At 50.0% G+C, this 279946-nt stretch overlaps 7 protein-coding genes, 1 non-coding gene and 2 pseudogenes across 27 annotated transcripts in view; 4 read left to right on the top strand and 6 right to left on the bottom strand.

Moving 5' to 3' along the window:
* IGFL1 (IGF like family member 1) overlaps positions 1-12867 on the top strand; it is a 32794-nt gene extending 19927 nt beyond the window's left edge. The window contains exons 1-5 of one of the 4 annotated variants that reach the window (XM_017952545.3): positions 9873-10343; positions 10656-11423; positions 11732-11785; positions 11898-12141; positions 12455-12867. In XM_017952545.3, coding sequence (XP_017808034.1) covers positions 11399-11423; positions 11732-11785; positions 11898-12141; positions 12455-12458 — 327 coding nt within the window. In that variant the 5' untranslated portion in view covers positions 9873-10343; positions 10656-11398 and the 3' untranslated portion in view covers positions 12459-12867. The other 3 variants (XM_031659135.1, XM_009194790.4, XM_009194789.4) reach the window with 3 other exon arrangements.
* Positions 12868-50070: 37203 nt separating this feature from the next.
* HIF3A (hypoxia inducible factor 3 subunit alpha) lies at positions 50071-98111 on the top strand. 12 transcript variants are annotated; one of them, XM_021931219.2, is made up of 15 exons: positions 50071-51496; positions 56903-57093; positions 58223-58368; positions 61180-61264; positions 61605-61717; positions 62111-62319; positions 65369-65475; positions 65714-65861; positions 74788-74906; positions 76121-76311; positions 79672-79776; positions 84950-85221; positions 88156-88273; positions 91911-91992; positions 96611-97502. In XM_021931219.2, exons 2-15 carry the CDS (start codon positions 57045-57047, stop codon positions 96727-96729), a joined length of 1863 nt encoding a protein of 620 aa, XP_021786911.1. In that variant the 5' UTR covers positions 50071-51496; positions 56903-57044; the 3' UTR covers positions 96730-97502. The 12 variants fall into 12 exon arrangements, with proteins under 12 accessions (XP_021786911.1, XP_021786904.1, XP_021786905.1 ...); XM_021931212.2 differs by lacking the exon at positions 50071-51496 and adding an exon at positions 97720-97806 and having other exon boundaries at positions 55862-57093; positions 58190-58368; positions 96611-96769; XM_021931213.2 differs by lacking the exon at positions 50071-51496 and adding an exon at positions 97720-97797 and having other exon boundaries at positions 55862-57093; positions 58190-58368; positions 96611-96763.
* On the bottom strand, positions 59451-59554 carry LOC116271761. Its single transcript, XR_004180515.1, has one exon. It is a non-coding gene; the product is annotated as a U6 spliceosomal RNA (small nuclear RNA).
* Positions 98112-106181: 8070 nt separating the features above from the next.
* On the top strand, positions 106182-147371 carry PPP5C (protein phosphatase 5 catalytic subunit). 2 transcript variants are annotated; one of them, XM_003915749.3, is made up of 13 exons: positions 106182-106400; positions 112831-113072; positions 132074-132221; positions 132925-133046; positions 139778-139843; positions 140162-140260; positions 141123-141228; positions 143394-143536; positions 143669-143756; positions 144687-144727; positions 144831-145009; positions 146563-146644; positions 146805-147371. In XM_003915749.3, the coding sequence occupies exons 1-13, from the start codon at positions 106280-106282 to the stop codon at positions 146865-146867; spliced, it is 1500 nt and encodes a 499-aa protein (XP_003915798.1). In that variant the 5' UTR covers positions 106182-106279; the 3' UTR covers positions 146868-147371. The 2 variants fall into 2 exon arrangements, with proteins under 2 accessions (XP_003915798.1, XP_021786913.1); XM_021931221.2 differs by lacking the exon at positions 139778-139843.
* Positions 147372-151897: 4526 nt separating this feature from the next.
* LOC101008952 lies at positions 151898-152605 on the top strand (annotated as a pseudogene). The gene has a single exon (XR_641020.4). The product of XR_641020.4 is annotated as a 60S ribosomal protein L18a pseudogene (transcript).
* An 8256-nt stretch (positions 152606-160861) lies between these two features.
* CCDC8 (coiled-coil domain containing 8) lies at positions 160862-163774 on the bottom strand. 2 transcript variants are annotated; one of them, XM_009194796.4, is made up of 2 exons: positions 161525-163774; positions 160862-161452 (listed from the first exon to the last, which is right to left on the bottom strand). In XM_009194796.4, the coding sequence occupies exons 1-2, from the start codon at positions 162488-162490 to the stop codon at positions 161018-161020; spliced, it is 1401 nt and encodes a 466-aa protein (XP_009193060.2). In that variant the 5' UTR covers positions 162491-163774; the 3' UTR covers positions 160862-161017. The 2 variants fall into 2 exon arrangements, with proteins under 2 accessions (XP_009193060.2, XP_003915800.2); XM_003915751.5 differs by having other exon boundaries at positions 160862-163767.
* Positions 163775-179921: 16147 nt separating this feature from the next.
* LOC108583296 (paraneoplastic antigen-like protein 8C) lies at positions 179922-185524 on the bottom strand. 2 transcript variants are annotated; one of them, XR_001897764.3, is made up of 2 exons: positions 182726-184077; positions 179922-180207 (listed from the first exon to the last, which is right to left on the bottom strand). XR_001897764.3 is itself a non-coding variant. In XM_017952548.3 (2 exons), the coding sequence occupies exon 1, from the start codon at positions 184704-184706 to the stop codon at positions 184092-184094; it is 615 nt and encodes a 204-aa protein (XP_017808037.1). In that variant the 5' UTR covers positions 184707-185524; the 3' UTR covers positions 179922-180207; position 184091. The 2 variants fall into 2 exon arrangements, 1 of the variants encoding a protein (XP_017808037.1); XM_017952548.3 differs by lacking the exon at positions 182726-184077 and adding an exon at positions 184091-185524.
* Positions 185525-220982: 35458 nt separating this feature from the next.
* Positions 220983-226032, bottom strand: PNMA8A (PNMA family member 8A). Its single transcript, XM_003915754.4, has 3 exons — positions 225810-226032; positions 224210-225587; positions 220983-223118 (listed from the first exon to the last, which is right to left on the bottom strand). Exons 2-3 carry the CDS (start codon positions 225504-225506, stop codon positions 223102-223104), a joined length of 1314 nt encoding a protein of 437 aa, XP_003915803.3. The 5' UTR covers positions 225507-225587; positions 225810-226032; the 3' UTR covers positions 220983-223101.
* Positions 226033-248030: 21998 nt separating this feature from the next.
* LOC103880134 lies at positions 248031-249739 on the bottom strand (annotated as a pseudogene). The gene has a single exon (XR_641022.4). The product of XR_641022.4 is annotated as an uncharacterized LOC103880134 (transcript).
* PNMA8B (PNMA family member 8B) lies at positions 248035-252982 on the bottom strand. The gene has a single exon (XM_003915756.4). It carries the CDS (start codon positions 252269-252271, stop codon positions 249749-249751), a length of 2523 nt encoding a protein of 840 aa, XP_003915805.2. The 5' UTR covers positions 252272-252982; the 3' UTR covers positions 248035-249748.
* Between the last annotated feature and the right edge of the window lie 26964 nt (positions 252983-279946).

The following is a 279946-nucleotide window of genomic DNA, read 5'->3' as shown; positions in this document are numbered from 1 at the left end:
ACATCCTTAAAATTGGTAACAAGGAGTGAGAGCGGCGTGCTCTGGTTGTTGCCCATCTTTGGACTGCTCCTACAAAGAGAAGGAGGGACGAAAATGAGTGTGAAGCAGAGGGGAGTATCCGACAGGTCCGGTCCTGGAAGGGGAAGAAAAGGTTTTATGTTTCGTTTTGGACTTACACTTAACACTTAACAATAACGGACAGACAGCGAGAAACGATGAGCCTTCGCGAGTGCGTGTCGGACTTCCGACCTGAGTCAGAGGGGGCAACCAAGGATGGAGGCCCCCAGATGGGCACTGGGGGACATCTCCCACCAGTCCCAAGTGGCTGTCTTTTAGCGCGTCCGCCAAGACCGTGCCACTTACAAAACAGACCAATACAGATTACAGATTATGGATTTCGCAAAATTTCAGGGAGACAGACAGAGACAAAGAGACAGTGACAAAGCCGGCTTACCTACAGATTAAGATCCATTGACTTGGGGGTCTAGTGGGCTTGGGGGAAATCCCGGACGAGCCCCCATTTGTTATGCCCAGACCGTTTATTCCCCGAAGAAGACTACCAGAGTCCAGAGTCAAAGCTAAGCAGCAAGGATCTTTATTACAGGTTCGAACCTGGAACTCTCACTCGCTCGCGAAACGAGACGGGCAGGAGAGCTCCCCCACTGAGCTCCGAGCAGTGTTATATAGTCTAAGAAAAGTGGGCATAGAGTTATTATACAAATCAGATATATGATTGGCTAGTGTTTGAACAAGGCGATTTGGCTAACTATGATTGGTTCCCGCCATTTCTGATATTTCGGTTCAACCTTTGAGGCGGGAGAGCAGGTTTATGGCAGCAAGAGTTTTATCTTACTTAAACACGTCTTGTGACCTTGCCTCAGAACTTACAAAATCTCTGGTATGTGCAAAACAAAATCTCTGGTACGTGCAGAAAAACAGGTGCTCACAGAACTTACGAAATCTCTGGTATGTGCACAGATTAGAGAGCAGAACAAAAGGGTGTAGCGGGGGGGGCGGGTACACATCTATCTTTGTGTCCTTTCAACAGTAGGAATATCTCTTTTGATGAGATCGTTGACATTGCTCGACAGATCCAGCACCGATCTTTAGCCAGAGAACTCTCTGGAACCATTAAAGACATCGGGGTAATGCCCAGTCTGTGGACTGTGATGTTGATGGCCGCCACCCTTATGACATCATAGATGACACCAACAGTGGTGCTGTGGAATGCCCAGCTAGTTAAGAAGCACAAAGGAAAATATTTCAATAAAGGATCATTTGACAACTGGAAAAAAAAAAAAAAAAAAAGAAAATCTTTGGCTTCATCTTGAGGGAAAGGCAAAAGACGCTACCAGCCACTTCCCCAACACTACCTCATCACATCACTATTGTAAAACCTAAAGAACTGATCTTTGAGGGATTTTTCAGATTTAGCACTTCAGCAGACCCAGGGCTGTCGCCTGGTCCAGAGACTCCTTGAGTATTGCTCCTGCCTGCTGTGCTTGTTCCACCCACTCGGCTTGACTGCACTCCGACCACACTACCATGCCAGATCCCACACCTGCCACAGGCAAGCCAGGCATGGTGTGTGAGCAAGCAAGAGTAGGGTCTGGCCACTGTGCACAGCCAAGCACTCTGGCTGCTTCGGTGGAGTGGGCAGTTCCAGGAGCTGGCATAAATGCCATCTCCATGCAAGGCTGTGGCTGGACCAGATGTACCACATACAGCTTCTGCTGCAGGCACCTGCATCTGGACAAGGGGAACATGGCAGTGCCTGGAAGCTTGGAGACACCAAGAACCACAGAGCCTCAAAGAGGATGTCACAGCTCTGACTTGACAAACCCCTCGGTCTCTGGTCCTCAAAAGGCTGTAGCTTTTCTCTGCTTCTTGTTACTTGTAATGTGCAGTGTGGGAGGTCATGTTTCAGCCCTGTTTGTGTTACGGTTCTTTCAGGGGCTGGCACCTAAGTTCTTGTTGCAGGTAGCAGGGACCAGCCTGTGTGTGTGAAGTGTGCAGGTGGAACACAGTGCACTCCACCCACCCAGGCGGATATCAGAGGATGGGCCCTCAGGCACCGGTGAGGCCCAACCCTCTCCCTCAGTGACATCTGCATTCCTAACATTCTTTTTGAACATTTGACATTCCACCAAATTCCTGCCTGTCATCTGGGAGAGACTCCATGAGGCCAGGTGGAAATCACACCCAGGTGTCACCCGGATAATGATTCCATCTCTTTTGCACTTATTCCAGAGGCAAAGCCCACGACAGCAGGAAACCCCAGTGCTCTCCTGTGTGCCGCGTTCCAGGAGCTCAGTCCCCCAGCAGCACTTGGGATTGTGGGAAAGTCTTTCCTGAGGCCAGCCTGGGGCATCTGGGATCAGGGGCTGCTTGCCTCTCTGGAGGGGTTCAGCTCAGGACTAAGGGGGATTCTGGGCTGGAATAGGGGTGCCTGAGTCCTGTCCAGATGGTGTCTATGACCTGCAGGGGGTCCTTATGCCAGAGTCTTTCTTTCATAGAGAAAACTAGGGTGACAGAATGTAACCAATGAGAGTTGGAGTTTACTCTTATTTCCCAGGAAGCCATGAGAGTCTTGTGACCCTGGAAAGAGATGGGGTCCCCAATAACTAAGGACATGGCAGTGAGTGATGCAGCCCGGCTTCCTGTCCTCAAAGAGTTTCAGGCCCACTGTCCCTGGACAGTGACAACCCAGAGTGGGCAGCTCTCGGATAGGGAATGCACAGGCTGCTTCTTTGGGAATTTTGATACGGGGTTTTAGTGGACCCTGCTGCTTGCTGGGAAAATTCCCCACCTTGGAACTGTAATGGATTTCAGGAGAAATGACACACAGTTGCTCATGGATATAAAATAAATTTTATAACCAAAATAGGACCCAGTGTCAGCACTCCCCAAGAAGAAGGATTCAGGCTTGGTCCAGTGTGAAGCAAGTGTGCACTTACCCAGGTGGCTTTGCCTATTTTTGTGCATGGGCCCATGGTGAGGGTTGCTGCATGTGGGTTGGGTTTTAAGTGGTTTGAATGTCCTTCTGCTGCTGAGAGAGGGAGCACATGTTGTGCCCAGATGTGCAGTGGATGTGACTAAGGACTGAAAAGCTGTCAATCTCCAAAATTGAATGTTCTTGCCATACAGGGAGATGAAAGGGCTACTAGAAAAGAGCTTATCTGACCCTTTGAGAAAATGAATAGATCCCAACCCAGGTATGTGTGACTGCAAAGTCTCAGGATTGCTGAGACAGGAGCTCTTGCATCCACAGAGCCCTGGGCTGGTCCAGTTGCCTTCCTGCCCACCCAGCCTCTGACTCCCCGGCTCTGTCATCATCTCCCTCTGCTGATTTCTCTTCCCAGCCTGACTTAACTGCCCTGAGAGACCAGGACTAAGGCCAAGGATGGCCGGCTGGGCTCCTCCCTCCCCAGAGACGCCAACCCAACCCCACCCTGAGGAATGTGCTTCTCCTTGGCACTGGCTAGTCTCCAGGCCTAAATTCAACCCTCTTTGTAGCAGGCCAGATGCCAAGCCCAATCTCAGCCTGCCCAGGAAGGACCTAGGACTGAGGCTGTGAGCTCTCAACTTGTTTTTCTGGAGCAACATACTAGGGCAGCTAGTCAGTGATTTTAGGAAAGACGAGGTGAGCCTGTGCCCAGAGGATTTTTCCTTCTGGTGTTTAGTAACTGTTTGGCTGTGACTCACTAGGAAAAACTCACATCACATTCTATATGACTGACACACAGCCCAAAAGAAAGTTGAATTAAACACCGATGAATAAGATACTGTAGTGTGCACATTCCTCTATTCTTTATTGATGCTAGTTTAATGTCTAAGATACCCATGGTGACAAATAAATTGGTTCACAACCTGAAAAAGTGTCACAGTCCCCATGTTGGAGATCACTGCTCTACACGGCAGCTGCAGGAGAGGGGAGGCCTGAAGGCAGAGTGAGAAATGGGGTCGGGGATGTGAGTGCTTATCTCATCCACCCATGAGAGCGAGTGGGCCTGCAGGACTCTGGAAATTGCATGAGTATTTCTGCTCCGTCTGCCTCCTGCCTGGTCTCTTGCTCCCATCTCAATCCTCCCAACCAGCCTCCTCCCAACAGAAGGACACACGGATTTTCCTGAATCACAATCTGATTACTTCTCTCCCCTGCTTAGGGACTGCCTGTAGCTTAGGAGCACTGAGAAGAAAGACTAGATCTCGCCGAGGCTCATAAGGGGAGATGGACAGGGGAAGTGATGGGGATGGTGGGAGCTTCCATGGCCTCCCTGGACTCTGGATCCTCTCCACATCTCCATGTGTTCAGCAGCTAGGAAGTTCAATTCTTCTTGTTCAGGAGTTTTTAGGCCAGGTGCAGTGGCTCACGCCTGTAATCCCAGAACTTTGGGAGGCTGAGGTGGGCGGATCACCTGAGGTCAAGCGTTCAAGACCACGCTGGCCATAATGGGGAAACCTTGTCTCTACCAAAAAATACAGAAATTATCCGGGCATGGTGGCGGGCGCCTGTAATCCCCGCTACTCGGGAGGCTGAGGCAGGGAGAATTGCCTGAACTTGGACGGTGGATGTTGGAGTGAGCCAAGATCATGCCACTGCACTCCAGACTGGGTGACAGAGCAAAACTCTGTCTCAAAAAAAAAAAAAAAAAAAAAGAGTTTTTATACTTTGGTCTGTATTGCCTCCCCATCGTCACCTTTCTTGGAGGTTAGTGGGTGACACTGAAGGTTCCTTCCCTCTAATCCTCAAATATTTTGGTCTTTCTTCTGGTTACTGCCCTGATGCTGAGGCTACCTGGGGGCCCTACCCTAAGGCATATTTTTAGCCTGAGCTCCTACTGTGTGATCTGAAAGAGGCTCATTGGGAAGAACAAAAGACACTCCTATCACTTAGGAAGTTCCAAGTTTAGCGTCATAATAGGAAGAGGGCCAAAGAACAAACATTTTCATATTACAGCCCACCTGGTAAGCCATGGGCTCATCAGATTGGATCCCCCTTGCTCTGCCAAAGTTGCAGCACTCATGAGTTACCAATCCCAAGGGAGGACTCCCACTGCAGGGAGGATGGCAAAGGCCACCACTGCGCTAACCACCCGGAATACAGGTCTGAACACTTCAGCCACTGCATCTTGGGCTGTACTCTGACTACACTGAGTGTGGCGAACAGAACACCCACAACCACAGCCAGTTTGACAAAGCAAGTTAATTACTTACAGACAGGCAGCAAGGGACAGTGGAAGCGTAGGATTCATGACTCACTGGTCCCCCAAGGCTCAGGAGCACTGCCGAGGGCAGATAGAGTCTCCCGTGCTTGCCCCACTTGCACCACAGCTGAGGACTCAGCAGTGAGCTCTGGGTTTTATGTGTGGTGGACATGCCCTGGGCAAGTGTTACTGGACACCCCCTCTAGAAGGGATGGGAATGAGGCCAGGGCTGTCCTGGGCAGTTTCTCTTTAGTTCAAGTTGTTGCATTCTCTGGGAAGAATAGAAACAAAGCCCAGGCACTTTCAGGCAATGATTCCTTTCTTAGGACGGTGCATTCTGATATAGTTTAGCTCTGTGTCCCCAAACAATTCCTCTCAAATTGCAATCCCCATGTGTCAGGGAAGGGATCTGGTGGGAGGTGATTGGATCATGGGGGCAATTTCCCTATTGTTGTTCTCGTGATAGTGGTCGAGTTCTCATGAGATCTGATGGTTTAAAAGTGTGTAGCAGTTCCCTGCTCCCTCTCTTTCTCTCCTGCCCCCATGGCGTTCCCTTCACCCTCTGCCATGATTGTACATTTCCTGAGACCTCCTTAGTCATGAAAAACTGTGAGTCAATTAAACCTCTTTCCTTTATAAATTTTCCAGTTTCAAGTCATTCTTTTTTTGAGATGGAGTCTCGCTGTGTCGCCCAGGCTGGAGTGCAGTGGCACGATCTCAGCTCACTGCAAGCTCCGCCTCCCGGATTCATGCCATTCTCCTGCCTCAGCCTCCCGAGTAGCTGGGACTACAGGCGTCCGCCATCACGCCCGGCTAATTTTTTTGTGTTTTTTTAGTAGAGACGGGGTTTCACTGTGTTAGCCAGGATGGTCTCGATCTCCTGACCTCGTGATCCGCCCATCTCGGCCTCCCAAAGTGCTGGGATTACAGGCATGAGCCACCATGCCCAGCCCAGGTCATTCTTTATAGCACCATGAAAACGAACTAATATGCATTTCTAGTGCATTCTACAGTGATTCTGGGAACTCTGGGCAAGAAGAAAGGTGGGAAAGCCAGAGTCATCCAATGCTTGTCTTCTGGTGCCCTCCAGGAAGCCATTTCTGGTACCCTGGGCACTGCTCCCAGCCTTACTCACCCTGGGTCATCACTGGAGAGGTGTCTCTGTCCTCCCTGGACTATGATAACCAGGAGGGCAGGACCTGGAACTAAGTCACAATTGTGGCCATAGCATCGACTGGCACACAGTAAGTGTACAGGGTGTATTAAATGAATGAATGAAAAAAGTGAATTGATGATGAAAGTCCTATGTTCAAGGTGTGTCTCACTCAACCCGTCTGTCCTGTCATGGTGACTTGGTGAGACTTGCTGCCTGCAGGTCTTCAAACCTCCCTCTCTACCAGACAGCCCCAGGGCTTCCCTGTGACGCTGCTTCTCAGCTGTGCCCTACGGAGTCAGATGCATGGAGGAATGTCTAAGGCTGGATTCCACAGCCCACCTTTTCCCCGCTTAGCCCTCCCAACACAGGACACAGCCACATGCAGGGCTGCAGGAGCCCAGGCTGCCAACAGCATCAACCACCTGCTAGGAGAGGCTAAGGATGGGTGAGACTCAGAGCCTTCCAGCTTACTACGTTTATAAATCCCTTGGCTGAAACTATTAGGGAAAACAGTTGTGACATCATCACGTGGGTTACACACAGTCACAAAGAAAAGGGAAAGCAAAAATTGACAAGAGTGTGTCAGCCTCCCTAAGGGGAATATCTGCAGATTTGGATCCCAAATGACTTTTTTCAGAGGAACCCTCCTTCCTTCTCCTCAGAACAAGCACATTCATTCACACAGGAAGAAGATTAAATTCCTGTGGAGCAGAGGAGGAAAAACCTTTTCACAGGGGAGATTGTGTGGTTTTAACTGTCCTGGGGCCATAATGTATTTGAGAGTCTGGAAATAATTATACAGTTTTTGCCCACATTATCACAGATAACTGCAAAATATTGTGAAATGCCACTAAATTGTACACTTGAAAACACGCACACATACACACATGAAAAGTTAAGGAAAAATATGTATTTTATTGGTGGAGAGTGTTGGGGGAGAAGAAAAAGAACAGTCCAGACGTCTGGTGCTGAATAGTCTGCTCTGGTTCAACTAACAATAAATCCCTCAGTCAATTTGGTCACTGAAAAGACTTGATCACTTCCTGTTGACGATCAGAAACCACAGCAGAGACCTGACTTTTGCGTGTCTGCCTTAACAGAAAAGCCACAAAGAACCATGATAAGGGCATGGCAAATGACAATCACGGTGCTATCAGGAGGTAACAGGTGACTGATCTCAGCCTTGATGTTCAAGAAGATTTCAAAGGGTGAAAGATGAAGAATGAAGAGGGATGGAATATTGGGTGCAGAAGCAGGGGTGATGCTGTGGCTCTCCCAAGGAGCTGTGTTAAGCCAAGGGCAGTGAGAGCCAGGGAGGGTGTGCAGGATGTGGGTGTGGACACTTGGGATCCAGCTTACATCTTCAGGACCTTCTGGTCTGCAGAGGCTGGAAGCTTCATGCTTTCCTTCCGAGAAGACCTTGCAGCTGGGGTTCTGGATGCATTTGAATCTCTGGACAGCACAGCCATAGTGTCTCTCAGTGTAGCCACAGGAACATCTCATGTCCAGGTGATGGCCCTGAATTGCTGAGACACTATTCTAGCCACAGAACCAGCATCCGGATCTTGAGTCTCCGCTCGGTAAATTGTTCTAGCTTCATTCCTGGCAGCAAATCCTGGGGCCTCTCCTCCAGCCCCTCCTATGATGTGGAGGCTCTTAATTCACTGGTCTGCATCGTGTGAAGGATCCTGCCAGAGCAGGGATCAGGCTTTGGTCAACAGAAACCCCCTTGCAGGGAGCTTCTGAAATCCCAACATTGTGTTTGGAGAAAATGACTCACACGGACTCCTCTTTGTCAACCAGCAGCAGAGGGGCCTCCGGCCTGGGGAAACCCGGCCTTCCTTCTACATACCTGACATACTTGCACACCTGAAATTCCACCTCATTCCTGCCTGTTTCCTTGCAGGGCTTCCCTGAGGGCAGATGGAAAGGAAACCTCGAAGCTGCCAGGAGGGAGATTCCTTCTATTTTTTCTTGGAGTAAAAGGGCAAGCAGTGGGGGAGCTGCTGACAGCAGGAAATGCCAACATCCTCTGGGGTTTCACATTCCAGAAGCCGAGATCTGCCAGCCCTGCCCGGGAGCCCTGGGAACATCAGACCTGGGTGTCCTCTAAGAGTGTCTGTGAACAGACACTTCCCAGAGGGGCCAGGCCTGGGGAGCTTGGCAGCCCTTGGGTGGGAGGTCAGGAGACCGGCGTTTCCTGGCCCAGCCTGTGTCACTGACAACCACCAGCAGAACCTCAGCCCGTGTCTTGCTTGGATCCAGGAAGTGGGTGAGAGAGTGACAGCGAAGGTCATTTGAGGTCAGGCTTTACACTGACTGTCCAGACACCTGGGATCTTCTCTAGACACTTGAGAACAGGCTTCTACCGGGAAATCCTGGTCCCGCCTCACACAGCTGGGCCCCCAGGCAGAAGACAGACCCATGGGCAGACATGGATGCCCCAGACTGGGCATCTGAGGGGGATTCTGAGGGACTGGTGGCGGGATCGGACATGGCTGTGTGCACAGCCTGTTCTGACATCTTAGGAAGGGGCAGGGACAGGGTTTGAACCCAGGGCTGACTGACTCTAAAGCCTCATCATGTCTAGTCAGGGGCTCTTAGTGTCCAGGGAGCCCCGGATGGGCGCCCACTGGCCTCATACTGTCCCAGCCTCTGAGGCCCCCATGCTCTGCTAAAATCTCCCTCCACCTTTGAGACGTTGGGCTGACTCAGCTGCTCTGAGAGACCAGGCTCAGGCCAGGAAGAGCAGCTGGCCTCCTCCCTCCTCAGAGATGCCCACCCTGCCCCTGCCCCGGGGAAGGTGCTGTACTCTCTCACTCTGGCTCCTATGCAGGCAGCCTTGCCTCTTCTTGGTAGAGACAGTAAGACCTAGTGCAGGGCTCCACTGCAGCCTCCCAGAAAATGCCTGGAACCAAGGACCTGAAAACCGTACCCCTTTATGGACAACATCAAAGGGGAGACATGTCAGTGACTCTTAGAGAAGAAGGAGATGATCCTGGAGGCTTCTGTGCTCCCAAGTGTCTTAACCATTTGACTGTGACTCCCTCCAGAAACTAGATATCTAGTTCTAGATATATGCTATGCTATCATGTAATAATATCATGACAGAACAATATAATAATATTCTATCATTACTTGGAATACACACAGTCCCAATAAGAGAGTCCTAAACAGGCTGGGCACAGTGGCACACACCTGTAATCACAGCACTTTGGGAGGCTGAGGTGAGCAGATCACTTGCGTTCAGAAATTCAAGATCAGCCTGGCCAATACGGTAAAACCCCATCTCTATGGAGAATACAAAAATTAGCCGGGCATGGTGGCGGGCATCTGTAACCCCAGCTACTCAGAAGCTGAGGCAGGAGAATCGCTTGAACCTGGGAGGCAGAGGTTGCAGTGAGCCAAGATCGTGCAACTGCACTCCAGCCTGGGTGACAGAACCAGACTCCATCTCAAAAATAAATAAATAAACTTTTTTTTTTTTTTTTTTTTTTTTTAAGAAAAGAGTGTCATCAACAGTTGAGCACAGCATTCCGGTAAATGCACACTGCCCCATTTTCTAACCCTTTTTTTAAAAATTAAAAATGACATTGTTTATGCCCAGCTGCACTGGTTTTCCACACTACTAGCACATACTAATCTGTGTGCTGGAAAACACTGCTGTACCCACAGCGGCAAGGAATGGAGGCCAGTGGAGCAGACAGGGAGATGGTGCTGGAAGCAGGGTCTGCTCTGCCCTGGGTGAAGGTAGTGCTGAGCACTCTGGTCTTTATTGAGGTCATTTCTGCTGCAACCTCTTCCCTTGTCTCCTGCCTCCAGAGAGAACCCCCTGTCCATGCTCCCCAGGAACACAGATGCAGGATCTTCCACGCACACAAACCTGATGACATCCATGCCTTGCTGGGACCCAGCCATGGTGCCTAGAGGGTGACAGGTCACCTTGCCTGGCCGGGAGGAGAATGGCTTGTTCATGCCAGGTGTGGCCTGTGAGCTTGAGCTGAGGAACTCCAGCAGAACCTCAGAGGGGCTCACAGAACTGACCCAAAACAGCTCCTTCCCCTCTGTCCTCACATCCTGACCCAAGATGGCTCTTCTCAGGGAAAATCACAACCCATCCCTCTGAAAAAGCACATTAAGGAAAAAGGCCTTTGAGAATCTCAGGAGGGCTGTGGAATTTCTCCACCAGAACTTCAGAGTGCTAATGACACTGAACACAGGAACCAAAACAACCAAAATCAGGAGTTTTATTCTCCTACCTTCTCTCTCTCTCTCTCTCCTCTCACTGTCAGGAACTTCATGAAGACACTGACTGCGTTTTCTACTCAGCACTGCATCACCAGTGTCTGACACAAAGCCTGGGGCATGTGGGCTTCCAAGTGGACCTGTCCTGGATAAATGACCATTAATGAGACAGAGAAGGAGGTGAAGAGCCCCCAGAGGAGTGTGAGTCCCGGGGGTCCAGCCAGCTCCACTCCCACTTTCCAAACCTGTGAAAGTCAGGTGCCTGAGTTTCACAGTCTCTCCCACCCGAGTGCCATGAACTCCAGGTGACTGAGCAGTTACTGGATTCTTGACCATGCATTTCGGTTGTGAGGTCAGGACCTAATGGGCCCCCTTGGAAAGATGTCATGGGTTAGCAATGTCCCAAGGAAATTGGGGAAAGTCATAGCTCAGTAGGATCCAGTGGAATTGCTGTGCGGACGTGTGAGTGTGGGAGAGTGTTAATGCCAGGAGCATCCTGCACCTTCCTATTTGCAGGAGGGCTCAGTGTGGGGAATGACACTGGGGCACATAGCACAGGGAAGATGACGGGCACACCGCTTCTCTCCTGAGAACAAAGGTGAGATTAAAGCTACAATGACACGTACCCTGCCTGGCACCTCTCCTGCCCAAAGACCCAGCCTGTCTCTGCAGGACTTGCAGGAGGGCAGGACATGCTATGACATCACCAGCTCCACTAGAAATGTGGGATAAAAGGAGTGGCTGAGATCTGCTGATCACCTGCTCACTCCACTGCAGCCACCCCAGATCCATGGCTTCCCGAGGCTGCATCCTGGGTAAGGAGGACAGGACCCCATTCCTACTCGAGCCCATCTCCCATCTCAGCCACCATCAGGGCTCGCTTCCCACCCCAAACTACACCTCATCCCTGCTGCCATGCCCAGCCAAATCTCCAGGCGTGAATTGCTCACAGCAATTTCCCATCCACAGTTCCCAGAATAGCCCCATCCACAGCCCTCTTTCAGTTCCTGAACTGCTCAAAGCCATACCGAGCCCTGGTTCCACCCAATCTTCTTCTAAATGTCGGTGCCAGTCATATCTGTGGCTGTCCACTCACCCCATCTTCCCTTTCCCTTTCCCACAGCTGTCTTTGCCATTTTCTTCATCTCCAGGATCCTCTGCTCACACGGAGCCCCAGGTGAGCCCAGGAGGGCTTGGGAAGCTGGGGGGGGGGTACACCTTCCAGGGGACCCCAGGCTGGGACCCACCTGCCACCACCACCTGGATCTCACCAGCTCTGTCTCCTCCAGTGGCCCCCATAACTCCCTACCTGATGCTGTGCCAGCCACACATGAGATGTGGAGACAAGTTCTACGACCCCCTGCAGCACTGTTGCTATGATGATGCCGTCGTGCCTTTGGCCAGGACCCAGAGGTGTGGAAACTGCACCTTCAGAGTCTGCTTCGAGCAGTGCTGCCCCTGGACCTTCATGGTGAAGCTGATAAACCAGAACTGCGACTCAGCCCCGACCTCGGATGACAGGCTTTGTCGCAGGTGAGTCCTGTCCCCTCCATGGGGTTGTGGGTGTAGGGGAGCTGCATGCCTGTTCTGCCCTGGCCGGAGGCCCCATTCTCCTTGTCTCCCTGTCTCTGCCCTCTGCCTCTATTCAATCCACTTCTCCCTTTCCCTATGCCTGTGTCTCTTCCTCCATCTGTTTTTATTTCCCTCTCAGAATCTCACTGTTTCTACCCCACTGTGCTCTCCTTCTGGCTCTCCTGTCCTCCTTTCTGCCCATGTTCAGTCTTGCCCTGATCTCCGGCCATCTCTGTCCTGCTCAGTGTCTCTCTGTCACTCTCTCCATTGTCAGCTGATGGAACATCAGGGGAATGATGACTCCTGGATTCTCCTTCCTGGATGGGCCTGGAGAAAGAGGCTGGTGTTACCTGAGATCTGGGATGCTGAGTGGCTGTTCTGGGGCAGGAGAAACACACACTCAGCTGCCCACCTCATTCTGTGACCTGTCTGAGGTCCACCCTGCAGCTGCCCTGAGGAGGCCCACAGGTCCCCTTCTAGGATTCTGGACAGCGTGAGATGCATGTGCTGATGGGGGCCCAGGGACTCTGACACTTCGTGATGACCCCTACGGCTAACATCAACCAGGCACCACCCCAAGGCTGGCTGGGGAACCCTTCACCCTTCTGTGAGATTTTCCATTCCCTTAAGTTCTCTTCTATCCAGGAGCAAAGCACAGGACCATAATAAATTTATGTACATTGTAAATTAATGCTGTAGAATTCATGAATTAGAGAGTTTGGACGGTTGAAAGGTGTCACAAAGGGTGATGTGGGGCCCCTTCTCTCTGTCACCCTGCGGCATCTTGGCCTTTTCCTTTGTTCTGCTCATGCACACACTTATTTTTTCTTTCTCCATTTATTTTTTAAATTTATTATTTTGTTATTCGTGCTTGGTGACTAGGGCCCTGGCCACCCCTGGGACAGAGGTCACCCTACTACACTAGCCTCCACCACCCCATGGCTCCCTGAACCCAGTCCCAGGATCGGGAGCAGCCCAGGTTGGGTGGGGAGGAGGTGGGGATCGAGGGAGGGCTTCGGAGAGGCACTCCCTGTCCCACACGAGTTCTGGGACAGAACAGGATCTGGCTGTTTATTCTCGATGTCCATTAGGGAGATGCAGACAGACTGGGAAAGAACAGAGGTTATGGGGAGAAGGTCGGAGTAGCTTACCAGACCAACTCAGAGTTACAAGCTTCTTTTTCTTTTTTCTTTTCTTTTCTTTTTTTTTTTTTTTTTTTTTGAGACGGAGTCTCGCTCTGTCGCGCAGGCTGGAGTACAGTGGCGGGATCTCAGCTCACTGCAAGCTCCGCCTCCCGGGTTCACGCCCTTCTCCTGCCTCAGCCTCCCGAGTAGCTGGGACTACAGGCACCCGCCACCTCGCCAGGCTAGTTTTTTGTATATTTTAGTAGAGACGGGGTTTCACCGTGCTAGCCAGGATGGTCCCGATCTCCTGACCTCGTGATCCACCCGTCTCGGCCTCCCAAAGTGCTGGGATTACAGGCTTGAGCCACCGCGCCCGGCCACAAGCTTCTTTTTCTAGTGCTTATATACATTCTAAGCTCCATGCCTATGTGCGGAGTGCACCTGCAAGACAGCGTATTTCATTCTATCAATATCTAAACTTTTAAGTAGTGACTAGGGTCTGGAAAGCTTTCTCCAGAGTCTTGGAAAGTTTCTTAATCTTGAATGGACCCTAGTATAAGGAATATGTGAAAGAATGCTATTATTATTTGATCAGACTTTAGCATCTGAGAAAACCCAGCTGGGGTTTTAATGGGCTTGTTTTCTCATTCCTGCCCTAGTCCCCAGGCACTAGTTTTTCCAGTTCTATAATGTTTAATGTGTTAATGCATTCATAAAATTAAAGTTTAGTGGAAACTGACTCTTCTGGTCGCTAACAGAAACCTGACCTGCCACACACCTATCCCAGGCATGCGTCCCTTGGGATCCTGGAAAACTCACTGGGCAGGTCCAGGGCCCAGAGATGCCACACTTAGTCTGACTTTGGGCCAAAGCCGGAGCCTCAGCAGGGTGGGGCAGGATGCAGAGGGTGTGGGCCATGGAGGAGCCCCCGGGGTTGGAAGGAGGAAGCAAAGGCCAGCCAAGGCACCTGAAGCACATTCTTCAGGCCCCGTGCCAGGGACAAACCCTCGTGCCCAGTGCTGATGTGGAATAGATCGCAGGGAGGGGGCCACGCTGCTGTTTACCCGACCCAGAAGCAACTTCCTTAGGGAGGGTTCAGCCCTAGGGTCTCCATCAACCTGGAGTCCCTGAAATCAAAAGAAGCCACCACCTTTCTGGGTCCTGTTTCCCAGGGCCAGGGGGTCTGCATAGCGCCCAGACCTGCGTCCATGGGCTTCAGTCACCTGAGGCCACCCCAGGCTCCCAGACTGCCCCATGGCTTCCTGGGCAGATTCTGACTCAAAGGGTTCCATCATCGCCTCACAGGCAGCAGCATCGCCTCAGTGGCCCCAGACGGGCCCAGTGGCCAGGTGTCTGCACCTGCGGGAACTCTGGACCCAGCACATAAGGATGGCAGCAATCTGGCATCACAGGGCAAATGCCCTGTCTCACAGGCCTAACCCTAGCTCAGGGCTTATCAATGGGCGCACACCCACTGCTGGGTGAGCTCTGCCTCCCCATGCTAGGATTCTGTAGGGCGTAAGAGCTGTGCTGACGCCTAGAGAGCGACAGACCCACACCACCTACAGGGCGGCTGCTTCCTCATCCTCCACAGTGAGCGTCCTAAACCTTCACCCTGTCCACATGTGACTCTCCCTGCCTCCATTCTCCCCACCCATGAAATTATCTCATCTGGATATTTTAGTGGAAAACTAGAAAGTTTTAAGTGACTGCAGGAGAACAGGACAGAGGCGGGTCTCCCAGCTCAGACCCCGCACTGGATGCCCCCACTGAAGCCGCACAGCACGATGTAGGTGCCCAAGGCACCTCGTGTGCGCGGAGAGGCGTCGTTCAGCCCCGCCCCTCTTAAACCCGGTATCCTCAGGTGTCTGGGTCCTGCCCCATACGGGCCCTCTAGACCACCGGTCCAGATCCCCCACCTTCTCACAACACGAGGTATTGACATCAAAGCATCACCGCATCTGGTACATGAATCTGAAATACAGACCATACCTTACACCAACGTGGTGAATCCCTCCTTGGACCTCAGTGCAACAAGCCCAGAGTCGAAGCTCTGGGTTTCCGCCCAAATGTCGCGCATGCGCACAGAAGACACCTGGCGTCTCCTCTAAGGGACAGGAATCTCAGGCTTCCCAGAATCAGTAGGTCTGATTTAAATAGCATCAAATAAATTGGAAAAGAAAGAAAGTGCTATAAAGTTCGGCTAAGGTGATGAATTTTCAGAGGTTGTATCGGTCCTGTCTCATGAAGGGAGTGAAGGAGTTTTCTTTGAACATCCATGAGGATGAAGAACAGTCACTAAGGTGACGGTACCAAGTCACCAATCACCTCCCAGGGATCCTCTCATCCGATCCTCACAGCAGCGCTGCATGGTCGGACCTCATCACCCACATTCCACTAAGAGGAAGCTGAAGCCCGGGGCCTTCATCCACTCATGTCCTCCAGATCCCTGGCACCCATCCTGGGCCGCACCCCATCATCCAGACCTTGGACCTTCGACCTGGGGAGGGTCCCTGTCTCCTCCATGAGCCGTCCTGGGCCTGAAGAGGTATCCAATAAACAAGAAAGCAGAACAGAAAGAGCTGTGATGGAGTGGATCTTATATAGTAAGAATAAAATTGTTTTGAGAAATTTCTGGGTCATGTATTTACCCACAGAAAAACAGAAGCTAACACACACACACACACACACACACACACACACACACACACACACACACACACAGGCTGTCACGTGTCCTCAGCACAAAGTGCCTTGAGCAAGACCATTGCTGACCCCACACTTAGCCTGACTGTGATCTTGCTGTGATCAGCACATCCCATCAGTGTGGCAACAGGTGTGGCCAGCATGGAAACCAGGTCTCTTCTTCAGATTTGCTCTTTGTTTCTGAATAGCCACCGTCAGAACAGGCACCCTCCTAGAAGTCACTTGATTAAAAATTTCCTTTTGGATATTTAGGTTGGCATTCTATCAATCAGCTAAAGTGTAAATGTGTATTTAATATAAAAGTGTAACTTACAGCTCTAATTAGTGATTATGGTGAATTTTACTAACTATAGCTATTAAAATATTCCAATAGATAAAAATAGTGCTAAAATGTACAGTTATCACAGGAGTAATTACTTTAAGATAAATTTTATAATTTTTGGTCTAATAAATCTTCATAAAATATACATGATCATGAAGCACACCAATAGAATTAATCCTAATATTTATAGCAATACTTGGTGTGCTATCTCTCATAAAAAATATCATTGATATTAAAAAAAAAAAAAAGAAAAAAGAAATCGGCCAGGCACAGTGGCTCACGCCTGTAATCCCAGCACTTTGGGAGGCTGAGGCGGGCGGATCCCAAGACCATTCCGGCTAACACTGCGAAACCCCATCTCTACTAAAAATACAAAAAAATTAGCCGGGCGTGGTGTCAGGCGCCTGTAGTCCCAGCTACTCGGGAGGCTGAGGCAAGAGAATGGTATGAACCCGGGAGGCGGTGGAACTTGCAGTGAGCCGAGATCAGCCACTGCACTCCAGCCTGGGCAACAGAGCAAGACTCTGTCTCAAAAAAAATTAATAATAATAACAAAGAGATGATGAAATTTAAAAATTCTATTTAATTTTGAGTTGTTTAATTTTCATTTAGGGCATGACTATCTGAAGTAATAAATTTTGGGGGGCATTAATATGAGATGACTTATGTCTCCCCCTAAATTCATGTGTTAAAGTCCTAACCCCAGTATCTCAGAATATAACTGTATTTGGAGACAAGGCCTTTGAAAAGGTGATTACGGTAAAATGACGTCATAAGAGTGGGACACAATCCAAGCTGACTGGCGTCCTTATAAGAGGAGATTAGGCCGGGTGCCGTGGCTCACGCCTGTAATCCCAGCACTTTGGGAGGCCAAGGCGGGCAGATCACGAGGTCAGGAGATCGAGACCATCCTGGCTAACACGGTGAAACCCCGTCTCTACTAAAAATACAAAAAAATTAGCTGGGCGTGGTGGCGGGTGCCTGTAGTCCCAGCTGCTCGGGAGGCTGAGGTAGGAGAATGGCGTGAACCTGGGAGGCGGAGCTTGCAGTGAGTGGAGATAGCGCCACTGCACTCCAGCCTGGGCGACAGAGCCAGACTCCATCTCAAAAAAAAAAAAAAAAAAAAAAGAGAGAGAAGATTAGGGCGCACACACACACAGAGGCCATGTGAGGACACAGGGAGAAGCTGGCCATGGATAAGCCAAAAGATACACCCTAAGAAGAAACCATCCGGCCAACACCTTGATCTCATACTTCTGGCTTCCAGAACTGTGAGGAAATGAATTTCTCCCGTTCAAGCCACACCTCTGGTACCCCTGGTTATGGCAGTCCTGGGGGATTAACACAGGCATAAGGAAAATGAAGGATGTAAGAGAGAAAGGAAGAAAATCAAATGTACTTTCTCCTCATACAATTTTCAAAATTATGGACTTTAGGAAAACACTTTTTGGGAAACTATTCTAAACTGGGTGTTTGGCGTTTTGTTCTAAACTGGGTGTTTAGTGACTAGGTACTTTCTTTTCTTTCGTAACACATGGTATCTGATTTTCTGGGAAACTTTCTATTTGACAAACGTGTGATCAGGAATCTCTACCTGAATTCTCCACGGAAAGACTGATCTCATGGATCTAGAATTTGTGGTGGTTCTTGTGATTAGATACCTGAAGGAAATATTGCTCTTATGTGACATTAAATAAGAAAAATGTGACACTTAATGGCAAGTAAAAAGACGGCGTGTGGTCCTATACTCATCGGGCATTTGTATGCAGGAACTGGATGCTAGAAATCTTTGGCTTCATCTTGAGGAAAAGGCAAAACTTTGAGAATGTCTGTGGAGGGGCCAGAGGAAATGAAATGGCTTTAAGTGTTTCCATCACAGAGACATCATGTCAGGGATAAAACCTATCATTGTCATGCTGACAAGCACTAAAAACAGAAGTATGTCATAGCCCTGTTCAGATTCTCATCCCAAAATCATCTTAGATTCACATCGCAGCTCTGCCAGACACTAACGGGGATAATGGGTGGCCCGTCTCCATAAATTCCCTCATACTTCTTCAGAATTCATGCCACTTCCTTTCCACGTGCTTCCACTTCCCTACTTGTACGGGAAGGATCCAAATAGTCTTGGGCTCATGACATTTCAGAAAAGTTCAAATGGATACATGTATACACAGTGCTGAGAATAGGGCCAGGGCCAAGGACTGCTCAGAGGTGCCCGGTGTTATCACCCTACCTGGAGCTCAGCCCTGAGGGATTTAACCCTCTGCCTCTCCACACCTCCTGCCCCTCCTCACCTCACCCCAGTCTCAGTGCCTCTCTCTGTCCCACGACGTGATCACTGCTCTCTGCCTCAGGGCCTTTGCTTTTGCTGTTTCTCTTGCCTGAAATTCTCTCCTCCATGGGCCACGCCACAGATGGTTCTGAAGGTCTCAGCATCAATGTTGCCTTCTCCAAGGGACCTTCTAGGACACATCGCTCTCCTACAACCAACTGCAGGTTTCTACCTCTGTAATTTTTCCCAGTACTTTACACAAACATGGATTGATTGTGACAGACCTGTTCCCCGCTCTGTATTGTTAGAACTGTGAGGTGAGGAACTCAGCATGAGTAACTCGTAGCTGAGAAGTGATGCTTCAATTTTCTCATCTGTAAATAGAACAAACAATGGCATGGGACTCCCGGGGCTTTGTAAAGTCAACGCTGATGATGTATTAAAGCTCGTTGTCGCGGCGTCTGGCAAATGGCACACTCTGGAGATGTGGTGTTGGTTCTTAACGGTATTAATGTTTATCATGTGAACCCAGCACTGGCGACGTTTCTCTCCCCAGGGCGGGGGACTCCTCTTAGGTTCACACTCAAAGCAGCCTCACTCCACCCGGCGCTGTGCACCGTGCCCACCAGGAGGCCGTATACCCCAATGTCCCTGCATGGGGAGAGGACAGGCCTCAGGCTCATGGCTGAAGCCACTTCCGTCCTTAAGGAGGGCAACTTGCTCCCTGTCCCACATTCTGGTGGATTTGCTGCAAGTACCTGGAGCCCTGTGATTGTGACGGGATTTTTATGCAGTGATTCCTGGAGAACCTGGGTGTTAATGTGGAAAATTGCATATATGGGGCCAATGGATATGACATGCTGCCTCTGGATGCCAGAGAAGGGCCCCATAGCCTCACTGTTTTCCCCTCCCCAAACTCCAAGCTCCTATAACTGCTGTAAATACAACATACAGCTTGGAAAACTGCTTTCTGCTTTACCTCCCGATAGTGATAAGGGCCCAAGGAGATGAAATTTCTCTAAGAGGGCACAGAGGGTGAGCCTGGGAATTGTGCCTGCTCGATATTGGCATAGGGATAATGGGTGGCCCATCTCCATAAATCCTGTCATACTTCTTCAGAACCATAACAAGAGGACCAGGCAGGGCGCAGTGGCTCACGAGTGTAATCCCAGCACTTTGGGAGGCCGAGGCGGGCAGATCACGAGGTCAGGAGATTGAGACCATCCTGGCTAACATGGTGAAACCCCGTCTCTACCAAAAACACAAAAAATTAGCCGGGCATTGTGGCAGGCACCTGTAGTGCCAGCTACTCGGCAGGAGAATGGAGTGAACCCAGGAGGCGGAGGTTGCAGTGAGTCGAGATCGCACCACTGCACTCCAGCCTGGGCGACAGATAGAGACTCCGTCTGAAAAAAAAAAAAAAAAAGAAGAGGACCAGTCACCCTACTCAGGGCAGATCCAAGCTGGCTGTTAAACAAGAGAGAGAAAGAGGAGCTATATTGATCAAAGGGATTAAAATTTTATAGTACCCTTTCCTTGCTACATTTTTTTTTTTTTTTTTGAGATGGAGTCTTGCTTTGTTTCCAAGGCTGGAGTGCAATGGCATGATCTCAGCTCACTGCAGCCTCCATCTCCCAGGTTCAAGCTATTTTCCTGTGCCAGCCTCCCAAGTAGCTGGGATTACAGGCGCCCACTACCACGCCCAGCTAACTTTTGTATTTTTAATAGAGATGGGGTTTACCATGTTGGTCAAGCTGGTCTCGAACTCCTGACCTCAGGTGATCCACCTACCTCGGCCTCCCAAAGTGCTGGGGTTACCGGTGTGAGCCACTGCGCCCGACCCATATAGTATTTTTTAACTAAAACTCCAAGCAGGTATCAGATACGAAATCCAACTGCAAGATTGTTTTAATTGGCTATGACATGGACTTGTTCCTTACATTTTTTTAAAGTCATCATTTATACAGTTATTTAAAAACCATATGTTCTATTGGGCAGAAAACTAAAAATACATTTGTGAGAATTATACTTCATAGCAAATACCTAGGTAGTTATGCTGAATTATTGTGTCACTGAGAATCTTAACCCTACTCTAGGACATCTTGAGATAACGGGTGACGATCACTTTTTTGGAGACATTTTTGATATTTTGGTCAAGTGCTGAAGGGATTCTACTCCAAAATCTAGGGTTAGAATTCAAACTTCCAACACTCCCATACCCAGGTAACACAATTACGAATATTCAGAAATCAATACCTCTTAGATCATCAACGTTTCAGAGCTATGCCTGATAAATGACATTTGAAAAGTAATAATATAGAAATAATCAGCTGTATTTATACTGCTGAAGCCACTTCATCTTTAGGCTTTATATTTACAGTGTTGTCCAGGAGGAATTAAAAAAAAAGTTACATTAATTATTTGTCAAGCTCTATTCCAGATGTCTACTTAAGACTTGCAGTTTATGCAGAGGTGAACCATTATCCTCTAAAATCAGATTGAGTCTGAGTCACTCCATGTCCTGGATCTGAGTCAACGCCAGACCCCTCTTCCCAGGCTCATCCAGGATGCAGGTAGTGGCCATCATCGGGTCGCTCGATCTTCCATCAGTTGGCACTAAAGAAAGAAACACAGATAATCCAGAGATGAGGGAAAGACAGAAAGATCGTCAGAAAAAAATAGAAAAGACAGACAGTCAAAGAGTGAGAGCCCAAGATAAATAAACATAAGAAGAAATAAAAAAAGAAAAGAGAGAGAGAAGAGAGGACAGAGGAGAGGAGAGAGAGGGGAAGCAGAGAGAGGTAGACACGGAGAGCAAGGCAGGGGCATCATCTTGGGTAGAACAGGCATCCAGCCCTCCCCATTCCCCTGCATTCCTAATCTCGTAGAGAAGACAGGATGGCACCTCTGACAAACCATGCCATCCAAGGGCCAAGGGGCACTTCTGGCCCTTCGCCTTCACCATTAGGGACTCCAGTGGGCTAAGAGACCAGAAGCAGCACTGCTTGAAGCAGAATCTGAAGGTGCAGTTTCTGCCCTTGTGGGTCCTGCTCAAGGGCACGACAGCATTGTCACAGCAATAGTGCTACAGGGGGTCATAGAACTTGTCCCCACATCTTGTGTGTGGCTGACACAGCAACAGGTGAGCACCTGTGAGAGCCACTGGAGAAGACAGAGCTGATGTGGTACAGGCATCTCTCAGTGGACACCCCTATAACCACCTTGTGTAGGTCCATTTTTTTCTTATCTGCACGTAAATTGAGAAGTCACATGTTTGTGTCACATATTGAAGCAGGAAAATCAATATGAACTTGCAGCGTGTAGCTCATGGGCAGAATCGTTTTCAGGGACATCTGAGGTGCTGTCAGATAGGCCATAGAGGCTGGGTAGGTGACGACCTTCCTGGATGCCCAGCACAGCTCAGCCTCTGCTTCCAGGGAGAGACAAAAACAAAAATAAAAATTCCTGAGGCTCATAAGTTTACCTGCACCACCTCTGGAGCCCAGGGTGCAGGATGTGTGTAGGGGACCCTCTGTCATCACCTTCAGGAAATCAAACCCTCTTCATCGATACAGACACTTTGTTCAACGTTATAATCACAACTAACAACGGTAATAAAAATACTAATGAATAACAACCATAATAAAAAATAGTGACTATTGTTGACCTTGATGGTCTGAGCTCACTGTATAGAATAAGAATACTGAACAGGTCCAGTTTTGACAATGCTTTGGGGGTAAAATGGGCTCTTGCAGAAGAAATTAAGGATCAGGCCTCCTCACACCCATCTCTTAGAATTAGAGATGTCCAGCGTTGGCCCTGATGGTGCCGTGTGATTGCTAAAATCTTCCATCACCAAATAAACCCCTCACCTACATCCAGGTGCCTGCGCTTGGCAACTGTCAGATTTTCTTTTTTTTTTTTTTTTTTTTTTTTTGAGACGGAGTCTCGCTGTGCTCCCAGGCTGGAGTGCAGTGGCCTGATCTCGGCTCACTGCAAGCTCCGCCTCCCGGGTTCACGCCATTCTCCCGCCTCAGCCTCCCAAGTAGCTGAGACTACAGGCGCCCGCCACCACGCCCGGCTAGTTTTTTGTATTTTCAGTAGAGACGGGGTTTCACCATGTTAGCCAGGATAGTCTCGATCTCCTGACCTCGTGATCCACCCGCCTCGGCCTCCCAAAGTGCTGGGATTACAGGCTTGAGCCACCGCGCCCGGCAACTGTCAGATTTTCTAAGGGAGCGGGAATGAGGGCCTGATGAGACCTGGAATCTTCGCCTCCCCGTCATGGCTCCGATCCCAGGCACCCCTAGTGTATCCTGTCTAGCCTGGGAAGGAGGCACAGTCAGCTCTGGGGAAGGATGGCAGACACAGGGAAATTGAGCTGAGCTGGCAGAGAGAGAGGAACAGCCTCACAGAGAAGAAGGGAACGGGAAGAGAAAGGGATAGAAGGAAGAAATTCCAGCAATCAATGACATTGAAAGAAAGAGGGACGCAAATAATCTTGCACTTCCCAACTAGATATCATGCATTTTGTGGGTGACTATGAGACATAAGCACAATTATACATGGATCTGGATGCAACGAAAAGCCAATGACAATATGCAGTACTTTGATTTTGGGGAATAACATTATAAACATGAAAAGTTAGCAGGGCATGGTGGCTTATGCCTGTAGTCCTAGCATTTTGGGAGGCCAAAGTGGGTGGATCACTTGAGGTCAGGAGTTGGAGACCAGCCTGGCCAACATAGTGAAACCCTGCCTCTACTAAAAATACAAAAATTAGCTAGGCATGGTAGCACGTGTCTGTAATCCCAGCTACTTGGGAGACTGAGGCAGGAATCACTTGAACCTGGGAGGTGGAGGTTGCAGTGAGCCGAGATCATGCCATTGTGCTCTAGCCTAGGGACAAGAGCAAAACTCCATCTCAGGGGGAAAAAAAAAAAAAAAAAAGTCAGAGGAGAGACACAGCTCTGGGGCACTGGATGAGAACTGGTGAATCTAAAATGTTATCAAATTTATAAAAATTAATATGTTTTATTGTGGCTGTGATTAGTACACAGTTTTCAAGTTTGAAGTTGTTGGGCAGATCGGGAATTCCTCAGTGTTGACAGCTGCTTTGTGTCCCTTTTTGCACACAAAAAGGGACAGACCTTCTTAAAAGGCCACATTGCAGAAGGTCACTCACTTGTCTGTTTCTAGTCCCTGGCAGTTTTTAGTAACGTGTTCTCAAGAAGGAAACTTAGCCGGGAGTCACGATATGGTCAGATTTCAAATATTTTTTCTGCTCAATTATTCCAATAGTAATAATATCAATAGTAGTGATAGTAGGGTGATGCGATTATCTGAAAATAGTGGGAATAGTTGCACAACATTGTGAAAGCACTCACTGCCTCTGAATTGTACATTTTTAGAAACTTAATTTTACGTTATATGAATTTTACCTCAATTAAAAAAATACCATTCTGGACATAAGGCAGTACCAGCTTTGCCCTAACTCCTCTTCGCACAGCACTACCCCCTTACTGCCCTCTGCATTATTCACAGGGTTCTAACCCAACTCCCTTCAGAGCTCTACTGAGATATCACCTTCTTAGGGCAGTCTCACATACCATTCTCTCTAAAATAGCATCAGCCATCACCCTATGCCTTCATAATATGTTTCTTCATTACAGAACTATCGCCACTGAAACTATCCCTATTTCTTTCATTTTTGGTGGTTTCTTTTTTGAGCCAGAAGCTCACTCCATCACTGAGGCTGGAATACAATGGTACAATCATGGCTCGCTGCAGCCTCCAATTCTTGGGCTTGGGTGATCCTCCTGCCTCGGCCTCCTGAGTACCTAGGCACATGCCACCACACCTAGCTAACCTTTTCCTTTTTTGTAGAGGTGGGGGTCTCACTCTGTTTCCCAGGCTGGTGTCAAACTCCTGGCCTCAAGCAATCCTCCCATCTTGGCCTCCCCAAGTCCTGAGATTACAGGTACGAGCCACCATGCCTGGCCTTTTTTCTTTCTAATTTTTGAAATGACCAATAGCATTTGAGATTATGGAATTAACATCTTGGTTCAGTGCTGGGTTCTCAGATCCCAAACAGCAATAGGCACACCACACCTTCTCAGCAAATAGCTATTGACTTAATTAACCAAACTAATTAAAGGAGGAAAGTCATATGATTGTATACGTATATAATTATGAATAAAGAATTTGATGAAATACCTTCAGCAGAAATTTCTAATATGAAAGTAGACTAAGTAAAATGGGATTTTAAAAACCTTTATAAATTGGAAGATGTTTATTATGAACCAACAGAAACCATCATATTTTTCTCCTTAATATCCACATAAGAGAGATATGTCTTCTTCAATCTCTATTATTCTGTATTACTTTGGTGTTGCTAACTATAGCAATACCATAACATATAGAAATGAGTTAGAGCTGGGCACAGTGGCGCACACCTGTAATCCCAGCACTTTGAAAGACTGAAGCGGGCAGATCACCTGAGGTCAGGAGTTCAAGATCAGCTTGGCCAACATGGCGAAACCCCATCTCTACTAAAAATGCAACTGGGCATGGTGGTGGATCCCTGTAATCTCAGCTACTCAGGAGGCTGAGACAGGAGAATCGCTTGAACCTGGGAGGCGGAGGTTGCAGTGAGCTGAGATTGCGCCATTGCACTCCAGCCTGTGTTACAAGAGTGAAACTCCGTCTCAAAAAAAAAAAAAGAAAAGAAAGGAGCTAGGAACACTGGAAGAAAATGTATTATTATTTTTAGACAATATGTTTGTATATCCAGAAAACCCAAAAGATTTGCCTTAAAAGAAGATAAATGGAGTAGAAGTATTTAATATTATGACTGAATATAAATTAAATATACGTAAATCAACAGATAGTGTTATACTAGCAATAACCAGGGAAAATGAAATGGAAGAAAAGTAGAGTATTGCAAAAGGCTATGTTACACAGGAATTAATTGTATGAAGAAATATGTAAGGTTTGTGGTAAAGAAACCATGAAGTGATACTTAAGAACATAAAACTAGACCTAATTTTTAAAAGTATGTAAACCTGGGCCAGGCACGGTGGCACCCAGGCTGGAGTGCTATGGTGGCATCTTGGCCCACTGAAACCTCCAACTCCAGGCTGAAGCAATTCTTGGGCCTCAGCCTCCAGAGAGCTGGGATTACAGGCTCACAACATCATGCCCTGCTAATTTTTGTAGTTTTTGTAGACATGGGGTTTCACTATGTCGCCCAGGCTGGTTTCAAACTCCTGAGCTCAGCTGATCTGCCTGCCTCAGCCTCCCAAAGTTCTGGTATTATGGGCGTGAGCCGCTGCACCTGGCCACTTCTTTTTTTTTTTTTTTTTTTTGGAGACAGAGTCTCGCTCTGTCACCCAGGCTGGAATGCAGTGGCACAATCTCCCCTCACTGCGAGCTCCGCCTCCCGGGTTCACACCATTCTCCTGCCTCAGCCTCCCAAGTAGCTGGGACTACAGGTGCTCGCCACCACGCCTGGCTAATTTTTTGTATTTTTTAGTAGAAACGGGGTTTCACCGTGTTGGCCAGGATGGTCTCGATCTCCTGATCTCATGATCCGCCTGCCTCGGCCTCCTAACGTGCTGGGATTACAGGCGTGAGCCACCGTGCCCGGCCACCTGGCCACTTCTTCATTCTCGTTGGCTTTGCGCAGCCAGAAAAAAAATAAATTCTGCATCCTTATGTGGCCTATTGAATCTAAAATTACTTGTTGACTAGTTTCATCCCTTTTCTTCTAATGTGTAATGTCACCTTTCTCATATATCAGTTTTCCATTATTAGCTTTATCTGTTGATGGACTCCTGACAGGCAGGAGTGAGCAGCTCTGCCACACCGGCTGGAGACCCTGCCCTCGGTGCTCAGCTGCCACTGCCTCATGACAATGATGCCGAAGAGCGAGGTTCTGAGAGCGAAATCAAAACAGATGGAGGAAGAGAAACAAGTGGAGGGAAAAGGAGAGGGGGATTGAATAGAGGCAAAAAAAAAAAAAAAAAAAAAAAGTAAATAAACCTCTGGGACAGGAAGTATTAAACATTTCGATCATTCTTCCCAAAGCCAAACAATATTTACAGAAAATTTTCATCTCAATCCGCATTTCGGAATTTTGCTATTTATCAAGAGGAAGCTTTAGAAAATTACTTTGGAGATCTTAAAGCTAACTGCACAGGCCAGGCGCGGTGGCTCACGCCTGTAATCCCAGCACTTTGGGAGGCCGAGGCGGGCGGATCACGAGGTCAGGAGATCGAGACCATCCTGGCTAACACGGTGAAACCCCGTCTCTACTAAAAATATAAAAAACTAGCCGGGCGAGGTGGTGGGCGCCTGTAGTCCCAGCTACTCGGGAGGCTGAGGCAGGAGAATGGCGTGAACCCGGGAGGCGGAGCTTGCAGTGAGCCGAGATCGCGCCACTGCACTCCAGCCTGGGCAATAAAGCGTGACATCTCCAAAAAAAAAAAAAAAAAAAAAAAAAAAGCTAACTGCACAAACATTGTCAAGTAAAACTTGATAGAGCGTAATAGGGAGAGAAGATTTTTTTTTTTTTTTGGTCTATTATTAACATTTAAAACAACGCCATTATAAATGAAGATGACACCACCTAGAGGTGGGAGGACTGAGACAGGGAGACACAGAGAACGGGGACTCCACCCAGGGCAGAGCAGGCATGCAGTCCCCCGTTCCCCTGCACCCACAATCCCATGGAGAGCACTGGGTCTCACCCACGACAAAGCCTGTCACCCGAGGTCGCGGCTCAGGAGCACTTCTGGCCTTTCATCTTCACCAGGAGGGACACCTCGGAGCTGAGGGACCGGGGGCAGCGCTGCTCGAAGCAGACTCTGAAGGTGCAGTTTCCACACGTCTGGGTCCTGCCCAAGGGCACGACAGCACTGTCATAGCAGCAGTGCTGCAAGGGGTCGTAGAGCTTGTCCCCACATCCCACGTGCCCCTGGCAGAGCATCAGACAAGCACTCATGGGGGCCACTGGAGGAGACAGAGCTGGTGAGGTCCAGATGGTGGTGGCAGGTGGGTCCCAGCCGGGGATCCCCTGGGAGCCACACTCATCCCCCAGTTTCCCAGTCCCTCCTGGACTCACCTGTGGCTCCGTGTGAGCAGAGGAGCCTGAGGATGCAGAGAGAGAGGCCAAGACAGCTATGGGAGAGGGAAGGGGAAGAAGGGGTGATCGGGAAGCCACGGGCCATCCTTGGAAACCCAGCCTGGAGAAGGCTGGCTCCGAGGGAGTCTCTGCCCTGACTGAGGCTCAGGAAAGGGCTAGAAGCTGACCTTGCCCTGCCTTCCTGCAGAGACACGCTGGGCCCTGGAGCGAGAGAGGTCCCAGACAGGGTATGTGTCATGGTGGATCTGATGCCAGGTCCTTGGAGAGCCAAGAGGGGACTGATGCCCTCTCCACCCTCAGTCTCTCTGTGGTCAAGGGGTGCAGGCAGGACTCTCGGAAGAAAAGGTTCAGGTAATGTGGTTGTTTCCTGGATTTGGAGGAGTTCAGAGCTGGAGGCTCAGCTGGGGTCAGGGAGGGAAGGGGCTGAGCTGAGACTGGTGCTGTGCTATGGGTGTGACTGGCACCAACATTTAGAAAAAGATGGGGCTGGGATGGGAACCTGCGCTAGGCAAGACTTGGGGCAGTAGTTAGGGACCGAAACAGGGCTGTGGAAGGGGCTGACCTGGGGACTGTGGATGGGAAATTGCTGTGATGGAGCCATGTCTAGGGAGGAGGCCGGGCATGGGAATGGGGATGAGGTGTAGTTTGGGGTGGGGAGTGAGCCCAGTGGTGGCTGAGATGGGAAATGGGAGTGAGCCCGGTGGTGGCTGAGATGGGAAATGGGCTCAGGTGGGAAAGGGATCCTGTCCTCCTTACCCAGGACCTGGCCTCAGGTGCCATGGCTCCGGGGTGGCTGCAGTGGAGTGCAGTGGAGTGAGTGGGTGACCAGCAGATCTCAGCGACTCCTTGGCTCCTATGCTTCTGGAGGAGCTGGTGATGTCGTGGGATGCCCTGCCTTCCTGCAGAGACACGCTGGGCCCTGGGGCGAGAGAGGTCCCAGACAGGGTATCCTCCCATGGTGGATTTGATGCCAGGCCCTTTGAGAGCCAGGAGAGGACAGATGCTCCCTCCACTCTCTGTCCCTCTCTTTTCCAGAATGGAGGCTTCTTTGGCAAATAGGAAATTGCAGGACTCTCCTGGGGGCTTCCTCGCCCTCCCACACTCACACATCCACAGTCTTACAGCTGACCCTGGGAGTCTAGAGCGGAGACATGCACCGAAGGTTGCTCCATGGCCTGGTCCCCTTCTAGACGTGAATCTGTGCAAGGGCCCAGGCCGGCAGAAGAAGCGCAAGGCCATCCTGTGACGGGGGAACTACAGGGTGTCCAGACCCAGCAGGAGCTGAGGATTCAGGAAAATCTCCCCAGTTGGCTCCAGAGGTGCCCAGGGTGTGAGCTCTGGTGTCTCCCAGGTAGGGGCCAAAGCGTCTTCACCTGCCCGGCCCTGGCGATGGAAGTGGAGTAGACGGCACTCCTGTCTGGGCAACCGAGTGAGACCCTGTCTCTAAAGAAGTACATACACTTGGCCGGGCGCGGTGGCTCAAGCCTGTAATCCCAGCACTTTGGGAGGCCGAGACGGGCGGATCACGAGGTCAGGAGATCGAGACTATTTGGCTAACACAGTGAAACCCCGTCTCTACTAAAAAATACAAAAAACTAGCCGGGCGTGGTGGCGGGCGCCTGTAGCTACTTGGGAGGCTGAGGCAGGAGAATGGCGGGAACCCGGGAGGCGGAGCTTGCAGTGAGCTGAGATCTGGCCACTGCGCTCCAGCCTGGGTGACAGAATGAGACTCCGTCTCAAAAAAAAAAAGAAGTACATACACTTATTTAGACTCCTCTGTCTTTGTCATATATATACATATATGTCATATATATGACATATGACACATATGACATTTTATATATATATTTTTACATATAAATATATATATAGCCAAAGACTATAGACAAAGAAGGAGACGTTTTTATCAGGATTACAACATTTTTCATACAAGGTTGGCACATGGTTACAGCAATTTGCTTATAGGCAATGTTTCTTTTTGAGACGGGCACATTGAACATCTTTTACAAAGGGTGCAATAGTCATGATTTTTCTCTTATTTGGTCTAAGCAAAGCAGGACAACAAAGGGGAACTTAATGGATAACAAGGGTCATTAATTAAGAAGGCACCACTGGGCGGACGCGGTGGCATCTGTGGCTCCAACACCGTGGGAGGCCGAGGCAAGAGGATCGCTTGAGCACAGGAGTTGAAGATCAGCCTGGGCAACGCGGCAAAACTCCACCTCTACCAAAACATACAAAAATGAACTGGGCACAGTGGCACACACCTGTAGTCCCAGCTACTCAGGAGGCTGAGGTAAGAGAATGACTTGAACCCGGGAGGCAGAGTCGAGCTGAGATCGTACCACTACCTGCCAGCTTCGGTGACAAAGCCAGACCCTGTCTAAGAAAAAGAAAAAAAACCCCAAAAAACAGAAGACAGTGATTTTTGCCCCAAAGTGATTTAATTCTCCCTAGTCATTATACAGAACAAGAAAAATAAGAACGTGAATTAGGCTGGGCGCAGTGGCTCATGCCTGTAATCCCAACACTTTGGGAGGCTGAGGCAGGTGGATCACTTGAGGCCAGGAGTTCAAGACCAGCCTGGCCAACATGGGGAAACCCCATCTCTACTAAAAATACAAACATTAGCCAGGTGTGATCCCAGCTACTCAATATCTGAGTAGCTACTGAAGCTTGAATTGCTTGAACCCGGGAGGTGGAGGTTGCCGTGAGCTATCATGCCACTGCACTCTAACCTGAGCGACAGAACGAGACTCTGTCTCAAAAACAAACAATGAAAAAAAAAAGAAAAGAAAAGAAAAAGAAAGTGAGTTAACCTGTAATGTGAGAAACGGAAGTTGTAATTGTATGTGACTCAGATCCCAGTCATATCACTTAAAGTGCTGTTGTGGTTCCAGTGGCTTTTAAATAATATTTATTTCCACATTGGTCAGACCACATCCCTACCCTGGTTAACCCCACTTCATGAAGCAGAGCGTTTGCAGGAGGAGGATGGGAGGAGGAGAGAAGGAACCCAAAACCCTCACGTGGCTGCTCTGCTCAGCAAACAGGAAACACCATCAACTTATTTTGATACAAATCCCTATGACCCCTTTTTATTCAAGAATTCTGTCACCTTTGGGCCAAGCACAGTGGCTCAAGCCTGTAATCCCAGCACTTTGGGAGGCCAAGACGGGCGGATCACGAGGTCAGGAGATCGAGACCATCCTGGCTAACACGGTGAAACCCCGTCTCTACTAAAAAATACAAAAAACTAGCCGGGCGAGGTGGCGGGCGCCTGTAGTCCCAGCTACTCAGGAGGCTGAGGCAGGAGAATGGCGTGAACCCGGGAGGTGGAGCTTGCAGTGAGCTGAGATCTGGCCACTGCACCCCAGCCTGGGCGACAGAGCAAGACTCCGTCTCAAAAAAAAAAAAAAAAAAAAAAGAATTCTGTCACCTTTGGCTGTTTTTCTGAGGTTTCTCCATAGCACCTTATCCTGAAATTTTCTTTTTTTTTTTTCTTTTTTTTTTTCTTTGAGCGAGAGAGAGTGTCACTCTCGCCCAGGCTGGAGTGCAGTGGCATGATCTCAGCTCACTGCAACCCCTGCCTCCCAGGATCCTTGTGCCTTGCCCTCCCAAGTACCTGAGTTTACAAGCATGCACCACCATACCCAGCCAATTTTTGTATTTTTAGTAGAGATGGGGTTTCACCACGTTATCCAGGCTGGTCTGGAGCTCCTGACCTTGAGTGATCCTCCCCACCTCATCCTCTCAAAGCGATTACAGGTGTGAGCCACCATGCCCAGCCGTGCTCCTGGAATTTTCTTATAGAATCAGAGCAGACACCATTCCTAGAGGTAGAAAATTATCTCTGCAATTGGCTGTTCTGGAAGCCAGAAACAAAGGACCGGCCAGGAACCCATCTCCCCTGACAATTGTGGAGGAGGAAGTTGAAGGCTTTCAGGATCCATGATGCCAGGCAGGAGGGAGCAGCTCTGCCACACAGGGCTGGAGACCTCACCCTCGATGCTCAGCCGTCACTGCCTCGTGCTATCAAGTCGTCACATCCTTAATGGTTTAATGCCCAACCCCAGAGCTGCTTGCTCTACCTGCACTGGTTGATTCTTCTGGAAAAATAAAACTCTATAATATTTTGATCTAGGGAGCCCAAGGACCATCTTACCAGCTCTCTCAAATTACAATGCAATCCTCATCCTAACTCCACTAGATTGCCCTGGTTAATGGGGTAATTCTGTAAGAAAACACAGCAGCATCAATATTGCAGTGTCCTTTACAGAAGCGCTGAGAGTAATGCTATTGCTTTAGTTGGGGTCCTCATAGAACATGTGATACCTCATAGAATTTTCTAGGGCTTTCCAGTACCTCAATTGATATAATTCAGATCCAGCCGGGTGCGGTGGCTCACGTCTGTAATCCTAGCACTTTGGGAGGCCGAGGAGGGTGGATCACCTGAGGTCAGGAGTTCAAGACCAGCCTGGCCAATGCAGTGAAGCCCCATCTCTATTGAAAACACAAAATTGGCCGGGCGCGGTGGCTCAAGCCTGTAATCCCAGCACTTTGGGAGGCCGAGACGGGCGGATCACGAGGTCAGGAGATCGAGACCATCCTGGCTAACACGGTGAAACCCCGACTCAACAAAAGAAAACACAAAATTTAGCCAGGCGTGGTGGGGCACACCTGTAATCCCAGCTACTTGGGAGGCTGAGGCAGGAGAATTGCTTGAACTCAGGAGGTGGATGTTGCAGTGAGCTAAGATGGCACCACTGCATTCCAGCCTGGGCAACAGAGACAGAGTGAGGCTCCATCTCTCTGTCTCTCTCTCTCTCTCTCTATATATATATATATATATGTGTGTGTGTGTGTATATATATATATCTCAGATCCTCTAGTGCAAAGTCACATATCTATATGGGAGCTCCAATAAATTGGAATGCAGAGGTTAAGGGTTAATCAGTCAGCTACACCTATAGGAACTTTCTCTGTTACCAGAGATGGTGCCCATCAGGGACTGGTCCCATGGCCAGTTCCCTGTATGGGATTTTAGAAGGTGGGAACAGAACCTGGCACGGTGGCTCACGCCTGTAATCCCAGCACTTTGGGAGGCCCATTCGGGCGGATCACTTGAAGTCAAGAGTTTGAGGCCAGCCTGGCCAACATGGTGAAACCCTGTCTCTACTAAAATTACAAAAATTCGGCCGAGTGCAGTGGCTCACGCCTGTAATCCCAGCACTTTGGGAGGCCCATTTGGGCGGATCACTTGAAGTCAAGAGTTTGAGGCCAGCCTGGCTAACATGCCTGTAATCCCAGCACTTTGGGAGGCCAAGGCGGTGGATCACCTGAGGTCGGGAGTTGGAGACCAGCCTGACCAACATGGAGAAACCCCATCTCCACTAAAAATACAAAATTAGCCAGGCGTGGTGGCGCATGCCTGCAATCTCAGCTATTCAGGAGGCTGAGGCAGGAGAATCACTTGAACTCGGGAGGCGGAGGTTGTGGTGAGCTGAGATCGCGTCATTGCACTCCAGCCTGGGCAACAAAGAGTGAAACTCCATCTCAAAAAAAAAATATTAGCTGGGTGTAGTGGCACCCGTCTATAGTCCCAGCTACTTTGGAGACTGAGGCAGGAGAATCACTTGAAACTGGGAGGTGGAGGCTGCAGTGAGCCAAGATCGCGCCACTGTACTCCATCCTGGGCGACAGAGCGAGACTCCATCTCAAAACAAAAACAAAAAAAAAAAAAAAAAAAAGAAAAAGAAAAAGAAAAAGAAATCAGGCTACTAAAATAGGTAGCCAATGTGACCTTTATATGTAAGTATATTATCAGAGTCATCCTAATTTCTGCCACAAGAGGGCGTGTCAGGCTTAGTTAGGGCTTGGCTGCCACAGCGGCTCCCAAATGGTGGTCTCAGAATTCCTTTATTTTATTATTATGATTACTATTATTAGTATTATTTTGAGGCAGGTTCTCGCTCTGTTGCCCAAACTGGAGTGCAGTGGTGCAGTCATGGCTCACTGCAGCCTCAAACTCCTGGACTCACACGATCCTCCCACCTCAGCCTCCTGAGCAGCTGGACTATGCTGCATAGGCCACCACGCCGGCTAATTTTCTCATCCTTTATAGAGATGGGGGTCTCACTATGTTGCCCAGGCTGGTCCTGAACCCCTGGTCTCAAGCAGTCTTCCAACTTCAGCGTCCCAAAGTGCCGGGGTTACAGGTGTGAGCCACCACCCTCAGCCACGTTTGGATTTCTTCAGTGACACACCTGCCAGGCACAGTGGCTCACACCTGTAATCCCAGCACTTTGGGACACTGAAGTGGGAAGAGCGCTTGAGCTCAGGAGTTGGAGACCAGCCTGGGTAACGGAGCAAGACCCTGTGTCTACAAAAAAATTTTAAAATTAGCTGGACCTCATGGCGTGCACCTGTAGTCCCAGCTACTGAGGAGGCTGAGGTAAGAGGATCACTTGAGCCCAGGAGGTTGAGGCTCCAATGAGCCACGATCGCACTGCGCCACTGCACTCCAGCCTGGGTGAGAGAGTGAGACCCTGTCAAAACAAAACAAAACAAAACAAACAAACAAAAAAAGTACCGCATGTCTATGGCACATACAATGTAACGCCCCAGCTGGGTTCAGGGTAGTTCCTGGAATCAAACACATCAACATTCATGCAATGAAATGAGGGCTATTTACAGGAACGTGGAATAAATACAGAAGAGTGCCAAAATAGCCTTGTGATAGTTCGGGTCAAGTTTTGCCACCAAATAAGTTACACAACAATCTCTCCCTTTTCAGAGTTATTTGGACCTTGGAATTGTGTATGGGGAGGGGAAAGTTTGTTTTGTTTTGTTGAGAGGGAGTCTCACCCTGTCACCCAGGCTGGAGTGCAGTGGCGTGATCTCGGCTCACTGCGACCTCCACCTCCCAGGCTCAAGCGATTCTCTTGCCTCAGCCTCCTGAGTAGCTGGGACTGCAGGCATGTGCCACCACCTCCGGCTAAATGTCATATTATTAGCAGAGACAGGGTTTCACCATGTTGGCCAGGCTGGTCTCAAACTCCCGACTTCAGGTGATCCACCCGCCTCGGCCTCCCACAGTGCTGGGATTACAGGCATGAGCCACCGTGCCTGGCCAGAATTGTGGTTGATGAAGGGTGAGCCTCTCATTTCTCATAGATGAGAGGTGTCCTGCCAGGTCAAAGCTTGAATGCAATTCTACTCGCAGACATACAGAGTCAGATATCCCTTCTTTTGATGAGTTAAAAGTTTGTATTTAAGGTGAATAAGACAATATTCAGTCAAAAGTCTGTTTTTCTTTAGAGTCAACATTTTGAAATAAGAACTAAATAAGAGCATTCCTCTGTCTATGTAGACTACAGCAGCAGCCAAAGTTGAGTGATCAGCATAGATCATCTGAGATTCAAATCCCATGAGAGGGGTAGACGTGGGCCATACAATTCTCTGAAGTGTCGAACTTTCCCAATACCAGCTTCTGCCCGAAAGAGGGTGCTGTCTTCCTTTGATCCACATGTAGTTGCTTTCCCAGAAAAGTCAGAGTGTATTAAAATGCTACAGGCCGGGCACAGTGGCTCACGCCTGTAAACCAGGCACTTTTGGAGGCTGAGGCAGGTGGATCACTTGGGGTCAGGAGTTCGAGACCAGACTGGCCAACATGGTGAAACCCCATCTCTCCTTAAAAAAAAAAAAAAAAATTAGCCGGGTATGGTGGTGGGTACCTGTAATCCCAGCTACTGAGGAGGCTGAGGCAGAAGAATCACTGGAACCCAGGAGGCAGAGGTTGCAGTGAGCTGATATCGCACCACTGTAGTCCAGCCTGGGCAACAGAGCAAGACTCCATCTCTAAATAAAATCAAATCAAATCAAGTAAAATAAAATAAAATAAAATAAAATAAAATAAAATAAAATGCTGCAGCCAGGTACAGTAGCTCACACCTGGTAATCCCAGCATTTGGAAGTCTGAGGCAGGAGGATGGCTTAAACCTAGTAGCTTTGTTTATTTTCTTTGTTTAAGACAGCAGAAAAAGTTATTTGTTTATTTATATTTATTTATTTGAGAACTACAGGTGCAGACTACAGGAACGCACCACCACGCCTGGCTTTTTGTATTTTTAGTAGAGATGGGGTTGACTTCTGACCTTGTGATCTGCCTGCCTCGGCCTCCCAGAGTGCTGGGATTACAGGCATGGGCCACCACGCCCAGCCTAGTTTATTTATTTATTTATTTTGAGACAGAGTCTCACTCTGTCACCAGGCTGGAGTAAAGTGGCATGATCTCAGCTCACTGCAACCTTCGCCTCCAAGGTTCAAGCAATTCTCTGGCCTCAGCCTCTCGAGTAGCTGGGACTACAGGCATGCACCACCATGCCTGGCTCATTTTTTATTCTTTTTCTTCTCATGCTTGTTTCCTATCAGCTAATTTTTGCATTTTTTGTAGAGACAGGGTTTTACCATGTTGCCCAGTCTGGTCTCAAACTCCTGGGCCCAAGCCATCCACCTGTTTCAGCCTCTCGAAGTGCTGGGATGACAGGTGTAAGCCATCAGGCCCAGCCAGAGCCTAGAAGTTTAAGTCTAGCCTTGGCAACATAGTGAGACCACATCTCTACCAAAAAAAAAAAAAAAAAAAATTTAAATTAGTTTGGCATGATGGCCTGCATCTGTGGCCCCAGCTACTCAGGAGGCTGAAGCAGGTGGATTGCTCGAGCCCAGGAAGTTGAAGCTGCAGTGAGCCATGATCACACCACTGCACTCCAGCCTGAGCAACGGAGGGAGAAACCATCTCAAAAAAAAAATTGGTGTAAGATTCTTGCTGTTTCTATGTAAGATGGCCTGCCATGATTGTTAACAGATTCTTCCTGTACCAGAGGACTTGAACAGGATACAGGAAACCCCTCCTTGCCAGAGCTATGCAGTGCATCGCATGATGCCTGGAGTCCCTGGCTTCAGCCACTAATTATGGGAAGCTCCATAAGTTTGCAAATGCCTCCCAGCTTCCGAGCGCTACTCACTGAGCCCTGAGAAAGGTGCCTGCAGGAGAGGTGGGGGTGCAGAGCCCTGGGAGGGGCCCTTTGGCCACCCAGAGTCTGGAGAGAGTTTCTCCTCCTGGGAGATGCTGAGGCCACCAGCAGGGGACTAGGACCACAGTCTCCGTCACACCACCGTCCAGGGCAGTCACCTGCATCAGCATCAAGTAGACATCAGCATCTGCACAGGGAACCATGATATATACGAGACCTTCGCATACATGCATGTGATGACTGTAAACATGAGTTCAGCATTCAAGGTTTTTTTGTTTGGTTGGTTGGTTGGTTGGTTTTTGAGACGGAGTCTTGCTCTTGTCACCCAGGCTAGAGTGCAGTGGCACAATCTCGGCTCACTGCAGCCTCCGCCTCCCGAGTTCAAGTGATTCTCCTGCCTCAGACTCCTGAGTAGCTGGGATTACAGGTGCACACCACCACGCCCAGCTAATTTTTGTATTTTTAGTAGAGACGAGGTTTCACCATGTTGGCCAGGCTGGTCTCGAACTCCTGACCTCATGATCCGCCCACCGCGACCTCCCAAAGTGCTGGGATTACAGGTGTGAGCCCACACCCGGCCCAGCACTCATGTTTTATTAATGGCAGTTGCTCTTCTTTAATGACTCCCAGTGTGTACAGGAGTCAGTATCCGTCACTATTGGCACCAAGATGCGTCCACGTGCTGTCATCAGCAACCGTGCTACTATCAAGGCACGCCTAAGGCTAAGACACAGATCTTAACACGATGGCATGTACTGACATGTGTAGTTGTCAGAATTCACATGGGTGGATACTGACTTGTGTGTTGATGGCAGCTAGTGACATGACACCTGCCTGCGTGCCATTGACACGTGCATGGGCATATATAGATGTGGGCACACACACCTTCGCTGGGTGTGAAAGCACCCGTCTGAGCCCCATCCATCCACCCTCCAGGCTGGAGCCCCTCAACGGGCTGAGGCAGTTCTGATTAAGTTGTGTACCTGTAGCTGGCAGAGAACAGATGCATCGTAAATGCTTGAATGAGGCCACGCTCGGTGACTCACGCCTGTAATCCCAGCACTTTGGGAGGCCGAGGCGGGCGGATCACCTGAGGTCAGGAGTTGGAGACCAGCCTGCCCAACATAGTGAAATCCCATCTCTACTAAAAATTCAAAAATTAGCTGGTCATGATGATGGGTACCTGTAATCCCAGCTACTTGGGAGGCTGAGGCAGGAGAATTGCTTGAAGCCGGGAGGCAGAGGTTGCATTGAGCTGAGATAGGGCCATTGCACTCCAGCCTGGGCAACAAGAGCGAAACTTCATCTCTAAATAAATAAATAAATGCTAGAATGAGGCTGTGTTCAGTGTCTCACACCTGTAATCCCAGCACTTTGGGAGGCCAGGGTGGGAAGATTACTTAAGTCTGGAAGTTTGAGGCCAGCCTGGGCAACATAGTGAGATCTCTTCTCTAATTAAAAAAAAAAAAAATTAGGCCGGGCGCGGTGGCTCACGCCTGTAATCCCAGCACTTTGGGAGGCCGAGGCAGGCGGATCACAAGGTCAGGAGATAGAGACAACAGTAAAACCCTGTCTCTACTGAAAATACAAAAAATTACCCGGGCGCGGTGGCGGGCGCCTGTAGTCCCAGCTACTCAGGAGGCTGAGGCAGGAGAATGGCGTGAACCTGGGAGGCGGAGCTTACAGTAAGCCGAGATCGCGCCACTGCACTCCAGCCTGGGGCACAGAGCAAGACTCCGTCTCAAAAAAAAAAAAAAAATTAAATGCTTGAATGAATGAATAAATGGCAACAAATACTTTGAACAGACCAGGGCCAGGCACTGTGATAAGCACTCACATGCCTGATCTCATTAATCCCTACCACAGTCTGTATAGGTAAGAACTAATGATCCCACTATACAGATGGGAAAACCTGAGTCATAAAGACAGGATGTAGCTTTCCCAAAGCCATATGCCGTGTAAGTGACAGAGCCTGGATTTGACTCAGGTCTCTCAAACTCAAAAACTAATGTTCTTAATCACCACCCCATCCTCGTTATGATGGGACAACCCTCTCTTCCAATTCCTGGGACACACCACCAAACTCCTTCCAGTGCAGGCATTCAGCAAGCTACAAGAAGGTAAGGCAGACTTTCATCATCAAAACAGAGGAGAAAAGAGAGAGAAACTTTAAACCCAACGAAGCTCAGAAGTTCTGTATCAGGGTTGGGTGAGGTGACTCACGCCAGTCATTCCAACACTTTGGAGAACCAAGGTGGGAGGACTGCTTGGGGCCAGGAGTTCAAGACCATCCTGGGCAAGATACCGAGACCTCGTCTCTACAAAATAAAAATTTAAAAATTAGCCAGGTCCAGTGGCATGCACTTGTAGTCCTACCTATGTGGGAGGCTGAGGTGGGAGAATCACCTGAGCCTGGGCAGGGAAGGCTGCAGTGAGCCATGATCACACCACTGCACTCCAGCCTGGGCAACAGAGTGAGATGCTGTCTCAACATAATAATAATAATTATTATTATAAAGAGCTACCTGAAAAAAATAAAAATAAAAAATTGAGTTCCACAATCACACTCACCACATTATAGGTGCTCAGTAGCCACATGGACAATTTAGATACAGGTCATTTCCATCATCATAAAAAGTTCTACTGGACAGCACAGTCTAGCATGGGTGTCCAACCCTTTAAATGCAAGGACTCTTTTGCTTATCTTTTGTTTATTTGTTTGTTTTTTGAAACGGGGTCTTACTCTGTGGCCCAGGCTGGAGTGCAGTGGCATGATCTTGTCTCACTGCAACCTCCGCCTCCTGGGTTCAAGAGTCTCTCCTGCCTCAGCCTCCTGAGTAGCTGCGACTATAGGCATTCGCCACCACGCCCGGCTAATTTTTGCATTTTTAGTAGAGAAAGGGTTTCTCCATCTTGGTCAGGCTGGTCTCAAACTCTTGGTCTCAAGTGATACGCCCACCTCCTTTTTTGCTTATCTGTGATAGTAGAGATCACAAAAATTAGACACAGACCTTTTTTTTCTTTTGAGACAGAGTCTTGCTCTGTCGCCAGGCTGAAGTGCAGTGCCGCGATCTCGGCTCAATGCAACCTCCACCTCCCGGGTTCAAGCAATTCCCTGCCTCAACCTCCTAAGTAGCTGGGACTACAGGTGCGTGCCACCATGCCTGGCTAATTTTTTGTATTTTAGTAGAGACAGAGTTTCACCATGTTGGCCAAGATGGTCTCCATCTCCTGACCTCAGGTGATCTGCCTGCCTCAGCCTCCCAAAGTCCTGGGATTACAGGCATGAGCCACTCTGCCCAGCCATGGACCTTAGACCTTTTTTTTTTTTTTTTTTTTTTTTTAAAAGCTATCACCTATCGTTAGTGTTAGTGAGATCCAAGACAATTCTTCTGATTCCAGTGTGGCTCAGGGAAGCCAAAAGTTTGGACACCCGGGATAGTCTACTCCAGTCTATATATGATTGATTCTTCTTTATGGCATTGTTTAACATATTCCTCTGTTCCCTGCCTTTCCTGTACACCAGTAGTTACACGTGGAAGCCAGATAAATTCAGGTTCAATTATTTTGGTGAAAATACTTCCTAGGTCTGTGTCCTTCCACCAGGAGACACATCAGGTCTCGTCTTTATTGTGTGAGACTCACATCCTATTGGCCACAGGAAGTCACATGACCAACCCTGACATCAGTGGGTCAAGGAATGTATTTGACATACTCAAGAGGACCTGTAAAGTCACATGGTACAGTCATGGATGTATAATTCTATAACAAGGAGGAAGTGGAGATTTGGAAACAATAATTCAAGCTACCACGAGGGCGTGTTTGTTTGTTTGTTTGTTTGTTTGTTTTAATCAAATGCACTTTTGAGAAATGCCTTGGCCAAGCGTAGTGGCTCACGCTTATAATCCCAGCACTTTGGTGGGGCTAAGGCAGGCGGATCACCTGACGACAGGAGTTCAAGACCAGCCTGACCAACATGGAGAAACCCCATCTCTACTAAAACTACAAAATTAGCCGGGCATGGTGGGACATATCTGTAATCCCAGCTACTCGGGAGGTTGAGGTAGGAGAATCGCTTGAATCCAGGAGGCAGAGGTTGCAGTGAGCCGAGATCACACCACTGCACTCCAACCTGGGTAACAAGAGTGAAACTCCGTCTCAAAAAAAAAAATGAAATGACGTATGCCTGTAATCCTAGCACTTTGGGAGGCTGAGGTGGGAGGATCGCTTGAGCCCAGGAGGTCCAGACCAGCCTGGGCAACATGGCAAGACCCTGTCTCTACAAATAATTTTAAAAATTATCTGAGTGTGGTAGTCTGTGCCTGTGGTCCCAGCTACTCAGGAAGCTTAGGCAGGAGGATCACTTGAGCCCAGGTCAAGGCTGCAGTGAGCTGTGTTCATGCTACTGTACTCCAGCCTGGGCAACAGAGCAAGATCCTCTCTCAAAAGAAGGAAATAGGCCAGGTGCGGTGGCTCACACCTGTAATCCCAGCACTTTGGGAGGCCGAGGTAGGCAGATCTTCTGAGGTCAGGAGTTCGAGACCATCCTGACTAACATGGTAAAACCCTGTCTCTACTAAAAATACAGAAATTAGCTGGACATGGTGGCACATGCCTGTAATCCCAGCTACTCGGGAGGCTGAGGGATGAGAATCACTTGAACCCGGGAGGCAGAGGTTGTAGTGATCTGAGTGACTTGACTTGTAGTGAACAGAGATCGTGCCATTGCACTCTAGACTGGGCAACAGAGTGAGACACCATCTCAAAAAAAAAAAAAGGGAAACAAAAGAAGGAAGGAGGAAGGAAAAGAAAGGAAGGGAAGGGGAAGGAAGAGAGACAGAGAGAGAAGGAGGAAGGAAGAAACGAAGGAAGGAAGGAAGGAAGGAAGGAAGGAAGGGAGGGAGGGAACTCTATGAGTCACAGAGCGGTTAAGTAATTTGTTCAAGGTTATGCAGCTGGTAAATGATGGGATTAGAATGCAGGCAGCCTGGCTCCAGAGCCCAGGATCCCAACTACTACAATACAGGAAAACATTGGAGCCCACTTAATGGGGCTGCTGTGACATTCCAATGTGAAGAGGAATGCAAAGGACTTAGGACAGCGCTTGGCACCGGACTTGTGCATCATGCTTGGAACTGGTGCTGTTTATTTCCATCACCTGATTCCGGGTTGGCCTTGGCTTGAGTTTGGAGGGATTTTCTGCCCCTGGCAGTGTTCCAGGGGTAGCAGCTGGACTTTTTAAATCCAAGGACCTTATTAGGAGTCAGAGTTGGGCAAGGGGAGACTGGAGATAAAATCCAGTCACAAGAGGTAGCTATGAATAGGTCAGAAGCAATTCTCCCCAGCCTTGAGCAGTAGGGAGGATGAGTCAACAGTAGTGAACTCACCCTTCCTCCTTGTTATAGAGTTATACATCCATGACTGTACCATGAGACTTTACAGGTCCTCTTGAGTATGTCAAATACATTCCCTGACCCACTGAGGTCAGGGTTGGTCATGCGACTTCCTGTGGCCAATAGGATGTGAGTCACACACAATAAAGACAACCAGACCTGATTGTAAGTAGAATATCCATGAAGATGTGCAGGAGACCGTGGCCAGCGACATTGGCTTACCAGAATTGGGTTCGTGCACAGTTCTGAGTTTTTGTTGCTGAATCTTCTTTCCCTGTCAATAAGACAAGCATGTATTCCCTAGTATCCCAAGGCCTATGACTTCCACCTCCAGGCTTCTGCTCATAGGTGGAGCTCACCTGGGCCCTGTGGCTGGAACATCTACTTATGACCTTTCCATGTGGCTGCTTGGGCTTCCTCAAATCATGGCAGCTAGGTCCCAGGGGATACAGGACCTAGCTAGATATGGTGCTTCATAGCTAGATACGGTGCTATGAAGAGTGTGGCAGATGACATTTCCTGGAAATGGTCACAGTAATATTTTGAGCCTCACATGCTCTCCCTTGTGGTAGCTTGCCCCTCCCATCAAAAGGCAGAGTATTTTCCTCTTCTTGAAGGTGGGCAGAACTTTGTGATTGCCTTGACAGAGGGGAAAAAAAGGGTGGGGCGGGGGGGGGGCAGAAGTGACACTGCATGCCTGCGTGACTTCCAAGGCTAAGTCATAAAAGCAGACACAGCTTCTGCTTGTCCTTTCCCTTCCCTTCCCTTCTCTCTCTTGTCCTCCCTCTCCCTACCCACTCCCCACCACTGGCCTCTGGGACCTAGCTGCCATGATGTGAGGAAGCCCAAGCAGCCACATGGAAAGGTCACAAGTAGATGTTCCAGTCACAGGGCCCAGGTGAAGTCCCAGCTGATAGGCAGCATCAACTTCCAGACAGGTGAGTGAGAAAGCTTCAGATCATTCCAGTCCACAGCCTTTTAAGCCACCCCAAGGGGTGTCAGGTGCAGCAAAGATGAGCCATTCCTGCTGAACCCTGCCCAGACTGCAGATCCATGAGCAAAGCAAATCTTTTCATTGGAGTGGTTCGTAAACTAGGGAACTTCCAGCTCTTTCCTAGTTGAAGACTTTTCCCTTCATTAAAACCTAACTCAGGCCTGGCACAGTGGCTCATGCCTGTAATCCCAGCACTTTGGGAGGCCAAGGCAGTTGGATCACTTGAGGTCAGGAGTTAGAGACCAGCCTGGCCAACATGGTAAAACCCCGTCTCTATGATAAATACAAAAAAATTAGCCAGGTGTGATGGCGCACACCTGCAGTCCCAGCTACTCTAGAGACTGAGACAGGAGAATCGCTTGAACCGGGGAGGTGGAAGTTTCAGTGGGCCAAGACTGCACCACAGCACTCCAGCCTGGGCAACAGAGTGAGACTCTGTCAGAAAAAACAAACAAACAAACAAACAAAAAACTCCTAACTCAGATGTTGCTTTCTTGCTTAAAAGCCTCCCATGTTCCCATCTCCTTCAGAGTAAAAGCCAAAGTCTACACTTAATCTAAAAGATCCTTCCTATATGATCCCCCCATACCATGGTTTCCTGTCAATATTGACTCTCTGACCTCTTATCCCACTATACCCATCCACCCCTCTGCTCCAGCCACCCTGGCCTCCTTGTTGATTCTTAAACTTACCAAGCAAGTCCCACCTCAGTGCCTTTGCACTTGCTGTTCTCCGAGCTCAGAAGGCTCTTCCTCCAGAACTCTATATAGCTCCCACCTCATGTTCAGGTCTTTGCTCAAATGTCACCCTCTCAATAAGTCCTTCCATGACCACACTATTTAAAATTACAACTCCCCTTCCCTCCCCAAAAAATATATCACTTCCCATCCTTATTCCCTGGTTTCCATTTCTGCAGAGCACTTAGCATAATCTAATGAATTGCATATTTCACTTATGTTTCTTGTGTATATTCTGTCTGCCCAACTAGAGTGTAAGTTCCATGAGGGCAGGTGAGGGAACTCTGTCTTGGTCACTGCTGTATCCCCAGTGTCTACAACAGTGTCAGGCATATGTTCACCACTCTGTGAATACTTGTTGGTATAAATGGAAGGAATGAATGGATTAATGGGTGCATATATTGTTGGAAGAATAGATCCAAGGGAAAGGAAAGAGAAGGGTGACAGGAAAAGAGCCCAACTCACCTTAAAAACATGAAGGCTTCCGGCCGGGCGCGGTGGCTCAAGCCTGTAATCCCAGCACTTTGGGAGGCCGAGACAGGCGGATCACGAGGTCGGGAGATCGAGACCATCCTGGCTAACACGGTGAAACCCCGTCTCTACTAAAAATACAAAAACTAATGGGCGAGGTGGCAGGCGCCTGTAGTCCCAGCTACTCGGGGAGGCTGAGGGGCAGGAGAATGGCGTGAACCCGGAGGCTTGCAGTGAGCTGAGATCCGACCACTGCACTCCAGCCTGGGCGACAAATGAGACTCCGTCTCAAAAAAAAAAAGCTCTAAAAAACCATGGAGGCATCCATTTGCCAAAGGCAGAAGACATTTAAAAAAAAAAAAAAAAATCTTATCTCCACAACCAAATAATCAACCAACTAATCAATCACTCTTCAAACCGTGTCCCTCTTGCCTCCTAAACATTTCTTGTTTCTTCCAACATTTCATTATGAGCAATTTCAAGCATGCAGAAAAGTTGAAGAATTTTACAATGAACTCCCTTATCCCAATCACCTAGACCCCACTCTTAATATTTTACTGTATTTGCTCAATCATATTTCTATACATTTATCCATCCCTCCATCCATCCATCCCTCCATCCTTCCATCCACCCATTACTCCATCCACCATTCATTACTCCATCCATTCATCCCTCCATCCATCCATTACACCATCCATCCATTACACCATCCATTCACCCACCCACCCACCCATCCACCCATCCTTCCATCCATTACACCATCCATCCATCCATCTATTACTCCAGCTTAGTTTTTTTGTTTGCTTGTTTGTTTGTTTTTTAGACGGAGTCTCACTCTGTCACCAGGCTGGAGTGCAGTGGCACGATCTAGGCTCACTGCAACCTCTGCCTCCCAGGATCAAGCCATTCTCCTCCCTCAGCCTCCCAAGTATCTGGGATTACAGGCGCAGGCCACCGCGCCTGGCTAATTTTTGTATTTTTAGTAGAGACGGGGTTTCACCATGTTGGCCAGGATGGTCTTGATCTCCTGACCTCGTGATCTGCCCGCCTTGGACTCCCAAAGTGCTGGGATTACAGGCGTGAGCCACCGTGCCTGGCCCACTCCAGCTTAGTTTTGATGCAGTTCAATGAAAGTTGCAGACACCAGTACCCTGTCTCATAAGTCCTTCAGAGTGTCTATCAGTATTTGTTTACCATTCTTTATTTTCTATTTTGAAGTAAAGTTTATATACAAGATGAGCATATCTGAAGTGTGCCATTCACTAAGTTTTGACAAATTTATATACCGGTGTAACCCAAATTTCTGTCAAGATAAAGAAGGACTCCCCTGATGTTTTTCCCACTTGTACATTAGCCTTACTTGTTCTGGAACTTCATTTAAATGAAATTGCATAATACATTCTTTTCTGTGTCTAGCTTCTTTCACTCATCATAAGGTTTTCGAGAGTCATCCATGATGTATGTGTATCAATAGTTCATTATTTTTTTTTCTTGCTGATAGTATTCACTGCATGGGCATACCACAATTTGCTTATCCATTCTACTAATGATGAACCTCAATATCTCTTCAGTCTATCCCCTTTCCTTCATCTCCATGGCCCCTTCCCTGGCCCAGGCATCTCTTATTTACACCCAGGTCACCACCCCAGCCCAGCCTCCTTCTTGTTCTCTGATCTCTAATATCACTCCCTCTCATTCACCTTCCAGAGGAATTTGTTTTGTTTTGTTTTGTTTTTTAATACAGGGTTTCTGTCACCCAGGCTGGAGCATATGGCAGGATCATAGCTCACTGCAGCCTCAACTTCCTGGGTTCAATCAATCCTCCTTCCTCAGCCTCCTGAGTAGCTAAGACTACAGGTGCATGCCACCATGCCCAGTTAACTTTTAAATTTTTTTCAGAGATGGGCTCTCACTATGTTGCTCAGGCTTGTCTCAAACTCCTGGCCTCAAGCAATCCTCCTGCCTTGGCCTCCCAAACCTGGAATTACAGGTGTGAACGACCACATCCAGCTCCCAGAGGAATCCTTAGTGTTGTGTTCTGTCCTGCTCAAAACTCTGCCATGGCTCCCCAGTGCTCCCTGGGGAATGCCCGAGATTCTCTAACGGCTTTCAGACTTGGTGTGATCTCATTCCCATGCACCCCTCCACCAACACTTCCCATCTCCTCTCTTTATACTCCAGGCTGCAACCACAGTCTACCTGTCAGTTCCCTCAATGTACCAAGCTCTCTTTTGCCTCCACACTGTTATATTCTCTTCCCTTTGCCTACAGTACTTTCCCCCCAGCCCTTTCATTCATGTATTTATTTATTTTAGAGATGAGGTCTCACTCTGTTGTCCAGACTAGAGTGCAGTGGTACAATCATAGCTCACTGCAGCCTCCAGCTCCTGGGCTTGAGCAATCCTCCCGTCTCAGCCTCCCAAGTAACTGGGACTATAGGCGCACATCACCATGCCTGGCAAAGTTAAAAAAAAATTAAGAGATGGAGGCTAGGTGCAGTGGCTCATGCCTCTAATCCCAGAGGCATGAGATGGGAGGCTTTGGGAGACCGAGACGGGCAAATCACCTAAGGTCTGGATTTTGAGACCAGTCTGGCCAACATAGTGAAACCCTGTCTCTACTAAAAAGACAAAAATTAGCCGGGTGTGGTGGCAGGTGCCTGTAATCCCAGCTACTCAGGAGGCTGAGGCAGGAGAATTGCTTGAACCTGGGAGGCAGAGGTTGCAGTGAGCCAAGATCACGCCAGTGAACACCAGCCTAGGCGACAAGATTGACACTCAGTCTCAAAAAATAAATAAACACATACATAAATAAAATAAAAATTAAGAGATGGGATCTTGCTATGTTGCCCAGGCTGGTCTCAAACTCCTAGCCTCAAACAATCCTCCCCGCTTAGCCTCCTGAGTCATTGGGATTACAGGTGAGAGCCACTGCACTCGGCTGTACCAAACCCTCTCTCTTCTTGCCTCACTGTTATTCCTCCTCAAGTCTGCATCCAAACGTCCCTTCCACAATAAACCTTTCTGACAACCCTGACAGGAGGGTGAGGCACTGCAACCAAGCTCCCACAGTTCCTGGCAGCTCAGACCACTCTACATTTTAACATTAAAAGGTCCTAAATTCCCCCTTAACTTCGGTTCCAGGTACAAAACTTGTCTCTTCAGACAAACAAGAACACATCCTTTAGCAAAAATTGGAAACCATTTCAACAGACACATTTCCCTTATTGCCTTAGCTGCTGGGAACCTCCGAGTGAAGTTTAACGCTATCCTACATCATAGAGAGACACCTGTTGCATCTCTATATATAAAGTGTTAGTTCTTTTTTAATGTTTGTTGAACTAGTGCCAGCTTTTCTTGGGCACTGTAAATCCCTCCGATTGGCTCTCTGCTACGACTCCCTCATGCCAAAATCAATGAGTTCTTCTCTTCCACTCAATCTATCATCCAACGACTGCCCCCTCCAAACTCTTCCAACACACTCACTGGAACTCTTGATGCCTTGTTAACAATCACGCCTCTTCCTCGGTTTGTCCCTTGAACATTTCTTCTACTCCGTGTCTTTACCTAAACCCTGACAAGCTCTAAGAGCATTGGTTCCTCTGCAGCCCCTTCTACTATTTATTTACTAAGAGACAGAGTCTCACTCTGTCACTCAGGCTGGAGTGCAATGGCACGATCTCAGCTCACTGCAACCTCTGCCTCCTGGCTTCAAGCGATTCTCCTGCCTCAGCCTCCCGAGTAGCTGGGATTACAAGGGTGTGCCACCACGCCCGGCTCATTTTTGTATTTTTAGTAGAGACGGAGTTTCACCATGTTGGCCAGGCTGGTCTCCAACTCCTGACCTCAGGTGATCTGCCCACCTCAGCCTCCCAAAGTACTGGGATTACAGGCATGAGCCACCATGGTCGGCCCCCCTTTATAATTCAGACTGCTCCTTTTCTAACATCCCACATGCCTCCATACTGAGGGTTGAGAGTTAGTTTCTCTATATATCAAGATTCTCTTGGGAGCAAGCATCTAAAATCCATTCAAACTAATCTAAGCACAAAGCAAAAAAGGCAATAGTGAATGAAGCAATATTTAACAAGAGCAACAGAAAAAAAAAAAAAAAAAAAAAAAAGCCCATCGTGGGTTTCATTTGAAAATCCAAGAATTAAACTGGAGTTCAGGTATGGCTGGATCCAGGCACTCAAGTACTGGGGTCAAAACTGCCTTTCACAGTCGCTCATTTCTGCACAATCTCTTTTGCACTGAACCTCATCTCATAAAGCCTCTCTTCTCTTTGTGGCAGTGTGAGCCCCATCTGCTCCATCTGCTCCATCTGCTCGGCAATTCCAGCAGAAATAGAAAAACCTGTTTCCTGATGGTTGCAGCAAATGTCTCAGGGTTGATTCTCATTGGGCTAAATTAGGTAACGTGCCTTCTCTGAACCAATCACTGTGGCCAGGGAAGCAGACTCAACTGATTAGCCAGGTCTGGATCCTGTGTCCATCCCTGGAGCTGGTGAGGGCGGAGCAGTGGCTAAACCCTATTCAAATTAAATAGATGAAGAGGAGAGAGAAGTGGTTTCCCAAAAGAAAACAGAGTGGGGTACTGGGGTGAGCCGGGGAGCTGTGTGGATTCCTGGAGGAAGAGTGTTCTAAGCTGTGGGAACAACAGCAAGTGCAAAGGCCCTCAGGTGAGCAACTTGCCTGGCAAGTTCAAGGTTCAACAAGGCCACTTCTGCTATAGTATCCTCTTCCCTGCCAACCAAATGCAGAATAGTGGTCCAACACACACACACACACAGTTCCTTATCCAACTGTAATTCTTTCATTATTGCTAGGTAACTTTGTACCTCTCCCTTCATAGTTGACTAAACAACAACAACAACAAAAAACTATTTCTCGGCTCTTTTTAAAGTAGGTGTGATTGAATTAAAACATATTTACTTGACATAAGCTTAATTATTCATCAGTGGGGACCTGAAAAGGGAGTCAGAAAGGCCAAGAGGTTAGGGTGGAGTAGAGGGGGTGGGGGAAGGTAAGCTGGGGTGCAGAGGGTGCAGACTGGAGGAACGGGGGCGAGGTGGGGTATGGGACAGGGGCGGCAGGGAGGAACTGGGGAGTGACAGGGAAGGGTAGGTGCCAGAGGGCCAGGGATTGTGTAACTGGGGTGGGGTTGGGAGTTGGAGGGTGGGGAGGGGAAGTAGGGTACTCTGTGAATACCTTAGAAGGGATAGAGGAGGCTAGGGGGTTGAAAGGGGTGGAATTGGGAGGTCGGAAGGGCCCAACTGGGGTTAGGAAATGGAAAGGTGAGAGGAGGTGGGGGTTAGAGGCTGGGGACTGGGGTGCAGAGAGCAGAGTGAACTGGGTGAGTTCAGAAGAGTACTGGCGTTGGCACTTTAGAGGTTGGGCCAGAGAAGGCGCGGCCAGCCGACGGTGCGGGCTCCACTGCCTAGGAAGTCCGCGGCGAGAGGCGTGGTTGGGGGGTGTGTATTACACGGTATCACCCCCTTTGCCTTTCCAAGTCTTCTCCCCTGGTTCCGCCTCCTTTTCAGGAGTGACATACCCTTCGCCCAATCAAAGCTGCGGGCCTGGCGCGGCACAGCCAACCGCACGGCGTGGGGAGGAGCTGGGGAGGGGGCTCGCAAGGCCAGGGGAGGGGGCTAGGGGCCTCCGAGGGCTCCGGAGCAGCGACCTGCGAGCCATGGCGCTGGGGCTGCAGCGCGCAAGGTACTGAAGTTCGGGGGCAGGAGTTCTGGGAATTGGGGGGCTCTCCTCCTGGAGACCCCTGAGCTGGATTGTGGGGAGGCGGTTCGCGGGTGCGAAACAAGAACGCCCCGGGACGCGCAGATGGAGGCACATCCCCGCCGCACTCTCCACCCTTAGAGACTGCAGGGGTGGGGGATTCCCTATGTCTCTGGCTGCCCCGCCCCTCTGGCCAAGAGCGGCTTCGGGGTCCCCGATTTTTCGTTACCCAAGGCTCGCTTACCCTTCTGGTTGGGGGTGGAACTTGGGATTCCTGATAAATTAGGGGTGATTGCATTTGAGCAGTCCCCAGGCGGGAGGTATTCTCCCGCCACATATTGATCCCTCTGGCCTCTGAACTCCCCAAATTGAGGGTGTTCTTTTCCACCAGGTCCCTGGGATCCTAGGCGATATGGGATACCCCTAAATTGAGCCTTCCCACATATAGGGAGTCCCTTGGAATGGCATTCTTCTCCTGAGTTCAAGAGAGGAGAGATCTCCTCTGATAGTACCCTTCCTGACACAGTCTCCTAAATGTTGGGTTTCCCTAGAAATGGGCAGAGGGGAACCCCTTTCAGAAGCCGTCTGGGACCCTTCCTAAGAGACTTTTTGTATCCTTTCAAAAGCCAGAGTCACTCCCTTAAATAACAGGGAAACAAGCTGGACCCACGTCCCAAAGTCCAGCCCCTCATCTCACCCCTCCACCCCCATCCTGAGGGACAGGGGAGCCTCATTCAAGCTTTATTTTGGGGAGATTCCATGGCGGGGTGCTGTGAGCCTGCAGGCTGTGATGGGAGCGCCCCCTGCCGCAGTGCTCAGCTGGGGTCTTCCCGGGCAGAGGGTGGGTTTCTGGGTTCACCTCCCAGCAGGTGCAGCTCTGCTGGAACACAAGGAACCTGTGCCCTGGGGCCGCTGCCATGGGGTCTTATCTGGCCATGTTCTCATGGGACTCCGGAAAATGTTCTAGGTCCTCAGCTTTCCCTGTCCAATGTGAGGCACCCAGTAAGCCTCACCCCCTTCCCTCCTCCCTGGTTTCTCAGGCCTGATTGGATCCGTGCACACCCCATGTTTCTAACCCCCCCATCCTCTCCCCCCTCCCCCACTCTATTCCAGGCCCTGGCTCTGGGCCTACCAGGGAACTCCATCCCACCCTTTTTGGGCCAGCTGTCGTCCCGCCCTTCTCAGCGCCCCCTCCTGGCTGGGTGGGGGCCCCTCTTGGCTGAGCTGGGGTGCCCCCCTCCCCACCCAAGGCCGGCCCTTTCCTGTGGAGTCATCTCACCGCCGCGCGCCACCCACTCGTAACTCGCACCCGGGTCCTGGCTGCGCTGCGTCCCCTCCTGCATCCCCTGGATGGCCCTTCAGCCAAAGGGGGCCTGGGCGATGGTGAGTGGGCCCCCCAAACCCCTTTTCCCCCTTCCCTTCCTCTAGCTGGGGCTGGCTGCCATCCCACTGTGGGCAAGGATGCTCTTGGGAAGCCCCTGGTGGGTACAGCTTGCAGCCCAGAGTGTCTAGTGAGGTACAAGGTTCCTGGAGAAGATAGGATTTTGGGGACCGGCACCCCACCAGATTACCATGTCCTTGGGAACAAGCAGAGTCAGGGGACAGAGAGACTCCCACAGACCCTCATGCCAAGTCCCTTTGCAAACCCAAACCCTGCGTCTGGTCTGTCAGGACAGCTCTGGGCAGTGCCAAGAGGCATCCTTGCCCAGCTACAACCTAAGCCCCCACCCACCAAATCCTCTGTGCTTTTCGTAAGACCCCCCAGTACCCAGCTGAGTGTCAGAAGAGAAAAGCCCAGAAGTAGCCCTGAATGTGGAGCAGGGACTCCCTGCTTTTATTACGCCTTCCTCACGGGTGGCAAGTTCTTCAGGGCAGGGAAGAGGTGAATTTCTCTCCTTCCTGGTTGGAGGGGGGCACTGGGCCCCAACCCCCATTCTCAGGCCTCACCCTGAGCCCTCCAGGCCCTTGCCCCACCCCCTGTTCTTGGCTGGAACATGGAGGAAGGGTGGCAGGGTTCCAGCTGCACGTCCCAAGCTGGGCAGAGTGCCAGGGGGCTGGACCAGGGCTGGGCATGGGGCCAGCTGGGGCGATCTGGAGGCAGCAGGGGTGTGACGGGGGAAGGGACCGAGGCTGCTAGGCAAAAGAGGGGCAGGGCAGGGGCCCCTTGGGCGGTGGGCACACCTGCCAAGAGCACAGGCCCCAAAGTCAGGGTTCAAATCCCTTCTCACCCACTTCCTGGTGGTGTGGACTTGTGTCAGTGACTGCTGCTCTGAGCCTCAGTTTCAGGTCCTGGAAATACGGGGAGGCCGGGCGCAGTGGCTCAGGCCTGTTATTCCAGCACTTTGGGAGGCTGAGGTGGGCAGATTGCTTGAGTTCGAGGCGGGCCTGGGCAATATGGCAAAATCTCATCTATACTAGAAATACGCAGATCAGCCAGGCATGGTGGTGAGTGTCTGTAGTCCCAGCTACTCAGGAGGCTGAGGTGGGAGAATGGCTTGAGCCTGAGAAGCAGAGGTTGTAGTGAGCCAAGATCAGGCCACTGCACTCCAGCCTGGACAATAGAGCCCGACCTTGTCTCAAAAAAAAAAAAAAAAAAAAAAAAAAATCAAAGAAAACTGGGGATCACACTCCCTTTCCACCATCCCAGATCAAGATGAGGAGCCAGTAGTGAGGCAGCAGATGGTCGGGGACAGCACACCCAATAGGTGTGCCACAAAGTGAGTTCAAGTCAGAGTAGACAGACCTGGTTTGAATCCTGGCTCTGCTACTAAAAGCCGTGTGGCTTCAGGCAAGTTTCATCACCTCTTTGGGCTTCCTTCCTCATCTGGAAAATGGGGAAAGTCATTGCAGGAACATGGTCAGATTCACTGAGAAGTGGTTGAACATAGTTCAGTGTCGATGGAGGGCGCTAGGTTACTTGGGCTGGGGATACCATTGCTCCGACTCTCGGTTTCTGCCTCTTTGAAGGAGAAATCACTTCTCCTGCTCAGTAGGGTTGTAGAAAGGACTTAATGGGGTCTCTAGCTCCGTGAGCGTTCAACACACCAATGCTATCATTATTACAGTATCACTGTTATTCAGTCCTCCTTTTAAGATGCTTGCGTAAAAACCATGTAGGTAATTGCATGCACATACCACACTATGGGGAGGGTAACCCACAGGTTACTCTAAAGCCCAAGAAGCTCCTAAGCCCATGCTTTCCACCTCTGACATGCACAGAGGGAGAATAGTAAGTCTAACCTTGGCCGGGCGCGGTGGCTCACGCCTGTAATCCTAACATTTTGGGAGTCCTAGGCAGGCAGATCACCTGAGGTCAGGAGTTCAAAACCAGCCTGGCCAACATAGTGAAACCGTGTCTCTACTAAAAATACAAAAATTACCCAGGCGTGGTGGCAGGCGCCTGTAATCCCAGCTACTCAGGAAGCTGAGGCAGGAGAATCGCTTGAACTTGGGAGGCGGAGGTGACAGTGAGCCGAGATCGAGCCCCTGCACTCCAGCCTGGGCGACAGAGCACGATTACGTTCACACAGCTTATAAGTCGTCACACACCTTATAAATAGTGGAGCTTGTAAGTAGTGGAGCTTATAAGTAGTGGAGTTTATAAGTAGTAGAGTCAGGATTGGAACCCTGAGCCAGAGGAACTAGCCTCCAGTCTGTGAGATGGGAAAGGCCCACACTTCCCAGTAGAACATCCAGAGGGCAGGCTGGGAGTTGGAAGGAGGGTCCCTCCGCAGCCACCAGCTGGCTCCTTCTATGGAAGAAGCAGCCCAGCCACAGAGGATTACAGAGCCCAGCTGCCTAGGAGGTGAGGCCTGGCCCCACCTCCCTGCTGGTTCCCACTCCCTGTTCCCTCTGTCGGGCCCCCAGCACCGTGAGGCCCTCTCGCCCCCACCCTCTGGGCAGGAAGACAAACAGGGCTGGAACAGAACAGGACGGCATGTCCTCTCAGGCAGGCAGGACTGAGGCCCCTGCCCCCACCAGCTAGGAGGGAGGGGGCGGGGACAGGGGCAGTATCTCCCCTGCTCCAACCCTCCATCCAGCCTGCCCTCTTCTGTGCCTCCCACCCTGCTGTACTGAGGATTTTATTTTCCTTCTGCCTCCAGACAGGAAAATATCCCCTCGCCCTGGGTGCTGGGGCTACAGGTCTCTTGCCCGAGGCTGGGGTTGATGCCACCCCAGAAGCCGCCTCTGCTCTTGAATTTAGGAAGGGACAGTGACCCCTCCTAGAGGTTCTGCTTCCCTCAGATAGGTCCCAAGGAGGGGATGAGGAAAAGCCTGAAACTCACTGCCCAGATTCAAATCCCAGCTCTGCCAGTTGTTGGCTTTGGGGCTCCTTGGGCAAGGACTTCACCTTTCAGTCTCAGTCTCCCCATTGTAAAGTGGAAGTTTAAAATGTCCCCCTCCGCCGGGCACGGTGGCTCACACCTGTAATCCCAGCACTTTGGGAGGCTGAGGTGGGCAGATCACTTGAGGTCAGGAGTTCGAGACCAGCCTGGCCAACATGGCGAAACCCCGTCTCTACTAAAAATACAAAAATTAGCCGGGCGTGGTGGCAAAGGCCTGTAATCCCAGCTACTCGGGAGGCTGAGGGAGGATAATTGAACCCAGGAGGCAGAGGTTGCAGTGAGCCGAGATCGTGCCATTATATTCCAGCCTGGACGACAGAGGGAAACTCCATCTCAAAAAAAAAAAAAAAATTAAAAATTAAAAAAATATATAAAAAATAAAATGCCTCCCTCCTAGGGGTCCCCTGAGGATTGGATGAATACATATAAAGTACATAGTACAGTAGCAAGCACACAAATGCTTAGCAAATGACAGCTGCCTATTACTAATGGTAATATTTATCAATATTATAAATGTGGATGAGACTATATATATATTACACTAGACTATATATACAATATACTAGATGTAATACATCATGTAATAATTTTTTATTTTTTCTATTTTTGCTACTTTGTTTTTTGTCTGTTTTGTTTTTTTCGGTTTCTGTTTTTGTTTGTGTTTTTGTTTTCATTTTTTTTTTTTTTGAGACGGAGTCTTGCTCTGTCATCCAGGCTGGAGTGCAGTGGCAAGATCTTGGCTCACTGCAACCTCCGCCTCCCAGGTTCAAGCGATTCTCCCGCCTCAGCCTTTCGAGTAGCTGGGACTACAAGGCACCCGCCACCATGCCCGGCTAATTTTTCGTATTTTTAGTAGAGACAGGGTTTCACTGGTTAGCCAGAATGGTCTCGATCTCCTGACCTCATGATCCGCCGGCCTCGGCCTCCCAAAGTGCTGGGATTACAGGCGTGAGCCACCGCGCCCGGCCTGTTTTTTGTCTTTTTTTTAGAGACAGCTGTCGCCCAGGCTGGAGTGCAGGGGCACAAGCATAGCTCACTGTAACCTTGAACCTGGGTTCAAGTGATCCTCTGTCTCACCCTCCAAATTATAGCCGCTTCCGGCTGTAATTTTATATGAAAGTAAAGAAGCCGGGCGTGGTGGCTCACACCTGTAATCCCAGAATTTGGGGAGGCCAAGGTGGGAGGATCACTTGAGTTCAGGAGTTCAAGACCAGCCTGGACAACAAAATGACACACTGTCACTACAAAAAATACAAAACTTAGCTGGGTGTGCTGGTGCACACCTGTGGTCCCAGCTACATAAGAGGCTGAGGCTGGAGGATGGCCTGAGCCTAAGATGTTGAGGCTGCAGTGAGCCATATTCATGCCATTGCACTCCAGCCTGGGCAACAGAGTGAGAGCCTGTCTCAAAAAAAAGAAAGAGAAGAAAAGAAAAAAGAAAAGAAAGGAAAAGAAAAGAAAAAAAAAAAACTTTAGGTTCAGACAGACCTGGAGTTTGATTTTGAAGACAGTGGCAGAAACAGGGAGAAGAGCTAAAATCCTGGACATAAACCCAGGCCCATAGAGAGAGAAAATTTGAGAGTTTAGGTAGACTATTGTTTAAAGGCAGGCTTCCCTATTTGTGGGCAGGCACTGCACCTGTCTGATCCTCCGTGTCCTCATCTGTTCAATGGGGCGTTATCAGCTTCCTTCTGGGTTGACTGAGCATTAGACGGGTTAACGTAAGTTTCACGCTTGGCACCAGGAGTGACAAAATAGTAAAAGCTGGATAAGTGGCAGATATTTCTCATAAAACGACACTTATTCTTCCAACCCCACATGCAAAATGTAGGTATTTGAAGTGGATTACAGGGCAGGGTGAGTGGTAAACAGAACAGGTTGCTTTGCTGTGTCACCCTGGCGGGTCCCTGCCCCTCTTAGGGCCCCTGTTCGTGGTTCGTCGTTAGACTTTGAGATCTATGTTCCAAGATTCACAGGATGGCTCAGTTGAGGTGAAAGGGCAGAGGAGGAGATTCTGGGAAACTGTAGGGCAGGGGGCCTGGGAGGCTGTAGGCCTCTCCTTCGTGGGCCCTCCCTTCTCCCAGCCCCCTCCCAGCAGGGGCCCTCCCTGTCCCCTAGGCGTCCCTAGCCCGGGAAATAAACTGCAGATAAGTCAGGGAGGGGACAGAGCGGCTCTAGGCGCGCCACAGAGAGGAGCGAGGCGCAGGAGGCAGCATGGACTGGCAAGACCACAGGTAAATTCAGGGCTAGGAGGGCTCCACAGTGTAGCCGTCCCAGGCCCAGAAAGCGCCGCGAACTCGACAGGGCCACACATCGAGGCCTGCGCAGCTGCGGTCCAGCCCTCCACGAGCCCCGGCCCCAGGTGGCAGCTCCCCAGGTGCTCGTCCCGTCCTCCTCTTGTCTTTCCCGAGTCACCACCAGTGAACGCTGCCCATGCTCTCAGGTCGACCACCGAGCTGCGCAAGGAGAAGTCCCGGGATGCGGCCCGCAGCCGGCGCAGCCAGGAGACCGAGGTGCTGTACCAGCTGGCCCACACGCTGCCCTTCGCACGCGGCGTCAGCGCCCACCTGGACAAGGCTTCCATCATGCGCCTCACCATCAGCTACCTGCGCATGCACCGCCTCTGCGCCGCAGGTGAGCCCCGCCCGTGGGAATTCCCGTCTTGGCCAGGCCCCGCCCACATCCCATGGGAGGCCCCTCCTCCGGGAAGCCGTATTCTGACAAAGCCCCGCCCCCTGGTGGACGTCTTCTCGGCGGAGCCCCACCCCCCTGGAATCCCACTTCCCAGGGGAGACCCCGCCCCCTTTGTGTTACAGGCGTGCTGGGAGTCCCACCCCCTTAGAAGTCGATCACTTGTGAGGCCCCGCCCTCTGGAACGCGCCCTTTGGAAGCCCCGCCTCCTTAGGACTCGCAGAGAATCCCCTAACCCTTCAATCCTTAGGATTTCATCCTCTCGGGGACTCTCCCAGATGGATAGGCCCTGATCTCATAATACATCCACTGGGAGGCCAGGCCGCCCAACTTTTCATTGCTGAACCTGAGAGTCCCTTGTCCCTTCCCCACCCCTCTAGTTCTACATCACTTGTTCTTTTAGTAGGCATCTCCTTGAATTTCCACCCAGTTAGAATTGCACCGTGCAGCGGGCTTTGCCACGCACGCACACACACACATACACTCACACATAAACCCCATGGAATCCCAGGACCCTGAAAGCGGGGGAGGTAGTGTTACTCTCTGGGAGGCTCTGCCCATTTGACTTGCCCCATAGAATTTTACTTTTCTTGGAGGCTTTACCCCCTTAGAAGTCTGTCCTCTGGGAGCCCCTGCTTCTCTGGAGTTCTGTCCCTCTGGAACATCCTGCCCTCCATGAGTGTTGAACCCCTTCGAGGCTTCCCCATCAGCTCTGTATTACAATTCCCCCTAGGCCCTGGCCCCTTCATATTTTGACCCTGGGGAGTTCCATCCACTTAGAATTCTGTCCTCCTAGGAGGCCCACCCACATCCTTAGAATTCCATTCCCTTGGGAGACTCCTACTTCCTTAGAATTCTGCCCCCCGGGAGGCCCTGCTTCTAATTCCAGTGCTTCTTAGTCCTGCTTTCTTCCTTGGGAATCCAGGTCACTAGGATGTACCCCCACTCCCTCGGGGGTGCATGTAAGTTTCTCTGAATGAGGCAAGGCAGAGGGAGGCTAGCCCAGGGTCAGTTCATAATTCAGTCCATAACTTACTAGAAATGCCCCCATCCCCCCTGCCCCGGGCACCAGGGGAGTGGAACCAGGTGGGAGCAGGGGGAGAACCACTGGATGCCTGCTACCTGAAGGCCCTGGAGGGCTTCGTCATGGTGCTCACCACCGAGGGAGACATGGCTTACCTGTCGGAGAATGTCAGCAAACACCTGGGCCTCAGTCAGGTGAGAGGAGCTCCTGGCTCTGTGCCTGGCCCTGTACTGGTGATGCTGGGGATACAGTGGTGACCAGGACAGCCATAGCCCTACCTTTATGGGACTCACAGTACAAAGGGGATATAGGTATGTCACTAGACAGGAAGACCCAGAATGGTCAGGTCTGGGATGGGACAGTCTAGGGGGCTGTGGGAGCACAGGGGTGGGGTGTACCTGACCCAGCCTGGGTGGGAATGGAGGGCTTCCTGGAGGAGAAGACGCCTGAGCTGAAATCTGAAGAATTTAGCTGGTCAAAGGGGTATGGAGAATGGATGGGATCAGTGAAGGTCAGGAATGTACATGGCAGAGGGAACAGAGGAAGCAAAGGCCAAGAGGTGAGAAAGAAACAGGATAATTTGGGGAAATAAAGAAGTTGGCCACATGCAGTGGCTCACACCTGTAATTCTAGCACTTTGAATGGCCAAGATGGGAGGATAGCTTAAGTTCAGGAGTTCAGTGTTTCACCTGGGCAACATGGCAAAACCCTGTCTCCACCAAAAATACAAAAATTTCGCCAGATGTGCTGGCACACGCCTGTGGTCCCAGCTACTTGGGAGGCTGGGGTGGGAGGATCATGTGAGCCTGGGAGGTGGAAGTTGCAGTAAGCCAAGATCGCACCAGTACACTACAGCCTGGGTGACAGAGCAAGATCCAGTCTCAAAAACAAACAAACAAACAAACAAACAAAAGTTTATCCTCCTAGGTGCAGAGTGCAATAGGAGAAGCTGAGAGACAAAAGGCTAGAGAGGTCATCAGGGTAGCCTGTGGCCAAATGTAAGGCCAACTTAGCTTTATCTCCAGGACCCTGGGGAGCTATAGAAGGAGTTTAAGCAGTGGAGAGGTTGTGCCAGAGAGGTAGAATCAGATTTACATTTTTGAAAGATCCTCTAGGTACAGCATGGAGGTAGATTTGGAGGGAGTGAGATCAGAGGTTGAGAGATCAACAATAGGTAGATGCCAATCTCAGGTGGGAGAAGAGGAACAGTGGCAGGGGCCATGGGGATGGAAAGATAAGAACAAGAGACATTTAGAAAGTAAAATTTACTTTTTTAATTAACATGGAAGGCTTCATGCATTTGCGTATCATCCTTGCACAGAGGCCATGCTAATCTTCTCTGTGTTATTCCAATTTTTAGCATACGTGCTGCCTAAGCGAGCGTAGAAAGTAGAACTAACTTTAATTCATCCTTACAGCAAGGCCTACAAGACAGTTCCCATTCTTTTTTTTTTTTTAATCTCAAATAAATGGGCGCAATAGTTGGTATCTGTTCCTTTTCTCTGCCTGGTTACCCCACTCCTGGTACCAATTTCTCTGTCAGTGTGAGTGAGCTTTTTGGACCCAGAGAGATGAATGTCCTGAGGTCCCAAAGCTAGGAAATGGCACAGCCAGGATTCGACTCCAGCTACAAGAGATGTTGTCAGAGGAGTGAGATCTCCCTCTTTCCCTATTCACCAGCACCAGCACCATTCACATGGTGAGCCAATAGGGTCCACCTTCATCTGTGTCCCCTCCCGGCACCAGGCTCATTTCCTAAACTGAAATGAAGAGTTGGGTTTTTGGCCTGCCAGACAAGTGTGATTTGAATGGAGTCTCATCTCAGGGCCTTGTGCTTACTGTTCCCTCTTTCTGGAATACTCTTACTGCAGGGGGCCACAAGGCCACCTCACTTGCTTTGTTCAGCAGTCTTTTTAAATGTCACCTCTTCAAAGAAACTGTCTAGACCACTGTCTCTAAAGCAGCCTCCCATCATTGCATCACCTTGTCCTTCTTTTGTTTTCTTCATGTTACTTGTTATATTGTTTTTATCTGTTCTTTCATTCACTGTCTGTCTCACCCCACTGGCCAGTAAGCTCTTCAAGGCAGGGATTTGTGTGTGTGGTCACTGTGTCCATACCATTTAGAAGAGCCAGGTGCGGTAGCTCCCACGTATAATTCCAGTACTTTGGGAGGCCAAGGTGGGAGGATTGCTTGAGCTCGGGAGTTTGAGACCGGCCTGGGCAACATGGTGAGACCCCCATCTCTACAAAAAAATTTTTTTTTAATTAGCCGAAAGCTGGATGTGGTGGCTCACGCCTATAATCCCAGCACTTTGGGAGGCCAAGGCAGGCAGATCACTTGAGTCAGGAGTTCGAGACCAGCCTGGCCAACATGACGAAACCCCATCTCTACTAAAAATACAAAAAGTAGCCGGGTGTGGTGGCACATGCCTGTAGTCCCAGCTACTCGGGAGGCTGAGGTGGGAGAATCGCTTGAACCAAGGAGGCGGAGGTTGCAGTGAGCCGAGATTGCACCATTGCACTCCAGCCTGGGCAACAGAGCGAGATTCCATTTCAAAAAATACATATATATATCCAGGTGTGGCGGCGCGTGACTGTAGTCCCAGCTACTGAGGAGGCTGAGGTGGGAGGATCGGATTGCTTGAGCCCAGGTTGAGGCTGCAGGAAGTTATGATTGTGCCACTGCACTACTGCACTCCAGCCTGGGCAACAGAGCAAGACCCGTCTCAAAAAATAGATAGATAGATGGTAGGTAGATAGATAGATAGATAGATAGATAGATAGATAGATAGATAGATAGATAGATAAGGGCCTGGCACTTGATACATGCTGAATAAATGCTTGCTGAGTGGATGGATGGATGGATGGACAAATGGATGGACGCATGAATGGGGAGACTGGTGAAATCATCCAGGCTCACGAATGGGAGCAGGGGAATGAGGATGGGATGGAGGAGATGGGTCAGAGACCCTGGTAGACCCCCACCCCTCTCATCCCTGGCAGCTGGAGCTCATTGGACACAGCATCTTTGATTTCATCCACCCCTGTGACCAAGAGGAGCTTCAGGACGCCCTGACCCCCCAACAGAGTGAGTTCCCCAGAAGCGTCTGTCCTCACCACACAGAGGAGGAAGCTGAGGCTCCACCCCTCCCTCAGCATATCCCCTCCTCCCCTGGAACACCAGACAAAGACAAGTAGGAAGAGGAGAGATGGCCCTGCCCTGGGGGGTCTGACGGGACACAGCCCTGCCCTGGGGGGTCTGAGGGGACACATACTACCCCTGGGGGATCCTCTCTGGTTCCAGAGAGGGTCTGAACCCTCTCTGGAAGGTTCAGACCTTCCAGAGGCCTGAGCAGCCAGGGTGCCGGAGGGCACTGGGCCTGTGTGCAGCTGCCTGTGACCTCCCCCCTGCCCCCGGGCCTCCCCAGCCCTGTCCAGGAGGAAGGTGGAGGCCCCCACAGAGCGGTGCTTCTCCTTGCGCATGAAGAGTACGCTCACCAGCCGCGGGCGCACCCTCAACCTCAAGGCGGCCACCTGGAAGGTGCGCGGGGCCGGGCCAGAGGAGGGCGTGGATGCTGGGGCTGCCAGGGCTGCTGGGGCTGGGTGTGAGCCCCGAAAGATCTCGAAGGGTGCTGGAGTCCAGGCATTTCCTGGCCTGGGGACTGTGCGGGGCTCACTCAGGTCAGGTCTAGTGGGTCCTCAGTGCATCGAGGAGCATGGGTGTCTGTGAGTTGGGACCTGGGGCTCCTGTAAACTCTCTTAGGAGGGGTTCCTATGGGCCTGGGGCTGGGGATCCTCAGCCCCTTTGAACCTGGAGTCTTCATGGGGTTGGAATCTCAGCTCCCTGATGGGCCCACAGGATGCATCTTTCAGCCTCATGGGTGGTCTCAGGCCCGGAGGCACCACTGCCTTGTCCCCACTTCTCGGCCCCCAGGTGCTGCATTGCTCTGGACATATGAGGGCCTACAAGCCCCCTGCACAGACTTCTCCAGCTGGGAGCCCCGACTCAGAGCCGCCACTGCAGTGCCTGGTGCTCATCTGCGAAGCCATCCCCCACCCAGGCAGCCTGGAGCCCCCGCTGGGCCGGGGGGCCTTCCTCAGCCGCCACAGCCTGGACATGAAGTTCACCTACTGTGATGACAGGTGGGCAGGGGCCCACTTCCCTCTGCCCAGGTTCAAGTGTGCTGTCCTCCCCACCTCCACACCCCCACATTTCTCTCACTCCTTCTCTGTCTCTCTCACTTCATCCATCTTTCTCTCTGTGTGTGCCTGCCTGTCTCTGAATTTTCTGTGTGTCTTTTATATCTTTTCTTTTTTCGTAAAAATGCTGTCTTGCCATTTGCCCAGACTGCTCTCAAACTCCTGGGCTCAAGCCATCCTCCCGCCTCGGCCTCCCAAAGTGCTGGGATTACAGGCGTGAGCCACCGCACCCAGCCTCCTTTTATCTTTCGTTCTCTCTCTGTCTCTGAGTCTTTCTCTTAGGGTCTATCTCTCTTTGTCCCTTTTCTTAAATGAGTCAATTTGTGTCAAGCAGTTAGTATGGTGCCAGCACACAGGAAGCACTCGATAAATTGTCATTAAGCCAGGCCCAGTGGCTCACACCTGCAATACCAGCACTTAGGGAGGCCAATATGGGAGAATTGCTTGAGACCAGGAGTTCAAGACCACCTTGGACAATATACGGAGACCCCGTCTCTACAAAAAAATTAGCCAGGCGGGGCTGGGCACGGTGGCTCCTGCCTGTAATCCCAGCACTTTGGGAGGCCAAGGCGGGTGGATCACCTGAGGTCAGGAGTTCAAGACCAGCCTGGCCAACATGATGAAACCCCGTCTCTACTAAAAATACAAAAATTAGCTGGGCGTGGTGGTGCATGCCTGTAATCCCAGCTACTCGGGAGACTGAGACAGGAGAATCGCTTGAGCCGGGGAGGAAGAGGTTACAGTGAGCTGAGATTGCTCCTTTGTACTCCAGCCTGAGTGACAGAACAAGACTCCGTCTCAAAAAAAAAAAAAAAAAAAAAAATTAGCTAGGTGGGTGGCACATGCCTTTGGTCCCAGCCACACAGGAGGCTGAGGTGGGAAGAATACTTGAGCCCAGGAGGTTGAGGCTGCAGTTAGCCATGATTGCACCATTGCACTCCAGCCTGGGCAACTGAATGAGACGCTGTCTCTAAAAAAATAATAATGATAAATAAAATAAACTGTTATTTGTTCGCCCTCTATCCTTCCTTTCATCTCTTTTTCTCTTCAACTCTCTTCCTTCTGTCCTTCTCTTCCTTCTTCTGTCTTATCCCTCGCCCTGGTGTCGTGTGTAGGAACGGTGACTCTGGATTCAGCCTGGTTGGGTGTTGGTCTTGGCTGCATATCCTTAGCCAAATGACTTCACCTCTCTGTGCCGCAATTTCCTCACCTATCCTGTGGAATCATAATAGAACCTGCCTTGTACGGTCATTCTGAGCAGCTCAGTGAGTTTCCCAGTGCAAAGCACAAGTGTCTAATTTTTAAATCATTATTGTCATCATTACTTTGTTGTTGTTCTTGCTCTGTCGCCCAGGCTGGAGTGCAGTGGCAGGATCTTGGCACACTGCAACATCCACCTCCCGGGTTCAAGTGATTCTCCTCCCTCAGCCTCCTGAATATCTGGGATCACAGGCGCCTACCACAATGCCTGGCTACTTTTTGTATTTTTAGTAGAGGTGAGGTTTTACGATTTTGGCCAGGCTGGTCTTGAACTCCTGACCTCAGGTGATCCGCCCACCTCGGCCTCCCAAAGTGCTGGGATTACAGGCGTGAGCCCCTGCACCTGGCCTATCATCCTCATTACTCTTTATTTATTTTCATTCTTCTCTTTCTTTTTGTGTTCTTTTCTTCCCCTCTCTTCCTCTGCTATGTCATGCATGTTGTCTCTTTTTCTCTCTTTTCTTAGCTCTTCTTCCCATCTCCATGTATTAGTTCCCTATTGCTGCTGTAATATATTACCACAAACTCAGTGGCTCCAAACAATACAAACTCACTGTCTCACCATTCTGGAGGTCAGAAATTTGAAATTAGGCCAGGTATGGTGGCTCACACCTGTAATCTCAGCACTTTGGGAGATCAAGGCGGGAGGATGACTTAAGGCCAGGAGTTCCAGATCAGCCTGGACAGCATAGTGAGACCCCATCTTAAAGAAAGAAAAATAAATTAGGAATGAGTCTTACAGGCAAAATTAAGGCTGTGTTCCTTCTGGAGGCTCCAGGAAAGAATCTGTTTCCATGCCTTTTCCAGCTCCTAGAGCAGGGCCCAGCTGCATCCATCTCCCCATCTCAAGACTAAGGCAGGCCGGGCGAGGCGGCTGACACCTGTAATCTCATCTCTTTGGGAGGCTAAGGCAGGAAGATTGAGGCCGGGGGTTCAAGACCAGACTAGGCAACATAGTGAGACCCCATTTCTACCAAAAAAAAAAAAAAAAGTAAAAAGTAGCCAGACAGGGTACACACCTGTAGTCCCAGCTACTCAGGAGGCTGAGTCAGGGGGATTGCTTGAGCCTGGGAGGTCAAGTCTGTGGTGAGCCATGATTGCACCACTGCACTCTAGCCTGGGTGACAGAGCGAGAGCCTGCCTCAGAAAACAAGCAACAGCCGGGTGCAGTGGCTCACGCCTGTAATCCCAGCACTTTGGGAGGCGGAGGCAGGTGGATCATGAGGTCAGGAGATCGAGACCATCCCGGCTAACATGGTGAAACCCCATCTCTACTAAAAAAATACAAAAAATATTAGCCCGGCGTGGTGGCGGGCGCCTGTAGTCCCCTACTAGCTACTAGGGTGGCTGAGGCAGGAGAAAGGTGTGAACCCAGGAGGCGGAGCCTGCAGTGAGCCGAGATCATGCCACTGCACTCCAGCCTGGGTGACAGGGCGAGACTCCGACCAAAAAAAAAAACTTCCAATGTCATCATATCTGCAAAGTCCCTTTTGCCATGTAAGATACCATATCTACAGATTCTGGGAATTAGGATATAGACATCTTTGGGGGTCATTATTCAACCCACCGCACTCCTCTTACTCTGTTTCTTACTCCTTTTCTCTGGGTTACGATCCTGTCTCTTGACATCTTACTGGCTTTGTTCCCGTGTCCTCTGCTGCCACTTCCCTCTACTTACCCTCCCTCTCAGCCAGTAGCATCCTGACCAGACCCCACTCTGCCCCACCCCCAGGATCGCAGAAGTGGCCGGCTACAGTCCCGATGACCTGATCGGCTGTTCTGCCTACGAGTACATCCACGCACTGGACTCCGATGCGGTCAGCAAGAGCATCCACACCTGTATGTATCCCATTTCCCCAGGCGTGGAGCCAGCTGCCGCATGGTCCCCAGCCAGCACCAGGACCCCCCAGCTCTCCACACCCCAGGATGCACTCCCTCCCTACCTCAACACCAGCTCCCTGCTCCCCAAGCCCCAGGGAACCGTCTCCTTCCTTACCCCCTCATACCCAGCCCCCAGATCTTTCTCTCCTCAGTTGCCCCCTTGGTGGCTCTGACCCCTCCCGATCCCCCTCCTCAGTGCTGAGCAAGGGCCAGGCAGTAACAGGGCAGTATCGCTTCCTGGCCCGGAACGGTGGCTACCTGTGGACCCAGACCCAGGCCACAGTGGTGTCAGGGGGACGGGGCCCCCAGTCGGAGAGTATCGTCTGTGTCCATTTTTTAATCAGGTAAGCAGGAGGAGGGGTTGGAGTGGCTGTGTGTGGGGCCTGATCGGCACACACCTGTGTGGACAGGTGTATGTGTGTGTGTGTGTGCATATGAGCATGCACGTGTATCATGCATAAGTGTATGTGAGGGAGTGTGCACATGTACACATATGAGGAATGTGTGTCACCATGTAAATGCCAGTGTGTATGTCTGCATGGACACAGGTATGTGTATGGGTGTGTACTGTTAATTTTTATTACTTTATTTATTTATTTATTGCATGAACCTCTGCTTAAGTGAACTGGTAATGTAAATTAAAAAGGGCTCTTTGTTTGGCCTGGCATGGTGGCTCATGCCTGTAATCCTAGCACTTTGGGAGGCTGAGGCAGGCGAATTGCCTGAGCTCAGGAGTTCGAGACCAGCCTGGGCAACATGATGAAATGCTGTCTCTACCAGTAATACCAAAAATTAGCCGGGTGTGGTGACACATGCCTGTAATCCCAACTACTCGGGAGGCTGAGGCACGAGAATCGTTTGAACCCAGGAAGTGGAGGTTGCAGTGAGCCGAGATTAGATTGTGTCAGTGCACTCTGACCTCGGCAACAGAGTTAGACTCTGTCTCAAACAAACAAACAAACAGAAGGACTCTCTATTCAAGTTAAAATAAGAAATGTAACAGAATCATGGGGTCTTTTTTGCTTTTTAAAATTTGATGTGTGGCTCACTCCTGTAATCCCAGAACTTTGGGAGGCCAAGGGAGGAGGATTGCTAGAGCCTCGGGGTTCAAGACCAGCCTGGGCAAAGTGCTTAGGACCCATTCTCAAAAAAACCCAAAAAACCTGAAAACAAACCAAAAAAAAACCACACACACACAAGAAGATATATATGTGGTTTGCATATGGTAAATTCCCTTTATGGTACACAGTTCTATGAATTTTTGACACATGCATGCAATTGTGTAACCACTATCACAATCCAGCTTTGACCAATTAGTGTGATTGTAATAGTGGTTACACAATTACCACAATTTTTTTTTTTTGAGACAGAGTTTTACTCTTGTCACTCAGGCTGGAGAGCACTGGCACGATCTTGGCTCAGTTCAACCTCGGCCTCCCGGGTTCAAGCCATTCTCCTGCTTCAGCCTCCCAAGTAGCTGGAATTACAGGCATGCAACAACACGCCCAGCTAGTTTTATATTTTTTAATAGAAGGAGTTTCACCAGGTTGGTCAGGCTGGTCTCAAACTCCTGACCTCCAGGTGATCCTTCGCCTCAGCCTCCCAAAGTGCTAGGATTACAGGCGTGAGCCACCGCACCCTGGCCCATGTTGTCAGTTTATATCAGTAGCTCCTTTGTAAATGGTAGAATAGCATTCCGCCGGTGTGAATGGAGCACGAAGTTTTTTATCCTTTCACCAGTTGGAAGACATGGTGTTTCAAGTTTTGGGTGATTACACAAAACCAGCTACTGTAAACATTCCCATACAAGATTTATGAAGTCACGTAATGCTTCATTTCTCTTGGGTAAACAGCTAGGATGGGAATGGATGGGTTATACAGTAAGTGTGTATTTAATGTAAGAAACTGCCATGGCTGAGTGCAGTGACTCACACCTATAATCCCAGCCGTTTGGGAAGCCAAGGAAGGAGGATTGCTAGAGCCCCAGAGGTGAAGACCAGCCTGGGCAAAGTGGTTAAGACCCAATCTCAAAAAAAAAAAAAAACAAAACCTGAAAACAAACAAACAAAAACACAAAAAGATATATGGTTTTCATGCAGTAAATTCTCTTTATGGTACACAGTTCTGTGAATTTTGACACATGCATGCAATTGTGTAACCACTATCACAATCCAGCTGTTGACCAATTAGTGTGATTGTAATAGTGGTTACACAATTACCACGATTTTTTTTTTTTTCTTTTTTTGAGACAGAGTTTTGCCCTTGTCACTCAGGCTGGAGTGCACTGGCATGATCTCGGCTCACTTCAACCTCCACCTCCTGGGTTCAAGCAATTCTCCTGCTTCAGCCTCCTGAGTAGCTGAGATTATAGGTGCCCGCCATCAAGCCCAGCTAATTTTTGTATTTTTAGTAGAGTCGGGGTTTCACCATGTTGGCTAGGCTGGTCTTGAATTCCCGACCTCAGGTTATCCACCCGCCTCAGCCTCCCAAAGTGCTGGATTATAGGCATGAGCCACCACATCCGGCCATTACCATGATTTTTTACACAAAAATATTCTCTTGTAGTAAACCCCTCCCACACTCCCATGTCCCTGGCAACCACTGTCCTCAGAACCCAGAGTTTTGCTTTTTCGAGAGGGTCACATACAAGGAATCGTACAGTATGTAGCCGTTTGGGCCTGGCTCATACTTAGTATGATATATTTAAAATTCCTCCCTGTTGTGGTTTTTCTTTCTTGTTTTGTTTTGTTTTTTTGAGACAGAGTCTCATTCTGTTGCCCAGGAGTGCACTGGTGCAATCTTGGCTCACTGCAGCCTCTGCCTCCTAGGTTCGAGTGATTCTCCTGCCTCAGCCTCCCGAGTAGCTGGAATTACAGGCATGCACCAACACGCCTAGCTAATTTTTATATTTTTAATAGAGAAGGAGTTTCACCAGGTTGGTCAGGCTGGTCTCAAACTCCTGACCTCAGGTGATCCTCTCGCCTCAGCCTCCCAAGGTGCTGGGATTACAGACGTGAACCACCGCACCTGGCCCATGTTGTGGTTTATATCAGTAGCTCCTTTGTAAATAGTGAATAGCATTCCATGGTATGAATGGAGCACAGTTTTTTTATCCTTTCACCAGTTGGAAGATGTTGGGCTGTTTCCAAGTTTGGGTGATTACAAAAAACCAGCTACTGTAAACATTCCCATACAAGATTTTATGAGATCACATGTTTTCATTTCTCTTGGGTAAACAGCTAGGATTGGAATGGATGGGTTATACAGTAAGTGTGTATTTAATTTAAGAAACTGCCAGGGCTGGCTGCGGTGGCTCACTCCTGTAATCCCAGCACTTTGGGAGGCTGAGGAGGGTGGATCAGTTGAGGCCATGAGTTTGAGACCAGCCTGGCCAACATGGCAAAACACCGTCTCCATTAAAAATACAAAAATTAGCCAGGTGTGGTGGCATATGCTTGTAACCCCAGTTGCTTGGGAGGCCAAGACACGAGAATCACTTTAACCCAGGAGGCGGAAGTTGCAGTGAGCTGAGATCAGACCACTGCACTCTAGCCTGGGTGACAGAGTGAGATTCTGTCTCAAAAAATAAAAGAAAGAAAGAAACAGTCAGGGAAGAGTGTAATGGCTCGTGCCTGTAATCCCAGCACTTTGGGAGGCCAAGGTGGGTGGATCACCTGAGATCAGGAGTTCAGGACCAGCCTGGTCAACATGGTGAAACCCCATCTCTACTAAAAATACAAAAATTAGCTGGGCGTGGTGGTACATGCCTGTAGTGCCAACTACTCAGGAGGCCGAGGCAGGAGAATCACTTGAACCTGGGAGGCGGAGGTTGCAGTGAGCCGAGATCACGCCACTGTACTCCAGCCTGGGCAACAGAGGGAGACTCCATTTCCAAAAAAAGAAAAAGAAGAAACAGCCAAACTGTTTTCCAAAGTGACTGTATCATTTTGCATTCCCATCAGCAATGTATGAGGGTTCCAGTTGCTCCACATCTGTGCCAGCATTTCATATCGTCTGGGTGTTTGGGTTTGGTGTTACTTTTAGTCATTCTAATAGATGTGTCGTGGGAAAATCACGATGGGGCTTTTTTTCTCCATCATGTGTCATAGAAGCTTTTCACCATTTAGGAATGCAGCAGTATCCATGACAACATTGTGAGGCAGAGTTAAAATTACAGCTTTTCGGTCGGGGGCAGTGAGTGGCTCACGCCTATAATCCCAGCACTTTGGGAGGCCGAGGTGGGCAGATGACTTGAGGTCGGGAGTTCAAGACCAGCCTGACCAACATGGCGAAACCCCATCTCTACTAAAAATACAAAAATTACCCAGGCGTGGTGGTGCATGCCTGTAATCTGAGCCACTTGGGAGGCCAAGGCAGGAGAATCACTTGAACCCGGGAGGCGGAGGTTACAATGAGCGGAGATGAGACCACTGCACCCCAGTCTGGGCAACAGAGCAAGACTCCATCTCAAAAAAAAAAAAGAAAGAAAAGAAAAAATAATTATAGCTTTTCTTTGAAGGTTATCCTATAGGACATGCATCAGTTTCTAAAGCCTTAGGGGTTTTTCTAGATCTGGAGGAATGTTCTGAAATACAAATCAACATATATATATGTATATAAATTTTTTTGAGATAAAGTCTTGCTTTGTCATGCAGGCTGGAGTGCATGACTGAGCCTCCCAAGTAGGTGGGACTATAGGCATGCACTACCATGCCCGACTAATTTTTTTTGTATTTTTTGTAGAGATGGAGTTTCATCATGTTGCCCAGGCTGGTCTTAAGCTCCTGAGTTCAAGCAACCCACCCGCCTCAGCTTCCCAAAGTGCTGGGATGACAGGTGTGAGCCCTGGCACCCAGCCTATAGTTTTTTTTTAAATAGGGATGGGGTCCCACTATGTTATTCAGGCTGGTCTCAAACTTCTGGGCTCAAGTGATCCTCCCGCCTCAGCCTCCTAAAGCGCGGCAATACAGATGTGAAACCACCATGCCAGGCCTCCAAATCAACTTATGCCTCCTGTCTCTGCCCTTCTCAGAGCCCTTCTGAGGCTCCCCAGCATCCTTAGGAGAAAGGCCAAGGGCATTGGCATGGCTCACCAGGCCCTGTGAAGCTCCTGCCTCCCTCCCCTTCTCACTCACCCTCCAAACCTTGGGGCCTTTGCACAGGCTGTTCCTCCAGCCCAGAATGCTCTCCTCTCCTCCCTCCTCCTTTTTCTCCTGAGTCATGCCTGCTCATCCTTCCAGTCTCGACTCAGACATCACTTCTGGAGACCCTCTTTCCTGAGCCCCTACGTGAACTCAGGTTCCCCCCCATCCCCATTTTCTCTCCTGGTATCCTGTACTTTTTCACCAAAGCACTTAAAACCATTTGTTATTATCTTATTAACTTGTGTATTCAGCCAGGCCTTCTTTTTTTTTTTTTTTTTTTTTTTGAGGCGGGTCTTGCTCTGTGCCCCAGGCTGGAGTGCAGTGGCGCCAATCTCGGCTCACTGCAAGCTCCAGCCCCGGGTTCCACGCCATTCTCCTGCCTCAGCCTCCCGAGTAACTGGGACTACAGCCCGCCCACCTGTGGCTAATTTCTTGTATTTTAGTAGAGAGCGAGGTTTCCACCGTGATGCTCCAGGATGGTCACCGATCTCCTGACCTGCGTGATCCATGATCTCGGCCTCCCAAAGTGCTGGGATTACAGGCATGAGCCACCGCGCCCGGCCTACAGCCAGGCCTTCTTTGATTGCCCTTTTCTAAATTGCCAAGTCCCATCACTGCTTTATTTTCTCCGTAGTACTTACCACTATCTTTCTTTGAGACAGAGTCTCGTTCTGTTGCCCAGGCTGGAGTGCAGTGGCACAACGTCAGCTCACAGCAGCCTTTGCCTCCGGGTTCAAGTGATTCTCCTGTCTCAGCCTTCCAAATGGGATTACAAGCGGCCGGTGGTGGCTCAGCCTGTAATCCCAACCTCCTGGGAGGCGAGGTGGGGCCCGGATCAGAGGTCAGGAGATCAAGACCATCCTGGCTAACAGGTGAAACCCGTCTCTACTAAAAAAAAAAATACAAAAAACTAGCGAGGTGAGGAGTGGCTGGCCTGTAGTCCCAGCTATTAGGGAGGCTGAGGCAGGAGAATGCAGAAGCCGGGAGGTGGGCTTGCAGTGAGCTGGAGATCCGGCGCTGCACTCTACAGCCCAGGCACGACAGAAGGCGAGACTCCGTCTCAAAAAAAAAAAAAAAACAAAAAACAGGATTACAAGCACCCGCCACCGCAGCAAATTTTGTGTTTTGGTAGGGGATGGGGTTTCATGTTGGCCAGGCTGCTCTCAAACTCCTGAGCTCAAGTCATCCACCCACCTCAGCCTCCCAAAGTGCTGGGATTATGGGCGTGAGCCACTGCACCCGGCCCTCCCTGGTATTACTACTATCTAACCCAATGTTGTCCAATAAAAGCATGATGCCAGCCACATATGTCATTTTGAATTTTCTAGTAGCCACCTTAAAAGGTAAACAATGCTGGGTGTGATAACTCACACCTGTAATCTCAACACTTTGGGAGGCCAAGGCCAGGAGTTTGAGACTAGCCTTGGCAATATAGGGAGACCCCATCTCTACAAATAATTTAAAAATTAAGCCCAGCTTGTGGTGGCGTATTGCCTGTAGTCCCAGCTGCACTCCAGGAGGGAGAGGCTGAGGGGCAGGAGGATCACCTGAGCCTGGGAAATTGAGGCTGCAGTGAGCTGAGATTGCACCACTGCTCCAGCCTGAGTGACAGACTGAGATCCTGTCTCAAAAAAAAAAGTAAACAGAAGCAGGTGAAATTAATTCATTTTATTTATTTATTTATTTATTTATTTATTTATTTATTGTTTTGGTAGGAGTCTCTCTCTGTCGCCCAAGCTGGAGAGCAGTGGCCGCGATCTCGACTCACTGCTCACCTCGGGTTCATATTCTCACCTCAGCCTCCTAATAACAGGACTACAATCTTGCCCTACCATGCCCAATAATTTTTTATATTTTAGTAGAGATGGGGTTTCCTACATCATTAGCCAGCATGGTCTTGAGCTCCTGACCTGTGAATCCACCACCTTGGCCTCCTAAAGTGCTGGGATTACAGGTGTGACTTTCTTGTAATTTTATTTTTAATTTCATTTTATTTATTTATTTATTTGAGTCTCACTCTGTCATCCAGGCTGGAGTGCAGTGGTGTGATCTACCGACTCACTGCAACCTCCACCTCTGGGGTTCCATTGATTCTCCTGCCTCAGCCTCGGTAGCTGGGATTGCAGGCACCACGCCCTGCGCCCGGCTAATTTTTGTATTTTTAGTAGAGATAGGGTTTCTGCATGTGGGCCAGGCTGATCTTAAACTCCTGACCTCAAGTGATCACCCAGCCTCTCAGCCTCCCAAAGTTCTGGGATTACAGGTGTGAGCCACCATGCCCAGCCTAATTTTAATAATGTATTTTGGGCGACACGCGGTGGCTCAAGCCTGTAATCCCAACTGAGGAGCGAAACGAAGCGGATCACAAGATCAGGAAGATGAACCATCCTGGCTAACGATTGAAACCCGTCTCTACTAAAAATACAAAAAAACTAGCGAGGCGAGGTGGTAGTCGAGCGACATAGGCTGGAAAAACTCTTGCATCATAAACCGAGTGAGCTGCAGTGAGCTGAATCGACCCGCGGCACTCCAACCTAAACGACAAGCGAGACTTCGTCTCAAAAAAAAAAAAAAAAATATATATATATATATATATATATATATTTTATTTTCATATTCAAGATCACACCACTGTGTAAGTAGCAGAGCTGGGTTGAACCCAGGCCACTGACTACAGAGTCCTTGCTATGAACCACTACACAGTAGTGCTTGTCGAGGAGATGTTTGTGGAATGATGAATAAGTGAACTGAATGTGTCACATGTGCACATATTTGAGCCCAAGTGTATGGAGCGTGTGAGCATATCTGTCCCTGTATGCACTCAGGTGTATGCGAGCGCTCCCATTTGTGCCTGTGTGTACCGAGTGTGTGTACGAGTTTGATTGTGTGTGCTTGTGTCTTTCAGGGGAATAAGGGTGGCCTTGATCCAGCCTAAATTGGGATGTTTCCAGCCCAGGGAGGGTTTAATGAGGGTAGGGAGAGGTCATAGCTTCTCAAGGAGCTGGTGGGAAAACCAGGCCCACCTACATCCTGTCCTGAAGCAGGTTATGCAGATGAGATGCAAATGAGGGCCTGATCCTCAGCCCCACCCAACTCTCCAAAAGCCAACTTGCCCAGCGAGCATTTAGATTGTCTCTGCAGCCACAGACTGTGTGAAGGGAGGTGGCAGGGACATAAGGAAGTATTTATAAACCTGTTCCCTTGAATATGAAAAATATCTATGAATAGAAACAGCATAAATAAAATCTTATTCATAAAAATTACAGCCCTGTGAATTCTTCCTATTTGGTAATGTAATGAAGACTATATTAAAAATATATTTTTTCATCAATAGCTTTCTAAGAATATGTTTATAAGTTAAAATCTATAAAGAGAATATTTAGGTATTCTGAAGCCTTTTGCTCACCTCTTTCTTTGCCCCTGGGCGTCCCCTGTCTGTTCCTAGGTCTCTTCCCACTTCTGTCTTTCGGTGCCGCCCTACCCGCTTCCCTCAGTCTTCCTCCTCTCTGCCCAGGCTGTGCTAAATGCCAGCTCTTTTTTCTGCCTTTCCTTTTACAGAAGGAGCTTGGGAAGGGACAAACTTAACTTTCTTTTTAAAATGTTGTCAGAATAGGCTGGGCGCAGTGGCTCATGCCTGTAATCCTAGCACTTTGGGAGGCTGAGGCAGGTGGATCACCTGAGGTCAGGAGTTCAAGACCAGCCTGGCCAACATGGTGAAACCCCGTCTCTACTAAAAATACAAAAATTAGCCAGGTATAGGGGCGTCCACCTGCAATCCCAGCTACTCGGAAGGCTGAGGCGGGAGAATCGCTTGAACCTGGGAGGCAGAGGTTGCAGTGAGCCAAGATCGTGCCACTGCACTCCAGCCTGGGCAACAGAGTGAGACCTTGTCTTAAAAAAAGAAAAGGAAAAAGAAAGAAAAATTCGCTGTCAGAATAAAAATCAGTCAACAAAAATCAAACCATTATAGGAGACAAATAAATGTGGGCAATTATTTTCTGTGAAACGCCCTCCAAGCCCCTGGGCGCCATTGCCTTCTGTAATAGGACATCACCTGAACAGGCTACCTGGGCTGGAGCCAAGGACCCTCCCTGACTCCCACCTCCCTTTCTGTCTTGTACCCCAGCCGGGTGGAAGAGACCGGAGTGGTGCTGTCCCTGGAGCAAACGGAGCAACACTCTCGCAGACCCATTCAGCGGGGTGCCCCCTCTCAGAAGGACACCCCTAACCCTGGGAACAGCCTTGGTATGGGGCAGGGCTGGGGCTGGGAGGGGTTGTGTCCCCAGGGCCCTTGGGAGAAAGCCCAAGCACCTTAACATGGCTCACCAGGCCCTGTGGGACCTACCTCTTGACTCCCTTCCCTGCACACTCCGCCTCCAAACCACACAGCCTCCTAAGAGCCCTTGGAACACTCCAGCCTCGTGCCTCAGGGCCTTTGCACATGCAGTTTCCCAGAATGCTCTTCTCTCTCCTGTCCTCCCTCCCCTCCTGTGGCTATGGCATGGTTGCTTCAGTCTCTTGCTGGCCTCTGCTCTAAATCCTGCTGTGGCTCCACATTGTCCCCATGCTTCTGCCTCTTCCCTATTCTGGCTTTGCTGCTCTTTGGCTTCCAGTAATCTCGATCCTCCTAAGTCTGGCTCCTTTCTCCCTCTTCCTTCACTCTCCTGCCATCGTGGATAAGCCTCCCTCCCGGTTTGTCCTTCAAGACCTCACCTTCTCCCAACTGTTGCTGGCCACCCATGCTCCTGGGTGTGGGGTGGGATTGCTGACATAATATCCTTTCCTTTTCTGGCTCAGAGCTGGCTCTGGGCCTTGTCTTAACCTCTGGGGACCTTACAGCCTCCTTGAGGACTTGGGGCCAGTCTTTTCTCCTAAGGTGCAAGCTCCCCAGAGCTGAATGGAATGACCAAATGCTGATCTGAGCCACCAATCCCCTCCCCTCGGAGTTTTCGGAGCCTCACCACGATCTGGCCACTAAAGTTCACACCCGGGCTGGGTGCAGTGGTTTATGCCTGCAATCCCAGCACTTTGGGAGGCCGAGGTGGGCGGATCACTTGAGGTCAGGAGTCTGAGATCAGCCTGGCCAACATGGTGAAACCCTGTCTCTACAAAAAATACAAAACTTAACTGGGCATGAATGGCAGGCACCTGTAATCCCAGCTACTCCAGAGACTGAGGCACAGAATTGCTTGAACCCAGGAGGCGGAGGCTGCAGTGAACTGAGATTATGCCACTGCACTCCAGCCTGGGCAACAGAGCAAGACTCCATCTCAAAAATAAAAATAAAGTTTACCCCTGGCCCAGCAGGGGTCCTCCAGGCCCCTTCCTTACTCCCACACTAAGAACAGTGGCCATCCTGACTTGCTGATGTCAACTGTGTTCCCGGGTGGTGTGGAGGGCTCTGGCCCTTGGCCTTTGGTCACCAGCCCGTGTCCTCCCCGTCTCCATGTGTCCTGCAGACGCCCCTGGCCCCCGGATCCTCGCCTTCCTGCACCCGCCTTCCCTGAGCGAGGCTGCCCTGGCCGCTGACCCCCGCCGTTTCTGCAGCCCTGACCTCCGTCGCCTCCTGGGACCCATCCTGGATGGGGCTTCAGTAGCCGCCACTCCCAGCACCCCGCTGGCCACACGGCGTCCCCGAAGTCCTCTTTCGGTAAGCCATCCCACCCACATGAGCCCTCAGCATCCAAGGCTCCGTCCCTCAGGTGGTCTTGGCCTGTGGCTTAAACCTGACTGTTCTCTGGGCCTCTGTGTAGTGGGGAGGTTGGGTTGAGATGGGGTTGAGGTTCCTTTAAGACGCAGATCCAGATTCTTCAATTGTTAGGATTCCAGAGTCTGGCTCTGTTAGGGAAAAACTCTCTCAAGCTATGTTTTTCCTCTGCTCTCCTGATAATGCAACGATCATCAACACAGAAGAAGACTTCTGTGACCAAATGTGGGCAGTTTTTCCCACACACCAAGCAGCGAACACCAGCTAGGTGTCCTCCAATTCAATGCCAGCACCGTCTACCTGGAGGTAGTGTCAGATCTCACAGGTTGGCTGTCAGTCCCCAAGACTGCTCCCTGTTCTTCAGTCACAGTCACAAGTCCGGGCCTCCAGAATTTCTTTTTTTATTTTTATTTTTGAGATGGAGTTTTACTCTGTCCCCCAGGCTGGAGTGCAGTGGCGCGATCTCGGCTCGCTGTGACCTCCACCTCCGAGGTTCAAGCAATTCTCTTACCTCAGCCTCCCAAGTAGCTGAGATTACAGGTGTCTGCCACCACACCCGGTTAATTTTTTGTATTTTTAGTAGAGACAGAGTTTCACCATGTTGGCCAGGCTGGTCTCGAACTCCTGACCTCAAGTGATCTTCCGGCCTTGGCCTCCCAAAGTGCTGGGATTACAGGTGTGAGCCACCGCACCTGGCTCTTTGGGTTTAATTCACTGGAACAGCTCACAGTAATCAGGATAACACTTATTTAGGTTTACTGGTTCATTGTCAAGGATATTGCACGGGATACAGATGAAGGGATACATCAAGTGAGGTATGGGGGAATGCAGGGTCTCAGAGCTTCCATGCTGTCCCTGGGCACCACCCTCCAGAAACCTCCGTGGGTCAGCTATCTGGAAGCCCCTCAAACCAAGTCCTCTTGGGTTTTTATGGAAACTTCATGATGTCAGCATTCTTTCTCCCAGGGTATCGGGCAGGACCCTCTCTGGGTACAGTTTTATGACTCACAATCAGAAAGGTGGGGGAAGATTAGAGACCTGACTTGGGGCAGGTGAAAGGAGGGCAGAAGAAGGCTGGAGAGGTTGTTTCATGAGGCCTAACACACCCAATGTTCTAACAAAAAGACTGTTCGAACTGTTTTATTAGACTGTTCTAATAAAAGACTGTTCTAACAAAAGACAAGGGCCATGGGAGTTTGACCCAGGAACCATGCGCAAAATCATGTATATATAAAAATATATATTTTATATTAAAAATAAATATATAAACATATATTTATATATGCAAATATACTTATTTATATATGCAAATACATTTATTTACATATGCAAATATCTGTATATAAGTGTGTTTATATTTATACATATTTGCATATATGTAAATATGTTTGCATGTGTGGATGTGTTTGCATATATGTAAATATACATGAATGTAAATATATTTTTATATATTTATGTGTCTGTGTGTGTGTGTGTGTCTGTGTGTATATGTATATAAATAAAATAACACCATAGGCCCTGTATTAGTCCATCTTCATGCTGCTGCTAAAGACATACCCAAGACTGAGTAATTTGTAAATAAAAAAGTTTAATGGACTCACAGTTCCACATGACTGGGGAGGCCTCACAATCATGGTGGAAGGTGAAAGGTACGTCTTACATGGCGGCAGGCAAGACAGAATGAAACCAAGTGAAAGGGGTTTCCCCTTATGAAACCATCAGATCTCATGAGACCTATTCACTATCACGAGGACAGTATGGGGGAGACCACCCCCGTGATTCATTTATCGCTGACCAGGTCCTTCCCACAGTGTGTGGGAATTATGGGACCTACAGTTCAAGATGAGATTTGGGTGGAAACGCAGCCAAACCATATCAGGTCCCTAACCTGGGTTGTTTGGAACTGGCACAGATGACCCTCCTCCCACTCCAGCTTGTGACTAAGCATCCAGTTCTCTGAACTTTGACCTCAAAGAGTCAAAATGTCTAATGTCCTGATTTATACAGACCTGGATTCAATCCTAAATCTGCCATTTATCAGTGGCGTTACCCTGGCTGGGCAGGCAAGTTCTTGAGGCCTTAATTTCTTCACCTATAAAAGAAAGATGATAACATGTCACCACATCATTGGTTATTCTGAGCATTAAATGAGAGTATTCATGAGAAGCACTCAGTAGGGGCCTGGCACCTATTGGTGCTCAACAGATCATACCTGTTACTATCACTATTTGTTTTGAAGATAGTCTGACCTTTGACCTCAGTGGGTCTATATTATCCAGTGTTGACTGTCTTCATCCCCACTCACCACCCCAAGAAAATATCTTCTCTCCAGAGAAATACAGACTGTGACCTTTGACCTCATCCTTTACTCCTGAGACAGCTGAACTCGCCATTGTTTCCCCCCCAAACTCCAGGCCCTAAGACCTTTAACACCAGAGGATTTGTTTGAAAATCTTGGCCTCAGGCTGGGTACGGTGGCTCACACCTGTAATCTCAGTACTTAGGGAGGCCAAGGTGGGGAGATCATCTGAGGTCAGGAGTTCAAAACCAGCCTGATTGACATGGTGAAACCCTGTCTCTACTAAAAACACAAAAATTAGCCATGTGTGGTGGCGGACGCCTGTAATCCCAGCTACTTAGAAGGCTAAGGCAGGAGAATCCCTTGAATCCGGGAGGTGGAGGTTGCAGTGAGCCGAGACCACACCATTGCACTCCAACCTGGGTGACAGAGTAAGACTCCCTCTCAAAAAAAAAAAAAAAAGTCTTTCGGATTTTTTTTTTGTTTTGCAACAGAGTCTCACTGTGTCACCCAGGCTGGAGTGTGGTGGCACAGTCATAGCTCAGTGCAGCCTCCGCTTCCCAGGCTCAAGCCATTCTCCTGCCTCAGCCTCCCTAGTAGCTAGGACCACAGATGTGTGCCACCAAGCCCAGCTAATTTTTGTACTTTTAGTAGAGACGGGGTTTCACTATGTTGGCCAAGCCGGTCTTGAACTCCTGATCTCAAGTGCCACCCACCTTGGCCTCCCAAAGTCCTGGGATTACAGGTATGAGCCACTGAGCCTGGCCAGGCTCTGATCCTTCTAACTGGAACTTTCATGTTTGCTCTGTCGATCTACATACACTCAGGCATTCTGACTTTTGAATACCCAGGCTCAAAACTCATCTGCATTTGCCATTGGACCCCCTTTGTCCCCAGATGCCGGGCATTTGATCCCCACTTCTACCTTTGAGCTGCAGACTGTCTTACTGTTGACATCTCCCAGGCTCAAGATTTCCTGAAGTCTCTACTCCATCTCTCCACAGGCTGATCTCCCAGATGAACTACCTGTGGGAACAGAGAATGTGCACAGACTCTTCACCTCCGGGAAAGACACTGAGGCAGTGGAGACAGATTTAGATATAGCTCAGGTAAGGGCTGGCATGGAAAGAGTAATTCTTAGCCCTGCATTCTGGGGATTCACATATGTGGCTTTAGAGAAGGTTAGTGGGATGGCTAAAGGAATGAGTGGATGGATGGATGGATGGATGGATGGATGGATGGATGGACCATTGTATTCATTAGGTGGATGATAGCGGATGAGTGGATGAGGTTTAGGCAGATATTCTAATGGATGGATTGATGGGTGGATGGGTGGGTGGGTGGATGAATGTTTGGGTGGATATTTTGATAGCTGGATGAAAAATGGATGGGTGATATTTGGATGGATGATTTACTGAGTGCATAGATAAAATGACAGCAGCATGATGTATTAGTTATTATTGCTGTGTAACAAATTGTCTAAAAACTTAACACCTTAGAACAACAACTATTTATTATGTCACATGGTGACTGGGTATCAGAAATTCAGGAGCAACTTAACTGCTGGTTTTTGCTCAGAGTCTCTCACGAGGTTGAAGTCAAACTCTCAGTCAGGGCTATAGTCATCTGGGGTTAGAAGGTTTTCTTCCAAGCTCACACACATGAGGCAGGCCTCAGTCCCTCACTTTGCTTTGGCTGGAGGCCTCAGTTCCTCATCACGTGAACCTCTACATAGACTCCCTAAGTGTCCTCACAACATGGCAATTGGCTTCCGTAAGGCAAGCAATCCAACAAAGAGAGAAAGAGACAAATGGGGAAGCAGAGAGACAGAAAGAACAAGTCCCAGACTGAAGACACAGTCTTTCATAGCCTAATCTCAGAAGTGACAAACCATCGCTTCTGCCATATTGTTCTGGTCATATAGATCAATCCTGTACACTGTGGGAGGCAACAACACAAGAGTGTGAACATCAAGAGGCAGGGATTGGCCGGGCGCGGTGGCTCACACCTGTAATCCCAGCACTTTGGGAGGCCAAGGCGGCTGGATCATGAGGTCAGGAGATCGAGACCATCCTGGCTAACACGGTGAAACCCCATCTCTACTAAAAATACAAAAAATTAGCCAGGCATGGTGGCAGGCGCCTGTAGTCCCAGCTACTCAGGAGGCTGAGGCAGGAGAATGGCATAAACCCGGGAGGTGGAGCTTGCAGTGAGCCGAGATTGTGCCACTGCACTCCAGCCTGGGCGACAGAACGAGACTCCGTCTCAAAAAAAAAAAAAAAAAAAAGAGAGGCAGGGATCATTGGGAACTTCCAATGATTGATGTCTCTCCCTCATGCAAAATACACTCACCCACATATCAAGGCCCCCCAAAGTCTCCCAGAGTTTCTTCCCATTACAGCATCAGCTTGAAGTCCAGAATCGGATCATCTAAATCTGGTCTGGGTGCTGGGGAAACTCCTTGAGTACAGTTCCTCTCAACATTTTGACTTGTGGACTAATGGAGACGAGTCATCTGTCACCCACATACTCAATATATAGTGGTGAGACAGGAATAAACACTACTATTCAAAAAGGACGGGGAAAAGGAGCATGCATATATCCCTGGTCCATAGCAGTTTTGAAATCTATGTGGGCAAATATCAGAAGTTATTTCATTCGGACTTTAAAAAAAAATTGGGGGCCAGGCACGGTGGCTCACACCTGTAATCCCAGCACGTTGGGAGGCTGAGGCAGGTGGTTCACGAGGTCAGGAGATCGAGACCATCCTGGCCAACATGGTGAAACCCTGTCTCTACCAAAACTAAAAATAAAACTAAAATTAGCTGGGCGTGCTGGCACATGCCTATAATCTCAGCTACTCGGGAGGCTGAGGCAGGAGAATCACTTGAACCAGGGAGGCAGAGGTTGCAGTGAGCCGAGATTGTGCCACTGCACTCCAGCCTGATGATAGAGCAAGATTCTTGTCTCAAAAAAAAAAAAATTATAAAAATGGAGACAGGTTGGCCGGGCGCGGTGGCTCAAGCCTGTAATCCCAGCACTTTGGGAGGCCGAGACGGGCGGATCACGAGGTCAGGAGATCAAGACCATCCTGGCAAACACAGTGAAACCCCGTCTCTACTAAAAATACAAAAAACTAGCCAGGCGAGGTGGCGGGCGCCTGTAGTCCCACCTACTCAGGAGGCTGAGGCAGGAGAATGGCGTAAACCCGGGAGGCGGAGCTTGCAGTGAGCTGAGATCCAGCCACAGCACTCCAGCCTGGGCAACAGAGCGAGACTTCGTCTCAACAACAACAACAAAAAAAATAGAGGCAGGGTCTCACTATATTGCCCAGGCCCGTCTTGAACTCCTGGGCTTAAGTGATCCTTTCACCCTGGCCTCCTAAAGTGCTGGGATTAGAGGTGTGAGCCACTGTGCCTGGCCCGAGGGTACCCTTCATTGCTCAGAGACCACCTTTTTCTCTTTTTTTTTTTTTTTTGAAACGGAGTCTCACTCTGTCACCCAAGCTGGAATACAGTGGCTTAATCTTGGCTCACTGCAACTTCCGCCTCCCAGCTTCAAGTGACCCTCTGGCCTCAGCCTCCCGAGTAGCTGGGACTACAGGTGCCCACCACCATGCCCAGCTAATTTTCATATTTTTAGTAGAGATGAGGTTTCACCAGGCTGGCTCAGAGACCACTTCTTTTTTTTTTTTGAGACAGAGTCTTGCTCTGTCACCCAGGCTAGAGTGCAATGGCATGATCTCAGCTCACTGCCAGCTCCACCTCCTGGGTTCATGCCATTCTCCTGCCTCAGCCTCCCGAGTAGCTGGGACTACAGGTGCCCGCCACCATGTCCGGCTAATTTTTTGTATTTTTAGTAGAGACAGGGTTTCACCATCTTAGCCAGGATGGTCTCGATCTCCTGACCTCATGATCTGCCCATCTTGGCCTCCCAAAGTGCTGGGATTACAGGCGTGAGCCACCGCACCTGGCCTAGAGACCACTTCTTAATGTTAGCATCATTTCCCATCTGGAGGGCTCCTGCAGTCAGCGAAACTCAAGGTTAATGGCATGGTTCTTCAGACTGTGGAGTCTGCCCAGACTTCTGACATCAGCCACAAGTTTGAGGGTCCCCAGGGCCACCCTCACTTTAGACCAGCTGCCTACCAATGTGGAGATTCCCAGACTCCTGTAGACTCCCTCAGGTTTGATAATTTGCTAGAAGTGTTCGTGGTACTCAGAAAGTGCTATACTTAGGATGGTAGTTTTATCAAAACAAAAGAATACAAATCAGAAACAGACAAAGGAAGATATTCATAGGTGGAATCTGGGACTGGAAGGTCCAAAATGGAAAGTTTTCTTGTGCTCAGGGACATGTTATCCTCCCAGCATTGATATGTAGCAATATGTGCAGAGTAATGCCAACTCAGGAAACTCACCAAAGCATCAATGTTCAGAGTTTTTATTGGGGTTTTATTGCATAGGCATGATTGAGCAAATTACTGCCCATGTAATTGAATTCAGTCTCCAATGCCACGCCTACCTTCCCTGGATCCGGCTGATTTTGTGTGGACCAAAGCCCCAACCCTCTAATCACAGTGGTTGTTTTTTCTTTTTTTTTGAGACGGAGTCTCGCTCTGTCTCCCAGGCTGGAGTGCAGTGGCCGGATCTCAGCTCACAGCAAGCTCCGCCTCCCGGGTTTACGCCATTCTCCTGCCTCAGCCTCCCGAGTAGCTGGGACTACAGGGACCCGCCACCTCGCCCGGCTAGTTTTTTGTATTTTTTAGTAGAGACGGGGTTTCAGCGTGTTAGCCAGGATGGTCTCGATCTCCTGACCTCGTGATCCGCCCGTCTCGGCCTCCCAAAGTGCTGGGATTACAGGCTTGAGCCACCGTGCCCGGCCAGTGGTTGTTTTTTCTGCATGGCCAGCCTCCATCCTGACTTATCTCATTAGCATAAACTTTCTAGGGGCTCACCATGAGTCACCTGGTTAGCACAGATTATCCAAAAGACCCACAGTGAATAGCAAAGACACTCCTATCACTCAGAAAATTCCAGAGGTTTAGAGGTTACCTTCCAGGAGCTGGCACAAAAGCCAGACCTCTCTTTGGGTACAGTTAATTATTCACTGCACAAGGAGGTTGAGAATATTCAAAACCTTCAAGTCCTATCTCCTTCATGTTTAACATCTCTTCCTTTAGGAGAAATATTTTTTATCTCTCTCTCCTCTTACCTTTTACTGTAAGTAACAAGAAGAAATCAGGCAGCCCCTTCAACACTCTGGCTGGGAGTCTTAGCTGGACCACCTAGTGTATTTGTTGTATTTTCTACTTTCTACGTAACTGCAAGCAGCAGTGTTGCTAAACTTTCAGCCACAACAGGACAAAAATTCCCTTTCCTCTGGTTTCCAGTATGTTTCCCACTTCTCTCTAAGCCCTCACTGAGTCTTCTCAATGTTCAGAATTTTTTTTTTTTTTTGAGACAGAGTCTCGCTCAGTCGCTCAGGCTGGAGTGCAGTGGTGTGATCTCGACCTCGGCTCACTGCAAGCTCCGCCTCCCGGGTTCACACCATTCTCCTGCGTCAGCCTCCCGAGTGGCTGGGACTATAGGTGCCCGCCACCGCGCCCGGTTTGTATTTTTAGTAGAGATGGGGTTTCACCGTGGTCTCGATCTCCTGACCTCATGATCCACCCGCCTCGGCCTCCCAAAGTGCTGGGATTACAAGCGTGAGCCACCGCGCCCGGCTGCAATGTTCAGATTTTGACCAGTAGTTTCTCTGAGGTATTTAGGATTTCTTTTTTTTTCTTTTCTTTTCTTTTTTTTTTTCTTTTTTGAGACAGTGTTTCACTGTGACACTCAGGCTGGACTTCAATGGTGTGATCATGACTCACTGCAACCTCAAACTCCTGGGCTGACACAATCCTCCCACCTCAGCCTCCTGAGTAATTAGAACTGCAGGCATGGGCCACCACACCTGGCTAATTTTTTTCTTTTTTGTGTAGGTGGGGGTCTCGCTATGTTACCCAGACTGGTCTCTTAATTTCTAGCCTCAACTGATGCTCCCAACTCAGCCTCCTAAAAGCTCTGGGATTACAGGTGTGAGCTCCCATGCTTCTGACCCAATTTAGGATTTCTCTAACATGCTCTTCAGGGAGTCCTTATACCCATTTTACAGATGAGGAAACTGAAGCTCAGACTGTTGGCCACAGTCACAGAACTCAGAAGTGGTGGTGCTGGGACTTTAGCCAAGGTCCACCCAAGTCCAAGGCTTATGCTCTTACCTCCCTCCTGCCCTCCGCAGGATGCCGATGCTCTGGATTTGGAGATGCTGGCCCCCTACATCTCCATGGATGATGACTTCCAGCTCAACGCCAGCGAGCAGCTACCCAGGGCCTACCACAGACCTCTGGGGGCTGTCCCCCGGCCCCGTGCTCAGAGCTTCCATGGCCTATCACCTCCAGCCCTTGAGCCCTCTCTGCTGCCCCGCTGGGGTAGTGACCCCCGGCTGAGCTGCTCCAGCCCTTCCAGAGGGAACCCCTCAGCATCCTCTTCCATGGCTGGGGCTCGGAAGAGGTGAGCCACAGTAAAGGGGGGACATCAAGGGAGCATCCCCTCACCCCGTCTTGCCCCTGCCTCCTGCTTCAGCCTCATCCCTCACCATTTCTCTAACCCTGATCTCTGCTCCAGCCAGGCCCTCAGTGGGCCCAGCACCTGCCAAGTTTGTGCCAATCTCTATGCCTTTGCCTAGGCTGTACACCCCTTCTGGAGTGCCCTCCACTGCTCTCACCATTTATCCAAATCCTGTCAACCAGAGCTCTCACCTGTCAACCAGGGCTGTCTCCTTTGGAACAAAGTTATATCTGATCTAGTGACAATTTTTGTCAGAGTTTAGAAGACATTGCTGCAGTGTCAGAGAAACTATTAAGCTGGGTGTGGTAGTGCATACCTGTAGTCCCAGCTACTTGGGAGGCTGAGGTGGGAGGATCTCTTGAGCCCAGGAGATCGAGGTTGCAGTGAGCTGTGATTGTGCCACTGCACTCCAGCCTGGGCAACAGTGAGACACTGTCAAGAAAAAAAAAAAAGATGAAAGAAAGAGAGAGAGTGGAGAGAGAGGAAGGAAGGGTGGAAGGAAGGAAGGGAGGGAGGGAGGGAAGGAAGGAAAGGAAAAAGGAAAAGAAACTGTCTAGAATTAAATTGCAAGCATGTGCTCATTTTGAATCCAGAGTGGTCTTATCCTTATGGATACGTCTTGGTATCTTCCAAGGCTCTCAGCTTGGTACTGGCTATAAAGTGGGTGCCTGATAAAGACTTATTAAATGAGGGAGGGAGGGAATTATTAATGAATATAGTTGGCACTTCAATGGGTGGACAGGTGGATGGATGGATGGATGGGTCGATGGAAGGACAGATGGATATAAGATAATATGGTAGAAAAAGTGCTTATGTATATATGTAATATAAAGTAATAGATGAATGAATGGATAGATGATAGATAAATGTCTAGAGTAAAACAAGAAAGAGATAAGATAAGATAGAGTCAATAAGATTGTCATTAGCTAGAAGATAGATGAATGGAGATAAGATGATATAGATAGATGAATGAATCAATAAGATAGATAAGATAAGATAGATGAATAGATGAATAGTAGATAGATAGCAAATGAATGAAGTAGATAGGCAATGAAGATGAGTAGATATAAGATTATGAAATAGATTAATAAGATAGATACATAGATGGTAGATAGATGCTTGAATGAATGCTTGAGATAGATAGATAAGATAGAATGGTCATGAATGGAACTGAAATGAATATGGAAATGAATGGAGCAAATTGCTTGGAGAAATGAATGCCGACAGGTGTGAATGGAGAATGCTGCAAATAAGATAGATAAAGTCAGTGGATTAATGGATGGATGGATGGATGGATGCATGGATGGTAGATGGATGGCAGATGGATGGCGGATGGATGGATATGAATGGATGGTGGATGGATGGATGATGGCAGATGGATGGTGGATGGATGGTGTGGATGGATGGATGGATTAATCAATGGATTATGGATGGTGGATGGATGGCAGATGGGTGGGTGGGTGGATGGATGGATGGATGGTGGATGGATGGATGGCAGATGGGTGGTGGATGGATGGCGGACAGATGGATGGATGCATGGATGGTAGACAGATGGCAGATGGATGGTGGATGGATGGTGGATGGATGGATGGATGGACTAATCAATGGAATAATGGATAGTAGATGGAATGCTTAGATAGATGGCAGATAGATGGAATTAATCAATAAGATTAATAGATGGCTGGATGGATAGATGCCTAAGACTGGTAGATAGATGAAAGATGGGTAGTGGATATAGATAGTAGATGGATAGATAGATGGATAGATAGATGGATGAATGGAAATGGTGGATAGTAGGCAGACAAGATGAGTGAATGGACTACAGATGGATAAGATAGATGAATGTAGATGGATGAGTAGATGGATAGATGAATGAATCAATAAGATTAATAGATATAGATGGAATAGGTAGATGAATGGTAAGATAGCAGATAGATGAAGAGATAAGATGAATAGATAAGATAGATGAATCAATAAGATGGAATATAAGGTGATAAGATGAATATTAGATGAAAATAGATAGAAAATGAATGAATGAATGGAATGAACAGATAGATAGATATTAGAAAAACAAAATGGAGTAGAAGATAGATCGTCGATAGATAGATAGATCAACCGATAGAAGAATAGATCGATAAACAGATCGTCGATGTCGTCGTCTTCGCTCGTCGATCGGCGTCGTCGTCGTCGTCGTCGATATCGACCGATCGTCAGTAATTAAATGCGTCGATCGTCGATAAAGTCGTCATAAACAAATAAATGCGATCGCCATATCGTCGATCGTCGAAGATCGTCGTCGATGTCGTCTCGATAAATATCGATAAATGCGTCGTCGATCCAGTTCGATCGATCGATCGCTTTCGTCGATCGTCGATAAATCGATCGTCGATAACAAATCGATCGCCGTCGTCGTCGATAATCTCCGTCTCGATCGATCATCGATCAATGGATGGATGGATAGATGGAGGGATGGATGGATGGATCAATGGATGGATGGATGGATAGTGGATGGCTGGCAGACAGATGGTAGAAGGATGGCAGATGGATGGATGGATGGATGGATGGATGGATGGGTGGATGGTAGATGGCTGGGTGGAAGGATGGATAGCTAGATGGAGGACAACTAGGTGGATAAATAGGTGGATGAATGGAAGGATAAATGGATAGAGGTTGTTTGGGTGAGTGGGTGGGTGATGGATCACTGGATAAATGAGAAGGTGGATTGGTGGATGAATGGATGGATGGACTGGTGGGTGTGTGAGTAAAGGAATAAATAGGTACTCAGAGGAGTGAACGAATGCTCATCACCTGCTTACACTGTTACCCACACTTGCCCAGGTTTGCTGTGTCCTGAGATTCTTGCCTGTTTTCCTCCAGGACCCTGGCCCAGAGCTCAGAGGACGAGGACGAGGGAGTGGAGCTGCTGGGAGTGAGACCTCCCAAAAGGTCCCCCAGCCCAGAACCCGAAAACTTTCTGCTGTTTCCCCTCAGCCTGGTATGTTGGGGGATTAATGGGATTCTCTGGCCTTCATTATCTAGCCTGCTTAAACCTCCTGTCTTATAGATAGGAAACCAGACAGGGGCAGGGGCTGGTTGAGGGTCGTACAAAAAGTCAGTGGGCCAGCTGAGACTGAAGCCTAATCTTCTAGTTTCACTAATGGGTATTAAAAACCTCTGCAGTGAACCGAGATCGTGCCACTGCACTCCAGCCTGAGCTACAGAGTGAGACCTTGTCAAAAAAAAAAAAAAAAAAAAAAAAAACCTCTGCCAATATATGTAAGATGGCAGTAAATCAGCTGGGCGTGGTTGCTCATGCCTGTAATCCCAGCACTTTGGGAGGCCGAGGCAGGTCGATCACCTGAGGTCGGGAGTTTGCGACCAGCCTGACCAACATGGAGATGCCCCATCTCTACTAAAAATACAAAATTAGCTGGGCATGGTGGCACATGCCTGTAATCCCAGCTACTCAGGAGGCTGAGGCAGGAGAATCATTTGAACCCGGGAGGAGAAGATTGCGGTGAGCTGAGATCGTGCCACTGCACCCCAGCCTAGGCAACAAGAGCGAAACTCCCTCAAAAAAAAAAAAAAAAAAAAAAAAAAAAAAAAGCAGTAAGTGCAAAGAAGGAAAACTGAGCAGGGTAAGGGGAGAAATGGCGTGTGGCTGGTATCTGCAGGAAGCTTCTCTGCTCCCATGGGACCCCCTCCCCAAACTAGAACAGGTCTTGGCCTTGGATTACTAGTGCAGAGTTCAAAATGCAGACACTAGAATCAGACTGACCTGGGTTCAAGTCCCAGGTCTGCCACCCAGTAACTGTGAGACCTTGGGCAGGTGACATCACCACGTGGAGCCTCAGTTTCCTCATCCAGAAAGTGGGAATAGTTACATCTCACAGAACTGCCATGAGGATTAAAGGAAATTAGGCCCTTAGCTGACACTCAGTGGGCTGACCATAAATGGTGTACAAAAACAAACCAAACAGCCGGGCCCGGTGGCTCATGCCTGTGATCCCAGCACTTTGGGAGGCCAAGGTGGGCGGATCACCTGAGGTCAGGAGTTTGAGACCAGCCTGGCCAACGTGGTGAAACCCCATCTCTACTAAAAATGCAAAAATTAGCCAGGCGTGGTGGCACATGCCTGTAATCCCAGCTACTCTGGAGGCTGAGACAGGAGAATCACTTGAACCCAGGAGGCGGCGTGAGCCTGCTGCTGCACTCGAGCCTGGGCAACAAAGAGCAAAACTCCATTTAAACAAACAAACAAAAGCAGCCTCCCACAGTGTCCCTCCTCCAGTCTCTCCTCAACTATTCATTCTGCACAATGGCAACCACAATACCCTTTTTAAAAGCCGGGACCAGGTACAGTGGTTCCTGCCTGTAATCCCAGCACTTTGGGAAGCCAAGGCAGGAGGATCACTTGAGCCCAGGAGTTTGAGACCAGCCTGGGCAACATAGTGAGATGCCATCTCTACAAAAAAAAAAAAATTTAAAAAGTTAACCGGGTGTGGTGGCATGTGCCTGTAGTCCCCACTACTTAGGAGGCTGCGGTGAAAGGATCACCTGAGCCTGGGAGGTCAAGGCTGTAGTGAGCCATGATTGTGCCACTGCACTCCAGCCTGGATGACAGCACAAGACCCTGTCTCAAAAAAATAAAAATAAAAAAGCCAGCCTGGACTATGTCACTTCTGCAAGGCCTCCCTCTAGGAACTTTCATGGCTCCCTAGTGCTTCCAGCAGTGCGTTGGTTCTTCACTCTGCAAAGGGTTGTTTGAATATGAGATGTGGTTGATAATATAACGGTTTACAGGCCAGACGCAATGCCTCACGCCTGTAATTCCAGCACTTTGGGAGGATGCGGCAGGAGAATCACTTGAGGTCTGGAGTTCAAGACCAGCCTGGCCAACATGGTGAAACCCTGTCTCTATTAAAAATACAAACATTAGCCGGATGTGGTGGTGCACACCTGTAGGCCCAGCTACTGGGGAGGCTAAGGCACAATAATTGCTCACCCGGGAGGTGAGCCGAGATCGCGCCATTGCACTCCTGCCTAGAGGACAGGGTGAAACTCTGTCTCAGGAAAAAAAAAAAAAAAAAAAAAAGTCCCTCTCTATGTATAACAGCTTACACTTATTAAGTGCCTACCATGTGCCAGACACTGACTGCTCTAAATTCCTTGTATGATTAACTTATTTAATCCCCACAACTACTATTGAAATATTCTTGTTACTGTTATACACACACAGAAGAGGTTAAACAACTGTATCAGAGTCTGCACAGGAAAGGTAGCCCACTCAGGTGGAGTGTTGAGGAGAATTTAATAACAGGACTGTTGAAAAAGGTGTTAACATAGCGTAGGGAAATCAGCAAGGCTGGTGCAGCACCCTGGGGCACAGCATGGGAAGTGGGCACCAGCCCTGGCCTGAAGGTGCAGGGTGGGGTGGTCACCAGATCCTGCAGCGAGTGGAGTCCAGCTAATGAGGGCTGAAACCTTCCAGGGAGGGACACCGCCAACTCACAGGGAAGAATGAATACCCCACCTGCTGGTGTCTCCCGTGAGCTAACCAACAGGATCACACAGAGCAAAGTTGCACGCTGTTACGGTCCCTGTGCACAGGTCCTCGGGAGAAGGAAGAAGGAGAAGGGGGAATGAGGCTCTGGAGGAACACAAGTAGGATGACTGAACAGGAACTGACTCAAAGTCACACGACGGATGGGTGGCCACTGGACCCCAGTAGCCCTTAATCACTGCGCCATCTTGTCTTTGGATATATATTTTTTTTCCTTCCTTCCTTTCTCTTTTTCCTTTCCTTTCCTTTCCTTTCTTTCCTTTCTTTTCTTTCTTTTTTGAGATGGAGTCCACTCTGTCACCCAGGCTGGAGTGCAGTGGCACGATCTTGGCTCACTGCAACCTCCTCCTCCCAGGTTGAAGCAATTCTCCTACCTCTGCCTCCCAAGTAGCTGGGATTACAGACACGCGCCACCACACGCTGCTAATTTTTGTATTTTTAGTAGAGATGGGGTTTCGTCATTCTGGTCTCAAACTCCTGACCTCGAATGATCCGCCCATCTCAGCCTCCCAAAGTGCTGGGATTACAAGCATGAGCCACCGTGCTCAGCTTCTTTCATTTTTTAAAATTTTTTGTAGAGCTAGGGTCTCGTTATGTTGCCCAGGCTGATCTCAAACTCCTGACCTCAAGTGGTCCTCCTACCTTGGCCTCCCAAAGCACTAGAGTTACAGGCATGAGCCCCTGTGCTTGGCCTTATTTTTATTTTATTTTATTTTTATTATTTTTTTAGAGATAGGGTCTCTGTCGCCCATACTGGAATGCAGTGACACGATCATAGCTCACTGCAACCTCAAACTCCTGGTCTCAAGGGATCCTCTCACTTCAGCCTCTTAAGTAACTAGGGCTACAGGCACTTGCCACCACACCCAGCTAATTTTTAAATTTTTGTAGAGATGATATCTCACTATCTTGCCCAGGCTGGTCTCAAACTTTCAGACTTAAGTGATCCTCCCAATCCTCCCGCCTCAGCCTCCCAAAGTGCTATGATTACAGCCACCGAGCCCGGCCGTTCCTCGGATACTAACGATGATGATGATAATGGTGGTGGCTTTGTCTCTCTCTCCCACAGAGTTTCCTTCTGACAGGAGGACCAGCCCCAGGGAGGCTGCAGGACCCCAGCACCCACCTCCTGGACCTGAATGAGCCCCTGGGTGAGTAGCAACCTGGGTATCCAGAGTCCCAGGGCACCCTCTCCCCTGGGAGGTGTGAGAGGGATGGAGCCATTCCAAAGGTGCTGGGGGACTGTCAGTGCTTGGAGATGACCTTGATGGAAATGGCAGCTCCTGTCTCTTCTGTCTTCTCATGGGCACTGCGGAGGAGAGAGGAAGAGAGACCCTAAGGGAGGCAGGGGCTCTCCAAAACTGCCCTTTGGGGTGGAAGCCCGAGCCTAGGTCTCTGGAGCCTGCATGCCTATGATCACACTTTATTTATTTATTTATTTATTTATTTTTGAGATGAAGTCTCACTCTGTCGCCCAGGCTGGAGTGCAGTGGCACGATCTTGGCTCACTGCAAGCTCTGCCTCCCGAGTTCAAGCTATTCTCCTGCCTCAGCCTCCCAAGTAGCTGGGATTACAGGCGTGCGCCACCATGCCTGGCTAGTTTTTTGTATTTTTAGTAGAGACAGGGTTTCACCATGTTAGCCAGGATGGTCTCGATCTCCTGACCTCATGATCCGCCCATCTCGGCCTCCCAAAGTGCTGGAATTACAGGCTTGAGCCACTGCGCCCGGCCTATTTTTTGTATTTCTAATTTTATTTATTTATTTATTGAGACGGAGTCTCACACTGTTGTCCAGGCTGGAGTGCAGTGGTGCAACCTTGGCTCACTGCAACCTCTGCCTCCCGGGTTCAAACAATTCTCCTGCTTCAGCCACCTGAGTAGCTGGGATTACAGGCACACGCCACCACACCTGGCTAATTTTTTGTATTTTTAGTAGAGACGGGGTTTCACCATGTTGGCCAGGCTGGTCTCAAACTCCTGACCTCAGGTGACCCACCCGCCTTGGCCTCCCAAAGTGCTGGGATTGCAGGCATGAGCCACTGCACCCAGCCTAAAAATGTTTTAAGATGAACAACAACAACAACAACAAATTAAAGGAAATGTCTTCCCATGTGGCTATGGTGGTGATGCTGCTTCCCACAGCCCCTCCACAGAGCATGAGACAAGCTGTCATTTCCTAGTGCATAGCTTCACTTGAAACCTCCAGGTATCAGCCAGAGGGATCTTTTCAGAGCCTGAATTGGACCCTGGCCCTCCTCTGCTCAAAACCCTTCTATGGCTCCCTAGTGCCCGTCAAAGAAAGATCAAGCTCCTCATTTGGATTCAGATCCCTGTAGGGTCCAGTCTCTGCCACATCTCAGACCATGCTGTGCTTCACACCCTCTGTTTCAGCCACAGTCACTGTCGTTGGGTTTATTCTTTCCTTCATGCAAGTAACAAATATTTATGGAGCATGCCGTAAGCACCAGGCATGGTTTCGGGGGCTGCGGACTCACTGTGAACAAATTACACAGAAATCTCTACCCTCGCGGAGCTGACATTCTAGTGCAGGAGACAGACTGTAACAAAGAAACGAGTATGAGAAACTGTGCAAGAGGGAGGCTGGGCACGGTGGCTCTGTAATCCCAAAGCTTGGGGAGGCCAAAGTGGGAGGATCACTTGAGGCTAGGAGTTTGAGATCAGCCTGGAGAGTATAGCGAGACCTTATCTCTACACTGCCCTTTCACCCAAGCTGGAGTGCAGTGGTGAAATCTTGGCTCACTGCAGCCTCTGTCTCCTGGGTTCAAGCGATTCTCCTGCCTCAGCCTCCCAAGTAGCTAGTACGTGCCACCGTGTCCAGCTAATTTTTGTATTTTTAGGAGAGACGGGATTTCACCATGTTGGCCAGGCTGGTCTTAAACTCCTGACCTCAGGTGATCTGCCTGCCTTGACCTACCAATGTGCTGAAATTACAGGTGTGAGCTACCGCACCTGGCCTAAAAAAATTTTTTTAATTGGCCGGGCATAGTGGTGCAGGCCTGTAGTTCCCGCTACTCTGGGGGCTGAGATGGGAGGATCACTTGAGCCTGGGAGTTCAAGGCTGCAGTGAGCTATGATGGTGCCACTGTACTCCAGCCTGGGCAACACGGCGAGACCCTGTCTCAAATAAAAAAGTGCAAGAGGGCTAGGTGAGTGTTTTATGCCTGTAATCACAGTGTTTTGGGAGGCTATGGAGGGGAGGATTACTTGAGACCAGGAGTTCAAGACCGGCCTGGGAAACATGGTAAGACCCTGTCTCTGCAAAAAATTTTTAAAAACCAGGTGGGTGTGGTGGCACGCACCTGTTGTCCTAGTTATGGGAGGCTAAAATGGGAGGATTGCTTAAGCCCAGGAGTTCGAGGCTGTAGTGAGCTGTGACTGCACCAGTCACCCAGTGACTCCAACCTGGGTGACAGGGCGAGATCCTGTCTCCATTTATTTCTTTTCACATTTTTATTTCTTTCTCTCTCTCTCTCTTTTTTTTTTTTTTTTTTGACATGGAGTCTCGCTCTGTCACCCAAGCTGGAGTGCAGCAGCACGATCTCGGCTTGCTGCAGGCTCTGCCTCCCGGGTTCACACCATTCTTCTGCCTCAGCCCCCCGAGTAGCTGGGACTATAGGCGCCCACCACCTTGCCCAGCTAATTTTTTGTATTTTTAGTAGAGACGGGGTTTCACCACATTAGCCAGGATGGTCTTGATCTCCTGACCTCGTGATCCGCCTGCCTCAGCCTCCCAATGTGCTGGGATTACAGGCTTTCTCTTTTTTTTTTTTTTTTTTTAGAAGGGTCTCACTCTGTCACCCAGGCTGGAGTGCAGTGGCGCACTGTCTGCTCACTGCGGCCTGCGTGCCCTCGGGCTCAAGCAATTCTCCCACCTCAGCCTCCCGAGTAGCTGGGACTACAGGTGGGCACCAGCACACTTGGCTTTTTTTTTTTTTGTATTTTTAGTAGAGACAGAGTTTCACCACGTTGCCCAGGCTGGTCTTGAACTCCTGAGCTCAAGTGATCCGCTCATCTCAGTTTCCCAAAGTGCTGGGATTACAGGCGTGAGCCACCGCACCAGGCTCCTGTCTCTATTTAAACAAACAGGCCAGGTGCGGTGGCTCACGCCTGTAATCCTAGCTCTTTGGGAGGCTGAAGCAGACGGATCACCTGAGGTGAGGAGTTCAAGACCAGCCTGGCCAACATGGTGAAACCCTGTCTCTACTAAAAATACAAAAATCAACCAGGCACGGTGGCGGGTGCCTATAATCCCAGCTACTCGAGAGGCTGAGACAGGAGAATCACTTGAGCCCAGGAGGTGGAGGTTGCAGTGAGCCAAGATCACACCACTGCACTCCAGCCTGGGCAATACAGCAAGACTCTGTCTCAAAAAATAAAAATACAAACAAATGAACAAAAAAAAGAGTGGGAGATAAAAATAAGCGTAACAGGGGAAATGATGCATGCAAGGAAAAAGTTTGGAGTAGGGGGTTTCAGTTTTAAACAGTATGATCAGGGTGGTTTCATTGAGAAGGTGATAGTTGAGCAAAGACCTGGGGTGAGTCCTGACAACATCAGGGGGAAGAGTGTCCCAGGCAGAGAGAACAGCAAGTGCAGAGGCCTCAGGTGGAGACTGTATCTGTCTTTTTTTGGGGGTGGAGGGACAGGGTGGGTCTTGCTCTGTTGCCCAGGCTGGAACACAGTAGTGCAATCACAGCTCACTGCAGCCTTGAACTCCTGGGCTCCAGCGATCCTCCCATCTCAGTCTCCCGAGTAGCTGGGACTACAAGTACACTTCATCATGTCTAGCTAATTTTTAAATGTTTGTAGAGAAAGAGGTCTTGCTGTGTTGTTCAGGCTGGTCTCAAACTCCTGGGTTCAAGTGATCCTCCTGCCTCAGCCTCCCAGAGTGCTGAGATTGTGCCTGGCTGTCTCTGTCTTATTTGGAGAAAAGCAAGGCCATTGTAGCTGAAGCAGAGAGGACAGAAAGGTGAAGGCTGACTGCATGGAGACTCTGTGGGGCATTGTGATGGCTTTAAAGTCACCTTGCTCAAGGAGGCTGCCTCAGGGCCTTTGCATATCCTGATCCTTCTGCCTGGAATACTTTTCCCTCTGTTCTTTGCCATGTTACCACATCCTTTAGATCTCAAATCAAATATTACTCCTTACACAAAGCCCTCCCTGACTTCATATGCTAATGGTTTATAACAGTCCATAATTACACAGGCCTTTGGGTCATCATTTGATGACTGTCATCTTCTTTGGGTATGAGGCCTTCAAGGGCGGGGGCCAGGGGTGTCTGGGTCCCTGCTGTACTCTTCTTTGTGCACATGGGTGGGCGGTGGTTGAGCACAGAGGAAGTTCACAGCACATATTTGTGAATGAGGAGCTAAGATTCACGCACTCGCGCTGTGTCTAGGTTTGTGCTAAATCTTGTATGTACCTGATCCAATTGGTGCTTCTCACTGGAATGTCGGTCCTACAAGAGCAGGGAGATTCATCCATCCTGGTCACTGCTGTCTCTCTAGCACCTGGCACAGTACCTGACACAAAGTAGGTGCTCAGTAAATGTGTCGGGGTTTTTTGTTGTTGTTGTTTTTAAGACAGGTTCTCACTGTGTCACCCAGGCTAGAGTGCAGTGGCACAAACATGGCTCATTGCAGTCTCGACCTCTTGGGCTTAAGCAATCCTCCTACTTCAGCCCCCACAAGTAACTGGGACCACAGCCATGTGCCATCATGCCTGGCTGATGTTTGTATGTTTTGTAGAGACGAGGTTTCGCCATGTTGCCCAAGCTGGTCTTGAACTCCTGAGTTCAAGTAATCCACCTGCCTTGACCTCCCAAAGTGCTGGGATTATTGGCATGAACCACCGCACCCGACAGTAAATATGTTTTGAATGAATAAACTCTCATAAATGAAGTACGTGTGAGTATCCTGGTTTCCCAAGTAACAACAGCTGACTTAACTGCTTTTTCACCAGTACTAGTTATGGTTCAAAGCACCTTCCATAGATTTACTCATTTATTCCTTACAACAGCCCAAGAGGGAGGTGCTGTTATTAGCCTATCTTACAGATGAGGGAACTGAGGCACAGAGAGGTGAAGTCACCTGCCCCAGGTCACACAGCAAGTAAATATCAACGCCTGGATTCAAACTAGGGCAGCATCTGGCTCTGGACTCGGGTTCTTCACTGCAGTCCTGAACACCCCAGAGAGGTTCAAAGAGCGGAACGTGCCCAAGATGTCACTGCCGTTTGAATCCGGGCATGCCTCCCTCACCACCCAGGCTTTTAAGTCCCAGGAAGGGGAAACGAGTTGGTGTGGGATCTGATGAGGTTTCTCTTCAAATAATCCAACCAATCTTTTATTCTTTCATTCATAGTACCTCTCCCCACTGCCTTTTTCCCTTTTTCTCCTTTTTTCCTTTTTGCCTTTTTTGAATGCCCAGACACGCCACAATACCAGGCGTTATCAATACCAGCTCACGTTCCTTTCCTTATTTAAAAAAAGGACTAACTTTCTAACTCATTGCGGACACCGCTTCCCCTTTCCTCTCCGCTTTCTTTAACATGCCCATCTTATCTAAACAAATCAAATGTTTAGCCAACCGAAATTAGTTTAAATTGTATAACCTGACCCCAGCCAATAAAAAAAAAAAAGTACAAAAGCAAGACTTGCGTCAAAAATAAAGGCTCTCGTGCCCCTTTGTTCAAGCATGCTCTCCTGGTGACTGGCCAAAGAGGCACCCCTCTGTGCAAAAGTAAAATTACTTTACTAAAAATCCTTTGTTCAAATGTTCCATTTCCTTCAGATTTTAAACATTATTTCAAACATTGGGGTTATGGTTGTCCTCTGATTTATCTTTCATCTTTGCAGGCCTGGGCCCCTCACTGCTCTCTCCGTACTCAGACGAGGACACTACCCAGCCCAGGGACCACTTCCAGCCAACGGCAGGCTCGGCCCAAGCCGACTGAGCCGCCTCCTCTCCCCATCTGTCTTCTCCTCCCCCAGAGAGGACCTCAACCACACTCCAAGCCGGCAGCCAACGCACAGGATGGGGATGCCAGGAGAGGAGCCCCTCTCCTCTCTATGTGCCCCCTGCCCACCTCGGGCCTACCTCAGCCCTCACCCCTCTGCCTGCTCCCAATCTGGGGGCTCTTTGGGGTAGTCTCAGCTCAGTGACCTCTGGGAGGGGGTCCCTGGCTCCCTCCTCCTCCTCTCAGGATTTCTCTTGGGGTTCTCAATACTTGGTTACCTCATTATCCCTTTCTCTGCCTCTCTTGGCTTTATTTTGGGGAATTAGGGGTGGGGAGGGTTGGCGGGGGGCCATATCTGTGTTTCCAGGTTCTGGGGAGAACAATGATCCACAGGTCAGTGTGATCACGTTTCCTTCTATCCTTATGTTATTATTTTTATTTTTGTCAATTTCGTGATACGGTTTTTAATCATGATGAATTGCCTGGGGTCTGTAAGAATGTGGGACTCTGATCTTCCCCCCCTCCTCAGGTGTCAGTCGGGGGAGGCCCTGGGCCAGACGTTACTCCCAGCGACTTCTAATTGAGGCCAAAGCCCCCCAAGCCCTGCCTGCCAGCCCTGCCTGCCCCTTCCACTCTGGGCTTCCTGCTGCCCCCAGCTTTGACTGGACACTGACTTCATTCATGGTCCTCCTACTTCAGGAGCAGCCTTCCACTTCCTCTGCTTCCAAACTATGCAACCTCCAACCTGCTCCAGCTCCAGACTGTATAACCTCTGACCTGCACTGGTTCTAGACCACACAACCTCCAATGTGGTCTGCTTTAGACCTCCTCCTCTTCCTCCTCCTTCCTCTTTCTCTTCCTCTTCTTCCTCTTCCTCTCTTCCTCTTCGTCTCTTCCTCTTCCTCTCCTTCTTCTTCTTCTTTTTTCTTTTTTTTTTGGAGACAGAGTTTTGCTGTGTCACCCAGGCTGGAGTTCAGTGGTGCAACTTCAGCTTACTACAGCCTCCACGTCCTGGGTTCAAGTGGTTCCCCTGCCTCAGCTTCCCAAATAGCTGGGACTACAGGCATGTGCCACCATGCCCAGCTAATTTTTGTATTCTTAGTAGAGACAGGGTTTCACCACGTTGTCCAGGCTGGTCTCGAATTCCTGACCTCAAGTGCTCCACCTGCCTCAGCCTTCCAAATTGCTGGGATTACAGGTGTGAGCCACTGTGCCCAGCTAGGACTCACATTCTCTAAAATCCCTCTGCTTCAAATTTCACCATCTTCAGCTCTTTCTAGTTCTGGACTTCACCAACCTCTCATTCTGCCTGTTTTCAAACCTCACGGTCCCCAAAAATTGTCTGGTTCTGGGCCTCGCAACCTCTAACTCCCTCTGGCTCTACAGTCTATGACTCCCAGATTCTTTTGGTTCTAGAATTCACTAACTTCCTCTGGTTCTAGACCTCTTCCTATAAATTAATCTCTCTTGTTCTAGATCTCACACCCTCCAACTCCCCCTGGTTCCAGATCTTATATTCAGTGATTTCCTCTGGTTCTGAACCCCACAACGCCAAGCTTCCTGTTGGTTCCACTCCTCCTGATTGGTAATATATTTGGTTCCAAATCCAGACCTCTTAATATCTCTCTTTTTTTTTCTTTTTTTTTTTTTTGTCGTCCAGGCTGGAGTGCAGTGGCAGGATCTCAGCTCACTGCAAGCTCCGCCTCCCGGGTTCACGCCATTCTCCTGCCTCAGCCTCCTGAGTAGCTGGGATTACAGGTGCCCGCCACCACGCCCGGCTAATTTTTTGTATTTTTAGTAGACACTGGGTTTCACCATGTTAGCCAGGATGGACTCGATCTCCTGACCTTGTGATCCACCTGCCTCGGCCTCCCAAAGTGCTAGGACTACAGGCGTGAGCCACTGCGCCCGGTCAGTCTCTCTCTCTCTCTCTCTTTTTTTTTTTTTTTGAGACAAGAGTCCCACTCTGTCATCCAGGCTGGAGTGCAGTGGTGCAATCTCGGTTCACTGTAGCCTCCACCTCCTGGGTTCAAGCGATTCTTGGGCCTCAGCCTCCCAAATAGCTAGGATTACAGGCGTGTGCCACCATGCCCGGCTAAGTTTTTTTTTTTTTTTTTTTTTTTGAGACGGAGTCTGGCTCTGTTGCCCAGGCTGGAGTGCAGTGGCCGGATCTCAGCTCACTGCAAGCCCTGCCTCCCGGGTTCACGCCATTCTCCTGCCTCAGCCTCCCGAGTAGCTGGGAGTACAGGCGCCCGCCACCTCGCCCGGCTAATTTTTTTTGTATTTTAGTAGAGACGGGGTTTCACCGTGTTAGCCAGGATGGTCTTGATCTCCTGAACTCGTGATCCGCCCGTCTCGGCCTCCCAAAGTGCTGGGATTACAGGCTTGAGCCACCGCGCCCGGCCCATGCCCAGCTAAGTTTTATATTTTTAGTAGAGACAGTGTTTCGCCATATTGGCTAGGCTGTCTTGAACTCCCGACCTCAACTGATCCACCCGCCTCAGCCTCCCAAAGTGCTGAAATTACAGGAGTGAGCCACCACGCCTGGCTGGACTTCTTAGTTTCTAAATCACTTTTGCTTTAGACCTTATGAGGTTCAGCTTATTTTTCTGCAGTTCTCTATACGCAAGACTCATTTTCCCTCATCAAAAACAAGTACAGAGAGTTTGATGTGTTTATCTTTCTTTTTCTTTTTCTTTTTTTTTTTTTTCTTTTTTGAGATGGAGTCTCTCTCTGTTTGCCCAGGCTGGAGTACAGTGGTGCCATCTAGGCTCACTGCAACCTCTGCCTCCTGGGTTCAAGCGATTCTCCTGCCTTACCTTCCCAAGTTGCTGGAATTACAGGAGCCCACCACCATGTCCGGCTAATTTTTTTTTTTTTTTTTTTTTTTTAGTAGAGACAGGGTTTCGCCAAGTTGGCCGGGCTGGTCTTGAACTCCTGACCTCAAGTGATCTGCTCACCTCAGCCTCCCAAAGTGCTAGGATTACAGGCATGAGCCACCATGCCCAGCCCTGTCCTTATCTTATAATAACCAGTTCTTCTAGAACCAGACGATGCGCTAGTTCTCTTAGATTCTGAACCTCATGACCTGCACCACTCACTGGTTCCAGACTACACAACTTCTAGACAGTGTTACCTCCAGTGTCCTCTGATTCAAGATCTGGTGATCTGCTGTTTCTCTGGTTCTAGAACTGACTTACAAGTGCCTTCTGATTCTAGACCTCATTCCGTAAGTTCCTTTGGCTCTAGACTTCATCATTTCCAGCTCCTGCTCACTCAAGATCTAACTCCAAATTACCCTGGGTCTAGAATTCAGCCTTCAAATATCTTCTGATTTTAGACTTTGCCTTATATAGTTCTCTGGTTTTAGATCTTACCACCCTCAACTCCTTCTGATTCTAGATCTTATGGTCCCCAAATCTCTCTGGTTCTAGAACTCAAGATTTTAGGCTTTTGTTTTTCCTTTTTTTATTTAAAAAAAAAAAATAGAGACGGGGTTCCACCATGTTGCCCAGGCTGGTCGCGAACTCCTGAGCTCAAGCAATTCTCCCTCCTTGGCCTCACCAAAGTGCTGGGACTGCAGGCATAAGCCACTGAGCCCAGCCAGGCTTTTTCTGATTCTGTGCCTTATTCTATAAATTCCTCTGCTTCTAAGCCTCACAGCTTCCAGCTGTCTGATATCAGATCCAAATTCTTCTGGTTCTATAATTCAGCCTCCAAATGCTTCTGATTATGGAATCTAGACTTTTCCCTAAAGATTCCTCTGGTTCTGAATCTTATAACCTTAACTCTCTAATTCCAGACCCCACCCTCCTAAATCTATTCTGGGCTTCCCACCCCACTAAACTTACCCCAATTCCTTCCTTCAGTCTTAAGTCTTCCTATTCTAGACCCCTACCCTCTAGGCTGTGCTGCTCCTGGACTTCATGCCTCCCATTCTCATTGCCTACAATCTCTGTGCCCCAGAACCGCCTCCACTTCCCACCCCAGCCCTCCAGACATGCACTTACCTTGACTTTACCCCACATGGTTCGGGGCACCTGGGGCTCCCTCACCCCTTGGGTGGTTTGCAGTCCGAAGACTTCTCCAGCCGCACAGGCACACGCACAGGCACGGCACTGTCTGCATATTGCCGGGTGGGGAGAGAGGCCAGGACCCCTCAGCTCTCTGCCACCATCTATGTGCCTCCCTTACCCCCCAGCTTTCTTTCTGCAAATGGTGCTACTCTTGGTCTCCCACAGGAAAAGGCCTCCCCCTTCTTAGCCCCATTTACCCACTTTGTGGAAGGCACTGCTTGCTCTGTTTCATCAGGGGGTGGCCTATCCAGATTGGTGCTATGGGGGGGTGTGACCCCTACCTCCTCCCTCTGGAGGTGATGTGGATCCTCAATGGAGGGAATTGTGCTGGGCTAGGGAAAGGGGAGGGACTAGACCGGACACACTGGCTCTGAAACTCACCAATCTCTATACCACCATAAAGACCTCACCTTGGTAGGCACCAGAACTCTGTGTGTTGACTCATCTTTTGGATCTCCTCTGGGAGTGTGGGTGCACTGGTGGCTGAGTGTCTTTTTTTTTTCCTTCCTTCTGTTCTCTCTCTTTCTTTTCTTTTTTTTTTTTCTCTTGGAGTCTCACTCTGTTGCCCAGGCTGGAGTACAGTGACACATTCTCTGCTCACTGCAACCTCCACCACCCAGGTTCAAGCAATTCTCCTGCTTCAGTCTCCCAAGTAGCTGGGATTTTAGGCGTGCACCACCACACCAAGCTAATTTTTTTTTTTTTTTTTTTTTGAGATAGAGTCTGGCTTTGTCACCCAGGCTGGAGTGCAGTGGTGCGATCTTGGCTTACTGCAAGCTCCGCCTTCTGGGTGCACACCATTCTCCTGCCTGAGCCTCCCGAGTAGCGGGGACTACAGGCACCCACCACCGCACCCAGCTAATTTTTTGTATTTTTAGTAGAGACAGGGTTTCACCATGGTCTCAATCTCCTGACCTGGTGATCCACCAGCCTTGGCCTCCCAAAGTGCTGGGATTACAGGCATGAGCCACTGTGCCTGGCCCTAACTTTTGTATTTTTAGTAGAGACAGGGTTTCACCACGTTGGTCAGGCTGGTCTGGAACACCTGAATTCAGGTGATCAGGTGATCTGCCTGCCTCGGCCTCCCAAAGTGCTGGGATTACAGGCATGAGCCACCATGCCCAGCCCTTTCTTTCTTTTGAGACAGGGTCTCACTATCTCACCCAGGCTGGAGTGCAGTGGTGTGATCATAGCTCACTGCAGCCTCCTGGGCTCAAGCAATCCTCCCATCTCACCCTTCCCGGTAGCTGGGACTACAGGTGCATGACACCAGGCCCAGCTAATTATTTTCATTTTTTTGTAGAGACAGAGCCTTACCATGTTGCCCAGGCTGGTCTCAAACTCCTGGGCTCAAGTGATCCTCCTGCTTCAGCCTCCCGAAGTTCTAGGATTATAGGCTTGAGCCACCATGCCAGCCCCATGTCACTTTCTGATTCTGTGTATCTGTGTGTGTGTGTGCATGCACGAGTGTGTGCACATTGTCATTCTGTGTATGTGTATGGGTCTTTGTGACATTCTGTGAACCTGTGTTGTGGGTTGTGGGGGAGTTGTGATTCCTTCTACAAGTGCATATTACTGTCTGGGTGAAATGATTCTGCCTTATGTGTATTTCTGGTTACTTTGGGTTTCTGTGTTTCTCAGTGTGGAAGGTGCTGTTTTTTGTTTTGTTTGGTTTTTAACCTGTGTATGTCTGTGTGATGTGATTCTGCGTACATGCGTGGGACTGCTTGATGCTGTAATTCTGGGTACCAATGTGTGTCTGTGTGACATGATTCCCCAGAGTTAAATGAGCATGTGTGTGCAAGAGTGTGTGTCCGTGGACTCATGTGCAGGTGGGTGCCTCTGTTGTCACGTATGTCACTCTTATAACCCCCCATACAGGGTTGCACATAGGAATCTCTTCAAGGGAAGAAAAACACTCTCAAACCTTTGCACTTCCTGTTCCTTCTGCCTGAAATGCCTCTCTCTTTTCCCCTCCTCCCCTCACTTGATTATCTCCTACTCATATTTCACATCTTGGTTTAGGTACCAGCTACTCCAGGAAGCTTTCCCTGCCTGCTCCAATTGGGTAAAGTGCCCCTAAAAGCTCACCTCGGAAGCCTCCTCCCATCACAGCACTAGGCACTCTGCCCGACTCTGAGTATTGTTTGGTTTTGTTTGTTTGTTTGTTTTTTGAGACAGAGTCTCACTCTGTGGCCCAGACTGGAGTGCAGTGGCGTAATCTCGGCTCACTGCAACCTCTGCCTCCCAGGTTCAAGCAATTCTCCTGCCTCAACCTCCCTAATAACTGGGACTATAGGTGTGCGCCATCATGCCCAGCTAAATTTTTGTGTTTTTGGTAGAGACGGGGTTTTGCCATGTTGGCCAGGCTGGTCTTGAATGCCTGACCTCAAGTGATCTGCCTGCCTCGGCCTCCCGAAGTGCTTCGATTACAGGCATAAGCCACCATACCCAGCCTACTTTGAGCATTTGTGATGGAGTGAATATAAAAGCACGACTCTGTGTCAGGCTCCCTGCCAAATGCTGTACTCGTGTTATCAAACTCTCCTCTAATCCTGTGTGATGGGGATAATTATTATCCCTGCTTTACAGAGGTTGAAACTGAGGCTTAGAAGAGGGTGATCACTTGCCCAAGGTCACAGAGTCAGGAAAGGATTCTGCTGGACTCAAACCCAAAATTCAAATCCATTATGGCAGCCTCCTTTTCCCCCAGCCCCCAAACAAACAATACGAACAAAGAACACAAAAGAAACATTTACTAAGCCACCAAGATGGGCTCTGGCACCTACAGAGGCAGTAGAGTGGCAATGAAGGACACAGGAAGTAGATAGGATTCCTGATCCTGGCTCTGTCACCTTCTTATGTTGTTGTGACCTTGGTCAAACACCTCTGCAAGTCTGTGTCTTTATCTGTAAAATGGGGATGATACTAATATCTGCCCTTTAGGGTGATTGTTGGTTGTGCTGGGGGCCAGTGGGAGAGATGGGGATGGACTAACAAGAGGTTTGGGAGTGGAATAGATAGGTTTGGGAGTGTGCTTCCAGGAGGGTAACCAGAGCCTTACAGGACTTAGTGCTACATGAGGGCTTAGAAAGGACAGACTGGAAGGGTGTACGGCAGATGGGGGTTGGGGAAGGGGTGGAATCTGGAGATTAGACTATTCAGCCTGAGGTTTGACTATTCGGGGTCTCCTAATCAGGAGTTTGGGTTTTCTCCTAAGGGTGCTGGGGCCATGGAAGGCTGGGAGTGAGGGTGTGCCATGGTTTTATCATTGTCTTAGAAAGATCCCTCGGCCAGGTGCAGTGGCTCACTCTTGTAATCCCAGCACTTTGAGAGGCCGAGGTGGGCAGATAGCTTGAAGTCGGCAGTTCGAGGCCAGCCTGGCCAACGTGGTGAAACCCCGTTTCTACTAAAATACAAAATTAGCCAGGCGCAGTGGCATGCACCTGTAATCCCAGCTACTCGGGAGGCTGAGGCAGGAGAATCGCTTGAACCCCGGGAGGCAGAGGTTGCAGTGTGCCTAGATTGCGCCACTGCACTCCAGCCTGGTCGACAGAGGGAGACTCCCTCTCAAAACAAAACAAAATAAAACAAAACCAAACCTCTAGCTGCCATGTGAAGGGTAAATGAGGGAGGCAGAGTGCATGCAATCAACGCTGTGATCTCAGACGAGAGAATCTGTAAAAAGGCAAACAGGAGAGTTTATTTGAAGATTCAGGATTTGGGAAGCTGAACACAGGAAGAAAGGGGATGGTGCAACACACTTCTGAGCCTTGCTCAGGACTTGAAATCCAGAGTGCCTTCATTTAAAAACTCAGAAACACCCTCAGGGTTGGACCTTTTTTGGCTTGAGAAGCCACCCATTTTTCAGAGATGGGTAACTGAGGCCCTAGAAAGGAAGGGAAGATTTGTTCAAGGTCACACAGGAAGCTGACAATAGGGCTCGACGCCCGGGTCCGGCTCCGCGTAGGGCATGGCGCTGCCTTGCAAAGCAGCCACACCCGCCAGCGACATTCACAACCCACCCCCCAACCCTAGAGGACAGCAGGGAAATCCCACTTTAAGAACCGAGAAACTTTTTACAGCCTTGGAACACGGTAACTTTGGGAGCAGAGGCCACACCAGCTCTGTTTCCCCGCGCGCCCCTTCTCTCATTCCCTATTGGCTCTCTCTACCAAGGGTACCGTCTGGGGACACTCTGATCACCTTGTCCTCCGCGCGCTCTATGGCGAGAGGGACCTGCGCAGGCGCGTGAAGGGCCCCTTCAGGGCCCGCGCTTTACGACACTTGTGCGGCAGCGGCGGCGGCCACCCGGCGCTCCTTCGCGACGGTTCGGCCGGGTGCCGCTGGCGGCCGTTGCCAGGGTAGGGGTCGCTTTGCGGCATGGCGATGGCGGAGGGCGAGCGGACTGAGTGTGCTGAGCCCCCCCGGGACGAACACCCGGCTGATGGCGCTCTGAAGCGGGCAGAGGAGCTCAAGACTCAGGCCAATGACTACTTCAAAGGTGCGCCCGCCTAGCAGGGAGGGTGGACAGCGGCTCAGGCCGAGGGGTGCCGGGCCCGCGCGGAACCATGGCAACGCGGAGCTGCAGCCTGGGCGCGGGGCAGGCACTACCAAGTGACTGGGCGTGGGGAGGCCCAGGATGGCGCTACCAAGGGGCGACATAGGGGGCTTCGGAGAGTGATACCTAGGAGTGGCGTGCGGAGCGGGTGCTACTCAGTGGAGAGACTGAGGAGGGCGCCACCAATTGTGGGGCGAGAGGGGGACTGGAATGAGGGCGCTACCAAACGTGAGGCCTGTAGAGGGCGCTACCAGGCAGTGACATGTGGTGGGGGAGTGAGTGATGGCGCTACCAAATGGGGAGTCCTGGGGTGGGTGCCGCCAAGTGGGGAGTAGAGGAGGGACAGTCCCAATAGAGGCGGCAATCGTGGGGGTGGGGAATGGATCATTAGATGGGGGGAACAAGGAAGTAGGAGATTTGGGCTGACCCGAGAAAAAGGAAGTGATGGTGGGGGCCTTGGGAGTAGGGGTGGGGATCCCCAAGAATAGTATCACTTAGAATATTGAGAAAGAGTCAAGTGTGGGGCACCCATTCATTAATTCAACAAATATTTATTGAGTACCTGTTGTGTGCCAAGGACTGTGCTTGACTCTAGGGATATAGCAGTGAAGGAGAGAGATGTGGTCCTGTCCTTAGCTTGTAATTTTGCAGGTAAACCAGACGTGAAAAAAAAAAAAAAAAACATGTAAATAAGTAAAATACTTAAATTGTGATGAGTGCTTTGAAAGCAAACCAACAGCGTGATGAAGTAGAGAATAAGGGTTGGAGGCTACTTTAGATAGGGTAGTGGGGGAAGGCCTTACTGAGCAGGAAGCATTTAAGCTGAAACTCACAGAGGAAGAACTGGAGAGGAGTGTTCCAGGGAGTTAAGGCAGCCTGTGCAAAGGCCCTGGGGTGGGGAATGAAAGGACACTGGCATGGCTGGGGCTTTTGCTAGTTAGCGGGAGACCAATAGCAAGATGAGATTAGGACAGAGGGCAGATCATGCAGGGTCTCCCTGAGTCATTGCAAAGAGCAGTTTGGAATTTTTTTTTTTGAGACGGAGTTTCACTCGTGTTGCCCAGGCCTGAGTGCAATGGCGCAATCTCAGCTCACTGCAACGTCCGCCTCCCTGGTTCAAGTGATTCTCCTGCGTCAGCGTCCCGAGTGGCTGGGATTATAGATGCGCATGCACACCACCATGCCCACCTAATTTTTGTATTTTTAATGGAGACGGGGTTTCGCTCTGTTGGCCAGGCTGGTCTCGAAACCCTGACCACAGGTGATCCGCCCACCTCAGCCTCTCAAAGTGGTGGGATTACAGGCGTGAGCCACCACTCCTGGCCCTACAGGAGGACACACTGAGTAAGTAAATGGGACAGTCTGGACTGGAGAAGAATTTGGGTGTGATCGAACTATGGTTGGGAATGGATGAGATAATCTAGTAAGAGGGTCTAGAGAGGGGACTTAGGACAGATCCCGAGTGGAAGAGGGGGAGGCTAAGGAGGACCGCTTAGTGAGGTGGAAAGGAAGCCAGGAAAGGTGTCGGGAAGGCGGAGAGAAGAGAGCACTTATAGAACAAGGAGCTGGTGCCCTGAGTCCGATGCTGCCAAGGCGAGCACTGGCCATTGGCTTTGGCTCCGTGGATGCTGATGGTGATGTTGACAGGAGCAGTTGTTGGGGAATGACGGGGCTGGTGCAGCCAAGAGGGCGCTGAAGAGTGAATGGGAAGGGAGGGAGTGGAGAGAGCAAATGTTAAGTGTTAGGAGTATTGGTTCTGAAGAAGAGTGGAGAAATGGGGGAGGGTGGTAAGAAGTGAACGTGCGCAGGAGTTCAAGAGCAGCCTGGCCAACATGGTGAAACGTCATCTCTACTAAAAAATTAGTCGGGTGTGGTGGCACACACCTGTAGTCCCAGCTACTGGGGAGGCTGAGGCAGGAGAATCGCTTGAACCTGGGAGGCAGAGGCTGCAGTGAGCCAAGATCATGTCACTGCATTCTAGACTGGGCAACAGACAGAAAAAAAAAAAAAAACAAAAAACATGCAGTGTCAGGGGAAGATGGATTTTTTGTAAGGATGGAAGAGAGTAGAGTCCAGTAGAGATGGAGAATTGATTCTGCATGTGAGAGGGGAGACTTGCAGCAGCAAAACCCTGGAGAAGGTGGAGGTGGAAAGGATCTGGACTCCTGGAAGAGAGTTGGCCTCCAGCAGGAGCAGAAGCAAAGTATGGAGAAGTTTGATCTGGTGGGAGCCATGAGAGGGAGGTAGGACCAGTGAGAGATGAGGCCAGAGGTAGAACCTTGGAAGTCAGATTGGGGAATGTGGGTGTCATCCTGAGGGTGGTCGATGCCATGGGATGTTTGAAGAGTGGGGTGCCGTGGTTCAGTTACCATTCAGAAAAGATCCCTGGCTGCCATGCAGAGACTGGACTCCAGGGTAAGACAGGAAGGAGGCTAGATTAGTGGACAGGTGAGGGGTGGTGATCGCCAACCAGGCTGGAGGGACAGAAATAGATTCAAGAAGTGTTTCAGAGAGGAAGTGAGAGTGGCTGCCTGGAGAGAGGGTAGACGGTACTCCAGGCAGAAAAAAAAAAAAAAAAAAACAGGTGGCAACGGCCCAAAGGTGAGCGGAACCTGGCATGGAGGCCGTGAGTAGGAGGCTGGAGGAGGTTACGATGAAGCTGCGGGGAGCAGATTGCGCAGGGCTGTGGGAAGGAGGCAGGGCTTTCTGGGGTGGGGTGGTGGGGGGATGGGGCTCTGGGGAGCCCTGGGAGGTTCTGAGTAGGGAAAGGACAGGGTCAGGTTTGTGCTTTAGGAACACCCCTCTGGTGGGGCAGGAGAAGAGACTGTGAGGCCAGGTAGAGGCTGAGCCAGGAACCTGGGTAGGAGAGGCCAGGCCAGGGCTGGGTGGGGCTGCAGGGTTAGAAGGGAGTGGCTGGATCTGAGAAATGTTCAGGAGGCTGACTTGGCAAAAGAAGCGAAGTGACTGCCAGGCTTTGGGAGCTGAGGGATCGGGAGGAGTCCAGGATGAGGCTCAGTCTCAGCTGGGTGATGGGGTGGAAGCTGGACTTCCCTGTGATGGGAGCAGCCTGCATGAGGGTTGCTGCTCAGGCCGTGTCAGAATTCTGGGCCACAGCTGCCATTGGGAGGGGCCCGTTTTCCCCCAGGACCTGGGATCCAGGCTCTCAGGAGTCCTGGGGCTGGGCAGGCAGCCAGAGGGGCCTGGCACTGAGCTGTTACAGAGGAGAACGGCCCTGCTGGCCCAGGCCCCTCGCTGTCTGGCAGGCAGTAGCAGGCACAGCGCCCCAGGCTCCAGGGCTGTGGGAATAGCAATAAAAAGAGTAATTACAGTTCACCTTAATTGAGCCTTGTGGTGGCCAGGTACTACACCGTGGGGTTTAATCCTGCCCGGAGGCTGGGAGATGGCTAGGAGTGGCCCTGTTTATTTTATAAAGGAAGCAAGGCTCAGAGAAGTGAAACCACTTGCCCAAGGTCAGAGTGTGTGAGCAGCAGGGCCCGGATATCCCCTTCCTCGCCACGTGCTTGGCTCCCATGTTCAGCTTCCTCCCAGAGCCATACTGGCCCTGTTGAGGAGAAGAGGGGCCCCAGCAGGGAGAAGAGAGGTCCCGGGGCTCAGAGGACTGTCCCCTCAACTGTGGCTGATTGCTCTGTAAGTTCAGGCCTATTCCAGAAATCCTGGGGGCAGAGCTGGGTCCCCGTCTCAGGTCTGAGTCAAAGGGAAGTGTCTCAACTGTCTTCCCCTCTCTCTGGGCCTCCGTGCCCTGCTTCTGTAAAATCGGGGGTGGGGGCTTATGCTTAACCCCTAAAGAGGCTCCAGGTCTAAGAGCTTGTGGGGAGGGAGCAGGCCACGGTTGAGAGCTCAGGCTGCCTGGGTTCAAACCCTGTGTCTTTCTCTACATGGTTGATGACACCTGGACAAATGATTTAACCTCTCTGGGCCTCTGTTTCCTTGCATCTGAAATGGGGAATGTCTTGAGGCTTAAATATGATCCTGTTTGTAAAGCACATAGAACAGGGCCAGGATATGGCATGTGGGTCGACCCGTGGAGTACTGGCTCCTCCCATTTCCTCTTCTTCCCTTCATTTAGTCACTTATGCATTCACTTCTTTTGCCCGCTTCTTTTGCTGCAGCCAGTTTTCTTTTCTTTTTTTTTTTTTGAGACGGAGTCTTGCTCTGTCGCCCAGGCTGGAGTGCAGTGGCCGGATCTCAGCTCACTGCAAGCTCCGCCTCCCGGGTTTACGCCCTTCTCCTGCCTCAGCCTCCCGAGTAGCTGGGACTACAGGCGCCCGCCACCTTGCCTGGCTAGTTTTTTGTAGTTTTTAGTAGAGACGGGGTTTCACCGTGTTAGCCAGGATGGTCTCGATCTCCTGACCTCGTGATCCACCCATCTCAGCCTCCCAAAGTGCTGGGATTACAGGCTTGAGCCACCGCACCTAGCCGCAGCCAGTTTTCTTACACAAGTTCGTAAAACCCTCACAGGCACCCAGTGAGGCAGAGCTCAGAAAGAGGAGGCTGCTTGTCTGCGGCCTCGAGTTAAAGATCTGCAGAGCCAGGTGGCAGGCCCTGAGACTCCAGGCTCCCCTCCCTGTGCCACTGGAGTAACAGCTGCCCCATCAGGAGTGCTGGCCAGGCGGCCTCTGGACCACAGCCAGGAGGCCTGAAGGAGTCCTCGAAGGCTCTGGCATTCCAGGGAGGGTCGGTCAGATCTGGGCTGCCTGGTTCTGCCCTTGCTTGTTTCTGGGAAGTCCCGGGCCCTGCCCTCCTGGGGCTCACAGCTATGGAGGGACACACTCATTACTTAACAGTGACAATGAGAGTGGACAGGGCAGGCACAGGAGAGCCCAGGGACTGGGGCAGCACAGTCGGGGGCCTGACTCAGCCTGGGGGTAAAGGAGGGCTTCCTGGAGGAGGGGACATGTGAGCCATTTGAAATATTGCCAGGAGTTAGCCTGGCAAAGAGGATTGTTGTTAGATTGTTGCTTCTCCCTTCTGTAATGTCAGTCCCCATCTCTCTCTGCCTCCCTCCTTCCTTTTCCTCTGGAGCCACTCATGGAGCCTGGGACTCTCTTCTTCCATCTCTTCACCCAGCTGACTCCCATCCTCCAGGTCTCAGCCCTGGTGTCCCCTCTGAGCTGCCCCAACCCTAAACACTGGGCACCACTGTCTGGGGAGGGCAGGGCTGTGGGTCGAAGGACCGTCGGAGTGCTCTTGAGAACATTAAAATGGGAGTGAGGCTGGGGACTCTGTTCAGGGCTGCTGGTAGAAGGACTCTAGGAAACCCCAGTCTATAGGGGGTTCCTCAGTAGCCCAGGGATACCCAGGTAGTAAAAGGCAGAGCTAGGGACTGGGCCCAGGCCACCTGCTCCTGCCTCTGTGCCTGCCCCTGTGCCACGCTGCTGCCCAGAGGTCACCATGGCATGGGGCGTGAGAGTGGGAACCTTTTGGTCTTGGCCTGGCTCAGAAGGCCCGCTTGTCACCCGCTGTGTGACCTTGAGCACAGGCCTTTCCTCCCTGAGCTTCAGTCCCCAGATTTGGAGACAGGGTAATGCCATATCCCCGGGCTTGTGAGAGTTCAGTGAAGGGACCTGTGTACTAAAGCCCTGCATGGCCCTGGCACATCACGGCCCCCAGTGGGGACAAGCCTCTAAGGCTGTGCAAGCCTTGGCTCTCCTGCCTGTCAAATGGGCATGAGGGAGGGATCAAGCCTGGCTCTGCAGGTGCAGACAGGGCATTTGACCTTGAGCAAGACCTCCATGGCTTGTCTGTGAGGTGAGCACCAGATGGTCCTTACTCCCGTGGAGACATGAGGATTCCACAGGTCACGATGTAAATGCAGGGCACAGCTGTAGTTCATCTCAAATAAAAATCCGACCTCTCCTTGGCCAGATGTCACATCCTGTCACTCCACACTTAGAACATCAATGTCCAGACCTCGCTGTGGCTGCTGGGGGCCCAGGGATCTGTCCCACCAGCCTCCCTGTCTCATCTGTCCTCCCCCTGCCCACTGTGCCCAGCTGCCCCAGCTCTCACTGGCGCTCAGACAAGGCTCAGCCGCCTCTGGGCCTCTGCACCTGCTCTTCTTGCTCTTGGAGTGCTCTTCCCTCGGTCTGCTGCTAGTGCCCAGCTTGGGGCTGGAGGGTTGAGCGGGCGGGTGTGTGGAATCTCTTCAGTCCTGGAGATTGTGGCCGAGAGGACAAGCCCTGAGCTAGGTTGGTTGGGACAGGCAGGAGGGGCAGGCTGAAGAGATGTCTCTGGGCTCAGAATGGCCCTCAGCTTCCCCGTCTGTGAACAGGGAGACTGGGCGTCACCCAGCCCAGGGCCTGTCCTCGCGGGGTTGGAGCACTGCCTCATGCCTCTTCCTCCATCTCTGCAGCCAAGGACTATGAGAACGCCATCAAGTTCTACAGCCAGGCCATCGAGCTGAACCCCAGCAATGCCATCTACTATGGCAACCGCAGCCTGGCCTACCTGCGCACCGAGTGCTATGGCTACGCACTGGGAGATGCCACGCGGGCCATCGAGCTGGACAAGAAATACATCAAGGGTTATTACCGCCGGGCTGCCAGCAACATGGCACTGGGCAAGTTCCGGGCCGCGCTGCGAGACTACGAGACGGTGAGCTGGGGAGCGGGCCAGGCCTGGCACCTGAGCCAGGCGGATACCGAGGGCCAGGCTGGCGGGGATGGGTGTGAGGAGCCATTCACGCCTCTAGTCACCACTTAGCCAGCCAGCAAGTGCCTGTGGGGCTTTGGGCCCAGGCCACAGCTCTGTTCAGTCATCTCACACTTTGTGACCCTGGGCCAGTTACCCTGCCTCTCTGCACCTTCCTTTCCGCATCTGTGAAATGAGGAGAACAAGAAGATCAGCCTGAAGGGCAGCTGTGAGGAAAAGTGAGCTTCTGCTTTTCACATGAGTAGACCAGTACCCGGCACAGGGTCGCGTCCTGTGATGGTTCACCTGATGGTGACTGTCATTGTTAGTGCCGGTGCTGGACAGGAGCCACACAGCCTCCCTTCTTCTGGTAGAGCTTGTCTTTCAGGGGCAGGCAGAAAACCCACCGCTGAATAGGTTAGCAAAATAATTGCAGATGAGGATCTGCACTTTGAAGGAAAGAGGAAGGGAAGTCGGGCACGGTGGCTCACGACAGTAATCCCAGCACTTTGGGAGGCCAGAGTGGGAGGATTGCTTGAGCTCAGGAGTTTAAGACAAGCCTGGGCCACATGGGGAGGAGACCTCATCTCTACAAAAAATACAAAAATAAACCAAACGTGGTGGCACACACCTTTAGTCCCAGCTACTCAGGAGGCTGAGGCAAGAGGATCACTTGAGCCCAGGAGCTCAAGGCTGCAGTGAGCTGTGCTCTCACCACTGCACTCTAGCCTGGGGGACACAGTGAGACCCTGTCTCAAAAAAAAAAAAAAAAGAAAAAACAGGAAGGGTGATAACGCTGCCAGGGACAGCAGGCGGGATGTGTGTGATATGCTGATGAGGGAGGGGACCTAGGGCACAGTGAGAATTCTCTAGTGCCCTCAGCCACCTGATGAAAATCCTGATGCGTGAGGCCCTGCAGAGCGAGCGCATACCTTCACACCAGGTATGCTCTGCACCTTCCTTCAGGGAGGCTGGCTGAATCATCGCAGCACCTTGGGACGTGGGAACTGGGATTACTCCCCTTGCACGGATGAGGAAACTGAGTCCCTAAGGGGTGAAGTCACCTGCCCACCTGGTTAGTGGCAGAGCTGGGATTTGAACCCAGGAGGTCTGGCCCTCAGGGACTTGTCTCTCCCACCTCAGAGTTCGCTCCCTGAGATGGGGACGTGTGTTTGTCCTGCGCGTGGGGATGGTGCAGCAGGGGCTGTGTGTCTTGTGTGTCGAGAGGATTGTTATCCTGCCGCCACACACAGACACTTCACTCCCTCCTTCGGTTGCAGCCATCACACTCGGAGCTGCTTCTGTCGTGTAGGGAGGGGCAACCAGGGAGCTGGGAGCCACGAGTCTGCAGTTGGTGTGGGGCTGAGAATCACGAGTCTGCAGTCGGTGGAGCCAGCTCAGATGACTGGACTGGCTATTGGCCGCTGGGGTGGAGGGTGGACTTCAAGCCAGGTGAAGGCTTGAGCCAAACATGGGGCCAGGGGACACGTGTTAGGATGGGGGCAGAGATGTGGTGGGGGGTTAGGGTGACACCTAGAAGGGTTGGAGCAGGGACAGCAGAGCAGAGGCCTTCCCAACTTGGGCTCTCAAGCCATTCTTGACCAAGCCCCTCCCTCATTGTCTCTTGGTGTCCTAATCTAGAAAATGGTGACGGGAGGAGTGGCCACCTCTGGGTGGCAGTGGCTGTGATGACGTGGTTGAGTAAAGGTCACGAGCTGCAGGGCTCAGTAATGAGTAACCAAGAAGGACAGTCGGTGTTGGGTTGGGGCAGGGCTCCAGGTGAGAAGGGGGCCTGGGGAGACAGTGGGGCAGAAGAGAGGAGCCCCAAGGACAGGTTTCGGGCAGGGTCTTCGTCACATGTGGGGCTGCAGGAGCGTCTTTCCCCAGGGTAAGGAGCAGGAGCTCTTTTCAAGACTCTGGCCCAGTCTAGGGCCCAAGCCCGCATACTCCCTGAGGCTGGACTGGTTGGCTTCAGCCATCTTGTGGGTATGCCACGTCTGAGCTATGTCCCAGGCCTGGCAGATGGCAGGGAGGGTTGAGGGGGTGGGGAATTCAGAGCCTTTTACAGAACACCCAGCACCTAAATTGTCATGGCCCATTTCCCCATGGGGGCTCTCCCAGCAGCATTGGGGACCCCCACATGAGCCTGAGGGCTTACCTGTCATCAGGCCATCCACATGCCTGCAGGCCTCCAGCCCTGCTCCCTTCTGCACAATTCTTCAGGCTCCGTGTGCCCTGGGGCAGTTCATCTTCCCAAGACAAGACCTCCTGCTTGCCAGATGCTAGAGTTTCCTGTTGGACCAGGAGCTCGCCAGGGAAGCAGAGAAACACGTGACCTTGACCTTGGGCAAGGAAGCTCCCCTTAGCCTAAGTTTCCTCAGCTGTCTGCTCACTCTGGGCCCAGCACTGCTGGGAGCCCTTTGTGCACCTGAATTCAGCCTGAATTCAGCCTGAAGCCTAGAGAGGGGATGTCCCTCCTCCAGGGTCACCCAGCAGGGAAGTGGCAGAGCTGAGACTTGAACCCCCAATCCATGCTTGTAACTGTTTCTGGGCCACAATCAGTTGAATAGCTTCAGCACTTTTGTCCTCATCAAATAGAGAAAAGAAAACGGGTCATTGTTTGGAGGAAGTGTGTATAAATATTGTTTTATGGAAATTACTTTTCATTTACACAAGTACAGATGAGTGTTGCGTGTGATACAAAAATCCCTGTTTTACATGTGGGCTGCAGGCGGAGGGTCTGAGGTCACCAGTGCAGGGGCTAGAGGGTCAGGCTCTGGGCTCAGGATGCCTAGGTTCACAGCCAGCTCAGATTGGGTAGCAGCTGCATGGCTCCCAGTGCCTTTTTTCCCAGCCTCAGTGTCCTCATCTGTTAAAGGAGGTGAGAATATAGAAATAACAACCAAAGAGTTTTTTCTTTCTTTGTTTTTTGTTTGAGGCAGTCTTGCTCTGTCGCCCAGGCTGTAGTGCAGTGGCACAAATCTTGGCTCACTGCAACCTCTGCCTCTTGGGTTCAGTGATCCTCCCAGTTCAGCCTCCCAAGTAGCTGGGGCTACAGGTGTGCGCCATCATGCCCAGGTAATTTTTGTAATTTTTGTGGAGATGGGGTTTCACTGTGTCGTCTAGGCTGGTCTCAAACTCGTAGGCTTAAGTAATTTGCCCTCCTTAGCCTCCCAAAGGGCAGGGATTACAAGCGTGGGCCACGGTACCCGGCCCCAAAGTGTTTTTTCTTTTCTCTCAGTCAACAATTAACACAGAAAGTTTCTGTGACCACTGGTCACGAAAGGGAGTGGGGGTTTCTCCCTCCCGGCAACCAGGCAGTCGATTCTGTAGGGGACACCAGCTGGGTGTTCTCTAATTGAGTCAATTCTGACAGGATCTGTCTAGAGATTGCATTAGATTCCACAGGTTGAGGACTTAGTCCCCACTTGTCCCCCAGTTCTGATGCTGATCACAAGACCTTATTTTGCCGGTGATTCTGACTGACTGGGTATTAATTAACGTTCCTGTGACCCACTCCTTGGGTTCAGTTAATTTGCTAGGAGAACTCCCTCATAGAATTCAGGGAAACACGTTTACCAGCTTATTATAAAGGCTGCTACAAAGGATACAGATGAGGAGATGCACGGAGCGGCGTGTGGAATGGAGCGCAGAGCTTCCACGCCCTCTCCTGGAGCACCACCCTTCAGGAACCTCCTTGTGTTCAGCTATTCGGAAGCTCCCTGGACCCAGTCCTTTTGGGTTTTTATGGAAGTTTCATTATGTAGGCATGATTAATTATACCATTGGCCATTGGTGATCAACTTCACCTGCAGCCTTTCTCCCCTCCCAGAGGGTTGGAGGGGGGCTGAAACATTCCAACCTTACAGTCCCACTTTGATTATTCCAGTGACCAGCCCCCATCCTGAAGCTACTTAGGGGTGGCTAGCCATTAGTCAACACATGAGCATGCAAAAAGGCACATCACTTTGGAGATTCCAAAGATTTTAGGAGTTGTGTGCCAGGAAACAGGACATGATGAATATCAAACCTGTATTTCCCAGTACCACTGGCCACCTGTGGTCTTCAAACACGGTTCCCTTATATCCAAAGAATATACAACTCAAAAGGTTACTACTGGCCGGTTTGTTACTAGAACTCCATTAGGTCATTAATAATTAGTCCATCACATTATATGATTATGTCTCCCAGGCTGAGACCAGTCAGGTTTGCAGGTTTCTATTCAGTCTTGTCAGTTTCCAAAAGCAGGCGTGATCTCAGCAAATATATAGCTTCCCCCTTTCAGGCATTAGGTATAATTGAGATTAGAGACAATGTCACCTCTGACTCTGAGCCTCTTTCAAAGTGTTGATGTAATACTGGAGTTTTCTTAATTCATAACTCATTTATTCATTCCTTTACCCTCATAAATGTTCCTTCATCTCTTCATTTATACCTGTTGTCCTGAAGGAAGAAACTGAGGCAAAATTAATATAAGTAGAGATTTTATTTGGACCAAGGTTGAGGACCAGCCTGGGAGCCTCAGGTTATTTTGGGAAGTGCTCTAGAGAACAGATAAGCTCAAGCTTTTAAAGACAAAAGGATACATCAGGAGAGGAGTGATTACAAAGGGTATTTTTCAGGAACTCTCATTAGTTTAAAAAATAACATTGATGAGTAATTGGCTCTACCTTGTTAAATTACAGGGTGTAAGTGATGGTGTCCGTGTATGGCATTGTGAGGTTGATGTGTAGCTGTTTATGGAGTCTTACTCTCGAGTCCACAAGAGTCAGTGGCTTCGGGGGATGAGTTTTTCTCAAGGTGGGGAGTGGGACATGACTGCTCCCTCATTCCAGTTCCTCTCTAGGCTCTATCATCTAAGGGGGTTTGCATTACTCAAGGAAGAGTTTATTTTCTTTCTCATTTTTTCCCATTTAGTCAAAATCTTTCTTCTCGTAAGCATTGATCAAAGTCTGAGTGTCAGAGTGTCCCTCGTCACTAGGAAGGCTCACTTTAGGGCAGGCCTGTTCCATGTGGGGGAGGGGGAAGGAGATGGCTCAGTGAGGAATTTTCAGAGTGTCCAGAAACTGAAGTAGGATGGCCTCACAGAGTAGCAAAAAGAAGACCTGAATCAAGTCACTGATTTATACAGCTGCGTCTTGTGTGTTGAATCATCTCTATTCTTTAAGATACCAGGATTTTCATTTTCTTGGAAGTAAAACAACAAGATTAGTAATTTAAATAGTAGAAATATAATGACATAAGGATTATAATGAAAACAAGAATGTATACGCCAGAATGAAAAAAAGAGCCTTTTCCAGTTAGGGAGCCAACTGAAACCATCATGAGGAAAATGAAACCCAGCTTCCGCTTTGGGGACTTACTGTAGCCAACGTAGAATTCAAGATTCAGTACAAACTGCAGGCAAATAATAAAAACCCAGAAACAATGGTCAGGGCTAGAATCTCAACACAGATGTGCTACTGAAGCATCGTTTTTCTCTCTCCAGTCCCCCAGTTTTACCAAAGACACTAATAATAGCAGGACCAATTTATTCTCAAAATAAGTGTTATACTGTATTTGCATAAAGTACAGCAGGATTAGTGACTGACCATATAGACTCCTTTTAAGTTGGCTTTTCTGGAAAATGAGGAATTTCAGATTAGACTTCCCCCCCCACCGAGATGTAGTTTTCCTCTTGTCGCTCAGGCAGGAGTGCAATGGCGCAATCTCGGCTCACTGCAACTTCCGCCTCCTAGGTTCAAGCGATTCTTCTGCTTCAGCCTCCTGAGTAGCTGGGATTACAGGCACCTGCCACACACCCGGCTAATTTTTTTTTTTTTTTTTCAGACAGAGTCTCGCTCTGTCGCCCAGGCTAGAGTGCAGTGGTGCGATCGCGGCTCACTGCAAGCTCCGCCTCCCGGGTTCATGCTATTCTCCTGCCTCAGCCTCCTGAGTAGCTGGGACTACTGACGCCCACCACCACACCCGGCTAATTTTTTGTATTTTTAGTAGAGACGGGGTTTCACCGTGATAGCCAGGATGGTCTCGATCTCCTGATCTCGTGATCCACCCACCTCAGCCTCCCAAAGTGCTGGGATTACAGGCGTGAGTCACCGCGTGCAGCCACTCACCTGGCTAATTTTTGTTTTTTCACTAGAGACGGGGTTTCACCACGTTGACCAGGCTGGTCTTGAACTCCTGACCTCAGGTGATCCACCCGCCTCGGCCTCACAGAGTGCTGGGATTACAGGCATGAGCTACTGTGTCCGGCCTTTTTGTTTGTTTTTTAACAGTCTCGCTCTGTCGCCAGGCTGGAGTGCAGTGGCGCAATCTTGGCTTACTGCAGCCTCCACCTCCTGGGTTCAAGCAGTTTTCCTGCCTCACCTTCTGAGTAGCTGGAATTACAGGCATGCGCTACCACGTCCAGCTAATTTTTGTATTTTTAGTAGAGACAGGGTTTCACTATGTTGGCCAGGCTGGTCTTGAACTCGTGACCTCACATGATCCACCCACCTCGGCCTCCCAAAGTGCTGGGATTACAGGCATGAGCCACCGCTTCTGACCTAGATTAGACTTTTAAAAGCCTTTTGAAGCTGTAAAGCCAAGCCAAATATTCACCATCAGACTCTGCCTGTACCTTACAAATCAGGTGAATTCCTTCCCGACATCCCAGAATATCTTGAGGTTCCTAGGCCTGTCAGAAAATGACTTTTTTTTTTGAGACAGGTTCTTGCTCTGTTACCCAGGCTGGAGTGCAGTTGCACAATCGTGGCTCACTTGCAGCCTCGACTCTCCAGGCCCAAGCGATACTCTTACCTCAGCCTCCCTAGTTGCTGGAACTACAGTCATGTGCCATGAAGCTCAGCTAATTTTTTTATTTTTTTGTAGAAATAGGGTTTCACCATGTTACCCAGGCTGGTCTCGAACTCCTGGGTTCAAGCAGTCTGCCTGCCTCAGCCTCCCAAAGTACTGGGATTACAGGCTTGAGCCACCAGCAAAATAACAAAGTAACGTTCTTTTTTTTTGAGATGGAGTCTCGGAATCTCCCTCTGTCTCTATCACTCTATCACCCAGGCTGGAGTGCAGTGGTGCAATCTTGGCTCACTGCAGCCTCCACTCCCAGGTTCAAGCAGTTCTCCCGTCTCAGCCTCCCTCAGCTGGGATTACAGTTATGCACCAACACGCCCGGCTAATTTTTTTTTGTATTTTTAGTAGAGATGGGGTTTCACCATATTGGCCAGGCTGGTCTCAAACTCCTGACCTTGTGATCCACCTGCCTTGACCTCCCAAAATGCTGGAATTACAGGCATGAGCCACCGTGCCTGGTCCATAACATTCTTTACTTACTGAAAGGTCAGGGACCTTGTAAGGGAACTGTGTAGGTAACAAACCAGGCCACTCTTTTTCCAGGTCGTTGGGTTTATAAAGTCAACCCCAATCTTTGAAAGCAGTCAGGTAATATCTGAAAATATGCTATTCCAGTCAAAAAGCCTTGGTAAAATAACCAGTGTTTTCAGTGTGTCCTGTTACAAAAGGAAACAGATTCTTATTGTTTTGTTATGCAAATAACTATATTGCCATAAAATATATTCATGAATAGTTTGTGAATTCTAGAGAAATCAGATAGAGAGAAAGGTACATGTTTCAATTTTGCTCACCAAAATATACTTTACCCAGCCAGTTGTGGTAGCTCACGCCTGTAATCCCAGCCCTTTGGAAAGCCAAGGCAGGAGAATCACTCAAGTCCAGGCATTCAAGACCAGCCTGGGCAACACAGTGAAACCCTGCCTCTGTTAAAAGAAAGTTATTATTATGTTTTAAAATAAAATAAAAAAGAAATATAACTGGACTTGGTGGTGCATGCCTGTAATCTCAGCTACTCAGGAGGCTGAGGCATGAGGAGAATTGCTTGAACCTGGGAGGCGGAGGTTGCAGTGAGCCAAGATTGTGACGCTGCACTCTGGCCTGGGCAACAGTGAGACCCTGTCTCAAAAAATTTAAAAAAAAATTTTTTTGAAAAGAGGAATCAGCACTGTTTCAAACAAAAAGCCGTAAAAACCATTTCAGTCCTCCATCAGTTCAGGCCTGCGAACAAATAATTAATTCTTGTTCTACTTGATATTGTATTCATGAACCATCATTTTTTTGTTAGAGTTCTGAAAGTTTTTACCTAGTTCAATGGTATAATCCCCAAAGTTATCAGAAAACGTATTCAAGAATACTTGTCATGGTCTTTTCTGTGAGTTTCCTTGAAGAAGCAGCAAATTTTTGACAGTAGCTGATTGTAAAATAATTTTTTTTTTTTTTTGAGATGGAGTCCCGCTCTGTCGCCTAGGCTGGAGTACAGTGGTGCAATCTCAGCTCACTGCAATCTCTGCCTCCCGGGTTCAAACAATTCTCCTGACTTAGCCTCCCGAGTAGCTGGGACTACAGGCGCATGCTACCACGCCCGGCTAATTTTTGTATTTTTAGTAGAGATGGGGTTTCACCATGTTGGCCAGGATGGTCTCGATCTCCTGACCTTGTGATCTGCCCATCCTCGGCCTTCCAGAGTGCTGGGATTACAGGCGTGAGCCACTGCGCCTGGCCTGTGAATCGTGTTCTTATGTGTCTTGGAATCTCTTATCCCCTTGTGACAGCAGAGTGCTTCGGGTATCAGAGTGACCAGTCCCTTATTCATACCTTTCCGGCTGAGCTAGAGTCCTTACTGGTCTTCTCCTAATGGGAGGCCCTTTAAGACTCCAACACGTCATGCATGGAAAAACGTCCCCATACCTCTGCAAAGTCTCTGGTTGCCTAAAGAATCCAGTGGGTCAGAGGGGTCTATTTTCTCTTCTCTTTGGGGCAAGAAGACTTACCCTCATGCAGCTTAGTTGGAAGCAGCTGCAATTTAAAAAGCATGCTGTTGGCCGGGCGCGGTGGCTCAAGCCTGTAATCCCAGCACTTTGGGAGGCCGAGACGGGCGGATCACAAGGTCAGGAGATCGAGACCATCCTGGCTAACACGGTGAAACCCCATCTCTACTAAAAAATACAAAAAAAAACTAGCCGGGCGAGGTAGTGGGCGCCTGTAGTCCCAGCTACTCGGGAGGCTGAGGCAGGAGAATGGCGTGAACCCGAGAGGAGGAGCTTGCAGTGAGCTGAGATCCGGCCACTGCACTCCAGCCTGGGTGACAGAGCAAGACTCCATCTCAAAAAAAATAAAAATAAAAAAATAAAAAGCATGCTGTGTAATTTCAGCCCAGAAGTGCAGCCACCAGTGCCAGAATGCCAGTGCCATGACCCGGGCCTCCTGCTGTGAAGCAACCGTGGAAAAGGCAGTTTCCTTTGTTCCCCCTGAAACCCCAGTCCCTTGCTTGTAGACAAAGATGGAAACCTTCCTTCTAGAAAAAGAGAGGGAGAAAAAACCACTCAAAGAAAGTCTAGACCTCACCTGACAAGAGAGGGGGTCCAGATTCAGGAGCACTCACCCTTTTGCCCCCAGTGAGACCTGTGGAGTTGGAGGAACACAGTGGGTTTGTTCTGGTACTGAGCATCGAGTCCAGGGGCACGCAGTGTCTGAGGGGGTACCTCTGAATCCTGCTCACAGGGCCGGGAAACATTGACATAACTGAGGAAACTGAGGCAGAATTAACATAGAGTTTATTAGGGCCAAGGTTGAGAGAATTGCAGCCCTGGAAACACTTCAGGTTACCTTGGGAAGAGCTCTGGAGAACAAGGGAGAGGCTTGAGGGTTTTTGGTTTATTTTTAGAGACAGAATCTCACTCTGTCACCCAGGCTAGAGTGCAGTGGCACCATCATTGCTCACTGCAACCTCAAATTCCTGGGCTCAAGTGATCCTCCCACCTCAGCCTCCCAAGTAGCTGGGACTGCAGGTGCATGCCACCATGCCTGGCTAATTTTTTTCTTTATTGTAGAGATGGGGTCTTGCTGTGTTCCGCAGGCTGATCTCAAACTGCTGAACTTCTGCCTCAGCCTCCCAAAGTGCTAGGATTACAGGTGTGAGGCACCATGCCTGGCCTGCTTGAGCTTTTAAAGCAAAAAAAGGACAAATGAGAAGAGGGATGATTATAAAAGATGTTTTTCAGGAAATATCATTGGTTTATAAAAATAACATTGATTAATAATTGCCCATCCATTGTGGAACTAGAGGGTGTGAGTTACGGTGTCTGTGGTTCGTGGCCATCTAGAGTCCACATAGCACGTGGCTTCAGGGGATGAGTACTTCTCTTAAGTGAGGAGTGGGATGAGACTGCTGTCTTATTCCAGTGCCTCTCTGGGTCTGATGATTTAAAGGGGCTCACCAGATAATTTTTCTTTCTCATACCCAGCCTTTTGGAAAGGACATTGGAATTGGCCACTGTGCTGGGTCTGGGTGGTAGGCAGCACACTAATCTAGCACATGCCTCCCCTCAGATCACTTCCATTCGGATAGGGTGCAGTTACATAGGTGCGGGACTAGTGGGCTATTTTTACCACCAGGCTATATAACCGCATTCACTGTTAGCCCCAGTTTCGCCAGATGGTGTGAAAGCACAACCCACTCCCATCCAGCCCTTGGGAATTCTGACAGAAGGTTTAAAAACATAGTTACGGTTTCTTAGGAATTACCCCTGCTTCCAGCACTGTAGGTATATACCCTTGGTGCTAGGACCACTACATCAGGTAGGGGAAAGAAAGAGAGAAATAAAATTTGTAATTACTGTACCAGCATATTTCTGCCTTGGCTAGAACTGCAGAGTCACACCGACATCTTCCCCAACCCTCTTCCCCAGATTCTGCATGGAACGGTGCAGCTCGGGGAGTTTGAGAAGATGCTGACGGTTTGACTGAAACAGGGATCAGAAGGCGGCCCACCAGGAGTGAGCTGGAGATGCCCGGTCTCTCTTGGGATGGGATTCAAAGGCTTAGGGAAATTGGAATACTTGAGTGGATTTGTCACTTAAAACCCACTCACCCACACTGGAGGGTCCAGAGAACACACCTTTTACCAATACTTTGAGAAGCAGATTTGTGAGGGGGCCCTGGCATCCCTGGTTGCTCCTCTCTGCAGGCTGGACCTTACGGTGGGAACCACAGTCACTCAGCTGTAAAACTTACATGCAGTGGGAACAATTAGATCCGGGAGAGGCAGGGGCCAAGTGTCAGCACTCAGCTGCTGAAGGCAAGATGTCTGTCAGGAACACAGAAGCAAATCCACCATTAGAATAATCTGACTGTTGCGCCCCAGTCGGAGTAAGGGCCTATAGGGGGCCTGGTGATGAATGGAGTTTTAGCTCAGGTCTGACTCTGAGTGGGTTGAGTGGGTCCCTGGACCCCTCCTGTGGTTATTTCCCCCATTCCAGCTGCACAATTGGAATAAGTGTACTCAGCAGCTGGCGGAAAATCCCCATGTGGGTTCCCTAAGCTGTGGAGTAAGGGCCGTTATGGTGGGAAAGGCTAAATGGAAGCCATAGAGCTGCCTCTACCTAGGAAAATTGTAAATCAAAAACAGCAGCACATCCCTGGAGATTGTAGAGATTAGTGCCACCATCAAAGACTTGAAAGATGCAGGGGCGGAGATCTTTACCACATCCCCACTCCGCTCTCCTGTTCAGCCCTGTGCAGAAGACGGCTGCATCCTGGAGAATGGCAGGGGATTATCGTGAGCTCACCAGGTGGTGACCTCAGTTGCAGCTGCCGTACCGTGCGGTTTCATTGCTCGAGCGGGCGAATGCATCTCCTGGACCTGCCGTGCAGCTTCTGATGTGGCAGGTGTCCTTTCTCCATCCCTGTCTGTGAGACCCACCAGAAGCAGTTTGCTTTCAGTTGGCAAGGCCAGCGCCACACCCTCGCTGCCTGCCTCAGGGACATAACCATCCTTCAGCCCTGGGTCACAGTTTCCCTCACAGGGATCTTTGCTTTTTAAAAAATTGTCAATGAAAATTGTTACTAATTTGTTATCTTTTTGTTTTAATAGCTTTTGGGGTACATGTGGTTTTAGTGACATGGATGAATTGTGTAGTGGCAAAGTCTGAGATTTTAGCGCACCCATCACCCAACTACCGTACACTGCACCCAGAACATACATTTTTACCCCTCACCCCCTCTCACCCTGCCCCTTCTAAGTCTCCAGTTTCCATTATACCACTCTGTATGCCTTGCATACCCATAGCTTAGCTCCCACTTACAAGTGAGAACATACGGTGTTTGATTTTCCATTAGTGAGTTATTTCACGTAGAATAATGGCCTCCAACTCCATCCAAGTCTACAAAAGACATTATTTTGCTCTTGTTTTTGGTAGGGTAGTATTCCTTCATGGAGACATTGATCACCCTTCCGTTCTGCAAGCTATCACACTGGTCCACGACACTGATGGCATTTTACTAATTGGACCTAGTGAGCATGAAGCAGCTACTCTGTACTTACTGGTAAGACAGTGTGGAGTGAGGCAGTTCTCCTAATAAACACCCTCTCGTGTATATCCACATGCATAGGTACAGTCATGCATTGCTTAACAACGGGTACTTTTTGACAAATGTGTTGTTAGGTGATTTCATTGTGTGAGCACCATAGAGTGTGCTTAAACAAACCTGGATGTTACAGCTTACTATGTACGCACCTAGGTTAGGTGGCATGGCCGAGTGCTCCTAGGCTACATGCCTGTACAGCATGTTACTGTGCTGAGTGCTGCGGCAGCTGTAGCACAACGGTAAGTATTTGTGCATCTGAATGTAGAAAGGGGATAAAATAGGGCCGGGCACGGTGGCTCATGCCTGTAATCCCAGCACTTTGGGAGGCCAAGGTGGGTGGATCACAAGGTCAGGAGATCAAGACCATCCTGGCTAACACGGTGAAACCCCGTCTCTACTAAAAATACAAAAAATTAGCCAGTCGTGGTGGCGAGCACTTGTAGTCCCAGCTACTCTGGAGGCTGAGGCAGGAGAATGGCATGAACCTGGGAGGCAGAGCTTGCAGTGAGCTAAGATCATACCCCTGCAGTCCAGCCTGGGCAACACAGCGAGACTCTGTCTCAAAAAAAAAAAAAAAAAAAAGATAAAATAGGCCGGACACGGTGGCTCATGCCTATAATCCCAGCACTTTGGGAGTCTGAGGCAGGCAGATCACAAGTTCAGGAGTTCAGGACCGGCCTGGCCAGCATGGTGAAATCCCATCTCTACTAAAAATACAAAAATTAACCAGGCGTGGTGGCGGGCGCCTGTAATCCCAGCTACTTGGGAGGCTGAGTCGGGAGAATTGCTTGAACTTGGGAGGCGGAGGTTGCAGTGAGCCAAGATCAAGCCGTTGCACTCCAGCCTGGCAACAGAGCAAGATTCCGTCTCAAAAAAAAAAAAGGAAAAAAAAGAAAGAAAAAGATAAAATCTAGTATACCTGTTGAGGGCGCTTACCATGAATAGAGCTTCTAGGACTGGAAATTTCTCTGGGTGAGTCAGTGCGTGAGTGGTGAGTGAATGTAAGGTTAGGACAGTACTATATATGTCTGTAGGCTTCATAAACACTGTACACTAGATTCTACTAAAATTTATTTTTTAAAAGTTTTGGTTCTTCAGTAATAACCTTAGTTTACTGTAACTTACTTTATAAACTTTTTAATTTTTTAAAACTTTCTCACTTTGTTGTAATAACACTTAAAACACAGATGTACAGCTGTACAAAAATACTTTCTTTATATCCTTATTCTGTAAGCTTTTTTCTGTTGAAAAAAAATTTCTTCTGCTTTTTAAACTTTTTTGTTAAAAACGAAGACACGAACACAGACATTAGCCTACACAGCCTACACAGGGTCAGGAGATCAATATCACTGTCTCCCGCCTCCACACCCCGTCCCACTGGAAGGTCCTCTGGGGCTGTCATACGCATGGAGCTGTCATCTAGGGTGACAGTGCCTTCTGGATAGCCCTGAAGGACCTGCGTGAGGCCCTTGAGAAGGTGGTGGTGTTTTCAGAAAAACGTCCATGGTGGTTTGCTTGGCGTCTGTTTTCATCATGGATTTGTGTGAGTCATGGCGTTGCGCTAAGACACTCCTATGGCTGCACTGTCACTAGGCAGTAGGACTATTTCAGCATGTTTATCTTCTGGGACCACACTCGTATATGCAGGCCATTGTTGACTGAAACGTCATTATACAGCTCATGACTGTATATGTGTCTCTTGCTCTGTCGCCCAGACTGGAGTGCAGTGGCACGATCTCAGCTCACTGCAAGCTCCGCCTCCCGGGTTCACGCCATTCTCCTGCTGAGCCTCCCGAGTAGTGGGGACTACAGGTGCCCGCCACCACACCCGGCTAACTTTTTTGTGTTTTTTTAGTAGAGATGGGGTTTCACCAAGTTAACCAGGATGGTCTCGATCTCCTGACCTCATGATCCACCGGCCTCGGCCTCCCAAAGTGCCGGGATTACAGGCGTGAGTCACCGCGCCTGGCCCGTGTGTGTGTCTCTCTCTTACTGGTTCTGTCTCTCTGAAGAACCCTGACTCGCACGATGGATCTGCCCCTCATTGGGTCCTTTTCCAGAAGACACACCTGTGTTCTTCTTTCCTGTCTATGCTTGGAACTTGGGTGCAGACCTAGGCCAGATCTGGGGACTCCTTCTGCGCTCCCTAACCCTTCCTGGGATCTCCTGGTTTTTGTTCTGTGGCTTTGGGTTCCTTACAGCAGAGTCCAGCACAGTCAGTTAGAAATGCGTGGTGCCTTGCAAGCGGATACTGGTGCCTGTACACCTGCAGCATGGATCTGTGAAAGTAACAGGAATCGTCACAACCGCTGTTTAATCCAGCACTCGCCATGGCCCAGGTTGTGACCTTCATGCAGTAATAACTCATTTCATCTTCACAGCTATCCTGCACAATGGAGACTTTCTTTATCCCTGGTTTATAGGTGAGGAAACCAAGGCCCAGAGGGTAGTTCCCTCCACTGAGGTTGCACAGCCAGGAGCTGGCAGCTCTGTCCCAGAGTCAGGCCGTAAGCAGGGCATGCGCAGCGGGTCCGAGTTTCTTGGCACAGCACTCACCCTTAGCTCAGGCAGTGCACCCTGGTGCTCTCTCCTCTGACTTACTATCCAGAGAATGCTGGGTGTAACTTGCCAGAGTCATTCACCAGAAACTAACACCCTAGGGTGAAAACCATCATGTCAGGCCTCAGGCTGTCCCTGGGCAGCAGCATTTCCTGCCCTGGAAACCTGACTTCCCCCAGCTGCCTGCATGCCTCAGGCGGGCACGGCTCCCATCTGGGCTGCAGCTCATTGTCTGCGTGTTGGAGATACTCAGAATGCCCTGTTACACCTTGTACTGTGGGTCCGCTCCACGTGGGATTTGATGCTGCTCTATCATCCCTCACCCTCAGTTTTAAAACCCAAGCAGTTCTGAAGAACAGTTCTGCTAAGTTTGGGCAACTCATTCAGTGGCAAAACCTGACCTGAACTACGAAGAAGCTGCTGGTGGTCTTGGTTACTCTCCAGTGGCATGTCTGGGGGTTTTGCTGCAGAAATGGCCATGTGTGTGCGTGTGATTGCTGGGTACTGCCCTGGACCTGCTGGGGGTGTCCTGTGATAGAGCATGTACACCAAATCGTGGGGGTTTTTTTGTTTTGTTTTGTTTTGGGATTTTTGGAGACAGAATCTCACTGTGTTACCCAGGCTGGAGTGTGATGGCACCATCATGACTCACTGTGGCCTTACCTGGGCTCAAGCAATCTTTCCGCCTCTGCCCCCCAAAGTAGCTGGGACTACAGGCATGCACCACCACACCTGACTAACTTTTTTTTTTTTCCTAGAGACAGGACTCACTATGTTGTCCAGGCTGGTCTTGGACTCCTGAGCTCAAGTGACCTCCCATCTCAGCCTCCCACAGTGCTGGGATTATAGGCATGAGCCACCGCACCCAACCATCCACCAAATCACTTTACTAAAATCCAAAAAAATTCCCAATCCCCAAATACATGCAGCCCCCAGGGCTTCTTCCGGGATTGTGAACCTGTGTTACCATTTCACCAGCTCCAGACATCATTACCCATGAGTACTCCCCACTGAAGGTAATGCTTTTAGAAACAACTTGTTTACTTAGCACTGTGGATTCACATGCAGTTGTAAGAAGTAATGCAGAAATCCCAGTTTTCCCTAAAGGTGTATCTGGCATAACTACATGAATATCACAGTCAGAATACTGACCTTGATACAATCCAAATGCCACTTCTTTAAAAAAGAAAAGTTCCATGTGAAGTTCTGACTCAGTGGGCCTTCAGGAGCTGAGTCCCCTCTGGTCCGGAGTGAATGACCTTCCCTAGGAGCAGGAGCCCAGCAGGGCATCTTCACTGTCCCAGCTAGACCTCGCATGTCGCAGCAGCTGCAGTAGCAGCGGGCCTTGGGATGAGCACTTGCCTGCTGCCACCTGGCATTAAGTTTTCACGACAGCCCTCCAAGGGGTGCTGGCACCACCCCTACTTTCTAGAAACTGAGGGAGGCTTGAGACGTGAGGCCGCCTGCCCTGGCAGGCCTGGATTCAGACCCAGGAGGCATAGTCCCAGAGCCCGCGCTCATAACCACTGACTGCCCCACGCTGCCTCCCTGGAGGGCGTGCAGTGTGCCCTGAGGCCTAAGCAGGGGAGGTGGCAGAAGGGGAGCCCCTCCCAGCGTGCATGGCGGAAATCAGGAGCCTGGACTTTGGCGCAGGTTAGCCTGGAAGAGAAGGGAATCCTGGCTTCTGGGTGGGCAACTTCACCTCCCCGGGCCTTGGTTTTCTGTCTGTCAGATGAGGATTGTGAAAACACTGCCATGTAGAGGTGCAGGGAGGATAAATGAGCAAGTGAATTGCTCACACGGTATTAGGCGCATAGTCAGTGCTCCAGAAGTGAGCTGTGTATTATTACTGCTTCCACTGTCCCTGTTGCTATTCCCACTCCCTTTCTCCTGCCTGCACTGTCATTGTTTGCCTTCATCTTCCTTCCTAGCTCGCCCGCCCCCGGAGAATAGGAGAATAGGAGACTGGCGGGGAGGAAATGCTCAGTCACTCATTCATTTGTTTGGAGAAAGGGGGGAAGGGAAATTCATTCACTGCTGCAAGCACAGCTATGGCTGAGCCTCAGCCCTGCCCTCACAGGGCCCCCTTCCAGTGCGGTGGACAGACCGGTTCCCAGCAGGGCTCATGGCTGGAACAAGGGAGCCCAGGGGCCTGTGGGAGCCCAGAGAGGTTGCCTGACCCAGCCTCTGGGGCTTCCTAGAGGAGGGGACAGTGGGGCTGAGACCTGGAGGAGGAGGTGGAGGTGCGAATGAGGTGCTCTGGGCAGGGGCAGCCTGCACAAAGGCCCGGAGCCAGCACGCCAGGGACATGAGTGGTCTGGCTGGGAGGTATAGAGGGGGTGGGAGGAGCCGCATGGGCTGGGACAGATGCTGATTTGGACACCAGCCAGGTGTGCGCACATAACCGCTCCCCAATGGGAAGGATGCCAGGGGCTGCCTGGTGCTGTCTTCCTCCCCTGCCTTACACCCACCCACAGCCCAGGTGGAGCTGCCTGGCAGGGTGCCCTGGGCCTGCCCAGACAGGGAGGAAGCCGTGGCCTGCTAGGCATGGGCTCTTCTCACCCCGCTTGACACACACACCTGTTCCCAGCGTGGATGAACCTCACCCCTCACCTCTGTCACACCAGCCTGCAGGGGTCAGTGGGTGTCTCTGTGGAGGTTTCTGACTCACACTGCCAGGCTTTCCACCAGAGGCCACCCCTGCTCCTTGAGGGCCGGCCCTGGGGCCTCCCAGTCTGTCCTCTGGCACAGGAGCTGTGGGGGTCCGCTCCTGGGGAGGCTAAGGCTGGTGGGCAGGTCAGACAGGGTCTACATGACTAAACTGAGACTCAGAGAGGTGAAGTCACTTGCCCAAAGTCACACGGCAAGTAAGTAGCAGAGCCAGGATCCGAATCCAGCTCCCAAATCCAGTCTGCTTTTCAGGTTAGAAGATCCGAGTTTGCAGGAATTGGAGTAAATAAGATGGGGAGAGGGGAGAGGTTAGGGCTCCCTTCACTGGGAACTTGCTCTGTCCCAAAGCCGAGCGCCCCACGCCTATCGTCTGATCTGGTCATCAGCGCAGCAGCCCCAGAGCAGGGACCGTGAAGAGCAGTGGGCGCCCACGTGGAGTTTCCTTTCACCTGGCACCACTGTGCAGAGTTCACAAGCATTCACCCGTGCAGCTCTCACAGTGGCCTTCTGAGGGAGATACGGTTCTCAGTCCCACCTCAGAGGGAAACTGAGCCACAGAAGCAGACTCACCTGCCTGAGGTCACCCAACTCATGACCTACAGAGCTGGGATTTGAACCCAGTGTCCGGGATCTGTGACCCTCAGTTCCTCTCTTCAGTGGACGAAACAGGGAAATCCTTTGTCCCGGGCCTCCCTAGAGGGTGAGCAAGGGAAGTGACAGCACTCGGTGTTGCTGCCCGCCTGCCCCTGCTGCGTGCCAGGCCTTGTGTGTTACTTATTCCTTCCCACAGCCCTGGCAGGGGAGCCCTGTGTCACCTCCCTGTTAGAGATGAGGTAACCTGGGCTTGGGGAGCCCATGTCGTCCAGCAAGTCATTGGCCCTTTGCGTGAGTCTGGGCTGTTCCTGTGACTGTAGACCCGGCCGGGCCCTTCCTCTCATCCTCCTGCCGCCTTGGTAGTCATGATAGTAGCATCAGGACGTGTGCTTGGGACGCCGCTCGCCCCACAGGGATTCTTACAGGGCATCCTGAGCCCATAACCCTCAGACAGGCAGTTGTTTGATTTTAGCGCACTCTTGGCTAAGATTGATGAAGTGCACCCGTGCGGGCAGCTTTGCTGTACCCAGTTTTGGGGTGCAGAAACCAAGGCTCAGAGGTTAAACATGTCCAGGGTTGCACCGTCAGCACCTGGCGCCCAGGCGGTCTGACTTCCGTGTTCATGGAACCCAGGGCTGGGCAGCCTGGGGGCAGCCACTGTACCCCCACCTCAGCCTCAGCGTGCACACTCCTTCCCTCCCCACCAGGTTGTCAAGGTGAAGCCCCATGACAAGGACGCCAAAATGAAATACCAGGAGTGCAACAAGATCGTGAAGCAGAAGGCCTTTGAGCGGGCCATCGCGGGCGACGAGCACAAGCGCTCCGTGGTGGACTCACTGGACATCGAGAGCATGAGTGAGTCGGGCCCGGGCGCGCCATGCTCCAGCCCAGAATATTCCACGCGGGCCCTCTTCATTCCCTGGGGGTGGGGGTGGGCTCAGGGGTGGCCCCTTGTTCTGTCCCCAGCCTGCTGTCTGTCACTCCTCTGCCTGTGTTCCAGGGCACTCCATCCACAGCCCAAAGCTGGGCCTCACGTTTCCCAGTGAGCAAGACTGGGGAGCCATGGACCCACTGCCAGTTCACGGGCCCTCCCTCCGGGTAGTAGCACAGGCCCCACAGGCTGTGTCTGATTCACCTCTAGGTGCTGAGAGGATCCAAGTGATTGTTCTGGATCATCCCACCGATGATTATTGAGCATCTCCTATGTGCCAGGCACTGTCCTAGGCACTGGGGGTACAGCTATGAACAAAGCCCTCCCTGTCCTCATGGAGCTGATATTCTAGGAGGGAGATAAGATGATGAACAAGTCACGAAATGAATAGTGCTAAGTGCCATAAAACTGAATAGGGTAAAAGGATGTGGGTGAAGGTAGAGAGGGAGGTCAGGAAGAGGCCTCTGGGCCAGACCTGACCCAGGAGGGGACTCTTCACTTGCTCCGTCCCTCTCTCAACCTGTGTGTCCAGAGCCAGGTTTGCCCCATCCCTAGGAGCGAGACCTCTTCCCCACTCACAGTGGCTGTGGTCACTGACTCTCGTGTCCCCCCTCGTTCACACCCCAGCCATTGAGGATGAGTACAGCGGACCCAAGCTTGAGGATGGCAAAGTGACAATCACTTTCATGAAGGAGCTCATGCAGTGGTACAAGGACCAGAAAAAACTGCACCGGAAATGCGCCTACCAGGTAATGCACCTGTCAGGTACCGGGCACCCGGGAACCCTGGGGTGGCATCACAGTGCTGCCAGCCATGGGCACTGAGCAAAATGACAGGAGGAGGGCGGCAACGACAAGAGGAGGGCGGCCACGACAGCCAACACTGAGCAGGAGTCGTGTGCCAGACACCGTGCCAAGGGCTTCCCACAGAATCTCATCTCATCCATCCCACAGCAGCTTGGGGCGGTGGCGGGCAGTGCCGTTTGACAGATGCAGGGACAAAGGGCCAGAGAGGTCAGGGTGAAAGGTGAAGAAGCAGCGGAGTCTGTTGCTTGGAGTTCTCATCCCAGGCTCTTGGGCAGCTGTGGCTGCTGGTTGTTGCAGGCTGTTTGGGACCTGATGGTGGCTCCTAGTCCTGAGACCATCCCCTCCTCCGAACCAGGAGGGCAACTGGCCACAGGGTGTTAACTGGTTGAGTGAGACTCGGGCTCTGGTATCCTATCTGGACAAGGCCCCCTGCCCTGACCTATCAGGGACTTTACCATAATTTTGGGGATCTGCCGAGATCCACCACCTCCTGGGTTGGTTGTGAGGATGCGGGACTTCTTGTGAGTCAGGTTGACAGGCAGGTGACTCTTACAGGAGTGTGCAGGCCATGTGGGAAGCTGCCACTTGATAGGTCCTAGAGAGCCAGGCAGCCTGGGTTCAAATCTCTGCCTTCCCACATACTAGCTGTGTTCCTGTAGGCAGATGGCTTCACTTCTCTGTACTTTGATTTCCTCCCCTGTACAGTGGAGATAATCATATCGTCTCCACCAAGGGCTGTGGTAAGGAGTAACTGTGTGTAATCCACATCATTGCTTCAAATAGTGCCTAGCACATGGTTAGTGCTCTGTATGGGTTATCTGTTGATGATCGCGTTGTTAAAGGTAAGAGAGGAGGAGGAATGTCCCCATTCCTGGTTGTTTTTAATTCAAGTATAATTCATGCACAATAAAATACACAAATCTTAAGTGTCCAGTTAGATGAGTTTTTATAGTTTTATGTGCCCACTGCCCAAACAAGTTACAGAACATTTCCGTCAGCCAGAAAACTCCCTTTGACCACTTTCTAGTCAGCCCTCACTCCCGTCCCAGGGACAACCACTGATCTGATTTTTCACCACTGTAAATTAATTCTGCCTGGCTTTGAATTTCATGTCAATGTCAAATGGACTTAGAACAGTTAGTGTCTCTTCTTTTATGTGGCACGGTGTGTGGGAATCATACATGGATGTTGTGTGTATCAGTAGCTCAAGTCCTCCATTGTCTGAACAGCCCATGGTTTGTTTATGCAGTCTTTTGAGAGACAATTGGGTTATTTCTACTTTGTAGCTTTTATAAGTATAAGCCGCTATGGACTTTCTTGGACAAGTCTTTTTGTGAACATGTTTTCATTGTTCATGTTGAATTTCTCTATTGAATTTTTTTTTTTGTTTCATTGATTTTTTCATTCATTATTCTCCATGCATGCTTGAGGCTTAATTTGCTTTCTTCTGGCTTCTGAAGATGAACTTTAATGCTGTTAATTTTACCTGTTTTCTCCTAAGCAAAGCACTTAAAACTAAATTTCCTTCCAGGCAGTGCGTTAGCGGCATCCCATGAATTTTGATGTGTCATGTTTTCGTTATCATTGAGTTAGAATTTTTTTCTAATTGTCTTTATAGTTTCTGATTTTATCCATAGGTTATTGAGAAGGGTATTGTTTAACTCCCAAATATTTGGGGACTTCTAGATGTTACTGTTACTGATTTCTAATTTGGTCAGACAACACACTCTGGTTGATTCCATTGCGGCTATTTTTAGGTCTGTCTTGGCACGCTTGCAGTATGTACTGGAAAATAGTGTGTATTTTGCAGTCATTAGTCATAGGGCTCTATAAATGTCAATTAGTTCAAGATGGTTGAGACTGCTGTTAAAAATCTTTTATAGCCTATTTTTTTCTAATTGCTCAATCATTTATTGGGAGGGGGCTGTTAAAAGCTCTGATTGCACTTGTGGATTTGCCTATTTCTCCCTATAATTCTCAGGTTTTTGCTTCCTGTATTTTGAAATTTTTATTAGGTACACAATTGGGATCGTTATGCTTTCTTGATGAATTGACTCATTATAATGAAGTGACTTTGGTACTTTTTGGATTGAAATCCATGTTTTCTATTAATATAGTTAAACCAGATTTTTACACTTAATATTTGCATGCTATAACTTTTCTACCCTTTTGTATTTAACCCATTGGTATCTTTATGTTTAAAATGTTTTTCTCATAAACAGCATATACTTGGGTCTTGCCTTTTTATCCAGTTGGACAGTCTTACTTTTTTTTTTTTTTTTTTGAGATGGAATTTTGCTGTTGTTGCCCAGGTTGCAGTGCAATGGCAAGATCTTGGCTCATTGCAACCTCTGCCTCCCGGGTCCAAGCGATTCTCCTGCCTCAGCCTCCCGAGTAGCTGGGATTACAGGTGTGCGCCACCACGCCCAGCTAACTTCTGTATTTTTAGTAGAGATGGGGTTGTACCATGTTGGCCAGGATGGTCTCAATCTCTTGACCTCATGATCCACCCGCCTCAGCCTCCCAAAGTGCTGGAATTATAGGCATGAGCCACCATGCCTGGCCTAATTTTTGTATTTTTAATAGAGACAGGGTTTCACCATGTTGGTCAGGTTGGTCTCAAACTCCTGACCTCAGATAATCCACCCGCCTTGGCCTCCTAAATTGCTGGGATTACAGGTGTGAGCCACCATTCCTGGCCAATCTTTACCTTTTAATTGTAGTGTGTAGTTCATTTATATTTAACTATCAGCAATCATATGATTGCATTTCAATCTACTGTCTGGATATCTCTCTTCTATATGTCCCATTTGTTTTTGTTTTTTTTTTTTTTCCCGTTTCTCCTTCTTTGACTTTCTTTTGTGTGAATCAGGAATCTTTTAGCATTTCATTGTATCTGTTTTATTGAATTTTTTGTTATACTTTTGAACGTGTGTGGTGAGGGGTGGAGTGTTCAGTGGTTGCTCTAGAGCAGCCCTTCTCAGCTGAGGCACTATTGAGAGAATTAAGCCCTAACTCCCTTAGGCATCCGTTGTATCCGCAGTGAATTAACTTCTCTCCTGTGAATCTGTGTGCTCTCCTTGGGAGAACTGAGCAGGTATCACTGGAAATATTTTTTGTGAGGTGTAATCGTTTCCCGGAACCCTGGATGAAAAAGGCTGCTCCAGAGATTACAATGTGTAACTTTAACTTGTCCTATTCTACTTTCAAGTAATAATATGATACTTAATGGACAGTATAAGAATCTTACGGCCTGAGGCAGTGGCTCATGCCTATAATCCCAGCAGTTTTGGAGGCTGAGGCAGGTGAATCACTTGGGGTCAGGAGTTCCAGACCAGCCTGGCCAACATGGCAAAAACCCTATGTCTACAACCCTGTCTCCACTAAAAATACGAAAATTAGCCAGGCGTGGTGGCGTGCACTTTTAATCCCAGCTGCTCAGGAGGCTGAGGCAGGAGAATCACTTGAACCTAGGAAGTGGAGGTTGCAGTGAGCCAAGATCATGCCACTGCACTCCAGCCTGGGCAACAGAGCAAGACTCCATCTCAAAAGAAAAAAAAGAATCTTACAATATTGTGATTCCTTTTATTTTCTCCCAGCCTTTGTGCTCTTGTCATGCTTATGCATCTGCTATAAATACATTGTTGTCATTTCCTTAAATAGACACTAATCTTCTAAAGAAACATATCTATGAATACACGGAAAATGTCTTTTATATTTACCCTTTCTCTTACTCCTTGCTGCTTCTTGCATATGTGGGTTTCTATCTGGTATCATGCCCCTTCTGCCTGAGTACTTTTAGCATTTCTTACAGTGTACATCTGCTGTAGACTAATTCTCTCAGCTTTGGCCTTCCTGAAAATGTGTTTATTTTGTCTTCATTTTTAGGGGTATCTTTGCTGGATGTAGAATTCTAGGTTGACATTGTTTCTTTCAGTGCTTTAAATCTGTTTTGTTTTTTTTTTTCCATTGCCTTTTGACCTCCATTGTTTCTGTGAGAACTCAACAATCATTCATATCTTTGTTCCTTATAGTCTGTTTTTTTCTTCACTGGTTTTAAGATTTTATCTTTGGTATTTAGTAGTTTGGTTTTGATGTGGTTTTTTTTTTTTTTTTTTGCATCTATCCTGTATTCACTGAGCCTTTTTGATCTGTGGGTTAATATCTTTCATTAGTTTTGGAAAGTTTTTAGCCATTATCTCTTCTTCTGTTTCTTCCCATTTCTGCTCTCCTCCGTCTGGAAAGCTAATAACATGCTTTTTAGACCATTTGATACTATTCCTTAGATTTTAATGAGTTGAATTTTTAAATTCTTTGCACGATGTTTCCTCTGTGTATTTCAGTTTGGGTAATTTCAGTTGTCCTTATGTTCACTGATTCTTTGTAACTGCTGTTAAGCCCAACAAATGAATTATTTATTTCTTATGTTGTATTTTTTATTGGTGGCATTTTCATTTAGTTGTGTTTTTTTTTTAATAGACTTTTCTGTGTCTCATGTGTTCATGCATATTGTCTACCTTTTCCACTAAGTCCTTTCACACATTTACCATGGTTATCTTAATTAAAGTCTCTGGTAGTTTCATCATCTGGTTCATCTCTGAGTCTGCTCTGTTACCAGTTCATCATGTGTCTTATAATTTTATTGTATGCCAGGCATTTTGTATAAAAGAACATTAGAGACTGAGGTAAATAAAGATTTTCCTCAGAAAATGGCACACCTAGGCTGGGCACCGTGGCTCAGGCCTGTAATCCTAGCACTTTGGGAGGCCAAGGCATGCAGATCGCTTGAGCCCAGGAGTTCAAGACCAGCCTGGGCAACTTGGAGAAACCCCATCTCTACAAAAAAAAAATATATATATATATATACAAAAACTAGCCAGGCATGGTGGTTGGCACCTCTAGTCCTGGCTACTTGGGAGGCTGAGGGGGGAGGATCATCTGAGCTTGGGAGGTTGAGGCTGCAGTGAACTGTGATCGAGCTACTGCACTCCAGCCTGGGTGACAGAGTGAGACCCTGTCTTAAAACAAATAAACAAGAAAACGGCACACGTTTCTTCTGTTGAGCCACAAGAGGGAGGGGCTGTGTGAACCTCATCTGTAGTTTAGGGGCAACTTTTGTTGGAATTTCTTTACCACTGGCTTTAAATGTGTTCAGAGTAGAATTAGGAGTTTCCCTTCAGCAGACCTTGGGATCTTAGCCCTGGCAGAATTCCAGGGATGTCTTTATGTTTTAAAGTCGCCAGCTTTTGGAACTGTGGGAGACCTCTGGTATTCAGCCCTGCCGTCAGGCTGTGGGGCCGCTGGGGTGTTCGCTGCTCTCCAGTCTCACCCCGCTCTGTACCTCAGGAGGTTTCTCTCCACCTCACTTCCTTGCACCCAGCCTTCCCTGAAGCCCATGTGAGGGAGTTGGCGGGGGCAGAGGTGGGCTGTGCTGGGGCTCCCTGGAGTCCTCATCTGTCACGCCAGCCCCAACATGGTCATGAACTTCCACTCGTTTCCCCTCACGCCCAGCCCCAGGGCATCCCGCCCGCCTGCCAAGCACCAGGATAAAAGCTGTGGGCTCCTTCCCCAAGGAAAGGCTCATCCTGTCTGCATTTTGATTAATTTAGGTCCCTTTGCATTGCCAGCCCTCAGATGGCTTTAAATTTGATTTTGTTGCTTGCTTGGCTTGTTTTCATCTTTAGGGCGAGACAGTCTTTTGTAGCTTTTCTGCCTTCTGACTGGAAGTGGGTGCCTCCTGCATTTTCTTAACACCTTTTCCCCAGCTTATTTTGGAAACTGTCAAACCTACAGAGAGCTGAAAGAACAGTACAGTTAACATCTATCCACCCTTCACCCACATTCACCACTTGTGAACATTTTAATGCATTGACTTAATGTGTCTGTCTGCTTATATATGCATTTGTATGTGTATCCTTTTTTTTTTTTCCCCTAACCGATTTGAGAGTAAGTTGCAGTCATAATAACCTGGATCTCCCAAAAACAAAGACGTCCTCTAGTATGACCACAGTTGAATTGTCCTACCTTAGAAATTCATGATTGATGCGATAATACTAAGGTAGACAGTCCACGGGCCATCTGGAAAATCTGGAAACATTGACAGATATGCATGTCATTGTCAAGGTCATCTCCAGTCTGTGAAAAATAAATCATCTGCATTTCTAGACATCTGTTAATATTTTAATTCTCCCCAGCTTTCCCTAAAACATCCTTTGTAGCTGCTTTTTAAAAATTCAGGGTCCATTGAAAGCACCAGTGTTGCCTATGACCTGCCTTTTTACCTCTTTTTACCTGGAAAGTCTCACTTCTTTTTTGGGAGACTTTTATGACAGTGACATTGAGCTGTGTCCAGGCCAGTTCTTTTATAAAATGTTGTACGATCTGGATTCATGTATGTATTTCCACATGATGCTGAGTGTTTTCAGATAATTCAAGAACCAGATTTTCACATGAAACAATCGCAATGCTTTAGCACTGCACAGTCCACAGAAGCCTGCGGCTGCCTCTGGCCCCACCTGCCCCTGCTCCCCCAGGCCTCCCCTGCCCTTTTTCTTCTCTCCCTGCTTCTCCCTCGCCCTCAGCCCAGCAGCGTCTCCTGGGCAGTCCAGGCTCTCGGGGCTGGGTTGGGTAGCAGCCCCTGCAGCCGGTCCCACTGAGTCTGCCCTGCCTTCCAGATTCTGGTACAGGTCAAAGAGGTCCTCTCCAAGCTGAGCACGCTCGTGGAAACCACACTCAAAGAGGTGCGCGTTGTGGGGCAGTCGGGGGAGGGCCAGCGGGGGTGGGCTCTCTGGCTGGGGAGGGGCCACAGAGCTCAGGAACTCACGGAGCCACCTCCCTGTCTCCCTCACACCCCCACCCCTGTGCTTTTCCTCCTGAATATCCCATTTCTCTGCTGGCCTCTTGGTCTCTGTCCCACCCTCTTCGTTTGTGTCCCCTGCTTGTGTCTCTTGCATGATTCTTCTCGGTCTACTGTGAACTCTTACCCTTCCCCTCACCTCTGCCCCCTCCCCACGTCTCTCTCTGGGCCCCTCCCTCTCCGGTGGCCTCTTTTCTTTCAGACAGAGAAGATTACAGTATGCGGGGACACCCATGGCCAGTTCTATGACCTCCTCAACATATTCGAGCTCAACGGTTTACCCTCGGAGACCAACCCCTATGTATCCTTCTCGGCAGAGCCACCCTCTCCCCACCTCCACCCCCAGCCCCAGCCTCAGATCTGCAGAGGGGGAGGAGCCCCTGCCAGGGAAAAGACGTGACCTTGGAAAGGAGAGGCCTGGCCATGCTGGGGCACCAAGGTGTGGGTGGAGCTGCAGGCTGGCCACGCAGCCCAGGCTCCAGGCTCGGACAGGCCTGGGCCAGCACCCAGCGGCTGTAGGACCTGAGCTGGTAGCTCAGTCTCTCTGGGCCCTGGCTTGTCTTCGTCTGCCTCAGGATCGCATTTGAATGGCACCTGGTTCCATCCTGGCTTTGCCACTTCCCAGCTGTGTGAGCGAAGCAGGTTACTTCACTGCTTGGTGTCACAGTATCCCCACTTGCAAAGGGGGATAATAATATGTGCAACCCTATTACTCAGCAGTTCCTGAGAGGACAGGCTAAGAACAGGGCCTGGCCCATGCTCGATGCTGTGTAAGTATCTCCACATATTATGGTATTTGCTTGGTGAATGGTGGGAGGGTCTGTGTCCCATCTCCCCTGTGGGTCAGGCCTGTCTGAGGAGAGCTGAAGCAGGTGGACTGACTGGTCCCCGCACCTCCCCACCACTGGCTTTCCTGGAAGACAGGAGGCAGGGTCTTCAGTGCCATACTACTGAGGCTCAGCGACCAAGCTCTGGCTGGAGCCACAGTGAGGAAAGGGTTAGAAACCCAGACCCCTTGCACCCTGCCAAGTCCTCACTGATTGGGAGGTGCTGACAGGAGCCTTGAGACCAGGCAGGAGCAACCCATCTGGCCCATCTTCTGCCACCACCCCCCACCCCACCCCTTCCCCTCCACGCTTGCCGTGTTTTCCTTAGCAGGACAGATATTTAATGGTGACTTTGTGGACCGAGGCTCCTTCTCTGTTGAAGTGATCCTCACCCTTTTCGGCTTCAAGCTCCTGTACCCAGATCACTTTCACCTACTTCGAGGTGAGCTGGGAAGCGACAAGGTTTGGGTTCATTGTGGGGTCCTGGGTCGGGCACTTACTCTGCAAGGATAATAGTTGCAGCTGTATTTATTTTGTGGACTCGGAGATCATTCACAGGGCGGCCTTTTAAGGTTGAGTATGTTGTGCACTGCACAATAACATCACACCAAAGGACGCATTTATATCATAGATAGTGTAGAAATGGATGTTTACTCTGACCATTTTTCAGCAGATGGCAAACAAGGGTCTGAGGATGGGCCCCTTTTTCTAATTTGCACAAGGACATGAAACAGGCTTCTGGGTTGCCCTAAATCTGGCACTAAAGTCAAGCTGAGTGACGGAGTGAACAGACCAGGGCCCGAGGGTGGGAGTAAAGAGACTGTTGACAAGGCAGCTGTGCCCCCTCAGATTCAGGCTTGGTGTCAGATTCGGGTTCTCTTGATTGAAGTAGAGCCTGGAACTGAGTGTGGTGGTTCACACCTGTAATCCCAGAACTTTGGGAGGCCGAGGTAGGAGGATCACTTGAGCCCAGGAGTTTGAGACCAGCCTGGGCAACACAGTGAGACCTTGTCTCTAATAAACATTTTTTTAAAAGGCCGGGTGTGGTGACTCATGCCTGTAATCCCAGCATTTTGGGAGGCCAAGGCAGTGGATCACCTGAGGTCAGGAATTCAAGACCAGCCTGTCCAATGTGGTGAAACCCTGTCTCTACTAAAAATACAAAATTAGCCGGGCATGGTGGCGCACGCCTATAATCCCAGCTACCTGGGAGGCTGAGGCAGGAGAATCGCTTGAACCCGGGAGGCACATGTTGCAGTGAGCTGAGATTGCGCCACTGCACTCCATCCTGGGCGATAGAGTGAGAGTCAGTCTTAAAAAAAAAAAAAAAAAGCCAGGCATGGTGGCACTGTGCACCTGTAGTCCCAGCTTCTTGGGTGGCCAAAGTGGGAGAATTGCTTGAGCCCAGGAGTGTGAGGCTGCAGTGAGCCATGATCACACCACTGCACTCCAGTGTGGGGAACAGAGCGAGAACCTGTCTCTTTGGAAAAAAAATGAAATTTGAGGTAGAGCCCAGAGTATTTGCTGGAGGAACAGACACAGGTGTGAGACAAAGAGGGAACAAAAGGGGCCCTCTAGGGTTTTGGCCAGAGCATCTGGAGGACTGTGGTTGCCAATGACAAAGATGGGGAGACGTAGAGCAGGGTGTGGCCAGGAGCTGAAGAGCTCCCCTTTGGATGTGGCTGTGAGACTCAGGAGACATGGGGTGTGGGTGAGGTTCCGAGGGGTGTTGAAAATATAGGTTTCTTGGTGTCCAGATGAGATTAGACAAGAGGAGTTCACCAGGATGTGAGGGCCACACAGGGAGGCCCTGCCCATGGCAGGGTCGGGGTGAGTTGGGAGGGGAGTGATAGGCTGGGGCGAAGCCTGCATTCCTGTGTCCCTGGGCTCACAGGGTTCATGCAGCAGTGCCCAGCACAGGGCCATAGCTCAGGAAGCCCCCTGAGGAGGCAACAAGCACTCAGGCCAAGGAGTTGGACAAGCAGAGTCTGAGCAGATGCGAGGCTGGGCAGCCTTCTCCTTGCCCTCAAGCGCTGGAAGGGAAGGAGGCGGCCAGGTGCTTCTGTCCGAGACGGAAGGGTGGAGCTCAGCGTGGGCTGGGCTGGGGCACATGCTCTGCGGATGGGCCTACTTTTTGTTTTTGAGACAGGGTCTTGCTCTGTTGCCCAGGCTGGAGTGCCGTAGCATGAGCATAGCTCACTGAAGCCTCTGCTTCATGGACTCAGGTGATCCTCTGGCCTCAGCCTCCCAAGTAGCTGGCACTACAGGCACGCACCACCATGCCCAGCTAATTTTTAAAATTGTTTTGTAGAGAGGTTTCAGTATATCACCCAGGCTGGTCTCAAATTGCTGGGCTCAAGCAGTTCTTCTGCCTTGGCCTCCCAAAGTGCTGGAATTATAGGCATGAGCCATGGTGCCTAGCCATGGACCTACTTTTTCTCAAGATTCCACCCTTGGTACCTCCAGTCTGGAAGGCACCACAATGGGAGGCATGAAGCCCACGGGGGCAGGAGACACACGCACAGTTCTGGGCCTTGAGGGTGCCTGGCTGGAGGACACTGATGTACCTGGAGGCTGAGCTTTCTCTTCTGTCCCCATGTTTTCCAGGCAACCACGAGACAGACAACATGAACCAGATCTACGGTTTCGAGGGTGAGGTGAAGGCCAAGTACACAGCCCAGATGTACGAGCTCTTTAGCGAGGTGTTCGAGTGGCTCCCGTTGGCCCAGTGCATCAACGGCAAAGTGCTGGTGAGGGTGGCGTGAGCCCTGAGTGTGGGTTCCCCGCCCAGCCACACCTGGGCAGATGTGTGCTGGTGAAGGAAGTCGGGGCCTGTGGGTGGCTGGCACCTTCCCTCACAGCGGCATCCCCCAACTCCCCAGATCATGCACGGAGGCCTGTTCAGTGAAGATGGCGTCACCCTGGATGACATCCGGAAAATCGAGCGAAATCGACAACCCCCAGATTCAGGTGAGCAGGGTGGGGCCGGGTGTCTGCAGCAGAAAGGGGCAGCCTGAGCTCAGATCTCTCTGGCAACCCGGCCCTGCCTCAGAGGATGGGCTTTGTGCCCTTGGCAAGGAACAGCGGGTCTGAGCCTCAGTTTTCTCACCTGTGACTTGGGTCAATGCACCTCCTTCATGGGGTTGTGATGGCGAGCACGGTCATGACCGTGGTGCGGGGTGAGGGCACGGTGACCCCTGAGCACGCCTGTCCTTATTTGTGAGTTCAGCTGCGGACCCCTGGAGGGAGGGGGGGTCTTGGGGCTCCTGTGCTGGTGGCGGGCACACCTCAGAGAGTTCACGCACCGGTGCACACGCCCGTGCACACTGTGAGTGCTGCAGAGGACATGGATTGGGTGCGCCAGTTCCGTGTGGTCGGGAAGGCCTCTCCAGGGAGGCGAGGTTTGAGCTGACACTGCAAGAAGCAGAGGCATCTGGCGAGCATATTCCAGGCTCGAGGAGGGGTCCCAAGGCAGGGAGAAGTTGGCGAGCAGGCAGGGCTGTGCTTCGAGGGCTGACGTTGGACATGGGATTCACTGGGCCCAAATCCTGTGGCGCCTTACAGGCCTCAGTGAGGACTTTGTTCCTAGGGCAGTGTGGAGCCACCAAAGGCTTTGAGCAGGGAGAGGGCCTGATCTGAATAGTGGCGTTGAAAGCTCTGTCTGGCTTCGGGGCCATGCGGGTTGAGTGGGGTGTGGAGGGCAGATCAGCAGAGCGGGTGGGGGTGGCTCAGAATCAGTCACCTGTCCTGAATGTCCATGTCCGTGCTGGATGTCCCCTGCCCAGTCCCCACCCAGGCTGTGCTGTGGGGTGGGCACCTGGCCGGGCCAGGAGGTGGCCTATGAGTGACCACCCCCAGGGAGGTGGACTGGTTCCTAATGTTTCCCTCACTCCCCACCAGGTCCCATGTGTGACCTGCTCTGGTCAGATCCACAGCCGCAGGTGAGTCTGGGTGGGGTGCAGGGCTGGCGGGTGTGGGCTGTGGGCAGCAGGTGGAGGCAGACAGTCACCCTGAACCCCGTCTCTCCCATCTGCCCACCCTCAGAACGGGCGCTCGGTCAGCAAGCGGGGCGTGAGCTGTCAGTTTGGGCCTGACGTCACCAAGGCCTTCTTGGAAGAGAACAACCTGGACTACATCATCCGCAGCCATGAGGTCAAGGCCGAGGGCTATGAGGTGGCTCACGGAGGCCGCTGTGTCACCGTCTTCTCTGCCCCCAACTACTGGTATGTCTTTGCCTTTCCTGCCCAGGGCCTCTGCCAAGCCATGGGTTTTGTCTTGGTTTTTGTTTTGCCTTTTTATGATGGAACATGTCAAAGACAGGCAAGAGCAGATGAAAGAGCATGACGAACACCCCCGTGCGCATCACCCACCTCTGCGGCACCAGTGGGACCAGCCTGTGGGCAGTGACCAGCTGCCCCGTGTTACAGCAAGCCCCGGGCACTTTACCTTCCTCCCATTGATTGCCCAGCACGTTTCAGAAGGAAAGGGTCTTTTTCTTTTTCTTTTTTTTTTTTTTTTTTTTGAGACGGAGTCTCGCTTAGTTGCCCAGGCTGGAGTGCGGTGGCGCAATCTCCACTCACTGCAAGCTCCGCCTTCCGGGTTCACGCCGTTCTCCTGCCTCAGCCTCCCACGTAGCTGGGACTACAGGCGCCCACCACCACGCCCGGCTAATTTTTGTATTTTTAGTAGAGACAGGGTTTCACCGTGTTAGCCAGGATGGTCTCCATCTCCTGACCTCGTGATCCGCCTGTCCCGGCCTCCCAAAGTGCTGGGATTACAGGTGTGAGCCACCGTGCCTGGCCGGGGTCTTTTTCTTAACCACAATATCATGTTCACAGAAGGAGTGCTGGCTGGTCACGGTGGCTCATGCCTATAATCCCAGCACTTTGGAAGGCCGAAGCGGGCAGATCACCTGAGGTCAGGAGTTCGAGACCAGCCTGGCCAACATGGTGAAACCCCGTCTCTACTAAAACAAAAAGTAGCTAGGCGTGGTGGTGCACACCTGTAATCCCAGCTACTAGGGAGGCTGAGGCAGGAGAATTGCTTGAACCCGGGAGGTGGAGGTTGCAGTGAGCTGAGATCGCGCCACTGTACTCCAGCCTGGGCAGGAGTAAGACTCCATCTCAAAACATAACACACACACCCACAAAGGAGTGCTGATCCCTTGCCCTCACCCGAATCCTGCCAAGTTCTCTTTCTGCTGGTCTCTCCTAAGTGTCTTTTCCAGCTGACTTCTTCCAGACAGGACCCAAACAAGGCCCACATTTTCTGTCTCTTTACCTATGAGTTCCCTGTCTCTCCCCACCCCCATCATTTATTTGTTGAAGAATAGGCTTCTTCAACAAATTCTTCTTCAACAAGAATAGGCCTGCTGTACAGTCACCTGTGTCCTGGACTAGGCTGACTGCATTCCCGTGGTGCCGTGTGACACGTTCCTCTGTTCCCTGCGTCTCCGGGTGGGCAAACCTGGAGGCGTGGTCAGATTCCTAGTGGGGTCTGGCGAGCATCCACCACTGTGAGCTACGCCCTGCCCCTCCCTGCTCCTGCTTCCCTGACTCCCACCCTCTTTTCCCCATCCTCATCCTCCTGCCCTTCCCATTCTTTCCCCTTGGATTCCTGTCTTTCCCGTCCCTGTCTCTCTGTTCATCTGTGTCTGTCGTGGCTCTGTCCCTCCCTCTCCCTCTCTGTGTCCCTTCTTGCCCAGCCCTTCCTTCCCTTAACCCTCCAGCCCTGCCCAGCCCTGACCACCCTGTGCACTCTGCTCTTGCCCCTGCAGCGACCAGATGGGGAACAAAGCCTCCTACATCCACCTCCAGGGCTCCGACCTACGGCCTCAGTTCCACCAGTTCACAGCAGTGGTGAGTCACCCCTCAGGGCCCCCGCCCCTCCCGTCCTGGCTTGGGGACAAAGAGGCTGAGACCTTGGTAAGGGACGGGGATAGGTTCCGCCGGTGGGTACTCTGGGTGCTCAGGGGCTCTGTTGTGACTTCTGTCCATCCCACCTGTCCCGGCCCCACAGCCTCATCCCAACGTCAAGCCCATGGCCTACGCCAACACGCTGCTGCAGCTAGGAATGATGTGAGGCGACGGGCGGGGCGGCCTGCACCCCAGGGCCCCTCCACTCCCACCGGACCCCGGCCCTGGGCCAGGGGCAGAGCAGGCCCCGCCCCAGGGCAACGTCGGACCCCCTTTTACTTTGTAAAGTTTGTATTTATTCCCCTTTAGGTTTGCAGAGGGGGTAGGGGCAGAGTCGGGCTGGCCAGAGGGTCTGCTCCCTGGACAGAGAGGAAGGAGGTGGAGCAGCTGGGGCTGGGGGCACAGCCCAGGCATTCTGTGGGGAGGCCGTCCTCGGGATGGGGTGGGGCTGAGTGGCTGCCCTGCCCCCCTCGTTTGCATGGTTCCTCCCCCACTCAAGCAATAGGGCCCTGCCATAGGAAGACCCCCAGAGAGAGGGTCAGCAGGGGGGCCTCGCCTGCGCCTCCCCTCCTGTAGCCCCATGGTGGGGCTAGGCTGGGGCTCACCCCCCTCCCCAGCTATTTTATGTCTGTAATTAAATATGTTAAAATAAAGTCATTATTGGAAGTCAGCTTGTCTCTGGATGGTGGAGCCGCAGGAGCTGCCGGGGTTGGGTCACTGCCTGCCTGCTGAGGAGATCCGGAGAGTGGGGAGGCCACGAAGTCCCACTGGCCAGGCCCACCCAGCTCTGGGCTGACAGCCCAAGTGGCCGCTGCCTCCGCCCAGCACCGTGGGCTCCCGGGGAGAGTTCTGTCACCTGGGTGGGGCCGATAAGCCAGCACTGAGTGGAGCAGAGCGGAAGCTGAAGAAGCTCCTCACCCTTTGCCGGCTCCAGCACCAAGCGTGACGGTGCCGCTCCCTGCTCCCTGCTCAGGGTAGGCCCAGCAGTGGTTCTTCACGTCACACAATGAGGCAGGCGTCTCCAGTCATCAAGGGAGACCAAGAGGACCCTTGTCTCACTCCCAGGTGGCTCTTAGTCACAGTTAACGTTGGATCCCATTCAGGCTGCCCCGCTAGGCCTTGGTCCTCCAGAGAGATTGTGTTTCCAAGTTTGAGCTCCTCTGGACTCAGCTTTCTCCGGTGATAAGTGGCACTGGGGGATGGTCTAGAGCAAATAACTCCTGCAGGGCCGCGTCCAGGAGTGTTGGGCCCTTTCGAGGCCTCCCAGGCAGACATGAGGCATCTGCGGTCCTGATTGCGCGTAGGTGCTGGGGAGGCGTTCTCTAAGGCCCATCAGCCTGGCAGTGAGTGCACTGCCCTCTGGGGGCAGGTGCGCCGGGGTCCGGAAGCCAAGTACACATGGCTTCAGGAAAACAGGCCCGAGGCCCAGGTTGCCAGTGCCATTCGTTTCCCTGGGAAAGACCAAAGCAGCTACCATGGCTGTCGGGAGGGCGCTTCAGACCTGATGGGAGCCAGCCAGGCGGGCAGCTGTGAGGCTCGGACTCACTGGGTGTCGGGGTTCCCTGGCGCTGCAGTTCAGGAGGTCTCCCGGGACCCAGAGCAGCCATTATCCTCACAGTTAGGGTCCATTACAGTGAAAAGACGGGGGTGAGAATGAGCGGAGGGAAGAGGCGGGCGTGAGTGTCCTGCTGCCCTCTCCTGCGGAGTCGTGTGGACGGCGCTCATTTTCCGCGTGTGGATGCAACAGCGTACTGGAGTGTGGTCACCTAGGGAAGCTCACCCGGGCCTCTGCATCCAGGGTTTTCTTCAGGGGTTGGTCATGGAGACTGCTCACCCCACATGGTTGACCGTAGCCTCCAGAGAGACCCACGGCCCCCACCCTAAATCACGTCCTTAGCATAGACTGTCCACTGTGGCCCAGGGCCCCAGATAAAAGAGACGTTCCTATCAGGGAGGACACGCCACGGGCTCCCAGGTGACCTCCAGGAGCCAGCCTTTTCTTTAGTCGAGGCTACTCCCGTGCTGCACGGCTGCATAGCAAACCCCCTAACCCTCACCGGCTTACACAATGAACGCCTTGCTGTCTTCCTCAGTTCTGTGATTGGCTGGGCTTGGCTGTGCGGGGTGCATCTGAGGGCTCGAGGCATCTGAAGACTCGCCCGGCTGGACTCCATGGGGGCTGACTCCCGTGACTGCAGTTGCTGTGGGCCGTTAGCTGGGCCGGCACTGGGGCGCCTGCGTGTGGCCTCCATGTGGCCTGAGCTGCTCTCCCCATGGCAGCTGGGTCCCTCAAGGGAGCATTCAATGTTTATATTTAAATCAACCAACTGCATTCCAGCTGTAGCACTTGCCTCAGCAATGTCCTGCCTCACATTCAATTGTCTATTTCATTTCCTTCAATCTGCAACATTTCCTCAGCCCCTCTTTGTCTTTGACGTGGACGTTTGTGACGATCACGCTCCTCCCCCTCCCCGAGACTGAAGAGTGCTCCCTGTCTGGCTGCCGTCTCCTCCCCGTCGAGTGTGGCCAGGCTGTCCAGTGGGAGCATCTCGGAGGGGACACAGCAGAGGCCCCATGCTTGTGATGTATGTTGCGGATCATTTTCCCCCATTCTGTCCTTTTTTGTTAAATGGTGGTGAAAAGCACATCACATAAACTGTACCACCTTAACCACTTGAAAGTCTATATCCCAGACTGTCTTTTATCTTTAGACTTCACTTGTGGTTTGTTGCCACGGTACAGGTTTATTTTTATGAAGCCAAATGTATCAGTATTTCTTTAATTGTGCTGGCGTGGGAGTCGGTACTTCTCCCCACACCCGGGTTTCAGGGAAGTTCCCTCGGGTTTCTTCTTTATGTCAAGATCTCTAGTCTATTTGGAGTTCCTTCTTGTATGTGATGTGAGGAATGGGTCTCATTTTATCTTTTCCCAAGTGGCTATTGGAGGAAGTTTTTAAACGAGAAGAGAAATTCAGAAGATGCTGCAAGACATGGGGTCTTTACAGCGACCAATGTCTCGGTAAAGTCAGAACAAAGAGACTCAGGCACACCCACCAGAAGGACCAGAACTTTGAGCAGATCAATGCCACAGAGCTGGGCTCAGGGAAACGGAAGGGATATGGGAGGGAGCGAAAGCATTTAATGGGGGAAGGTCTGGGTAAGCCGATAAGTTTTGGGGAATCAAGGGGGATAAATACACGTGAGTAAGGCTCTGAAGTTAGAGGCAATGAATTGAACAAAAAAGAAACAGTAGCTTCCAAAAGGGAGTGTGACCGAGAGACGCCCGTAGAGGCAGGTGATGAACATCCAGGGCTGGCCGGGCACGGGGGCTCATGCCTGTGATCCCAGCACTTGGGAAGGCAGAGGCATGTGGATCGCTTGAGCACAGGAGTCTGCTGAAGTAGGGGACAGCTTACGGTTTGGATCAGGGTCATCAAGCTGGGGACGTGCCAGGTACACGGAGGTGGGGGAGATGCTGGGGGCAGGTGTGGACACTAAGCAATGGTGTCGGAGGCTGCTGGGGAGTCTCAGGGTCTGGCAGGAGCAGATGTGAACTCCCAGGAGTGGTGGACATGAATTAGGGGTCCTAAGAAGCCTCAGCCTCACCACCAACCAAGGAAGCTGTGAAGTAAAGACCAGAGAACCCGGGGGAGGGGGAGGCCTTAGATGCTCCCCACCCTATCGACCAGGATGGACCCAGGCATCCACCCAGCTGGATGGAGCAGAGACTCCAAGGCAAGAAGGACCCGAGTTCTGTCTCCCTGTCGTTCTCTTGGTCCCTTTCATGCTGTCTTCCCCGGCCCCCATCTGTCAATGGCCATGATTAGGTCACAGACCCAAGTTCTGGCCACCAGGGCAGGCAGAGAGATGACCTAACCTCCATAACACCAGTGGAGGGGGGCGGGGGCTGCCTCCCACCTGTGGGGGGTGTCATTTGCTTGGCAGCCAGAGGGACAGGCCACCACCCCACCCCTCCTTGCCAGCACCACACCGGGCAGATGGAGAAACTGGGCCCATGGTTCCCTCTGCCCACACCCTCCTGTGGCTCTCATCTCCGTGGTCCAGCAGATGTGGGGAGCCAGGGTGAGGAATTTGGACACTGGAAAACGTGTGGAAGCAGTTAAAACCTGAAGGGGCCGGGAGGGGCAGGGTGGGCACCCATCTCAGGATAAGTCGAGGAGCAGCAGCGTGGTTTTCCACGCCTGGCCCCTTGGCTCTGTTCTAAGAGTTTACACGCATTAACATTGCATTCCAACTCAGTCAGACACTTTTCAGATGCCCATTTTGCAGATAAGCAAGTTGAAGTACAGAGAGGTTAAGTTACATACTCAGAGTCACACAGCCAGCAAGTGGCAGAACGGGACTTGAGCACCAGCTGACTGGCTGCAGTCTGTGCCCTGAACCAGTTTGCAGTAGCATTGAGCGCTTTACGTGTCAGGCGGTTTGCAGGCACTTAGGGTCTTCGCAACAGCCCTTTGATGCCAAATGCTAAAATAATATCTGGGGAAAAGCTTTTGACCCCTTTTAGCAAACAAAAATTTTATGATGGCAAGAATTTATCCTGCCTGGTTAATCTGATTTTTCCCTTTTTAGTACATGGATGGTCCCTAACCTTACCCCTGAATAGAAAACTCACGACTTCCCCCAGAGCTGTGCAGCTCTCAAAGCATTTTTTTTTTCCCCCTGAGTTGGAGTCTCGCTCTGTCGCCCAGACTGGAGTGCAGTGGCGCGATCTCGGCTCACTGAAGCCTCTGCCTCCCGGGTTCAAGCCTCCTGAGTAGCTGGGATTACAGGCGTGTGCCACCATGCCCAGCTAATTTTTGTATTTTTAGTAGAGACGGGGTTTCACCTTGTTGGTCAGGCTGGTCTCGAACTCCGGACCTCACGTGATCTGCCCGCCTCGACTGCCCAAAGTGCTGGGATTACAGGTGTGAGTCACCACGCCCGGCCTCAAAGCATTTTTGTTAGCGGTCTTTTAAGATTTCTCCACCGGGCGGGGTGGATCACGCCTGTAATCCCAGCACTTTGGAAGACCAAGGAGGGCGGATCAGAGGTCAGGAGTTTAACACCAGCCTGGCCAACCTGGTGAAACCCCGTCTCTACTAAAAATACAAAAACATTAGCTGGGCGTGGTGGCAGGTGCCTGTAATCCCAGCTACTCAGGAGGCTGAGGCAGAATTGCTTGAACCAGGACCCAGGAGGCGGAGGTTGCAGTGAGCCGAGATCGCTCCACTGTATTCCAGCCTGGGCTACAGAGCGAGACTCCGTCTCAAAAAAAGAAAATTCTCGCTTTTGCGGGTGGCAGCGAGCGCGGAGAGGACACCATGAAGGCTTCGGGCACCCTACGAGAGTACAAGGTGGTGGGTCGCTGCCTGCGCACCCCCAAATGCCACACACCGCCCCTCTACCGCATGCAAATCTTTGCGCCTAATCATGTCGTCGCCAAGTCCCGCTTCTGGTACTTCGTATCTCAGTTAAAGATGAAGAAGTCTTCAGGGGAGACTGTCTACTGTGGGCAGGTGTTTGAGACGCGCCCCCTGCCGGTGAAGAACTTCGGCATCTGGCTGCGCTGTGACTCCCGGAGCGGCACCCACAACACGTACCGGGAGTACCGGAAGCTGACCACTGCGGGTGCTGTCACCCAGTGCTACCGAGACACGGGCGCTCGGCACCGCGCCCGGGCCCACTCCATTCAGATCATGAAGGTGGAGGAGATTGCAGCCAGCAAGTGCCGTCGGCCAGCTGTCAAGCAGTTCCACGACTCCAAGATCAAGTTCCCGCTGCCCCACCGGGTCCTGCGCCGTCAGCACAAGCCACGCTTCACCACCAAGAGGCCCAACACCTTCTTCTAGGTGCAGGGCCTTCGCCCGGGTGTGCCCCAAATAAACTCAGAAACGTCCCGGTGGGAAAAAAAAATTCTCTTGGAACTGTTCTGTGCCTGTCAACTGCATGGCGCTAGGGGGCGCTGCAGCACCACGGTATTTTATAGTCATTACAACACTCGTCCAGCAGATGGCGGCAAAGTGTTGGGGAAAGAGGATGCCCTTTTGCCAATCCCCATATATTTTTCTGATTTTCATTTGTATGGTATGCAAACATTTCCAATTCTCAAAATTTGGTCTCAGCTACCATTCTAACCATTTGAGGCTTACGCTTCTCTGTTTCCCGTCCACTCTGGGCCGAAGTCTTCCTGTCAGTGAAACAGGGATGTTTAAAGGAGTTTTCTTGGGCCCGTTTCCCAGAGCTGTCCTGACGACCCATTTGGGGCAGTTTCTCTCTTGTTGGGGCGTGGAGCTGCTCTTAAGGCCCTGCCTGCTGGATCCTCAAATAACGTGGTGGACACTCCCCTCCAGACCTCCTCTGTGGACCCAGGCTCTCCTCTCTCAACCCCTTGGAGTTCCCACCTCTTCTGGGCCCCAAAGTCCTGTCTCTAACTCAAAGACAGTTATCTGTGTTAAAATAAAATCACACGGGCCCGACGCGGTGGCTCACGCCTGTAATCCACTGCGGGAGGCCGAGGCGGGTGGATCACTTAAGGCCAGGAGTTCGACACCAGCCTGGCCAACATGGAGAAATCCCATCTCTATTAAAAATACAAAAATTAGCCACGCGTGGTGGCGCCTACCTGTAATCCCAGCTACTCGGGAGGCTAAGGCACGAGAATTGCTTGAACCCGGGAGGCAGAGGGGCAGTGAGCCGAGATCGTGCCTCTGCACTCCATCCAGCCTGGGTGATAGAGCAAGACCCCGTCTCAAAAAGAAAAAAAAAAAAGTAACCTTTTCTGCACTTGCTCGCTTTATTTTTCAGAGCTCTGATTGCCCCTGGTGCGCTCATTTGTTTCTCAATAGCACGCCGACTTGTCAGGGAGGTTAATAGAGGAAATTGGTGACACGGGCGTTGCAATCAGGAAGCGCTGAGAGTAGGAAGTCAGGTGGGCTCACGACTAGCAATGCAGGGAGCTGCTCGCTCGTGAGGATTGGAGGAGCCACATGGAAAATGCTGCTGCCCAGAGCCCAGGTGGCTGCGCTGGCCAGGCAGGAGCCCCTGGTTCGCAGCGGTGGCCGTCACTGCTGCTGCTGCCACCACGGCCCAAGTATCCCCTAGATGGCGTCCCCTTCCTCTGGCTTCCTCTCCCATAGCAACAGCAGCCCCTGCAGAGGACTCTGGAGTTGCGGTTGCGGGGTCCTACCCCGCAGGGGGCAGGTAGGCGTGGCGGGGAGAGGCAGTAGAGTCCCTCAAGGTCAGCTCTGACCTGTCCCCGAGGTGTTCCCGGCCCCAGCAACTGCTCAGTTATTTGTTGACTACTGACGGTCGATAGAAATCACCTGGACTGGGGAAGGCTGACCCCAAATGCGCCTACTGGGGAATGTGCTGGAAAGATACGCCCCCTGGAGGGAGTGCGCCCAGGGAGTGGGGAGGAGCGTTTGAGATCGAAGGAGTGGCCGCGTAAAGGCCCTGAGGTCTCGCAAGGAAGGGTCCAGGGGGTTCCCAGCCCCTGTTGTAGGTGCAAGAAACAGGAACCTCCTAGAGCGAGCATGCGGAGGGGAGGCAGTGGGTATGCCTCCTAGATGAAGACGAAATCCATGCTTTAGGGAGTGAGGCCTGCTGGGGACAAAAGTCTGGCAGGCAGGGCCCGAGGAGGGTCGGGGCAGGAGAGGGTTTGCAGTCATCGGAAACGGGGCGGCCTGGAAAACCCTCACTGAGAAGGTGCCAAGTAAGCAAAGACCCGAAGAAGGTGAGGGGCCAGCAGATGCCTGGGGGAAGCGCATGACGGGAGATGCAGGAAGAGCCAGGTTAAAAGCCCCAAGTGGGTGTGATAATAGGGGGTTATTAATGTGTGACTACTGCCCCTCCCGTGCCAGGCTTGGTGCTGGCGTAGGGGAGGCAGTGGCGCCAAAGAAGGCCACCTGCCGGCCGGGCACGGTGGCTCAAGCCTGTAATCCCAGCACTTTGGGAGGCCGAGACGGGCGGATCACGAGGTCAGGAGATCGAGACCATCCTGGCTAACACGGTGAAACCCCGTCTCTACTAAAAAATACAAAAAAATAGCCGGGCGAGGTGGCGGGCGCTGTAGTCCCAGCTACTCGGGAGGCTGAGGCAGGAGAATGGCGTAAACCCGGGAGGCGGAGCTTGCTGTGAGCTGAGATCTGGCCACTGCACTCCAGCCTGGGCGACAGAGCGAGACTCCGTCTCAAAAAAAAAAAAAAGAAAGAAAAAAAAAAAGAAGGCCACCTGCCTTCATGGTGGTCGCTGTTGAGTTGGATTCCCACGTGCCTGGAGTTTAAAAGTGAGGCAGCCTGGAAATGAGCTTGCAGAGTTCGCTGGGGGGCCTGGGGGAGGTTCCGCCGTGTAGACTTTCAGAGAGCTGGCCCGGGGGGGATCTGGATCCTGAACCCCGCCGATCCCGGAGCCAGCTCAGAGACAGGGGCGCCCTAAAACTCCTAGGGATATGACCAGCTGCTGGAGGGAGGGAGAAGTCTGGGTTCCGGGGACAGAAAACAACACTCTCTACCCCCATCCGGTTCCCCGACCCGGTTTCCACCGAGGCCCCGCCCTCCCCAGCGCAGTCTCCGCCCCTTGCATAGGAGGCCACATCTCCTACATCTAGATATGCAGAGAGCATGTCAACGCGCAGGAGCTGCAGCGCCCCATTTAACCACCAAGAGGCGCTCCAGGGCCGCTGGTAAAAATCGTGCGGGAAGAGATGGCTGGAGGCCAGGAGTTCAAGACCGGCCTGAGCAAAATACTGACCCACCCTCAACCCCCGCTCCCCGCCTCTCGTCTATACAACAATAAATACAAATAAATAAATAAAATAAACAAATAAATATTAAATCGTGCTGGCGATGGTTTTTCCCGAGCACTGGAAGCGCCGAAGTTTTCCCTGGCCTTTCAACGCTAGACTGCAGAAAGCAGCAGGACAGCGGTTCTCAAAGTCAGGTCCTGGACCAGATGCGTCAACGTCTCCTGGGAACTAGATACACATTATCCGGCCCACCCGAGACCTACAGAACCCCTTTGGGCCGGGAGCCCAGAAAGCTGAGTTTTCAAAGGACCCCCCAGGCACCTGCAATACGGGACCAGCTTGAGAAACGCTCCAGAATCACAGTCTGAGACCCCAGCTGTGGGGTCTGATGGTCTCTAGGATCCCTAGGGTCGCGGTTGTCAGCCCCTGCTGCCCATTGCTGGGAATCACCTGGGAAGCTTTAGGGACTGTTGCTGCCCCAGCGGTGCTCTGCACCATCCCGAGATTCCAAGAGTGGCTCCTGTGTGCATGCTGGACAAGGGCTCTGGGCCATTCCAGGGGCAGCCCGGGCGGGGACTGCTACCCTAGGGTCTCTGTCAAGGCCAGCATGTGCAGTGAATAACTGGCCACTGCTGATACGTAGCAGGAATAAGACGAGATGATGTCTCCTAGGGTTGATTTGAGCACGAACACATCACACCCTTTTCAGTACCCTGAGCAATGCTGGAAGGAAAGCTCTGCTATGATCCCCCTTTCCCATGAGGACATGGAGGCACAGAGAGGTCAAGTAACCAGCCCAAGGTCACACAGCTTGCAAGGGGCGGTGCTGGCACAGCCAGGCAGCCGAGCTCCAAATTTCTCTTCACCCAGTACCCAACCATTTCCTCTTCTCCTGTCACACCTGTGGGCCTGGGAGGGGGACTCAGAAATCAGAAATCCTTCCACCCCCGTGTCTTTTGTTTGTTTGTTTGACAGAATCTCGCTCTGTCGCCTAGGCTGGAGTGCAGTGGTGCAATCTCGGCTCACTGCAACCTCCGCCTTCTGGGTTCAAGCAATTCTCATGCCTCAGCCTCCCAGGTAGCTGGGATTACAAGCACCTGCCACCACGCCCAGCTAATTTTTGTATTTATAGTACAGACGGGTTTTCGCCATGTTGGCCAGGCTGGTCTCAAACTCCTGACCTCAAGTGATCTGCCCATCTCGACCCCCCAAAGTGCTGGGATTACAGGAGTGAGCCACTGTACCCAGCCCCTCTACCCCCATGTCTTAGAGTGGCATCCCTCCCCTCCATGTCTGTGTTCTGGAATCACCTGTGGCCTCTTATTTTCCTCTTTGGTGACAATGAGGAGCAGCTGGACTGGTCCAGATGAAGGTGGATTCAGAACCCAACCTCTGGTTTTTTGGGCTTCCTCTTGGAAACCTTTGTGCATTTGAAACCACACCCCAGAGGCATCAAGGGACTGACTGGCCCTGCAGACGCTGTTTCAAGGCCCCTGGGATGAAATCTAATACTGAACACCCTGTTCTGTCTCAGTTACTAGAGGGCTCCCCCCACCTCTGGGGCCTCCCCGAATGCTCGCGGTGGGGATGCTGGGAACAGGAGTTCAGAAAACGTTGTGTTCATTCGAGGGGGAACAAATTTTGACTCAGTGGGGGACAGACTTGCCCAAAGCCTCAAGGCCACCCAGAAAGGCTATGCAAATAAGACCCAGGGATGGCCGGGTATACAAATAAGACTCAGGAGGCGTGAGAATCGCTTGAACCAGGAGGCAGAGGATACAGTGAACTGAGATCGTGCCACTGCACTCCAGCCCGGGTGATGGAGACTCTGTCTAAAACAAACCAACCCAGGGAGACGGTGTGAAACTGTTTTTTTGTTTGTTTGTTTTTGTTTTTTTTTTGAGTCAGGGTTTCACTCTTGTTGCCCAGGTTGGAGTGCAATAGCGCAATCTCAGCTCACCACAACCTCCGCCTCCCGGGTTCAGGTGATTCTCCTCCTACCTCAGCCCTGAGTAGCCGGGATTACAGGCATGCACCATCACGCCCAGCTAATTTTTTGTATTTTTCGAACGGACAGGGTTTCACCATGTTGGCCAGGCTGGTCTCGAACTCCCGACTTCAGGTGATCCACCCACCTCAGCCTCCCAAAATGCTGGGATTACAGGTGTGAGCCCCCGCGCCCAGGTGTGAGACTGTTTCTGCAAGCATCTGTCTGTGACTGACTGGCGTTTGAGTTTCTGTGTGATAACATGTGAGTGTGCCCATGTGGCTGAGGGGATCAAAGTGTCCAATGGCATTTAGCAATGTGTGACGTGTCCTGAGTGGGTGAACATGCTGGCATTTGCAAGTACGGCAGTGTTTGCGTGAATGGGTCTGTGGGTGTGTGGGGGTCGCCTTCCCGGAGCACAGTGGATCTGTGTGCCTATGTGAGTACGTGTGTGTGCTACACGTGTGTGTCCGTGTCTGTGTCTATGTATGGGCAGGTTCATCATAATGTCTGTTGGTGAATGTGGTCTGCCAGTGGTGCCTGTGTGTGTACATGTGTCTGTGGTATGTGCTGTGCCTCCGTGCCTGGGTCCGACTGTGCATGTATATATGTGTGTGTACACATGTGTGTGGCAGTGAGAGGGACTGGCCCAGTGTTGCTTGATGTCTGTGAAATCCACACAACTCCATATTAAGTCCATCTTGCCACTTGTTTGGGGTCCACACCGCTTTCCTTCTCATAGGCCCCCCGCTGTTCCCCGGAGACAGCCCACAGCTCTGGGCGCTGCAGGGAGGAGGAGCAGAGAAACTCACTCTGAGTCTTCATTTCCTGCGTTCTGCTGTTTGCTCCTCCGGTCTCCAAATTCCTCCGAGCATCTGTCTCTGCTGTTCTTTTACCTTCTAGCTCCTCAGGCAGGCCAGGTCCCCGTGGTCACGTACCTCTGCCCTCTGAGGTGGGCAGCAGCAAAGGACAGCCTCCCTCCCCACCACCGACCAGAACCTTCCCACCCAGCCTCTCCGCCTCCCTGCACCTGCAAAGCCTCCCCTCCAGGTGAGGTCCACAGCTTGTATTTTCCCCAGGGCCTCATTCTTGCCAGGCTGTGAGCCGTGGACTACACGGCCAAGTATCCACCACCATGCACAAAAGGGCTCTAGCAAGGCCATGCAGCACGCCAGGCAGCAAGCAGCACCAGCAGTAACCACTCCACTCAGAAAAGAGCTGGGGTGGGGCGCAGTGGCTCACTCCCATCATCCCAGTGCTCTCGGAAGCCGAGGCCAGAGGATCGCTTGATCCCAAGAGTGCAAGTGAGCCGTGATTGCAATACCGCACTCCAGCCTGGGTGACAGAGCCAGACACTGCCTTGAAAGAAAGAAAAGAGAGAGAGAGAAAGAGAAAGGAGAGAAAGAGAGAGAGACAGAAAGAAAGAAAAGAGAAAGAGAGAGAGAGAGGGAGAGAGGGAGGGAGGGAGGGAAGGAGGAAGGAAGGAAGGAAAATAGGAAGGAAGGGAGGAAGGAAGGGAGGAAGGGAGGTAGGAAGAAAGAAAAAGAAAGAGAAAGATGAAGGAAGGAAGGGAGGGAGGGAGGGGAGGGGAGGGGAAGGAGGGGAAGGAGGGGAAGGAAGGGAGGGAGGGAGGAGCGTGGAAGAGAGAAAGACAAAAGGAGGGTGGTGGGATACAATTCTTTACTTTCCAGAGAAAAAAAATAAGAAACTTAGGCCAGGCCTGCAACCAATTAGGAAGACAGACTGGCCCCTGGACCTCCATGAACTCCCTTTTCTCCTGCCCTCAGCAAGGCTAGAGTCTGGTCATTTGCTGTTTTTCACTGCTGGGGGTTGTGGGGACACAAGGCAATACAGAGAGAGGCCCCCAGCTTCCTCCCAACCTCCACAGGGCCTTAGCAACCCAATTTCTTCCCAATCATAGGAAGCAGTTGGCTGGGCGCAGTGGCTCATGCCTGTAATCCCAGCACTTTGGGAAGCCGAAGTGGGCGGATCAGTTGAGGTTAGGAGTTCAAGACAGGCTTGGCCAACATGGTGAAACCCCATCTCTACTAAAAATACAAAAATTAACCAGGTGTGGTGGCACACGCCTGTAGTCCCAGCTACTCGGGAGGCTGAGGGAGGAGAATCACTTGAACCCGGGAGGTGGAGGTTGCAGTGAACCGAGACCGCGCCACCATACTCCAGCCTGGGTGACAGAGACTCCATCTCAAAAAAAAAGAAGCAGCAGCAGCAATTAATGCACAAGCAATTAATGCACAACACACACAGCCTTTTTTTTTGTGACAGAGTCTCACTCTGTCACTAGGCTGGAGTGCAATGGTGCGATCTCGGCTCACTGCAACCTCCACTTTCCGGGTTCAAGAGATTCTCCTGCCTCAGCCTCCCGAGTAGCTGAGACTACAGGCATGCACCACCAGGCCAGGCTAATTTTTGTATTTTTAGTAGAGACGGGGTTTCACCATGTTGGCCAGGATGGTCTTGATCTCTTGACCTTGTATCCACCTGCCTCGGCCTCCCTAAGTGCTGGGATTACAGGCGTGAGCCACCACGTCCGGCCAACCACAGCCCCTCTTTTAGGCCTTTTCTTATTGCAATGAGTTTTCAATGTGTCCAGTGGCCGAATTGCCCAGATGTTTGGAAGCTTGATGCAAACAGAATTCAGAGCCACACAGGCACCGCTAGCAAATCCACATCTCTGATGCTGAGGGCCCCAGAATCTGTGTTTTGAACAGCATTTTCAGATGCTTTTACTGTACCTTACAACCAAGATCGGGAGAGGTATGCAAACCAAGGGCCCTGTCCCCTCCAAAGCAGCAGAGTCCAGGGGCATGAGGATGGCAAGCGAAGTGACAACATAAACACAGGTGTCTCCATCTTCAAGGATGGGAGTAGAACGGACAGGAAGGGCCGGGTCACCCCCAGAGCATTCGTCAGTTGCCAAGTCCAAAGCTAAGAAACCAGTTCATAAATGTTTTTTTATTTGCATGTTGGCTCAAGTCCTCTTTTTAAGTCCAAGGAGGCAGTCCACGTTAAGTGTGCAGGCAAAAAAGGGACAGGAAAAGCAGGCAATTTCTCCCCTGCCCTCCCGCTCTCCTTTTATCAAGCTGAGCACCTTGAGTTGCATTTGAGGAAATTAAAACTATAGATGACGGAACCCCCTTGTATCGAATTCTTTCTTTACATTTTTTGGGTTGCTACAAGGAATCAGTATATATATATATATATATATATATATATATATATATATATATATATATATTTTATCAGGTGGTACGCGTGGTGGCTCACACCTGTCATCCCAGCATTTTGGGAGGCCGAGGCAGGAGGATCACTTGAGGCCAGAAGTTTGAGGCTGCAGTGATCATGCCACTGCACTCCAGCCTGGGCAACAGAGTGAGACCCAGTCTCTAAAAAACTTTTTAAAAATCAACGCATGAGACAAAACTTTAACAAGAGAATAAAGAGGGTTGTAAGGTGGAGATGTGGGCAGCACTCCAACTCCACTTTCAAGTTCAGAGGCAGAAAGAGCAACTTTCTCTCCCACGCTTGTAGGGAGGGCCCGTGGGCTGTCTCTAGCCCTCGCCTCACAGCTGGTCTTCTCGCTCTCCCTGTTCAGCTTCTGCTCTGGCCTCGGCCCTCAGCACCCTGAGGCTCCTGGCCTCGCCTGCCCTGGGGACTCTCTTGGGCAGGGTTGGCAACCGGGGAGTGTGCCAGAAGGCTCTCCGGTGCTTGCGAAACCACGAAAAGCGTCCAGGGGTCTGGAACCTCACTGTCTTGACCTGTTTCCGGGCCCTGGCTCCTGAAGCTGTTCCTGTGGCCCCTTGGGCAGCTGAGGCTTCAGCTTCCTGGATACCTGGGGCCCCTGCCCTCTGATTATGTGCAGCCTCTGCCCTTTGGCCAGCCCGGGCCTGTGCCCTCTGGTTACCTGCACCCTGGACAGCTGGGGCCCTTTCCCTCTGGTCATGTATGGCCTCTTCCCTTTGAGGATCTGTAGCCTCTGACCCCTGGTCAGCTAGGGCCTCTTCCCTCAGGTTATCTGCACCCTGTGGCCTATGGTCAGCTGGGGCCTCTGCCCTCTGATTATCTGCAGCCTCTTCCCTCTGATTACCTGCAGCCTCTTCCCTCTGGTCAACTATGGCCTCTTCCCTCTGATTACCTGCAGCCTCTCCCCCCTGATCAGCCTCGATGTCTGCCCCCTGACCTGTGGGCGCTGTCTGCTCCTTCCTGCGGCGCCTAAACGAGGCCCAGTTGATCTTGGGCCTCCATCGCCTAGGGGAGGCCTGCGGGGCACAGACATCTCCCACATTTTCCACAGGATCCCCGGGATCCCCGGGGCTGGTGCCGGAGGATACCCCTGCGCTCTCCACTGGGATGGAGGCCAGCCGGGCCTCGCCCACCCCGGGGCCCGCCCTCGGCGCCCAACCCTTCACCCTCCGCTTCAGCTTCCCCCAGGACACCTGGCTGACATACTCCCGCCACCTGTCCGCCTTGGACAGCTGAGGTCCCAGGTTGTCCTCAAACATGGGCACTGGCAGGTTGACGCGGCGGCGGGCAGGCGGCGCGGGGGGCTGCTTCTCCTGTCGCCGGAGAAATGCCTCCACCAGTTCCTCATCATCCTCGCTCTCCACGTCGCTTCCCAGGAACTTGCTGCCCAGGTAGCTGACGGGCATTTTGCGCACCTTCTTGCCCCGCCGCGGGCCCTGGCGGCTCTTGTCTCTGGAGGTCTCGAAGTCGCTGAACTCGCTGTCGCTGGCGTTGCTGCTGTCATAAGTGCCCACGACCAGCCGGGGCGTAGGAGTCACCATCTGCTGCACTCTCCTCCTCACTCGGGGCTCCTTGGGCTTTTTGGGGGGCTGGGGCGGGTGCGGGGTGCTCTTCTCGATGATGCGGGCCACGTCCTCCAGGGTGCGGCCCTGTTCTTCCAGGAACTGGGTCAGCCGCTCCCGAAATTCTGCTTCCTTGGTGGCAGGCTTAGAGATGACTCTCCAGACGCCCCCGGCCAGCCTGACCTCCCGGGGGATGAGCAAATAGTCGACGTCCTCCCCGATCTGCAGCATCCCCACCGTGGAGTCCTCCTCCTTGCGGAACACCTTGCCGATCTTCTTAAATGTTCCCACGGGTTTTAGGGCTTCCACGAGGACGTCCAAATCCACATCTTTGCAGACATCGGGGACGCTCCAAAGAATGAGGCAGTCGGGGGACGGGAGGAAGCCCCAGGGGAACCAGCCCCCCACGTGGCTTTTCTCGAGAGTCTTTAAGATCTCCAGGGTGATATCTGGGGTGAGGGAGCAAAGAGCCCCAACAAACTACTGTAGCCCTTAGTCTTGAGGGAGGGACTGGATGGGGGGAGTCCCAGCAACGCTGACCGCAGAGTCTCACCTCCCCAGCCAGGGACGAGCCAACGCCTCCAATCTCTTCTCCTGCAACAAGTCCAGTCTTGACCAAGTCCGGCTCCTCCACCAAGAACTTGGGAGAATCAATTTCCAGGATGCCTACGTGAGCCGGGGGCGAGGTCAGTCCCAAGGTTCAAGGCCCACTCCAAGCTGGAAACGTGGTGTCCCAGCTCCAAGTTGTGGCGCGCGGGCTGCCAGCGATTCTTCCTGCCCCAGGCCCCTGGGACGCGGTTGGAACTTGGGAGAGGACTTCTCAGACAAAGACGGTCCAGTCGAGGCTATTCAATATGGCGGAGGCGCTGAGAGGCCTCAGCCCGGCCCCCCAGTAGGGTCCCCCGCCCCCAGGCAGGCCACCACCCCAGCTCCAGGCTGACCTTGACGCGCCGCAGCCTGCCAGCCCGCGCGCTTAGGGCTCTGCACGGTGGAGCGCACCAGCAGGAAGTTCCTCCTTGCCCTCCGCCAGAATGAGGCCCACCTTCCCCCGTCTCATCTTACACTCCCAGACTCTGGAAGACTGACAGGGGGGCTGTCCACTCCCTTCGGGGCAGCCTCCTTCCCCTCCCCCACAGGGGTGTGGCCGCGCCTGGGGCCTAGCTGGGCCCATTGCTTCCCAGCGAAGCGGCGGTGGCCCACGTCAGCACCTTTGCTGAAAGGCAGCGGTTCCCAAACCTGCCATCCGAAATGTGCAAGTTTCCAGCCAAGTCCTGGAGGTGGGTGTGCCAGTGGATTCTACCTTTTGAGAGCCACTGGCACCACAGATTAGCATTTTAAATTCACGCGACTGTCCGTACCCGTACACCCAGACGCGTGGATAGAGAAATGGGTACCGGGATCTTATTGCAACAGTCCCCCTGTGGCGCTTGGCAGGAGGTCAGGGCTGTACATATTTTTGAGTGGATGAATAAACTTGAATGTTCATAGCCAGGCGCGGGGGTTCATGCCTGTAATCCCAGCACTTTGGGAGGCCTAGGCGGGTGGAACACTTGAGGCCAGGAGTTCGAGACCAGCCTGGCCAACATGGTGAAACCCTCGTCTCTACAAAAAATACAAAAATTAGCCGGGTGTGGTGGTGTGCGTGTGTAGTCCCAGCTACACGGGAGGCTGAGGCAGGAGAATGGCATGAGCCCGGGAGGTGGAGGTTGCAGAGATGGCGCCACTGCAATCCAGCCTGGGCAACAGAGGGAGACTCTGTCTCAAAAAAACAAAAGTGCCAAAAAACAAAAACAAAAAAGCCCACAAATAAACAACAACAAAAACCCCTAAAAGTTCATGAGTAGAGACTGCCTCTATTTTATGGTAGTATCTTACAGTGAAATACTTTGCAACTTTGAAAAAAGAATGAGATGGCTAAGGATAGGCACGGTTTATGAGGCGCTTCCTGTGTAGTAGGCACCATTCCCAGTGCTTTCTATGAATGAACTCAGGAAATCCTTGCTATAGCAGGAGACTGGTAGCATGAGTACAACTCCCATTAGACAGCTGAAGAAACTGATGCCCAAGGACATAAAACCACTCTTTCAAGGTCATAGCCAGGGGGAGTGGTTGAGTTTGGATTTGAATCCAGAATAGTCTGCCTTTTGTGCCCACCAAAGAGTCAAGATGGCCTGGCATGGTGGCTCACGCCTGTAATCTCAGCACTTTGGGAGGCCAAGGCAGGCGGATTCCGAGGTCAAGAGATCAAGACCATCCTGGCTAATGTGGTGAAACCCCGTCTCTACTAAAAATACAAAAAAATTAGCCAGGTGTGGTGGTATGTGCCTGTAGTCCCAGCTACTCTGGAAGCTGAGGCAGGAGAATCTCTTGAACCCGGGAGGCTGAGGTTGCAGTGAGCCGAGATCGCACTACTGCACTCCAGCCTGGGCGACAGAGCGAGACTCCATCTAAACAAACAAACAAACAAACAAACAAACAAAACAAAAAAAAACACACACAGTCAAGATGTGGACCAATGCTAGTAAGCTCGGTTCTTGAGACGCAAGTCTACTGACGCTCCCGGCAGTGGAGAGGCGAGTCTGCTGAAGCTCCCCTCCGAATAAAGCCAAATCCTTCCTTAACCCGGTGTTTGAGGGGTTTTGTCGGAAGCTCCTCCTGCTACAGTACTTGCGACTAGCATTGGTCCACATCTTTGGAACCAGGCATCAAGAGATATGCTGAATAGTCCTCCTTGTTAGGAATCCTCAGAGGTACATGGTAATAAGGCCAGTGCCATCAATCATCTTTTTACAGATGGGGAAACTGAGGCCGGTCTGAAGTTGCACAGCTCTGAGTGGTGGATCTAATATTAGAACCAGATCTTGGGCACTAGCATAAACAGTAGCAGACGCTAAAGACACAGCTAATCTCATTCTCCTAAATGCGTTGAACCATTTAACCCCTTAACAGCCATAATACTTGCAGACTTTCTTGCCTGGATATGTACAAATCCCCCTCACTGGGCTCCCTGCCTCCCCATCACTGCTTGCAATCCAGGCCCCACCCAGAAGCTGGGGGCATCTTTTAAAAACTTAGGTCCGATCTGTCTCTACTCTTTTGAAAATTCTCTATCTCAGGCTGGGTGCCATGGCTCACGCCTTTAATCCCAGCAGTTTGGGAGGCTGAGGCGGATGGATCACTTGAGGTCAGGAGTTTGAGACCAGCCTGGCCAACACGGCAAAACTCCATCTCTACTAAAAAAATTAAAAAATGCCGGGCGCGGTGGCTCACGCCTGTAATCCCAGCATTTTGGGAAGCTGAGGCGGGTGGATCATGTGAGGTCAGGAGTTCGAGACCAGCCTGGCCAACATGGTTAAACCCCGCCTCTACTAACAATACAAAATTAGCCGGGCATGGTGGCGCATGCCTGTAATCCCAGCTACTCGGGAGGCTCAGGCAGGAGAATCGCTTGAACCTGGGAGGCAGAGGTTGCAGTAAGCTGACACTGTGCCATTGCACTCCAGCCTGGGCAACAAGCGCGAAACTCCGTCTCAAAAACAAAACAAAACACAAAACAAAACGAAACAAACAAAATACAAAAATTAGCCGGGCGTGGTGACACCTGCCTGTAATCCCAGCTGGGGAGGCTGAGGAACGAGAATTGGTTGAACCCAGTAGGCGGAGGTTGCAGTGAGACAAGATCGCGCTACTGCACTCCAGCTTGGGCGACAGAGCAAAACTCTGTCTCAAATAAGTAAATAAATAAATAAATAAATAAATGTTATCTTATTTAACTCGTAAAGGAGCCAGGCAAATTTTTAAAGAGGGAACGGAGGAAAAAGAGACGGGCGAGAGGGTAAGAAAAGATACGTGCGGCTTAGGGGAAGTTAAGGTCTCAGCGAGCGGCCTGTTCACAATTACTGGCTTATTCAGGTTGTTTTCTCTTGCAGAGCCAGATCGTTGGGCTTCGCTAGATTTTTCTCCTCTTTCTTCCTGGCTGGGTCCCAGCCGCTGCGCTCAGCCCCCGGGCCTCCCACGGCCCCGCCCCTCCCCTCCCTCTTGCAGTTTGTGGCCTCCGCAGTCCGGCGGTCTCCATGGCAACCATGGGACGCGCTCCTCCGAGCTGGTCAAAGCTAAGCGGGTGGGATGGAAGCGGAGGCGGAGGCTGCAGGGAGATGGTGGGGGTGGGGACGCCACGGAGGACGGCAGGAGCCCCTCTTTTCTGCCTCTGGTGCCTCCTTTAGGCCTCGTCCCCAAAACCAGCTTCCCTGAAAAGCTGTTTGTAGAAACCAAACAATGAAAAATCCTAAGGACACGTAGGTTTCAGGAATGCTGGTTAAAGAATCGCAAGTCTGAGAGCTCATGACAGTGCCTTCCGAGTGGTGACCTCTCAGATGAGACGTTTGGGTTTTGTAGTCATAAAAGGGCTTTCGTTTTGTTTGTTTTTTGTTTGTTTTTCTTTTTCTTTTATGTAGTGGGGGAGCAGGGAGAGACGCAAGGAGGATAATCTTAGAAATGAAAATCCCAAATGTTCCACATTTTTGTAAAAATTGTCAACCCCCTGCCGGGGGCGGTGACTCACACCTGTAATCCCAGCACTTTGGGAGGCTAAGGCAGGAGGATCGCTTGAGCCCAGGAATTGGAGACCAGCCTGGCCAACATAGCGAGACTCCGATCTCTACAAAAAATTTAAAAATTAGCCGGATATGCCTGTAGTCTCAGCTACTCCGGAGGCTGAGACAGGAGAATGGCGTGAACCTAGGAGGCGGAGCTTGCAGTGAGCCAAGATCGCGCCACTGCACTCCAGCCTAGGCGACGAGCAAGACTCCATCTCAAAAAGAAAAGAAAAAAAAAATTAGCCGGATATGATGTTGTGCGCCTGTGGTCCGAGCTACTCGGGAGACTGAGGTGGGCCTGTCACTTGAGCCCGGGAGGTCAGGGCTGCAGGGAGCGGAGATCGCCCATCTGCAGGCCAGCCTGGGCAACAGAGCGAGACTCCCTTTCAAAAAAAAAAAAAAATGCCAGACCCTGAGCGGTTCAGCTGTGGGTTTTTTTAATTGCACAGATCTCTGGCAGGTGAGACCCTTCTCCAGTCATCACAGAATAAAAGAATAAAAACGAGAATTGTAGCCTCACTTTTGCATTTATTTAAAAGAAATGGAAAATTGGAAAAGAATGGGGAAGAGAAAACACGGCTGAAATCCCTCTACCCAGCTACATTTTGTTGCCATTAAAAAAAAAGAGAGACACACAGGCCAGGGGCGGTGGCTCAAGCTTGTAATCCAAGCACTTTGGGAGGCCTAGGCAGGCAATCGCCTGAAGTCAGGAATTCGAGACAAGCCTGGCCAACATGATGAAACCCGCCATCTCTACTAAATGTACAAAAATTAGCTGGGCACGATGGCGGGCGCCCCTAATGTCAGCTACTAGGGAGGCTGACGCAGGAGAATCGCTTGAACCCGGGAGGCACAGGTTGCGGTGAGCTGAGATAGTGCCACTGTACTCCAGCTTGGGCAACAGAGTAAGACCCTGTCTCAAAAAAAAAAAAAAAAAAAAAAAAAAAAAGGGGAGATACACGGTCAGAAAAAGCAAAAGTTACAGAAAGGTAAATTTTTTTCAAAAATGAATTCTTCTCCCCAACCCCCACCTTCCAGCCTCACCCCAAAAAGTAACCGGTTAAACATCTCTGTATTTTTCCAGAGAAAAAAATGCTTGCATTAGTGTATGTGTTAATTTAATTTAATTTATTTTTTTGAGATGGAGTTTCACTCTTGTTGCCTAGGCTGGAGTGCAATGGCGTGATCTCCAGCTCACCGCAACCTCCGCCTCCCGGGTTCAAGTGATTCTCCTGCCTCAGCCTCCAGAGCAGCTGGGATTAGAGGCCACCCCACCTAGCTAATTTTGTATTTTTAGTAGAGACAGGATTTCTCCATGTTGGTCAGGGTGGTCTCGAACTCCCAACCTCAGGTGATCCGCCTGCCTTGGCCTCCCAAAGTGTTGGGATTACAGGTGTGAGCCACTGCACCCGGCTTTTTGTTTGTTTGTTTTTATGTTAATTTTAGAATTTACCTCACAGAGATTTCCCCCATCATCCTAAATTGTTTTCGTCACAGCACTTACCACTTTGTTTTTTTTTTTCTTTGAGACAGGGTCTCACTCTGTCACCCAGGCTGGAGTACAGTGGCATGATCATGGCTCACTGTATCCTCGAACTCCTGGGCTCAAGCAATCCTCCCACCTCCGCCTTCTGAGTGTCTGGGGCTACAGGTGTGTGCCACCATGCCTGGCTATTTAAAAAAATTTTTTATAGAGAGGTATTCTCATTATGTTGCCCAGTCTGGTCTTGAACTCCTGGCCTCAACAGATGCTCCTGCCTCTGGGTCTCAAAGTGCTGGGATTACAGGCAAGAGGCACCATGCTGGGTCTATTTGTATGTTCTTATTTATTGTTTCACCCTATTAGAATACTATCTCATTAGGTCTGGGATGTGAGTCTGGTTTGTTCACTGCTGAAGTCTCAGCATCTAGAACACTTCAAGTAGGAGCTACAAATATTTATTAACTGAATGAATGCTGGGAATTGCACTAGATCTATGACTATAAAAATGTGTTTTCGCTTAATGTCCTGTGTCAGTGCTTGCCAGTCTGTTTTCTTTTGTTACGACAGCTTCCATCTTTATTCCTTCAAGCCAGGAATGTGATACTGATAATAATTCATTTTTACAGAGCACCTACTTTATCCTTGGCCCTGTGCACTTTCTCATTTGGTCCTTAGAACCCTTCCCTAAGCAAGTGTTACTCCCATTTTTCAGATTAAAAAAAAAAAAACTGAGTCTGAAGAAAGTCACGCAGCTAGATAGTGGCAGCCAAGCTTTGAATCACTCAGGTTTATTAGATTCCAGTCTCCACACACTTTTTGTTTGTTTGTTTATTTGTTTGTTTTGAGACAGGGTCTTGCTCTGTCACCCAGGCTGGAGTGCAGTGATACGATTTCTGCTCACTTCAGTCTCAACCTCCTGGGCTCAAGCTAACTTCCATCTCAGCCTCCCAAGTAGCTGGGACTACAGGCACATGTCACCACACCCAGCTAATTTTTTTGTAAAGATGGAGTTTCGCCATGTTTTCCAGGCTGATCTCAAACTCCTGGGCTCAAGCGATCCTCCTGCCTCAGCCTCCCAAAGTGCTGGCATTACAGACGGAAGCCACCGTGCCTGGCCCCAATCTCCACACTCGATGAGGTGCATCATCGCTTGAGCCCAGGAATTCAAGACCAGCCTGGGCAACACAGCAAAACCCCATCTCTACAAAAATAATACAAAAAATTAGCTGGATGTGGTGGTGCACGCCTGTAGTACCAACTACACAGGAGGCTGAGGTGGGAGGAACATCTGACCATAGGATGTCCAGGCTGCAGTGAGCCATGATCGCACCACTACACCGCAGCCTGGGTGGCAGAATGAGACCCTATCCCAAAAAAGTTTAGAAAAAGGAGGCCAAGGGCCGGGCGCCGTGGATCACACCTGTAATCCCAGCACTTTGGGAGGCCGAGGCAGGCGGATCACGAGGTCAGGAGAGCGAGACCATCACGGCTGGTGAAAACCCATCTACTAAAATACAAGAATTAGCGGGCGCGTGGTGGCAGGCGCCTGTGATCCCAGCGCTGGGGAGGCTGAGGCAGGAGAATGGGTGTGGGGCTTCCGGGGAGGTGGGGTTGCAGTGAGCGAGATGGGCGCCCTGCACTCCAACCTGGGTGACAGAAAGAGACCTCCATCTCAAAAAAAAAAAAGAAAAAGAAAAAAGAAAAAAAAAGAAAGAAAAAGGAGGTCAAGGAAGATAACACAGAGGCAAAGCCATTCAGAGTGGAGGAGGTGATGTGGATATGACCCTGTTGGCAGAGGCTGGAGAGATGCAGTCAACAGCCGAAGAACTCCTGGAACCACCAGAAGCTTGAAGATGCAAGCAAGTTCCTCTCCTAGACCTGCAAAATCCAACCTGCTTTCTATGATTTTGGGGTTCTACTCCCAGAACCAAGGAATACATTTCTGATGTTTTAAGCCATCTAATATATGGTACTGTGTCACAGCAGCCACAGAAAATGAATACAGAGCTAACTGTGTGGCCACAATTCCCGGCTCCAGCTAGAAGGCAATTCAAATTAAAACGCCTTCAATTTTATTCTGTGACCTTGTCTCTCAGGAATAATTATCCCTGAAGCGAAAGAATTCTTGTACAGTATCCTCTTGGGAATTACATGTAGGTGTGACTTTTAGCAAATTAGTGTTTTTATTTTATTGATTGATTGATTGATTTTGAGACCGAGTCTTGCTCTGTCACCCGGGCTAGGGTGCAGTGGCTCCATCTCGGCTCACTGCAACCTCCACCTCCGGGGTTCAAGTAATTCTGCCTCAGCCTCTGGAGTAGCTGAGATTACAGGCATGCACTACCATGCCCAGCTAATTTTTGTATTTTTAGTAGAGACAAACTTGCACTGTGTTGGCCGGGCTGGTTTCGAATCCCTGACCTCAAGTGATCCACCCACCTCAGCCTCCCAAAGTGCTGGGGTTACAGGTGTGAGCCACGGCACCCGGCCACTGCTCTGATTTCTGTCCCTATAGTGTTTTTTGTTTGTTTGTTTGTTTGTGTTTTAGTTTTATATAAAAGGAAGTGTATAGTGTGTCTCCTTTTTGGTCTGACTTCTTTTACTCCACATTAACGCTTCTGAGGTTCACTGATGTTGCTGTGTGTGCATCTGAGAGTTCATTCCTTTTTTTTTTTTTTTTTTTGAGACAGAGTCTTACTCTGTCACCAAGCTGGAGTACAGTGGGATGATCTCGGCTCACTGCTGGCCTCTCCTGGGTTTAAGCGATTCTCCTCAGCTTCCTGAGAGTAGCTGGGACTGAGTCGCCACCACCCCAGCTAGTTTTTGTATTTTTAATAAGAACAAGGGGTTTTCACCATCGATGGCTCAGGATGATCTCGATCTCTTGACCTCATTCCCAAGAGTGCTCAGAGATGACAGCGCCTGGCCAGTCGCATTCCTTTGTTGCTGTGCCATATTCTATTGCATGAACACACTGCAGTTTGCTTATTCATTCGCCTGTCATCAGCCATCGAGTTGTTCTAGTTTTTGGTTCTTAGAAATAAAGCTGCTATAAATATCCCAGGGCCTATGTTTTTTTTTTCTTTTTTTTTTTTTTTCTCATTTTTACTCTGAGGCGGGCTCTCACTCTGTCACCAGGCAGGAGTGCAGTGGCACGATCGTGGCTCATTGCAGCTTTGACCTCCTGAACTCAACCGAGCCTCCCGCCTCATTTTTTGATTTTTTATAAAGACAAGATCTCACTATGTGGCCCAGGCTGGTCTTGAACTCTTGGGTTCAAGTGATCCTCCCACCTCACCTTTCCAAAGTGCTGGGACTCCAGGTATGAGCCACCACGTCTGCCAACCTTGAGTTTTTGTTTTTGTTTACTGAGATGGAGTGTTGCTCCGTCGCCCACGCTGCAGAGCAGTGGCATGATCTGCCTCCCAGTGGCATGGCAGCCTCTGCCTCCCAGGTTCAAGCAATCCTTCTGCCTCAGCCTCCCAAATAGCTGGGACTACAGACGTGCGCCACCATGCCTGGCTAATTTTTGTATACTTTAAATAGAGATGTGGTTTCACCACGTTGCCCAGACTCATCTCGAATTACTAACCTCAAGTGATCCACCCACCTCAGCCTCCCAAAGTGCTGGAATTCCAGGCCTGAGCTACTGTGCCTAGCCAAGCCAATGTTTTCAATGCAAGATGGACACTCTCTGCTGCAAAGATTCCTATGGCAGGGGTAGTATTGGCTCCACCTTGCATATGAAGAAACTGAGGCCCAGAGAGGTAAAGTCACCTCCCTGAAGTCACACAGCTAGTTAGTAACAGAGCCAAGATTTGAACCCAGGTCTGCCTGTGCAACTCCAAAGCTTTTGATGTCTTCTCTGTCACGTCCCCTGTTGATGCTGGGACACAGTCGGGTTCTGTCTCCTGAGGGGCAGTACCTTGGAGTAGTCACCAGTTTGCCTTTGGTGTCTGAGACTCCAAAACAACTTTTTATTAGCACATGGACAACGGACCCCTCTCTTGAGGAAGCTGGGCACGTCTTTATAAAACCAGGCTAGCTCACTGCAAAGCTAAAAAAATGAAAAACAAAAAACAGGCTAACATGTTCTATGTCAACACAAAACAAATCACTGGACCCAGGATTGCAGGGACCAACATTTAACAGCTTCCTTCCTCTTTGCTAAGTTGCTTATATATATTTACTTCTCCCTCGGATTTTGTGAAATAGGTTACTGCTATCTCCATTTTAGAGATAAGATACCTGAGGTATAAAAACATGAAGTGGTTTGCCCAGGCTCATGCCCCAGGAAGTGAAAGAGTTAGGACTTGGGTCGGGCGCAGTGGCCCACGCCTGTAATCCCGGCACTTTGGGAGGCCAAGGTGGGTGGATCATTTGAGGTCGGGAGTTCGAGACCAGCCTGGCCAATATGGTGAAACCCCGCCTCTACTAAAAATACAAAAATTAGCCAAGCATGGTGGCAGGCACCTGTAATCCCAGCTACTTGGGAGGCTGAGGCAGGACAATCACTTGAACCTGGGAGGAGGTGGAGGTTGCAGTGAGCCGAGATGGCACCATTGCACTCCAGCCTAGGCAACAGAGGGAGACTCTGTCTCAAAAAACAAACAAACAAACAAAAAGAGTTAGGACTTGAACCCAGGCCACATGTCCCACACGACTCTTTGCCTCCAAACCTTCACACACAAGACAGAGGCATCTGTTGCCTTAATTAGCAGGTTGCCTAGTGAGCAAGCTGATGAGAGGAATTTCATGTGCAATTCCACTGTTGGCTCCCTAGATATTTATCCACAGGCTGTATTTATCACTGTATGACCATGTCTTGTATTTTCTGCGCCTGATGTTTTAACATCTGGGGCCACGCCGACCCCAGAGGGACTGCTCCTCCCAGGGCCAGCCAATTCCTAGACTTAGTAAACAACTTGTCCTTGAACAAGCTCTTCAAAAGCAAAACCACCAATCCAGAGCCCACACCCCCAACTGCCTCCTTTATTGGGCTTTCATATTCTGGGTCACCATTCACCTGCCCCAGTCGCCCCAGGGACAGGTTCTAGACAACCAGAGACAGCCCCTATGGCCCACATCCCACTGAAAGTGCTAACCCTGCTTACTTTGCCTCACCCATCCTTCCTGCAAAAACCACTTTAGACTCTTATTTGAGGCCGGGTGCAGTGGCTCATGCCTGTAATCCCAGCACTTAGGGAGACCAAGGAGGGTGGATCACCTGAGGTCGGGAGTTCGAGACCAGCCTGACCAACATGGAGAAACCCTGTCTCTACTAAAAATACAAAATTTGGGCCAGGCGCAGTGGCTCACACCTGTAATCCCAGCACTTTGGGAGGCTGAGGCAGGTGGATCACCTGAGGTCAGGAGTTCAAGACCAGCCTAGCCAACATGGTGAAACCCCATTTCTACTAAAAATACAAAAAACAAAAACAAAAACAAAATTAGCCAGGCGTGGTGGCGGGTGCCTGTAATCCCAGCTACTTGGGAGGCTGAGGCAGGAGAATTTCTTGAACCTGGGAGGTATGGGTTGCGGTGAGCTGAGATCATGCCATTGCACTCCAGTCCGGGCGACAAGAGCGAAACTCTGTCTCAAAACAAAAACAAAAACAAAAACAAAACAAACAAAATTTGCTGGGCATGATGGCACATGCCTGTAATCCCAGCTAATTGGGAGGCTGAGGCAGGAGAATCGCTTGAACCCGGGAGGCAGAGGTTGTGGAGGTTGACGTGAGTCGAGATCAAGCCATTGCACTCCAGCCTGGACAACAAGGGCGAAACTGACTCAAAAAAAAAAAAAAAAAAAAAAGACCCTCATTTGGTTCCCCGCTCCCTCTGCCTCCAAGCCCAGGGCTTCCCTGTGAACCTCCTCCATCTGTCAGAGGCATTTAAACCAGAGCAACACCATCTTGAATAGGGTTTGGGTAAAAGGAGACTGAAACCTACCGGACTGCATTCTCAGAAGGTGAAGACATTCTAAGTCACTGGATGAGAGACGAGGTCAGCACAAGATACAGGTCATAAAGACCTTGCTGATGAAACGGATTGCAGTAAAGAAGCTGGCTAAATCCCACCAAAACCAAGATGGCGACGAGAGTGACCTCTGGTCGTCCTCACTGCTACACTCCCACCAGCTAGCTCCATGACAGTTTACAAATGCCATGGCAACATCAGGAAGTTACCCTATATGGTCTAAAAAATGGAGGCATGAATAATCCACCCCTTGTTTAGAATATCATCAAGAAATAACCGTAAAAATGGGTAAACAGGCCGGGCGTGGTGGCTCAAGCCTGTAATCCGAGCACTTTGGGAGGCCGAGACGGGCGGATCACGAGGTCAGGAGATCGAGACCATCCTGGCTAACACGATGAAACCCCGTCTCTACTAAAAAATACAAAAACTTAGCCGGGCGAGGTGGCGGGCGCCTGTAGTCCCAGCTACTCGGGAGGCTGAGGCAGGAGAATGGCGTAAACCCGGGAGGTGGAGCTTGCAGTGAGCTGAGATCCGGCCACTGCACCCCAGCCTGGGCGACAGAGCGAGACTCCGTCTCAAAAAAAAAAAAAAAAAAAGGGTAAACAGCAGCCCTCAGGGCTGCTCTGTCTGTGGAGCAACCATTCTTTTTTTCCTCTACTTTCTTTCTTTTTTGTTTTTTTTTTTTTCTGAGACATAGCTTCGCTCTTGTTGCCCAGGTTGGAGTGCAATGGCACGATCTCGGCTCACTGCAACCTCTGCCTCCCGGGTTCAAGCGATTCTCCTGTCTCAGCCTCCCCAGTAGCTGGGCTTACAGGTGCCTGACACCACACCCTGCTAATTTTTGTATTTTTAGTAGAGACGTGGTTTCGCCATGTTGGCCAGGCTGGTCTCGAACTCTCGACCTCTGGTGATCTGCCCACCTTGGCCTCCCAAAGTGCTGGGATTAAAGGCGTGAGCCACCGCGCCCGGCCTACTTTCTTAATAAACTTGCTTTCACTTTATAAACTTGTCCTGAATTCTTTCTTGCACGAGATTCAAGAACCCTCTCCTGGGGTCTGGATCAGGACCCGTTTCCAGTAACACGTCATAGTGTGGCCTCTTCCTCTTAGGATCTGTGAGTAACAAACATGTTTTCAACAGTAGTCATCTGACCTCTTGGCCTTACCATACCTAAATCATAATAAAACCTATATTAAAACAATCCCACATATTTCTTGAGCACTTGCAATGTGCCAGGTACAGTGCTGGGCCCTGGGGATAAGGAGACAGACCCAGTTCTGCCCTCTGGGAGCTCACAGTCTTGCAGGGAAGAGTGGCATCAAAGATTTATGCAAATAAGATTAATCAGCATTGAGAGGTTTACCAAGCTGGAAAAATACAGGGAGCTATGAGAGGATAAAATAGGGGCACCTAGACAAGCCTATTTTACCAGCATGGTAAAACCCTGTCTCTACTGGAAATATAAAGTTAGCTGGGCATGGTGGTGCATGCCTGTAATCCCAGCTACTCTGGAGGCTGAAGCAGAAGAATTGCTTGAACCTGGGAGGCAGAGGTTGCCGTGAGCTAAGATCACGCCATTGAACTCTAGCTTGGGCAACAAGAGCAAAACTCTGTCTCAAAAAAAAAAAAAAAAATGGGGACACCTAATCCAGTCTGAGGGGTCCAGGAAGGTTTCCTGGAGGGAGGGGGTGGAAAGCCTGAAGGGCGACTGAAAGTCAGACGGAACAGCAGGTGCAGAGTCGTGTGCTCTGTGCCCACCTAGGCACATATGCCCACCCCTTACCTGCCCTCCCAACTTCCTGCCCCGTAAGCACCAGAGGGCACATGCAGCTGGGATTTTTTTTTTTTTTTCCTTTTTGAGACAGAGTCTCACTCTGTTGCCCAGGCTGGAGTACAGTAGCGTGATCTTGGCTCACTGGAACCTCTGCCTCCCAGGTTCAAGCTATTCTCCCACCTCAGCCTCCTGAGTAGCTGGGACTACAGGTGTGCACCACCACGCCCCACTAATTTTTGTATTTTTAGTAAAGATGTGGTTTCACCATGTTGGCCAGGCTGGCCTTGAACTCCTGACCTCAGGTGATCTGCCCGTCTTAGCCTTCCAAAATGCTGGGATTACAGGCATGAGCCACTGCACCCAGCCCCAGCTGGGATTTTCAAAAGACTGGAAGGAGGGGACATACTGAGGGAGGTGTGGGAGCACCTCCAGGCAGGAGGACCCAAGAGAGAGAGCTGTGATATGGATGCAACCTCAAGGGCTGGGAGCCCAGCAGGCGGGGAGCAAGGAAGAAGTAACCCAACCTCTTTCTCCTTCCATCCCCTGATGTCCTGGCGCCCAAGAGATGATCCCAGCTGGAAATCATAGTGCAAAGGAACTTGGGTAGCAGGCTGGGAAGTACAGAGAAAGAATCTTGGAGACACATGAAGAATCACCAGCCCCAGGCTTCATGGGAATCACATATCATTATTATTATTATTAAGATAGAGTCTTGCTCTGTCGCCCAGGCTGGAGTGCAGTGGCGATTCTCCTGCCTCAGCCTCCCAAGTAACTGGGATTACAGGTGCGCACAACCACACCTGGCTGATTTTTGTATTTTTAGTTGAGACAGGATTTCACCATGTTGGCCAGGCTAGTCTCAAGCTCCTAGCCTCAAGTGATCCACCTGCCTCAGCCTCCAAAAGTGCTGGGATTACAGGCGTGAGCCACCGTTCCCGGCCGGAATCACATGTTATGTGTTGGTCACTCAGAGACTCTGAGCCTGCCTTCAGAATCCCTGTTTCTCACCAAGGACTGCTGGGAGGAGGCGCCAGGGTGCTGTCTCCCTGGATTCACCAAGGCCCCATTCATCTGTGTGCCCTGCCAGCCCTCCATGTGGTGGAGCATGTGGGCTCTGGAGCTAGGCTGCCTGGGTTCAAATTCTGGATCTATCACTCTGTGGTTGTGTGACTTTGGGTGAGTTTCTTCACCTCTCTGAGCCTTGGTTTCCTTCTCTGGAAAATGGCAGTTGTAATGAGACTTAACCCCATGGAGAGGTTGTGAGCAGTTCATGAGACCATGAGAGGTATTAGCACAGAGCCCGGGGATGGTAAATGCTCAAGAAATTAGAAAAGGCAGTGTGGGCCGGGTGTGGTGGCTCACGCCTGTAATCCCAGCACTTTGGGAGGCCAAGGCGGGCGGATCACGAGGACAGGAGATGGAGACCATTCTGGCTAACAAGGTGAAACCCCATCTCTACTGAAAAAAAATATATATATATGAAAACTTAGCCGGGCATGGTGGCACGCGTCTGTAGTCCCAGCTACTTGGGAGGCTGAGGCAGGAGAATCACTTGAACCTGGGAAGTGGAGGTTGCAGTGAGCCAAGATCATGCCATGGCACTACAGCCTGGGCCACAAAGCGAGTCTCCATCTGAAAGGAAAGGAAAGGAAGGGAAGGGAAGGGGAGGGGAGGGCAGGGGAGAGGAGGGGAGGGAAGGGGAAAGGAAAGGAAGGTAAAGGAAAGGAAAGAGGAAAGGAAAGGAAAGGAAAAAGGAAAGGAAAGGAAAGGAAGAGAAAAGGCAGTGTGGTCTAGCTGTTTGTAGACTCAAGCCCGGTTCACATCCTGGCTCTGTTTAAATTGTGTAGCTCTGTGCCTCATTTTCCAAATCTGGAGAATGAGATTGTATCAGTCTCATGGTGTTGAGTCTTGTGATTATTAAATTTATTGTTTGTGTAAAATGCTTAGAATAGTGCCTGGTACATATGAAGTATTCAATAAGCGCGAAGATTATTCTCTGCTCTAAGCCCCCACTTAAAACCAGAGCGTTCACTGCAGTTTCAAACGGGCCCTCAGAGTGCCACCCACCTCTGGCTCGTTTCCCAAGGTATCCTGAAGAATCTCCGCCCAGCCATTACCAGAGACACCATGCTCTATGACTCCGATATCAGCTGGGGCCTCCCAGCCCGAGAGAGACCCCGATCAGTGTTAGAAGCACAGAATGTGGTCAGAGGCCTATTTTCAATTCCTGTTGTGCTTTGCTCTGTAGCCTTAGACAAGTTACCTAGCCTCTCTGAGCTTTACTTTCTTCATCCATAGAATGAAATGATGATCTTAATAATAGTACAGGTTGATCATCTAATCTCTTATCTGTTGTTGTTGTTGTTGTTTTTCTGAGATGTAGGGGGGTCTCACTCTGTTGTCCAGGCTGGAGTGCAGTGGTGCAATCACAGTTCACTGCAGCCTTGACCTCCTGGCCTCAAGTGATCCCTCCACCTCAACCTCCAGTGTAGCTGGGACTACAGGTGCATGCCACCATGCCTAATTTGTTTTGTTTTGTTTTGTTTTAGTTTTTGTAGAGATGGGGGTCTTGCTGCGTTGCCCAGGCTGGTTTTGAACTCCTAGCCTCAAGCAATTCTCCCACCTTGGCCTCCCAAAGTACTGGGATTACAGGTGTGAACCACTGCACCCAGCCCACTACAGAAGTATTGATGGGATTATAAGGGCTTCCCGCATCCCTCTGGGGAGTAAATTCTACAATATAAGGTATCATTTTTCTAAAATCCAAAACTCTGAATTCGGAACCACATATACCCCTGAAACCACATCTGGCTGAGGGTTTTTATAAGCGATTGTGGACCTATAGGGCCATACCTCACAGGGTTGGCAGGGTATGATGGGCTAATGATATGAAGGAATGTGGCATAGTGCCTGGAACACAAGATAGCCGTTACTGTTTTTATTTCAGTTAAATTGTTTCATCTTTCACACCAACCACTGGAAAACGGCCTGACATCTGAGAAGCTCGTAGGATAAAAGAAAACTGTGTTTTGACCGGACGCGGTGGCTCACGCCTGTAATCCCAGCACTTTGGGAAGCCAAGGTGGGCAGATCACGAGGTCAGGAGATTGAGACCATCCTGGCTAACACAGTGAAACCCTGTCTCTCCTAAAAAATACCAAAAAAAATTAGCTGGGCGTGGTGGCGGGCACCTGTAGTCCCAGCTACTCGAGAGGCTGAGGTAGGAGAATGGTGTGAACCCAGGAGGCTGAGCTTGTAGTGAGCCAAGATCGCGCCACTGCACTCCAGCCTGGGCGACAGAGCAAGACTTCGTCTCAAAAAAAAAAAAAAAGAAAGCTGTGTCTTGTGCCTGTTTGGCCATTAATATCAATAACAGCCCTTCTCAAAATAATGCAGGGCCAGGCACGGTGGCTCACTCCTGTAATCCCAGCATATTGGGAGGCCAAGGCAGGTGGCTCACTTGAGGTCAGTAGTTCGAGACCAGTCTGGTCCACATGGCGAAACCCCATCTCTACTAAAAACAAAAACATCAGCCGGGCATGGTAGTGGGCGCCTGTAGTCCCAGCTACGCAGGAGGCTGAGGCAGGAGAATCACTTGAACCCGGGAGGCGGAGGTTGCAGTGAGCCAAGATCACACCACTGCACTCCAGCATGGACAACAGAGAGAGACTGTCTCAAAAATAAATAAATAAATAAAAATAAAAATAAATGCAGTCCTGAAGACTTCAGGCCATGGAAGCAGTTTTCAGTACTTGTTTTAGCAGCCACATCATTTTTCCAACTTAAATTTTACATGAATTTCCCCCCCATAAATCAAGGGGCAGACTGTGATTTCATTAGCATACATTTATTTTATGAGTTCATATTTGTACAAAAGAGCATCTCAATCACAAAGAACAATGAAGAGTTTTAGCTGAACCCCTTTTTGAAATCAGGGGTTTACAGAAGCCAGATGCAGCCCTCCAACAGCTGGCACATTCAATTTACCTGTGAATTTTTGCTTGGGATTTGCCCTACCAGTGATATATTGACTCAGCTAAGTAGCTTCAAATGGTGACAGTTTTACATGACAACTTGTACTGGAGTCCCAGGATACACTTTGACTGGTCCAGAAAACCTTGAAAGAGAAGTGGTAGGATTTTGATTTCATGGGCCACATTGAACAACCACACACATTGTGTATTACAAATATAAATGTTATACCCCTGAAATCCACAACAAGCACAAAATACAGTCTTCGTACTGCAATATGGTAAGAAATGTCACACCATCCCTTATTATACAACGAATATGACTTGAGGGAGAGCAGCATTCAGCAAACATGCTGGAGGCTTTCGTAGCATTTATTCAAGCTGGGACTCTGGGATGCAACAACAAACACAGTAGTACGATATTCTGCGAGTGGGTATACCCAGGCCGGGCATTTACAAGGAATAGAAAGATCAGGCCAGGTACGGTGGCTCATGCCTGTAATCACAGCACTTTGGGAGGCCAAGGTGGGCAAATCATGAGGTCAGGAGATCGAGACCATCCTGGCTAACATGGTGAAACCCCGTCTCTACTAAAAATACAAAAATTAGCCGAGCATGGTGGCGGGCGCCTGTAGTCCCAGTTACTCAGGAGGCTGAGGCAGGAGAATCACTTGAACCCGGGAAGCGGAGGTTGCAGTGAGCCGAGATCGCGCCACTGCACTCCAGCCTGGGCTACAGAGGGAGACTCCGTCTCAAAAAAAAAAAAAGGAAAAGAAAAAAAAAGAATCATCAGAGAAGCCGGGCACAGTGATTCACAACTGTAATCCCAGCACTTTGGGAAGCCGAGGTGGGTGGATCACTTGAGGTCAGGAGTTCAAGACCAGCCTGGACAACATGGTGAAACTCCATCTCTACTAAAAATACAAAAATTAGCTGGGTGTGGTGGCAAATGTCCGTAATCACAGCCACTCAGGGGGCTGAGGCAGGAGAATCACTTGAACCAGGGAGGCGGAGGTTGCAGTGAGCCGAGACTGTGGCACTGCACTTCAACCTGGGCAACCAAGCAAGACGTTTCCCAAAAAAAACAACAAAAAAAACAAAAAAAACAAAAAACAGTCAACAGAGAGCTACACTTCTTGACTATGGATTTGCAAGAAGTTCACATATGTGTGTAGAGATGGCAGGAAAAGGTGTATCCCAACCACTGCACAAGAGAAAAGGATGGTGATCTGAGGCTAGACAGCCAGCTTGGGAAAGGGGCAAAAATCAGTCTTCGAGGTTTTAGGTTATGTCAATCAAGTGAATTCTAAAATTTCCTTCTGTTCCTTGGCACTTGCTGGGAATGCAAGAATCTAATAGGAGTTTCTGCCTGCTTGGGAGGGGGTCTCTTACCTGCACCCTGGGCGCCAGGGTAGGGGTGTAGAGACAGAACATCAATTTTTTGGCTTTGATAAGGGGGCGAAATAGGGGTGGCTTCCCAGAAATAAGAAAGGGGGTTGAGGCCAGCCACAGTGGTTTATGCCTGTAATCTCAGCACTTTGGGAGGCCGAGGCAGGCAAATCACTTGAGGTCGGGAGTTCGAGACCAGCCTGACCAACATGGCGAAACCCCATCTCTAAAAAAGTATACAAAAATTAGCCGGGTGTGGTGGCAGGCAACTGTAATTCCAGCTACTCGGGAGGCTGACGAAGGAGAATCGCTCAAAGCTGGGAGGCGGAGGTTGCAGTGAGCTGAGATTACACCAGTGCACTCCAGCCCGGGTGACAGAGCGAGACTGTCTCAAGAAAAAGAGAAAAAGAAAAAGAAAAACAAAAAAAAGAATGTTAAATGCTGGAAGTCACAGACATGACTAACGTCCACCACAATAAGACATTAGGAGTCTTGGTCGGGCACGGTGGCACATGCCTGTAATCCCAGCACTTTGGGAGGCTGAGGCGGGCGGATCCTGAGGTCAGGAGATTGAGACCATCCTGGCAAACATGGTGAAACCCTGTCTCTACTAAAAATACAAAATTAGTTGGACGTGGTGGTATGTGCCTATAATCCCAGCTACTAGGGAGACTGAGGCAGGGGAATCGCTTGAACCAGGGAGTCAGAGGTTGCAGTGAGCTGAGATCGCACCTCTGCACTCCAGTCTGGTGACAGAGCGAGACTGTCTCAATAATAATAATAATTATAATTATAATAAATAAGACATTGGGAGTCTCCGGTATTACAATTTGGTAGGCTGAGTCTTTGTGTATAAGTTACATTTCTGAAAAGAGATTCCGTTAAACCTTTGCAGATCCTTGGACTAACAGAAGTTTGCAAATTGACAGGTCCCTTGTCTCTGAGCAAAAGATCTGCCTACTCACATGTATTTGGATTTTACCTGAATTTTAAAATTCTTCTTCACCTCAGTGTTAACGTCGTTCATTGGTAACTCTTGAAAATGGCCTCTTAATTATTTACCTCCTTTTGGACCATTGCCCAGGAGCCTTGCCTCTTCTGTAGAGAGTGGAGTTCACTCCTCCCCACCAAGCCAGAGCTTCTGGAATTTAACTTGGGGAGACTCACACCCTCACCCCAGGCGCCAATCGGGGCAGAAGGGTCCCGCTTCTGACCACTTCTGTAAGAGAGACTCAGCGTGTAGAGAAAGGCGACAGCTTTTCAACAGCCACTTACAGATCAGTGAGTTCCTCAGAGGTGGGGAGCAGGCAACTCACTCTCAGCCATGGTTTCTGCTTGACAGGGTGGCCCACTCCGGACCAGTTTGTGCCAGAGGTACATTCAAGGTACATGCTTTTGAAACACAGAAAACGGCTCTAGACTTTGCTATAACAGGATTTCCAGGAGGGCTCAAAGCTAGAGGGGTCTGTGCCGCCCGCCTCCCCCCAGCAAGAGAGGCTGTCCCCAGAATCAGGCCGCGGGTGACAGCCGAAGGAGGATGGCGGTCTTCTCCCGAGCAGGGATCTCCCTGACACGTTCCTCCTGGATCTGCGTGGGTTTTCTTCAACTGCAGTAAGAGATCTGCAAAACCTTGGAATCCGGGACCGTTTCCCCCTCCTCCATTTTCTGCAAAGGGCGCAGGCGCCTGGGGGCAGCCTGTGGTCTCCATAGCAACGATCGGACGCGCTGCTAGGCTCTGGCTCTGACTGCGCCTGCGCGGCTGGTCCCGCGGGGTCTCCCGGGTGGCGGAAGATGTTTGTGGGTCTTTGAGACCCTTCCTCACTTAGAAATTACTCTCATCTACTCAAATGATACCCATACACATACTCAGGTGTTACCCGCACACTCTCAAATATTACCCACAACTACTTTCAATTATACGTGGATGCTACCCACACACTCTAATGCTATCCACACTCACTAATGTGTATTCAAGTAACCCAAATGTTACCCCCACCTATTCAAATAGCTACTATGAGAGTTACGGGCAAAGTTTTGGTCTGTTTATTCCCCTTCTGTATTCCCAGTGCCTGGCACACTGTAGGTCCTCAGGAAATTTTGTTGGTTGCATGGATACACGGATGAATGAGCAATCCACACTTAACCAGATTTTATGATCATTCAGCTGTTATCCACATGTACTCAAATGCTACCTACGCTCACTCCGATGTCTCCAAGTAATTCAAATATTACCCACTTACTCTGAGTGCCATGAAGGCAGGGATTTTTATTGAGTTTACTCCCTTCCGTATCCTCAACTCCTAGAACAGTACCTGGGACCTAGTAGGTATGCAATAAATATCTGTAGGATGAATAAATGAGCCACGGGTACCCAGATGTTAGCCACACCCACTCAGATGTAACCCACAAGTTAGTTAACTCAGATAAAAATAGCCACCTCTTTCGCACTAGTCAGATGTTACCTGTGCTATCCAAATGATACCCATTCTTACTCAAAAGTTACCTACTCACTAGAGTCATTCTCACCCTCCCTTGCATTACCCACACTCACTCGCACTCCTTAAACCTACTCAGGTGGTATCTACCCTCCCACAGTCATCACCCCCTCAGATACCCCCCATGCCCACCCGATGCCACCACCTCACAGCTTCTTGTCTGAGGCGTGATGTCGCCGGCGGTTTTTCTTGTTCTTCCTTTTGCCCCTCTTGCCATCTCCAGCTTTGCTCTCCTTCTCGGAGGAGTTCAGAGGTGGCACCGCGTCCATCCGGACGGTGGCCCCAGCCTCCGGCTTCTCCCCCAGCCCAGGCACACAGCACTTTCTTGCAGGCAGCTCTCCGGGGCCCGTTGCTGGGGGACACAGTTCCTGCCTCAGGACCCGGGCCATATCCTCCACCGTCCTGCCCTCGCTCTGCAGAAAGAGGTTCAGCTTGGTCAGGAATTCGATGTCCTGCTTCCGGGGCATGTAGACCACTCTCCACACACCGCCTTTGCCCTTGATCTCCCTGGGGACCACGGCGTAATTGATGTCCTCCGTCAGCTGAATGATGGCCGCCTTGGATTTATCCTCTTCCAGATAGGCCTTCCCAGCCACTTCGAACTTGCCTAGAGGTTTGAGGGGCAGCCGAATAATCTCTTCGAATTCCTCGTGGTTGCAGTCCTCTGGGATCCCCAGGATCATCAGGGACTTGTAACTGTCCACTTCCAGGGCCTTGCACCCGTGCTCCAACAGTGCAATGTCCTTCACCCCGAACAGCATCTTGCCCAACTCTTTGAGGCAGCAGTATGCCCGCTGGTGGACACCTGAGCTGCCTCGGGAATCCACGAAATTATCCAGGATGCCGCGATTCCTTCCCAAAGGCTACGAGAGAGTGAGGGCTCAGGGGCCGGAAGTCGCTCCCCAGGACCCCTTCGTCCAGCTCAGTGAAGGATGCCCCCAGCCCCTGCCTGCAGGGCTGTGCAACGTCGGGGCTTCTGTGGCTCCCTCTGAGTGGGCTCCAAGATTCCCAGGGACTTACGCCTGCTGGAGAAGCAGAAGGCGGTGTTTGCCACCTGACTCGAGGCTCCCGGGTCCTGGGCAAGGCTGCACCAAGGAGGGTCTCAAGATGATGCTTCCCTTTTTTGGCGCGGCCTCCGAAGGTCTCGCAGGCCCCAACAGTCTCTCCGGATCTGGGGCTGCTGATCTCCCTGGGGCAACTGCCAACGGAGTGTCGTGCGGTTGGGGGGCCCTGCAGGCAGGGAGGCTCGTCCCTCACCGCTGGCCCAGAGGTTGCCCTCAGTGCTCTGTGGCCGGACTAGGACGAGGATGTGGCCGCTGCACTTGGTCCCGCAGTGACGTCACCGCCTCCTTCCGCTCTGCGGCCTGGCGGTCTCCATGGCAACCGCTACAGCATCGCCTCTGCCATTGGCCGACTGGCCGCATTGAAATCAAGAGTCTGAGGGGGTCATTCGGAGGTGAGGGGTCGGCCACCAGGCATCAGAAGCGCCCGCGATTCCCCTTTGAATAATAGCTGATTCCAGAGGCGAGGGGACAGCGAATGTACAAGAGGCACCCGGGCATATTTTGAGGTCAGAAAGTAAGGAAGTGCTTAAAAAAAAAAAAAAAAAAAAAAGATGAGAACACCTGGAAAGACACAGGAACCAGCCTGCAAGGCTCCCATGGCCAACCCTGGGACAATTAGAGCATCAACGTTAAAAATGAAAGTAGGCCGGGCGCGGTGGCTCAAACCTGTAATCCCAGCACTTTGGGAGGCTGAGACGGGCGGATCACGAGGTCAGGAGATCGAGACCATCCTGGCTAACACGGTGAAACCCCGTCTCTACTAAAAAATACAAAAAACTAGCCGGGCGTGGCGGCGGGCGCCTGTAGTCCCAGCTACTGGGGAGGCTGAGGCAGGAGAATGGCGTAAACCCGGGAGATGGAGCTTGCAGTGAGCTGAGATCCGGCTACTGCACTCCAGCCTGGGCGACAGAGCCAGACTCTGCCTCAAAAAAAAAAAAAAAAAGAAAGAAAGAAAGTAACAGATTATAACCCCTTGAATAAAATTAGAATTTATGAGTTGATGTAGATGTAAGTACATGAATGAAAAGTTTGGTGAAGAATGTAAACTATCACACTGTCTCAAAGTACCTGCCCACATAACACTCATCAAAGGGAACAAATGTATCTTTACAGTGGAATGTTCTTGCTTGTAGGACACACACACTATAATATTCAGAGCGATATGACAATTTACACTCAAAATGCTTCAGGGGAGAAAACATTCTTTTATTTTTTTGAGATGAAGTCTCCCTCTGTTGCCCAGGCTGGAGTGCAGTGGCCGGATCACGGGTCATTGCAACCTCCGCCTCCCAGGTTCAAGCGATTATCCTGATGGGATTACAGGTGTAAGCCACCATGCCTAGCCAATACTAGATATTATCAGGCTTTTTCACTTTGGATATTCTGGTATGTATCTCATCAGAGTAATCTCCTGAGTGAAGTCTTGTGTTTTACATTTGAATATTCCTGATAACCAGTGAAATTGAGAATTTATTTTCAGATACTTATTGGTCATTTGGATATTCTGTTTTGTGAAGAGTCTGCTAAAGTCTTTCACTTGTTTTTCTATTGGATTGTTATCTCTTTCTTATTGAATTGTAGTCTTTTTTTTTTTGAGACGGGGTCTCACTCTGTCACCTAGGCTGCAGTGCAGAGGCCCAGCCTCAAACTCCTGGGATCAAGCGATCCTCCCACCTCAGCCTCCTGAGCAGCTGGAACTACAGGCATATGTCACCACACCCAGCTAACTTAAAAAAATTTTTTTTTGTAGAGATGGGGTCTTACCATGTTGCCCAGGCTGGTTATAAATCCTAGGCTCAAGCAATCCTCTCACCTCTGCCTCCCAAAGTAATAGGATTACTCTGATACACCCCTCCTCCAGCAACCCTAGCACTCCCTGGATAGTAACTTTTTGGGGGGGATAAATAAGGGTCTCTCTATGTTGCCTAGGCTGGTATAGAACTCCTGAGTTCAAGCAATTCTCCCACCTGGGCCTCCCAAAGAGTAGGGATTACAGGCACGAGCCACCACGCCTAGCCTCAGTAACTTTTAAACATGATCCAGCCATCCCTATATTATTATTATTATTTTGCCATCACGAATGTAGTTTATTTTTTAATGTTTAATTTTTAATTGTGTGGGTACATAGTAGCTGTATATATGTATGTGGTATACAAGATATTTGATACAGGCATGCAACAAGAAATAATCACATTGTGGAGAATGAGGTTGCCATCTCCTTAAGCACTTATCCTTTGTGTTATAAACAATCCAATTACATTCATTTAGGTATTTTGAAATGTACTATTATTATTAACAATAGTCATCCTGTTGTGCTATCAAATAGTATGTCTTATTCATTCTTTCTATTTGTGTTGTGTGTTGTACCCATTAACCATCCCCACCTCCCCCATCCATCCCCCTCACAACCCTTCCCAGCCTCTGGTAACCTTCTCTCTATATGTTCAACTGTTTGTTTTGTTTTGTTTTGAGATGGAGTCTCACTGTGTCGCCCAGGCTGGAGTGTAATGGCGCGATCTCGGCTCACCACAACCTCTGCCTCCCAGGTTCAAGTGATTCTCCTGCCTCAACCTCCCTAGCAGCTGGGATTACAGGCATGCGCCACCATGCCTGGCTAATTTTTGTATTTTTAGTAGAGACGGGGTTTCACCATGTCAGCCAGGCTGGTTTGGAACTCCTGACCTCAAGTGATCCGCCCATCTCGGCCTCCCAGAGTGCTGGGATTACAGGCGTGAGCCACCATGTTCATTCTCATTCAATGGTTTTGATTATTTTAATTGCCACAAATACATGAGAACATGCCGTTTGTCTTTCTGTGCCTGGCTTATTTCACTTAACACAATGACCTCCAGTTCCATCCATGTTTTTGCAAATGGCAGGATCTCATTCTTTTTAATGGCTGAATAGTACTCCATTGTGTATAAGCACCACATTTTCTGTATCCATTCTTCTGTTCATGGACACTCAGGTTGTTTCCAAATCTTGGTTGTCGTGGTCAGTGCTGCAACGAACATGGGAATGCAGAGATCTCCTTAATCTACTGATTTCCTTTCTTTTGGGTATATACCCAGCAGTGGGATGTCAGGATCAATTTTTAGCTTAATTTTTAGTTTTGAAGAACCTCCAAATTATTCTCTATAGTGGTTTCACTAATTTACATTCCCACCAACAGAGTATGAGAGTTCCCTTCTCTCCACCAGCATTTGTTCTTTCCTGTCTTTTGGAAGTAAGCTATTTTTTTTTTAATTTTTTTTTTTTTTTTTGGAGCTGCACTCTTGTTGCCCAGGCTAGAGTGCAATGGCGCAATCTTGGCTCACTGCAACCTCTGCCTCCCAGGTTCAAGCAACTCTCCTGCCTCAGCCTCCCGAGTAGCTGGGATTACAGGCATGTGCCACCATGCCTGGCTAATTTTTTGTATTTTTGGTAGAGACGGCGTTTCTCCACGTTGGTCAGGCTGGTCAGGAACTCCCGACCTCAGGTGATCCGCTCGCCTCGGCCTCCCAAAGTGCTGAGATGACAGGCGTGAGCCACTGCGTCTGGCCGGATATAAGCTATTTTAATTGGGGTGAGATGGTACTTTATCTCATTTTAGTTTTGACCACCATCCCTCTCTGGGTCCTCACCTCCCCAGATTCACCCACAATTGTCTAAGACCCAATCACATAATGTTTCTTACCCCACGTGGCTCATAGCAGACCTTCTGTTTAACACTGATTGATCCTCAACAATCATGACTCTTTCTTTACAAACATCAGTAGAACTAACATATTACTTTTCAGATTTCCCAGTAGAGAGAAAACAAGGGAAATGTGCCCTCTCATTTAGGGGTATTAGGAACCAGCTCTTCCACAGAGATTTCTTTTACATCTAATTTTCTCATTAAAAAAATTTGCATTTGAGCCCAGCACAGTGGCTCAAACCTGCAATCCCAGTACTTTGGGAGGCCGGCGCAGGTGGATCACAAGGTCAAGAGATCAAGACCATCCTGGCTAACATGGTGAAACCCCGTCTCTACTAAAAACACAAAAATTAGCTGGGCATGGTGGCCCATGCCTGTAGTCCCAGCTACTGCGGAGGCTGAGGCAAGAGAATTGCTTGAACCTGGGAGGGGGAGGTTGCAGTGAGCTGGGATCACACCACTGCACTGTAGCCTGGCTACAGAGTGAGACTCCGTCTAAAAAAAAAAAAAAATTGCATTCGAGCCAGTCATGGTGGCTTATACCTGTAATCCCAGCACTTTGGGAGGCTGAGGCGGGCAGATTGCCTGAAGTCAGGAGTTCGAGACCAACCTGGCCAACAGGACGACATCCCATTCCGGTAAAAATACAAAAATTAGCCAGCTGTGGTGGCACGCACCAGTAATCCCAGCTACTTGGGAGGCTGAGGCAGGAGAATCACTTGAACCTGGCAGGTGGAGGTTGCAGTGAGCTGAGATCATGCCACTGCATTCCAGCCTGGGCGACAGAGTAAGACTCTGTTAAAAAAAAAAATTCACATTCAACTCCATGGCATGACCATTTTAATACAAAGATGAGTTTTCCTTCCAAAGATGAAGTAAAATTGGCGATCCAAAATATTTGCCACGAGTTTATGAATCCTTGACACTCCACTGCATATCCCTGGGCTTATGCATGTTCCAAATTGAGAAGCAAGGGAAGAGAATGGTTCATTTATTTGATCCACCAGGATTTACTGAGAAGTGTCCTTGTTCTAAGTTTGGGTAACGTGCTGGGCATACTTGAGTGAGAGACAGGCTCTGCTTTGAGGAGCTCAGTCCAGCGGTTACGACAGGCTAGCTCAGTCTGTTTACAGGCAGGGAGAGAAGCCCTGTAATTACCACGAAGACGTGTTCTGAGCCTGGTGTGGGGTGTAGAATACAGAATATATCAAGTGGGCCTAGTTTTCCTGGAATATGTTTTGCTAGAGTTTAAAGAGAGAACTCCATAAAGTCTTTTGGAGGCCCTGAGATGCCTGACTGACATCATTACTGTGTCAGTAACCTTTTTATTAATTTATCCTTCAATGTCTCTGATTAATTCACCATAAAGGAATTCATCTGTCTGGTCTCATCCGGGAAGGCTTCCCGCAGGAAGTGACATTTGAGAGAAATCTTGATGAATGCGTATAGTAACCACAAAATAATACTAGTTTAAAAAGTAATAACTGCTAACTTTTGCATAGGGCATACTACAATATTCTAAGCCTTCTATGTGTACTAAGTCTTCTAATTTTTACAACAGTTCATGATATAGATGTTTTATTGATTCAATCATTTATTCATTCAACAAGTATTTATTGAATAGTTCCTGTATCTTATAGTCAGGAAAACTGAGGACCAGAGAGGTTAAATCACTTACCTGGGCCACACAGCTAGTAAGATTTTTTTTTTTTTTTTTTTTGAGATAGGGTCTTGTTGCCCAGGGACTCTGTTGCCCAGGCTGGAATGCAGTGGCGCAATCATAGCTCACTGCAGCCTCAACCTCCCAGGCTCAAGCAATCTTCCCACCTCAGCCCCCTGAGTAACCGGGACTATAGCAGCATGCCACTACACCTAGCTAATTTTTTTGTTGTTGTTTTTGTAGAGACAGAGTCTCGCTATGTAGCCCAGGCTGGTCTCAAACTCCTGAGCTCAAGCAATCCTCCTGGCTCAGTCTCCCAAAGTTCTGGGATTATAGGTATGAGCCACTGTGCCTGGCCAAATGAGATTTTTTTTTTTTTTTTTTTTGAGATGGAGCCTCGCTCTGTCACCCAGCCTGGAGTGCAATAGCATGATCTAAGCTCACTGCAACCTCCGCCTCCCAGGTTCAAGCGATTCTCCTGCCTCAGCCTCCCGAGTAGCCGGAATTACAGGTCCCTGCCACTATGCCTGGCTAATTTTTGTATTTTTGGTAGAGAGGAGGTTTCACCATGTTGGCCAGGCTGGTCTTGAACTCCTGACCTCAAGTGATCCACTCGCCTCAGCCTCCCAAAGTACTGGGATTGCAGGTGTGATCCACCGTGCCCGGCCTTGGCTAAGTTACTTGTTAGTTGGACTCTAGTCTCTGGGGATAGAGCAATGAATGAGATGGACAAAATCCCCTGATTTCCAAAAGCTGACGCTCTTATTGGGCCGACAGAGCAGGGACAAATAAATAAGATATATAATACGTCATGTGGTGATCAGGAGTGGTTACAGGGAAAAATAAAGCAGCAAAGACAGAGAAGGGCCAGATGCCAGGACTCACGCCTGTGATCCCAGCACTTTAGGAGGCCAAGGCAGGGGGATTGCTTGAGCCCAGGAGTTTGAGATCAGTCTGGGCAACAAAGTGAGACCCCCATCTCTTAAAAAATAAAAAATAAATAAATAAATAAAATAGTCGGGTGTGGTGGCACACATCTGTGGTCCCAGGTACTCGGGAAGCTGAGGTGGAAGGGTCCCTGGAGCCTGGGAGTTCAAGTCTGCAGTGAGCTACGATTATACCACTGCGCTCCAGCCTGGGAGACAGAGTGAGATCCTATCTCAAAAGAAAAAATTAAATTAAATTAAAAAGAGAGAGAGAGGGCCGGGCGTGGTGGCTAACGCCTGTAATCCCAGCACTTTGGGAGGCTGAGGCGGGCAGATCACGAGGTTGGGAGATCGAGACCATCCTGGCTAACATGGTGAAATCCCGTCTCTACTAAAAATACAAAAAATTAGCCGGGCGTGGTGGCGGGCACCTGTAGCCCCAGCTACTCAGGAGACTGAGGCAGGAGAGTGGTGTGAACCTGGGAGGCAGAGCTTGCAGTGAGCCGAGATCGCGCCACTGCACTCCATCCTTGGCAACAGAGCAAGACTCCATCTCAAAAAAAAAAAAAAGAAAGAAAAGAAAAAGAACAGTCAGTGCAAAGGCCCTGAGGCAGCAGAAACCAGTGGTGCCTGGCAGCAGAGGGAGCAAGGGAGTATTGAGAAGAAAGTCCAAGAAAAAGCAGGCCACGCGAGAGAGGAGGTGACAGCAAGATCTTTTTTTTTTTTTAGACGGAGTCTCGCTCTGTCCCCGGGCTGGAGTGCAGTGGCCGGATCTTGGCTCACTGCAAGCTCCGCCTCCCGGGTTTACGCCATTCTCCTGCCTCAGCCTCCCGAGTAGCTGGGACTACAGGCGCCCGCCACGTCGCCCGGCTAGCTTTTTGTATTTTTTAGTAGAGACGGGGTTTCATCCTGTTAGCCAGGATGGTCTCGATCTTCTGACCTAGTGATCCGCCCGTCTCGGCCTCCCAAAGTGCTGGGATTACAGGCTTGAGCCACCGCGCCCGGCCGACAGCCAGATCTTACAAGACCTCAGAGTTCCTGGTGGGGACTTGGGACTTTTCTCTGGGTGAGATGGAACACCCAAGGTGGGGAGGTTTGATGAGGTAACTGAGGGCCAGGGCATTATAGGAGTTGGCCAGTCACGAACGATGTTGGAGTAGGAGGATGTAGGTTTCCGAGAGTTGAAAAGGAACAATTAATCCTTCACACAGCAAATACATATATTTATACATTTAACTCTGGCTCTGTTCCAAACCTTGTATTAACAGCGAGCCCAATATATATTAATACAAATAAAATGTAATGCCAGGAATTTAGCCACTCATAACTTACATGAGTTACGAACTTTTTTTTTTTTTTTTTTTTTGAGACTGAGTCTCACTCTGTCACCCAGGCTGGAGTGCAGTGGCGTGATCTCAGCTCACTGCAACCTCTGCCTCCTGGGTTCAAGCAATTCTCCTGCCTCAGTCTCCCAAGTAGCTGGAATTACAGAAGCACACCACCACACCCAGCTAATTTTTGTATTTTTAGTAGAGATGGGGTCTCAACATGTTGCCCAGGCTGGTCACGGAACTCCTGACCTCAGGTGATACACTTGCCTCAGCCTCTCTAAGTGTTGGGATTACAGGCATGAACCACCACGCCCTGCCTAAGGTGTCGTTTTTGACATTTAAATCTGCAATCTAGGCTGGGGATGGTGGTGCATGCCTGTAATCCCAGCTACTTGGGAGGCTGACGCAGGAGAATCGCTTGAACCCAGGAGGTGGAGGTTGCAGTGAGCCAAGATGATGCCACTGCACTCCAGCCTGAGCAACAGAGTGAGACTCTCAAAAAAAAAAAAAAAAATAAAATAATAAATCTCCAATCTGCCTCTAACTTTATACCTTTCCAGATGGCTATTGGGTGTCTTAGTTTTATGGAGAAAAGTCCATCTCATTTTCAATGATATGAAATTCCACTGTTAAGATGTAAATTACCAGCCAGTCGTGGTGGCTCATGCCTGTAATCCCAGCACTTTGGGAGGCCGAGGTAGGCGGATCACAAGGTCAGGACATCGAGACCATCCTGGCTAACACAGTGAAACCTCGTCTCTACTAAAAATACATAAAATTAGCCAGGCATGGTGGCGCATGCCTGTAATCCTAGCTACTTGGGAGGCTGAGGCAGGAGAATAGCTTGAACTCGGGAGGCAGAGCTTGCAGTGAGCCGAGATCGTGCCACTGCACTCCAGCCTGGGCAACAGAGCCGGACTCCATCTCAGAAAAAAAAAAAAAAAAAGATGTAAATTCCCATATGTGTTTCTGGCCCCTCTAATCTGTCCCTTTTAACCAGTTGTCTGTCCATTTATGGGCCAGCCCCAAACTGTTTGAAAGCTATACTTCTATTATCAGGTTTCAAATGCAGAAGGGCTGGTTGCCTTTTACTTTTTCAGAAATGCTCTGGATCTTTTCACATTTTATTTCTTTTCAACCTCAGAATCAACCTGGCTAACTCTAAAAGAGCCTTTCAGTGTTTTAAATAGGGCTAGATTAAATTCATAGATCTAGGGGGAAACGAGGTTCAACTTTGTAATACTGGATCTTCCCAAATATTCAAATCTTGTATGCTCAGCCCTAGCAGCAGTTTCAAATTTATTGAACTAGATTCTGTGCCACTTTTGATAAGCTCATTCCAAGATATTTTTATTATCTTTTAATTCTTGCTTGAGTAAATGCAATGTTCTTCTGCTTGTTTTCTAAGCCAGTTTTCTGTATACTGGCACTTGTTTAGGCTGAGGATATTAATTTTGCAATCTCAGAGTCCCCTTGCTCAATTCTCATTTCTTCCAATAGCTTATGGGTTGATTCTCTTTCGAAGTATACAATCACATTGAGGCAGGAGAATAGGGCCTGGAGGCAGGGAACCTAAGGCTGATTCACCCTGACTTCTAGAACTACATCGAAAGAAAAACCTCAACCTTCCACGCTTAAGTAACAAAAGGACCAGAGGAAACTCCTACAAACCCCAACCTTTTCTGCGGGGCCGATGAGAAATTGAAGGTACCTCTGATTGGTTGCAGAAAGCATAGGAGTGTAACTTCCTAACTTCACTTCAGCCTCTGATTGGTTGCTGTCCACAACCAATCAGACTGATTGCGGGCCAGGTCTTTGTTGGCATAGAAGTGCAACTTTGTAACTTCATTTTAGCCTCTCATTGGTTGTTTAACCAATCAGACTGATTGTGGACTACCACTTCATTTACATGGGGTGAACACCAAGTGGCCAATGGGAGGGCCAGGTGCAGTGGCTCACGCCTGTAATCCCAGCACTTTAGGAGGCCTAGGCTGGCGGATCACCTGAGGTCAGGAGTTCAAGACCAGTCTGGCCAACATGGTGAAACCCCGGCTCTACTAAAAAATATACAAAAGTAAGCCAGGTGTGGTGGCAGACACCTGTAATCCCAGCTACCTGGGAGGCTGAGGCAGGAGAATCGCTTGAACCCGGGAGGCGGAGGTTGCAGTGAGCCAAGATCGCACCATTGCACTCCAGCCTGGAAGACAAGAGTGAGACTCCATCTGAAAATAAATAAATAAATAAAAATAAGTGGCCAATGGGAAACCTCTAGGAGGTATTTGGACCTGAGAAGATTCTGTATCTGGGGCCCCTGAGCAGCTGCTGGGGCCTGCTGCCACACTGTGGTGTGTACTTTCACTTTTGATAAATCTCTGCTTCCTTGCTTTGCTGTGCGTTTTGTCCAATTCTTTGTTCAAAACACCAATAACCTAGACAATTTGCAGTCAAGACCCTCTATCAGTAACAACATCATCTCTGCAGAATAGACACAATTCCTTCTTTCTAAGGTTCATACTCTTCTTCCTTTTTCCTGTATAATTACATGAGTCATGTTCCTTGAATCTGAGCCCATCACTCAAGGTTTTTGCTTCCTGGCATAGGGCCTGGGGCCTCTGTCCATCCTTGAAATTCTTTGCCTATCATTCTCCGCTCCAAAACAATTACACCCAAAGGTGCTATACCATGACTTTTTCTCAGGCTTGGAGTCGTCTTGGGAGCTAAGCTTTCGACAGGAAGCTTCTCTGACTGTTCTAGTCCTCATTCCAATAAACGTAAAAACAACAATCATATTATAGGCATTGACATGCATTCTGAAGAGCCTTATATTCTGCTCAATAGCATATTTGTTTTTTGTTTGTTGTTGTTGTTGTTGTTATTGTTTGAGACAGAGTCTCACTCTGTTGCCCAAGATGGAGTGCAGTGGCGCGATCTCGGCTCACTGCAAGCTCCGCCTCCCGGGTTCATGCCATTCTCCTGCCTCAGCCTCCCAAGTAGCTGGGACTATAGGCGCCTGCCACCACACTTGGCTAATTTTTTGTATTTTTAGTAGAGACGGAGTTTCACCGTGTTAGCCAGGATGGTCTTGATCTCCTGACCTTGTGATCCACCCACCTCAGCCTCTCAAAGTGCTGGGATTACAGGCATGAACCACTGTGCCCCGGCCTGGATTTTGTTTTTGAGACAGAGTCTCACTCTGTTGCACAGGCTGGAGTGCAGTGGCATGATCTCGGCTCACTGCAACCTCTGCCTCTCAAGTTCAAGCAATTCTCCCGCCTCAGCCTCCCTGGTAGGTGGGATTACAGGTGTGCGCCACCATGCCTGGCTAATTTTTGTATTTGTAGTAGACACGGGATTTCACCATGTTGGTCAGGCTGATCTCGAACTCCTGACCTCAAGTAATCTGCCCACTTTGGCCTCCCAAAATGCTGGGATTACAAGTGTGAGCCACCGTGCCTTACAGGTCAATAGCATGTTACAATTAAATCAGCCTTTTGGGAAAATTCAGGTAAGGGTAGGTTACCCAGACTATGCAGCCATGTTCAAACCTTTGGTGGTTTATGTATTTATTTAGAGACAGGGTCTCACTCCTGTCGCCCAGGCCTGGCATGATCATGGCTCACTGCAGCCTCGACCTCCTGGCCTGGGTGATTCTCGTGGCCACCTCAGCCTTGTGAGTGGCTGGGACTGCAGAGAAGCACCACCTCGCCCAGCTAATTTTTTTGTGTGTGTGTATTTTTAGTAGAGACAGGGTTTTGCCATGTTGCCCAGGCTGATCTCAAACTCCTTGGCTCAAGCGATCTTCCTGCCTCAGCTTCCCAAAGTGTTGGGATTACAGGCATGAACCAGCACACTCAGCCCTTTGGTGGTTTTTTAAATATCTGAAAATTCTTTGACATTTCTCTCATCAAAAGGCAGAGACTAATTAATTTCCCACACCTTCAGAATAGGCCAACCTTACCAACCCACTTGTAACAAACAGAATGTGGCAGAAGTGACACTGTGTGATTTCCACAGTTAGGTCATGCTAGGGATAAGTACCCATGCTACCCAGCCACCATGCTCTCAGGAAGCCCAAGCCACATGGAGAGGCCATGTGCAGAGGTTCTAGGCCCCGTCCCAGCTGAGGTCCCAGCTGCCAGCCAGCATCAATCACCAGACATGTGATGAGTGAGTGAGCCTTCCAATGGTTTCAGCCTGCAGCCAAGTCCCCCCACCTCATGCTGAGTGGAGCTGGGATGAGCTATCCCCAGTAAGCCCTGCTCAGATTGCATATTTTTGAGCAAAATAATGCCATTGTTAAGCCACTAAGTTTTGTAGTGGTTTGTTAGATAGCTATGGAAAGCTATACGGGAGGCCGAGGTGGGTGGATCATGCATGAGGTCAAGAGATCGAGACCATCCTGGCCAACATGGTGAAACCACGTCTCTACTAAAAATACAAAAATTAACCGGGTGTGGTGGCATGTACCTGTAGTCCCAGCTACTCGGGAGGCTGAGGCAGGAGAATGGCTTGAACCTGGGAGGTGGAGGTTGCAGTGAGCTGAGATTGTGCCACTGCACTCCAGCCAGGGTGACAGAGTGAGATTCTGTCTCAGAAAAAATTAAAAAATAAAAAATAAATAAACAAATATAAATAAATTCAAACAAAAATAAAGTAAACTCCCTTTATATCGACTAATATCCTATTAGTTCTGTCCCTCTGGAGAACCCTAATACAGTCCCATAAAACTTATTTTTGGATTTCTGACTTCCATAACTATAAAAATAATTTTTTAAAAATATGTTCTTTGAAGCCACTAAGATTGTAGAAATTTGTTATAGCAGCCACAAGAAATGTCTACACCACCTGGCCCTGTTGCACCCAGTGAGGGTCTTGGTGTGCATGTGATAGATGTCCTGGCAGGCACCTCCATGCTCCATTCCCGCTCAACTCTAATGCCGGGTCCCGGGCCATCCGCTGAGCCTGGAGATATGCACAGCAATGGTGCTGTCTAGCCAAGGAAGATGCCTGCACATGCCCCGGAAGTGGTTCAGGTCACTTCAGCAGGGAATTCTGGGCCCTGGTACCAGAGCATGGCCCAGAAGGGGAGGTGGGGGCTCCAAGGAAGCACGTGTTTCCAACCCCATGGGCTCTTCACCCACACAGGGGATCAGAGCATGTGGCCTCTGACTGGGGGTTGGACTCATGGGTCCTAAGGCAGCACTAGGCCAGGCGTGGTGACTCACACCTGTAATCCCAGCACTTTGGGAGGCCGAGGCAGGCAGATCACTTGAGGCCAGGAGTTCGAGGCCAGCCTGGCCAACACATTAAAACCCTGTCTCTACTAAAAATACAAAAAATTAGCTGGGCGTGGTGGCATGCGCCTGTAGTCCCAGCTACTCGGGAGGCTGAGGCAGGAGAATGGCGTGAACCTGGGAGGAGGAGCTTGCAGTGAGCTGAGATTGCACCACTGCACTCCAGCCTGGGTGATAGAGTGAGACTTCATCTCAAAAAGAAAACAACAACAACAATAACAACAACAACAAAAAACGTGTAGTAAATTAGTGGTGCCAGGGACTGAGAGAGAGAGAGATGGAGGGTGAAAATGTCTTGGAACTAAGTAGAAGCAATGCTTATACAACACTGTGAATGTACTGAAAACCACTTTTTTTTTTTTTTGAAGGAAGGTCTCACTGTTACCCAGGCTGGAGTACAGTGGCGCACTCATGGCTCACTGCAGCCTCCACTTCCCAGGCTCAAGCGATCCTCCCACTTCAGCCTCCTGAGTAGCTGGGACTACAGGCTCACGTCACCACAGCTGGCTAAGTTTTAAAGTTTTTGTAGAGACAGGGTCCCACCATGTTGCCCCGGCTGGTCTTGAACTCCTGGGCTCAAGTGATCCTCCTGCCTTGGTTTTCCAAAGTGCTAGAATTACAAAGTGCTGGTGGTGTGAACCACCTTGCCCAGTTGTGTACACTTCTAAATGGTTCATTTTATATTATGTGAACTTCGCCTCAATAAAAAAAATTTTTTTTTTCAGATGGAGTTTCTCTCTTGTTGCCCAGGCTAAGGTGCAATGGCGCAATCTCAGCTCACCGCAACCTCCGCCACCCCAGGTTCAAGCGATTCTCCTGCCTCAGACTCCTGAGTAGCTGGGATTACAGGTGTGAGCCATCACGACGGGGTTTCGCCATGTTGGCCAGGCTGGTCTTGAACTCCCAACCCCAGGTGATCCGCCTGTCTCGGCCTCCCAAAGGACTGGGATTACAGACATGAGCTAATCGCACTCGGTTGTTTCTTTTTGTTTTGTTTGTTTGTTTGTTTGTTGTTGTTGTTTTATTTTGTTTTTTAATTGACTCAGCTTTGGGCTTGAACTATTAGAATGATGGCGGGTCCATTCACTGAGATGAGGAAGCTCTGGGGCAAATGAACTTGGGAGTGGGGATTTCCATTTTGAATGTGGTAAATTTGATATGCCTTGTAGGCTTCCAAGCCGAGTCAGATATGTGAGCCTGGAGTTCAGAGATGGAGTGGAGAGAGAAATTTAGAAGCCATTGGCACATGGGAAATATCTTAAGCCATAGAGCTGGGTAAGATCCTTTAGGCCAGAGGTGTCCAATCTTTTGGCTTCCCTGGGTCACATTGGAAGAAGAATCGTCTTGGGACACACATAAAATACACTAACACTAACAATAGCTGATGAGCTTTAAAAAAAAAAAAAAAAAAAAAACCACAAAAAAAACTTGTAATTTTTTTTTGTTTTATTTTCTTTTTTGTTTTTGAGACGGAGTTTCACTCTTGTTGCCCAGGGTGGAGTGCAATGTCCCGATCTTGGCTCACCACAACCTCGGCCTCTCTGGTTCAAGCAATTCTCTTGCCTCAGCCTCCCAAGTAGCTGGAATTACAGGCGCCCGCCACCACGCCCCGTTAGTTTTTGTATTTTTAGTAGAGACAGGTTTTCACCACGTTGGCCAGGCTGGTCTCGAACTCCCAGCCTCAAGTGATCCACCCGCCTCGGCCTCCCAAAGTACTGGGATCACAGGCGTCAGCCACCGTGCCCGGCCACAGCACTGGCTTTCAATAGGAAGCACAGAAACTTCCTCCAAGGGGCAGGAGAGAAGGACAAGTGCACACACGGCAAATGCAGATTTCCTGGTAAGAAGCTAAGGAAACAAATTTTATTTTATTATTTAACAAAAATGTATCTGATGCTTACTATGTGCCTGACCCTGTTCCAAGCACTTTGCAAATACTTCATTTGCATGAAAAGCCTTTGAGGTAGCTACTGTTATGTTCTCATCCCCATCTTACAAATAAGGAAGCAGACACAGAGGGCAATGGGCAATCACCTTCTGCAAAGTCACACAGCTGGTAAGAGGCAGGACTGCTTAAAGGTGGGCAATCGGGCAGCAGAACTCACACTCTTTTTTTTTTTTTTTTTTTTTGAGGCAGAGTCTCGCTCTGTCACCCAGGCTGGAGTGCAGTGGCCGGATCTCAGCTCACTGCAAGCTCTGCCTCCCGGGTTTACGCCATTCTCCTGCCTCAGCCTCCCGAGTAGCTGGGACTACAGGCGCCCGCCACCTTGCCCGGCTAGTTTTTTGTCTTTTTAGTAGAGACGGGGTTTCACCGTGTTAGCCAGGATGGTCTTGATCTCCTGACCTCGTGATCCGCCCGTCTCGGCCTCCCAAAGTGCTGGGATTACAGGCTTGAGCCACCGCACCCGGCCAGAACTCACACTCTTGAACACTACTCTATAACACTTCTCTGTGCTTGACCTCCTGGGCTCAAGTGATCCTCCTGGGCTCAAGCGATCCTCCTGCCCCAGCCTCCCAAGTAGCCGGAATCACAGGCTTGCACTACCATGCCTGGCTAATTTTTTTGTAGTTTTAGTAGAGATGGGCTTTCACCATGTTGCCCAGGCTGGTCTCAAACTCTTGGCCTCAAGAGATCCTCCAGCCTCAGCCTCCCAAAGTGCTGGGATTACAGGCGTGAGCCACAGCACCCAGTCCTTTGTGCTCTGTTCTTGATAAATGACATTTTATTGTGCAGATGTGTTTTATTTTTAGATGGAAGATCAGCGGTTGAGGCTTCAGGCTGGTTGCGGGCACTGGGAGTCTTGAAGAGAGAGTCAGAAGCTGCCGTCTTGGATAAAAAAATTTATTAGAAAAACAGGAGGGCTCCATATTTGAGGTTTGTGGTGCTGGGTTTTCAGTGAAATCCCAGAGGCTGGCTGAGATTTTTCCTGCTTCGTGGGAGGAAATGGCTTTTGCCTGGGAGGGGGAAAGATAAGTGCAGGCCCAGTTCACAGTCCGTCTGCAAATCCCCAGGCACTCTGGTTCCCCGGTTCTCTCGGGGTCCTGGAATCTGGTGCTAGGTGTCCTGTCTGCCCTTCCAACTGGCCACCTGGTCCCTGTAAGCTGAACTCCGGGAACCCAGCATGGCCAGGCCAGGCGGCGGGGGAGGGAAGGGCCTGGAAGCCTGTTCCCAGGCCATGGCCAAAGGAAACGAGTTACCTTCCAGGAACTGGAGCCCAGAGGCAGGGGTGGGGAGCTGGCGGCCCGGAGGGAAAGCAATGTCCAGAGCTCGCAGGGCCTCTGAAGCTGGGCTGGAGTTTGGCTTTGGGCACCAGAGCCCACAGGGCCTGTCATGGGCACCGTCTCCACCCCATGATTTGGGGGCTGAATAATGGTGCTCAAAGACGACCACCTCCTAAGCCCTGGAACCTATAAATAGGTGACCTCATGTGGCAAAAGGGACTTGGAAGATGATCCTGAATTATCTAGGTGGGCCCAATTCATTACAAAGGTCTTTATAAAGAAGGCCAAGCTCAGTGGCTCACACCTATAATGACAACATTTTAGGAAGCCAAGGCAGGAGGATTGCTTGAGCTCAGGAGTTCAAGACCATCCTGGTCAACATAGTGAAACCCCCATCTTTACAAATTTTTCTTTTTTTTTTTTTTTTGAGACAGAGTCTTGCTCTGTCGCCCAGGCTGGCGTGCAGTGGCGTGATCTCGGCTCACTGCAAGCTCCATTTCCCAGTTTATGCCATTCTCCTGCCTCAGCCTCTCGAGTAGCTGGGACTACAGGTGCCCGCCACCATGCCCAGCTAATTCTTGTATTTTTAGTAGACACAGGGTTTCACCGTGTTAGCCAAGATGGTCTCAATCTCCTGACCTCGTGATCCGCCCACCTCGGCCTCTCAAAGTGCTGGGATTACAGGCGCGAGCCACCGCACCCGGCCTAAAAAAATTTTTTTAAGAAATTAACCAGGCGTGAGGGTGCATGCCTGTAGTCCCAGCTACTCTGGAGCTGAGGTGGGAAGACTGGGTGAACCCGGGAGGTCAAGGTTGCAGTGAGCCAACATCATGCCACTGCACTCCAGCCTGGGCAACAGAGCAAGACCCTGCCTCAAAAAATAAAAAAGGGCTGGTTGCCGTGGCTCACGCCTATAATCTCAGCACTTTGGGAGGCTGAGGTGGGTGGACTGCCTGAGCTCAGGAGTTCAAGACCAGCCTGGGCAACATGGCGGAACCCCATCTCTACTAAAAATACAAAAATTAGCCAGGCGTGGTGGCAGGTGCCTACAGTACCAGCTACTCAGGAGGCTGAGGCAGGAGAATCGCCTGAACTTGGGAGGTGGAGATTGCAGTGAGCCAAGATTGCCCTGGGCAACACAGCAAGACTCTATCTAAATAAATAAATACACAAATAAATAAATAAAATATTAAAAGAAAAGAGGGAGATGAGAGGGTCAGAATCGGAGAAGGAAACGTGCCAATGGAAGCACGTTTGGGTTTGGAGTGATGCAAGAAACGGCCTCAAGCCAAGAATGCACGCGGCCCCTGTACACTGGAAAACGTGAGGACACGGACTCTTCTCTGGAGCCTCCAAAGGAACATGGTCCTGCTGATCCATTCAGACTTGTAACCTCCAGAACTGGCAGACAATAAACTTTGTGTTGCCTTAAGTCAATCCATTTATGGTAATTTGTTACAGTGACAGAAGCTTGAGACAGCAAATTTCTTTTTTTTTTTTTTTCTTTTTTTTTGAGACAGAGTGTCACTCTGTTGCCAGGCTGGAGAGCAATGGGGCGATATTGGTTGGCTGCAACCTCTGCCTCCCAGGTTCAAGCGATTCTCCTGCCTCAGCCTCCCAAGTAGCTGGGACTACAGGCACCCACCACCATGCCTGGCTAATTTTTTGTATTTTAGTAGAGACGGGGTTTCACCATGTTGATCAGGCTGGTCTCAAACTCCCGACCTCAGGTGATCTGCCCGCCTCAGCCTCCCAAAGTGCTGGAATTACAGGCGTGAGCCACCGTGCCTGGCCCCAGACCATAAGTTTCTTTATCTCCTGGGGCCTCTGTTTCTAAATCTGTGAATCAGTGATAACTGAATTCCTGCAGCGTTTTACTGAGGATATTCCATATGGATACACCAAGTGTTTAGGATGGTGGCTGGCACCCAGCAAATGCTTGACCAGTATTAGCTATCATTATGTTCAAAGTGTTACCAAAACACCAGGGGTTTGGTCTAGGTCATGTTGCTCACAGCACAGAAAGCCAATAAAGGCAGAAGGCTTTAATTGGGTGCTGCCAGCGAGGAGATGGTTCAATCTCAAATCCATCTCCTTGACCAGCTAAAATCAGGAGTTTATATAGCAGGGAAGAAATGTAACAATGTGTAAGAAAACAGGAACTAGGGAGCCGCAGGGAAGCAATCATGATGAATGAGAGGTCCATTATCTAGTTGTCTGGATGTGAGGATCTGGTGAGTTTCAGTTCTTTGATACTTTTTGTTTTTGAGAGGCCTGAAAGTGAAAGGAACTCAGATAAAACAAATTAAGTCTCAAGCTTAAAGACCAGAAGGGTCTATTTCTCTGTTTATCCAAAAAACTATCTATGGGACTATTGGGTCAGTTTCAAAAGTGTAGGCAAAGTATTCGTTTGTCCAACAAATATTTATTGAGCATCTATTATGTTCCAGGTACTGTTACTGCTGGAGATTCAGCATGAACAAGACAGGTAAACACTGGGGTCCTTGGTCCTCAGGGAACTTTCAATCTAGAGAGGGAGAAAGACAATAAACAAAGGAAATCGCTGGGCACAGTGACTCACACCTGTAATCCCAGCACTTTGGGAGGCCGAGGTGGGCGGATCGCCTGAGCACAGGAGTTCCAAACCAGCCTGGGCAACATGGTGAAACCCCATCTCTACTAAAATACAAAGAATTAGCTGGTCACGGCAGCATGCACCTGTAATCCTAGCTACTCAGGAGGCTGAGGCAGGAGAATTGCTTGAACCTGGGAGGTGGAGGTTGCAGTGAGCCGAGATTGTGCCATTGCACTCCAGCCTGGGCGACAGAGCAAGACTCCGTCTCAGAAAAAAAAAAAAAGGCAGGAAGTCAGATGTTGGTAAGTGCTAAAAAGCAAACAAATCAAGAAAGGGGAACTGGGCCAGGCACGGTGGCTCATGCCTGTAATGCCAGCACTTTGGGAGGCCAAGGCAGACGGGTCACTTGAGGTCAGGAATTCCAGACCAGCCTGGCCAACATGGTGAAATCCTGTCTCTGCTAAAGATACAAAAATTAGCCGGGTGTGGTGGCACATGCCTGTAATCCCAGCTACTCAGGAGGCCGAGGCAGGAGAATTACTTGAACCTGGGAGGTGGAGGTTGCAGTGAGCTGAGATTGCGCCTCTGTATTCCAGCCTGGGCGACAGAATGAGACTCCATCCCACAAAAAACAAACAAAAAAAAGAACAGGGAATCATAGGACTGGTTGACTGAGTCAGCGAGGCCTTGCGGAGAAAGGATGATATTTCAGCAGAGGCCTGAAGGAGGCAGGGGAACCAGTCCTATGAATGTCGAGGGAGCGCCTTCCAGGCAGAAGGTTCACCAAGTGCAAAGGTCCTGAGGCAGGAGTGAACCTGGAATTTTCAAGAAAAAAGTAAAGTGGTCAATGTGGCTGGAGGGATGAGAAGTGGGAGGAAGTGAGGTCGGAGAGGTGACAGATGTAGGGGCACAAATTGTATGGAGTATTGTGGGTCACAGCTAAGACTTGGCTTTTGGTCAGGTGCAGTGGTTCACACCTGTAATCCCAACACTTTGGGAGGCCAAGGTGGGAGACATTACTTGAGCCTAGGAGTTCAAGATCAGCCTGGGGAACAAAGTGATACCCTGTCTCTACAAAAAATTTATTTAAAAAAAAAAGCTGGACATGGTGGTGCACACCTGCGGTCCCAGCTATTTGGGAGGCTGAGGTGGGAGGACCACTTGAACCCTGGAAGTCAGGACTGCAATGAGCCGAGATCACACCACTGCAGTCCAACCTGGGCAACAGAGTGAAATCTTGTCTCAAAAAAAAAAAAAAAAAAAAAAAATTTCAATTTGTGTTACCGAACATTAGTAAAACTGAGAGAATATCTTCATAGGTTTATTGAATGCTAGTATATCTTTTTCAAGGAACTGACTTTCCAGTCCTCAGCCCATTTTTCCATTGAATTATTACTTTTTCTTAGTCATTTGCACATTCATTTTATTAATGAGATAACATGGCCCTTTGATATAAGTGTTAAAAAAAATATTTTCCCCAATTGAAATGTGTCCTTTTAGTTTTTTGTGGTTATTTTTTGCCATACAAAAGGTATTCTTATGAAGTCATATGTAGCTATATTTCCTTTTCTGTTCTAGTTTTGGTACTCGTCTTAAAAGACTTTCTTCTCCCCAAGAAAAGCAAATGTGAAGCACATCAAAGTCTTTTCTTTTAATTTAATTTATTTATTTAGAGACAGAGTCTCGCTCTATCGCCCAGGTTGGAGTGCAGTGGCGCGATCTCGGCTCACTGCAAGCTCCACCTCCCGGGTTCACACCATTCTCCTGCCTCAGCCTCCTGAGTAGCTGGGACTACAGGCGCCCGCCACCGCACCTGGCTAATTTTTTGTATTTTTAGTAGAGACAGGGTTTCACCGTGGTCTTGATCTCCTGACCTCGTGATCCGCCCTACCTCAGCTTCCCAAAGTGCTGGGATTACAGGGGTGAGCCACCGCGCCCAGCCATTTTTTTTTTTTTTTTGAAACGGAGTCTCACTCTGTTGCCCAGGCCAATGTACAGTGGCACGATCTTGGCTCACTGCAACCTCTGCCTCCCAGTTCAAGCGATTCTCCTGCTTCAGCCTCCCAAGTAGCTGAGATTACAGGTACCTGCCACCACACCTGGCTAATTTTTTGTATTTTTAGTAGAGACGAGATTTCACCATGTTGACCAGGCTGGTCTCAAACTCCTGACCTCAAGTGATCCACCTGCCTTGGTCTCCCAGAGTGCTGGGATTACAGGCGTGAGCAACCGTGCCTGGCCCAAAGTCTTAATAGTTGTAATTGCTTTTGTTTAAACTTATATATATGTGTATACACACACTCATACCTATATACACAAACATATATACATTTATAGATACACACATACACAAATACAACACACATACTTATGTACATATGTATATATCCACGCATATATACACATAAATGCACAGATATATACACATAAACATATGTACATACATATATTTACATAGACATAAAAGCAAACATATACATAAATTTACACACATATATACACAAACACATTATACACTTTGACACAGAATTATAGACATACATGCAAATTCATGCACACACCCATAGACACAGATACACATATATACATGCATGTATATGTCCGTATGGAGAGATCTATGCTGGAATATACAATAACATTGTTTCTCTTTTGAAGGAAAATGAGAACCTTCTTTGGCTTTTGTGGGAGGTTGGGGAGAAGCCGACGGGGCACTTTCCGTTTCTAATTTGGTACAGCTGGAATGTCTAACAGTCTGCATATCTTATTTTAAAATGTCTATGTGGGCTATTTTGGCAGCGGGACAGTACGTCATTTCTTGTTTTCATCTTTTTTTTTTTTTTGAGACAGAGTCTCGCTCTGTCGCCCAGGAGTGCAGTGGTGACACGATCTCGGCTCACTGCAAGCTCTGCTTCCCGGGTTCATGCCATTCTCCTGCCTCAGCCTCCTGAGTAACTGGGACTACAGTCGCCCGCCACCATACCCGGCTAATTTTTTGTATTTTTTTAGTAGAGATGGGGTTTCACAGTGTTGGCCAGGATGGTCTTGATCTCCTGACCTCGTGATCCATCCGCCTCGGCCTCCCAAAGTGCTGGCATTATAGGCGTGAGCCACCGCGCCCCGCCTTGTTTTCATCTTTATATGGCTCTTTATTCAATAAAAACAAAACCACTGCCACCTAAAAATAAAATTTGTTAGAAGCCAAGACCATGTTATAGGTTACAGCCACAGTCATTCTTTTTTTTTTTTTTTTTTCTCTGGGTCTGGTATAAAGCTTGCATTTAACCTGATTTACTCTTGCCAGTCTCTCGCTGAATAAGCCATTCATAGCCCTATCTGCCGATCCAGGCCTGGGCACGTCTTGGCATGTCAGATTGTCCAAGCCGGCAGCTGCCACGGTTCCCATTCCTCAGGCTTCAAGAAATGACAGGAGCATCTGCCAAGGGTTCATCCAGCAGTGGTGACCTGAGAGCTTTATAACAACAAGTGATTGTCTAATGAGTTTGAACACAAGGGTTTGCTGTTCTAGGTGGCTTCACAGTGCTGCGTTCAGGGTATTTCCCGTGTGGTTTTCTTATTTGTGATAAGAAATAAGAGTTGTGCAATTCCACTCAGAAATATTTAAAAAATCCTCCACCAGGCCACTTTGAATCCTTCTGGATCTGTGTGACCAGGATTAGAACAGGCAGCTGTCTAAATGCCATTACTAGGTCTCTTGAGCTATGACACCGCTGGAAAGAAAGGGAGACTAACTCATTGAACAACCTACCAAATCCAAAAAAGAAATACAGTAAGTAAGGCTGGGCGAAGTAGCTCACGCCTGTAATCCTAACATTTTGGGAGGCTGAGTTGGGTGGATTGCCTGAGCTCAGGAGTTTGAGACCAGGATGGGTAAAATGGTGAGACCACCGTCTCTACTAAAAAAAAAAAAAAATTGGCTGGGCGTGGTGGTCCCAGCTATTTGGGAGGCTGAGGTGGGAGGATTGCTTGAGCCTGGGAGGCGGAGGTTGCAGTGAGCTGAGATCATGCCACAGCACTCCAACCTGGGTTACAATGTGAGACCTTATCTCAAAAACAAAACAAACAAAAAAACAAAAATTTAAAATTTTTGAAAATGGATAAAACTGTATGAATGGAATGAGTTCAAATACACACATTCATGGTTTTTTGTGTTTTCTTTTTTAATGTTTTTTTTTTGGTCACATACAAACTTTAAACTTTAAATGCATGGCTGGGCACAGTGGCTTGCACCTGTAATCCCAGCACTTGGGGAGGCCGAAGTGGGTGTATCACCTGAGGTCAGAAGTTCAAGACCAGCCTGAGCAACATGACAAAGCCCGTCTCTACTAAAAATACAAAAATTAGCTGGGCATGATGGCCAGTGTCTGTACTCCCAGCTACTCAGGAGGCTGAGGCAGGAGAATCGCTTGAATCCAGGAGGTGAAGGTTGCAGTGAGCTGAGATCACGCCCCTGCACTCCAGCCTGGGCAACAGAGCCAGACTGTCTCAATTAAACAAACAAGCAAACTTCAAATGCATGACACTTGTCCTTCATAGCTTCTGAGATATATTTTTCTGCTTAGAGAAATACTCTCTGGCCGCCGGGCGCGGTGGCTCACGCCTGTAATCCCAGCACTTTGGCAGGCTGAGGCGGGTGGATCATGAGGTCAGGAGATAGAGACCATCCTGGCTAACACGGTGAAACCCCGTCTCCACTAAAAAATATAAAAAATTAGCCAGGTATAGTGGCAGGCGCCTGTAGTCCCAGCTACTCAGGAGGCTGAGGCAGGAGAATGGCATGAACCCGGGAGGCGGAGCTTGCAGTGAGCCAAGATCGCGCCACTGCACTCCAGACTGGGAGAGAGAGCAAGACTCTGTCTAAAAAAAAAAAAAAAAAGAAAAATACTCTCCCTGCTTCTAAGAACATAGATTCAGTCACCATATACAGGGGAGGCCCTTGATGTCTTCATGCTTTGCACTTACATCTTTCATCCATCTGGAATTTATCTCAATGAAAGGAACATTGGAATAGTCCAACACACTCCAAAGAAATGTTTGGCCTCTTGATCCTTGTCTCATCTGCTGGCCTGTAACGCTGCCTTCATCAACACTGAAAATCTCATATTTAGGGACGCCAAACTGTCAGAAATATTATAGATTCTTAATGCATTTTAGTGCCTGATAGGGCATATTCCTGCCCCACTGTGCATTTCAAAGTTTCTGGGTTACTTTCATATGGTAACACTTTTTTAGCCCCTCATCTTGCGTTTATATGTCAAACTCCAGAAGCTGGACAAAGAGGAGGTGGGATGTTTTACTTTTACAGTTAAATGACTGGGCTAGGCACGATGGTTCACACCTGTAATCCCAGCACTTTGGGAGGCCGAGGAGAGTAGATCACCTGAGGTCAGGAGTTCGAGACCAACCTGGGCAACACAGAAACCCTGTCTCCACTAAAAATACAAAAAATTGGCTGGGCGCGGTGGCACATGCCTGTAATCCCAGCTACTTGGGAGGCTGAGGCACGAGAATCACTTGAACCCAGGGGTGGAGGCTGTAGTGAGCCGAGATCATGCCTCTGCACGCCAGCCTGGGCGACAGAGCAAGACTCCATCTCAAAAAATAATAAATAAAATAAAATAATCAATAATTGTTCACATTCACCCAGCACTCATCCACCATAGCACAAGACCACAGCCTTACTTTTTACACATTTGCTTATTTTTTGTTGTGTGCGGTTTTTTTTTTGTTTTGTTTTGAGACTGAGTCTCGTTCTGTCGCCCAGGCTGGAGTGCAGTGGCGTGTCTCTGGTCACTGCAACCTCCGCCTCCCGGGTTCACGTGATTCTCCTGCCTCAGCCTCCCAAGTAGCTGGCATTACAGGCACATGACATCATGCCCAGCTAATTTTTGTATTTTTTGTAGACATGGGGTTTCACCATGTTGGCCAGGCTGGTCTCCAACTCCTGACCTAAGGTGATCCACCCGCCCCAGTCTCCAAAAGTGCTGGGATTATAGGCATGAGCCACTGCGCCTGGCCACATTCACTTGTTTTTCTAGAACTATTATGCAGGGATTGGAGCTTTTCCAAAGCAGCCATGCCTGAAGTTTACTTGTCATTGGACCTGAGCGTGACAAGGCATGCACTTTGCAAAAATCAATGGTAGAGTTTTTCAGTCACAGACGTGCCTGTGCCAGAAAAAATTTCATACAAACCAGCACAGGCAGCAATCCACCTTCCAAAACAAGGACGCTTTGTATAACGCACAAATATTTGTCCAGAAATGGCAAGAAACGCTTCCAAGAACTGCAGAAAAATCTGGTTAATTTAGCAATATAGGTGAATGTAATTTGGGGTAATGTAACTTTTTAAATTTTGTGTTTAAGTATAATGTTGTTGCTTTAATGTAAAGAAGCACAAAGAAACTAAAGAATGACCTACTATGTCTCCTGTCCACATCAGCATTCTAAAATAGAATGTGTTACCAAGTGTGAGGGTTACAGATGGGGACATAATACAGTCCTTCCCTCCATTCCCCTCAGTTCCCCACCTCAGAAGCAACCTGTTTTCCATTTGTTGTTTTTCCTTCCATAGAAAGGAAAAAGATTGATACATATACTACCATATATAATAATATAATGTTTTTCATTGATAAAAGGGTGCCCAATCATATGTGCCCCAGTGCACCTTGGTACTTTTCACTTCATAAAATAATAAAATATTTCTCTCTCTCTCTCTCTCTCTCTCTCTCTCTCTCGACAGGGTCTCCATCTGTTGCTCTGCAGTGGTGTGATCATATCTTACTGCAGCTTCAAACTCCTGGGCTCAAGCAATTCTCCCATTTCAGCCCCCTAAGTAGCTGGAAATACAGGCATGTGCTCAGCCTAAATCTCCCTTCCCCTTCCCCTCCCCTCTCCTGCCCTCCCCTTCTCTTTCTTTTTTTCTTTCTCTCTTCTTTTATTCTTCCCTCTGTCTTTTTCTCTATCCTTCCTTCCCTTCCTCCCCGCCTCCCTTTCTTTCTTTCTCTTTCTTTCTTTCTTTCTTTCTTTCTTTCTTTCTTTCTTTCTTTCTTTCTCTTTCTCTCTCTCTCTCTCTCTCTCTCTCTCTCTCTCTCTCTCTCTCTCTCCCCTTCCTTCCTTCCTTCCTTCTTTCTTTCTTTTAAATGACAGAGTCTTACCCTGTCACCCAGGCAGTGGCATGAACATGGCTCACTACAGCCTCAACCTCCCTGGGCTCAAGCAATCCTCCCACCTCTGCCTCCTGAGTAGCTAGGACTACAGGTGTGCACCACCACACCCAGCTAATTTTTACTTTTTGTAGAGACAGGATCTTACTATGTTGCTCAGGCTGGTTTCCAGCTCCTGGGCTCAAGTGATCCACCTGCCTCAGCATCCCAAAGAGCTGGGATTACAGGTGTGGGTGACAGAGCGAGACCCTGTCTCTAAAACAAAAAAAAAACCTAACCAAACACCCCACCAAGCATGAAATAAGGATGGGCATATAGATGAGTGCAATGGAGTTGATAGTCTAGAAAACAATCATGTGATACCATTTTCCACATTGCTGGCAAAAGTTCTAAGCTTTGTATAAAACCCTGTTCCAGGCCGGGTGCAGTGGCTCAGGCCTGTAATCCCAGCGCTTTGGGAGCCGGAGGTGGGCGGATCACGAGGTCAAGAGTTTGACACCAGCCTGGCCGACATAGTGAAACCCCATCTCTACTAAAAAATACAAAAATTAGCCGGGCTTGGTGGCACATGCCTGTAATCCCAGCTACTCTGGAGGCTGAGGCAGGACAATGGCGTGAACCCAGGAGGCGGAGCTTGCAGTGAGCCAAGATCGCGCCACTGCACTGCAGCCTGGGTGACAGAGCAAGACTCCGTCTCAGAAACAACAACAACAACAAAAACTGTTCTGATGAGGGTGTGGTGAAACAATCTCACGCACTATTACTGGGAATGTGAACTGGTTTATGGGCAATTTGGCAGTAGCGGTGAATTTTTTTTTTTTTTTTTGAGACAGAGTCTTGCTCTATCACCCGGTTGGATTGCACTGGCATGATCTTGGCTCACTGCAAGCTCCGCCTCCCAGGTTCATGCCATTCTCCTGCCTCAGCCTCCCAAGTAGCTGGGACTACAGGCACCCACCATCACGTTTGGCTAATTTTTTATATTTTTAGTAAGACAGGCTTTCACCATGTTGGTCAGGATGGTCTCGATCTCCTGACCTCGTGATCCACCCACCTCGGCCTCCCAAAGTGCTGGGATTACAGGTGTGGGCCACTGCGCCCGGCCAGCTGTGAAATATTTTAAACGACTTTTGATTTTGATCCCTGGCATCCTGCTACTAGCAGTTTTCTCTAACGATATGCTCTCAGATGTATGCCGTGGTGCATGTTTGAGAAACATGGACAGTGAGTGTTTGTAAGAGTGAAAAATGAAAACCATCTAAGGGTTTGGAGCCTCCATCAGTATAGAGCTGGTTAAACAGATTGTGCTACAACCATAGGAAGATGAAACTCTCTAGAGACGATAAAAAGAGATTTGGTTGGAGGCCGGGCGCGGTGGCTCACGCCTGTCATCCCAGCACTTTGGGAGGCCGAGGCGGGCGAATCACTGAGGTTGGGAGTTTGAGACCAGCCTGACCAACATGGAGAAACCCTGTCTCTATTAAAAATACAAAACTTAGCCGGGCATGGTGGTATATGCCTGTAATCCCAGCTACTTGGGAGGCTGAGGTAGGAGAATAGCTTGAACCCGGGAGACAGAGGTTGTGATGAACTGAGATTGGGTCATTGCCCTGCAGCCTGGGCAACAAGAGTGAAACTCCATCTCAAGAAAAAGAAGTTAACTCAGGATGGTTGTGTGTGCCTGTACTCCCAGCTACTAGGGAGGCTGAGGTAGGAAGATCACTTGAGTCCAGGAGGTCGAGGCTGCAGTGAGCCATGATCATGCCACTGCACTCCAGCCTGGGCAATACAGCAAGACCCTGTCTCCAAAATACAAAAATTCTTCTGCTTCCAAAATTATAAGTAAACTCGTTCCTATTTTTCTTTAAATGATTATTGATTTCATTTTTCACATTTACATATTTGATTCATCTGGAAGGTATCTGAGGACTCAAAGAAGGATCTAGGGAAACCAACTTTATTCTTTTTGTTCTGTCCAAATGGCTAGCCAGTTTTCAGAGCATTAGCTAAGTTTAGAAAATCTCTTTTCTCTCCTGCTGATTTAGAATAAATAGCACCATGGCTGGTCATAGTCTAAGTTCTCAGATGTATGAAGCTCTATTTCTGGATTCATGATTCTGTCCCACCGTTTTGTTGGCCTAGTTCCTCAACACAAGTAAACTACAGTGACATCGCATCCTCACAATCCATTCCTTGATCTATCAGTGGGGCTAATCTGCCGACATGAATTTTCATTTTCCGGAATATTCTGGCCATTAACAGAGGGTAGTCGATTTTTATTTTTTATTTTGTTTGTTTGTTTGAGACAGGGTCTCATTCTGCCGCCTAGGCTAGAGTGCAGTGGCAGGATCATAGCTGACTGTAACCTTGAACTCCTGGGCTCAAGCGAGCCTCCCACCTTAGACTCCCTAGTAGCTGGGATTACAGGCGTGTGCCACCATGATTTTGAATGCAGTAATTTGCTTTATAATGTCAGGATGTGGTTTGGTGAAACCAATCCAGATGCTTGTAAGTCAAGGATGAAAAACTTGGGTCACCTGGCATCACCAATATTCCCTAAGAGCTGAACACTTTCCCTCATAAATGTCAGGGTCACGGGATGCAACAGGAAAACCTTCTCCAATGACTCTTCTGGGGTGGCTTGTTGCGCCCTCCCTCTGGACCACGCGGCCCCTAAAAGTCAGTCCCAGACCTTGAGCTCAGTGTAATGTCTAGATTCATGCTAGAGCCGTGAATCAAAGGCTCAATTTTATGAGAACGAATGTGTGGGGCTTGAATTTTAAACACAGAGACAGGCTAGGCTGCAAACCGTCTTACACCACAGCCTGCTGATCAGAAGTGTAAATGAGACACACAGGGAGGGCAGGAGCACATTTATTACAAGATCCATAATCACACACAAGAAGTGTTAAACTGGGCCCATCGGTGACTGGCTTTGGTGTGCAGCATTGCTATAGCTTTGGCTCAGTGCACAGGATTGTATAGATGAAAATAAAATAGCCACCCCATTGCTTTTTATTTTATTATTTTTTTAATTAATTAATTAATTTGAGACAGAGTTTCATTCTTGTCGCCCAGGATAGAGTGCAATGGTACCATCTCAGCTCACTGCAACCTCCACCTCCTGGGTTTAAACCATTTTCCTGCCTCAGCCTCCCAAGTAGCTAGCATTACAGGTGTGCGCCACCGTGCCTGGCTAATTTTTCTATTTTTAGTAGAGATGGGGTTTCACCATGTTGGCCAGGCTGGTCTTGAACTCCTGACCTCAGGTGATCTGCCCACCTTGACCTCCCAAAGTGCTGGGATTACAGGTGTGAGCCACCATGCCCGGCCATTTTATTATTACTTTTTTAATAGAGATGGGGGTCTCGCCATGTTGACCAGGCTGATCATGAACTCCTGGGCTCAAGCGATCCTCCCACCTCGGCCTCCATAAGTGCTGGGATTACAGGAACCACTATACCCAGCCCAGTTACTTTTTTTTTTTTGAGACGGAGTCTTGCTGTGTCGCCCAGGCTGGAGTGCAGTGGCCAGATCTTAGCTCACTGTAAGCTCCGCCTCCCGGGTTTATGCCATTCTCCTGCCTCAGCCTCCCGAGTAGCTGGGACTACAGGCACCTGCCACCTCGCCCGGCTAGTGTTTTTTTTTTTGTTTTTTTTTTTTCGTATTTTTTAGTAGAGATGGGGTTTCACCATGTTAGCCAGGATGGTCTTGATCTCCTGACCTCGTGATCTACCCGTCTTGGCCTCCCAAAGTGCTGGGATTACAGGCTTTAGCCACTGCGCCTGGCCCCCAGTTACTTTTTAAAAATAGTTTCCATTCAAGTATAATTTGCATGCGGCGAAATGCGCGTATTTAAAGTATATGTACAATTTGATGATTTTTGACAGAAATTCATTTTGACACCTGTGCAACCACCAACCCAGACACAGAACCTTCCACCACTCCAAAAAGTTCCTTCTCAAAGTCCTTCTCCTTACTGAGACAACCGCTGTTCTAATTTTTGCCACCATGAATTAGTTTTTCCTATTCTAGAACTTCTTAGAAATGAAATCATACAGTATGTGGGCATCTTTTGCTCCTGGCTTCTTCCCCTTAGCATAAAGCCTTTGAGGTCCATCAATATTGGTGGGTTTTTGTTTGTTTGTTTGTTTGTTTGTTTTGGTTTTGGAGTTTAATTTGTGGCATATATTCCCAATCCCAATGATCAATAATGTCTGTATATCATTTATATTAGTACACAGATTCAGTGGTGGCTGTTTCGTGTGGTCTCTGAATTGTGCCTTTATATAGTGTAGGTTATGTCCTATTTGGCTCGGTAAACTTACACAGAAAACAAGAGGTGTTAATTGCACACAGAGGCCTCCTTGTTGTATGGTTAGTACATCTAGAATGATGTGGTGGTGAGCACTGCTAAAACCAGATAATTAGCTTCTGCCTGGAGATTATGTAAGGAATCTAGAGTTGTATATTTGGACTGGACTCTGTTAGTCTGGAACTCTTTCTTTTACTGCCTACTTTTTTTTTGAGATGGAGTCTCACTCTGTCACCCAGGCTAGAGTACAATGGTGTGATCCTGGCTCACTGCAACCTCCGCCTCCTGGGTTCAAACGATTCTCCTCCCTCAGCCTCCCCAGTAGCTGGGATTACAGGCACCTGCCATCATGCCCGGATCATTTTTGTATTTTTTGTAGAGAGGGGGTTTCACCATGTTGGTCAGGCTGGTCTCAAACTCCTGACCTCAGATGATCCACCCACCTCGACCTCCCGGAGTGTTGGGATTACAGGCATGAGCCACGGCGCCCAGCCACATCAATATTGTATCAGTACTGCATTCCTGTTTATTGTTGGGTAAGGGTCCACTGAAGGGTTGCACTGATGCAGGATGGGCAAGCCCCCAAATTGAGGCTTAGTCCAGGAGGGTTCTTGGCTTCACCCTTGAAATAATTCAAGGGCAAGCTGGTGGTGGTAGCAACTTTTCTTGAGGCTGCGGTGCACACCCACAGCAGAGGGACTGCCCCTTGCAAAGCAGGGCTACCCCATAGGCAGTGTGCCCAGAGGAGCAGCTCAGAGGCAGTGCTGCTGTCATATTTATACATACTTTTAATTATATGCAAATTAAGGGGTGGTTTCTGCAGAAATTTCCAGGAAAAAGGTGGCAACTTCAGGGTTGTCAAGAGCATTGCCATGGAAAGGGGCATAACGTCCAGGTGTTACCATGGCAACGGTAAACTGGCATGGTACAGTGGTGGCCGTGTCTTCTAGAAAGCTGCTTCCACCCCAGACCTGTTTTAGCTTAGACAATTTGGTCCCGTGTCTAAGCCCTGCCTCTAGAGACGAGTCCCACCTCCTACCACAGTACCACTCCTAGTTATATACAAGAGAAATCTATGCCCACACAAAAACTGGTACACCCATGTTCATGGTGGTATTATTCAAAATAGTCAAAAAGTGGAGGCAACCCAAACGTGCGTCAACCAATGAATGGATATATAAAATGTGGTACAACATTTGGACTGCTTCCATATTTAGGCTATTATGAATAAGTATGCTATTATGAACATTTGTGTACATATCTTTGGCGGATATATATTTTCATTTATCTTAGGCAAATACTTAGGAGTGGAATGGCTGGGTCATATGATAAGGGTATATATCTAACTTTTTTGTTTTTTTGAGACAGAGTCTCACTTTGTCACCCAGGCTCAAGTGCAGTGGTGTGATCGCGGCTCACCACAACCTCCACCTCCCAGGTTCCAGTGATTCTCCAGCCTCAGCCTCTGAAGTAGCTGGGATTACAGGAGCCCGCCACAATGACCACCTAATTTTTTGTATTTTTTTTTAGTAGAGACGGGGTTTCACTGTGTTGGCCAGGATGGTCTCGCTCTCCTGACCTCGTGATCCGCCCGCCTTGGCCTCCCAAAGTGCTGGGAGAGAAACACTAAGTCTTACCCTGAGCACTCAGATGATGCCTCATGTCATGTTGCCAAGCTGAGACCTGCCACGCATTCTCTTGCTATTATGTGGCCATCAGGCCTGAACAAGAGCCAGGACCCAAGGGGTTTGCAAGAGTCACGCCTGAGTTTAATTAAGTGGGACAGATGTGCTCTTTAGAACCAGGACACCTGGGAGCAATTTTAAAGGTGCAGACATGCCCTGCCTGTGATGAACTTCAGCACAGTCCCCTAATCCTCTTAATTGTTCATACCATCACAAAAAGTGCAAATCTAAAAACAGAGATGAACTGAAAAAATTATTGCATTATCGTTAATCTGACCACAGTGGCTAATGTTGCTTGAATAATGCATTTGGGTGCTTTTAAAAGTCTGCAGTCAGCCTGGGCAACATGGCAAAACCCTGTTCCTACCAAAAAATACAAAAATGAGCTGGGCATGGCGGTTTGCAACTGTAGTCCCAGCTACATGCAGAGTGGCTGATATGAGAGGATGGCTTGAGCCTGGAACGTCAAGGCTACCGTGAACCAAGATTGCGCCACTGCACTTCAGCCTGGGTGACAGAGCGAAGAGATCCTGTCTCATTAAAAAAAAAAAAAAAAAAAAAAAAAGTCTGCGATGTTTTATTTTTTAATGTGAGAAAATATTAAAAAGTACATTGGCCGGGTGCAGTGGCTCAGGCCTATAATCCCAGCACTTTGGGAGGCCTAGGCAAGGCAGATCACGAGGTCAGGAGATCGAGACCATCCTGGCTAACACAGTGAAACCCCGTCTCTACTAAAAATACAAAAAAAAAAAAAAAATTAGCCAGGCATGGTGGCAGGTGCCTGTAGTCTCAGCTACTCGGGAGGCTGAGGCAGGAGAATCACTTGAACCTGGGAGGCGGAGGTTGCAGTGAGCTGAGATCGGGCCACTGCACTACAGCCTGGGCAAAAACAACAAAACTCCCTAAAAAACAAAAACAAAAACAAAGCAAACAAACAAACAAAAACCACTATGCTGAGGAAAAGAAGCCAGACACCAAAAAAACCATATGCTATATGACTCTACTTATATGCAGTCCTGGGACAGACACACTGAGCTTTGGCTGGAAAAATCATTACAGGGCTCACCTCTGACAGCTGGAGCGGGGACCGACTGGGAAGGGGCACATGGAGGCTTTCTAGGATGATGATATTGTTCTGTATCTTGTTGCAGGCATGGGTTACACAGGTACCTGTCTATGTCCAAACTCATCAGACTGTTCACTTAAGATCTGTCCATTTCACTGTATGTAAATGTTTTATTTTACCTAAAAAATGAAAATGTAAAAAAAAGGAATAAATGAATAAGTAAATCAACACAAACCAGGTCTTTCTCCTTGGCAGCTCTGCTCACCCCAAATGGGTGACTTTTTCTTGGGCCTCCAGGGCCTGCCGGGTCCAGCCACAGTCACCTCCCCACTAGGTTCCCAGCTGCCACCTCACCCTCTGCAGTCTGTTCCCCACCAGGCTTCCAGAGGGAGACTGGAACCAACCTATGTAGGATCATGACGCTGTGCTCAACACCCTCCCACAGCTGCCATCTCTCAAATTAAAGCCAGAATACGTCCTGGCTGCACCTGTGGGGCCTTGCACACCAGCCTGCAAAGCCCCCGGCCTCTGCTCCTCACCTCCTCCTTGCTTTCTTCTTTTATTTATTTTTTTTGGAGATGGAGTCTTGCTCTGTTGCCCAGGCTGGAGTGCAGCGGCGCAATCTCAGCTCACTGCAGTCTCAACCTCTTGGGTTCAAGCGATTCTCCGGCCTCAGCCTCCCAAGTAGCTGGGACCACAGGCACGCACCATCACACCTGGCTAATTATTTTGTATTTTTAGTAGAGATGGGGTTTTACCATGTTGGCCAGGCTGGTCGTGAACTCCTGACCTCAGGTGATCTGCACGCCTCGGCCTCCCAAAGTGCTGGGATTACAGGCATGAGCCACCGTGCCTGGCCTTACTCATTTTCTCAAACAGATGAGAGCCTCCCTCCATGATGACTGCTCCCTCTGCCCAGGAGGCTGTCCTTGGCCAACTGCTTGTTTCACCCCTCACCCGCTTCAGGTCTGTTCAGACATGGAGATCCCAGAGAGGCTCCCCCAACCTCTGTGGGCGACAGCCAGCTGCTCCTGCACACTCACCTTGCCTGCCTCTCTTCCTGCTTTATTTTTCACGGCAGAGCTCTCCGGCCCCTCCGCCTGTATCTACATAAGGTCTGTCCTCACTTGAACGTCAGGTTCCAGACCAGGACTTGGTCTTGCTCCTGGCTGTCATACAGCAGATTCTCAATGAACCTTGCTTGAATGACAGCATGGGCGACCAGGACACTTTGCTCTCCAGCCCTGCTGGTTGCATCCACAGCTCTCCATCTCCCTGCAAACACTCCGGGCCAGCCTCTCCCCAGACACACCCCTGAACAGAACACCTCCACCCGGGGCGATGAGGTTTCCTTGAAGACAGCTTTCATGTGCCCCAACCTTGGATTCCCCCCATTTTTAGGGCACGTAGGCCTTTCATACTTTACTAACAGCCCGGGTGTAACCAGTGAGTGACTATTATTGTGGGAGGTACTTACATATCTTGGCCAAACAGGGCTTTTCCCATTGTGGGGTGTGGGGGCACCCAATAAATAAACCATCCAGATGCTTCTGAGTACACAGCAGTTCCTAACGAGCCACCTGTCCTCAAATCCCAGCTTCCCTTTTGATCTCTTTCGCATCTTTCCTCACAATCTCCATTCACTTTCACAAAACCTCAACCTGGACCCTGAAGGACACTTCCCTTTCCCCAAGCCTGAATTATTCCACCTGAAGCTCTCCAACCTGTATTATTATTATTATTATTATTATTTTTTTTTTTTTTTTTTTTTTTTTGAGACGGAGTCTTGCTCTGTCGCCCAGGCTGGAGTGCCGTGGCCGGATCTCAGCTCACTGCAAGCTCCGCCTCCCAGGTTCACGCCATTCTCCCGCCTCAGCCTCCCGAGTAGCTGGGACTACAGGCGCCCGCCACTTCGCCCGGCTAGTTTTTTGTATTTTTTAGTGGAGACGGGGTTTCACCGTGTTAGCCAGGATGGTCTCGATCTCCTGACCTCGTGATCCACCCGTCTCGGCCTCCCAAAGTGCTGGGATTACAGGCTTGAGCCACCGCGCCCGGCCCAACCTGTATTATTAATAGAATTCTTGGCTGGGCGCAGTGGCTCATGCCTGTAATCCCAGCACTTTGGGAGGCTGAGGCAGGTGGATCACAAGGTTAAGAGACCGAGACCATCCTGGCCAACATGGTGAAACCCCATCTCTACTAAAAAAAAATACAAAATTATTAGCTGGGTGTGGTGGCACACACCTGTAGTCCCAGCTACTTGGGAGGCTGAGGCAGGAGAATCGCTTGAACCTGGGAGGCAGAGGTTGCAGTGAGCCGAGATCATGCCATTATACTCCAGCCTGGCGAGAGCTAGACTCCATCTCAATTTAAAAAAAAACGAATTCTCAGGAGAAACTGTTTAAGATGGAGATTCCCAGGTACAACCCCCAAGAGATCCTGAATCAGCAGGTGGGAACACGAAATGGTACCTTGAACAAATTCCAAGCAACTGACGTAGTGGCCACCCTGGTTCAGGAGTTCTTGGAGAGGGGCAGGGAGAGCCAGAAGAAAACTAAATTTTTAGCGAAAAGACCTCAGCTTCTGGCCTGGCGCGGTGGCTCACGCCTGTAATTCCAACAGTTTGGGAGGCCGAGGCGGGCAGATCACTTGAGCCCAGGAGGTAGAGGCTGCAGTGAGCTGAGATCGTGCCACTGACCTCTTGGCTTCTGTGTGAGGGAATAGGAGGGGAGCGAAAGGTTTTCATCTTCCAGCTGTTTATAAAAATATAAACTGGCACTTTGAGGTAATTTGCATCACCCAATACCTCTTCTAGAAACCCCAAGATCTGTGGGACGTCCTTCCACATCGGTGGAAAGCCATTCGCAAAGAGGACAAACGGTTTCTCCTCTCGTGGATCATTAACAGTTCTCAAAGCTTGAATCCGTATCTGATAACCAGTCATGTCTGGCTGGGGGCACTGTTTGAAGGGGGAACCCTTTCCTCAAATTTAATAGTCCATGCAATCCCCACCTACAAAAGAGAAAACTTAACAGGACACAATTTGCTAAACTTTATTTTATACATACACGTTTACATTTACTAGTCATGGTGTCAGCCTGTTAACACAATGAAGCCGTAATGGACCCGTTTTGAAATTAGAAGTTGGACAGTTGCAGGCTTTGGTCTCTTCAAGAGTGCAGTTCACCCCTGGGTTTCGTTTGGCACACACCCCAGGAGTACCTCGATGCACACAGCTGCGTAGCTGCTCTCTTTTCTCTTGTATTTTTCAGTCAGACTCATTCAGGATTTTGAAATGAATCACCACGAGAAATGTGTTTTAAAGCTGAATCACTGAGAACATCTAACAACTGTTCACATTCTTTAGCACAAAAACTGAAGTCGGAAAAGATGCCCTGAAAACTTGCAAGGGCTAATACTCTATGATAGAATATTACTACTGTTCACCATGTTAACACGTTTACTTGCTACCATACAACTGAAGCATCACGGCAGAACAAGAGCATGTGAATGACGAAAGGAAACTTGCTTTCAGGGCGTCAGATTATAGGACATGCACAGGACTGAATTTCTTCCACTTCTAACCTCGCTTATCAGTCGCATTTACAAGAAACTCAATTTTAAGCCAAGAGATGCCAGAAATAACTAACTCAAGATGTGTACAAAAACAAGTTAGCCTATAAACACAAGGTAATATTCTGATAGTCTTCACTGTGACTGGTTTGCTTTCCAACATATCTGAGTAGTCACTTTTGAGTTTTTTAAACACGTGAAAAAAATAAATTCAGATTACATCTTTGTGGACATCTAGGATACAGTCTGGAAACCATTAACTCAGGAACCCTGCCCTCTCCCCTACACATGGGCACGCAACCACACACACACACACACACACACACACAAAAATAATGACACGTGGTGGTCTGGTCTAATATAGTGTGTCTAAATTCAGAGGGCAGACATTAACAGCCTCGATCTCTGATCTCTTGACCTGGTTTTGGTTGTTTGTTTGAGACAGAGTCTCACTCTGCCACCAGGCTGGAGTGCTGTGGCGCAATCTCGGCTCACTGCAACCTCCGCCTCCCGGATTCAAACAATTCTTCTGCCTCAGCCTCCTGAGTAGCTGAGATTACAGGCGCATGCCACCACGCCCGGCTACTTTTTGTATTTTTAGTAGACGTGGGGTTTCACCATGTTGGTCAGGCTGGTCTCAAACTCCTGACCTTGTGATCCACCCACCTCAGCCTCCCGAAGTGCTGGGATTACAGGCGTGAGCCACCACGCCCAGCCAACAGCCAAGTTTTAAAATATTCTTTCCCCTCTTACTTATATATAACGTGAGTAATGACCTTCTGCTACAAAGATGGTGACAGTTTGGTGCAAAGATGGTGACAGTTTGGTAGATGGATGGAATTACAGCTGAGGACCCAGGAATACCTGCATCCTTCCCTACAATCACCCCGCTTCCCCACAGGATTCCTGAGAGGGCTCATCCCAAATGGGAATCAAAGTGCCATTTTTACTAACAGACTCTAAAACTCAAAGACTTCAAGGTCTAAGCAGACATTCTTTTTCTCTAAAACTAACTCTTGGGACCTCCTGGCTAGATAACTGGCGGATGGAAGCTGGAGACTGAAGGGGCAATGAAGCCAGGTTTGCAGTGAAGGTCCTGGCTTAACTTACCCCGCTGGTTACACGAGAGAAAGGCGGGAGGGAGAATACGGCAGGGCCACCCAGCTCTTCCAAACGCCAAGGCCTGCAGAGGTCGCTGACCATTCCGAGTAGGGAGCGAGGCATGGAGGAGAAAGGCTGAACATGGATGAGTGTAACAGTGACCCTGCTCATGCATAAGGGGAATGAATGTTCTAGAATTTTCCCAATCTTCTTACCAACTCTCTTGACTCCGAAGGGAAGGTGAGTAGAGGAGGTGGTGAAATGGCAGGCCTTGTAGAGAAAAGGGCATAGAGGTCTACCACCCTTCCCCAACTCCCTCCCACCCAAGACCTCACCTATCGTTTACCTCAGAGCCAGATCTCTATCAACAGGGTCCCTAAGAGAGTCCAAAGTCTTATTTTATTCAGTGACAAGAGAAAACTTGGTTGACTTGGAACTTCTTCCTTGTTCTTTCAACTCCTCAGTACTGGTGGTCTCCCGGATCAAACCTTTCTGGATTCTGCAAATAAATGAGAGAACAGCTCAAGAAGGAAAGCAGAGAGGTGTCATTAGGAAATGCATTACTTCCAAGAAACTTCTGGGTCCCTGAACATTTCTATTCCCCATCCAGGCCTCTAGAAAATTCCACCCTTAAAGCCACATACCCTGCAAACACCATAACTCCAAAGGATTTTTTTTTTTTTTTTTTTTTTTGGGACAGGGTCTCTCTCTATCGCCCAGGCTCGGGTGCAGTGGTGTGATGTTGGCTCCCTGCAACCTCCACTTCCCAGGTTCGAGCAATTCTCACGCCTCAGCCTCCCCAGCAGCTGGAATTACAGGTGCCCATCACCATGCCCAGCTAATGTTTGTATTTTTAGTAGAGATGGGGTTTCACCATGTTGGCCAGGCTAGTCTCGAACTCCTGACAACAGATGATCTGCCCACGTTGGCCTCCCAAATCATTAAATTCTTTTTTTTTCTTTTTTGGAGACAGAGTCTCACTCTGTCACCCAGACTAGAGGGCAGTGGCACAATCTAGGCTCACTGCAACCTCCGCCTCCTGGGTTCTAGAGATGCTCCTGCCTCAGCCTCCCCAGTAGCTGGGATTACAGGCGTATGCCACCATGCCCAACTAATTTTTTGTATTTTTAGTAGAGATGGGGTTTCACCATGTTGGCCAGGCTGGTCTTGAACTCCTGACCTCAGGCGATCTGCCCACCTTGGCTTCCCAAAGTGCTGGGATTACAGGCGTGAGCCACCAAGCCTGGGCCCAAACCATTAAATTCTCATCAAGGAAGATGGGTCAGATGTAGTGGCAAATGACCACAGTGACACTCATTGATAAACAACCAGTCGGTGGGTTTGCTCTGTCATCTCCTGCCCACCGAATGTTCCCAGCATCAGCCTTCAGGGGCTCCTGGGAGGGCAGTCTGGGCTCTTACCCTCCTCAACTGGTGTGTCATCCGCCTCCCGCCATGCACCAGGGTCCTCCTCATCACCCGCTTGACCCACCACCTCCTCAGGTTCCTCTGCCCCACCTGCCACTCCTAGCTAGTCCTGCCTCATCCACTTGCTGGATGACAGCCCAGTCACTTCTGCTGTCATTCTCACCATTGGTGGCACGCCGAGGAGAGCCTTCTGGCTTGGCCTTCAGATCCCTAGAAGTTGAGGCTGTTGCCTCGGCAGACTGCTGGCCTCGAGGGGCCTTCTGAACTGATGCCTCCCTTCTTGAGCCCGGCCCTTTCTTTGGCATCACCGGCTTCTTCCTGCCATCTTCCGAGTCGACCAAGACGTAAGAGACAGGGCCCAAGCTCACCTTCTTCTTCTTCCTCATGGGGTTCTTGGCGGAGACCCAGGCCATGGCCTTCTTCTTTGGTGGGCTTTCATGGCCACCATCTTGGTCTGACTCAGAGGCGCCTCCTGGGCTCTCGGCTTCTGCCCGGGCATCCTGAGGTGGCTCTCTGGGACCCTTCCAGGCACATTTCGCCATGGGCTTCTTCAAAGCCAACTCCTCCTGCTTCACACAGGGCTTTCTGCTGCCCTTGATCGGCTCTGAGATTGCCATGCTTTCAGCATCACCCGCCTCAGGATCCTCCAAGTCGGCTGTGCTGTTGGAATTGATGCCTTTGGGTTTTTTCCAGGGCACTGCTTCCTGCTTGGGGTTCTTCCTCTGCTTCTTTCTCCTGGAGCGAGTCTTAGCTCCAGCCTTGCGAACCAAAGGTTTGGGAGGGTCATGCTGGTCTTCCGTGGCATTCCAGTTGTTGGGGTTCTCCGTCTTTAAGGCAGAACCCACCTCTGTTGCAAGCCCCGGTTCTTTCTTGACCTTCCTCCCTGCTGCTAAAGCCCAGGCTGTCATCTCCTCGAACTCAGCGGCCTCGTGGGCCCTGGCTTCCTCCCGGCTGCGGATCTCAGCATCCATGCAGAAGATGATCTGTACCACCGCTCCCAGAAGCACCCCCAAAGCTTCTGCCCAGTTCTCTGGCGGCTGATGCTGGTTCTGGGACAGTGTGGGGTGGTTGAGCTGGAGCAGGCGGACCACATCCTCCCAGGTGCGTCCCTCGGCATCCAGGAATTCATTCAGATTTTTTAAAAACTCAGCATCCTGGGTAGGGTCTCTACAGACCACTCTCCAGACACCACCCCTTCCTGGGAATTCACGGGGGATGGTGCTCAGATTCACACCTTCACCAACCTCAATGAGGGCAGCTTTAACATTCTCTTCCCTCACAAAAATTTTGTTGAGCACGCGGTACGGGCCCAGTGGGGAGAGGACCCCATTCAAGGTCTCCTCAATTTCTGCGTGGCCACAGTCCTCTGGGATGCCTGTGACCAACAAGGACCTGTGGATGTCCACTTCCATTCCCCTGCACCAATCCTCCAGAAGGTTCATCGCCATGGTCTTGGACATTTAGCGGCTTTGACCCTACTACGTGTAGTAAAGAGTCTATTAGGTGGGCGTGGGCTGCAGCGGTCCCCAAAAACAGTAATCCTGCAAGGTGAAAAGGGAGCGAGGTCAGGTTTCCAGAAAGATGGCCAAGCTCACAGATCCTAGCTGCCCCCTCCGCGGCTGGCCTGCAGGAGGCCTCGCGCTTTCCCAACACCCTCCTCCCCAACCCAGACCCCGGTGCTCACACGTGTCCCAGAATCTGCAGCAAAAGGCTCTCGGTCCCTCCCCGGGGCCTGACGCTCCGCCTGCCCAGCCCGGACTTACTTGGCAGCCCAGCCTCTGACCGCCCAGCCAGGCCAAGGAGGGGCAGCCGGAATGCAGCTGTTTCCCAGTCGCTGGCTCCGGCTACCCCAGCGCCGCTGTTAGAGGCAAAAAGGACCAAGAAGGCGCCGTCCGCCCCCACTCAGGCCCGGGCGGGTCACGCGGCGTCCAGCCTCGATCCTGTTAGCTGCGCGGAGCCAAGGCTGGCGTCGCAGCGCGCGCCTGCGCACTGGCTCCCGCACCGCCGCTCGGGGGTCTTGGGCTGCGCAGGTGCCGACGTCTCCATGGCAACCGGGCGTGGGTTGCTAGCCCTCAGCCAGGCCTGTGTGCCGCCGCTGCAATTGGGCCTGGGGAGCCGGGTGCAAGAGTGGCCTTTTCAGGTTGCAGAACAAGGGGGTCTGGATACATTCCGGTGGCGCCTCCACGGAGGCCCACTCTTTCCACGCAACTGGCCCTCGAGAACGGGGATTAGGTCGCTGAGAAGCGCTAACATCTATGGGTGCACCCACTGACTCTATTATCCTCTGCTCCACTGTTGGATTCACCCAACGCAACTCTTGGGAGACACTAGAAATCAAGGAAGGAGGAAAACGAGGCTTTAATCTTCTTGGGTTCCTCTAAAGGCGCAGCTCACTGTTGGGCTTTGTGGCCTTCCTCTGTTCTGGCTCCACTAGGTTCTTCTGAGATTTTCAGAGCTGAGAATTTCACTCCCATCTCCCGACCCCTTCATGAGGATAATCACCTCTCTTTTCTTTTCTTTTCTTTTCTTTTTTTTTTTTTTTTTTTGGGCAGATGCAGCTCGCCAGGCTGGGTGCAGTGGCGGATCACAAAGCTCACAGCAAGCTCCGCCTCCCGGGTTTCAGCCGTTCTCACTGCCTCAGCCTCCCGAGTAGCTGGGACTGCAGAGGCAGCCTGCCACCTGCGCCCGGCCCCAGTTTTTTCTGTATTTTTAGAGCCGGAGTCTCTCTGCTAGGCTGGAGTGCAGTGGCGGGATCACCAGCTCACTGCAGCTCAGCCTCCCGGGTTTCCGCCGTTCTCCTTGCCTCAGCCTCGGTGGCTGGTTCACAAGCGCCCATACCTGTGGCTGGTTTTGTTTGAGTAGGGCGGGGTTTCACCGTGTCAGTAGGATGGTCTGGATCTCCACTGACCTGTTGATCCATGCGTCTCGGCCTCCAGAAGTGCTGGGATTACAGGCGGGCTGCGGCGTGACCGTCCGCGTGTTGGCCCAGGATGGTGCCGATCTCCTGACCGTGATCGCCAGTCACCGAGCCTCCCAAGTACTGGGATTACAAGCGAGCCACCGTGCCCGGCCACCTCTTTTTCTTGTTTCCTCAGCGTGATGCAGGGCAGGTTCTTGGCGTCCTCCAGGCAGGGGACAATGCTACAACAAAATGGCTACCCTACAGATAAGTTTTAGTCCAAACTGCAACCATTTTGTGAGCCCCCCACTATTTTGCAGGTCTTTTGTCAAGTGGGGAAATATGAGGTGCAGCTTGGCTTATCCTGCCGAACCACCTGACCACCAGGTGGACAAAGGCCCAACTAAATAAACATCCCGATCGTATTCTGCCGGGAGAAAGTGCAAAGAACACCACATTCCACCAGAACAAGGGCCAGAACCTCCTCAACATGGAACCACCTTATCAATATCCTGCTGGGCAGCAAGCCATACTGCCCAGACCCCTCCAACCCATAACTATAAGTACCCCCAGCCTATAAGCAGGGGTGGGCTCTGGCGCTAGGCTCGTTCCCGACTCCCACAGGTGTCTGCAGTATACCTGGGTTGCTGTTGAGCCTCCTTCTGTGTCTTTCTTTAACCCTCACCTTCCCTCCAAAATCTAACGAGGAGGGCTACCCTCTAGGCAGTGTGCTGAGAATAGCAGCTCAGGGGCAAGGCTGCAGTCACATGTATACCCACTTTTAATGACATGCTAATTAAGGGGTGGGTTTTCAGAATTAGCTAGCAAATTCGCAGTAACTTATGGGTGTTGCCATGGCAATGGTAAACTGTCATGGTGCTGGCGGGCATGTATTATGGAGAAGGGCTTTTGGTGCCTTTTCAAGGTTTTGGTCAGTCTTCAGTGTGGTCCTCAGTGGTGTCCCCTGGGCCTCCTACCTCAACCTTGCTGCCCATGAGCAAGAACTTGGTTAATAGTATATTAAAGCCGGGCGCTGTGGCTCACACATGTAATCCCAACACTTTGGGAGGCTGAGGAGGGCGGATCACTTGAGCTTGGGAGTTTGAGACCAGCCTGGGCAGCATGGCAAAAGCCTGTCTCTACCAAAAACGCAAAAAATTAGCCAGGTGCAGATATTTATTTGAGAGCTTCAGCGTATGAGCAGTGAGTATTCAAAGCGGTGGGACTCCATGTAGCTACCTAGGGAAAGGCTTAGAGAAGGAGGTCACAGACAGTGCCCTGGGAACTCTGTGCTGAAGAAGAGAAGGAGGCAGCGAAGGAGACTGGGAAGGAGTGAACAAGGAGTTGGGAGGTGACCCAGGACAGTGTGGCTGGAGAGTTCGTCCAGAGGGATAGAGGGGTCAGCCATGTTAAATGCTACCAAGAGAAAGAGCAAAATGAAGTCAAAGATGTACTATTCACTTTGGAAAGATGTAGACCATCGGTGACTTGGATAAGAGTTACCATAGAGGGCTGGGCGCGGTGCTCACGCCTGTAATCTCAGCACTTTGGGAGGCCGAGGCGGGCGGTCACGAGGTCAGGAGATCGAGACCATCCTGGCTAACACGGTGAAACCCCCATCTCTACTAAAAATACAAAAAAAATTAGCCGGGTGTGGTGGCGGGTGCCTGTAGCCGCAGCCACTCCGGAGGCTGAGGTAGGAGAATGGCGTGAACCTGGGAGGCGGAGCTTGCGGTGAGCTGAGATGGCGCCACTGCACTCCAGTCTGGGCGACAGAGTGAGACTCAGTCTCAAAAAAAAAAAAAAAAAAGAATTATTCTAGAGAAGTAGTTGGGACCCCCATGGGAATGGGAAGAGGAACCTCTGCATCCAGGACATCTGGGTCCAGGAATGCTAGTAGGAGTGAAGGTAGGAAAACGAAGACAGGCCAGGCATGGTGGCTCACACCTGTAATCCCAGCACTGTGGGAGGCCGAGGCAGGCAGCTCACCTGAGATCAGGGGTTCAAGACCAGCCTGGTCAACATGGAGAAACCCCGTCTCTACTACAAATACAAAAATTAGCTGGGCATGGTGGCGCATGCTTGTAATCCCAGCTACTTGTGAGGCTGAGGCAGGAGAATCACTGGAACCCAGGAGGTGGAGGTTGCGGTGAGCCGAAATTGTGCCATTGCACTCCAGCCTGGGCGACAAGAGTGAAACTCCGTCTCACAAACAAACAAAAAATAAGTACATTATTTTAAAAAAATAAATAAATATAGGTTAAAATAGTGAATTTTATGTTACATATAATTTACTACAAAAGTGAACAAATAATGCGTTACAGAATGGAGAGATGGGGACAAGGTAGGGAGAGAAACGCCTTCAGCTTTGCCTCAAAAGCCAGGTGTCAGCTTCCTGCAGAACCAATACGCCTAACAGTCCTGGCTGCCCCTTGAGGAATGCCACTCAACCCCCGTGCGTGCACACAGAATCAAAGTTCTGGAACTTTCTCTTCGAGGAGAAAAGAAGACATCTCAGTGTGTTTGAAAATTCTGCTAAGTTGTTGTCAGACCAAAAAATCAATCAATCAATCAATCAATAAACGAACCAATAAAAGAAGAAGAAAATCATCAATCTGGATGGGATGAAAAGTAAATTTGTACTAGCAGTGGATTGTAAAACGTCATAACTAAAATGAGATGGAATGGATGTTTGCTGAATCTCAGAGGCTTTTGCTATGTTTCCCAAGTAGTTTTACAAATGCGGGCGCTTGTTTGTGATGCAGGCGCTTGTTTGTGACGCAGGCTGCAGACAAAGTTGCTGCAGTGGAAACTGAGTCACACAGTGGGGTGTTGGAGGAGGAATGTGACCCTCAGGTACAGGGAAATTAGACACTCTCCGTTTTTTCTTATCTCTTTTTCAGTTATTTATTTTGGCATGCAAGGGAATGATAGACATTGAGGTTTGATAAATATTGGATTTTTAAATGCAGTGATCCTCAAAGTGACTACCTCTGGGGAGACGAAGAGGGCAAATCATATGGGAGGTAGGACACAGCCTGTTTAAACAATAATTTTGTTTAAAGATGTGTAAATAAATTTAGTATAGTATTAAGATTTGATAAAGAATGGCAAGGGATACATAAGGGTTAATTACATAAATCTCATTTTTTGTTGTTGTTCTGAGACAGAGTCTCACTCTGTCCCCCAGGCTGGAGTGCAGTGGTGCACTCAGCCTCCACCTTCCGGGTTCAAGCGATTCTCCTACCTCAGCCTCCTGAGTAGCTGGGATTACAGGCACGCACCACCACACCAAGCTAATTTTTGTATTTTTAGTAGAGACGGGGTTTCCCCATGTTGCCCAGGTTGGTCTCAAACTCCTGACCTCAAGTGATCCACCTGCCTCAGCCTCCCAAAGTGCTGGGATTGCAGACATGAGCCACTGAGCCCAGCCAATAATGCTAAAAAAAAAAAAAAGTGTAAATAAATTTAGCATAGTATTATAGTATTAAGATTTGATAAAGAATGGCAGGGGATGCATGAGGGTTAGTTATATAAATATCTTTTTTTTTTTTTTTTGAGACTGTGAGTCTCACTCTGTCACCCAGGCTAGAGTGCAGTGGTGTGGGTAGCCTCTGCCTCCCAGGTTTAAGCAATTCTCCTGCCTCAACTTCTCGAGTAGCTGGGATTACAGGGACCTGTCACCATGCCTGGCTAATTTTTGTACTTTTTTTTTTTTTTGTTTTTTGAGACAGAGTCTCGCTCTGTCGCTCAGGCTGGCATGCAGGGGCATGATCTCGGCTCACTGTAGGTTCTACCTCCGGGGTCCATGCCATTCTCCTGCCTCAGCCTCCCAAGTAACTGGGACTACAGGCGCCCGCCACCACGCCCGGCTAATTTTTTGTATTTTTAGTAGAGACGGGGTTTCACTGTGTTAGCCAGGATGGTCTTGATCTCCTGACCTCGTGATCCACCCGCCTCAGCCTCCCAAAGTGTTGGAATTACAGGCATGAGCCACCGCACCCAGCTTTTTTTCTTCTTGAGACAGGATTGCTCTGCCTCCCAGGCTACAGTGCAGTGGCAGGATCACAGCTCACTGCAGCCTCAACCTCCTGGGCACAAGCGAGCCTCCTGCCTCAGCCTCCTGAGTAGTTGGGACCACAGGCATGTACCACCATGCCCAGCTAATTTTTAAAATTTTTTCATAGGGACAGGGTCTCACTATGTTCAGTAAGATGGTCTCCAACTCCTGGCTCAAGTGATCCTCCTGTCTCAGCCTCCCAAAGTTCTGGAATTACAGGCATGAGCCACTGTGGCCAGTCAATTCTCTATTCTTGACTTTGAGTTTGGAATATTCCACAATTTTTATTTTATTTTATTTTATGAGATGCGGTTTTTTTATTTTATGAGGCTGGAGTGCAGTGGCTCAATCATAGCTCACTGCAGCCTTCATCTCTTGGGGTCAAGCGATCCTCTGAACTCAGCCTTCCAAGTAGCTGGGACTACAAGCATGTACCACCACACCCAGCTAATTTTGTATTTTTAGTAGAGACGGGGTTTCTCCATGTTGGTCAGGCTGGTCTCGAACTCCCGACCTCAGGTGATCCGCCCACCTTGGCCTCCCAAAGTAGTGCTGGGATTACAGATATGAGCCATTACACCTGGCTTCTTTTTTTTTTTTTTTTTTTTTTTTTTTTTTTTTTTGAGACAGAGTCTTGCTCTGTCTCCCAGGCTGGAGTGCAGTGGCACACTGCCTCCCAGGTTCAAGCAATTCTCCTGCCTCAGCCTCTCAAGTAGCTGGGACTGCAGGCGTGCACCACCACACTTGACTAATTTTTGTATTTTTAGTAGAGACGGGGTTTCTCCATGTTGGCCAGGCTGGTCTCAAACTTCTGAGCTCAAGTGATCCTCCTGCCTCAGCCTCCCAAAGTGCTGGGATGACAGGCATGAGCCATTGCACCTGGCCATGTTTTTGTCATTACTTTCAATGGCAAAAACTGCAATTAATTTTGCATTAGCCTAAATATTATAAAGGTATAATTATGTGTGTATATGTGTGTGTGTGTGTGAAGTGGAGTCAGCTGCCTGCCTGCTTTCCCATTAAAGAGCCACCGTGATTGCTAGCTGATTTAAAAATAGTTGAAGCACTCTTAAGAGGAATCATTACAGTGGTTTCCATGACAACATGAGGTGCTGTGGTTTCCAAGGCAACAGGTGGCACTGTGGTTTCCATGACAGAGCATCCCTGCAGCCCCAACCCTCCCCTCCATCTCTTCACTTCCAGTTTAGGGTTCTCCTTCCATCCTCTTCCGCTGTGTTTCACCTTTGGGTTTTTGTTTTGCCCTGCTGTGTATTTTCAATGAGAACCCACAGAGTTTCCATAAACACTGAATCCAAAGAAAGTCCAGGGGGCTCTAGATGTTTCCTCCTGAGTCAGTTGTAACAACCCACCATGGTGGTTCTGTGACCTACCCTGGCTGGCTCTGTCCCATTGGTTCTGTGAGAGCCCCTTCTTGCTCCAGAGTTTCCTTTTTTAAATTATTTTTTTCTTCTCTTTTCTTTTTAATTGAGGCAGAATCTTGCTCTGTCACTCAGGCTGGAGTGCAGTGGTGCGATCTCGGCTGGGATTACAGGTGCATGCCACCACGCCCAGCTAATTTTTGTATTTTTAGCAGAGACGGGGGTTTCACCATGTTGACCAGGCTGGTCTCGAACTCCTGACCTCAGGTGATCCACCCGCCTCGGCCTCCCAAAGTGCTGGGATTGCAGGTGTGAACTACCGCACCTGGCTTTATTTTCCATTATATATACGTGTGTGTGTGTCTCCTAGGTCACAGCAAAATGTATTTCTTGTCATGGATCATGATCAGACATGCATGACAGCCACTGCCATAGGTTAATTACCTAGTCCCCTATGGATGGCTATGCTGGTTGTTTTCTATTTTCTGGTATTTCAAATGAAAAGCTGAAAAGGGCTGGTGGCTGATGCCCTATAAGGCAGCTATGTTGCTTGGATTCAGGTGTGACTTGTTAATTTGTTTGAAAATACAGCCGGGCGCGGTGGCTCACCCCTGGAATCCCAGCACTTTGGGAGGCCGAGGTGGGCGGATCACAAGGTCAGGAGATCGAGACCATCCTGGCTAACACGGTGAAACCCCTACTCTACTAAAAATACAAAAATTAGCCACGCCTGTAGCCCCAGCTACTCGGGAGACTCAGGCAGGAGAATCGCTGGAACCCAGGAGGTGGAGTTTGCAGTGAGCCGAGATCACACCACGGTAGTCCAGCCTGGGCGACAGAGCAAGATTCTGTCTCAAAAAATAAAAATAAAATAAAATAAAAAATGAAATGAAATGAAATGAAATAAAATAAAATAAGCCCGAGACGGGAGGATTGCTTGAGCCCAGGAGTTCAAGGCTGGGCAACATAGGGAGACACTCGCCCTCCCACCAACCCTGTGTCTATTTGTAAGATAAAAAATTAAGAACGGCCGGGTGCAGTGGCTTACGCCTGTGATCCCAGCACTTTGGGGGGCTGAGGTAGGCGGATCACGAGGTCAAGAGATCAAGACCATCTTGGCCAACATGGTGAAACCCAGTCTCTACTAAAAATACAAAAATTAGCTGGGCGTGGTGGCGGGAGCCTGTAGTCCCAGCTACTCAGGAGGCTGAGGAAGGAGAACCGCTTGAACCCAGGAGGTAGAGGTTGCAATGAGCCGAGATCGCGCCACTGCACTCCAGCCTGGGCAACAGAGTGAGATTCTGTCTCCAAAAACAAACAAACAAACAAAGGCCAGTGCTTTTATACCACAATCCTGGCAACTCTATCCTGGGCCATTCTGAGTTTGTTCTCTCTCTCTCTGGAAATAACCAGTAAAACCTTAGGATTATGCCACAGGAGGGGAGATGTGTTCTCATCTGAGCTGGGGGGGGGCGGGGGCGGGTTACAGCCACAGCTGCAGGCCCTGAATTTCTTTCTGACAGAAAAAATACTGGCAGCTGTCTCCATTCTCTGCAGTGAGGGAATAGCATTCCAAGTGAGGAATTGTGGCCAGGAAACCGAGAGGCCCCATGTCCTTTTTCTTTTTTTAATGTATTTTTTCTAAAACACACACACACACACACACACACACACACACACACACACACACAGCTAGAGCAATCCACCAATAGGATTGCATTCATATTCAAACATAATCAAATCTACTGTGTTGAGAAATTCATAGTTGGTTAATAAACAAAACGGAATATTATTTATCCCTGGGGCAGGGAGGGATTTGGAATGGCCAGAGCACGTGAGGGGCTTCTGGGAGGACAATGATTTCTAGATGAGATGACAGTAACGTGGGACTTGCTATGTAATTATTTGCCAAATCATATGTTTGTGTTTAGGGCACATTTCTGGATGCATGTTACGTATTCTAAAATTGTAAAAAATGTTTTTTGAAAAAACACAGCTGCACACTCAGGGTTAGAGCGGTGAAATAAATGTTATCACTGTTTTTTCTAGAATATTCTATGGCTGAAAAGCTGAACCCAGCAGTACAAGTACACGTTTTTAAAAAGACTAATAAACCAAATGCACAGAACACAGTCAGGTGAAGCTTCTCTCATTTGTTACGGAGGTTGGTCGTATTTCTTCCTGGTGCCTGGAAGACGTCACATGGTCAGAACACAGTCTTGGCTGGTGACGATTCCTGATTTTTGTCTGAAATCCTTGGCCAAAGAAAAGAAAGAAAACGAATGAGTCTCTTTATTTTTTTAAAAAAGAAGGTTTGTATCATATTTCTCTAATTCTAAATGTACATTTGTGTTTGACAAAAGTGATAAATATCTGGCCGGGCGCGGTGGCTCAAGCCTGTAATCCCTGCACTTTGGGAGGCCGAGACGGGCGGATCACGAGGTCAGGAGATCGAGACCATCCTGGCTAACACGGTGAAACCCTGTCTCCACTAAAAAAATACAAAAAACTAGCCGGGCGAGGTGGCGGGCGCCTGTAGTTCCGGCTACTCGGGAGGCTGAGGCAGGAGAATGGCGTAAACCCGGGAGGCGGAGCTTGCAGTGAGCTGAGATCTGGCCACTGCACTCCAGCCTGGGCGACAGAGCGAGACTCCGTCTCAAAAAAAAAAAAAAAAAAAAAAAAAAGTGATAAATATCTACTTAAAGAGATAACACAGGAGAAAAACAGCTGGCAAACCAAACCAAATTTAATAAACGTAATGAAGAGTTTACATTGCGTTATATGGGAGGAGATCATATTCTCTTGTTATGGGGGAATCATATTGTCTTGTGGGCTTGAAAAATGTCACACAAAGGAAATAAGAATCACATACATTTACAGACAGGCCTGACCAACATGATGAAACCCCGTCTCTACTGAAAATACAAAATTAGCCGGGCATGGTGGCAGGCCCTTGTAATCCCAGCTACTTGGGAGGCTGAGGCAGGAGAAACACTTGAATCCAGAAGGCAGAGGTTGCAGCGAGCCGAGATTGCACCACTGCACTCCAGCCTGAGAGACAGAGTGAGACTCTGTCTCAAAGAAACAAAAACAAAACAAAACAAGAAAAGAATCACATAAATTTAAACCCTAAATGCAAGGAAATAGGTTAGGTAGGACGTTAGGACCGAGGGGTCACCCTAATTAGGAACAGAAACGTATGATCCAAGAATAGAGAGATTTCTTTCCAACTGAAACAAGATTTCTGCAGGAATGAGGCCATCTTTCAGGCCCACCCACTCACCCTGGGGAAAGGTTTTTAGCTTAGAGTTTGAAGAGAAAAATGAATCATTTGGACATTGTTTCTCTTTTTCCCTCCCCTTGGCTAGAGCTGATATTTCCATTAAAATGCTCCACGTCCATCCCACCCTACTTCGTCTACTTGCTTTTTTTTTTTTCCCCCTAGCACCATTTATATAGATATTCCTTTTTTTTTTTTTTGAGACAGAGCCTCACTCTCACTTTGTCACCTAGGCTGGAGTGCAATGGCATGATCTCGGCTCACTGCAACCTCCGCCTCCCAGGTTCAAATAATTCTCCTGCCTCAGCCTCCTGAGTAGCTGGGGTTACAGGCACGTGCCACTACACCTGGCTAATTTTTGTATTTTCAGTAGAGACTTGGTTTCACCATGTCAGCCAGGCTGGTCTTGAACTCCTGACGTCAGGTGATCCGCCTCCCTCAGCCTCCCAGAGTGGTGGGATTACAGGTGTGAGCCACCGAGCCCAGCCATAGGCATTCTTTATCTGACCACAAAAGTGATGTATGATTACTGTAGAAGAACTTGATAAATACGGGGGGAAATCACCCATCATTTTGCTGCACATACATCATTACCATTTCACCGTAGAACGTTTTGCTTATTAAAGTTAGAATATTGGAGTTCGAGGCTACAGTGAGCCATGATTGCACACTGCACTCCAGCCTGCATGACAGAGTAAGACACTGACTCGCACACACACAAAAAAGAATGTCATATCAGAAGTCAGACTCCCTGGGTGTCAACACTTCCTGGTGGTGTGGCTTTGGACAAGTAATTAACTTCTCTGTGCCTCAGTTTCCTCATCTATAAAATGGTCATTGTTAGACTAGCACCAAACTCATAAGGCGGTGAGGATTAAAGGAGTTAATTAGAGTAAAGGTCTTAGAACAGCGCATCACAAGTACCCAATAAATGTGAGCTATAATTATCATCCATGTGAGGATGCTGTAAGGATGAAATGAGTTCATTCATATAAAGTGTTTGGAACAGCCTCCTATAAAATGGGACACCTCGTTGGCTCTCTGTAAAGATTTACTATTAAAATTAAGGAAAATGTTTTAATTGGGGGATGCAAGCATTTCATAGCCTTATTTCATATCGTTACAAACTTAAACTAAGGCTAGATACTAAAAATATGTCTGTTCATTCAAAGCACATAAAAATATGCTCAACATCATTCATCATCAGAGATATGATTAAAACCATGATGAGCTGCCAGCCCCATTGGCCTCCTTGCTTTCTTTTAAACACAGCAACTCAGGCCGGACACGGTGGCTCATGCCTGTAATCCCAGCACTTTGGGAGGCTGAGGCAGGAGGATCACTTGAGGTCAGGAGTTCGAGACCAGCCTGGCCAACATGATGAAACACCATCTCTACTAAAAACACAAAACTTAGCTGGGCATGGTGGCACGCGCCTATTAATTCCAGCTACTCAGGACGCTGAGGCAGGATAATGGCTAGAACCTGGGAGGCAGAGGTTGCAGTGAGCCAAGATCACACCACTGCACTCTAGCCTGGCGACAGAGCAAGACTCCATCTCAAAACAAAACAAAACAAAAAACAAGAGAAAAGATAGAGAAGAACCTGAATGTCCAATAACGGGACTGATTTCAAATATGGTTGATTCATACAGTGTAATACTACACAATTGTAATTTAAAAAAAAAAAAAAAAAGGCATGAGGAAGGTCTCAATGTGCTGATAAAGATGTCCAAACTACAATGTTAAGTGGAAAAAGCAACGTAAGGATCATTATGTATAGGATGCTACTATTTGTGTAGAAAGTAAGGAAAAAATGCATATATTCATATATACTTTACATGCATCAAAAATACCTGGAAGTAGCGGGGTGCGGTGGCTCACACCTGTAATCCCAGCACTTTGCAAAGGAGGCCGAGGCAGGCAAATCACTTGCGGTCAGGAGTTCAAGACCAGCCTGGCCAACATGGCGAAACCTGATCTCTACTAAAAATACACACAAAAGGACCAGGCATGGTGGCTCACGCCTATAATCCCAGCACTTTGGGAGGCCGAGGTGGGTGGGATCACTTGAGATAAGGAGTTCAAGACCAGCCTGACCAACATGGTGAAACACTAAAAATACAATACTAAAATACAAAAATTAGCCAGGCATGGTGGCGTGTGCCTGTAATCCCAACTACCTGGGAGGCTGAGGCAGGAGAATCGATAGAACCCAGGAGGTGGAGGTTGCAGTGAGCCAAGATTACACCATTGCATTCCTGCCTGGGGGACAGGGAGAGACTCCGTCTCAACAAAACAAAACAAAACAAAAACAAAAACAAAAATACACACAAAAAAATCAACCGGACGTGGTGGTGGATGCCGGTAATCCTAGCTCTTCAGGAGGCTGAGGCAGGAAAATCGCTTGGACCTGGGAGGTGGAGGTTGCAGTGAGCCAAGATCGCACCACTGCACTCCAGCCTGGATGTCAGAGCGAGACTCCATCTCAAAAAAAAAAGAAAAGAAACAACACCTACCCGGTAACAGCATCTCCACCAATCACACCAACTCTGGTTTTGAGCCTCTGAAATCAATAAACTCTGCTTTCAAGCAGCTTATGTGAGCTTCTCTTTTTGCCCAAAAAAAACCTCCCTTTGTCCCCGCTCCTCAGACGCATCTGTGGCTTGCCATAGTCCTGCATCCTGGATTACAATCCTTTGTGCTTGCTCCTGAATACATTCCTGCTATCAGAAGATATGTTTCTCTGATGTCTTTTTCTCAGGTTGACACAATAGATAGCTTATTTCTTTACCCCGTTTATTGTCCATGTCTTCTCAATAGACCATCAGCTCTGTGGGTGGGGACTTTCTATCTGTTCTGCTCCCTGGTGTGCCCCCAGCTTCTAGAATAGGGCTGTACTGTGTTGAATTGCATTCAATTGTGTCTCTCAAAGTTCATGTCCACTCAGAACCTCAGTGAAGATGAGATCATGCTGCATTGGGTTGGGCTGTAGATCCAATGACTGAGAAAAGGTACAACCAGTTGCGGTGGGTCACACCTGTAATCTCAGCACTTTGGGAGGCTGAGACGGGCGAATCACCTGAGGTCAGGAGTTTGAGGCCAGTCCGGCCAACATGGTGAAACTCCATCTCTACTAAAAATACAAAAAATTAGCCAGGCGTGGTGGCACAAGTCTGAAGTCCCAGCTACTCAAGAGGCTGAGGTCGGAGAATCACCCGAACCTGGGAGGCAGATGTTGCAGTGAGCTGAGATTGTGCCACTGCACTGCAGCCTGGGCAACAGAGTGAGGCTCTGTCTCAAAAGATAATAATAAATACTAATACAGACACCTATGCAGACACTTACATAGGTTGTTGGGAGTATTTTATTTTTTATCAAATAAAGGGTGAAAGGGTCACCACACCCGGCCGAAATCCTCGCTCTTTAACAACCCAATCATCTCGTGCACCACGGTGGTTATGTCGCTTTACATTTTGTGTGTACTAAAGCCATCATTTGCTAAATGGCACTGATTAAATTATACCACCGTTCAGTGGTGTCACTGAAATGCTTTGACACATCTTCATTTTTTAATGAACCAGGAGACTTTTCTAAAAAGCAGACTGGGCCAGGCGCGGGAGCTCACGCCTGTAATCCCAGCACTTTGGGAGGCCGAGGCGGGCGGATCACGAGGTCAGGAGATCAAGACCGTCCTGGCTCACACGGTGAAACCCCGTCTCTACTGAAAAAAAAATACAAAAAATTAGCCGGGCGAGGTGGCGGGCGCCTGTAGTCCCAGCTACTTGGGAGGCAGGAAAATGGCGTGAACCTGGGAGATGGAGCTTGCAGTGAGCTGAGATCGCTCCAGTGCCCTCCAGCCTGGGTGACAGAGCGAGATTCTGTCTCAAAAAAAAAAAAAAAAAAGCAGACGTGATTGTGAATTATCTGAGGGAACAGGGATCCTCTGTACAGAGAGAAGGCTACGAGCCCACAAGGGAAAACGTTCTCTGTGAAAACTAAGATGGAAGGGTTTCAGGCAGCACCTCTTTGTGGTCATGGAACCGAGGGAACAAAGACTGAATAAGAGTTTCTTCCCCTTCTTCACCGCCTTCCTCTGCCCAGATCTGAAATCCTACCTGTGTTTTCCTCTTAGAACCAACAAGGGATTAAAGAGACACAGGCTTGAATTCCAGCTGTGCCCACTACCAGGCATGAGTTTGGGCAGATGGTGTAGGGAGCTCCCCCAAGACCACCCAAGATTCACAGAACTCAGAAAAGCAGCTGTGCTCACAGTTACAGTCTATTACAGGGAAGAGTAGAGAAGGGAAGAGACGTATAGGGCAGGATCCAGGAGAGATCCGGCGCGAGCTTCCAGTTGTCTTTTTTCAGTGGAGTTGTGTGGACAGTGCTTACGTCTCCCAGCAATGACGTGTAACAACACACTTGGGCTATTGCCAGTCAGGGAGGCTCACCCAAGCCTTGGCTTTTATTGGGGGTAGATCACATAGGCATGGAATACCTGGGGGCTGACCTTAGGTATGCAGTCTCCAGCCCCTCTGGAGGTCACACTGACATCACATGGCCCAAGGCACCCAGGCAAACAAAAACAGGCATTCAGCATAAATAAAATCATTCGGACAGGTGTGGTGGTTTACATCTGTAATCCCAGCAATTGGGGAGGACAAGGCAGGATCATCTGAGGTCAAGAGTTCAGGACCAGCCTGACTAACATGGCAAAACCCTGTCTCTACTAAAAATACAAAACCTAGCCGGGCATGGTGGTGGGTGCCTATAATCCCAGCTACTTGGGAGGCTGAGGCAGGAGAATCGCTTGAACCCGGCAGGTGAAGTTTGCAGTGAACTGAGATCACGCCATTGCACTCCAGCCTGGGCAACAAAGCGAGACTCCGTCTCTAAATAAATAAATAAATAAGTAACATTAGCCCAAACTACCTGGTGTGGCCCAAGGTCCCAGGTAAAGATATTCTTATCAGGCAGGATATTCTAGAGGTTAGAATATCCTGGATCTGGGCAAAGGGTTAGTATCCCTCCACCCCCACTTTTTTTTTTTGAACTGTGCAGGGTTTGATCAGTCCAAGCCCTTTTTTTTTTTTTTTTTTTTTTTGAGATGGAGTCTCGCTCTGTTGCTCAGGTTGGAGAGTGCAGTGGTGCAATCTTGGCTCACTGCAACCTCTGCCTCCCAGATTCAAGCAATTCTCCACCCTCAGCCTCCCAAGTAGCTGGGACTACAGACTTGTGCCACCACGCCCGGCTAATTTTTTGTATTTTTTTTTTTAGCAGAGATGGGGTTTCACCGTGTTAGCCAGGGTGGTCTCTATCTCCTGACCTCATGATCTGCCCGCTTCGGCCTCCCAAAGTGCTGGGATTAAAGGCGTCAGCCGCCACGTCTGGTCCCAGATCTTCTGAGTGAAGCCTTGACTGCACAGGTGATACGGCTTGCATTTGTGTTCCCTTCCAGATCTCATGTCGAATTGTAATCTCCAGTGTTAGAAGAGGAGCCTGGTGGGAGGTGATGAGATCATGGGGGAGGATTTCCCCCTTGCTGTTCTCCTGATAACGAGTGAGTTCTCATGAATCTGGTTGTTAAAAAGTGTGTAGCACCTCCCTCCCCTCCCCCTGTTAAGCCCATATAGGACGTGCCTGCTTCCCCTTGCCTTCCTCCGTGATTGTAAGTTTCCTGAGGCCTCCCCAGCATGCTTCCCATGCAGCCTTGCAGAACCATGAGCCAATTAAAGCTCTCTTCTTTATAAATGACCCAATCTCAGGTAGTTCTTTACAGCAGTGCGAGAATGGACTAATACAGCAGGGAACATCTCTGGAGCCGTCTGTGGGGGAGGCTCTGGGTGCCAGGCTGAGTGTGGGAGGACTGCTTCCCATAGACCAAGGAGGCCTCATCTTGCTGGGGATCTGCAAGGTGGGAGGATATGGGAGAAGCGGAGATGGTGAGAGACATTAGGAGAGGTTCAGACAGCTGGGACAGGGGAGCCCTGTCTCAAGGGCTCAGTTAGGAGGCATGCTATGGCCTTTTCCAATAAATCCTGCAGGAAACCAGCTGAATGTATCTCTCTGTCTCTTGGTCCTGGAACCAGGGTGACTTGGGTAGGAAGGAAGACAGTGGGGGTAGGGCTGGGCCCTGAATGACGGAACCAAATCAGATTCCAAGTGAGGGGTGTGGATTTAATTCATATCTGCCCACCCCGTGAGAGGACTGTTCTCTCTCCCTCAGTGACACACACACACGCACAAGCCATGGCCCGTACAAGGGCTCACAGATGCACATACAGACACAGACATGCACACACATTATGGCCAGAGACTCCTCCCCATCAATTACAAACATACACGTGCTGGCATGCCACAGACACGTACATTCACAGAGTCACAGATACACAGACACACAGCAGCACACAGAAAAGTTTTCACAGGCCGGGCACCAAGGCTCATGCCTGTAATCCCAGCACTTTGGGAGGCCGAGGCGGGTGGATCACCTGAGGTCAGGAGTTCGAGACCAGTCTAGCCAACATGGCAAAACTCTGTCTCTACTAAAAATACAAAACTTAGCCAGGCGTGGTGGTGGGCGCTTGTAATCCCAGCCACTCAGGAGGCTGAGGTAGGAGAATTGCTTGAACCTGGGAGGCAGAGGTTGCAGTGAGCTGAGATTGCACCATTGCACTCCAACCTGGGCGACAAGAGCAAAATTCTGTCTCAAAAAAAGTGTCCACAAACTCCTAAACCCACAATTTTAAACACCATGCTCCAAGACTCATCAGTCTAGATGCACACATGCGTACAAGCCTATGTACAAACACAGATCAATACAGACACCCACGCTGTGTGCAGACATATACACCTACTCATGCACACACACATTCACTCACACAGACACAGACACCCATATACACCCTAATGGCCGAGGGGCAAGCACACAACTGTGTGCACACTGGGACTCTCAGACATGGATTCACACACACACCCCTAAGTGTACACACACACATACTCTCAGAGACACGCGTGTCAATCACACACAAGGTTTTGATCCTCCCACCCCCTCTGAGTATTCCCGACACTTTGGGCAAATCTGTCTCCCACTAGAGCCTCTGTTTCCCCCTTGAGTGGACATAACATTTTCTGCACTCCATTCCCAGCATCTTCAGTGTGACATCCAGCAAGGCCCCAGGGGTGCAAGGAGCTCTTGGGTAACTTGAGGTGAGATGGTAACAGAGGCGCCAATATTTTCAAATCAAGGGCATTTCAAATGGAGTCTGCAGGGCCAGTTCCCCCGAGGTAGCCAGTTGATGCCTCTGGGGTATGGTTTCAAATGCCCCGGAAAACCAGAGACTTGACTCCAGGTCAGCCTTCATCTGGACCAGTCCAGCCACCCCTCACTGTCACTAAAGAGAAAAATGAGAGGCCACAGGTGATTCCAGAACACAGACATGAAGGGGAGAGATGCTACCCTGAGATAGGGATGGGGGGTGCTTTCTGGCTCTTCCTCCCAGGCTCACAGGGTGTGACAAGAGAAGAGGAAATGTGTTAGAGATGGGAGGACGGGTTTGGAGCCTCGCTGCCTGACTCCCCCAGCACTGCCCCTTGCAAGCTGTGTGACTTTGGGCTGATTACTTGACCTCTCAGTGCCTCCACATCCTCATGGGAAATGGGGATCATAGCAGAACTTTCCTCCCAGCACTGCCCAGGGGACTGAAGAGGGTGTGATGTGTTTGTGAGGTCATCTCGTCTTATTTTTGCTACGTATCAGCGGCGGCCAGCTCTTCACGGCACACCTCAGCCCTGACAGGGACCCCAGGGCAGCGGTCCCCACCCCGGCTGCCCCTGGAAAGACCCAGAGCCCATGTCCAGCCTGCACACGGGAGCCGCTCTCGGAATCTCTGAATGGTGCAGGGCACGGCTGGGGCAGCAACAGTCCCTAAAGCTTCCCGGGTGATTCTAATGGGCAGCCGGGACTGATAACCGCGACCCTAGGGGTCCTAGAGACCATCAAACCCCACAGCCGTGGTTCTCAAACTGGTCCCGCATCGCAGGCACCTAGGGGTCCTTTGAAAATGCAGCTTGCTGGGCCCCACCCCCAAAGGGGTTCTGTAGGTCTAGGGTGGGCCCGAGAAAGTGTATCTAGTTCCCAGGAGACGTTGACGCAGCTGGACCAGGACCTGACTTTGAGAACCGCTGTCCTGCAGGAAAGTCCGCTTTCCCCAGCCTGGCGTTCAAAGACCAGGGAGACCTGTCCCTTTAAGGTGCTGTGCCAGTGGCCAGAGCACCCCGAGCGCTGGGGAAGCGCCATGGCCCGCACGATTTTAAACGGCGGAACTGGGGTGCCCCCTGGTGGAATCAGCGGGCACCGCAACTCGCGCGGATTCTTCGCCCGCTCTGGAGTCGTAGGTTGTGGGGGCAACCGGAAGGGTCGTCGTCTGCGGCCCCTCTTCCCTCCTGGCAGTTCTAGGACGTGGCCACATTCCCAGGAGTCTGGGGATCGCTCATCTCCCGCTTAAGCAGGCGGAGGGGCCAAGACACGTTCAGCCTCTAGAGGAAATGATCTTGACCCCAGGATGCTTCGCGGTGGGATGGGGCGGGGGGAGGGGAAAAAGGGAAGGAGTGAGGGAGGGTCTGGGGTCTGGACCCCAGGATACCTTGGCCTCACCCTCGGGGGGGGGACCATTCTGTCCCTCCCCTGGGATCGGGAGGGCCGATTTTTCGAGGGGGCCGTAGAGTAAGACAAACGTGGGTTGGAGCTCCCTTCCTTGCCTCTCTGAGCCTTGGTTTCTCTATCTGGGAAATGGGGGTGAAAACCTGCCTTCATCCTCTTCCCTCCTTCATCCTGCCCTCCTCTCTACAGAGCCAAATAAAGACGCACAGACATATACATTCGAATGTGTCCACCCCCAGATCCAGATCCACACAGACACACACACAGACACACACTCACACACACAGACACAGACACACACACACACAAAACCTCAGCCTGCCAGTCACCCGGTCAGCTGAAATCACCCTCCTGAAAACTCTTCACCCACTTCCTGCCATCCCCACTACCCTGAGCCGGTCCAGCCTTAGGCCTGTCCGCCAGGTTCCTGCCCCAGCCTCCTCCTGCTCCAGCCTTGCACCCTGCGCACGGCAGACCTAAAGCACAAACCTCTCCCTCTCCTGCTCAAATCCCTTCCATGGCTCCCCAGCGCTTAACGAGACCCTAAGGCCCTGCCAGTCTGCACGCCCTACTCCAGCGACCTCTTCATGCTCATTTGCTGCCTCAGGTGGAAAATCCAGCCAGACAGCACCACCATGGGGGCAGGCGGACTTCTTTGGCGTCACTGCCTCCGCTCCACGGGAGGGGCAGTAATTACACGCTAATAACCCCCTATAGTCATATCCTTGGCCTGGGGTTTTTGCCCTGGCTCTTCCTACACCTGGGTCATGCACTTCCCCCAGGCAACCGCGGCCGCACCTCCTTCGGGTCTTTGCACCTCCTCCGTCTCTACAAAAAAACACAAAAAGTAGCGAGGCTTGGTGGCGCGTGCCTGTGGTCCCAGCTACTCCAGAGGGAGGCTGAAGTGGGAGGATCGCTTGAGCCCAGCAGTTCGAGGCTGCAGTGAGTCGTGATCGCGCCACACTTGTCATCTTCTCAGTGAGGGCTTCCCAGGCCGCCCCTTTTATGACGACTGTAAACCCTCTCCTGTCCCGGTCCTCCTCGGGCCCCTGCTTGCCGGACTTTTGTTTCAGGTCTCATCCCCTAATGCATGGATTTCGTCCTCATCTAGGGAGCGTAACCCCAACATCCCCACCGCATGCTCCCTGCGGGAGGGTCCTGTTTCCTACACCTAGAACAGGGCCTGGGACGCACCTGCCCTGGATAAATCTCATGGACTGCGCGGATGGCGCTGCGGGCTCCTCCCGGACTGTCGCCTTCTCTCCCAGGAGGGGGCAGCCGCGCTCCGCTCTACCCGCCGCCAGAGGCTCCACGAGCGGGACAGACCGGCTGCTGATGCCTGTGCTGGTCTCTGTGCGCCGGGACCCTTCCCTGCCGGACCTCAAGGCCTTTACGCAGCTGCTGCTTCGACCGCAAACGCTCCTCCCCATCCCCTCGGGAACACTCCCTCCAGGAATGAGGGAATGAAAACAATATTTCTTTCCAGCACATTCCCCACCAGGCGTGTCTGGGGTCTGACTCCCCCAGTCCACGTGGTTCATTCCGACCGTCAGTCATTCAACAAGGAACAGCAGCCGCCTCGTGCCAGGCACGGTGCTGGGGCTGTGGACACGAACGGGACAGGCCAAGACACACTTTCTCCCTACGGAGCTGGCCCTGAGCCGCTCTGTGGCGCCTCTCCCCGCCACGCCCACCTGCCCCCATGCCGCATAGGTCCCCACAGTCACAGCTCAAGGTCCTCTGCAGGGGCTGCGAGACCACGGGGCGCTGGGGGCAGTTGGAAAGCAGGAGGAAAGGGACGCCATTTGGGGTAATGTTAGGGCTGCAGTGGCCCTAACCAGACTCTGACCAGCAGCATTTCCCACGTGGCTACTCCAGCCCTCGGGAGGGAGCAGCTCCCTGCATTGCTAATATTGGGACAAACCGACCTCCCTGTTTTTGCACTTCCTGATTGCAATACCCCAGTCACCAATTTCCTCTATTAACCTCCCTGACAAGTACAGTCGGCGCGCTACTGAGAAACAAATGAGTGTGCCGGGGGCAGTCACAGCTCTGAAAAATAAAGGGAGGAAGTGCAGAAAGGGTTACTTTTTTTTTTTTTTTTTTTGAGACGGAGTCTTGCTCTGTCACCCAGGCTGGAGCATAGCAGCCCAATCTCGGCTCACTGCAACTTCTGCCTCCCGGGTTCAAGCGATTCTTCTGCCTCAGCCTCCCAAGTAGCTGGGATTACAGGTGTGTACCACCACATCAGACTAATTTTTGTATTTTTAGTAGAGACAAGGTTTCACCATCTTGGCCAGGCTGGTCTTGAATTCCTGACCTCATGATCCACCCGCCTCGGCCTCCCAAAGTGCTGGGATTACGGGCGTGAGCCACCGTGCCTGGCCTGCCAGAAAGAGTTACATTTTTATAGGTGGTCAGGGAAGCCCTCCCTGGGAATGTGACATTTGAAGAAAGGTCTGAATGTCTCGAAGGTGGGAGCCACGCCTATAGCCCGAGGAAAGGCACTCCAGGCTGCAGGAAGAGCAGTGCAAAGGCCCTGAGGCAGGAATATGCCTGGTGTGCCCTGGAGACCTGGGTGGCTGAAGCCACAGGAGACACAGAGAGGGCAGGGGGAAACGAGGCAGAGGGTGAGATGGGGGTAGAGTGTGTAGACCTGAGCTGTGCAGGAGAGCTGCGTGCAATGGTGGCAATGTCCCGCACCAGCGCTGTACAATGTGGTAGCCACTGGCCACGTGTGGCTCTTGAGCACTTGTGACGTGGCTGGGAAGACTGAGGACATGCATGTGTAATTTTATTTAATCTTAATTACATTTAAATCCAATTTGTCCCGTGTGATTACCTAGTTGAACAAAGCATGGTTTTTTTTTGTTTTTTTGTTTTTTGAAATGGAGTCTCGCTCTGTTGCCCAGGCTGGAGTGCAGCGGCCGGATCTCAGCTCACTGCAAGCTCCGCCTCCCGGGTTTATGCCATTCTTGCGCCTCAGCCTCCCGAGTAGCTGGGACTACAGGTGCCCGCCACCTCGCCCGGCTAGATTTTTGTATTTTTTAGTAGAGACGGGGTTTCATCGTGTTAGCCAGGATGGTCTCAATCTCCTGACCTCGTGATCCGCCTGTCTCGGCCTCCCAAAGTGCTGGGATTACAGGTTTGAGCCACCACGCCCGGCTCAAAGCATGTTGTTGAACAGACCCCAGTTGAACAGACCCCCAGGTGTGACTTCTGAGAGGACTCCTCTGGCAGCCATGTGTGGTGGGGGGGGACACGGGATGGAGGGAGGCAGAAAACTCAGGTAGGATGGAAGGCTGAGGCTGAGGTCCAGGGCGCAGGCTAGGGGTGGAGGCTGGGGGGTGGGTACATGCAGCTGTGGCCTCGCAGAGTGTATCTGGGTGGAAGCTATGGTGGCGATTGGCTGGGCAGGGTCTCCATGGATGTCCAGGGGCTTCTGAGCTGAGGCTGAGGCCTGAGGCTGGAAGTGGGGAGGTGTCAAGGGTGGGAGTGGAAGCTGGCTCAGATCTGCAAGGGGTGAAATGCTGCTGCTGGGTAGGGAGAGTCAGGCAGGGAGCCTGAAGCAGCAAAGGACAGTGTATGTAAACTAGTGACAGGACAGTTCCCAGGCGTTCTGGGCAAACCACAGTCAAGACCGTGGACATCTGTGGCCCACGCTCCCACGTTCCCCCTGTCCCATCGCCCAGAGCACAGAGAGAGCACAGTGCTGAATTTCACTTTACTGGATGATCCAGGTGACACAGTGCACAGGGACAGAAGTTTAGGACCGCTACGGGAGAAGCACACCTGGGGCCCTCTCCACCCACAGGCAACACCACAGGCTGCTGTGCCCAGCTCTAGGCGCACCTGGCCTGGTCCTCAGTGGGTGGGTCGCCATCCAGGAACAGCCTCCAAGCAGGGAGGAGCACCCACGCCCTGCAGCAGGTCTCAGACAGCATCTGCATCTGGGTGTCCCTGACATGGGACTGGGACAGTCTGGTCCGGGCTCTGAGGTCACACCCAGGCCCCCCATTCCTTCCCAGGGACAAGCAGGGCAGGGCCCCCTGGCACGATGGGCTCCTCACTGCCAAGGGATAGAAATTGGGACGAGGAAACACACACATTACCCTAGGGACAAGAAGGCATGAACGAATGTGGGGTCCCGTGGAGACTGATATTTAGGGAAAAATCAAGCTCAGCAGGGGTTGGGGGAGCTGAAGCATACGGTACAGGACAGCACGGCGCGGACTCACACACAACTCAAGCTTGCTTGGGACAGCAGGTGGTGAAGCCTCACAGTACTGGCCGCCTACTCTGGAAGCTCTGGGGAAGGGCTGGGGTTTCCTCCCCAGGTCATTTCATTCCCTGTAAGGAGGGACACGTGGGTGGCTTCTGCACTGCCCAGGCGAGCCTCTGTCTCTCACAGTGCCCTTCAGAGGCCCCTCTGGCTTTAATTCACTCAGGGGGTGAACCCAGGCATTTTCAAGGCCTTTAGTAAGTGCTGCAAGGCCAGTGCTGAGCGATGGGCCAGCTCCAGAGGATAGAGAGGACCAGGGTAGCCACAACCTATGGGAGGGGGCAAGGGCCCACGCAGCCCAGAAGAGCCAAAACTCTGGATTTTATGTGAATTACCCCAAATGGAACACCTCCACAAATAATTAGAATGTTGGGAAACACTGCAGTTTGAGTGACAAATTCAACTTGTGGTCGGGGCAGGTGGCCTTGGCCTGGAGCTGGTTCCTGTGTGTCAGGGGCTTCCCGGTGGGCAGGGCTGGCATGGTCTTCCCTCTGCTCTTCCTCCTCCCACTCCTCCTCCTCCTTCCCTTCCCCCACCGTTCCTCTCCCCTTTCCTCCTCCTCCCCTTCCCAACCGCCTTCTGTCTCTCAGCCTGTCCTTTCTGGAATCATCTCTTTCCCTGGCTGGGAGCTGGGGCCTCCCCTCGCTGAGAGTTGTGCCCTGGCACGCGCTGCGCAGCTGGTGACCGAGCCTCCACCACAGACCCAGGGCAGAGTCAGACTGGGGTAGGGGCGACAGCGGCCGACAGTCCCTGCCAGGCGCAGGCCCCGAGAGCGCCACGAAGAGCCCTGCTCGCCTCTGCAGGTGCCTGGCGTCCACACACACACCCTGCGGGGGCGACCCGGGCCCCCCAACCCTGGTCCACTCAGCGCGTCCCCATCTCGGCCCTGGGCTGCTGCCTCAGGCGCCCACTTCTCCTTCCTCCTCCCATTCGGGCTTCCTCCGTCGGGATCGCTGGCGCTCCGAGCCCACTAGGGCCCGAGAGGGAAACGTGACGCCGGCAAAACGCGGCCCGGGCATGCAGTGAAGCGAGGAGATCGCGTCTGCGGAGGGCAGGAAAAGGGAAGGGGAGGGCGGGGGCCACACTCGGGCAGGCGCCCTGCGGGGCCTGCTCGCAGCCTGGGCGGCTTCCTGGGGGGCCACTAGCGGCATTTGGGGGGCAGCCTCCGGCCCCGACGGGCCTTCTTCCCGCGTGCGGCCTTGGATCCAGTGGGCGCCTGGCCCTTGCCCTCGCCTGCCCTGGCATTGGCCCCGGCGCCCGCGCTCCCCTTCTTCTTCCGGCTTCCCGCGGCGTCGTCCTGGGCCGAGCCCCGGCTCCCGGCTTTCTTCTCGGGAGTGACGCCCCGGCCTCGGCCTCGGCCGCCCCCGCGGGTTTTGCGGGCCCCGGACGCGGTGGGGGGCGCGCCGGCCGGAGTCAGGCCCCTGGGGGCGGTGCGCGCCCTCTTGGCCCGGGGCTTCCTGGACGCCCTGTCCTCGGGCTCCGACGCCTCGCTCTCGGTGTCCTCCGACTCCTCCTCGGACTGTTCGTCCGAAGCCTCCTCTGACCCCTCGTTGGACCCCATGTTCTCCCGGGCGGCCAGGAGCGCCAATACCTCCCCCAGTTTGCCTTTGGGGTATTTGTACTTCCCGCCTTCCCAGGCGTTTTCTTTTTCCTCCTTCATCACCTCCGCCATGTCCTGGGCAGCCAGGAGCGCCACCAGCTCCAGAAGGCCCCCCTCGTCCTCACCGTGCTCGCTCCAGCCCCCGAAGAGGCCACACCCAGCCTTCTTCGCCTGGGGAGGGAGATCTGGCTGCGCCAAGGTGGAAATGCACTCCCGGAGGTCCCCGTCGTCCCCGGCCTTGCGCAGGACCACGGCGTCCACCTCGCGGCCCGCCTCCTCCACCTTCACGCGGGTCCCGTTAGTGTCTTTGGACATAACGGACAAGACCTGTCGGAGGGCGTCTCGCTTGTCTTTCTCGTCGCTCCAGCCTAGAGACTCGATGACAGAAGCGATTTTCAACATCTCCTCCCGGGCCCAGGGGTCCGACGGGTCGGTATAGGCCACAATGGCCACGAACTCAGGATTATCCAACCCCTCTGTTTCTTGGTCCTCACTTTCCTGCGAGTCGCTCTCCGAAGCGTCGCTGTCCACCGGCTCCTCGTCCGGGGTGTCTCTCACAGCCAGCAGGGCCACTAAGTCGGGGACGCCATTTTTGTCTTCTTTGGTGTTCAAGCGGATGGATTCGGCCCCAGCTGGCTCCTTCTCTGCCTCTTCTTTCTTCGCTTTGTCGGTGACAGTGACCAGAGCCAAGAACTCGCGGGGACCATCTTCCTCCTCCGAGCTGCAGGGCGCCCACTGCCTAACCAGCTCCCTGGCAGCCGCCTGGAGCGTGGCGTACAGCGCACTCTGGTCCTCGTCTCCGCTCAGGTCCCCCTGGTCGATCTCCTCGATCACGATGCCCAGGCTCTCATCGGAAGAGTCCTCAGCCTCACTCCTCGCGGAAGCAGACGGCCGCCCTCCTCGGCTTCTCTTCTTGCCCTTCTGGGTCAACCTGTTGCGTCTGGTTCTGTTTCTACGACCCCGACGGCCCCTCCTTGCGTTCCTGGCTGCCCCAAGAGGCGAGCCAGCCTGCCCTGTCACCTCCCCAGAATCCTGGGCCTGGGTCTCCGAAGCTGGAGGGGTGGGCGCCTCCCCGGGGGCCCCAGCCTCCGCGGCCTGCGTGGGTCCGTCATCCAGCAGCAGGCGTCTCATCTGCCTCAGGACCCTCGTGTCCTGCGCACGGTCCTTCCACAGAACCCTCCAGACCCCGTCCTTGCCTGGGATCTCCCTGGGAATGGCAGCGTGACTGACGTCCTCCACAAACTCCACCAGGGCGGCCTGGGCCTTCTCGTTCATCAAGCCCTTCATGTGTCGCAACCTGAACGTGCCCAGGGGCAGGAGGGTCGGCTGCAGGACGGCTTCAACGTCTGCCTGCTCCAGGCCCTCCGGGATGCCGGTGACCAGCAGGGCCCTATGCGCGTCCACGTCCAGGCTCCGGCACCAGTCCTGCAAAATGCTCATGGCCATGGTGCAGCCCCCTCGGCGCTGATCTTGGAGCAGCAGGGAGCCCGAGATAGGGTGGGCTGCAGCGCACGGTGTCAATGCAACCCTGGCAAGCCACCCGCAGGGCTTAGAGTCCCGGTTCCGGTGAATGTGGCAAGGCTGGAGTGGGGCTCGGGCCTCGGGGGTTCTAGCTACCTGCTGGCCGGCTGGACGCAGTGACCCTGCCCCGGGACCCCTCTCCAGAGCTGTCTGAGGATCCGTAGGGAGCTTACGTGTCTGCTTTCCAGGGCAGCTCCCTCCCTCTCTGACAGAGGCCTGAGTGACTCGGCACCGCGACCAGGTGCAGGGGGGCGGCGCCGAGTGCACCTGGAGGGGCGTGGGAGGTGGGAGCCGCCGCTTGCCTGGCGCTCGCGCGGCGTCTGAGCGCGCACCCTGGGCCTGAATCTCAGCAGTTCCGCTGCGACGCGGCTGCTCCGGCCTGCGCCTGCGCAGACGAAGCCGCACGCCCTCCCCTGTCCCCCGCCCAACCGTCTCCATGGCAACGGTGCAGCCTTGAGCTGGGGTCTGCGTCGCTGTGGCCTGAGACGCTTCTCTTAAAGGTCCCAATGAGAAGGACTTGGGGCCTGGAAGCACCACTTTCATTAACCAGCAAAAAACGCCGAAACCACAGAGGGCCAGAAATCATTCGAGGAGACCCGACCTCATTCAGGGGATATGAAGCCTCCTTCCAGGGGGTACAGGCTTCACTGGGGGTTACAATTCCCCCTTCCAGTGGCCAGGTGGAATTCAGGATTATATAGGCCTAAATCAAGGGGCACTGGCCTTGTAGCGTGGGACCACGACTTAGGATACTGGCCTCATTCACAGTATACCGGTCTCAGTACCAAATGGGGGGCCCAGGCGCCATCTGTGAGCAAGACACCATTCAGGATATATGGGCCTCACTTGCAGGGTACAGGCCCCACTCAATGGCACCCGCCCTCACTCCCACACACGTTCCTGTATTCTGAACTATGCATGCACAATAAATCCTGTGGTTTTGCACACACTTTGAGCATATGCATGATTGTTAGACCTGCCATGAATTTTGCAAGAAAGCATTTCCCGTGACAGGGACAGCAGACTGGGGCCTGTGAACGTCAGTCATAGCTACTGTAAACATGCATTTGCTTCTCTGTCCCTTGTTGGCTATGAGGCTGTCCCCTACTCTATATGAATCTGGCTCTGTAGCCCAGCTGGTAGGTTTATATCTCAACCATCGTCCCTACCTCAAAGGGTTTTTTTGTTTTGTTTTTGTGGTGTTTTGTTTTGTTTTGTTTTGTTTTTGAGATGGAGTCTTGCTCTATCATCCAGGCTGGAGTGCAATGGCACAATCATGGTTCACTTCAACTTCCACCTCCCAGGTTCAAGCGATTCTCCTGCCTCTGCCTCCTAAGTAGCAAGGATGACAGGCCTCCCAAGTAGCTGGGATTACAAGCATACACCATCACATCTGGCAAATGTTTGTATTTTTTGTAGAGATAAGTTTTCACCATGTTGTCCAGGCTGGTCTCAAACTCCTAACCTCAAGTGATCCGCCCACCTCAGCCTCTGAAAGTGCTGGGATTACAGGATTACATGGTGAGCCACCATGCCTGGCCTCAAAGGGTTCTCATGAGGATTAAAGGGAATAATCCAGGAAAGCATTTGGAAGAGAGGCTGGCCCACAGCTAGTGCTCCATGAAAGATGGCTAAGACAAGTATTTACTGAGAATTTACCATTATAAAAGCATCTGTTCTGTTGGTTTGTTTTTGAGACGGAGTCTTGCTCTGTCGACCAGGCTGGAGTGCAATGGAGCAATCTCAGCTCACTGCAACCTCCACCACCCGGGTTCAAGTCATTCTCCTGCCTCAGCCTCCCAAGTAGCTGGGACTACAGGCATGTACCATCATGCCCGGCTAGTTTTGTTTTTTGTTTGTTTGTTTGTTTTGAGACAGAGTCTCGCACTGTCACCCAGGCTGGAGTGCAGTGGCATGATCTTGGCTCACTGCAATCTCCGCCTCCTGGCTTCAAGCCATTCTCCAGCCTCAGCTGGGATTACAGGTGACCACCACCACGCCCAGCTAATTTTTTGTATTTTTGGTAGAGACAGGGTTTCGCTATGTTGGGCAAGCTGGTCTCAAACTCCTGACCTTGTAATCCGCCCACCTCAGCCTCCCACAGTGCTGGGATTACAGGTGTGAGTCACTGCGCTCAGCCTAGTTTTGTATTTTTAGTAGACAGGTTTTCACCATGTTGGCCAGGCTGGTCTCGAACTCCTGACCTCAGGTGATCCGCCAGCATCGGCCTCCCAAAGCACTGGGATTACAGGCATGAGCCACCGTGCTCAGCCCAAAGCATCTGTTAATAAACAAATAAATAGGAAACCAAAACACCTCGTTTTTTTTTTTTTTTTTTTTTTTTTGCCACCAGACCCACCCCCCTACTGTTGTGTTTGGATTTTTTTACGTTTAAGGACAGTTTAATTGCAAGGTTACCATGGCAACTGGGCAAACTGCTTACTCACTCCCATTTTCCACCACTTGTTCCTCCTCTGATCTTCCTGATCCACAGATGGATGTGATGTGACTGTTGTCTCCGGAGCAGCATTGTTCAGCAGGAATGGAAAGCCAGCCCCAAATTCGAACTGCATGAGTAATGTTAAAATTTCTAATTGCAGCCAGCCAGCACTGACCTCAGGTGATCCACCCACCTCAGCCTCCCAAAGTGCTGGGATTACAGGCGTGGGCCATCATGCCCAGCCCAAAATGTCATTTTTGACATGTGAATCTCCAATCTAGGCTGGGCACGGTAGCGCACGCCTGTAATCCCGGCTACTTGGGAGGCTGAGGCAGGAGAATCACATGAACCTGGGAGGCAGAGGTTGCAGTGAGCTGAGATTGTGCCACTGCGCTCCAGCCCTGGGAGACAGAGGGAGACGCTGTCTCAAAAAAAAAAAAAAAAAAAAAAAAAAAATTCGAGTTGCTTTTTCTACATCTATTGATAAGAAAGAAAGAAAGAAAGAAAAAGAAAGAAAGAAAGAAAGAAAGAAAGAAAGAGAAAGAGAGAAAGAAAGAAAAACAGTTTCCTAGGGGGCTATCTTCAATAAATAAAAAAGAAGCAAGAAAAGTGAATTTTAAGAATGGATTTTGGCTGGGCGCAGTGGCTCACTCCTGTAATCCCAGCACTTTGGGAAGCCGAGGCAGGTGGATCTCTTGAGCCCAGGAGTTTGAGACCAGCCTGGCCAACATGGCAAAACCTCATCTCTACAAAAATACAAAACTTAGCCAGGAAGGCCGGGCGCGGTGGCTCAAGCCTGTAATCCCAGCACTTTGGGAGGCCGGGAGGCGGTGGATCACGAAGAGTCAGGAGATTGAGACCATCCTGGCTAACATGGTGGGAAACCCAGATCTCTACTAAAAAATAAAAAACTAGCCCGGAGGTGGTGAGCCTGTAGTGCACCAGCTACTCGGGAGGCTGAGGCAGGAGAATGGCCCCTAAACCCGGAGGGCTGCAGTGAGCTGGGGAATCTGGCCACTGCACTCCAGCCCTGGGCGACAGGTGAGACTCAAATCTCAAAAAAAAAAAAAAAGCTTAGCCAGGCTTAGTGACACATCCTGTAGTCCCAGTACTCGGGGAAGCTGAGAATTAGAGGTGGATCCTTCAGCCAGGAGATCAAGGCTGAAGTGAGTGATGATCATGCTACACTGCACTGCAGCTTGGGCAAGAGGGTGACCCTGTCTCAAAAAAAAAAAAAAAAAAAGAAAAGAAAAGAAAAAAAAGGAAAAGGAAAAGGGAAAAAAGAAAAGGAAAGGAAGAGTATATATTATTTATCCCAAAATATACAAAGTGTTGTCATTTGCACAGTCGTCAATATAAAACAATTATTAATGAGCTATCAGACACTCTCTTTTCATAATGAGTCCCTTTGGAGTAGCCGTATTTCAAGGGCTCGGCAGTCACACAGGGCCATCAGGAATTTGTTTGCAAGAATTAATTAGGGAGAGTGTGTGCACGTGTGTGTGTGTGCGCGTGTGTGTGAATACACTCAGCACAACCGTTATCTATAACTGCAAGATTGGAAAACACAACAAAAAGAGAAACAGGAAGCTTGCACTTTTCGTGTGTGTGTGTGTGTGTGTGTCTCTGTGTGTATTTTAGAGGCAGAGCCTTGCTCTGTCACCCCGGCTAGAGTTCAGTGGCATGACCATTGCTCACTGCAGTCTTGAACTCCTGGCTTCAAGCACTCCTCCCACCTCAGCCTCCAGAGTAGCTGGAACTACAGCACACCACCACGCCTGGCTAATTTTATTTTTTGTAGAGATGGGGTCTTGCTATGTTGCCCAGGCTGGTCTCAAACTCCTGGGCTCAAGTGATCCTCCTTCCTTGGCCTCCCAAAGTACAGGGACTGCAGGCGTGAGCCATCATGCACGACGAAGCTGACACTTTTCTAAGTCGTTGTGGATAACCACGGGTGAAATTCTTGTAAAAATGAAGATTCATATACCCACCCATTTAAAATGTACAACTCAATGGCTGTTAGTTCATTCACAGAGTTGTGTGACCAACACCACGACTGATTTTAAAACATTTTCATCACCTCAAAAAGAAATCCCACACTGCTTGGCCATCACCCTCCAACCCTCTAATTTCCCCCTAGCCCCTGGCAACCACTAATCTGCTTTCTGTCTCTATGGACTTCCCCATTCTGGACGTTTCATGTCAATGGAGTCATACAATATGTGGTCCTTTGTGTCCAGCTTGTTTCACTCAGCATCCTGTGTTCAGTGTTGTGTAGTATGTGTCATCCAATGCTCTGTTCCATTTATTTAGAGACAGAGTCTCGCTCTGTCACCCAGGCTGGAGTGCAGTGGCACAATCTCAGCTCACTGCAACCTCCACCTCCTGAGTTCAAGGAGTTCTCCGAGTTCTCCTGCCTCAGCCTCCCGAGTAGCTAGGATTACAGGCACCCACCGACACACCCAGCTAATTTTGTATTTTTAGTAGAGACAGGGTTTCACCATGTTGGCCAGCTGGTCTCAAACTCCTGACCTCAGGTGATCTGCCCATCTTGGTCTCCTAAAGTGTTGGGATTTCAGGCGTGAGCCACTGCGCCCAGCCCCCTTTTTTTTTTTTTTTTTTTTTTGAGACAGAGTCTCTCTCTGTCGCCCAGGCTGGAGTGCAGTGGCCGGATCTCATTCACTGCAAGCTCCGCCTCCCAGGTTCACGCCATTCTCCTGCCTCAGCCTCCCGCCTGTATTCTTTTTTATGGCTGAGCAATGTTTTATAGAATGGATACATTTTCTTTATCCATTCCTCAGTTGATGGACATTTGGGTTGTTTGCACTTTTTGGCTATCATGAATATGCTATGAACATAAAAACATGATGAATATGCTGTGTGCAAATTTCTGTGTAAATATATGTTTTCATTTCTTTTGGGTAGACATGTTTAGGAGAGGAATCCCGGGGCATACGGTAATTGTTTTTTTGTTGTTTTTTTTTTTCTTTTTTTTTTTGAGACGGAGTCTCGCTCTGTCGCCCAGGCTGGAGTGCAGTGGCTGGATCTCAGCTCACTGCAGGCTCCGCCTCCCGGGTTTACGCCATTCTCCTGCCTCAGCCTCCCAAGTAGCTGGGACTACAGGCGCCCGCCACCTTGCCCGGCTAGTTTTTTGTGTATTTTAGTAGAGATGGGGTTTCACCGTGTTAGCCAGGATGGTCTCGATCTCCTGACCTTGTGATCCCCCGTCTCAGCCTCCCAAAGTGCTGGGATTACAGGCGTGAGCCACCACGCCCGGCTGGCATATGGTAATTCTATGTTGAGTCATTTGAGGGGCTGAAAGGATGTTTTAGCAATGGTCAGTGCAGAGCAGGAGTCTTTCTGACTTGCCACAAAGGCGCTATGAGGGCTAAAATGGAGTTAGGTTCTGGACCCAGATCATTGTAGACTGATTTTTCAACAGTGTCACAGGCTGGGTGGCTTAGATAACAGAAATCTATTTTCTCTCAGTTCCAGAATCTGGAAGTCCAAGATCAAAGTGCCACCTGGGTTAGTTTTTACACTTGCCCAATAACCAGGCAGGTCACTTTGTCTCTTCATAGCTCTGTGGCCCCAGTTTATCGTGAGGTTGTGAGGATTTAAGAGGGGGGTGTGTATGTGTGTGTGTGTGTATGTGTGTGTGTTGGAACAGTGCCTGGCCCTGAGTGTTACTGGGATGAAGATTGCATTCTCACTGTGGGACAGGATGGGGCAGCACACTGGAATGCAAAGGGGACTCCCGAGGAGAGCATCTGGTTTATAGGAGGACCCAAAGGTACAGGGGCTGAATTATGTCTCTTTAAAATTCATGTGTTGGAGCCTGGATGTGGTGGCTCACACGTGTAATCCCATCACTCCGCGAGGCTGAGGCAGGTGGATTGCTTGAGGTTAGTAGTTCGAGACCAGCCTGGCCAAGGTGGTGAAACCCCGTCTGTACTAACAATACAAAAATTAGCCAGGTGTGATGGTGCATGGCTGCAATCCCAGCTATTCAGGAGGCTAAGGTAGGAGAATCACTTGAACCTGAAAGGTGGAGGTTGTAGTGAGCTGAGATTGCACCACTGAACTCCAGCCTGGGTGACAGAGCAAGACTCTGTTTCAAAATAAAATAAAATAAAATAAAATAAAATTCATATGTTGGGCTGTTGATTGGTGGCTCACACCTGTAATCCCAGCACTTTGGGAGGCTGAGGCAGGCAGATCACTTGAGGCCAGGAGTTCAAGACCAGCCTGGCCAACATGGTGAAACCCATCTCTACCAAAATACCAAAAATTAGGTAGATGCGGTGGCTCAAGCCTGTAATCCCAGCACTTTGGGAGGCGAGATGGGCGAGATCACGAGGTCAGGAGATCGAGACCATGCTGGCTAACACAGTGAAACCCCACGTCTCTACTAAAAAAATACAAAAATTAGCGAGTGGTGGTGAGCGCCTGTAGTCCCAGCTACTTGGGAGGCTGAGGCAGGGAGGGAGATGGCGTGAACCGGGGCCCGGGCTTGCAGTGAGCTGAGATCCGGCCACTGCACTCCAGCCTGGGCGACAGAGACCCATCTCAAAAAAAAACGGCCCCGGTAGCGGTGGCTCAAGCCTGTAATCCCAGCACTTTGGGAGGCGAGACAGGCGGGGATCAAGGAGGTCAGGAGATGAGACCATCCTGGCTAACACGGTGAAACCCGTCTACTAAAAAATACAAAAACTAGCCCGGGCGGTGGGGCCTGTAGTCCCAGCTACCCGGGGAGGCTGAGGCAGAATGGCGTAAGCCGGGAGGCCCGAACTGCAGTGAGCTGAGATCAGGCCACTGCATTCAACCTGGGCGTGGGCGAGACTCCGTCTCAAAAAAAACCAAAATTAGCTGGTCATGGCCGGGCATGGTGACTCATGCCTGTAATCCCAACACCCCAGGGGAGGCTGAGGCGGGTCACGAAGGTCAGAATCAGAGACCATCCTGGCTAACATGGTGAAACCCCACCTCTACTAAAAATACAAAAAATTAGTCAGGTGTGGTGGTGGGCACCTGTAGTCCTAGCTACTTGGGAGGCTGAGGCAGGAGAATAGTGTGAACCTGGGAGGTGGAGCTTGCAGTGAGCGAGGGTGTAGCCACTACACACACTCCAGCCTGGGCAACAGAGCGAGCGAGACTCTGTCAAAAAAAAAAAATTTAGCTGATTATGTTGGCAGGTTTCTGTAACCCCAGCTACTCAGGAGGCCGAGGTGGGAGGATTGCTTGAGCCTGCCAGGTCGAGGCTGCCGTGAGCCATGACTGAGCCCTTGCACTCCAGCCTGGATGACAGATTAACACCCTGCATCAGAAAAAAAAAAAAAAAGGATAGACCATGAACCCCAAGCCCTGTGCAAAGAAGATCTTACAGGGACCAGCTAGGCAGGGACATCAGGAGCCCCAACATGTCCTGCCCAGTCCCACCCTGGGCATTTCCCCTGGAATCATGATATCTTCTTAGGCAGAGATGAGCCTATGACTCACCAAGCCACTGCCTCTAAGGTTCCAAGGGAAACAGCTGGAAGAAAGGGTGTAAAATGTTCAAGGCCGGGCGTGGTGGCTCACACCTGTAATCACAGCACTTTGGGAGACCAAGGCGGGTGGATCACATGAGGCCGGGAGTTCAAGACCAGCCTGGACAACATGGTGAAACCCTGTCTCTACTAAAAATAGCTGGGCCTGATGGCATGCATTTGGAGTCCCAGCAACTCGAGAGACTGAGGTGGGAGGATCGCTTGAACCCAGGAGGCGGAGGTTGCAATAGGCCGAGATCGCGCCACTGCACTCCAGCCTGGGTGACAGAGTGAGAGACTCTGTCTCAAAAAAAAAAAAAAAAAAAGTTGTTCGAAATTCTTCTCCCCCTCATTTTGTGTTTGAGAAAAATACAAGTGAATCTGCCTAACTGGAACTGGCACTATTGGAGCAAGGGTTCTCAAAGTGTGGTCTGGGGACCTCCAAGGGTTGTGAGGACATTCCAGGGTATCCATGAGATAAAAACCATTTTCAAAATACTAAATCATTATTTGTCTTTTCACTCTTACTCTCTTACCAGTGTTCAGTGGAATTTTCCAGAGGCTACATGCCGTACCATATTGCAGCTGGCTGAACCAGGAAGCAGGTCAAGGATTGTTGAGCCAGACATAAAAGTGAGTTGAAAAAACACCAAAATACTGCAGTGCCACTCTTCTCACTAACTTTGTTTTGTTTTGGAAAATATATCTACTTTTAGGGCCAGGCAAGGTGGTTCACACCAGTAATCCCAGTACTTTGGCAGGCTAAGGCAGGAGGATTGCCTGAGCCCAGGAGTTCGAGACCAGCCTGGACAACATAAAGAGACTCCATCTCTACAAAAAATACAAAAAATTAGTCAGTTGTGGTGGCCCATGCCTGTAATACTAGCTACTGGGGAGGCTGAGGTAGGAGGATTGCTTGAACCTGGGAGGTTCGAGGTTGTAGTGAACCATGATCTTGCCACTGCACTCCAGCCTGGGAGACAGAGTGAGACCCTGTCTCAAAAAAAAAAAAAAAAAAAAAAAATCCTAGTTAAATATATATATATGTTATCTACATGAGTGTGTAACATGTTTGCTACTAGGCAGGACATTTTCGGGCTCCAGATGCCCCTACTTGGGCCTGGGGCTCGAGGTCTATTCTTTTCTCTTTTTTTTTTTTTTTTTTGAGACAAGTCTCTGTCACCCAAACTGAGTCTGAGTAATCATGTGGCTCACTATTTTTGAAAGGGTTAATAAATACCATATTCTTTTAATTTATGAGGGGAGATTCCTAGTAAATATCGACAGATACAACCCACATAAACAAACACTCTTTAGGGTCCTTGATAATTCTTAATAATATGAGAGGTCCTGAGACCAAATAGTTGGAGAATATACATACTACAGAATATAACACAATGTTCCCTAGGGCCCCAAATAGAAAAAAGGTTTTTCAGCCGGGCATGTGTGTGTGTATGTGTGTGTGTGTTTCTCCAGCAACTTACAATTGAATCATGGGAGTTAAGTGCTCTGCAGACTCATCTCCCCTCCGTTGTCTTTCTGCTCCTCTCTTTTCAGCCTCACCAGCAGTGTTGCCAGGGAAACCAGATCAGCACATCCTCAACACAAAATCAATTTATCTCCCGTGTGTCTGGAGGGTGATGGCAGTTGTGCCTTTCAACACGTTTACATTCAAGGAGCTGTCAACTCCGCCTGCCTCCACGTCTTAAAAATGCTGTTTTATCTTCATCCCCTCTCCCATTCCTTTCCACTTTTCATTTTGTGATGGCTGTCCTTTTATTTTCATGTGTCTTGCAAAATGTGCATTGCTGTTTGGGGGCACCTAGGCTAAATTTTTATAACTTGTTTTCCATGATCTATCTCTTTTTGTTTCTCATGGTTTATTTATTTATTTTTATTTTTGCACTCAGCAGTAAGGTGTCTTAAGATTGATCCCACTTCTGGCCGGGCGCGGAGGCTCACGCCTGTAATCCCAGCACTTTGGGAGGCCAAGGCGGGTGGATCCAGAGGTCAGGAGATCGAGACCATCCTGGCGAACATGGTGAAACCCCGTCTCTACTAAAAATACAAAAAAACTAGCCGGGCGAGGTGGCGGGCGCCTGTAGTCCCAGCTACTCGGGAGGCTGAGGCAGGAGAATGGCATAAACCCGGGAGGCAGAGCTTGCAGTGAGCTGACATCCGGCCACTGCACTCCAGCCTGGGTGACACAGCGAGACTCTGTCTCAAAAAAAACAACAACAACAACAACAACAACAACACAAAAACCCACTCTTGGGAGGAAACAGGTAGTGACCCAAGTTGACCAGGATCTGCTTTAAGACAAGGAATGAAGAGGTATCCAAAGACCTCCAAAGACCAGAGTATCCCAGGGGACCACATAAAAAAGTCTTTCGTTTTTAAAATATTTTGCATAACTGGACCCTCGGGACACTGGCCTGAGAAGGAATTAATCAAGAGATGGCTGATGCCAGAAAAACCTTTTCCTTGGAAAAAGACCTTGGTTTAAGCTCAAGATCAGCCTCACGAGTAAAGCAGCAAGACACAAAAGTGTACATCTTTTTTTTTTTTTTTTTTTTTGCTTTTGTTGCCCAGGCTGGAGCGCAATGGCGCAATCTCAGCTCACCGCGACCTCTGCCTCCCAGGTTCAAGCAATTCTCCTGCCTCAGCCTCGCAAGTAGCTGGGATTACAGGCAGGCGCCTCTATGCCCGGCTAATTTTGTATTTTTAGTAGAGACGGGGTTTCTCCACATTGGTCAGGCTGGTATCGAACTCCCGACCTCAGGTGATCTGCCTGCCTCAGCCTCCCAAAGTGCTGGGATTACAGGCGTGAGCCACTGTGCCCGACTAAAAGTGTAGATGTTTTTACGATTCCATTCGTATGAAGTTCTGGAACAGGCAAAACTATAACCTATGGCGGAAAAAAATCAGAGCAGTGCTTGCCTCTGGGGTTCAGGGACTGGCTGGAAAGGAACATGCAGGAACTTTCTGGGATGATGGGGTGTTCTCTGTTTTTTCCTTTTCTGGGACAGGGTCTCACTCTGTCACCCAGGCTGGAGTGCAGTGGCATGATCTTGGCTCACATTGCAACCTCAGCCTCCTGGGATCAAGCAATTCTCCCACCTCAGCCTCCCGAGTAGCTGGGATGACAGGCACACCACCACACCCAGCTAATTTTGGTATTTTTTTGTAGAAACAGCTTTTACCATGTTGCCCAAGCTAGTCTCAAACTCGTGGACTCAAGCAGTCCTCCCACCTCGGCCTCCCAAAGTGCTGGGATTACAGGTGTGAGCCACCACACCCAGTCTGAGTTCTGTATTTTGATAGGCATTTGGTTTTTCAGAGGTATGTATTTGTCAAAACTCAGTGAATTTATACCTGAGATCTGTGCATTTTGTGTGTATTTTACATTCTTCTGTCAAAAGAACAAACAATTAAACCTTAATGATATGAAGCATTAAAAGGGCAGTGGACAGATAATCTGCAGTTTATTTTGAAATGCATAAAAAAAGATGGCTTCATGGATATGGGATACAGACACACCTGTGATATAGCAGGCATGATAAAATGTCAATGGTAGAATCTAGACAGTGTTCTGCTCTGTCGCCCAGGCTAGAGTGCACTGGCACAGTCATAGCTCAATACAGCCTCAAACTCCTGGAACTTGTATCACATCATTTGTGCTGAATTCTATTGGTTCAACCAAGTCCTAAGGCTAGCCCAGGTTCAAGCTGAGGAGAAACAGATCCCATTTTGATGGGAAAGGTAGTGGGCTCAAAGGGGAGGAGAACTGATGGCAATCATCTTGGATACCATGCCCCACAGAGTGCCCTGTGGCAACAGCTGGCAGAGAAAAGACCTGAAGAGTCTAAATCTGTGTTTCTCTGGAATGGACAGAACCATCTCTGCCCCCACACACCACGAGAGTATCAGCCAAGGACTCAGCTACGAGATGGGCACTTTTGTAACCCAGAGATGGCAGCAACAATGTTCACTATTTTTAACTCAAGGAGGATTAAATTCAGTTCCCAAATTCATGGTTATGGTTTCAGACAGCAAGATTTTTTTTTTTTTTTTGAGATGGAGTCTCGCTCTGTTGCCCAGGCTGGAGTGCAGTGGTGCAATCTCGGCTCACTGCAAGCACCGCCTCCCGGGTTCACGCCATTCTCCTGCCTCAGCCTCCCGAGTAGCTGGGACTACAGGCGTCCGCCACCATGCCCAGCTAATTTTTTATATTTTTAGTAGAGATGGGGTTTCACCGTATTAGCCAGGATGGTCTCAATCTCCTGACCTTGTGATCCGCCCGCCTCAGCCTCCCAGACAGCAGGATTTTCTTTTCTTTTTGTTGTTGTTTTTGTTTTTTTTTGGCAGAGTCTCACTCTGTCACCCGGCCTGGAGGGCACAGTGGTGTGATCTCGGCTCACTGCAACCTCCACCTCTCGGGTTCAAGCGATTCTCCTGACTCAGCCTCCCAAGGAGCTGGGATTACAGGTGCGTGCCACCATGCCCGACTAATTTTTGTATTTTTAGTAGAGTTTCGCCGTGTTGGTCAGGCTGGTCTCAAACTTCTGACCTCAAGTGATCCACCCACCTCGGCCTCCCAAAGCACTGGGATTACAAGCATGAGCCACCACATCCAGCCCAGACAGCAAGATTTTCCAGGAAATCATCCCAGAAAACTGGAGTTTTGACTCCAAATTCGCCTTTACCTATCCCAGGGAGAGGACGAGGGAGGACATTCTTGGTTCTGAAGTGGAGAGCTGTGGGGTGGGGCAGGGGCATACAAGAGCTGGGGATGGGGTTGGGTGGGGGAGGGGTATTTGCAGTGCTGTTGCCTGGTCTCACCCCACCCCCAGCCCCCGCTGTCACTTACAACCTTCGGCTGGTTAATTACCAGTTGGTGCCTTCATTTATGTACCTGAAAATAGGGATCTCATTCTCTCAGCATCGTCAAGAAGATGGAAGGCTTGTTGCCTCCTAGAGCAGGCCTCCCAGCGAGGCCTGCATGGAACTCAGCAAGTCCAATAAACTTTTATTAATCAGCGCTAGTCACCGCCAGCCCACCTCGCACCTGACTGTGACCCCCTCGTGGGAGAGGGGAGGTGTAGAGACCACTGCAAGCCTCAGGACGGTGCACTCTCCCAGGCCAGCACCTCAGGCCCCTAGCGATCCGTTCCACTCACTCCCACTGTTCTCTTGGCCCTTGCTCCGCCACACCCCGCTTTCCCCCTGCCTGGGGCTTGTAGGGTGGGGGAGAGGGGGCAACAATTGGCAGTCGCCCAGGCACAGACTCTAGAGTCACATGAATGGGGTTTGAGTCAAGTCAGACTGCCTGTGTTCAGATTCCAGCGCTATATGACCCTGAGCAAGGCATGTACCATCTCTGGGCCTCAGTTTCCCCCACCTGTAAAATGTGCACAGTAAGAGCGCCTAAATTTGTGTTAAAGCCATCTCAGCACTTCAAACAGTGCCTGTAATACAGTAAGAGCTACAAAAATAATAGTTATTGTTGTAATGAATACGGGCGAACCTTTTTTTTTTTTTTTTTGAGACAGTCTCGCTCTGTGGCCCAGGCTGGAGTGCAGTGGTGCCATCTTGGCTCACTTCAAGCTCCGCCTCCTGGGTTCACGCCATTCTCCTGCCTCAGCCTCCCGAGTAGCTGGACTACAGGCGCCCGCCACCACGCCTGGCTTTTTTTTTTTTTTTCCCCTGTATTTTTAGTAGAGACGGGGTTTCACTGTGTTAGCCAGGATGGTCTCGATCTCCTGACCTCATGATCTGCCTGCCTCGGCCTCCCAAAGTGCTGGGATTACAGGTGTGAGCCAGTGCGCCAAGCCAAGTATCTTTGTATCTTTTGTATCTTTAGTAGACAATTTTAATATATTTTGTATCTTTAGTAGATACAAAAGATATCTCCTCTATCTTTAGTACCTAATCCTTTAGTGGAACCCGGGTTTCACTATATTGGCCAGGCTGGTCTCCAACTCCTGATGAGTGATCTGCCCGCCTTTGGCCTCCCAACGTGCTGGGATTACAGATGTGAACCACCGAGTCCAGTCACACTGTACATATTCTTCTGCATCTTTTCTTACTTTGTCATGAAAACCCATAGTCAGTGGTTTCCAATCTGGCTGCACTTCTGGAATCACTTAGGGGAAGCTTTGCAAAACACTGATGCCCTAGCTCCACTCCCAGGGACTCTGATTCCGTTGTTTTGGGGTGTGGCCTGAAGACTGGGGTCTTTCAGCACTCCCAGGTGATTCTAACATACAAGCCAGGCTGAGGACAACTAGGCCGAGCCACAGGGCCAGACGGTTCTGGGATGATTTGATTCTCACCCGGAAAGCACAGAGCTGGCGCTTTAGCTAGCGGCCCTGCAGCGCCCCCTGGTGGAGAACACCCCCGCCGCGGCTCTCGCGGGTCTTGCCCGGCTGGGGGTGGCGGGGAGGAGGTCGCCTGTCGTCTGCGGAACTCTCCTTCCTCCCTCCTAGCTGGGTGTCTCGGGCGTTCCTCTCCCTGCTTGAACTACCGGAGGGGCTTGAGCCCCTGGGATGATGTTGTAGGGACCAGCGCGACATCGGGTCTAACCCGCCGGAGGGAAAAGAGGGTGGCGATCAGAGGGCTCGACAGACAGGGTTCGCGCTCTTCCTCACCTCTGAGCCTCAGTTTCCTCCTTTGAGAAATGGGACGAAAATTTGACTTCATGTTGGTCCTCAATGTCAGCCCCCGGAAGGCGCCGCCCGACTTCCACCAGGGGGCCAGAACCTGAACAAGAGTGGGGACAGTTAAGTGAGGAAGTGTGATTTATAAAAACGTAAATGTTTTCTATTTATTTATATATGTATCTAGAGACGGAGTCTGGCTCTGTCGCCCAGGCTGGAGTGCAGTGGCCTGATCTCAGCTCACTGCAAGCTCAGCCTCCCAGGCTCAAGTCATCCTCCCACCTCAGCCTCCTGCCCCACTGGAACTACAGGTGGGCGCCAACAGGCTCAGCTGATTTTTGTATTTTTAGTAGAGACGGGGTTTCACCATGTTGGGCAGGCTGGTCTCAAACTCTTGACCTCAAGTGATCTGCCTGCCTTGGCCTCCCAAAGTGCTGGGATTACAGGCGTGAGCCACCATGCCTGGCCATGTTTTCCATTTAAAATCCTCGTTTTAGTTTGCAATCCTCTCCCACTCTTTCTTTGGTTTTACGTTTTCCTTTCTTTACATTGGTTTCATTTCTGTGTTTGTTTTTACTTATTTTGCATTTATTTGGTTTTGGCTATATGAGAAGATGGCGAACCTGTATTTGGAAGTCCCCAGTATGTGACGATTATACTGAAGGTGACATCCAAAACTTGGGAGCATGCTGAGGATGGGTCCTTGCAGAGACTGAGAGCAGGGGTTGTCAGGTTCAAGGTGTGGCCGTGGGCTCCTGTCAGTTAGTGTCATAGTCACACTAATATGCACACACCTACACACACAGACTTACACAAGAGCCAACACACTCACAAAACACACACTCGATCATTGTTGCAGGAAGTCAGGGATCCCCCCGAACAGAGGGACCAGCTGAAACCGCGGCAGAAGAACATAAATTGTGAAGATTTCATGGACATTTATTAGTTCCCCAAATTAATACTTTTATAATTTCCTACGCCTGTCTTTACTGAACATAGATTGTGAAGATTTCATGGACACTTATCACTTCTCCAATCAATACCCTTGTGATTTCCTATGCCTGTCTTTACTTTAATCTCTTAATCCCATCATCTTCTTCGTAAACTGAAGAGGATAAATGTCGCCTCAGGACCCTGTGATGATTGCATCAACTGTACAAATTGTTCATAGAGCATGTGTGTTTGAACAATATGAAATCTGGGCATCTTGAAAAAAAAAAAAACAGGATAATAGCGATGTTCAAGAAACACCAGAGATAAGACTTCTGGCTGCCGGTGAGCTGGACAGAATAGAGCCATATTTCTCCTATTGATTATGCTCACACTCCTAGTCACACTCTAACACACACATCCAGATACACCCACACGTTCACACACGGACACACTTGCACATCCAGCATACCCAGATTCACACACCTTTGCATACTCACACACGCCACACCCATTGAAACCCTCTCACATGTCCACACACCGTCACCCCTGACGCTGACACTCACACACACACACACACCCTCCCCTAGTCCACCCCTAATCCTGGCCACACAAATGCCCATTCTTTCTCCCCAGGATGGGGCCAAATGGTGTTTTCTTGGTCATCCTTGGCCAACCTGGCGGCCTGTCCCAGGCAGCAGGACTTACTGGAATCTCTGGGCTGTGGTGTGCACATGGGCACTCCAGATGGGGCCCCCAGTGAGGAAGGCCTGAATGAGGTGGGGCATCTGGCTGGAGACCACCCTTTCCTCCCTTAGACCATGAGCGGGTGAGGCCTTCCCTCTCCTCCGAGCCAGGGGCTTCACTTTGGTATTCCCCCTACATCCATGGCCCCACCCCTTATCCAGGCGCCTCCTTATCCCCCCCTCAGCCTCAGGTCTCCCATCCCCAGTCTTCCCCCATCCCATGCATTTCGCCCATGGCAGCACAAATTTGCCCCTGCTCCTCCCCCTGCCCGGAACCAGCCATGGCTCCCCAGTTCCCTCAAGACAACGCCCAGCCCTTCACCACGTGCTCCAGATCTGGAAAGAAAGCTCTGGCCAACCCTTCTCCCTGGTTTCATCCAGCCTCAAGCACCTGGACTGGGCCGGGTGCCCCCCTGGGGTTGTCAGTTCTCTCCCCCTCACTGGACTTTGAGTCCCAAGAGGGCAGGTCCAGTATTGTCATGGTCACTGCTGGGTCTCCAGCATGGAGAAGGATCTCGAGAAGGTTATTAAAGAAAAGAATGGGCCGTGCGCCGTCGCTCACGCCTATAATCCCAGCAGTCTGTGAGGCATAGGCTGGTGGATTACCTGAGGTCAGGAGTTTGAGACCAGCCTGGCCAACACGGTGAAACTCTGTCTCTACTAAAAATACAGAAATGAGCCGAGTGTGGTGGCGCACACCTGTCGTCCCAACTACTCGGGAAGCTGAGGCAGGAGAATCGCTTGAACCCAGGAGGTGGAGGTTGCAGTGAGGCAAGATCAAGCCATGGCACTCCAGCCTGGGTGGTGACAGAGCGAGACTCGGTCTCACACACACACACACACACACACACACACACGCAAAAAGAATGAATTCACGTAACTCTGTTTAACAAAGGGTGAATGCATTTTCCTTTTCCCGGAGCGGTGGCTCCTCATGCCCACTAGAGGGCAGAAAAAATCTAGAATTCAATGCATCTGCCACATGTCCTAAACCATCCCCCCTCCACCCCCACCTAAGGAGAAAGGAATAACAGCAACATGAATAACTGCTAACGTCAGCCCTACTGCATGTCAGGCCCCTGCTAAGTGCTCCACACACCTGATCTCTAAATCAACCGCTAGATGAGACCTAGCCAAGGTAGAGGAGGAGGAAAGCAAGGATCAGGGAGAGTGTTTAATTTTCTCAAGTCGCACAGCATCCAAGCTGCAGGTAAACTTCCAGCTCAAGCCTCTGGGGCTTCACAGCTCTTTGTCCTGTTTTTGGCAAAGTTTCTCAAAACAGAGAGTGGTGACTGGGTGTTAGACTCCTTGATGAGGATGGAGGGGGGCAGCTCGTGCAAAGGGGGCCTCTAGCCAGGCAGCCCTCCCCACTGCCACTGCCCGGGGAGCCTGCCCGCTTTAGGGCAGATTCTTCATAGCTCTAGGGGCTAACCTCTCAAAGTGTCACAGCGGCCCAGGAATGCGGGTTCTATTAATTTATCCCTGTGATACAGATTAGGAAACTGAAGCTCAGGAAAATTGAGGGAGCTGTCCTGGGTCACGAGGTATGGGGGTGGCAGAAAGTGAGATTTACCCGGCCTTAGCCAGGGCAGGACACAGAGACTTCAAATGCCAGGAGGAAATGGAACTCCTTCCCCAGAAGGGAAAGGAACTACAGGGCGAGGATCTGGGAGGGGCGAACAAGACCCATTTTCTGATGAGGAAACGGCAGGCTTTTGTAGGTCTGTATCCCAGGTTCAGGGGCGCCCAGGGAACCTCAAGGTCTCGGAAATTCTTATTTTAAAAAGACCCTGAGGGTCAGGTACCACTGGCTCACGCCTGTAATCCCAGCACTCTGGGAGGCCAAGGCAGGTGGATTGCCTGAGATCAGGAGTTTGAGACCAGCCTGGCCAACACCGCAAAACCCCATCCCTACTAAAACTACAAAAATTAGCTGGGCATGGTGGCACACACCTGTAGTCCCAACTACTGGGGAAGCTGAGGCAGGAGAATCTCCTGAACCTGGGAGGCGGCGGTTACGGTGAGCTGAGATCACGCCATTGCACCCCAGTCTGGGTGACAGAGCAAGACTCTGTCTCAAAAAAACAAAAACACAACAAAACAAAACTGAAGGGTGCAGACTGAGGAAAAGGGAAGGAACAGTCTAACTGTGCACCTATTAGAAAAAACAATCTAGGTCCCTTTGGGGAGGCTGGAAAAAATGTCCAGGTAATAGTAAGTGAAGAAGAAAAAAATCATTGGAGAAATATGTACATAGAATGAGTCCATTTTGGTTATGTAAATAAATTCATAAAGCTAACATTTATTGCCTCCTAAGACAGGCCAGGGATTGTCTGAATATTTTACAAGGGCTTTTGTCACTAATCTCATAGCTCTGAATGATTCCCATTTTACAGGCGCAGAGGTTGCACGGAGCCCAAGAATGGTGAAGTGAGGTGGCAAATCAAGGTCTTCTGAGCCCAGAGCCCAGGCTGTCAACCCCTGTGCCCTGGTGCAGATCGCCCAAACTTGCTCAACGCACCAGCCATCATTTTTCCATAGCACCCCAAATAAATACCTAACTGTTCAATTCCTCATCGGGTGAGGTCTAAACAACCTAAGTATTTATGTCCTAAGAACTTAGTAGCCATGGCTGGGTGCAGTGGCTTGGCCTGTAATCCCAGCTCTTTGGGAGGCAAGGCAGACGGATCACTTTAGGTCAGTAGTTTGAGACCAGCCTGGACAACACAGTGAAACCCAGGTGTGGTGGTGGGCCCTGTAATCCCAGCTACTCAGGAGGCTGAGGCAGGAGAATTGTTTGAACTGGGAGCCGGAGGTTGCAGTGAGCCAAGAATGCACCACTGCACTCCAGCCTGGGTGACAGAGCAAGACTTCATCTCGAAAATAATAATAATAAACTTTTTTCAATTTATATGATGAAAATATTTGATATGATGAGGAGACAAGTTTTCAAAAACACTTCTGGTGGCACCAAAACAAAGTCTGAAGTCCTCTATCCTGGCGCCTTGCATTTTTTTTCTTTTCTTTTTTTTTTTTTTTTGAGATGGAGTCTCGCCCTGTCGCCCAGGCTGGAGTGTAAAGGCACAATCTCAGCTCACTGCAACCTCTGCCGCCCAGGTTCAAGCAATTCTCCTGCCTCAGCCTCCCAAGTAGCTGGGATTACAGGAGCACACCACCACGCCCAGCTAATTTTTTTGTGTGTCTTTAGTAGAGACGGGGTTTCACCATGTTAGCCAGGCTGGTCTCAAATTCCTGACCTGGTGATCCGCCCACCTTGGCCTCCCAAAGTGCTGGGATTACAGGTGTGAGCCACCGCGCCCGGCTGGGCCTTGCATTTTCTAAAATTTTCTTACTTAGTTTAAAGTGAGACGGGAACGCAGGACCCAGTCCTGGAAGGAAATGAAGTCTCAGAGGGAACTGGCAGGAAAAGTTTATAAAGACCACAGTGATTAAGCCAAGGTCATGGAAAGGGTTGGGGAGGGCGGGGCAGGCTCCACCTTTTGAGCAGGGCAGTGGGGAACTCCCCCAGCCATCTCTGCACCCCACAGGGATAGTCACACATGAATGCGCATGTGTACAATGAGACCGTCTGCCATACGAATGGCATCGTATTCTATGCGCTGAGGACTACTGTAACAAACTATCACAGAATGGGAGGCTTCAATGACAGAAATTAACTTTTTCACAATTCTGGAGGCCAGAAGGCCAAAATCAAGATGTTGGCTAGGTTGGTGTCTCCTGAGGCCTCTCCCCTTGGCTGTGCAGACAGTCGTCTTCTCCCTGTATCCTCACATGGTCTTGACCCTCTGCTTGGGGCTGTGTCCTGGTCTCCTTTTTTTTTTTTTTTGAGACGGAGTCTCACTCTGTTGCCCAGGCTGGACTGCAGTGGCCAGATCTCGGCTCACTGCAAGCTCTGCCTCCCGGATTTACGCCATTCTCCTGCCTCAGCCTCCCGAGTAGCTGGGACTACAGGCACCCGCCACCTCACCTGACTAGTTTTTTTGTATTTTTTTAGTAGAGACAGGGTTTCACCGTGTTAGCCAGGATGGTCTCGATCTCCTGACCTCATGATCCGCCCGTCTCGGCCTCCCAAAGTGCTGGGATTACAGGCTTAAGTCACTGCACCCGGCCTCCTTTTCTTATAAAGACACCAGTCAGACTGGATTAAGTGCCCACCCATGGGACCTCATTTTACCTTTTTTTTTTTTTTTTTTTTTTAGCTAAAGTTTCGCTCTTATTGCCCAGGCTGGAGTACTATGGCATGATCTTGGCTCACTGCAACCTCTGCCTCCCAAGTTCAAGCAATTCTTCTGCCTCAGCCTCCCAAGTAGCTGGGATCACTGGCATGCACCGCCAAGCCAGGCAAATTTTGTATTTTTAGTAGAGATGGGGTTTCACCATCTTGGGCAGGCTGGTCTCGAACTCCTGACCTCAGATGATCTGCCCGTCTCCGCCTCCCAAAGTGCTGGGATTACAGGTGTGAGTCACCACCGCACCCAGCCTCATTTTACCTTAATTATCTCTTTAAAGACCCCCATCTCCAAATACATTCACATTCAGAGGCACTGGGGGTTAAAACTTCAACATACGAATTTGGAGATGGCGATAGCATAGTATATGGTAGCTCTACGTTAAACTTCCAGAGGAACTGTGGCCACAGGTAACTCTTTAACAGAAACTTGCCTGTGTTTTCTTTGTACTCATTCTGCCTTCTGGAGAATTCCTAGGAACCAGGACAAAGGTAGCTAGGCACAGTGGCACATGATTGCAGCCAAAGCTACTCAAGAGGCTGAGATGAAGACTGCCTTGAGCCCTGGAGTCCAGCCTGGGCTACACAGCAAGACCCCACCTCTAAAAAAAAACAAAGACGAAGCTAATCTACAAACTGTTCTCAAATGTAAAAACATGGAGGCTGGGCATGGTGGCTCATGCCTGTAATCCCCAGGCTAAGGTGGGAGGATTGCCTGAGGCCAAGAGTTTGAAACCAGCCTGGGCAACATACAGAGACCCATCTCTATAAAAATAAAAAAATTAGCCAGGTGTGGGGGCGCATGCCTTTGGTCACAGCTACTTGGGATATTGAGGTGGGAGGATCACGTGGGCCCCGGAGCTTGAGGCTGCAGTGAGCTGTGATCGCACCACTACAGCCTGGGTGTTTGAGTGAGACCCTGTCTCAAAAAAAAAAAAAAAAAAAAAAAAGACATGATAGAAATATTTAACAATTACTTGACTTGATTTACTATGAAATATTTAATGATGCATTAGTTAACTGTGATTTTGCCAGTTTCTTCTGTATTTTGAAACCGATACTTTTTTTCTAGCTCAAAAATTTTTGGAAGGTGCTTAAGAAATAACTGTTCCTCCCCACTGGGCCTGTGGAGACTTGTAGACAAAGTACTAAAGTAACTCAGCACAAATGTGCAAAGTCTGTAAATTTGGGTCTTTGATTTTCATAGCTGTGAAGAGCTCAGCATGACTCTTAGTGGTTAAGAGGCAAATTTTGCTATATTTCCTCTTCCTGCTGCAGCTGAACTATTAATAAAATCATCCTAAACAGCTTTCCTGAAATGTAAAAATAAGCCAAGATGTCTATTTTGTGGATTTTTAAAATTATTATTATATGTATAAGCACAGGAAAAAACAAACCTGGTAGGACCTGCACCAAAAGGTTAGCGGGGTTCCTCTCTGGGCTGGGGGCTTAAGGGAGGGGTGTCTGCTTCAGCCAAATATTGCTGTTCACAACCCTCTTGAGTTTAGTGGCTTCCAACAATGACTTACTAGGATTCAGAGGGCTGACTGCATGGTTCTGCTGCTAGTCTCTCCCTCGGTCACTTGTGTGGCTACTGTCGGCTGCTAATGGGCTGGTTCTCCCCGACGTGCTCTCTCTGCATTCACCTGGGCTTTCACTATTTCGTAACCCAACTTTAGCTTCCTTGCAAGATGGCGGCTGGCGTCCAAGTGAGCGAAAGTGGGAGCCACCTGGCCTCTTAAGGCCTAGGCTTGAAATTGACACATCACTCTGCTACATTCTATTGGTCAAAACAAGTCACGAGGCCTGCCCAGAATGAAGGGGAGGGGAAGTAGACGCCCCGGTGGTGGGAGGAGTGATGCATGTGTAGAGGGAAGGGAGGAACTGTTGGCAGCCATCTTTGAAGCCATTGACCTCCGTGTCTTTCTTTCTGTGTTTACTAGTATGCCTAGAACAATAATACCGCCTAGAATATTACATAATAATGCTTAGAATATTATAGAAAAATAATACTAGACTTTTTTTATGATGACAAATATATTTTTTAAAATAATGTAATAAATTGTGGGAAACTTGTTGGTTGGACCAAGAATCTACAGAAATAAGTGAAAGCTGGCTGGGCGAGGTGGCTCATGCCTGTAATCCCAGCACTTGAACCTGGGGGGCTGAGGTGGACAGATCACTTGAGATCAGGGGTTCAGGATCAGCCTTGGCCAACATAGTGAAAACCGTGTCTAAGCACCTGTAATTCCAGCTACTTGGGACGCTGAGGTGGGAGAATCGCTTAAACCCGGGAGGCAGAGGTTGCAGTGAGCCAAGATCGCACCAGTGCACTCCAGTCTCGGCAACAGAGTGAGATTCTGTCTCCAAAAATAAAAAAGTAAAAACCAAATTCTTGAATTAAGGCTTAATTGGGCTGAAGGGTTTGTGGAACGCTGAGGTCAGACTGTACCAGTCCTTTCGGGCTCTGTTGGGGGTTTATGCTGAGAACATCGGGGGCAATGGAACTTCCTAGGAGAGGGGAAGGGCACATCCACTCTCCGTCTGGGAAAGAAACCTCTGCTGGTGTTCTAGGGTGCTGAGCTTTAGCTGGGGTAAACGTGGGGAAGATGAGAGGACTGCAGGCTAGCGAGCCACATGAGAGGGAAGGGAAAGCCCAGGACAAGGCCTCCACCATGAGAGAAGGAGGAGGCTTGGGATGAGGGGACAATGTCACAGTGTTAGATCCAGTGAAGGTTTTCGTGTAATCCCCAATATGGCAATAGATTTCTTTTTTTTTTTTTTTTTTTTTCTTTTTTTGGTTTTTGAGATGGAGTCTCGCTCTGTGGCCCAGGCTGGAGTGCAATGGGATGATCTCGGCTCACTGCAACTTCTGCCTCCCAGGTTCAAGGGATTCTCCTGCCTCAGCCTCCCAAGTAGCTGGGATTACAGGTATGTACCACCATGCCTGGCTAATTTTTGTATTTATTTATTTATTTATTTTGTTTTGTTTTATTTTATTTTGAGATGGAGTCTCACTCTGTCGCCCAGGCTGGAGTGCAGTGGCGCGATCTCGGCTCACTGCAAGCTCCGCCTCCCGGGTTCAGGCCATTCTCCTGCCTCAGCCTCCCAAGTAGCTGGGACTACAGGCACCTGCCACCACGCCCAGCTAATTTTTTTGTATTTTTAGTAGAGACGGGGTTTCACCGTGTTAGCCAGGATGGTCTTGATCTCCTGACCTCGTGATCCGCCCGTCTCGGCCTCCCAAAGTGCTGGGATTACAGGCGTGAGCCACCGCGACTGGCCGATTTCTTATTTTTTATTACAGTAGTACTATATGCTCCTAGAGAGAATTCAGATCTAGATTCATCATAAAACCATTATGAAGAAAATAAGAATCAGCTAGAATTCTTCAAGCCAAAATATGGTCGCCCCTGTTGTTATTTGGTTGTATACTAATAACCTTCTGTTACATAGACACGGATTCAGATGTGGATAAGGATACAGATATGGATATAGATGTTGATAGAATACAGATATAACTGGGAATATAAATACCAATGTACATAAGGACATAGACATAAATGGAGACATAGATGTGTATCTGCATATAGTCAAGGATGTAAATGTAGATGGTAATAGACATATATGTTATAGTGAGTTGAATGGCACCACTCCTCAAAAATATGTTCTATGTCCTAATCTATGGAACCTGAGTGTGACCTTATTTACAAAAAGGGTCTTCGCGCCAGCCATGGTGGCTCACGCCTGTAATCCTAGCTACTCAGGAGGCTGAGGCAAGAGAATTGGGAGGCAGAGGTTGCAGTGAGCAGAGATCACATCACTGTGCTCCAGCCTGGACGATGGAGCGAGACTCTGTCTCTGTCCCGTCCCCTCCAAAAAAAGACATAGCAAAAGAAAAGACACAGAGAAGAGGAGAAGGCCAGAGACTGGAGCCAAGAGACATCAAGAACCAGCAGAAGCTGGAGGAGGCCAAGAAACGATTCTCCCCTAGAACCTTCAGAGCCAACGTGGCCCTGCTGGCATCTTTGTTTTGAACATCTGGCCTCCGGAACTGTGAGAAAATAAGCGTCTGTTATTTTTAGCCACTAAGTTTGTGAGAATTTATGACAGCAGCTCTAGAAAATGAACACAGACATGGACAGAGAGAGGGAGACTGATCTGAATGTAGATGGCGATGTGGATATAGTTGCAGATAGAGGATAAGTTACCAATAAGGATATAGCTGTCCATATGGTGTAGGTATGGATTAAGATAGAGCTGTGGGTGTAGACATGGATATAGACATAAACATCAATGTAGACATAGATATTACTGTGGATATAGACGTAGAAGGAGATAAAACAGACCTTGAGTGGCCAGGCAAAGTGGCTCACGCCTATAATCCCAGCACTTTGGGAGGCTGAAGCAGGCGGATCACCTGAAGTCAGGAGTTCAAGACCAGCCTGGCCAACATGGTGAAACCCTATATCTACTAAAAATACAAAAATTAGCCAGGTGTGGTGGCGCACGCCTGTAGTCCCAGCTACTTAGGAGGCTAAGGCAGGAGACTCGCTTGAACCCAGGAGACGGAGGTTGCAGTGAGCCAAGATCATACCACTGCACTCCAGCCTGGGTGACACAGCAAGACTCCGTCTCAAAAAACAAACAAACAAACAAACAAAAAACCAGAACTTGAGGAAACTGTGAGAAAGGAATGGGGTCACCTGGACTAACTATGGACCATTGCCAAAAGGAGGTCACAGCAGATGTCACAGAGACAGCCTCCTACAAACGCTCCACAGCTAAGCTCTTCAGGTCTTCTGGAAAATCCCAAATATCAGAAAGTGCTTTCTTGGTTGGGCACAGTGGCTAATGCCTGTAATCGCAACACCTTGGGAGGCCAAGACAGGAAGACTGCTTGAGGCCAGGAGTTCAAGACCAGCCTGGGCAACATAACAACACCCTGTCTCTCTAAAAGAAACAAACAAACACAAACAAAAACAAAAAAACAACCTTTCTTTCACGCTCCTAGCCATCCTTCCCTTTTCTAGTTTCTGGATAATCAATTTAATCAATTTGCCCCCTAAAATGTGAAAACACAACTCATTGTTTTCAGTCAAAAGTTTTTTTGTTTTTTTTTTTTAAGACGGAGTCTCGCTCTGTCGCCCAGGCTGGAGTGCAGTGGTGCAATCTCGGCTCACTGCAAGCTCCAGTTCCCAGGTTCACACCATTCTCCTGCCTCAGCCTCCTGAGTAGCTGGGACTACAGGCACCTGCCACCACACCCAGCTAATTTTTTGGATTTTTAGCAGAGATAGGGTTTCACCGTGTTGGCCAGGATGGTCTTGATCTCCTGACCTCGTGATGCGCCCACCTCGGTCTCCCAAAGTGCTGGGATTACAGGAGAGAGCCACAGCGCCCGGCTGTATTTTTCTTTTCTTTTTGAGACAGAGTCTTGCTCTGTTGCCCAGAATGGAGTGCAATGGCGTGATTATGGCTCACTGTAACAGCCTTGTCCTCCCGGCCTCAAGTGATCCTCCCCTGTTAGTCTGCCAAGGAGCAGGGATTACAGGTGTGAGCCACTGCACCCAGCCTTCAGAATGAAGTTTTCTCTCCTTTCTCTTACCTTTCTCATATAAACTGTGTTTTGATTTTGAATGTTGACAACAGTCGTATGGCCATCTCCCTCCCCTATGCATGCCAATGTCCAAAACAAAATCAGATCCAATGAATAAATATTTAAAAGTTTGTTGTGGCTGGGCTGTAAACCCCCAGGAAGGTAGGGCCTGGGCTGTTTCGGTCCCCATCTAGGCAGGATCAACCCTGGTGAATGCATGTGGAGGGAAGAAAGGAAAAGAAAGGGAGGAAGGGAGAGAATAAGAGGGGGACTGAGGGTGGTGCCCTTTAAAATCAAAACCTCTGGTTTCACCTTTCTTCCCTAACTGGCTCCCCATGCCCACCAGAGGGCGCTCTGACCCAGCAGATTCCTCATACAGCAACAGCCTGTTCTTCACACAAAAGAGAATTATGAAAATAAGGATTGACACCAATAATCGATACTTAAAACCCTACTGTGATCAGTACCTGTGCTAAATCTTCCACGTGCCTAACTCAACACAGCAACTCTGAGAATATCTTATAAATGAGGAAAGTGAGGCTCAGAGAGGTCATTTAACTTTCCCAGTGTCACACAGCACATAAGCTGCAGAGAAGCTTTCAGCTCTGGCCTTAGTGACACCCCAGCCTTCCGTTCCTTGGTCACACCCTTACGTGACTAACCCACAAGGCCCTCTGTACCTGGCCCTGCCACCTCCTCCCCAACCCCCATCCCGCTGCTCAGCCACACCCTTCCACCCCCAGCTCCTTAGACATCCTGTTCTCCATTTAGTCACTGGGATCTTAGCCCATTGGCTGCCTCGAAAGCACTTCTTCCCTTTCCCTACCCCCACCTCCCACAAATGGTCACCTCCTCCCTTCAGCTCAATGTCACCTCCTCTGAGTAAGCCTGTCCTGATCCAGGGTTAGCTTCAGCTCCTCCTACCCACCTCCCCTAAGAATCCAGGCTTTCCCTGCGCTGCAGGAGGCAGGGCTTCAGTCATCATCGAGTCCTCAGAGCCCTGCACAGGCACTACAGAAAGACTGAATGAATGAATGAATGAATGAATGAATGAATGAAGTCTACGGGGTTAAACCAATGAGCACTCAATGAGTGACATCCTCTCCCTCTCTCCCAACCAGAAGCTGAGACATTCTCCAACAAACACCCACAGCCAAGAAGAGGAGATCCCGGACCTGCTAGCCAAGAGTACACGCTTCAGGCTCCCAGGACCCCCAAAATTCATCCTGCTGAGGCTGTCGGGGGATGCTGCCAGGAGTCTGTTGGAAGCCAAGGCCTTAGGGCTCCTGGAGAGGGTCCCATACTCCCTTCAGTCCCTCCCCAGTCCAGGTACAGTGAGTCTCACTAATGCCATCATACCTTTAGGGCAGTCTCCTGCTTTCCAGCCCAGAGTCCACTTACCTCTCCTGAGTGATTCACCTCCATTTCTCTCCAGGGAACCGCCCCCCTCGCCCTACTCTCCCTCCAGGTGAGTCCTACAGGGCTCACCCAATCCCCGGCCCACCCAAGTCTGGCCAATCAGCGCACTCCTTCCCTCCCTGGTCACTGTGATTGGGGCAGGGGCAAGCACATGATCCAATTCCTCCAATAGGAGTCAGCCCTGGGTCCTGGGCTAAATTAATGAATGAAGGGCCCTAGAACCAGCCATGCCTGAAGCCAGTATCAGCCCTGGACTTCATAGTAATATGAGCCAATGAATTCCTTTTTCACTAACCTGCTTATCCAAGGCTAACTTGGATTTCTGTATTTGGGACCTAAACAGTCCTGTGTATCCCACTCCTCTAAGCATTCTCTGAGCCTCCAAGGGAAGGAGGGTGGGGGGGGGTCTTCTCAGTGCCCTGCCAGACAGTACATCTGACTCCAAATGCTGGACCAGGAGTTAGGGGGACAGGGAAAGGGTTTTCTGGAGTTTTTAAGACCTGGCACCATCATTTGCCGTATTCCTGAGTCTTTTCACCTTGTTCCTGGGGCTCTGGGGCTCTTGTCAACAGGGAACAAGATGACAGCTGCCTGGTAGAGATGGTATCACCATCCCTGGAGCAGACCTGTGTGGCAGGCGTATTCTCAA

This window comes from Papio anubis, chromosome 20 (assembly GCF_008728515.1).
Source record: "Papio anubis isolate 15944 chromosome 20, Panubis1.0, whole genome shotgun sequence".
Taxonomy (NCBI): Eukaryota; Metazoa; Chordata; class Mammalia; order Primates; family Cercopithecidae; genus Papio; species Papio anubis.
The sequence above is the reverse complement of the archived record's forward strand: the minus strand, read 5'-3'. Positions and strand labels throughout refer to the sequence as shown.

Excerpts from the sequence above, each read along its gene's own strand:
- HIF3A (XM_021931212.2), top strand. The coding sequence starts at position 56,418 with ATGTTCCAAGATTCACAGGATGGCTCAGTTGAGGTGAAAGGGCAGAGG. Across the intron at positions 61,265-61,604 it reads CGCCCTGACCCCCCAACAGA|CCCTGTCCAGGAGGAAGGTG; the intron begins GTGAGTTCCCCA and ends GGGCCTCCCCAG. Across the intron at positions 65,862-74,787 it reads TGTGTCCATTTTTTAATCAG|CCGGGTGGAAGAGACCGGAG; the intron begins GTAAGCAGGAGG and ends CTTGTACCCCAG.
- PPP5C (XM_003915749.3), top strand. The coding sequence starts at position 106,280 with ATGGCGATGGCGGAGGGCGAGCGGACTGAGTGTGCTGAGCCCCCCCGG. Across the intron at positions 106,401-112,830 it reads GGCCAATGACTACTTCAAAG|CCAAGGACTATGAGAACGCC; the intron begins GTGCGCCCGCCT and ends CCATCTCTGCAG. Across the intron at positions 145,010-146,562 it reads TTCTCTGCCCCCAACTACTG|CGACCAGATGGGGAACAAAG; the intron begins GTATGTCTTTGC and ends TTGCCCCTGCAG.
- CCDC8 (XM_003915751.5), bottom strand. The coding sequence starts at position 162,490 with ATGCTGCAGATCGGGGAGGACGTCGACTATTTGCTCATCCCCCGGGAG.
- LOC108583296 (XM_017952548.3), bottom strand. The coding sequence starts at position 184,706 with ATGCTGTTCGGGGTGAAGGACATTGCACTGTTGGAGCACGGGTGCAAG.
- PNMA8A (XM_003915754.4), bottom strand. The coding sequence starts at position 225,506 with ATGTCCAAGACCATGGCGATGAACCTTCTGGAGGATTGGTGCAGGGGA.
- PNMA8B (XM_003915756.4), bottom strand. The coding sequence starts at position 252,271 with ATGAAAGTGGTGCTTCCAGGCCCCAAGTCCTTCTCATTGGGACCTTTA.